This window comes from Carassius carassius, chromosome 26, assembly GCF_963082965.1.
Source record: "Carassius carassius chromosome 26, fCarCar2.1, whole genome shotgun sequence".
In the NCBI taxonomy this organism is placed as follows: domain Eukaryota; kingdom Metazoa; phylum Chordata; class Actinopteri; order Cypriniformes; family Cyprinidae; genus Carassius; species Carassius carassius.
Genome location: NC_081780.1, coordinates 14,312,801 through 14,601,158, shown reverse-complemented (window position 1 = coordinate 14,601,158; position 288,358 = coordinate 14,312,801). Strand labels below are relative to the sequence as shown.

The following is a 288,358-nucleotide window of genomic DNA, read 5'->3' as shown; positions in this document are numbered from 1 at the left end:
CTATTGATTTGTTCCGTCTGGTTGCATTGATCATTCACACATCTATTGAAGTTCAGTCACTAAAGGTTAACAAATTAACGTTTCTTCATTTCCAATAAACTAAACATAACAGGCAGCTAAAAAAGGCTGTAACTATAGATGATTATGATTGAAAAACGTTATTAGATTATCATATTAAATTCTATGTTGGTTGTTCCATGATGAAGAAAGTCATACAAGATTGAAGTTAATGATGACAGGTTCTCTTACGAGAGCTCTCTCGTACTGCGTCTTAGCTAAGACGCTACGGGAAAAGTCTCTTTTCACGAAATACTGAAGCAAAAAATTGTCCTTAATTTTGTATTTTTGTAAAGCGCATTTGCAGCAGTACACAGCCATAGGCGAGACGGCTCGTTCGCTCATTGGCTTGTTCTGCGGCAACTGCATAGCCTATCGAGCGCGGGCTGATGCAACATCAGACCAATAAGGGCGCTTCGCGCCCTTCTTGCCACTTCCCGCCGAAACGGGTGTGGCCCAACCTATAAAAGGAGCTCGAAAAGGCTGACTCACCTGATTTTTCATCTCTTCAGCGAAGCTCACGCATCGCTGGATCACGGAGGAAGCAAGCGCCGTCTGAGAAAGCACATCAGCAGGACGAGCCATTCTGAAGCTGCTGGCATCGCCGCCTTCCATTGCCGTTCCTGCTGCGCTATCCGGCGCCTATATCCTTTCAATCCTGTTATATACAAGCTGTTCTTTATGTGTGTGTGTGTGTTCGCCCTGCGACACACACTCGTAAAAGAGCTCGCGTCTTTTTTAAGATGCCTTCCTGCGGCTCGTCAGAACCCCACTCAGCGAGGGAGACCGGTACGTCATCTGTGTCTCCTGCCTGGGTGAAGATCATGCAGCGCTCGCTCGCTGACGGCGGATGCCCCCACTGCGAGCTGTTGCCATGGTGACTCTGAGGACTCGCCTGGCCTTTTTCTCTGAGCCTGCATTCTCCGCTGCGCTGAGGCGCCGTAAAAGCATCGCTTCCAGCGGATTCTGGAACCGTCTTCAGCTCAACCGAGCTCGCCGGTTCGCCCTGCTTCACCGGCCCCCCCTGCATCGCTTCCCGGTGGGCAGCGCCCGCTGTTTGCCGGCGCGTCGTCCGAGGAAGTCGATCTCAGGGCCGCGTCGGGGGAAGAGGACACGCGCTCTCTGCTAGCTTCGGGCAGTGAGGGCTGGGCGAGCTCCGAGGATCTCGCGCCTTCTGCTCAGAAGCCCAGCAGACGAGCTGACATCGAGAAGGAGCCGGGGCGAAGGCTCGTGTTGGCCGCGATGAGTCTCGGCCGCGAGTGGTTTGCACCAGCGCCCCCCCCCTCTCGTTCCCGGCTGGATGGTATTTCCCTTTCGGATGAGCGTACTTCTCAAAGCCGCCTCATTTCTTCCTGAGCTTCACGAAGAGGTGGCGAAGGCTTGGAACGCTCCATATTCAGCACGAACTCGTTCGTCTGTCTCACTAGCATTCTCCACACTGAAGATGCTAAAAACAGGAACTACCACTCACTTCCGCCGGTGGAACAGGCGATAGCGACGCACCTTTGTCCGCTCCTCTGCTGGACGGCGGCAAAAGCGGTGTTGCCATCTAAAGCCTCCTGTGTGACGCTGCGTCGGCACTACTAACGATGGCTGCTTCATCGAAGCGCAGGTGTACGAGTTCCGCTGTGGCCGAGCTCTCACCCAAGCGCACCGCTGTTTCAGTTCCAGGAATTGTGACTGTCTCGGCGTTTTCTGCAATGCGCAAGCCTGCACAGTTGCCCGCTTGCCTGCACACAAAAGCCGTTATCACAACAGCTTCAGCAACGCAGCTCGAGACCCCCGTTCTCGCTTTACTGGCCGTCGCCCCGCGCCGCGGGGACCGCGGCAGAGGATTACGGTGAGGCCGGGAGTCCCGAAGCCATCCTGGGAAAGCCATCTATGCATGCTGCATGACGCTGCGTCGGCACTACACACGATGGCTGCTTCATCGAAGCGCCGGTGTACGAGTTCCGCTGCGGCCGGGCTCTCACCTAAGCGCGCCGCTGTTTCAGTTTCCAGAGATTGTGACTGTTTCAGCGTTGTTTGCAATGCGCAAGCCTGTACGGTTGCCCGCTTGCCTGCACACGAAAACCGTTATCACGGCTACCCAGATATTTCCCGAAAAAGGTGTAATTCCTGGTGTCCCGGCCACGGCCGAAGGTGCTATAAATGTAGTGACGATGCCCACTGCTCAGTGCCCATCTCCGCATATAAGCACAGCCCTTCACACAGGGCTCGCGCCTATAAAAGCGACTCAAGTCGATCACGCGCACTACATAGTAGACGTGCCCACTCCTCAGTGCCCACAATCACTATGTCACACGCGTCATGTGGTTTCTGTAAAAACGAAACCCGTGCATGCTCGTCCGGCCACGGCCGATGGTGCTATAAATGCAGTGACGATGCCCACTACCCAGTGCCCATCTCCACATGTAAGCACAGCCCTGCACACAGGGCTAGCGCACATAAGATCGACACAGATCGGTCGAGCGCGCCGCATAGTAAACGTGCCCACTTCCCAGTGCCCACATACACTATGTCACATACGGCGCGGGGCTTCTGTAAAAACGAGGCCCGTGCACGTACATTCTGCACAGGCAGACAGCGAGTTGAAAGTGGTAAAAGTGCACACATGCAGCCCACGGTTACTCGCAGATATATCGAGTCCCACGGGACCCGCTCAGCCTCCCTCCAGTCGGTTAAGCGCCGGAACGGGGTCGAGGAAGAGCGATCTGCCCGCTGTGATCAGCGCGCTCCCCGCCTCAGATGCGCAGCACACTCGAGCGCCGCCATTGCCCAGTCAACAGAGCGCGTTTCGCATCCAGCCCTTAGCCATTCATGCAGATGCATGGTCAGTGCTTCCAGGGGTTTCGGATTGGGTGCTAGGCATTATAAAGAGAGGCTACTCGCTACAGTTTTCTCGACACCCACCGTGCTTTTCAGCGCGCTTCGAAACTACGGTCAAAACAGAAGTAGCACACATACTTCGGGCCGAAATATCAAAACTGTTGAGCAAAGGGGCTGTAGAGCCTGTGTCTCAAAGCGAGGGGGGGCTGTACAGCAGATACTTTCTGGTGCCCAAGAGAGACGGGGGTCTCCGGCCCATACTGGATCTAAGACAGCTGAACAGGCATTGATGAAACGCAGTTTCAAAATGCTCACGACCAGGAAGCTCCTCGCGCAGATTCGCAGAGGGGACTGGTTCATGTCAATAGATCTGAAGGACGCGTATTTTCAAATACAGATAGCGTCAAACCACAGGCGATATTTGAGATTCGCCTTCGAGGGCCAGGCATACCAGTTTGCAGTCCTGCCATTCGGCTTGTCCGTAGCTCCTCGTACGTTTACGAGGTGCATGGATGCAGCGCTCGCTCCTCTTAGACTCAGAGGCACACGAGTGCTGAATTATTTGGACGACTGGCTGGTTCTGGCCCGATCATGAGCGGAGCTCATGGACCACAGAGCCGTTTTACTCGATCACCTTGAGAAGCTCGGCCTCAGTGTCAATTGACATTCAGCGTGCAGCGAGTTCTTTCCGCTGTGGCGCGACTGTGGCGCTCAAACACTGTCAAAAGATGCTGGGTTTCATGGCCCCAGCATCTCCGGTTCTGCGGCTGGGCCTGCTCCGCATGCGCCCCCTGCAGTTCTGGCTGAAGGCTCGGGTGCCGCGCAGAGCGTGGGCGTCTGGCCTGCTGCATTTCAAGGTCGATCAGAGCTGTGTTGCGGCTCTAGCACCTTGTACAGCGAACGGCTGGTACCGATCAGGTGTAAGCCTGGGGACTTCCCCGAGTGTGAAAATGGTGTCGACGGACGCCTCCACTTCGGGATGGGGAGCGCTGCTCGAAGGCAGACCGTCCTTTGGCCTATGGTCAGAACGGGAAAAGCTCCATCATATCAACTGCCTGGAAATGCTGGCAGTGGAGAACGGGCTGACGCGCTTTTGTCCCCATATCAAGGATCACCACGTCATAGTCCGTTCGGACAACATGTCCGTGGTGTCCTACATAAATCGCCAGGTTGGTCTCGGGTCCCGAAACCTGTGCAGGCTGACGGAACGCCTCCTGATTTGGGCTCAGCGCAACGTGCGCTCGCTGAGAGCAGTGCATGTGCCTGGACTGCAGAATCTGGGTCCAGACAGGCTGTCCAGAGGCAATGTTCCTACGGGCGAATGGTCTCTACACCCGCAAACAGTCCGGCTGTTGTGGGAGAGATTTGGCATGGCGGAGGTGGACCTCTTTGTGTCCCACGAAAACGCTCACTGCCCCGCGTTCTTTTCCAAGAACGAAAGCGCGCTGTCACGGAGATGGCCGTGCTGCCCGCTTTATGCGTTCCCTCCCGTCTCCCTCCTTCCGCAGGTGATAGAACGGGTGAGAGAAACGAGATGTTCAATACTGCTTGTAGCACCTCTTTGGAAGAACCAACCATGGTTCCCAGATTTGATGCAGTTAGCAGATGTCGCCCCGTGGCCGGTACCGTTGAGGAGAGACCTCCTCTCGCAGGCCAGGGGCTCGATTTGGCACCCTCAACCGGAGTTGTGGTCCCTCTATGTATGGGCACTCAATGGTTACCCGCTGATCTCGCAGTGGGAGTGCTAAATACCATCACTCAGGCTAGAGCTCCGTCGACACGACGTCTGTATGCCTCGAAGTGGTCGGTGTTCTCCAGCTGGTGCACAGCTCGAGGTTATTCACCCCTTAGTTGTGAGGTGACGGAGGTCCTCTCCTTCCTTCAGGAGCTGTTGGATAAGGGCAGAGCCCCATCCACGCTCAAAGTTTATGTGGCTGCCATCGCGGCGTTTTCTGAAACCGCGTCCGGTCAGTCAATAGGAAGGAATGATTTAGTCATCCGGTTCCTCAGAGGAGCTAGGAGGCTGAATCCTCCCAGACCTCCGTCAGTCCCTATGTGGGACCTCGCGGCGGTTTTGGAGGCCTTGAAAGGTCCCCCTTTCAAGCCTATCCAATCGATTAGCCTTCAGCATCTGTCGTTCAAGACAGTATTCTTGTTGGCTCTCGCTTCTGTGAAGCGTGTGGGTGATTTGCACGCGCTCTCGGTGAGCCAGTCGTGCTTGGAGTTTGGGCCCAATGACTCAAGAGTCATACTCAAACCTAGGCACGGTTATGTGCCGAAATCCCTCAACACACCGTTTCGGGCTCAGGTTATTGCCCTGTCTGCCCTGCCGGTGTCAGGGGAGGATGGAGACTCGAGTCTTCTTTGCCCTGTCAGGGTTTTAAGAGCTTATGTGTCTCGCTCTGCTGCCTTTCGGCAGACGGAGCAGCTATTTGTCTCGTTCGGTGGGCGTTCCAAGGGAATGGCTGTTTCGAGACAGACTCTATCCAGATGGATAGTTGACGCCATAGCGTTAGCTTACGCTTCCAGGGGCCTTCAGTGCCCGTTGGGCGTCAGAGCACACTCCACAAGAGGCATCGCCTCGTCGTGGGCGTGGTCTACTGGGATCTCCTTGCAGGATATATGTATGGCGGCAGGTTGGGCCTCGCCGTCTACATTTATCAGGTTCTATAACCTGGAGGTTCCCACCTTGCAAGCAAGGCTGCTGTCGGTATAGGCGAATCAGGGCCCTGAGGGGAATTCTGAGTTCACGAGCGCTATGCGCTGCCGACTGTTATATGGGCAGTATTGCGTAAGACCCGCATTGCCACATTGGTCAGGCCTTGCCTCGGCTGTGTGACGTCATATTGCCGCATCTACGGATGCTGCTAGATATGGGACGGAGGGCTTTTTCCCTTTTCTGTCCTGGACTCTCTGTGAGTCCCTCAGGTGACTGTGCACTGTAAATCCTGGGCGTTGCTTCAGGTTTATTGGTGTGTGATCCCTGCGCGCACGGCGTTTTACATTGGGTTCCCGTAGCGTCTTAGCTAAGACGCAGTACGAGAGAGCTCTCGTAAGAGAACGTACTCGGTTACTAAACGTAACCTCGGTTCTCTCTAGAAGAGCGAACGAGTACTGCGTTCTCTGCCGTGCGCACGATTCACTCTGGTTCGCTTCGGCGATGAAATAAATCAGGTGAGTCAGCCTTTTCGAGCTCCTTTTATAGGTTGGGCCACACCCGTTTCGGCGGGAAGTGGCAAGAAGGGCGCGAAGCGCCCTTATTGGTCTGATGTTGCATCAGCCCGCGCTCGATAGGCTGTGCAGTTGCCGCAGAACAAGCCAATGAGCGAACGAGCCGTCTCGCCTATGGCTGTGTACTGCTGCAAATGCGCTTTACAAAAATACAAAATTAAGGATAATTTTTTGCTTCAGTATTTCGTGAAAAGAGACTTTTCCCGTAGCGTCTTAGCTAAGACGCAGTACTCGTTCGCTCTTCTAGAGAGAACCGAGGTTACGTTTAGTAACCGAGTACGTTTTTCATTTTTAGGTGAACCATTCCTTTACCTGAGCTAACTTTGTTGTACTTGGTGCAGAACTTCAAGAGGCTTTCCAAACATGCTGTATTTTTAAAAAGATGACAAGTCAGACACATAAAATAACAACTAAGGTAAATATATAAGGTGTATAACACTGCCGTGCAGAAAAATATTGTGGTGCAGCTTTCGGCGTGAAACATTTTATATCTAGATTTTCACCTCCCCTTCGTAACAATCTATTTTTTTCATTGTAGACACTTAACAGCCTCATAAATTTTTTTCAAGCCGTTTCTAAAGGTTAGGTTACTTTTTTGCTCCCAATTGCAAAGAGTACTTATTTCACTTAAAAACATGATGCAGCGGGATGGGGAAAAACCACCATAGTTGAACTTACATTCATTTTTCACGGCCTTCTAAACATGTGGCTCTCGTGCGAGTTGCGAGTGCAACATTTGTGTGAACGACTTGGTTTTGATGTAAACAACATCATCTCTGCATTGATGTTCTCTTTTTTCCGCAATATTTTGAATGAGCAGCGCTGCATTAAGTGGGTTCAGCTGGATAGTCTAAAAAAAGCATTAAAATGCAATGACACCTGCATCGTCGGCACATCTTGTGTGTCACTGATAAGGCTGCCTGACACACACCTAAAATTGTGGATTTATATTTTAAATTCGAAGAATATTCTTAAATTAAAAAATGTTTGACTGCTCTACTAAAGGCCATCCGGATAGTTCCTGTGTATTGAGAAGATTTAAAGTAAGTGGTTTAAAGTCAGTCGGCAGAGCAACAGGCATAGAAAGAGAAGGTTTTTTTATCACACTAATCTCTCAGTAGGAGGTTAGTAAAACAGCTAAAGATTCTGCCCAAGGTGCAGGAGGACAGATTAAAGAAAAACTTGTTATTTATGGGGGAGAGCGCGAGAGAGAGCTGAAGCTTCCTGTAGCACCAGCTGCGTTTCAGAAGCGCTGGTTAATGAGATAAACATAGGTTCTTCAAATCCTCAAAGGACCTCAAGCTAATAGTCTTGTCCCTGGGTGGTGTGAATGCAGATATGGGCTCTGTACACGCACCTGCTTGTGAGAATATAGAACCGGTGATGAAAGACGTTGCATGTGTTGCATTTTAAAATAGGAGTCTGTGGCTAGAACTGGATTAAGCTCTCTTTACAAACTATTAAAAAAGGGTAAAGGTAGAATCTGAATAAAGCATAAATCTAAAAATAATTTATGACGAAATTTTAAACAAACCGTTTTTGGTCATGTAGACCAGTGACGCTTTAGCTTTTTTTTTTTTTTTTAATTCTTGAATATATTAAATATATTAATATGAATATATATGTGACCCTGGAGCACAAAACCTGTCTTAAGTAGCACAGGTATGTTTGTAGCAATAGCCAACATTACATTGTATTGGTCAAAATTATAGATTTTTCATTTATGACAAAAATCTATAGGATATCAAGTAAAGATCATGTTCCATGAAGATATTTAACACATTTCCTACCGTAAATATATCAGAACTGTGTGAGTTTGTATATTATATTGAACTTTGAAAAAATATATTTCGAAGAATGTGGGTAATCAGACAGTTGATGGTCCCCATTGACTTCCATAGTATTTCTTTCCCCACTATGGAAGTCAATGGGGACCAACCACTGTTTGGTTTATGTACAACATAAGAAAGAAACTTATACAGGTTTTGAATGACACGAGGGTGAGTAAATGATGGCAAAATTTAAATTTTTGGGGGAACTATTCCTTTAATGATGAATTTGTTTATTACAAACACACTTCACTGGAGTGTGGATTACTTGTGGTTTATTGCGGTGCTTTTATCAACTGTTTGGACTCTCATTATGACGGCACCCATTCACTGCAAAGGATTCATAGGTGAGCAGTTGTGTAATGCTGAATTTCTCCAAATTATTTATTATTATTTAACTTATTATTTTTAACTTAATTTCCAGCGATATCATCGACTTGATTGCACAGATTTTAAACTGAACTGAGCTAGATGATGACATCACTGAATTCAATAATGAGCTGCTTTTAACAGAAAATAATGTGTTTACTATTGTCCTTTTGCATTATTGACACTCTATTTTCCCATTTAATACTGTAAAGCTGCTTTGACACAATCTGTATTGTTAAAAGCACTATATAAATAAAGGTGACTTGACTTGAAAAATCAGTTTCATTGAATAAACAAAATGATCTACATCTTGGATGAGGTTGAGTAAATTTTCAGAATTTTTTTTTGGGGGGGGGGGGGGGTAAATATTCCTTTAAAAAACCCTAAATGTGGTCATCTGACTAGGAATCCACACAACAAGGAAATTTGTTTTAGGGATAGATGAAAATCAGTTGCAAGTTTCCATGAAATTCACTGCTTATACAAATATAAAGCTGCTTGATTTAGAAGTTACCTCTGAGTAAGCAGTACTTCATACATCGCTACACTACTGACAGTGGCCCTTCTTTTGCAAACAAAACTTGACCAAAGTTTTGCTATAGACTTTCAAACCAAATGCTATCATTCAGGTAGCTTTCTCTGCCAAGACAAGTTTTTGACCTAAACGGAAAAAAAACTGACCATAGGAGAAGTAACTTTAGAGAGAAGTTACCCTATTGCCCCACTATAGCACCAATGCAACATATGTTCTTGTTTTCAGAATGTTAAATCAAGCTTTATTTTGGGCTTTTACCTTAGTGCAAGGTAAAATATTGAACAATTTCCTAACAAATGTTTTGCTTTTTAATTACATAAATGCTATTGAACCACCAGTTTATCTGCAATCTATAACATGCTCTACAAATAAACCTGGCTGACTTTAATTTGTAATGCCTACTATTGTACAATGCCTCCCTGCTATTTATCCATGTTTTTCATCATTTTGAAAGAAATGATTTTATGTTCTCTTTATTTTAATAGGTCTATCAATATATGCATGAAACAATAACAGTGAATGGCTGTCCAGAGTATCAAGCACGTGCCACAGCTAAGGTAGGTCTGACTTATTCATTTTAAAAAAACCACCTACCCTAAAGTTTCTGTATTAAACATTTATATATAAGATAGACTAATAATAAAAAAAAAAACATTTTCTGCCATCTAATGAGCAATGGGATGAAACCCATCAAATAAGAAAAGTCTTGATTTGATAAACAGTCAGCAATTAGCCAGACCTGCATGCAAACACTTGCCAGTTGCTCTTTAGACACTGTTACTGACGCACCATTCATTTAGATTCATACTGTGTGAAGAGTGCACTCTTGTGAGAAAGAGAGGAGACATAAAAATGAGAGGAGGAGGAGGAGGCAATAGAGTTGCTGAGTTCTGGATGAGCAGAAATGCCTTGCTGAATCTTTAGTGGGAGAATTTCAGCCACACTACAAAACTGGTTTATTTTCGGATGAGTCACAATCCCCAGTCAAATGTGGTAAGTTTTGTTCTATCTATGAGTCCATCTATCAGACACTGCAGCTTGCAGATATCTCAGACTTTAATTATATTTTGAGGAATAGACACTTTGCACACCTGAATAGTTGCAGGCAGGTGCGTTTGACAGATATGAATAAAAGAATAGGCCAAAGCTTGCAAATAACTCTCTTAATTCAGTGCTTTAAAATCCTTTTACATATAAGAGATATATTTAGTTATATAATCACATATGTGAGGTTAATTTTATATACACTACTGAAGAAATCTCTTTTGCTCAACCTAGTGAAAAATAAATATACTAAGTGTATTTGGCATGCATTTATTTCAAGTATACTACAAATACATTTGCATACTTATATGCAAGGGTAAAAATACCCTTCAATTACGTTTATACAATACTAAACTGGTTTACTTAAAAGTCTGCTAAATTTGAACAACTAATTTTGTACTTAAATGCACTTTAGTTGTATGGAAATAGTGCTGAAGTCCAACTAAAGATACACTTAAGGATATTTAATTGTACTAAAGAGGGACTATTGCAAGTAAACTTCAGGTACACTTTAAATATCTTGCATTTAAAGACTAATATTACTAATCATACAATCCTCATCAATAGTGATATTAAAACACATTTTAGGCTTAATATTAAGAAATATGCATTGTACAAAAGTTGTACTCCAAATAAAGTTGGATTATAATTTGTATATAAGTAGCTTAAGTCTTGAGCGATATGTCAGTAAATATGTTAATAGATTTGAACTATACTTAAAAGTTTTCAACTATTACTTTTTTAGGGCACTAAGGCTGTTAAAGTTAAAAAATAATTTCACTTTTGTCTTGAGACTTCTGTTCCGTTTCATTCCTGCTCTGTTTTTTGAATAAAAGATTAAAAGAATTCTTGACCCTGATTGGACGATCCTGAATCTAGCCTAATTACAGAGGGCTCTTTAAGACCGATTAGTTGACTTGTCATTCAAGCAACCCACTGACTGCTTGATTATGAAACTATGTACTGTGCTTAAGCACATACAAGAACATGCACATGTTAAAGGCCACACTTCTGTCCAGAGAGTTCCACCCACCATCTCTCTCCATGGGGGAAGAGAGCACCAGACTCGTGCACAGTTACACCGTTAGTCACAAAGAGCCATGCGAGACAGAAAGCATGATTGGATGCTTAGCGATACCCTGCAATACCTTTTTTAAATAGCTCAATAGGCCGCACTTGTGGTTGTTGGTTGTAATTGTGTTTTGATCCCAATTAGGCTTACATTCAGTGTAATAGTCCATTAACCATGCAAATCCGAGTGAAGACTTTAGTTATTGAGGGTGCCCTTAGCATTTTTAAATATCTGGAATGCTAAAATGTCTCCTGACATACGCTAATGAATGTGTTTTAAGTGGTCAAATTATAAGAAATCAAAGGTAACACTTTAGTATAGGGACCAATTCTCACTAGTAACTAGTCACTTATTAGCATGCCTATTATTAAAGGGGTTAGTTCAGCCAAAAATGAGCTTTCTGTCCCTCTTTTGAAAATGTATGTACGGTATACTGTCCATGTCCAGAAAGGAAATAAAACATCTTCAAAGTAGTCCATGTGACATCAGAGGGTCAGTTAGAATTTGTTGAAGCATCGAAAATACATTTTGGTCCAAAAATGACGATTTTTGTATTCAACATTTAGTATTCATCAAAATGAGATAATAAGAATAATAAATAATTAAATGTTAAACAATAAAAATGTATCTAATCCCATTTTATTAATTAATGTCTTTGCTGCTGACCTTTGATCCAGTTCAACCATACTAATAAGCAAAAATTACTGAAAAGTAATTAGTTACTTTTTTAGGGAGTAACGCAATATTGGAATGCATTACTTTCCCCGACACTGTCCCTAAACCTACCCAATTCCTAAACTTATCAACTACGTTACTAGCTATTAATAAGCAGCAAATTGGGAGTTTATTGAGGCAAAAATCATAGTTAATGGTTTGTTAAAAGCGAGAATTGGACCTTAAAATAAAGAGTACCCCAATCAAATTTTCAAAATGTGTACACTATGAAACAGGCAGTAAGTTTCAGAACAGAAAACTTCTTTCCTAGTCCAAAAAGACCATTGTTAAACATGACCGCCCACTTTTACACATTAAGGATGCTTATTCAGTGTTCAGTGATTTTGCCCACCCAGTCACAGCGAAGTAAGGAGAAAGTAGGATAGATACTATTCATTGAAGCCAGGAGAAGATGTTTTATTCCAGTTGTTATATAACTAAGAATAATGTGCTCTTCAAGTGCAGTCAAAAATATCATTATTTCGAATTACACACATGAATGACCAAACAAAATCATATTTACTAGAGGGAAACTCAGCATTCTAGATGATACACGAGTTGCCTAGTTGTGATGTTGAAAGGGGTGCACAGAAACACTGATCTATAATAAATATGAGCGGAAAACAGATCTGTAGTGAATTGTAATGAGTGATTTTGCAAGTTTTTTAAATTTTACATGCTGTGTTTCAGTCATTTTAAAAGGTGTGATGTTTGGAACCACTTCTAGACAACAAGTGTGAAGTTAATCACTTGACTTTCACTGCTTTATGTATTAACTGTTTTATGTATCACAAACATTTTATTTTAAGCTACTTCCACGTTACAATTCCAATTTACATGTTAGACATCTCGTTATAATGTGTGCAAACACAAGTTTTCCAAGTGCACTTAAGGGCACCATGAGAGTAAAATAGAAACATTCTGTTCCTGGCTCTGCGTAATGTGTAGAGAGATTGACTTAAGCTTATTTTTAAAATGTAGAAGTAATGATGTTACTGCGTAATTTAACAATTTCATTATGAAAATGGCAGATGCTTTACAATGTCACACTTCGTTCCAGCCCGCTTAAGGTTACCATCAACTCAATTTTTGATAAGATTTTACTAAAAAGCATGCTGGAAATCTCACATTCATTCCTCTAGGTCTAAGACATTTTTAAAGCTTGTGTTACAGCAAACATCAGTAAACAAGGTGGAGCTTAGTAAAGGGTCAGTTATGAGTTTTTGAGGGCAAAACATCCTTGACTAACATTATAAGCAGGCCTCAGGGGAAAAATAAAATGAAAAACAAATTCATGACCTTAATATTTAATTAGGCTCTCATCCTATCATCGCTGAAGGACAAGTTTTAGAGGTGACTTATATTTTGGCATTAATGGTTTTATGATCCAAAATGACTTTCCTCGGCCTAATCTCTTCATTGGTTGGCAATTCATGCACAACATACGCTTTCAGAATTTTTTATTATTTAATGTCTTTGTCACTGATTCAGTGTTATAATAATGACACTTGCTACTTTTTAGACACTGATGCAGTTGTTGTCTGTGACATATAGGCTTTTGATTTCAACATAATGAAAACAAAGCAATAATTTTAAGAAAATTAAAGAAAAAATTTTAACAGTCCAACTCATTTGAGTGGTGTTGTAATAATATAGAACTATACTATGACAATGGCAATCATACAGAAGACAGCAGTACTTAGTGGAATTAGTATGCACAGCAAGCAGGTCTCACCAGATGAGCAGAATTAGCATATCAGTTAAAGTTTTAATACAGGATGTAAATTACTAAAGTCTTAGAGCGCCTCAAAGCACCTCACTTGGTCACTTTGAAAAGTCACTACAGGTTTCAAAAAGCATACTGGACTCAAATCACTAGGCAAAAGGGCAATTAGCATGTGTGAGCAGCTTGCATCTGCATGCCGTTGGGACAGTTTTCAATCGATGGCACATAAATAGAATGAAGAACAGCTCTAAAAGCCCGAGTCATCCTTTGGGAGCCCCTGCAGCAATTGTCAATGAGCTCCAGTCGGCTACTCCGGCTTGCATTTTTTTCATACACCAAGTGCATTGCTGAAGCCAATTTCCATTACCACTGGACATTCTTGTGAAGAATGCAATACGCAAGGCATACAATGAGCTTAAATGGGCCATTGCTCAGAATAATGTAAGTACTGATTTATCTGATGTCCTACAATTCTTTCAGGTGGCATTAAATGGAAAGTTCACCCAAATTACAACTGTGTCATTTTTACTTACCCTTACTTACCCTTGTGTTACTTTTCTGCGGAAAATAGGAGAAATTCTGAAAAATCCTCATCCATCTGAATAAACTATTGATGGAGTCACATGAAGATTCTTCAATTTCTTTCAATGGAAAAAAATAAATAAAACAAGACAGGTTTGAGATGACACAAGAGTGTGTAAATAATGGCAATTTTCTATTTTTTTGCATTCCAGTAATTCACAGTAGATGCCAAGGTCATGGGTTCTATTCACAGGGAATGCAGCGTACTGATGAAATGTATACAGTTGAATGCAATGTAAGTTGCTTTGGACAGAATGTAAATGTTGAACTATTCGTGTCATTTTTTTATCTTTTTATCATCAGCAACCTGATGATTTACAATTCAACAAAGCAAATGAAAGAGTCCAGGCTTCAGAAATGTTTGTTATATATCTACTTCTTTTTTCCTCAGAGAGGATGTAAATGTGAAGGTCAAGGAACTGGGAAGAGGGTGTCTTACATGCAGAACACTTTCAAACAGCATTCTTTCACTTTCAAACAGCATTTCTTTCAGTGTGACACAAAACACTTAGACAGGGAAGGTGCTGTTCTTTCTGTTTCAGAGATCAGAAAAAGGCTTTGTTTGCCATTTGGGAATCTGGCACCTTGCAAAGTCTCCAAAAATCCTTGGTGTTTTTTTTTCTCTCACCGTATCCTGTGTGTGAATCCCTTAATAATGAGATGGGCCCCACAGTTCCACACCTGTAGCTACAGTGTGGATCAGCGGGAAGTGTTTTTGTCTTGTTTCCTGGTGGTTGCACTTGGCTAACAAGCTCTGAAGTCTGAGGAATTCAGACGACAATGCAGGCAGCAGTGAAGGTTATCAGATGCAGTTTCTCTTTCTGCTGAATTTACAGCACAAACAGAACAAGTTGACATATTCCCATAGGCTGTTTAAAAACTTTGTGGGATGTACTACCTGACCAAAGTATGAAGACATCTGGACACCTTCCTTTTGCTAATAATGTATATCCATTTTTGATTAGACCAAAGTCTATAAGAGTCCATCTAAAGGTAAAGCCTCTATAAAGGAAAAGTGGAACTGTTTAGTTTAGCTTTTAAGAATGTAGCATTGAAAGTATATAGTGAGGCTGACGGTTCTTGAATATTAATCCACTTTAATGTGTTACAAGAGAAAGGGGTCTCATGCCATTAGCTAATAAAAACTGCTGTCTAAAATGCAAAGAAGATCCTTTGTTCTTAATAATGCCAACTGTTATGTTTTTTTAAGTGCTCGGAACTGCTATCTAGAGAGCAGGTTTGTATATATTAGCCAATACATAAGGTACAATGCACAACTGCTCACAAAACCATCCGTATTGAAATGTCCCTCACTGCTGTTTTAAAGATAAAGTATGTGAGTCCATCGGTTAAGCCAATGTTGCTGGGTTGGACTAGTTAAGATTTTCAGACAAAAAGAGCATTGGTTTAATAGTACCACAAAGTTTGTTGATATATCACAACATAAAAAAAAGATACATTAAGTCTCAAAGTTTTTGTGCACCCAAAAATAAAACTTCTGTCATCACTCACCTTCATGTTGTTCTGAACCCATAAGACTTTTGTTCATTTTAGGAACACAAATCAATATTTGTTATATTTTCTCAAAATTTCTGTCAGTCCATTTAAAGTTTAGCTATCAACATTTTAAGCTTTAAAAGTGTATGCACCATATCATATCATATCATACATGTATGCACCATATCATATCATATCATATCATAAGTGATCATATGTCTTTAGAAAATTTGAATTAAACCGTGCGATTTACCACTTGCTGCTACCACAAAAACTTTTTGTAGATACTTCAATCAAAAGGCAATCACGAATTTGATTAATTCAAAATATTATTTTGTTAATCAGCCTTGACAGTTTACTGGTCTATCAATATTTCTCAGTCATGTTTAACATTCACTGATATTTTGAACTCTTTTGTTATTACCAGGCCACAGTGGCAGCATTTGCAGCAAGTGAGGGTCATTCTCACCCGCGGGTGGTGGAACTACCCAAGACAGATGAGGGGCTTGGCTTCAATGTGATGGGCGGAAAAGAGCAGAACTCACCGATCTACATCTCCCGCATCATCCCAGGGGGCGTGGCTGAGAGGCATGGGGGTCTCAAGAGAGGCGACCAACTATTGTCTGTCAATGGAGTGGTGAGCTGCCAGGGCAGGACCTTTTGTATTCTGTAGCTCTGTAAAAGGAATATACATGTGTGTAATTTAAGGATGCATTTCTATGAAAAATATAAGACGTAAAGCTCAAGCAATTATACTTCAGTAATTAAAACATGGTTATTTGCAAAATAGCAATAAAATTAATAGGACGCATAATTGGATGAAACCTGATGGAAATAAAGCAAAAGTCATGAGGGTGTTAACTCAAAATTAACAGACGTTAGGCTACTAACTATATATATATTTTTTATATATGCTATATATATATATATGTGTAGAGAGAGAGAGGGTGGAATAAGACAAACTAATCGAACATCACAAAACATTGCAAAATATATCAATGCATTGTTAATACTCACTGATACTTGTGGTTATCAAACATAATCACTTCCTAGAGGATGGTGACATTACTGGAATAGTTCACCCTAACTTTTTTTTTTTTCATTTACTCATTTTCAGTTTGAAACAAAGCTGTATGAATTTCTTTCTTCTGTTGAACATAAACTGTAATTAAACAGTTGATAGTCCTCATTGTCTTCCATAGTATGTAGTAGTTGTATTTTAAGTAAATAGGGTCATCAAATGTTCTTTAAAACATCTTTTTTTGTTCAGCCGAGGAACGAAAGTTATACTGGTTTGGAATAACTTGAGGATTGAGGAGTAAATTATGACTGGACTTTTTTTGGGTGAACTATCAATTAAGTAACAGGTTTTTGTTAAAGGGCATGGGGAATACCTATATAAGCATTAATTTCTTAAGTTTCAGCGCCTGTCAGCGCATAGCTTACTCATCACTAAATGTACAAAAGGAAGGATCGGTGAACATCAGGGTATTTTTTTCACATGACTGATGTTGACAGATTGTCAGGTGGGAGAAAAAAAACTTCAAGGGGATAGTTCACCCAAAAATTCTAATTCTGTAATAAGTTGTTCCAAATGTGTATAAAATAAGTCAATGTCTACAGTCAACTGTTTGGTTGCCAACCTTCTTCAAAATATCTTTTGTGTGTGTGTGTGTGTGTGTGTGTGTGTGTGTGTGTGTGTGTGTGTGTGTGTGTGTGTGTGTGTGTGTGTGTGTGTGTGTGTGTTTAAAGTAGAAGAAAGTAAGTCATACAGGTTTGGAAAACTTGAGAATTTTCCTTTTGCGTGAACTATCACATTAAATGTTTTTGCTATAAAATTAGATTATTTTTAGGGGATGAATTTTTCAGCTGTGTAGAGCTGTCATATAAGATGCCTTCATGCTAGAGGGCTCACTGGCTTTTTAATTGATACAGATCATTTTGGGCTGAAGAGAGATTATTACAGCAGAAGGATTTTTACATTGATCTAATGTGTAATACGCTAATAAATATATTTTTGCAGCTCAGACCCATTTAAGACAGAATCTTCTAATCTTTCATTTTACTTAGGCTAGGCTTGACATTTTAAAATAATAAAACTGGACAAACAAGGCAGAAACCTTACAGCAGGACTGTATCTAAAACTGAAAAAGACAGATGTCAAAAGACTTTATCTTTTCATAACTCACTGTAAATGTTTCAAATGTGTCAGACTGGAGCCAGATAAGAATGAATCATTGACTGAATCCGAATGAATCTTTCAGTAAAAAAAGCTGCAGTACAAGCCTTTTGTAGCCAGTTGCTTTTCTCTGCCATTATTCAAGTTTGTTACAATTCTATTAAATGAAGGAGTAATTTGAGTTTATAGAAACTAATGTCCACTGTTTTCTCGCTCAAAGATGACAGAAGACTTCAGAAAGGATCCATTTGATTTAATTTGTGTCAAAGACTGTAATAGGAAAGCGTTTTGTAACAGCATTTAAGAAGCAATTTCTCATTAAACATGCTATGGTTCTTGAGCTAATAGGAAATTAATGGCTCTTTATAGTGCCAAAATGCAATTGAATGTTCATCACCATGGAGCATTTTCTAGTGCAGTTTTGAGCTGACAAAAGCTGACAAGTTGCAGCAGTCAAGATTGCTCTGAAAAACAAATTACTGAATTATTTTTCCTAGAGTGTCGAGGGTGAGCATCACGAAAAAGCAGTGGAGCTACTGAAAGCAGCCAAGGACAGCGTCAAACTGGTGGTGCGTTACACCCCTAAAGTCCTGGAGGAGATGGAGGCGAGGTTCGAGAAGCTTCGCACCGCCCGCAGACGCCAGCAGCAGCAGCTCCTCATACAGCAACAGCAGCAGCAAAACCTGGCCGCCCAGCAGAACCACATGTCGTAGGTGAGGCTTTTCATTGCTTTAAGGGTAACAGGACCTCAGCAGGGCAGCTCATGGAGAGGTTAGCTGCCCCTTCACCTCTCGAGGCATGTGGGAGATACAGTACTACATGCTGCCTGTCGCCAGTGGAACGTTGTTCTGAAAACAGACCACTATTGTGTCTGAAACTCATTTGGGACATCAAATCTAAGACAAAGTGCCCTGACCAACCATTTCTGAAATAACATTGAAAATGTGAATGAGATCTGAGAGCTATGAAGGACAAGTCTGCTTTCAAAAACTGAAAATACATTTCAGTCTAGCCATCACAAGCTGTCGTATGGCTTCAGAAGATTTGAAATATAACATGTCATATAAACTACTTTAATGATTCCTTTTATGATTTTTTTGGGCTTATTGAAATGCATTCACTTTTATTGTGAAAGTGTAGCATAACAATCTAAACATCTCATTTTGTGTTAAACAGAAGAAAGAAAGACATGTAGATTTGGAATAACATTAAGGGCAGTAAATGATGACTGAATATTTATTTTTGTGTCAGATATTCCTTTAATGCTTTATAGTGCATTACTAATGCCGTATACTCATTACAATCGGTTCTCATTAACAACTTTGACAATCATATAAATATACGTTGTAAATGAATCAGCTGGGGTTGACAAATCCTAATAAAGTTCAAGGTCACACTTTATTTTAAGGTCCAATTCTCAGCTATTAACAAGCCATTAACTATGCGTTTTGTTTCAATAAACTACTTATTTGCTAAATATTAATATTTAGTAAGGCTGTTAAGTTTAGATATTGGGTAGGATTAGGGATGTAGAATATGCTCATGCAGAATATAAGCCTTATAAGTATAAATAAACAGCCAATGTTAATAATAGGTGTGCTAATAATGTGCTAACTTGATAACACTTTAGAATAGGGACCAGTTCTTACTATTAACAAGTTCATATATTATATCGTAATATCAATGCATTACAATGCAGTATGAAAGGGTAGGTCGGATTTTGTAAGGACTACATAAAAGTACAGTATAATGCACAATTAGACTATGTAAAAAGTCATTATGAATTCCCGTTTTTATGCATTACATATCTTTCATCAATTTTATGTAATATATATAATGCATGCAGTACATTACATAAGCATTATTACATACAAGGCTTCTTGTATTCTTGTACTGTCATTTTTTCAGTTTGGTAATAATTGATATGTCATTGTCACACCCCATATAAGCTTCTGAAACAGTGCCTCCCCCTTATATATAAAAAAGAGAAAGTATCCTTTCTCATCATCCTTTATCACTCCATTATCACTGTTCTAAAATAACAGCACTCATTTCCTCAAGACTTTTCTTCTTTGCACATGCAATACAATCTGAGAGAATTCTATTAGTCAGAGTCTTTTCCAGACAGACTAAAGCACATCTCCTTTTATTAATGATACTCGGTCCATCTCTCGCCTCATTGCCTCCTCACACCACACTTAGCTCTGAGCAGCGGTAAAGTTGGCAGTGTTGTAACCTCACGATAGAAACAAGCCAAGCCTAAAATGAAGCTATAAGCAGCACTGATTCAAAGACATGTCCGTGTGGATACACTTCTAACAGAGGCGCTGGCCTCTGTACACTTTCACCAAAGGCCACTTGGAATACTTTATGTATCTCCTGCTTCTGGCTAAATCCTTGGCTGTAAAATCATATGTGCTTGTGAGCTGCTGAGTATTTTTGGGACATTATGTCTGGGCAAGAGGATCATGGGAGAGAGCTGAGCCCAGATCATCCCCTATCAAGACTGGCATGCCGACTAAACAGCAAAGCCGCAGTGACCAGAGAGCACTCTGCCAAAACTAAACCACACCAAACACATACACATCTGAAAAACAAATAAGACTATTTGTTAAACTGTAGTTAAGGGAAGAGGGATGAAATTAATTAAATGTTTTCTAAACAAAAATCTGGGAAAAATTTCATGCACAGCTGAGCTTTTTTACAACTCTGAAAAAAATGAACAATTTAATGCAATATTTACAAATTAAGTGCTTGTTTTTTTACTCTTCAGTGAGTGAAATGAAGACAAGTATACTTTCAACTGTGGTTTCTGTTAATAAAAATGTCTAAAAGAAACTAATCTCTTAGTTTTGGTGGGGTTTCAGAGGTCTGTATATATCAGGGATAGGCAACTCCGGTCCTGGAGGGCCACTATCCTGCAGAGTTTAGCTCCAACCCTAATTAAACACACCTGAACAAGGCAATCAGTGTTTTCGGTATTACTAGATAGATACAGGTATGTGAGTTTTTATGAGGGCTGAAGCTAAACTCTGCAGGATAGTGGCCCTCCAGGACCGGAGTTGACTATCCCTGGTATATATTGACTTTAACAGTGGGGGACCATGGAGTAATGAAGGTTGAGAAACTGATGTAGACACTACTCTAAAAATATCCAGTAGGAACAATCCAAAATGTGATTTTTCCTAGCTTAAAAAATAAGGCTGATCTGTAAGATCTCTGTGAAATAAATACAAATCACATGGCAAAAATAATATGAGATGTGCCAAAAAGTAGGTGATCTTTACATAACCTTTCCTAGAAAATAAATATGGAACTTTATCAGCAGAAAAGTGCAATATATTCAAGCCTTCAAGGTTTGCCATAATGCCTTCAGGAAATGCCTTGTATGTTTCCTGTGTGCAAAAATGAAGCATCTCAACTTTCGACTTTCTTTGTCTTGCAGTACTGGAGTCTCAAGTCCATCCCAAGTCCGAGGCCAGATTTTTATTGTCTTGGTCTTGTCATTGGCTATGTAGCATTTGGCCTTGGCTCTTTTAGTCTCTTGAATCAGATTCAACCTATTGTATTCAGTTCTCGGCCTGGACTTGACTCAAATTAGCTAGTCTAGACTACAACACTGGTACTTGCCCTTGGCACTGGGCCATAGTGGTCACATTGGACCAAAGGTTCAATTCCAGCCTACATCACGTTACAAATAGCCAGAAATACCAACCAACATTTTGATTGCCCCTTTCAACTTGTCTCTCAGCTTTTGTCCTTCTGGTTTTTTACAGGCTGTTCCAAAAGAAGAAAAAGTAGAGGACACTGGGTGAGACTGGCATACTCTCACAGTCGTGATGTAAGGAGGTCCAAGAGATCTCAGAAGAGGACCCTTACTGTTCTCCAGTGAAGACTATCCTCTTTCAGTCAACTACCTACAACTCAAAAAGGTTAAAAACTCCATGATCTGTGTTCCAAATTGGTGCTTGGAAAATGTTCATGATGCATAAAGGAAGGCTAGCACTAAGTACATGGTTTTACACTTACTTGTTCATATTTCAGTTGTCTGGAACCAATCGCAAGTTGTGTCCCTCTTGTAGTTTTGTGATCATGTGTTTTCTCAACATGTATTTCTTAAGCATTCAATTATTTGTTTTTCCTATCATTATATTTATGTTGCCATAGCGCTGTACGTACAGTAACTTTTCTAAGGGTTCTTTTGGTGCTGGTGTCTCTGTTAATAGAAAGCGCTTTTTATGTCAGTCATTCTTGATTGGATAACACTGAGGTATTTTATACCATACTGTAGCAAGGAATATTTTGTAACGAAAATAGATTTAGCAATAACACTTGTTTTGTCACATCCTACTGTCAAATTATGGTTAAAAAAGTAAATTTTAGGCATAGAAATGAATCTTACGAGGGTAAAGTTGATACAAAACTGTATCTTACGCACCATGTGACATAAGTCAGACTAAACCATAAACATCATTTGCACAGAATGTTATTATGAGATCGCAGTATCACAGTGCCATTGACAGAGATTATCTTGTACATTTGGCATATCATGTCAGCAGACATTTAAAGGTAAAGTGTGTCATTTTTTCAAATACATTCTCAGATTACACCTTAATATAGAAGATAAAGTAAACACTGCATTGATATATCAAAACACTGCACCGTTTGTTTGTGCATTCATCCAGTGTCATGAGTTTGAGTCAGGACTTCCCATTTGGAAATCAATAGCAAAAAAAATTCGGAAACGGTCCTTATTTTCGCAACTTGTTTTTGTGGCACAGTACTGACACACTACACCTTTAACAGGTCATGCAATTATGAGAGCTGTACAGTTTTGATGCGGTTTTATGGTTGTGATTTCACTGCTGAAATTATTTCTAATTCACAAATATTCTATTTAAGTTCAGACATTTCTAGTTGATGTTATCAAATTATTTACTATGATGATCAATGGAATGTCAAACAAATGGAATGTTTAAAGTTCTATTTTCAAGTTCATTAGCTCAGAGGTCTGGAAGATTATTAATTGTGGTGTTATTTGTTGTTATATTTGACATAACCAACCACCTCATTCACTAGAAACATTGTAACATTGTCCTGTTTTGACAATCAATTTAAAAAGCAAGCATGAAGCCACTAAATTTAGTTTTTCATGAATTTTATTCCCCTCAACACAAACTGTCAAAAGCTGGCAAACTGTCTATCCATTGCAGTGCTGTAGTCGTACTGTTAGTTAAAGTCTTATAGAAGCAAAACTGTAAATCAGCAAGTAGTTGAAGACCACCAGTAATCAAAGGTAATATTGTATCTGTGTTATTGTAATTTGATTTGATAGGACGTAGGACTTTGGTAGATACTTAAATTAGTTTGTTTTTTTGGGGGTTGGTTTTCGAGTAATCTCCGACTGTTGGTAACATGTAAGCTTGTCATCCTATAGACAAATTCACTCCAAGCTGTGAAGGTGATTTGTTCCTTGATTGTCAATCAGTTCATTTCAATGGATTCTCTTCCCTTTTGTACTGTATGTTTACTTACAGACTTTCTTAATAATGGCTTGCATTTTTTAGGCTGGACAAGCTGATATTATTATACAGCGAAAAAATACCAAGTGATATGCAATTGTTATACATATTATATTTGTATAAATAAATATATGTGCGTGTGTGCAAAGCTTCGAATCTTTGTTTCTGATCTGAACTACCTAGAACCATTCCGAACACCCTAGCGAATGCATAGGAACATGCTGACATCTGCTTTGAACAACTTTGCAACCGCATATTGCAATAATCAAAACAATTAAATAAACAAAAAGCTAATATCAAGTAACTTAAATTTTAAACACATACCTTTGCTCTGCCAGCCAAAATAGTTTCCGTTAGGCTCCTTTTCATGGTATTAGTGGTGCCTCATTCCTGAATGAATCAATGCATTTAAATAAAGTGATTCAGTGAACAATTCCAAGACTCACTTGATAGACACAACAATTATTTACTTATGAGTATTATTATTGGATTTTAAAAACAATTACCATGCATAATTTGGCAAGTCAGCTAAAAATGTGCAACTGTATTGCTAATGTGTGCATAGTGGGTTGAGCCAGTAATAAACAGTTTAAAAAAAGTAAAGGGAACACTTGTGGTTTACATTGTGTTGTTAGGTTTTCCCTTTATTTTTTTGAGCAGTTTATATTTTTCTACATTTCAACTGTATCTGTTTCCTGAAATAAGATTTTGACTAATGAAACTACATTGAAAAAGATTAATGGAAAAGGGCACCAGGATAAGTACACATTACTAATGAGATCCAGTTGTTAAATGTGTTTTTTAATGTCTCAATATCTTTTGTACCAAAAGAGTAAACAAACAATGTTCATAAATACTGTCGATGTTACATTCTCTGGCAGAAAATCCACACAGCTGAGCAAAATCCTCACACTAATAGATCCATTGGAAAAACCTCTAGCAAGGACGTTTTTAGATGTTTATTTATCACTGAGAAAAGTACGCCCACGGCAGCACACCGATTTACCTAAATCAAAGTGGATTTGCACTCAGAACTGTATAGGTCTGTTGAATTTTAAATCAGAGCTATATATCTAAAACATGCAACATCAATTTCAGTAGATCAGGACACTTTCGTTTTCATCTCACTCTTGAATTATATATAACATAATAATCACAAAATCCTTCATGTCTGAACTAACCTCTCGCAACCTGGAAATCTCAGTAAATTAGAAAATAAAATCGATTTAGAGGCTTGTAAGTGAAGGAAATTTCATTAGATAGATATAGCTTTTGGTAAGGGTGTTTTTAAAGTCAAACCTAGTTTATAATACAGCCAAAATCAGTCCAAGGAGTGGCAAATGTTAGACTACTATTTAATATAGATTTATTATTGGAAACAAAACGGTCTTACTCAAAGACGAGATCAGAATATTAATTGTCCGTTGAATCACATTATATTATTAGTTGTTGTTTTTTCGTCCGTATGTAACCAATATTTCATGAGCAACAGCACAGTGCTGGCATTTCTGAATAGCAGCTGTAGGTTCATTTCAAACAGCATTTTCGCGGGAATGATAAGGTTCGTTCGATTCGTTCTAAACTAAGCAACAGAACCGATTCATTTGAAGCACGGAGGTGATTTACAAACAAATACAAATCGACACGTTTTTTCTTCAACAATTTTTTGACAGATTATTTTTTGAGTACATTACATGACATTCGGATTTCAACGGCCACATTTACCCCCGGTTTCACAGACAAGAATTAAACCGGTCCTAGACTAAAATGTAAATAGCCTATAAACTGTTTCAACTGAAAGAAACTTGCATTGACTGATCTTAAAACATGTCGGTGCACACCAGTAACGTTAATGCTTTTTTCTAAGGCATATATATATATTGATTTAATATTTATGTATGATAATTGAAGTATGGCCTAATCCTGGTTTAGGAAAACTTAATTAGTACCAAGCTGTCTGAAACCGGGCCATTAATTCCTGCATTGGTTTATATGAATATGATATATCAACAAATGGTAATGCTTTCAATAAATAATAAGTTCACATAGAGAAACTTACATTTTAGACACAATCTTGTTACAAATTTGCTGTGCCAACAAAGACAAATCCAGACGAAGCCAAAAGCTTAATCAACCGTTCAGTCTTCCGAGCATCAATGAGTCGTTTAGAATGAATAGTTTATTTCAGTGATTCAATGACTCGGTCCTGGTCTCCACCAACTGCCGTAACGTTGTAACCTGCAGAAAGTGTCTCTGAAAATCCCTAGATTGACAATCTGAAAAATAATAATAATAATACAAAAAATATCTATATATCTATATATATATATATATATATATATATATATATATATATATATATATATATATATATTTGTTGAATGAATTACTTAATTAGCCCTGTCACAGGGGCAGATTAAATTTTTTTCTCTCTCTAGATATAGAGATAGAGATTGTTACCACAGATTGTGTCTTTAAAATAAGTATATATATGTGTATATATAAGTGATATATAGGCTAGGCTTACTCGACAACTCAAGAACAGCTGAAGATTTACTGCTTATCACTAGTTAACATGCCACACTAATATATTGTTAAAAGGAAATCATACTTTAAAAAGTTTTCTTCCCTGCAAACGATATTTAATAAATCATTTTAATTTCTAAAGCATGAGAAATTGAAAACTGACAACACTAGGTGGTTTTTGGCTACCAGGGAGGGAGTCAGTTCTATAGCGTTGTAAAAGCATCTGAGAAAGTACTGCACTCTGGTGGCCAAAGGTTACTAGTGCATAGTTGTCAAAAAGGTCAATGAACTTTATCTTCTTCCTAGGGAATTAGTTTAATGTTCGATATATTTTTGTCAAAACATTAAGATATGTGCAAACACATTAAAAGCACACTGTAAGAAATGTTCAAAGCAATAAAAAAGTGAAAAGAGTCTTCTTTTATGGCCTACAGTGAAAGGCTTTTATCATGTGCAGTCAGAGCGTGCTATGCTATTCAATCCATGGAGGTTCAAACCTTTTAAAGGGTTAATAATAAATGTAATATATGAGTCATTTAATGGATTATAGTAGAGCTTTAGCCATGGATATTCCCTGCATTGCATTCGGAGTTATAGCCAGGTGGGCGACAGGATTGCTTACTGAAATTGAATCTACTGTACTTAAAGCATTTGAAAGAATCTCAGTGAAAGATCCTCTAATGCATTACTGGATCTCTTTACAAGAGCTGAATTGGCTCCACGTCTGAATAAGCATCATTTAAAATGTGAAAGAAAGTACTTTAATGAGGGTTCTAGGCATTTTTTTTTTTTTTACTTCAAGGTTAAGTTTTTCTCTATTTGATTCACTAACAAGAAGAAGAAGCAAGCAGGAATGGCTGATATGATCAAAAATGTTTACTGCTTACAGCTTTATGCATGTTACACTCATATTTGCCATATAACCATATTACACATTTCATATAAATGAGGATGAGGGGTTAATCTAACCTACTGTTGCATTTGACTAGTTTTAATTAAATTAATTGAATTTACTTTTCACAGATTAAAAAATCAATTGATCTGGAATTTATAGTTTAATACTTTTATTTTCCCTATTTTACTGTTCATTTATATATAATCTTAAAGTACATCACTATTGAAGTCTGAGAATTTTGTGTTCCATGGTGTTTTTTTTGTTTTTTTTACTAAATAGCAATAGCATGTACAGATAATAATTTTATAATAATAAATTTTTATAATAATAATTTGTTTATTTACTAATTATTTAAGTGTAAGCGTAATTTAAATTTCTGTCTCTGAGTACTTATAGTTTAATTGCATCTAATTAGACTAAGTTTCACATTTAATTAAACTATATATTATGGGCAAATAAATACATATTGACACCACAAAAATATTGCATAGCTTGCATAGATGAACCACTGAAACATCATATCCCACTCAATATTGAGAGCTTTAACTGAAACTAAACTAATGCAACTAATGTTCTTGTGTGCAAATGTTCTTTTATACACACACACACACACACACACACACACAAGCAGTACCTTGAAGTGTCAGCATGTGGCCATTTGTTCATGACAATGGTATTAAGAAGGTGTGAATGATGTGTAACATTTGTTACATTAAGCAAACAGGCACACAGAGCTCATTTCCTCTCTTTCTCTCTCTTTTTCAACATCCAACTCAACACACTATCAACTGTGCTCCTCCAATATCCATGATTTTCTAACAGCTGACAAATGGCGTATGATTGGGACCAAGCTGCAGTCAATATTTACCAAGAGATGCATTTCAAAGTGCACCCGAGGATTAATACCTCATTTCAAGTCAAACAGTGACAAATAGTATCATTAAATACAACTTTTCAAAACGTATTATTGAAGAAAAAGTCATTTTATGCAAGAATGTTCATTAAATATGACAGATACAACAATACACAAATAGAATAACAGTCATTTAAATTATGTACAATCTTATTTACAACAGAGAATGTAAGGTTGTGGATAACACTAAGTTGGCTAATATTACAAAACAGCATTTACTAAGTACCTCAACGATTATTATTGATAAATAAAACCAATTTCAATGTAGTCAGCTGTACAGTCAGTCAACATGGTAAAAATATCCACTGTGTATACAATGGATACTACGGCTTTTTTTAAAGCATGACCCGATATTATAACCAAGCCTAGACAGAACTAAAGATTTGTTTTGTACTTCTAGCTGTAAGAGGTTGAGGGCAAATCTTTGTCACTGTGCTATATAGAGGTTTTTAATTACTACATTCTTATTGATATCTGAAAGCATTATCAAATCATCCAAAATACTTCATAAATGAACATGCAATGTGAATAGCAGTCATTTAGACTCTGCAGAGCATTCTGTGGAAGCAGATATCCAGGCTGTAGTGTCTCACTCCCTCTCACAGGACGTGGTAGACTGGTCTGTTGCTGGGACTGTCTGCAGAACTGCACTGGGAATCACTTCCAGTTGGAGAGAGAGCAACCATGTTCCTCATTCCCATTGCAACTCCTGTATCTACAGAAGACAGCCTGTCCACGATGCTGGACAGACACTGCAAACTGGACGCTCCTGGAGTTCTAACCACTGCGCTGGCTGGATTAATCAAGAAAGAGGAAATGGCATAATTAATGACAAGCAATATGTGACACAAAAACATTTAAAAACATCAAAATTATCTTGTTTCTTACCATTTTGTGCTTCAAAGTTGTATGTGTTCCCAAAGTTTGGATTCATTTGAGGCCACACAGGACTATTGCAGTCAACCTAAAGTAAAAAACACAAAAAGCATACATAAATATAAAGCATTTAACATCATATATGTCTGACATGGATCGGTTGCTTCCTCTTCAACAACATGTGCAGCACTGCATAGTCAGTGCACTTCACTGTATCTCTTTCTTTCACAAGCTGGTTACTTCGCGAGGGACTCCCACGCTATGCTGGGCTTCAGGTGTAGAGAATTGATTGAGTCAGTGGAAGCCACACCAGTTTGTGCAAGATGACACTTTCTCTGAGTAAATCTGCAGAAAATCCTGGCAGCAGCGCAGCTCATGCAGTCAGTCAGGAATGCGGCACGGCCGTCACTTTCCTGCCAGTCTCTGTTGGCTGGATTTACTGAGGCTTTAATGGGCTATAAAGAGTCCAGTGGGAAAGCCATTACTATATCCTCCATTCTTAAACCCTGTACTGAGATTTTGTAGGAACCAACATCTCACATTGTTTGTAGCATTGCTGTTTGACTTCTGTAGCCTTCTTAGGCAGGTCACACTTGTAAATGAATGTTCTACCTGATTGAAAGTTTACGAACTAACTCCCTCAGAACATTTTCATCTTTAAGTCTTGTCCTTGTCAACAAATGGTTCAAAGTCTCTAATATAAATGGCAACGTCAACCTTGCATTGGAGATTTGAATCCGAGTGAGTCTTCTTCCTGGTTACATAAAAGTTAATTAACACAATCTTTTTGTCAGTTAACCTAAAAATGTGCTTGATATGGTGAAATCTCAATTACTATTTGTATCATATCTAATTCAGAACAATTGAGTCTAGAAGACATCCCTGGCCAACAAATAATTAGCACCAAGCTAAATTAGCAGAACTAAGCAGATTTTTCTAAACAATAAGGTCTGAATCAAAGAATATGTCTAAATTTATGTAAAGCGTGATCATTTAAACATATAAATGCTTTTTAGTGTCATTAGCGAACATGTTTTGAATCGCAAACTCATAGTAAACAGTGACAATTTGGGTGTCTTCAATACATATATAGCATATTGCAGGTCGCCTGAGCATTGAAACAGACATGACTAAGATTGTTTAATAAACTCTGTTTAGCCCAAAATCAGCCCTATATGTTACAATGTGCCACATATACTGTAGAAGTTCCCTGGCAAACAGCAGTAAGCTTATATCTTAGCGTATAAAAATAGCCAGATGTGGGCAGCAATTTATTGTCGTCATCCTGAGACTGAGGCATCACTGAATGCTCTATGTACTATTGAGATAAAACATGAAGACGAAAACATAGACAGACGAGGAAAAGGACCTTACAATAAGATCAAAAATCTCATTTCAAAGCGTTTGGTCCCTGACCTTCTGGAATCTCCCTCTAGGCAAGGAAACGGGAGTATTTCACTTTTGACTGATCTTCAGTATGATGTCAATCAATCTTAACCCCACAGTTTGACTTGAAGAGTAAGAGAGTAATATTTACCATGCTTTCAGAACAGCTTGAGGAAGGGCTGGCCGGCTCAGAGCTGCTTTCCATTGGCAGGCTGTAGTAGTTCTCCACTTGTTCTCTGAGAAGCTCCTGAAGGCTTTCGATGTACTGGATGGCGTTCCTCAGGATCTCCACCTTGGGAAGACGCTGACTGGGGTTCGCCGAGGTGCAGCGCCGTAGTGCCTCAAACGCATGGTTCACCTTCTTCAGCCGGCGGCGCTCCCTCATAGTGGCGGCTCTCCGGCGGTCCACAGTGCTGGATTTGCGCTTACAAGCTTTGCAGGCCCATTGCAGACAGTGACCTGGCTGGTGCGGGGCCCCGGGGGCCCTGACGTGCTCGTCCTCTTCAGACCCGGCCAGTTCTCCTCCAGGGCCGAACTCCAAAGCTTCAGGAGATGAGGCACAAGTGCTATCGTAGAAGATCTGGGATGTCGAGAATACGTCCATGATTGGTTGGATTTGTGTGGTTGTAGGAGATCTGTGAGGGGGTGACCTCTGAGTGATGTGGTTTCTCTGGTGCCATACGGCCCTTCTTATATGTCGGGGCCCACACTGGTCAGCCCTAATGACTGTGCCCCATTGGCCAAAGCAGGGCTCAGCAACCCCCCTTCGTCACTACCCAGATCCCCACCCAAACCCAACACCCCAACTGAGTTTCCCACATCTGTGTGGAGGGGTGGTTTCTCACTCAGTTCAACAGTGTGACAGTCATTACAAGATGGAATTATCATCAATAAACATTCATGTGAAGAAACTGTCTACTTTAGATCTTACTTACTTCAGGGTATTTTGTACTTTAATTGTAAAATGTAAAGATTTTTAGCTGTAGCCATTCAGATTTGGTCTTCAACTGTGTCCAAGTATTTTTATTGATTATTAAAAGTCTTAATTGCATATATAGTAAAGTAGATATACATATGCATGGGCCCCCTAAAAGTACAGTAAAGATGCATTAAAATACAGAACCAAATCAATAAATGTAACTTCTATTATCTTAAAATGCAGCGGTCATGAATGACTCCATGTTTAAGAGTTTGCTGGCTAATTTTACGCTTGAGGAAAGAGCAGCGTTGCAGATGTGGCCCAGCTGTAAGGGCTGGTGTAGCATTTCTGAGGCACACACTCACACACAGATACACAACTCAAGATACGGACTGTGGATAAAGGTGTCAGAAATAGCATGTCTGTGTTAGTTAAGTTAAAGCTCATTAAATTTCTAGCTCATTAGCAACTGAGTGGCAAGTTCTCTGCTACATAATTTTTGTAACATTTATATGTATGTTTTAATATATATATATATATATATATATATATATATATATATATATATATATATATATATATATATATATATATATGTGTGTGTGTTGATCTTCAATTATGGTAATTTTTCCTCTCCCGTGGGATGGTATTTAAAAGAACAATTTTTCTTTTTTTTAAGGGTACAAATTTAATGGATTGTAAACGAACTATTGTAGTTTCTTTCATTATTTTTACTATATTTTAAGGACTTTCTCTATTTTGGGCTTGTCCCGTCATCACTTTTTAACTCTCACTGTAATAATAAATGATTAGTAGAAATAATTTTGACAATAGAATGAATTGGATTAGAAAGAAAATGTAAAAAGCAATTCAAAAAAAATTGTAGAAAGCATTCAAATTTTACATTTTTTAACAAAGACCTGAAATAATATTTAAATAATTATCACCAGTTCTTTTGGTTTTTAAGTGTATGTGTGTACTGGTGTTCACTGTTCACTAAGTATACTAGTAAATTGTGGGGAATTTTTTATTTTATTTTTAATTTTTTGGTCCCCATGAAGAAACAAGCTTATAAATCATACAGAAAGTTTTCAGTGAGGTGTTTAGGGGTAGGGTAAGGGGAGAGAAAAATTCAGTCTGTACAATAGAAAAACCATTATGCCTGTGGAATGCCCCAATATAACATGTAAACCATTCTCTCTGTGTGTGTGAAATTAACAATAATAACTGCAAATAAGTAGCATATTTTTTTCTCTCCAAACTGAAAAATAATTTAGCACACACAATCAGAAATCCACACCATTGGAATTTTTACAAATACTTTCAGAGGCTGATCAAGGCCATGGTCACATGCCTGCTTTAGCATTTCAGCAGCTAGATAGCCTACTGTATTTATGGGGATATTTGAAATTTGAGTAACTTTCATATAGCAACCTGTTGGATAACATTTTCAAATTAAACTATTAATCAAATTTATTAGCACTTACAAATGGTGCATAAGGCCATTTACGCAATAAAACACACACACACACACACACACACACACAAACACACACACAGGTTTTATAACCGTAACCCTGATGAAGTGTCTGAAAAAAGAGTCTATTGCTGTATAGAGGTCATTACTCGAGCCATCAGTGTCGACAGCTAATAAAGATACAATGCGGAAAAAAAAAAGAAAAACGAAAAATCCTGACCAAACGGAGGTACCCTTAAGTTAGCTGTTAAGTTAGCTCAGCGTTTCTCAAAGTGTGGGGAATAGAAACATGACAAACAGGTTTTGTGCCCATCTTTTAAATTCCGTTATTTATTGACCATACACTCAAAACAAAGACACATTTAAATGTAAGCCTTGACGTTACTTAACCTCTTCACACGTAAGTTTAAAAGTATTTCAAGGCTACCGTTATTGATCGTAGTATCGCTTTATGGTTCCCATGGAGACGCGCCATTCATTGCTTGTCACACCGTAGCCACAATAGTGCTGAATGACTGATGATCTGCTTTTATTTCCTTTTTTATTCAAAATTTCACAAATGTGTTAGCTATAGCAGGATATATCTGATATTCCGATTGTCAAATATGTGCAAGTGGATGTGTTTTGTTGTTCAAACACCTTTATAACGATCGCATTACTTGAGCTGTATGCGCAACATATTTTAGGTATCTATCTTATTAAAATACCTAAAAAAATACGTACATTATTAGGAATTTTTGTTTGTTTGTTTGTTTTTTTGTTGTTCTTTTTGCATGGATTTTGCAAAGTGTCAAAATGAATCAAAGCACAACTAGGTTAATGTTAGTCCACACTTGTATTGATGTTATCAGAAGCTAAATGCAAACACAATTATTATTATTTTTTAATCTAATTTTGAGTCTTATTTCATGCAAAGTGATAATATAATTGCACTTTCATTTTCTTTATTTGAAATTTTTTAATGCTGTTATTTGATGTTAAGTTTTTAAAATGTGATGTTAATAAAATACTTTTTAACAGTTAAACTTAAAGCCTAGTTTATTAACATTTTGTTGGGGTGATTGGGGACAGGTGGGGCTCGAAACCCTTTCCTACCTCTGAAGTGGGGAATGGCAGAAAAGTTTGAGAAACACTGAGTTAGCTGATGATTTGTTTTGTTGACTGGAGTTGGCTGGCTAGATGTTCGTTTGCCAGTGTCCTATGAGGTAAAGCCAGAGGGTGCCAGGGACTGTGTAGAACCAATGTCACTGAATTGTAACTGCTGTTCCCTTTCGAGAGTACTCTCGTACTGCGTAAGCTAGCTTACGCTATGGGAAAAGGTCCCCTTTTCTCGAGAATATGAAGCCAAAAATTATCCTTAATTTTTAAATAATGTAAAACGCAGTGCTGCAGCACAGCAGACCCAAGCGAAGCGGCTCGCGCGCTTATTGGCTGTGCTGCGGCAACTGCAGCAACCTATGGTGAGGCGGCGGAGAGTAACGAACCAATGGGGGCGCTTCGCGCCCATTGGACGTCAGAGCGCGCCAAAATAGGCGTGGCTGGAACTATATAAGCCACCGCTTCACCATAGGGATCAGATTTCATCTCCTTCAGCGATCTCACCTGCACTTCGCTGTCTTCTCCGGAGAAGCCTCTACACGCCGTCGAAAAGCCTCTCAGCGGGATAGCACTGCAACGCAGATCTGAGGACGCCGGCTCGTGCTTCATCTCGACGCCACCTTCAGCACTCGCTTCCTGCTGCGCCATCCGGCGTGACTATATCCTTTTCAAAGCTAGTGTGTTTGCCGCTGCATCACACTTTTTTCCTCCAGAATTCGAGGCGTTGTTTCAAATGCCTCGGGCCTGCGCTTCCTGCCGAGGCCCTCTGCCCAGCGAGGACCGCCACATCATCTGTGTCTCCTGCCTGGGCCGCGAGCATGCTGAGAGCGCACTCTTCAAGGGCGGCTGCCCTGAGTGCGAAGACATGGCTATATCGACCCTGCGGGCTCGATTAGCTCAAACCAGCCACGATGCTCCACCCGCTCCGCCTCTTCTCTCTCAAGTGCCGCGTAAGAAACGCCGCGATCAGAGAATGCCTGAGCATACTGTTACACGCGAGCTCACGCCGGAACACTCCCCGCGTGCCTCGCCCGCTCTCGCTCCTTCGCCTGTCCTCTTCGTGGACGAGCAGCGCCAGTCCCTGCTCACCAGCGCCCCCTTCTCCTTCGGAGCGCCTGAGGCGGAAGAGGACAGACACGACAGCCTTTCTCTCGCCGCGTCCAGTAGTGAGGAATGGTCGGGCTCCATTGCGGACCCCCCCCCCCTCTACAGCACCCAGCTGCACCGGACAACGCGCCGATATCGACGCGGAGCTTACTCGCGTGCTTACAAGGGCTGTCAGCGACCTTCAGCTCGACTGGTCTCCTCCAGACGAGCCCGCTAAAAGCAGGCTGGATGAATGGTTCCTGCAGGGGCGCCCTTCGGCCCCTCCGCAAAGAAACGCCCCCTTCTTCCCGGAAGTTCACAATGAACTCACGAAGTCGTGGAAAGCCCCATTCTCCGCACGCTTGAAGACTTCTGTCTCGTCAGCGCTCTCCTCTGTCGACGGCGCCTGAGACCACGGTTACGAGAGCCTCCCCCCTCTCGAGGAGGCTATTGCTGCACACCTCTGCCCGCCCTCAGCCGCTGGATGGCGGTCGAAGCCTGTGCATCCATCCAAGCCGTGCCGCACCACCTCAGCTCTCGCTGGCCGAGCTTACACCTCCGCTGGTCAAGCCGCTTCGGCTCTACACACCATGGCTGTGCTGCAGGTTTTTCAGGCCAGACTTCTCCGTAACCTGGACGAGTCTGCCCCAGATACCTATGACTTTAAAGATCTCCGCAGCGCTACTGATCTAGCCCTGCGTGCGACAAAGACCACAGCACAAGCGATCGGCCGAAGCATGGCAAGCCTCGCTGTTTTAGAGCGACACCTCTGGCTCACGCTCACGGAGATGAAAGACGCCGACAAATCCGCCTTTCTCGACTCTCCTATCTCGCCTTCCGGCCTCTTTGGCCAGTCGGTTAAGGGTTTCGCTGAACGCTTCACTGAGGCTCAGAAAACGTCGCAGGCAATGAGACACTTCCTGCCGAAACGCTCTAGCTCTGCTGCGGGACGCCGTAGAAACGCGCCGCCCCCTCAGACCTCGAAGCCATCGCAGCCAGACTTACAGTCTCGCCCAGCGACCAAAACCCAGCACCGCTCTCGCTCTACGAGCCGCAAACCGCCAGAGAGACGGGGACCTCGGCCCAGGATTGTGCTGAACCCCGAGCCTCCGAAGCCCTCCTGACCTTCGGGCTGAAAAGACCGTGGTTAAGTCCCGCTGCGGCCGGACCACCACACAAGAAACCTCACATGCTTCCTCCAATCCCCTCACTAAAGGCGGTTGGAGATGTCTATACTGCAGTAAACGAGCCTGTTACAATGCACGCACGCCTGCACACAAACGCCGTTTTTACGGCGACCTCAATAAAGCACAAAAAGAGCTTTTTCTATGTAGGCAGTGTGCCCACTACACAGTACGCACCCCTACATGTATACACACTCCCCCAAGTGTCACAAAGACTCACTCGGGTCTCCTTTCATGCCCACCTTCCCGCTCGCGCCGGAGGTGCTCTAAATGTAGCGCGCGTGCCCACTTCTCAGTGCGCAACCCTACAAATAAGCGCTGTCACCACAGTGTCACAAGCACAGCATACTCGAGCTACTGGTCCCCTCATAACAGGCGGCCAGTGCCCGAAGCACATTCAACCCATAGCCGCACGAGCCGCTGCATGGCAGGCCATCCCCGGCATATCAGATTGGGTTTTGAATATAATAAAACGAGGTTACTCGCTCCAGTTCGCTCGCAGACCGCCACGCTTTCGCGCCGTGGTCGAAACGAAAGTGAAAAGCGAAATGACACACGTCCTTCGCGCCGAACTGATAAACCTTCTTGCAAAAGGGGCGATAGAAACTGTCCCCCCTGCGCAGCGCGAGTCAGGCTTTTACAGCCGCTACTTCCTCGTACCAAAAAAGGATGGCGGTCTCAGACCCATCCTAGATCTCAGACGTTTGAACAAAGCGCTTATGACGCGATCGTTCAAAATGTTAACTACCAAACAAATATTCGCGCAAATTCGCCCGAGGGATTGGTTTTTCTCAGTGGATCTGAAAGACGCTTACTTTCACATTCAAATAGCACCCCATCACAGGCCATTCTTGAGATTCGCCTTCGAGGGGCAGACTTATCAGTACATGGTTCTTCCATTCGGCCTCTCCGTAGCGCCCCGTACGTTTACGCGGTGCATGGATGCCGCTCTCGTACCCCTGAGAATGCGGGGAGTGCGAGTATTGAACTACCTCGACGACTGGCTAGTTTTAGCCCATTCCGAGGAACTACTGACGACACACAGATCCTGGATCCTCAGCCATTTAGAATGCCTGGGTCTCACGATCAACACTGTCAAGAGCGCTCTGTCTCCCAGCCAGAGGATTTCCTTTTTGGGGATAGACATAGACTCTGTGACATGTACAGCGCGTCTGACGTCACAGCGCGCTCTCACTATTCAGCATTTAGCCGTGTCGTTCAAAGCCGGGTCTCTTTACCCCCTCAAACGATTTCAGGAAATGCTAGGTCTGATGGCATCAGCCTCTGCGGTTCTCAAACTGGGCCTGCTGCGCATGCGCCCACTGCAGCGCTGGCTGAGAGACCGTGTTCCAGCGCGCGCCTGGATTTCCGGCCGCGCGCGCATCAGGGTGACCCACGGCTGCATCGCAGCTCTGGCCCCTGGAAAATAGCCAACTGGTATCAGTTAGGCGTAAGCACGGGCGCTGTCCCGAAATGGAAAGTAGTCTCGACAGATGCATCCAACCTCGGTTGGGGCGCCCTGTACGAGGGCAGGTCTGCCTCCGGCCTCTGGTCGAGCCCGGAGCGACTGTTACACATAAACTGTCTGGAGATGATAGCGGTCGAACTATCCCTGAAAGCTTTCCTCCCATTTTTAAAGGGCCATCACGTTCTAGTCAGATCAGACAGCATGTCAGTGGTGGCCTACATAAATCGCCAGGGTGGTGTCAGGTCAGAAACCTTGCACACCCTGACCGAGCGTCTTCTGACATGGGCACATTGCAATCTGCGCTCGCTAAAGGCAGCGCATGTACCTGGCATCCTGAACCGGGGCCCGGACATGCTTTCCAGGGCGAATGTTCCCCCTGGGGAGTGGTCTCTTCACCCACAGACGGTTCAGTTGATGTGGAGCATCTTCGGCAGGGCAGAGGTCGACCTCTTCGCCTCAGAAGACAACGCTCATTGCCCAATATATTTTTCAAAGAGCAGGGACGCGCTGGCCCTCGATTGGCCCAGACGCCCGCTTTATGCCTTCCCACCGGTCGCGATGCTGCCGCAGGTCATCGATCGGGTCAGGAAGAGCAGATGTGCTATGCTGCTAGTAGCCCCACTCTGGACGACCCAACCTTGGTTCTCCGAGCTGATGCAGCTGTCCAGTACAGCCCCATGGCCAATACCGCTGCGGAAAGATCTCCTCACGCAGCTGAAGGGCGCGCTCTGGCATCCCCACCCCAAACTTTGGGCCCTTTATGTATGGCCCCTCAACGGGTACCCGGGAACCTCCCTGAGGGAGTGTTAAAGACCATTACGGAAGCCAGAGCGCCCTCAACCAGGCGCCTATACGCGCAGAAATGGTCAGTGTTCTCCACCTGGTGCGGGACACGGAACCTAGACCCTCACTTATGTGACGTGTCGGAGATACTCTCCTTCCTACAGGAGCGTTTAGATGCGGGCAGATCCCCGTCTACGCTCAAAGTGTATGTGGCAGCCATTGCAGCTTCTCCTGCTCCGGTGGCCGGCCTATCACTGGGAAAAAACGAACTGGTCATTCGTTTCCTTAAGGGAGCTCGTCGGATGAACCCTCCCCGACCCCCTTCAATCCCTTCCTGGGACCTGTCTACGGTCCTAGAGGCCTTAAAGGGCCCCCCTTTTGAACCGCTTCAGTCTGTCGATATGAAGCTTCTTTCGTTCAAAACCGCTTTTCTACTGGCTCTGGCCTCAGTCAAGCGAGTGGGGGATTTACATGCGCTATCTGTAAGCGCTGACTGTCTCGAGTTTGGGCCTAATGACTCCAGAGTCATTCTCAGACCAAGACACGGCTATGTCCCCAAGGTGCTCTCAACACCGTTCAGAGCGCAGGTCATCTCGCTGTCAGCCCTTTCCTCGCAAAGCGACGAAAGCAACGCGAGCTTCATCTGCCCCGTCAGGGCTCTTAAAACCTATATTGCGCGCTCCGCCTTATTCAGGAGGTCGGACCAGCTCTTCATATGCTTTGGTGGGCGCACCCGAGGTCTCGCCACCACGAAGCAAAGCCTATCGCGATGGATAGTAGACACTATCTCGCTGGCTTACAAATCTAAGGGCCTTCACTGCCCGTTCGGCATCAGAGCCCATTCCACCCGAGGTATGGCCTCGTCATGGGCGTGGTCCTGCGGGATACCACTGGATGATATCTGTGCGGCGGCAGGCTGGGCCTCTCCGTCCACATTTATTAGATTCTATAATCTGCAAGTCCCTGCCCTGCAGGCCAGGGTACTTTCTATATAGACGTGCTAAGCCTTATCACGTCCCCCTTTTTTCGTTCCCTATATAAAGCTCACTAAGGTTGGCTGTTGGGACTGGGATTTCTCCTGCTATAAAGCCCCGAGCTCTCGCCTTGGGCTGTGACAGGTCGAAGTTCCCGAGCACGCACGGCGTTTTACATTGTGTTCCCATAGCGTAAGCTAGCTTACGCAGTACGAGAGTAATCTCGAAAGGGAACGTACTCGGTTACTAACGTAACCTCGGTTCCCTGAGATGAGGGAACGAGTACTGCGTAACCTGCCGTGCTATGTGCTCGGACCGGGTGATCGCTTCAGTCGATTTAAAACCTGATCCCTATGGTGAAGCGGTGGCTTATATAGTTCCAGCCACGCCTATTTTGGCGCGCTCTGACGTCCAATGGGCGCGAAGCGCCCCCATTGGTTCGTTACTCTCCGCCGCCTCACCATAGGTTGCTGCAGTTGCCGCAGCACAGCCAATAAGCGCGCGAGCCGCTTCGCTTGGGTCTGCTGTGCTGCAGCACTGCGTTTTACATTATTTAAAAATTAAGGATAATTTTTGGCTTCATATTCTCGAGAAAAGGGGACCTTTTCCCATAGCGTAAGCTAGCTTACGCAGTACTCGTTCCCTCATCTCAGGGAACCGAGGTTACGTTAGTAACCGAGTACGTTTGCTCCAATACAGTCACCCGTTTTGGGGGGGATTGCATAATTAAATTATGCAAATTAGCATGTTACCTTTTACACAAGAAAATAATACAATAAATTAATAAATAAATAAATATGCCGCGAGTTTAACCCCCCCAATGGTAGACCCAAAGTTACGCCCTTGCATTGGCAAGTAATAATCCTACTTAGCTGTCGTTCAGATCAAAGACAACTGACTGTAAACAACATGGACAACGAGAAAACCTGACAGCAGTCGATAACTGAGTCCAACTCAGATTGCGTAAGCATATGGTGAACGCGCAAGGGTCCCGAGACGGCTGTGATGAGTGAGCGCACATCCCTTCTCTGAGATTTGGGAACGGTGCGGTGTCTCAGGGGAACTTCGGGACTTTTCTGAGGGCTTTTGTCAAGGGTCAGGGACTGTGTTAAGTGTGGGGTAGAAGGTGAGCATTAATGTTTCTTTCACTGTGCAGACAGTGCAGTTTTTTAGGAGTAAGTTTGCGATTCAAATTCCCCTTTGTATTTCGCAAATTATTTTTTTTATAGATTTTCCATCGATATGGAATATATATAAAATCTGAAAAAGAAGAATCTAAAGAAAAACAATGTAAAGACATGCTTTTCGTCCACCCACTTGTTTTTTCTTCATGCTTCTTTTGCTTGCCAAGACCAGCCATTGGCTGCACTTTTTCCATGAGCAATAACAGTATCATATTTGATCACATGGTTAGATGGTGTGATTGGCAACAGCATTTGTTTGGCAGCTAGAGGAAGTGCTTCCTCAGCTCCAGTTATGTGGGAAATCAGAATGGCTCCATAACTGGATATTCAAAGAAATGTCAGTAAATCTCATCTTTCTTCATCTTTAATCCTGTAGTTTAGCTTCAGTTGTGTATCTTACCGGCATTTCCCTCTGTTTTACTCCAGGCATCATCACTTAAACCTGAATATTTTAAAATGATGATAAGGGCTTTCCTTTGAATTGAATTTTATACAGCCATAAAATAAACTCTATTGTGCATGTTATATATTGTATAATTGATATCTCATTGTATTTTTTCTTAAGGAATCTGATGTTTAAACGAAGCTTCCATTAAGTCTCTCGAGGCCACTGAGCAATAAAATGTTCCTCTGGGATGATTCCCAGATGGCAAGATGCTATAATCATTCTCTGTGCCTCTCTTTGATGGAAACTAATGACACATTTGTAGTTATTACTTTAGAGTGTGTTCATATGCAAATGAAGCAATGAATCTGTCAAGATATTTCAACTGTGATTTTCTTTTTCTGCCCGCTAAAGGAGTCAGGCATCATGACTAATAATAAAACACAATAAAACTACATCATCTCTACATCTGAGATCCTATTAAAACAACAGTGTGTAGACAGAGCTATCTGGTTACAGTCTGGCTCACTAAGAGGAGAGCAATGAATCTCTTTGAAGTGCCCCGCTCTTAATACCATATAACTTATCAGACAATCACTCCAAGTGTGTAGTCAGCCAACACAGAGGATTTAGCTTTATTTTTTATTTTACAACTGTTTTTACCACAGACACAAATGGGAAATGTATCTTAAGCAGCAAATCAGCATATTAGAATGATTTCTGAAGGATCATGTGACACTGAAGACTGGAGGAATGATGCTGAAAATTCAGCTTTGCATCACAGGAATAAAATACATTTCAAAACATATTCACATAGTTAACAGCTATTTTAAATTGTAATCATATTTCACAATAAAACTGTATGATGTATTATACTGTACCTTTGATCAAATAAATGCAGCCTCGGTAAGAAAAAAAAAATTCTATGCTTTTTGGCACACATGCCTTCATCAGGGCTAAAATATTACAAAAACGTGCAAAAAAACAAAAACAAAAAAAGGACTCATTTAAATATAAAAACAAATACCAATTCAAACTTAAATTGAACTGATAAGAAAGTCAAATAGCATAGCGTCCACCAATCATATCAAATAAACAATAATGTTTCAGGCCAGTATAGGCTTTATTTTTATAGTGAGCCTTTGTCACGGTTGGTAAACCGTGATCTCTGGGTTTTGCACTTTGTGGGTGAAGTCTGTGTGTTACGCGTCAGCACTGATTAGTTTGTGGGCGTCTCCGTTAATTGTCATCAGCAACAGCTGTCACTCATTACTCATCCCTATATATTGGCTTGTCTAGCGTCTTGTGTTCGTGAGAGCGTTGTTTCATGTTTATGACCTATGCTTTGCTTTCTTGTGTGTTTCTGCGTTGGATGTCCGTCTCTCCCCGGAACCCCGCCCACTCTACGCAACCCACCACCAAGCAACACCACTTACCTTCGGCTCGCTTCCCCGCAGTTCCTGTGTCACCCTCTCCTGCTGCCAACTCACCTCCGCCTTCCGGATTCGTCACTCACCACCACCATCTTGGACTGTGCATTCCTCCCAGCGTTGTTTGTGTCTCAAGTATTGTCTGTTTCATTGTCTTCATTAAATATCATTAATCTCACACTTGCTTCCTGCCACTCCTTCACCCAGTCGTTACAGAACACTCTCACCCAACATGGAAGCAGCGAGCACCACTTCACTGTCTGAATTCAATCATCACAGCGTCAACCGCATGGATCAGCAGCAGGAGAGCATCGTGAACACCGGATGCGCGATCCAAGCGCTGGTGACACAGGTGTCCGAGCTCACCCAGCGGATTCATCAACTCACCTCTCCCACTGCGCCCACCGCACCGCCTGCGCCGCCCGTCCCCCGGGAGACCTCCCAGGACCACTTCCGGCCAGAGCCGCGACTTCTGGCGCCAGAGAGTTACTCCGGTGAGCCAAACTTTTGCAAGACTTTCCTTAACAAATGTTCCATGCATTTTGCATTGCAGCCCCGCACCTTCGCGACAGAGGAGTCCAAGGTTGCGTTTGCTCTTACTCTACTCTCTGGCAGGGCTGCCTTATGGGGGACGGCGGTGTGGGATAATCAACATCCGTGTTGCGCCTCGTTCCACGCCCTCTCCGAAGAGATGAAACGGATGTTCGATCGAGCCGCGGCCGGCACGGAGGCCGCTCACCAGTTCTCGTACCTCAAACAAGGAGAATCATCGGTGGCGGACTATTCCATTCAGTTCCGCACACTGGCGGCCGCGTGCCAGTGGAACGAGGCGGCGCAGTGGGATCGATTCCTGCATGGGCTGGCCAACCATTTTCAGAAGGAGATCTACCTCCTCGAGCTGCCCCCAACGTTCAATGGCCTAATCGACCTGGCACTCCGGGTGGATGCTCGGATTAACCGCCTGGGTAGACAAGTCAGTCCTACATGCCATTACGTCTCTCCGGAAAGGGGCCGCTCGAGTCGAGAGAACATGGTCGGTCCCGTCGACGTTCACGAACCCATGCAGGTGGGTAGAGCTCGGCTTTCCCAGAGGGAGAGAGACTGGCGGAGGTCCCAAGGACTATGCTTATATTGCGGTGGCTCGGAGCATTCCATCCATTCCTGCCCGATAAAAAGAGCCAGCCCGGTAGTAAGTTTGAGGCGACTATCAGGTGGGATCTCCGCCGGGAAGTCCTCAACCACATCATCGACTCTCCTTCCGATGAACCACACTCACGACTGTCACGCCCTTCTGGACTCTGGGGCCGAAGGTAATTTCATTGACTCTCTCCTTGCACGTCACTTGAACCTTCCAGTCCTTCCTGTGTCTCATCCCATCCATATCACCGCACTCAATGGCCAGGAACTGCCACACGTCACCCACTACACTGAACCCATAACTCTGCTCACCTCAGGCAACCACAGTGAAACCATATCCTTTTACCTCATGGACTCCCCTGTAGCTCCCATTGTTTAAGGTCACCCCTTGTTAATCAAACATAATCCACGAGTGGATTGGGGTTCCAACACAGTCACCTTGTGGAGTGAAAGTTGTCATGAGTCTTGACTGGTTTCTGCTTGTCCTGTTGTGCCTGTTTCTGTCTTTCAGAAAGAGACCATGGTGTTATCAAACGTGCCCACAGAGTACTTGGACCTGAAGGAGGTGTTCAGTAAGTCCCGTGCTGCTTCTCTTCCTCCGCATCGTCCCTACGACTGTGCTATAGATTTAGTGCCAGGTAAGTCTCCGCCTAAAGGCAAGCTTTACTCTCTTTCTATTCCGGAGAGGGAGGCCATGGAGAAATACATTTCTGATTCCTTGGCATTGAGGTTCATCCGCCCTTCCTCTTCTCCAGCGGGGGGGGGGGGATTCTTTTTTGTGGGTAAGAAGGATGGTTCTCTGCGACCTTGTATTGACTACCGAGAGCTGAACAACATAACGATAAAGAACACCTATCTGTTACCGTTGATGTCTTCAGCTTTCGAGAGGTTACAGGGAGCATCCGTATTCACAAAATTGGATTTACGTAACGCTTATCATTTGGTCCGCATCAGGAAGGGGGATGAATGGAAAACCGCCTTTAACACCCCTAGAGGGCACTTTGAATATTTGATGATGCCGTTCGGGCTCTCCAACTCGCCAGGGGTTTTCCAAGCACTCGTTAATGACGTGTTGAGAGACATGGTAGATCAGTTTATATATGTTTACCTGGATGACATACTGATTTTTTCTGCATCTCTCCAGGAACATGTTCAACACGTCAGACGAGTGCTCCAGAGGTTACTCGAGAATGGACTTTTTGTCAAGGCGGAGAAATGCGCATTCCATGCACAGTCTGTCTCCTTCCTAGGGTATATCGTCTCATCCGAGGGAATACGCATGGATCCTGACAAGGTTAAGGCTGTGATAGATTGGCCATCTCCAGTTTCCTGTAAGGCCCTACAGCGGTTTCTGGGGTTCGCCAATTTTTATCGACGTTTCATTCGTAATTTCTGCCAACTAGTCTCACCTCTGACGGCCTTGACCTCCCCCAGTACTCCGTTCAGGTGGTAAAACCGAAACTGCATTTACCAACCTCAAGAGGCGCTTTGTTTCGGCTCCCATCCTTGTAGCTCCTGATCCCACACGGCAGTTCGTGGTGGAGGTCGACGCATCAGAGGTGGGGGTAGGAGCAGTTCTTTCCCAACGTGCTGCCTCGGATGATAAGATGCATCCCTGCGCGTTTTTCTCACATCGTTTATCTCCTGCTGAACGCAATTATGACATTGGTAACAGAGAATTGTTGGCTGTCAAATTAGCTTTAGAGGAGTGGCGTCACTGGTTGGAAGGGTCAGGGGTACCTTTCATTGTTTGGACCGATCACAAGAATTTAGAGTACATTAGAACTGCCAAAAGACTCAATTCCAGGCAGGCTCGGTGGGCACTTTTTTTCGGTCGTTTTGATTTTACTCTGTCGTACAGCCCGGGTTCCAAAAATGTCAAACCCGATTCTTTGTCACGTCTTTTTGATCCCTCCACCCGCCCGGTGACTCCCGAGTGTATTTTACCTGAGAAAATAGTCGTCTCAGCACTCGTATGGGAGGTCGAATCTAAGGTCAAGACGGCCTTAGAAGGGGTAACGCCTCCGCCCGGTTGCACACCGAATCGTTTATTTGTGCCGGAAGAGTTATGGTCCGAAGTTATTCAGTGGGGTCACTGCTCTAACGTTGCTTTTCATCCAGGGATAAGCCGAACCAAGGGCTTCTTCAACCGCTGTCTGTCCCTTCGAGAACCTGGTCACATATCGCACTAGATTTTGTTATCGCCCTCTAATGGCATGACGGTCATTTTGACCGTAGTGGACCGGTTCTCAAAGGCGGCACATTTCATTCCCTTGCCCAAATTACCTACAGCCAAGGAGACAGCGGTCACTGTCCTAGATCACGTCTTTTGGTTACATGGCGTCCCGGTAGACGTGGTTTCTAACAGGGGATCCCAATTCATATCCAAATTTTGGAAGGAATTTTTGTAAATTGCTAGGAGCGACGGTTAGTCTGTCTTCGGGTTATCATCCCCAGAGTAACGGGCAGTCTGAGCGAGCCAACCAAGATTTATAGAGAACGTTGCGATGTTTGGTCTCCAAGAATCCATCTTCCTTGAGTCAACAACTCTCTATGGTGGAGTACGCTCACAATTTGTTACCAGTGTCAGACACGGGCCTCTCTCCGTTTCAGTGCAGCATAGGTTACCAGCCACCAGCTTTTCCTAGTCTGGAATCTGAAGTCATGGTGCCCTCCGCTCACGCATTTGTCCAGAGGTGCCACCGCACCTGGACCAGAGCCCGCGAGACTCTGCTCCGGATGAGAGAGCGCACTAAGGCCAAGGCCGATCGCCACCGGTCAAAGCCTCCCGTTTACGTCGTGGGTCAAAAGGTGTGGCTTTCTACTAACAATATTCCTCTCCGTTTCTAACAAATTAGCTCCCTAATTCATTGGCCAGTTTACTGTCACCAAGATCATTAGTCCAGTGACAGTCCGCCTCAAACTACCTCCAGCGTACAGGAGAATACATCCCGCCTTCCATGTGTCCAAAATTAAACCCCTGTTTTATTCACGTATTAATCCGCCTACCCCGGGTCTCGTAGATGGTGTACCGACCTATTTGGTTAATCGTATTCTGGACTCGAGACGGAGGGGATGAGGATTCCAGTACTTGGTGGACTGGGAAGGTTACGGTCCGGAGGAGAGGAGTTGGGTACCTGCTAGGTACATACTGGATCATTCCCTTATTGATGATTACAATCAGCAGGTAGGCCCTTCTGGGAACTCCAGGAGGCGTTCTTAGAGGGGGGGGGGGGGGTACTGTCACAGTCGGTAAACCGTGATCGCTGGGTTTTGCACTTTGTGGGTGAAGTCTGTGTGTTACGCGTCAGCACTGATTAGTTTGTGGGCGTCTCCGTTAATTGTCATCAGCAACAGCTGTCACTCATTACTCATCCCTATATATTGGCTTGTCTAGCGTCTTGTGTTCGTGAGAGTGTTGTTTCATGTTTATGACCTATGCTTTGCTTTCTTGTGTGTTTCTGCATTGGATATCCGTCTCTCCCCGGAACCCCGTCCACTCTACGCAACCCACCACCAAGCAACACCACTTACCTTCGGCCCGCTTCCCCACAGTTCCTGTGTCACCCTCTCCTGCTGCCAACTCATCTCCGCCTTCCGGATTCGTCACTCACCACCACCATCTTGGACTGTGCATTCCTCCCAGCGTTGTTTGTGTCTCAAGTACTGTCTGTATCATTGTCTTCATTAAATATCATTAATCTCGCACTTGCTTCCTGCCACTCCTTCAACCAGTCGTTACAGCTTTTAATCAACATCGGACTCAAAGCAAAATTAAAGACATGGTGAAAAAAGACAAGTATAGAGAATATGTTTTCTTATTTGTGAAGGTTTGAATTTCCTTCTTAAAGCCTTGTTTCCCAGATGTGTGCTGTGCAGGTCACTGGTCACTCCGAGTCATTTGAGGGTTTGAGTACATAAGTTAACGTGTGTCTGTGATGAGGTCAGAGGTGTCAGTGTGTTAAATGGAAAGATCAGAGAGCCGCTCCTGACAGACAGCATGCTGTGCGAGATGGAAACGCTGCAGAGGAGCTTGGGAGCACCAACAAATCAGCTCTACCGATGGATAACTGCCAAGCTCACATGCAATCACACTGGCAAATTAAAAACACGACGCAACCCAATGCTTCATTCGAGGGGAAAACCCTTACAGCCTGTAACATTATGATAGCTGTCATGCAATATTTTGCCTTCTACTTCAGATCCTGAGACAGATACAGCGAGTTTCATTGCAGCCAATCTTGAATCCTGCCCTGCCAGCTGGAACTAACAGGCAAGGCCAGGGCTATTTCAGGGCCAGTCATACTTTACACTCCGTTAATACTTGTAAATCTGAGAGAGCTGCTGGCTTGACTGGTCAAGGCTGGTGGTGGAATACAGGAGGCTCTTAATTCAATGGGTTTAATGAGGACATTTGGTGGCTGGCCATCCTTGCGAGCCATAGATGCCTTGCTACCTTCAGCTTGGGACCTTAAAGTTAATGTTACAACTCAAAATAGATTCAACCGAACAAGTATATGACGATCTTACATAGATGACCTTAATTCATTTAAACCTTAACAAGTTTGAATGACTTCATTCATCGTTTAATGTCACGATTAAATTTAATAAGACAATAGGCTGGTATGTTTTGACATCACAAGATGCAGGCATATCAAAACCTCAAAATCACCAGTAAAATCCTTCAGAATCCTTCAAATTATAAAATTTTAAAAACAAATAATTGACAATTAAAATGTTAAAATAAACAAAGTAAATAAAAATGCAGAGTACATCTTTGATATTTTTAATGTTTAATGTTGGAAATACATCCGGTATTGATCAAGTGCTCTACTTGTCTTATTAATTTATAAAATAATTTATGTGACAGCAATATATTACAAAATATGTACATTTTAGATAGACTACATAAATTGACAGCAATCATTCTGCTGATATCAATGACCCTGAAAGTTATCTGGAATTAGCCGCAGCAACTACACTGAATGATCATTTATGAAAAAAGAAATCTAAATATTACATTGGAACACTTCATAATAATATTTTGCAATGTAATAAATACATTATTGAATTATAAAATGCGAAACAGATCACAATCAGAAAGCCAGGAAATGCTACGAGGATATAGAAATGTTGTTATGAACATATATTTTCATATATAATCATCATGATCATTATTTAAGCATGATTGTTAAAAAGCTATTGCAAAGAGTTGCTTATTACATTTAGAACATTCACACTAGTTCATGGAAATAAGTATACGTAGGAAATGTGAGGCGGATGCTCGAGCTTCACTTTTCTGTGATCTGGTCGGGACAGCGAGCTTTCGTCTCTTCAGTGGAAATGCTGTCAACAATCGAGGAGAGGCAACGAAGGCTGCTGGACGTTGAGGACTCCACTGCGGCTTCTGGAACACACATTACGCGCAGAGAAGATCGCATGGATCAGTTTGCATGGAGAAACACGCGTGGGGAATATTACAGGGAATTGTGCACAGACACAATTATGCAACACAAGATTTACGGAAAAAAATATCGGTTATACACAATGAATTATTTGCGGAAAAATGCACATAAAAAAGTAGGCCTACGCGCAGACACTTACGCAAAAAGAAATAGACAAATGCAACTATGCACAGACTATTGAGAAATCAAAAGTATCTGGAAATCATAGACACCGGAAACCATAGTTTCTGAATCAAAGGAAATTATTTACTAGCAGTTTTTTAAGGTTAAGCCAAAACGAGGTTGTCACGGGGCAGATCATAGTGGCTGCGTTTTGTCTTTGTAAGACACAATCATGCAAAATTACGCGGAAGTAAAAGCGCACAGACTACAAACTAGACCTATACTCTTTAATGAGTGTTTCTCTGTACCAACCTTCTCGGTGACCGGCCATCTGGGAGTTGGAATGATCTGGAATCCCCTTTTTCCAGTGATACTCATTGGGAGCCACCTGAACAGGCAATCGTGTGATGGAAAGTGTTAATACTGCTCTTATTTCATTTTAGCACATAATAAATATTGATCATTAGTGCAAATGTCACCACGTGGATCCAGCTGCTGTCAGAGCGCATGGATCTTACATGTTCTCTTACATGGTTTTCTTTTACGTTGTATGTGTAAGGGTCACTGTCAGAGTTCTGTTCTGGCTCGTCTAGCGTATGCAACAGGTCTTGGAGCTTCTCGATGTAGTTTATCGCGCTGCGTAAAATCTCCACTTTGGGCAGCCTCTGGTTCGGATTGGGCACCGTCTTTTTCTTTAACGCGTCAAACGCTTCGTTGATCTTTTTAAGCCGCCTCCTTTCTCTCAGAGTGGCGGCCTTTCGCCGGTCGGTCGGCGCGGATTTTCTCTTACAGATCTTACAAGCCCACATTAGACACTGACCGTCGCAGTGAGGCTGGAGCCCCGGCGGCGCAAGGACGTGTTCCTCCCCGCTGCTCTCGCACCCTGTCTCGGACGGGACCGGATCCTGTCCCGGAGACAGAGGGCTGTCGTTCCCCTCATAGAGTGGGGACACTCCAGGCATATCCAAGGTCCCATGGTCCGCCTCGAGATAACGTAAATCGTTGAAAAAATAAGTGTTGGTCTCAAACAGGTCCATCATGTTGTTGTAGGCTGTTTTGACAGTAAGACTGTTGGCATTTAAATAGCCCTGTGACACAAGTCAGGGGACTTAAATTTAGAATGTGAAATTCTATCCAGCGCTTAGCTGTTGCAGGGCTTCAGACTCATTTCAGTAGGCCTTCAGGACCACAGGAGTCCAAGTGAAAAATAAAGGGGACACTTGACATTAGAAAGTACATGTTGCTCTTGTTATAACTACTTATTATAATACCTACAAGTAGCCTATAGATACAGGGAGTTCTAGAAATGGCTAGGGGACACTGGTACTAGTAGTCATAGGGGACAAACAAAAAGTTTTAAGTCAAACAAAAATGTTGGGGTTTTATTTTAAACAGTCTCCTATGTTGTATATTCTACTAGTTGAAAAGTAAGTAAGGTTTATTTATTTATTTTGGAAATTTCTATCATCCAAACTAAGGCGCTCTGCTATAAATAACATATAATTTCTAAAACACTATTCTCTCTGTGGTTTCCATTGCAATTATATATTTTATATTATGCCACAGCATGCATCACTTTTGTGTCCAATGAACTGAATCGCTTTTCATGGGTAATAATATATAAATGTTCAACAGTATTGTGTGAGTGTGTGTGGGTGTGTTTTTATGACATATCAGGACACAACTTTGTATAATGACATGGGTATGACACAGGTATTACAAGGAGATGGGTGACTTATGAGGACATAACCCATAACCCAACTCTTATAAACCATACAGAGTTTTTTTTTTTTTTTTTTGAGAAAGTAAAAATGCACAAAGTTTCCTGTGAGGGTTAGGTTTAGGTGTAGGGTTCGTGAAGGGTGATAGAATATACAGTTTGTACAGTATAAAAACCATTATGCCTATGGGATGTCCCCACTTTTCACAAAACAAACGTCTGTGTGTGTAAAGTTAAATATCTTAAAATGGTATGATCTATATTAGCTGATTTTATTCATGTCAAAAATTATACTTAACATCATTGAAACCATCTGAATTAATTAACTGAACCATTCATTTATGCCTTTTTATGCATAAATACATAACCTAGTCTTTTTTTAGTCCCGTTCCAGAAATGTTCACTCATGTATATGTGACAATAAATCCAGTGACAATAAAGTGATTTGATTTACAGGTAATTTACCAAGAAAAATACAAGACAGAACATGGCCAGTGGGCATTTATACTGCAAATTGCATTGTGGACTGACTTAATGAAAATGGTCTTAGTTTCTGAAACTCAGAGAAATGCTGGACACTGAAAAAGAGGGTCTTGTTTTCATGCCCCATAAAAATAGCCTGGAATGTGCGCAGGCAAAATGGCTTTCGAAAAGCTCACACATGTGAAGTAAAAATAGCTATAAGAACCATTTATCTTAAATCCATAAACACATGAAAGGCCTTTCCGAAGTGTTATGTGTCCTCTGACATTTTTGTACAAGATCAGTGTGGGAAGCTTTATTGAAGGGTGCGAGTTGTTGACGGCTCATATTGCTCTCAGGCAGATCATTTCAGTGTAGACTAGTTATTAAACGTACAGACAGAGCAAATTGGATAAGGCAAAATTAAACACCCCTTATGCTTTATACTTGATTTTGATCCACTTGATATTGTATTCACATCAAAGGAATAAGATAAATAGCCTATAATAGATAAGTGTGCTTGTTTACCTCTGAGTAAGTGCTGAAAAGGGCTCATTTCATGCTCTTGTGCAATGCAAGGGTTTAATCATTCAGGTGCCATCAGTGGACAAATCTCCCTTGTTGTGATTGTGAACGCTTATGGCCTATAGGGCGAATCCTGTGCCATAAATCTCAATTTGTGACAGAGGTGATGGTCTTCTGCAATGTCAATTATGTCCATTATCTACTACGTACCACTTAATGATAAGCTCATGTAAACTCTAGAGTGTTATGTTTATTTCCAAATACGTATATTTGTGCAAACAAATTAGTATAAGAATCGTTATAACGGTACCATTTACAACATCCTGACTGCTTTAGGGCATATCTAACCAGCATGACTCCAGTGTCCAAAAGTCCATCAGCATGCAGAGAACGAACATTGTTTTCTTTTACAAGGCTTTTCACAGGAAGAGCAGCCCACGCATGTTCACTTGATCTCAAGGGATTAGCCATAGAGACCATGTGCCCAAGGGTGATGAATGTGTTTCATTGCTTTTGCACTTTTAAAGGTATTATTGGAACAAACATGTACAAATGAAACTGTGAGAAAGTGATTCTGAATGAAGTAAAAAAAATGTACCAAGACCTTTGAGCTATTACAAAGGATTTAAGGGTGGGTGAAGGTGAAAGGGATTGGTCAACAGTTTAATTATAATTGTAATTACATGAAGGTATTTTTCAAATATAAGTACAATGTAAAAACATGTATGTATACAGCATGTGTATTGTATCAAAGGATTACTTTATATGTAAGCACATACTACTGTAGTAGTTAAGGCCACATAATATAAAGTAGGACCGTTAATTAATATGACCAATGGAAACGTATTATTTTCTATATAAAACCAGTTCATTTTGAAGTTGCTGTCTTTGCATTGTTTTTAATAGGCAATCCAAAGTAAAGTCATCTTAATTCAGTTATATCCATTCATGTAAACCACATCCTAATGTTTTAAAAAGATAGTCACATAAAATATGTTGCAGTAAACATATCTTGCGTTCTGTGAATTCCTCCATGTAGTGTGATACGGGCTGATTCCTTTTGTTCATTGCCGGCTAGGATGTGGGGATATATTAGGGCTTTATTAGTTTCCTGTGAATAGATCCAGTTTATACCTGTTCTTGGTTTTAAGCTTCTTCTGTAACACTTTAGTATAGGGACCAATTCTCACTATTAGCTAACTGTTTATCAGCATGCCTATTATTAACATATTGGCTGCTACTACTGTATACTTATAAAGCACATAATTCTGTATGAGCATATTCTACATCCCTAATCCTACCCAATATTTAAACTTAACAACTATCTTACTAAGCAAATTAGGAGTTTATTGAGGCAGAAGTAGTAGCTAACAGTTTGTTAATAAAGAGAAAAGGACCTTGAAATAAAGTGTGGCCGCTTCTTCTACTGGCTCAATCCATGTAATGCATTTACTATGCAAGGGATTTGTTTACTCTCAGTGTAATTGTGGAAAGATATTAAAGATGGATTGCATCACTGGCGCCATAATTGTGGGCAGTGTGCAAACATATGATACAACAGTGTCTTTAGTGACATGATTTGGATCCAAGGTAGATTTCCTGTTTTCCGTTCTTATATCGTCTTATCTCTTTACTTTACCACATTAATTAAGTTGAAAGGCCTATGGGAGTTTGAAGTGCAGATGGAGAAGAATGTATGATCTCCAAAACCTGACAATGGGCTTTTTTTTGTGAAAATAATTGTAGTTGAATTGCACAAATACTCAAAATATATAGCAAGAACATCCCCATGTATGCCCACGATTGAATGCATGAGAACATATCATCCAACATTGGCAGCTATTGGCAGCTTAGATCTGTCTATCTAAAACAATTGATTACAGTTAAATTATGTTGCTGCCACACATTCACCTTAAAAATACATTCCATGTCTGGGACACTGTATGTGTCTTAAAACACATGATCATTATTAAATATAGAAACAAACCACAGATTAAGATAGAACTTAAGATAGAACACAGACTGATGTCTGTGAGGCAATAATCTGTTTCTTCATTTTTTTTTACATAGTATCTCTAGGTTGCTTCCTTAGATGTCTTTGGAAAGTGATGGAGGTCATCATGCTGAATCACACTCTTTTTTTATTGTAGCAACCTCCAGTACTTTAAGATCCTTGAAGAGGCACTGGGTCTCTTAATTTGGACACCCATTGCATTATGTGTGAAATCAATCATATTTGGATGAACTAACCACTTAAGGTTTTTTGTAAAGCTGCCCAATTTTGCTGATCAAACTGCACTTAATCAGTTGCTGAGACATTTGTCATTACAAAATATAATTCACTTATCATAAATATTAGGCTAATCTGTATTTTCAAGAAACCTGAAACAACTGCGTGTTGGATCATCAACAGTACGTTGAATACCTTTCATAGTTGCGTCATTTCTGCTTGGAAATTCAGGGCTCAAACTAAATCCAGAGAGTAAATATAAAATTCATGTGCGCTCATTTCATAAATACAAATGGTCCAATTAATAGTCTCTCTTTATATTAAAGCATTTAAGCATCCATATCCCACCCTTCAGCTTTACAGAGCACTGGGATCAATTTGTTCAAGAAGTGTAGCCATTCACTGATTAGCATAGACTTAAAGGTTACATTTGATTAGCAGTGAATAAAGAACACTTTTTGTTCCTTCATTCTCATGTATGCCTCTCCAAAGGACTCCAGAGTGTCACGCCTCTGCTGATAAATCTCTCCACGTGTCAAGGAGCTGGTGCTCCAGCTGTCAGAGAGAATCATGGGATATCCTGCCAAGGGGCATAAAGCTCTAGGGACGTGTTGTTAGAGAGCTCATCTACATTCATGCCTGAGATGAGAGTTGATCTGACCTGCATCCCAGGATTAGGGTACCTAACGTTTTGAAATGCTCATAAGAAATATCGGAAATATGCTACATTTATGAAAACACTTAATAGTAATTAAAAACTCTTTTCACTTTGTAGGAGCCTATAAAGTGCAAAGAAAACATTAGATCTGAGTTCTAAATTGTAAAATTTTCAGCACATAGAAAGTTGATCTTTAATACAGTCCAAATAAATGTAAATAGATGATTAATAGATATGTGTTTTTAAGATTATAAAAAATAAACCCATAAATCTCTATTTGAGTTAGGTTCTGGCATTAGCATTGTTAAAAAATGTACTGGCACAATTGTGTTTATATGGCAACTTTCCATTATGTAACACTTATAATTTGCTGAGGGCTACTGTCCTTTTTCTGCATTGCAGTTGAGATATAAATACTTATGACAATACTCCCAGTGAGGGTCATTCTAACTAATATAGAAATTTAGTGGTCTTTCTTAAAGGGATAGTTCACCCAAAAATGAAAATCTGATGTTTATCTGCTTACCCCCAGTGCATCCAAGATGTAGGTGACTTTGTTTCTTCAGTAGAACACAAAAGAAGATTTTTAATACAAACCATTGCAGTCTGTCAGTCTTATACTGGAGGTAAATGGGAATCATGACTAAAACATACAATAAAACAAACAAAAAAATACATAATTAATAAACATTAACAATTAATAAACAATCAAGTAGGTGCTTGAGGCGTCTTCTTCTTCTTGCTTTACGGTGGATTACAGACTTAAAAATGCATTTATAAATCTGCAATCTGCCGTAAAGCAAGAAGAAGAAGAAGACGCCTCACATACCTGCTTGAAAACGCGTACAAAAGGACATGCTCAGGACAGTTCTAACAGTTTGCACATTGTGTAAATCAGAGGAAAAAGATGATATAAATACTGTTCAGTTTCTTGCACAGACCAATTTCTTTGTGTCTTTACACATCAATGTATCATCATGAGCCGCAGGGTTTAATTTGGTTTTGTTTGTGTATGTTTTTTTATCATTTGTTTTAGCCATGACTTCCATTCATCTCCATTATAAGACTGACAGACTGCAATGGTTTGTGTTAAAAATGTTAGTTTGTGCTCTACTGAAGAAACAAAGTCACCTGCATCTTGGATGCCCTGGGGGTAAGCAGATAAACATCAAATTGTGATTTTTGGGTGAACAATCCCTTTAAGTTAGGGTACATTTATAAAAAAAAATTTATACTTATATTTACTTTTCAAAAATAAAGTTCCATGATAACCAAGTTTAAGCAAAAGTATGTTAAATATTACTTGTGTGTTTATAAAAATATTGGTCAAACTTTATTTTAAGGGTCCAATTCTCACTGTCACCTGATCATTAACTATACACTTTTTTGCCTCAATAAACTCCTAATTTGCTCCTTATTAACATTTAGTAAGGTAGTTGTTAGGTTTAAGTATTAGATGCAGAATGTTTTATGAGTACTAATAAACAGTCAATATGTTAATAATAGGCATGCTAATAAGCAACAAGTATACTTTAATGCTTCCAAAATATTTTCAATCCAACTGTAATTTTGTTACTACACTAGGACCTTTTTACTTTTTAAGTTTCTGTTCATCAATCATAATATTTGTCTCTCAATTAATGTGATTCATTATTCTAACTTTGCAGTACTTGGTTAATAATGAGTCACGTATGCTGTCAGATTGCATCACTGGTGACACACAAAGCTATTAAAGTAACATTGAGTTTAACCGAACTCTGAACTCTTCCTCAAAGTGAGCTTTCAGGTCAAACTTATCATCTGGAGGCTCCAAGCTCTAGCTTAATGGGCTGATTTCAGAGAAAAGTTCATTCAGCATGACGGACAACTCGTATATTAGCTCTGTTCACACCTGGAAATCCAACTGGCCAATTGGAGGTTAAGTTGCCACGACATGGCAGTGTTGACAATGCCCCACCTGGGTTGTGACCTTGTTCACCCATAAGATCAAAGGTCAAGTCCCCCTATGAGTAAAATATAGCTCAGCCCCAATTTGCCATGATGAAGTGGAAACAAGGTCATTCAGCATATGTACATCAGGAAACAGATTAACAGCTACCGTAGCGAATCCAAACCCTTCAACCCACTAGGACATCTACATCACAGTCATCCTGTAGATGCCTTCAGAAAATAGACACTAAATGGTGGATTAGTGGACTCTGTCTGTGAGATATAATTATTGTTACGTTTTAGGATGAAAAATTAGCCAAGTTAGCATGAAGACTGTGTCTTCAAGAACTGAAAACAATGGCAAGAACTGAAAACAATCTAGAATTTCAGTCAAAACCTTCTTGAGTGCTACCATCTTTTATTCATCCAGAAAGGCCTTGGCTACATTTCAGCATCGTCAAACCCTTTGTCCTTCAGAAGGCATTAGGAGCTCAATCAGTTCCTGATATTGTATTTCTTCAGAGGCTATCGCTAGTCACAGTGCAAAGCCTGACCCTTTTCTCTACCCTTCAGACTTAAGCCTGCACAAACATGGTCTCCCTGGCCTTCTCATACCCATCCAGGTCTCAAGTCCCTGATGACCATTCTGGCTCCATTCCTTGGCATGATAGCATCTCCTCCTTTACACTTTGGCCTCCAGCGGCTGAAACTAGCCCCGAGTCTGGCTCAAAAGCACAGAGAGAAGCTCCACTACACTAAAGCAAAGCAAACAGACGCCATCTCTCACTGTCATCATCACCAGGCTCCGATGTGCAGGTCAGAGATGAGGGGGTTTGAGTTTCAAAGCTAGCCAGGAAAATAATGATGGCATCTGCATTTTCCTGATGGGATAGGGCTTTGATGGGGGTTGGTTCAAAGGCACAACGGCTGAAGTGCATCAGTTAGCGCTGGAGCAAGGTTTGCGTCTCAATGGCCAGCTAACTTACGATGACCTCACATCAGATTAGAGGCCAAAAGAAACCAACAATGAGGGAAGGATAGAGCTAAAGACCTTGCTGAAGTAACATAAGTATAGTTCCCAATTAGTAAGTGGGAAACTCTGAAATTATAATAACTCTGAACTATTAACGGGGGGAAGTTTCTACCTATCTTTCCACCTTCATTAAGTGTGTTGATAGTTTAGTCAGTTGTTTCCTTGACCTTACTTCTGTTAGTGTCAACAACTCCCTGACCAATGACTCTTTTCCAGTCTGCATCCTGTCTGCTGTGTTTCCTTACATCTTTGGCAAAATTGACGGTTTTTTATTTCTGATATTCACCATATCTTAAGGGGATCCCCCTCAGTGACTTCCAACTAAACAATTCATGCAACTAAATCATTTGGCCTTTCTTCTATGCTTGTTCTTTGATGTAAAACCCTGTAAAAGATCATTAGAATCTTGCGCGCCTCAGGGAGCGTATGATTCAACTGACGATAAGTGACCATAAAACCAATTAGTCACCAGAGTGTGACCATTCTCATAACTGCAATGCAGGGAACAGTCTTCTAATATGAGCAGTGTGGAAATATGGTAACTCAGTACACCAAATCTGTGTTATAACAAAGAATTACCAGAATTACGTAATGGAACAGAAACAACAACAGACATCTGAGAGACACATGTGTTGCTTCCAAAAAAAACTAAATGGATATTGATGAATGACAGTGTTCTATAGTGAGATTATAAAGAGGCCAGCCACTGCTGGTATGGGTTATTAGGTCTGTCTGCTTTATGCCATTGGAATAACATAAAGCAGCTTTGGCCTAATGGCTTGTTGAAAGTTATCCCCAATAAACCACAGTCGGTAAAATATACAGTCATGTCCCTTAATGTAGTGAGGACATTAAACAAAACACTAGAACTGCTCTTGCTCCACCATGTCACAGGGGACCTACTCAGCAAGTCAAGAAATGAATTACTTGTTTTCCTCTTAAAGGTGAAAATTAACTACTAAACAACATCAAAACAGCCAATGTGCCAACTCTAAAAAATAAGACACTACTAACCTTGTCTCAAATGACCTTTTTCCACAGTTGTAATTGTAATTTCATGTCTTTTTCTTGGTTTTCTTCTTGAGGTTTGATTTATATGTACAGACGATTTTAAGTTGTTACTTAATTCTATGGTGTCATTGTTGTTGGGAGTTAGCAGAGAGGATACAGGAAAATAGGTGTGAGAGTGGGATGACCCAGTTCAGATTCACACCAGGGGGACCATATAGCACTTATATGTTCTGAGCATGTGCACATTGCACCAAAGCTGTGATGCAAGGGTGTTGTTGTACATTTACTAAGGTGCACTGTATTGAACCTTTTTGCTGAGGAAATTCATGCCACTTAAAGATGTAATTAACTCATAGACATGATCAAAATAGCCATTTCATAGTTCTTAGAACTATTGGTTGAAGTACCCACTTTTTGGTGTGTTCGCACAACAGGAACTTAGAACCTTTTTAGTTCTAGGAACTTAGTTTGGGGAAAACTATATTGGCCAAATGCATTTCACACATCGTCTACCATGTAAAAATATTTTGTAAAGCTTTATTTTAAGGTTCAATTCTTGCTATAAACAACTCATAACTACTTAACTTATTATGAGTTATTAAGGTAGTTGTTAAATTTAGGATATTTGTTGGATTAGGGATGTGAAATATGGTCATGCAGAACATATGCTTTATAAGTACTAAAAAACAGCCAATATGTTAATAATAAGCATGCTAATAAATAACTAGATAATAGTGAGAATTGGTCCCTATACTAAATTGGTAACAAATATTTTTGGAAACCAGTGATATCGGTGAACTGTTGTCTGCAGCATTGTGTTCTTTTCTCAGCCTCAATTCTGAGGTTCATGTCCAGGTGATTGCTAGGGATTTTGGGCTTTTATTTTATAAGAGACTGACAATGAGTCAGGAAAGTAGAGGAATGGGATCAGGACATATTCCAGCTCAGATTTACCAGGGGTCCCCATGAGTCAACAGCTGTTTCATGCGAAGTTCACTGTACCACAGCTAAGATAAGTTGCTGTGTTAGGTTGTTGTTGAGGAGTCTGGATGTACGCCGACATCAAGTGACTCACTCCGACAGGCCATGCATTGCTGTGCTGGGTTGTTGCTGAGGGGTTCTGGGTGTATGCCCACCACAAACCACTCTTCCAACAGCCTACTCAGTTTGAGGTATCATTTATGTCCAGAGCACAGAGTTTAGTACTTTGGGTTGCATACTAAGCATACATCATGTTAGTTCTCCCATTATCTGGGAATTTAAGGTATTAGTACTACTATGCACTGGAGTTTCAGCGACAATAATTTTGGCTGGGATGGTGCAGATATATCAGTTGCACCATGCAGCAAGAGCTGTGTTGACGAAGTGCTGTGAGCTGACCATCAAGCTGCAGTGCCTGTCTGTTCAGCAATGTATGTGTCTAGTCTTGGCCATAAATGAAATCTGAGTTCCAACCAGTCTCCAAAATGGTGACAAACAGGATCTTCTTTATGTCCAACCATTCAGGTGAGGGAATTTACAATCGTAAGATTATCCCTTGGTTCTTAATTTTGACAATATGTGAATTATTCTCAACAGGTTTACTTGAGTCTATATTTACTGTGTAAACCTAGATTATGGATTGGGTGGTGTGCGTCTGTGTGTTCGGGATGAGGGAAAGTTAAGGGGTGTGAGAGCAACGATTATCTGTCAGTGCCAACTGCAGCCAACATTCTATGAATTCCTTCTAGACGACAGTGTGGTTGGACCGCGTCCATGTACTACCGGGGTGGTTCTTGTAAACAAGACTGAAAACAAACAACAAACATGTTGAGGATTTGGACAAGAGAGATCAGCTGTTTACCCTCACACGAGCGCATCACACTTTAACTGCTAGTCTCTTGGTGGTCAAGCCCACCTGCTCAGACACAGTAAAGATCGTAGTGATACTGTGAGGTTAAGTGTTATGAGGTATTATGTGACATAGGTGACTGTAGTCATAGTGTGGGAAGATGGGAAGGGAAATTGAGAATCTAGACTACAATACTGCCTGAGAATTGTTTTTTTGACAAATCACATTAAAGGGATCAATTTTAATATTACAGCCGTGACCCTACAGAGGAAAAGGGGTTGCAAATGCATAAGTTGTCACCATAATTACTAAGGTTTTCTTGGTGGATGCTGAAGTGTTGCTGTGTGTTTGCTAAGATGTTCTGGGTGATTTTAATATCTTACTATGTGCTTGCTAAGATCTTCTGAAAGACACTTACCCCTACTACTGATTTCTTGCATCCCACCTTCAGTGTAATGTTAACCCTTTAGGTTGAGGAACTCTATTCACTGTTAACTAGTTGCTTAGCATACATATTTACTAGCATATTGGTTGTTTATTAGTACTTATAAAGAACACATTAATGTCTTATTCTGCATGACCATATTCTAGATACCTTAACTATACCCCAAACCTAAACATAACTGATACTTACTATAAATAGGCACTTCTTCTCAACTATTTACACAAATTAAGGTATAACTGCTTAAACTGTGTATGATAAGTTAAGTACAAAATATTGGTTTATGGTCCAGTTCTCAATATTAACTAACTACTAACTGTGACTTTAACCTCAGTAAACTCCTAATTACTGCTTGTTAATAGTTACTAAGGTAGGATTAGGGATGTAGAATATAGTTATGACGAATATGTGCTTTAAAAGTACTAATAAACAGCCAATAGCTAATAATTGACCTGCTAATAAGCAACTGGTTAATAGAATCAATCGGTCCCTATACTAAAGTGTTACCAAAATTTTAATACCTAATAATATATTGTTCATGACATCTGATGATGCATCGGTAAAATACAACCAAACACGGAGGCAATGTTTGTTTTTCTTCTTAGTGTGTCTTTGGTTCTTAACCTCTCATCCGTCACTGGATCTCACACTGGGTCCACAGTGCAGATTTCAGGTGATGTCTGTCTCTAATGGCATTAATGGCTTTATCGGAGTCTAGGTCCCGGTGTCAGTGCATGTTTGTGCTCTGCAAGCGGGGTCTATGTCTGACCTCAGTGTTTGGGTTAGCGGTGTGCTGAGGTTGGAAGCAGGGGCTGAGGGTTCAGTGTGCTCACACACTGATGTGCACTGCGGGGTCCGGGGGGACCACAGCTCCGGCTCCTGTTACCGGGGATTTAGTCATGCTCTGCTGATTTATGTGTGTAATGGTAGCGAGGCCCCGGAATCTGAGCACATACTCTCCCCCCATTCCAGTCACCTCACCTTCATTTTACACACACATTCTTATAGCACTGCCCCACAATACCATCTTTTTATTTATCTCTTTTCACAGAATTTATGGGAATACATATATAAGACCAGTTCCCCTAGTCAAGTGGAACTGAAAATATATAGCAGTAGTAGTAATATATAACAATTTCATTACAAAATAAACCTAGTGATGGGGTCTAACTTGCTGTTTTATATCCTAGGTGCTCATTTGGGGTCCAAAGACCCTTTCCAAATGGTTGCTATGTATATTCTTTAACAACATATCATTTCAAATATTGTTATTAAATAAAAAAATAAAAAATATTTGAAATTATCCACTGATAATATATTTTTGATACCAGCCAAGAATGGCATTTATAAATTGACCAAAAATCTTATTGATCTATTAATTCTTGATTTTTACTATGTATTTTAAGTATACAGAATGGTTGCCTTAATAACTACATTTAGGCATTCCCTGGAAATTGAAGCCATGAACGCAGCATTGTTAGTTCCATGATTCACTGTTTAAGCTAAAATTTAGTTGTGCACTGCAAAAGAGTATATTTTGTTCACATCATCAGACACTTATATAAATGACATTGCAATAGTTGGACCACATGAAACAAAGTAGCATGCAAACAGATAACCACAGGTGAACTCATCATTTTAACAACCCTTATGAAAATGTACCATGGTTTTACTGCAAATAAAACAAAAAAAACATTGCTAATATAGTTAATGGTAAACACAAATCAACCATGGTTTTGCTAGACTAACCATAGTTTAACCATTGGAATTTTTAGAAAATTGTGGTCAAACAAATGGTAATCAATTCATCAAAAGAAAAAAAAACATTTAGCTTGAAAAATGTGCTTGCGCTTTCGTAGTACCATTTGGCATTCATGAATTTACAGAGTGACTAAAGTATTAACATACATTTTAGGGCCTCACAGCTTGGTTCCCATGAAAAAGGACAACATAAAACATACAAAATGTATGTTTCTCATACCGTTTTTCCACACACAATGGAAGCTACTGTGATAAAAAAAAAAAATTACAAAAAAAACAGGCCACACAGGAGGCCTTTTTTTTCAAGCTTATGCTGGTTTTGGGTGTCATTTGGAGGGCCGCTGGTTAATTTGTTGTTTCACACTGTGTAATGGAGGTGAAGACAGTCTGGGTGAGGACAGGACAGCCCTCATCTTGGATCACCACTGACCCTCTACACTAAGGGCATGGGGACAGATGGAAAACAAAACGCCACACACAAAGTTAATGCTTGATCTGTGAGACCTCCAGTGGATTATATTCACACCTCATGCATTTACACATGAAAATGTGCAAGTTTCATAAATGCTTCTCAAAAACACCAAAAATCAAACTAAGAAAGTATGTAAAGATCCTCCCATCATCATGACATATTTTGGTTTGTGAAATTGAGAGCAAAAAACTTGGCTCGTTAACCCTTGGCAACCACCAGTGTGCATCTAAAAACAGGTCACAAATAGCTAGCGAAAACAAAGCTGCAGATTCCACTTTGTTTTATCTCTATCCCACCCACCATGTGACACAGTGGGGCGCTGTAACTGAGCTGCTGAGGATGCCGCTTCCCAATCATCATCATGCCCACCAGCACTAAGACCCCGCAAAACCAGCATTTGCCATTGTTTTGCTGCCGAACAGTTTGTGCTGAGACCCACAGAGCTCTCTGTAAGTGTAAACTGAGAGGAAGTTGCTGATTATGTCATGATGGAGACATTTAATTAAGCAATAACATTTCCAACAACAATCATCACAATGCAGAATGCTTTAAAAAGCAAAAATCTGTGTTCGAACATTCTAGCAGAAGGATACGGATATATTTGTATCCCAGTAGATAGCATAAAGAGACAAATTGTGCTGAGCACCATGCATTGCTTGTTCTGAGAAGCATTCCTATGGATTCGCTCATCTGGTCATGCTCCTCACAGAGTTTGGTCTTCGGATGCTGCAGAGTGGGCGGTCGATATCAAATATGAAATGAGGGATTGTGCAAAGAGTACAAGAATAAAGTTTACAACTGCAATGTTAAGGTGCTCTGAGTGATTGTCAATATAATGCTATATGCTTGCTAGGGTGTTCTGAAAGGTTTAAGCTGGCCCGACTGTCTATATTATGGTCCATAGACTGGCACGTGTTCTTTCTTCAATGTAAAATGTGCAAGTAAGGTATCTTTGAAAAGTGTTAATGCACCTAAAAAGTTGCAAGATTTGAGCTACCATTCATCAGTTATGCGCTGAAGTATAAAATTAAGCTATAAATATTAAGCAATAAATAACGCACGTTCTCAAGAGTACCACGACCTTGGTTAAGAAAGTCGTTATCTTAGTTTTCTATGTGCACAAAACGTTTTCTCATAGCTTTAAAACATTACAGTTAAACCACTGATGTCACATGGGCTATTATAATGATATCCTGCACGTTTCAGTTCTGTAGCTGTATATGCAGGTTCAGAAAGACATTGAGGTCAGAAATTAATGACAGACCTTTTATTTTTGGGTGAACTATCCCTTTAAACAGTAATGCAAAGTGATGCATTAGCATTTTAGCATCAGTAACTATTCTTATACTCCTCACTATTGCATCCAGTTCAGTTTTATTGTTAACTTAAACTACTAAAACTGGTTTACGGTAATTAAAAGAAAGCTGGAATAAATATGAAAATAAAGCTGGAATAAAAATTACATCTAAATATAACATGAAAACCTTAAGCTTTAAAACAATCAAGTAAAATCAGACATTTTGCACTGGCAACTAAATGCAATAGTGTGAAATGTTTTGTTACAAAAAAATAACTATTTTGCCTATTTTTTTTAATACAGTATTTGGTGGTTAATCATAAAATATACTGTATAGGCATAAAATATTACCATATGTATATTTAGTGTGTTCATATATATCAAGACTTCTGAGAGATTCTCAGGGAGGAGTACACTGGCTGCATCTGAAATACATTGAGTTGCAATGTTACATCAAACATTGTCACCAAAAGACGAATAAATTGCTCCATCTGCCCAGACACAACTTGCCAAAAGATTTCATGATCTGAAACATAAAGAAATAAAAGCTGGATGAAGCCAAAGTTCTCTTCGTTTTTTTATTTCAGCTGTGTAAGAACAGTTTCAGGCATGTTGCGTCAACTGCCAGAGAACTGACTGAGAGAAAAAATAATTTTCCCAGAGAGTCATCTTAAATATAATCACTAACAAAGGTAATTTCACACTTCATACATCATGCGTAAATAAAGATGATGAAAGGGTAAAGTGGTTGTTGTTAGGTAGGTTTCTCTGAACCTTTGTATCTCAGTATATGTCTCCTGAGGAAGTCAGGAGCACTGGGGCTTCAGAGATGACTCAAAAGGGCAAGAGGACGGTGTAACTCACCCACATCATACAGAATATTCCAAAGCCCTTAAATAATAGGCGAAGTTCAGCCTAGATAGATGGAAAAGAGATTAAGCATAGCTATCCATTTCCAAACCGGCCTGCAAGACTGTGTCATTTCGGATTTTGTGGGCACAGTTGCGTCATTTACTCGTTTGCACAATTCCTTTAGAGAATCAGGTGCTAAAGCAACTAAAGGCGTATGACTTCATTTGCCTCAGAGTGTTTGCTACATTGTCAAGCCCATGTTCGGACAGTGCCATGTTTAGGTAGAGGACCTGATGGAGGGGGCTGGTTTCTTAGGCTAAGTTTCAAAGAGGAGCACAGAAACCTGTAAAAACAAACAGAGGTCATGGTGAGGTCAGTCTCGGGAATCCTGACCCTCTTCTAGGGTCAACTCCTCCTCACACAGACCCCTGTGCCGGCCCTTCATAGGCTATCAAATGGTCTCAGCGAGTCTCACAATGTCAAATCCATAGTAACATTTCAATTATGTGATATAACCTAAAAATATGGTCGAATTCTTAAAGACACACTAACAGTCAGAAAGGCTGGATACACTTGAAAGGTTCTGGATATCACAATCATAAAAACATTTTTTTTTAAATAATTTATAAATGTATATTTACAATTTATAAATCGAAGGAATTAATTAGTAAGTCGTGAGCACAATTTATAAATCGAGGGAATGAATTAGTAAATTGTGCGCACAATTGATAAATCAATGGAATGAATTAGTAAATTGTGCGCACAATTGATAAATCAATGGAATGAATTAGTAAATTGTGCGCACAATTGATAAATCAATGGAATGAATTAGTAAATTGTGCGCACAATTGATAAATCAAGGGAATGAATTAGTAAATTGTGCGCACAATTGATAAATCGAGGGAATGAATTAGTAAATTGTGTGCACAATTTATAAATCGAGGGAATTAATTAGTAAATTGTGTGCACAATTTATAAATCGAGGGAATTACTTAGTAAATTGTGTGCACAATTTATAAATCGAGGGAATGAATTAGTAAATCGTGCGCACAGTTTATAAATCGAAGGAAGGAATTAGTAAATAGTGCGCACAATTGATAAATCGAGGGAATGAATTAGTAAATTGTGTGCACAATTTATAAATCGAGGGAATTAATTAGTAAATTGTGTGCACAATTTATAAATCGAGGGAATTACTTAGTAAATTGTGTGCACAATTTATAAATCGAGGGAATGAATTAGTAAATCGTGCGCACAGTTTATAAATCGAAGGAAGGAATTAGTAAATAGTGCGCACAATTTATAAATCGAGGAAATGAATCGAGGGAATGAATTAGGAAATTGTGTGCACAATTTATAAATCGAGGGAATTAATTAGTAAATTGTGTGCACAATTTATAAATCGAGGGAATTACTTAGTAAATTGTGTGCACAATTTATAAATCGAGGGAATGAATTAGTAAATCGTGCGCACAGTTTATAAATCGAGGGAATTACTTAGTAAATTGTGTGCACAATTTATAAATCGAGGGAATGAATTAGTAAATCGTGCGCACAGTTTATAAATCGAAGGAAGGAATTAGTAAATAGTGCGCACAATTTATAAATCGAGGAAATGAATCGAGGGAATGAATTAGGAAATAGTGTGCACAATTTATAAATCGAGGGAATGAATTAGTAAATTGTGCGCACAATTGATAAATCGAGGGAATGAATTAGTAAATTGTGCGCACAATTGATAAATCGAGGGAATTACTTAGTAAATTGTGTGCACAATTTATAAATCGAGGGAATGAGTTGGTAAATCGTGCGCACAATTTATAAATCGAGGGAATGAATTAGTAAATCGTGCGCACAATTTATAAATCGAAGGAAGGAATTAGTAAATAGTGCGCACAATTTATAAATCGAGGAAATGAATCGAGGGAATGAATTAGGAAATTGTGCGCACAATTTATAAATCGAGGGAATTAATTAGTAAATCATGCGCACAATTTATAAAATGAGGGAATGAATTAGTAAATTGTGCGCACAATTTATAAATCAAGGGGGGAATGAATTAGTAAATCATGCGCACAATTTAGAAATCCAGGGAATGAATTAGTAAATCGTGCGCACAATTTATAAAATGAGGGAATGAATTAGTAAATCGTGCGCACAATTTATAAATCAAGGGGGGAATGAATTAGTAAATCATGCGCACAATTTAGAAATCGAGGGAATGAATTAGTAAATTGTGCGCACAATTTAGAAATCGAGGGAATGAATTAGTAAATCATGCGCACAATTTAGAAATCGAGGGAATGAATTAGTAAATCATGCGCACAATTTAGAAATCGAGAGAATGAATTTGTAAATCGTGCGCACAATTTATAAATCGAGGGGGGAATGAATTAGTAAATCATGCGCACAATTTAGAAATCGAGGGAATGAATTAGTAAATTGTGCCCAAAATTAAAAATAGAGGAAACAAAATAATAATCGTGTGCACCTTTTAGTACATCGAGGGAATGAATGAATAAATTGTGCACATGATTTTGCCTACAATTTTTTTCCTGCATGCCATGTATGGGTCTTCGTATATTATAATTTTTTTTCAATAATAATAATAATAATAATAATAATAATAAATACAATTCTGTAAGATAATTTTAAAATTAATTTAAATTTTAATTCTTAAATAATTCAAATCTACAATGAATTTAAATACAGAAGAACATGCTGTAGAAATAAACCCTAAAAAGACATCACATTATACCAAAACCTAATCTTATGAATACAAAGGTCATACACCCATAAATGTTAGCTCTGGGAATGTCTTATTTTTAGAGATGTTTGGTCAAATCTGACAGTTTATTAGGTATAAATTATAATCTGCATTTTGCAGGTCAGTCTGTCTAATGTCTAAATGAATCTTATTATTACGGTTGAAAGACTTGGGTTACATGACAAATGACATAATGATCAGATCACTTTACAACTCACAGATGAGCAGGATGACCCCTAAGTGAGCTGAGATAGAGACCAGAGAAGAGTCGCAAATCAGAGACAAAATCCTGATGTATTGTTACTGTTGAATGATGTGTCAAATGTTTGACTAAGGAAAGAACTCATATCTAATTTAATGGTCCCATCAGAATTCTGTCTAATAATATCAGATCAATGGGTGAACTTTTTTATTATTGGAAACTCAAATTATAATTATTTAAACAATGGAAACTATTTTAAGCCAATAAGATATTTTGTACATTATTATTATAATAAAAAAATCAGTCATTTAATTATTCAGCACCCAGTTACTACTATGATATGCAGATACAATATTATACATTATATTATATCATTTTTATATATATTCTAGAATATTTACAATAATAGAAAATAATTTATAATTATTTTGAAATATTTATATATTTATATATCACATTACAATGATGACAATTACATTTTTCTGTATAACTCTAAAAAATGCACTACATTTGATCAAATGAATGTATTGTACTGACATACTGAAAGCATTTAAAAACCCTTTGTTGGGTTTAAAACAAAACCGAAGTTGTGCCAACATTTAGTAACAGCAGAACTGCTGGCCTGCCATTACAAAGTGTTGATCTTTCATGTGATTCATGTCCTGTAACCAATGGAGGAAAAGTTAGCCCTCCGACGGGCAAGGGCGCATTTTTCTCAGCAGATTAGCTCTCTCTGATTTATTGGGATTTACCTTAGAAAGAGAAAACAGCTGGCAGAGGGACAAATACCAGTGCTGGAAAGGCATAAATCCAGTTGAAGAAACCCTGGCTCATTTGTTAAAAAGCTAAGCTTTCTGCAACACTGGTTATTTACTCACTTACACTGGCTCAAATGACACTACATCGGAGTCTTTCAAAATGTATCCTCATCAAGATTTCTTCAAATGATATATAAATTCCTCTGTTAAAGTTTTTCTCAGTCGCTTTGGTACATTTCTCGAATCATCCTTGAGATTTGCATGGTTTACATCAGAACATCCCTCCAGAGTACACTGTTATACTGACAACATGACTAAGCAATTTGACTGTCTTATCCATAAACTATGACACAAGGACGTTTCATTCTGATGGCACTGACACGTTCATTGACACAGCTATTTATTTTTGAGAGATTAACTCAGGATTTTGAGCAAGAGACTGGCTTTTGCAGGTAATCCATGGTGTTTTGCTATTTGTACGAGTTGTTTTGAGAAATGCACTTACTGTTTTGCAAATCTCAAGGATGATTCGAGAAATGTACCAGAGTGACTGAGAAAAACTGTAAAGTAGTCCGGAAGTCTGAAAGCTGGTTAAAGGGATAGCTCACCCAAAATGATGTCATCATTCATTATCTCTCATGTTGTTCCAAACCAATAAGACCTTGGTTAATCTTCTAAAAACAAATTAAGAGAAGTTTCTGTCTCCCCATTGAAAGTCCAGGTAAGCAAAAAAGCCCTAAAAGCATTGTAAAATGAACATTAAAAAATCTTTTCTGTTTTGAAGATGAACCAAAGTCTTACGGAATTCAGAAAACATAAAGTTGAGCAAATGATGACCAAATGTTCATTTTCTTTTGGAAACTATTCCTTTAAGGACACTTACATGGCTCTCAGGAAAACTTGCTTCTGATTGGTCAAAAATTATACTTCCATGATGTGATTTTCCACTACATTTTGCTATTTCATTCACTCATATCACTCAATAATATTCATTCTCACATAATAAAATCAATTCAAATTGAAACTGATGTCTATCCATCCATTTATTTATTGGTTGGTTAGTTTTTTTTCTTTCATTGTATTCATATGTTGTAGTTTACAATTAGTGGCATAATTTAGCCATAAATTGCTTCAGCTTGTTCAAGATCATTACCAATAAAATCTCCAGAGCTCATATTTTTGCTTCTTTCCCCCATAATGTAGAGCCCGTTTAAGCAGACAGATTTCTCAGAGTTTCTGACTGTGGGTCTGGCCTGTGGAGCATCTTACAGTAGTGTCTCTATGGACCGTCTGTATTAAAGCCAGCTGAGGCTCTGTGCAGTGTGTGCGATGATGTTGCATAGCTGATGTCTGACAGATGTGCTCGCTCACTTCGTATTCTGCCTCTCTCTTCTGTCTTAGCTCCGTCTGTCCTCCGTTTCCTTTCCTAACTATCATTCCACACCTTACACAGACCGGAAACCCTCTATACCGGTAGGGTGGGCTGCACTTGACGCATATGTCAAAATGAGTGGGTCGTGACCCCATGGCAGGCAGCATTTCCTGTTGCTGTAAAAGAGGCCTAGTGGGAGCAGTAGAGATCAGAGTGGGCCCAGCAGAACATCCGGAACTGGATGAGCTGCAGCCGTCCAAACCAATACATCAGCGCAACAGTAGCGAATGCAGGTGGAAAATGAGAATGGGAAGTTTTTCTGGCACAATGGAATACAAAGTGTGCCATATTCAAGTATGACTAAATTTAAATAGCATGCACATTTCAGATGTATGGGACATCATCCAATAAAAGATCAAAATTTTGGAGTGCCCCACCTCCCCTCTTTTTTTTGTCAACCTCAAAAAAAAAAGTTTTATTTGATTATGTGGTTCATGTACAGTTGTGGTAAAAATGTTACATGCGCTTTGTATCAACAAAATGTTCATTATCTTACCAAATAAGAGGGATCATACAAAACACTTGTAACCACTGTTCTTCAGAAATCCTTCAGGTCCCAAAAATTCTTTGTTTTTTTCCAGCATATTTTGCATATTTGAACCCTTCCCAACAATGACTATGATTTTGAGATCCATCGTTTCACACTGAGGACAACTCACTCACAATCACACTCTCACACTCACATGAGGGACTCATATGCAACTATTACAGAAGGTTCAAATGCTCACTATGCTCCAGAAGGAAAAACCTTGCATTAAAGGTGAAAACTTTTATCTACAATAATAATAGTAATAATAATAACATTTGATAATGGACCCTTTGGTTCGTAATCCTTTTGACGAAAGTATTAGATATGAATTAGCTATTTTTAACTTAGGTGGTGGTGATGATTTTGTATTAACATCTACAATGTTATTTGTATGGAAACGTATGGCTTTATTAGGCAAAATAAGCAAAACCACCCCTAAACCTACCTCTTAGTGGGGCATAAGCAGATTGTACAAAAAAAAATGTATGAATGGATTGTACAATTCGTGCAGATTTGCGTTGTTTTCTTCAGAAAACAAATTAATTGTGTTTTGCAGGTTATAGATTGCAGGCTTTTTGAATATGACATGATTTTATTTTATATAAAATATTGAAAAACAACACAAAGGTGGAATGTGTAGCTGGAGTAAGTGAGTTCCCTGACCTGGCTGTGGTATTCCTGATGCCTGTCAGTCGCTGATTTAAGATGATTTTTAAATCAGCAGTTCTGGAGGCGCAGGGCAGGGATGGGGTATCAACATGGCCCCAGAGGCCTTATAAATTTGGGCAGTTTACTGGGTGAAAGCGGCCCTCTACTCACTCTCCAGTGCAGCTAGTAATCCCAGCACTTCCTCTGCCCCTCTCTTCTGCTCTCCGCTCCCCAGCCCAAGTCCTAATTCATTTTCTGTAACTAACAGCCGTTGTTTCCCAATTGTCACGCTCTCATCCCTTGCTGAAGGAATGTAAGCGTGTGTATATGTGTGAGGTTTTGTTTTTGACCTTGGCTGTGTGAGTGTGTGATGACTCTTTGCATTGTTCTGTGTGTGCGAGGGTTTCTGGTGTAATCACTCCCCGGAGAGCGAGGGATTAGTCTGTGTACTCCTCTTGACATGACCAGCACAGAACCATTAAAACTACAGGGCAGAGTGTTGCCAGCAGATCTGGATATGTCATTATTTTTAACACCTCCTGGAAACCCCCCAGCCACACACTTTCCTTCCATCCATACATCGTCCAATAACATGGCACAGACAGAAGAGTATGTTATGACCGTCTTATCTCATACACTCTGTTGGGTTTTACAGTGATGCTATTGAAGAACTATTTTTGGTTTCCCAAAGAGCCTTTCAGTAAATAGTTCCTAATTTTTTTTTTCTATTTTAGTTTTGAAACCATCTATGATCCTGTTTATACCGTAACGTTTAGGCCCAAAATGTTGTGTGACTGGGTCAGTCCAACCATATAATCAAATGATGTATAAAACGTTTTGGTTTGGTTTGAAGGTTGAAGCTGTGGCCCTTCAGAAACTAACAGTGCATCCGAAATTTAAAATTTTCCTACTGTATAGTATACAAAAAACAGTATGCTAAAAGAGTAGTATGTCTGAATTCATACTATTCAGGTGAAAAGTACCTAGATGATCTACTACTTTGGATTCTGAAATGCGCATCCCACGAGGTCATGGGACAGGATTTATAAAAGGCAATGATGTGACATAACTGATGCTGGTAAGTCATGTGGTATTAACAGCACTGATTGACACAGTATGCCTGAATTTCATTCATACTACCCATATTCATACTATATGGAACATACTTGTTTAAACAATTGCAAATTGATTCAAATATAGTATACCAAACTTGACCAAATGTCAAAAGGTTTCCTAATTTTCAGTCACCATTTTATTTTCCTCACTAGTTCATTAAAAAAGTAGATTTCTAATAGTATGAGATAAACGCAGCATAAAAACTGCATATATATTAATCATAAAAGATTTACCAAAATGCTTTTAAAAATAGATTTACATGGACTACAGAAAATGAAAATGTTGGCCACTAATGTACACATCTATGCTGCATGCAAAGATAGAGTGACGAGGTGTGTGATATGGAACCATGAAACCCTACACTTAGCGAAATCCGATCACAAGTATTCACAGGAGACATATTTGAGACACATGTTACTACTAGGTGTAAACATTGATGTGTCTCAGCTGACCACTTGTGATTGGATGACCCAAGACAGTATACAATTTATACAGGTCCTATATGCTACTGTACACCTCAAGGCTGACAAAACAGAGAAAGAAAATGGTTCGATATTATAGATGACATTAGCATATCCACACTTCATTCCGATGTTATGAGAATGTCCCTCCCTCTAACACCACCAGACACTGATTAGCATTAGCAAGAAGCAAATCGTGTTCTTTTATGTTTTGATCTACACTGAAGGGAAAGCTGTGAGCTTGATTGTATGAATTTGTAGTGTGCTTCAAATCTTAGGATTTTTGTAAAACAAACTGCACTTGCAGATAATATATTAGGCTACTGAAATAAAAAGCCACTTAACGAGAGCACATTTTCTAACGAGAGCACATTTTCATGATTGCGTTTCCAAGCACACCTAAAAGAGCACTTAAAAGTTTAAAAGTTTTACTGTAAAGTACATTGATACAATATTTATTCAAATATTGAGCTTAGGCTGATGAATATTCATACGCTCCCATCCCCCGCTTCAAAACTGTAGCTGATGTCTATCCCCATATCTGACCATACTGGCCAAAGGTTGCTAGACTTTAGGTCTCAGTTGTGTTTTTTCTTTTGTTGAGTGTGGCATTGTATGTCTGTTTAGACGTTGAATTAGACCTCACTGAGATGTGTGTGTTTAGATAATTCAGCCTCCCGTCCCAAGGGAACAGAATCATACGCCCTGTGAACTCAGGCTGAAGATCAGGTGTCGGTTGTGGGTTTTGTAGAGGAGCTAACCCTCACCTTTCAACCCGTGACATCTCACCTGCCCTGACCTGCTTCAAACACCTTCCAAGGCCACGTTCACTCATATACTAATACTAACTCTAACCCTCTGAGAGCATGAAATGTTACAGAATGAGAATAAAACGAAATAAATTTGATTTTTACACTTTATGAAGGAAATGGAAAAGTGTTTTCCAATGCAAAAGTAGCCCTTCTCCAACCCAGTACAATCCACTACAAGACAAGTAACTCTATATCCTGATCAGCTTAGATAGTGTGGAGCCTTGCAGCCATTTAAACCCCAAATTTAATGAGTGGAAAGAGATTTTACAGAACGTGTGAGAAGCAGTGTGCTGTTTTTAAAGACTAAAGGTCCAGCAGGTTTTTTTTTAGTGGGACTAATTCCCTTTTAGTTCAAGTCTGGGCTAAATGCATAGAGAATGAGTCAATGCTGGCCACAGCCAGCAGGACTAACTCACACTGGTTCAAAAACTCGATCTCAATGTCTGACTACATATAAGTAAAGACAAATCTGTATGTTTTGGCACTGTTTATTTCATAGTTATGCTCTCTTTTTCCAGCCTTGTCTCTTTCCACCATTAAACAAATAAAACTCAATGCTCAAAACTCAAAAGAATCCTTGATTCAGAAATGTGGAAATAATATCAAATATACAGTTGTACCAGAAAATGCTGAGAATCAAAATAACACACAATTGAATACACTACAATTATCAATTTGCTTTAAAAAAAAAGCCCACATAATATTCTTACTTGATCAATTTAGGACTGATTACAAATTAGGAGAGCATGGCTTAAACCATACTAGATAGTCTCTCAGACTAGCCAGTTAAGCTAGTCTGTTTTGTGGGTTTTATAAAGTTTTTGGGCACTCCAGCCAATGACCATCTAGTTAGACATTTAAACATCTTGGGAAAAGCTGGAAGACCAACCAGATAAGACCAGCAAAATACCTTTTGCAGAAGGTATTCCATTAGCACCCATTAACATTCCTTTAGTAGTTCATGTAATTTTATCAAAAACCAACACAAGGACATCTACATGTGGCAATTCTTCCAGCATTGCACCACCAGCCCAACTCCTCCTCCATTTCTCAGATTTCAATCGAACTAACTTCCATTCATGTATTCCAGGAATGAAACGTAGAGCCCAAATCATGTCTAGTGCATGAGTTTGTCTCATAACCAAAACTGTTCATCAAGCATCATTTTCCTATAACTTGAAAATATGAACTTGTGAAAGAGTGTCTTGATCTACTGGTTTAGATACTGCAGATTGAAGTACCAGAACAAAAGGGGTTTGAATACAAATGGTGGCTGTTATGAATGAGCTTCATAGATCTCCAAGAGGAACTAACCTACTAAAGCAATCACCATCAAGAGGAACGATCAAACCAGACTTTACAATGGCACACTTCAGTGATCAAAAGAGGTGTTATTAACAAGCACCATAATGAGCAAACCAGACCTGCATTTTATAGCAATGTATGTATGATATGAACAAGCTAAATATGATCCACGCTGCAAGTTAGCCCATAATATACTCTCACCAAGCAAGATTTTACACATGAGCTTTGAAATGAAACCATATTCGCCACATTCACAACTTGAAGTGCCAAAGTTGTGATGACACATCTGTTGAGAGTGTTATAGCCAAAGAGGGAGTGAAAAGAAGACCCTGTGTGAGTGTTTGTGTGCTGGATAGTGACAGGCTGGTATAAAAGTGCTTTGGCAGGAGTCCTCATTATCTCATCGCAAAACAAACAGCAGCGTGTCGCCCAAGTGAGCTCCATTTCCCGCACAATAGACCCAACATCTGCCTGACTACTGCTACTGTTCAGCTAGCCCTCTTGCACACACTTTCCACTCCACTAATTAACACCCTTTGCTTATTGTTACACATCTCACAAACACACCTCAGCAGAAACAGGGCAAAAGGTACCGTGAGTAAGTGTGAAATGCAAATCTCACAACCCTCTTCAAAGCAGCGTTGCTAACAGAGGGCATTAAGAAGGAGTGAGAAAGATGGCATGACAAAATGCATCCTGACTCTGCACCTTTGGTGTTTGAGTAACTGGCGGTTGGAGAGCTAAAGAAAGGTGTGAAAGTAGGAAGACGCGGTGTAGGAGATGGTCAGCGTCTCAGAGTCAGGTCACTGTTACAGATTAAACTGGTGTTTGGAGTGTACTGATCAGTGAAGCTGCCGGTTGAACACCCGAAAGACATCCATTTCTCAGTCTGATGTCTTCTTGTTTTGTTGTTGCATTCTGGGCCTTCCAGGTCTCTTTGACTGATAGTTAGATCCACTTTGCTTTGGTTTGTCAAGACAGTAGTGCACTGTCTCACACACAGAGAACAGCTTTCATATCTCGAAAGAAAAAAAAACAGTAGATTGATGAGTTATAAGCATGAGACAATCAAGTTTCTCTAACAATGGCATTTTACCTTTACAGAAAAAGATCATATTCATAAGTAAATGGATAAAATTCTCATATGAAGGCATAGTATCAACTTAAAAGGCAAATTTTGTTGAAAATTACTATATATATATATATATATATATATATATATATATATATATGGGGTTCTAGAGACCCCAGTTATGTGAAAAAACAATCAGTGTACGTTTGAGATTAACCTCTTCTTTTCTTAAAATTCGTATAAAATTTGCCTAATCAAAATCCAGATGCATAATGAAGCTGTATCCATCTGGTTTACACAGTTAACACTTTTTCAAAAAATTATACTTTACTTGTAACAAAGTGCACTTTAGCATAATTTAAAAAAAGAGTATTTATTACAGAAATAATACACTTTTAAAGAATACACTCAATTTTGAACTGAATGTAATGTTTACAGACACTTAATTAACAGTTAATTGTACTTAAGAGTGCTTTTTCTAACCCTAGGGCTTAAGTACATCTTTATATGTAATTTTATAATTACTTCTATTGTCTTTCAATTTAAAGTGTTTAAAGTGCCGAATGTAATGAGAATTATTTATGGTAAACTCAAATACTTCAATCACATTTTTAATTGACACTTGTATATCATGTATTTTATGATGAACACAATACACATTTTTGTAAGAATGTTGCAATTAAGAACATCTAAAATATATTAACTCAATACATCATTTTTCATTATTTAATTATTAGTTATTAATAACTATTATTAGTTATTAGCAACTTAATAGCATGATACAGTTACAACTGCAAACAAGTTATGTCTTCCAACACATCAAAAGCATGGCAAACAATTACTAAAACAATGATTTAAAATTTACTGTAAACAATTTTGTTGTTTTTGTTCTTTCTTTTTGAAAAGTGTACTAAAGTGTTAAGAATCGATCATGAAAGTGTACACTACTACTTTTGTGTTTTTTATTTATTTAATATTTTATCTGCAAGTTCATTATTTTATAATTTTACTTAAACATTATTTCAAGAACACTACAAGTACACACTGAATACAGTAAAGAGCACTACTTTTTCACAAGTGTGAATCCACATTAATTATGCTGCTACTGTTTAAGTTTAAGGGAAACTTACTGAAGTGCTTCTAAACACTACTGAGTAAATTAAATTAGATAAGCTATTAATCGTTGGGCTATCAAACAGAATAAAGGGTTATGGGTACTTTTATAATGCTTTTAAATTGTTTCTCAACTTAACTGATCAAAACTCGTCAAATGTACTGTATGACCTAAGTCTGACAGGGACAGACCTCCTTATTCTCTAATGATGCTGAATCGAAGGACTCTTGTAACAGAGCGCCACCTTGTGATTAGGTTCATCATTTTGTATGTGGAATAAAAAAAGTAAACTTGTATCACATCAAAAGTGGTCTTTTTTAACAGATTTTTTAAAACACTGATTTTAGTTGGATAATTATTGAATTTAGAAATTATTAAATATTTCTTTTTGACATCTATTTTAACCCATCTATTGAAATTTCAGCGAATAGACAAGTTATGCTGGCTTCGAAACGGGAAGGATCATAATTGGGTTGCGAATAAAATCTCTAAATCCTAGTTGATTTATAAACATACTCGAATAGTCGTTGTTTGTAATATTGTCAAGTGTTAAGAATGCATTTTCAATTCAAACAAATCTTTAGCAGCTTGAACTGTCGTAAACACTCTCTCGCGGATCATGTGTTTACGACAGCGCCCCTGCTTTTGCGCTCGGGAAACCCTAGTGCGGCCTCTCCGAACAGCGCTCGCGCTCCGAAAGGTTCGTCAGTCAAGCGCTTCTCAATAATATGCTCATTTAAAGATCATTTGTGCTTACATTAAACAGTTATTGTTCGGTTTTTATTCCAGAATCATGCCAGCTAAAGGTCCCCTACAGTCTGTCCAGGTGTTTGGACGTAAAGTGAGTATTGGCGGCTGTATATTTCTCGTGCTCTCAGTGATAGCCGGCGATGCTAACAGATGAATGCAGTTATACAATTACTGCTCTGCTAAAGTTTTATGTAGTGAATGTTATAAACGGAACATTAAGATGCCATAAACAACTATGTGTGCTTTAATCTACGCAAAATGTACAATAAGCCAGTGTTTGGTTGAGATTAACTGAGTGATGAACACTGTTGGTAATAGCTGTTCCTGACACGTGGGACAGTACGTTACTATACTTATACGTACTGCTTTAATGTGCAGCTTTTTTCATCTGTTCTCTGATCAAAGTTCCCCATCCTGGTCACGGGTAACTCAGTATTGCACATTTTGGGTCTCCATTATATGATTCAGCTCTGTCTTGGATAATGTTTTCCAGTAGCAAGATTGAAGGCTATCATATATTTAACGTTAGTGAGCAAGTTAATTTTGTCAGTTTCCTATGTAAGTTAGCTTAAGCTGTGTAACAGCACAATATCAAATATTGTTTCTGGAGATGCGCTGGCTGATCTGTGTTTCCTCACTCTCAACAGAAAACAGCCACTGCTGTCGCCCACTGCAAGAGGGGAAATGGCCTGATTAAAGTCAACGGAAGACCTCTTGAGATGATCGAGCCGGCCACTCTGCAGTACAAGGTACATTTATTACAGAAAACACATATTCCTTCAGCTCTAGTTGAGTAGACACTGTGATTCCTATGTGTAGTTCACACACTGTAATTAAGATTGACTGTTAATGTAGATTGTTATTCTTCTGTGGAAAGGATTATTTTTTTTTTAATTTTCATTTTTTTTTTTTTCCAGTATAATAAAATGAATGAAGCCTGGTGCTGTCAGGTTTCATTTTGACAAAAATATATGGTAGCTTTCTGTAAGAAACAAAACAGTTAAAGCTTATGAAAAGCTTAACATCCTCCAGAGCACTTGTTGTGTTCATTACAGGAATGGGATTTAGCCACTTTTTTGTGTTGTATTTTGAATTGATTCCATTCATGATAATAAATGAATCAAACCAGTCTAATTCTCAAATTCTATGATTTAATCTGGTGGCAAAGTTAAACGACACAGTGTAGGGGAAATATATCAGTGAATAACTTTGATAAAATGTAACTTGAATATAATTTGTCCTGTTTGTCAGACGTCAAAAGACTTAGAATATAGTGCATAAGTTGCATGGACCTCTGTAATATTTTATGGTGGTTTTGTTTCCTTTTTGGAGCAATTAGAGAATGACATTTAGTAAAATTATAATTTGTGCTTTGCTGAAGAAAGTCACAGGCACAAGGATGAGGAAAGGTTGACTTTTGTGAACTGCTCTTATAAAAGTCACATTGAAACCAAAATAGACCATTCAAATTTTTGCTGATTTGTACTGTGAAAACATCTCTTTAGTGGTGACATGCACCAGATCCAATCAGGTCCTTATGGACAAAAGTCCCGCCCCACAATTTTTTTTTCCCACTCGGATGTAGGCCGCACAACAGTGACAGTTGTCAATCACAGTTTCCGTGGCATGCTTGATATTGTGTGTACCCGATCCATCAGGATGGAGTCCTTCAGCTGCATGTGAGATTTTGTTTATACGTCTACTACAAGAATATGGTTTTGTTTCCTTTAGCTGCTGGAGCCTCTTCTGCTGTTGGGCAAGGAGCGCTTTGCTGGTGTTGACATCAGAGTTCGCGTGAAGGGTGGTGGACATGTCGCACAGGTTTATGGTTCGTAACAGACATGTATAAGCCATTTGCTTTTGCTATCATAAGTCATTGTATTAATGATTAGTAAACCATACCACAGTGTATGAATACTTCTAATGTGAAGCTGTTTTATTCTTCTTGTAGCCATCCGCCAGGCCATCTCTAAAGCCCTGGTTGCCTATTATCAGAAATGTAAGTGTGGATTATTGTGGTTATGATGCTAAAGACATGCGTGTAAGCAACTGCAATCATTTTCCCTTTTTTTTTTGCTTTTCCCAGATGTGGATGAGGCCTCCAAGAAAGAGATCAAGGATATCTTGATTCAGTATGATAGGACCCTGCTGGTCGCTGATCCCCGCCGCTGCGAGTCCAAGAAGTTTGGTGGACCTGGAGCTCGCGCCCGCTACCAGAAGTCCTACCGTTAAAATCTCTCTGTATATTTTCCATGTAATAAATCTGAGGGGGAAAATATTCTGTGGTCTCGAGTTGTGATGTGTTCTCTGTTCAGCACCGTACTGGTTTTAATTTCAGTAGAATTTCAAACGGGTTTACAAGATGTTGTATAATGTAGAAACCATTGCGTTTGTTGTGGACATACCAGCGTCACTCAATCTAGTCATATAACTTAGACTTGTTTGAAATAAGAGGGAAAACCTGCAGGAAATACAAGTACTGGTCAAGTCTTAGACTGTCTGTAATTGTATGCTAGTTTACAATTAATGTAACTGGTTTGCTGATTTGTGTTTTCATGGATTATAATGAAATTCTGCTAGTAAAACTGAATGGAAGAACTGTCCTGCTTGTATGCTGTGACAGGACAGGGATTTGAACTATATAATGCAACATAACAGCTCAGCATGTTATTAAATCATATGCTTAATACTGAACAACATATTAGCATACTATTACTGCCATAGAAAGGATCAATGATAGATAATGGTAAATATTTCAGGTGTTATGGGGTTCAATAACTGTTTGGTAGAGCGGCTAATGGACAAACTTTAAATGTTCTTTTAGAGCAGTGGTTCCCAACCTTTTTCAACTCGCGGCCCACACAACCAAACACATGTTTGCGCGGCCCACTGCAAAAAATTTAACTGACCCCACTATTCTTGGGTTAATAACTTAGTACTCAGAAGCTAGATTGTTAACTGTCTTTATTGAATGAACAGAAAATAACTCGGGCTGGCACCGCTTGGCACAACTGCTGTTCTGTAGCATATGGACCAAAAATATCTAACATAAATTGCCAGTTTATTCTTAAACCAATCAGCAAGCTCGAATAGTGGAAGTATAGTTACAGTTTAATATTTAAACAATTCAATATTTTTTTCTTATTTAATTATATATATGAAATGATGTTAAGTTATGACTTTAGACATTTTTTACATATATTAACAATATTATTATTTCTTTTAAAAGTGTATTGACAATAGTGTATCGACTCAGTGTGATATAGGAACAGCTCCAGTCAAGACTGCAAAGAGTTGTGCACTTAGCTGAGCGCATCTACGGATCTGTAGGGCATCTACCTCAAACGCTGCAAAAGCAGAGCTGTTAAAATCATCAAGGACTCCGTCCATCCCAGTAACCATCTTTTCACATTGCTGCCATCAGGTAAACACTTCTGTAGCCTGATGGCAAAATACATCTTGTACATTCCTGTGTATCTTAATATTTAAGACTACAGTATAATGCACTTATTCACATTGCCTCTTGTACAGTCGTGGACAAAAGTTTTGAGAATTACATAAATATTAGTTTTCAAAAGGTTTGCTGCTAAACTGCTTTTAGATCTTTGTTTCAGTTGTTTCTGTGATGTACTGAAATATAATTACAAGCACTTCATACGTTTCAAAGGCTTTTATCGACAATTACATGACATTTATGCAAAGAGTCAGTATTTGCAGTGTTGGCCCTTTTTTTCAGGACCTCTGCAATTCGACTGGGCATGCTCTCAATTAACTTCTGGGCCAAATACTGACTGATAGCAACCCATTCTTTCATAATCACTTCTTGGAGTTTGTCAGAATTAGTGGGTTGTTTGTTTGTCCACCCGCCTCTTGAGGATTGACCACAAGTTCTCAATGGGATTAAGATCTGGGGAGTTTCCAGGCCATGGACCCAAAATTTCAACATTCTGGTCCCCGAGCCACTTAGTTATCACTTTTGCCTTATGGCACGGTGCTCCATCATGCTGGAAAATGCATTGTTCTTCACCAAACTGTTGTTGGATTGTTGGAAGAAGCTGCTGTTGGAGGGTGTTTTGGTACCATTCTTTATTCATGGCTGTGTTTTTGGGCAGAATTGTGAGTGAGCCCACTCCCTTGGATGAGAAGCAACCCCACACATGAATGGTGTCAGGATGCTTTCACCTTTTCTTCTCCGGACAAGCCTTTTTCCAGATGCCCCAAATAATCGAAAAGGGGCTTCATCGGAAGCTTCATTTTTATGCAACGCAATGATGGCTGCACGCATTTCTTTGCAGGTCACCATGGTTAACAATGGAAGAACAATGATTTCAAGCATCACCCTCATTTTAACATGTCAAGTCTGCCATTCTAACCCTTCAGCCTGACATAATGATCTCCAGCCTTGTGCTCGTCAACATTCTCACCTGAGTTAACAAGACGATACTGAAATTATCTCTTTAATGACAGCAATGAAATGCAGTGGAAAGGTTTTTTTGGGATTAAGTTAATTTTCATGGCAAAGAAGGACTATGCAATTCTTCTGATCACTCTTCATAACATTCTGGAGTATATGCAAATTGCTATTATAAAAATTTAAGCAGCAACTTTTCCAATTTCCAATATTTATGTAATTCTCAAAACTTTTGGCCACGACTGTACATCCCTGGGTCCCTTAATATTTAAGAATACAGTGTACTTTCATGCACATTATTTTCCATTCTATATTTAATTCTACAGTAGACATCTTTATTTTACATTTTATTATAATATTTGTATTGTTTATTTTTATTTCATTCTTTCATAGCTATATCAATGTATATTTTCATCTGTGTTGTATTCTCTAATAATTACACTGTCCCATCATGGAGCGGACCTGACTCAATTTTCACTGCTGGTTATATATGGTCTATATAATTGTGTATGTGACGAAAAAATCTTGAATCTTGAATAGTAATTGGTGGCCCACCTGCAATACCATCGGGCCGCGGCCCACAGGTTGAAAACAGAGGTTCCCAAAGCAGCGCCAGCTACTGGTGAATGACACGAGATCAAAATAGGTTTTTAGTGTCTAACACAAGAGGGCAGAAATTTACGTTTTTGAACTATGTAGTATAGTACTGTTAAAAGCAATTTTGAATTTATTATGCGGTTGTTAAACAGTAACATGGAAATGTTTAATTCAGAAATATATGTTAGAAATGATTGCTTTTTCTGTATATTTTAAATACTCCATACTGACAAGAAAGGGTGCAAAAAAAAAAAAAAAATCAAAATACTGAAAAAATATATCGTTTAAAGATGTCAGAATGAAGTTCTTAGCAATGCATATTATTAATCGAAAAGTAGGTTTTGGTGTATATATATATATATATATATATATATATATATATATATATATATATATATATATATATATATTATTTAATATCTTATAATTCGGACCCATACAATGTGTTAACAAGATACCCGACAGACTGGTTTTGTGGTCCAGGTACACATACATATGCATCTCAATCAATTAGAATGTCGAGGAAAAGTTAATTTATTGGTAATTCAACTCAAATTGTGAAACTCGTGTATTAAATAAATTCAGTGCACACAGACTGGAGTAGTTAAAGTCTTTGACTCTAGGACCTTGGCTTCCAAATGAAATACAAAACTTGCTATCATCTTAAAAAAGGAACTTGGACCAATGGCAACAGTCCATTTCTTCTTCTCCTTAGCCCAGGTAAGACGCCTCTGACATTGTCTGTGGTACAGGAGCGGCTTAACAAGACGAATTCGACAACTGTAGCTAAATTCCTTGACACGTCTGAGTGTGGTGGCTCTTGATGTTCTCTAAAATTCCTGAATCTAGTTTGCTTGACAATCCTCTTAAGGCTACGGTTCTCTCTGTTGGTTGTGCATCCTTTTCTTCAACACTTTTTCATTCCACTCAACTTTCTGTTAACATGCTTGGATACAGCACTCTTTGAACAGACAGCTTATTGGCAATTCATTTTTGTGACTTACACTCCTTGTGAAGGGTGTCAATGACTGTCCATTTTGAAGTCTCAGGAAACCTTTGCAGGTGTTTTGAGTAGATTAGCTGATTGGCATGTCATCATATTCTAATTAGTTGAGATCTTGAATTGATGGATTTTTGTTAAATGTGAGCCAAATCATCACAATTAAAATAACCAAAGACTTAAACTACTTCAGTCTGTGTGCATTGAATTTATTTAATACATATGTTTTACAATTTGAGTTGAATTACTGAAATAAATGACATTTTCCTCGACATTCTAATTTATTGAGATGCACCAGTATGTTGAAGCTTGTGCGCTGGTGAAATGTAGATAGTTCAGATCAACCAAAGTCATAGGCTTCTGATGATGACTGGTGTCTTAAATTTCTTGAAAGACAGGCAAAACATTAGTGTGATTACAAGGGAGGAAACGTAACACTAAATACATCCAGATTAAAGAAGCATGCATACTTGTTTTGTTGGTTTTAATCCTTACAATTCATCCTCAGAGTGATTCAGCAGTTGATCTGTTGTGTGACTCTCAGATTCTGGGTGAGGTAAGACGGCAAGAGCTAATGAAATGAGCTGGCTTGCAGTGCACGCCTCAGATCTGCTTCACTTAGAGTAAATGGCTGGTATTGAACCATTACTGGCAGTCGAATTACCAAGTGGACGCAGATGGTGAAGACACCATCTCCCAGCTCTTATCTAACATTTGCATCCTGCTACTTTGCCTGGGGATGCTGCTTGTATTCCAATATAGACTGAGTCATGTAGATGATATGTGTTGTTAGGAAGATATTAATGGGATACAGAACATGGAGTGAGAAAATGCATGAGTTTGATCCTATGCTATCTTAAAATATGTGAACTGATCACCTTAGGGTAGGGCTTGAGTTCAGAAAGAACAAATACTAGGTTTCATTCAGGAACTGTGCATGGGCATGATTAATTATAATCAAAGTTCACAGCAATGCGAACATGGCACATTGTAAATATATAAAATATTAGAAATAGCTAACTACATGATTCTACAAAGGTTTTTATTGCTTCTGAGTAACAAATAAAGGCCTATATAAAAATAGTGTTTAAACTGGTTTTGAGAATGGCTTTACTTGAAAATATTTTTGAAGTGAGTGCTCGAGAGAGAGAGCGTTTGAGTGAGTGAGCAGAACAGACAGAGAATCCGCATGCGCTGTTTTATTTAGATTATAGTTATAGTTTTATAATCATAATTCTTCCTCAGGTGGGGTCACATTTACTTTTGTTTGCCACAAGATTTCGCAACAGGTTCAATTCAGATCTGCCACTGACCAACAGAAAGCTGTGAGGATTTAAAGTTATTTCTGTGTGAGCTCTGCTTCATCCATCACTCCATTATTAACAACAGACAATTGTAAAATTTTTCTCCCCAAATAGGGACAGTATCCCAAATCCCAAATCGGGACAGTAGAAATCCAGTCATTTCAGTAGGAATCAGTGTTATATAAAATAAAAACATTATATATACTCCTATACAAATGTACAGTTTTACAGTAAATATGCAGTATATTTACAGTATATATGTAATTTTTATATGGTAAAAGATGACACTGATGTAAAACTAGAATACTTGTGTATATACACATAAAACTTGTTTAAGCCAACATAACACACAAAGACACACACACTTGTACTTATTTAGTGTACTTAAACTGGTCTACTGAGGTTAGTGTAAAAATATATCCTCAGCTTTCTCTGTGTCTTTGCGTCTGCTTTTCGTCAATATCTGTTCTGAGAATCGTCCTCCTCCAGCACTCCATCGCCTCCCACCCCATTCTGCTTTCTCACTGTGTTTTTATCTGTATCTAAGATCTCTCTGGCTCTTATCAAGGCTACTGTATCTCAGTTTATTTGTGATCATTGTAACAGCCATTTTGTTTACTAACGCAGCCCATGGTGTATATTGAGAGATTAAGCAAAGCACTAGGCTTAAGTATTGATTTCGAACCATTTCCATTACAGATGGAGCTTTCATTTTAGTACTTGAGAGATGTGTGTCTGGTTTATTCAGCTCTGGGCTTCATTTGCATCACTTGCTTACTACAGTACGACTTCAAGAGACACAAGATTTGTGGCTGATAATGGCCAGACCAAGCTGACTTAATACATCTGACAAAATATGCTGTACAGAGCTTACTGTGTGGGATACTGTATCCCGCAATGCATTGCATGTAACCTTCATTTTACAGTGTGAAAGAAGTGATATCAACAGCCTCGACTCATTATTGGATTGGGTTGCCAAAGCAAAGATATGGTTACACTTATTTGTACCTAAAGTGTACTTACTAAGTAAGTACTGTAAAGTAAAGTAAGTACTGGGAAGAACATGATAACGACATGGGTTTACACTTCATTTAAAGGTGTCTTTGTTACAGTGTAATTAATTATACATTATAAATAAGTAATGAGTAATATAAATTAACTACATGTATTTACTATATTGGAAGTGTTAGGATTAGGGTTTGGTTTAGGGTTACTTGCATGTAATTATGCATAATGTACTATGTGCAACAAGGACACCTTAAAATAAAGTGTTACCCAACATAAGTTAAGTTTAGGTTTGAGATAGGTTCCGGGTTAGTACCTAGTTATTACTTAGTTATTGTAATTGCTATATTAAGCACATAGTATGTAGGCATATAACAGGACTGTAAAAGAAAGTGCTACCAAAAAAGATTATTCTTTCAGAAAAGAAAACCAGAATAGCTATAATGATAACTATATTAGCATCCACATCAATGAACGTTAACCTTTTATAAATGTGCACTGCAGTTATGTCATTTGCCGATGTAAATACAAAAGGTTTTAAAGCCAGAATGATTCTGATCGACTGCAATGTTTGTAATGTTCATCTCATAGATGAAAAACTAAAAGTAATTTTAATGACTTTGTTCCTCTTTATGGATGTCCATTCTAATCTATTGTTGTATAGAATTAGAACGATTAAAGTTTATAGCTACAGTTGACATCCATGGTGTGAACAGCCCATGCTACTCTTACTATTTCTTGAATATTAAGATATGGTAATAGTGGTAGTAGTATGGTAGCATGCTATTCTGAATTCAGCCACTAACTTTATGAGAGAGATAGTGAATCATTCATTCAACCAATTCTTTCGAAAACGCTTTTTAAAACCACTACTACACAAACATGCTGCCTCCTGGTTACTTCAGCACTTTACCCACAGCAGATCTATGGTGCCACAAAACACCTTTCCACCATCAAAATGGTTATCATTATTAAACCATGGCCATATTGGTATGATTACAGTTTCTTTCAACACATTACCATCATGACACAAGATTTGGTGACTGCTTGATACAGTTAAATAGTTTAAAATAGTTTTCGAGATTGGGTTGAGGTGGAGATTTTGTACTGTTATTACAGAGTCAGTAATGTTAATAGTATGATTTCTGGGAAAAAGTAAACATGAAGGTCCACCCATACACCTGGCAGCACACTGTACAACAAAAATTGGATTGCCATGAGAATGATGTGTAGAAAAATGTAACACTGTACTACACTACAGAACCACTGCATCCTCAATATTATTTTACAGACTATTTTGAGACTTATTAGGCAATATACAGTGCAATCTGACAGTATTCTAGTATTCAAATATAACATAACCTGTTACAAAACCCACATGGCCTGTTGCTGCGAGTGTGCCGTCCCTGTCAGCCTCTCCAAATGATCTCCAGACCTCAGATGTGTCTCATTATGCTATTCGCTATGCTATTCCTGAGGCTACGTTGAGCTCCTAGGTTCTGCACAATCATCATATATCTAACCCAGTTCTAACATGGACAAAAGGAGACATTTGTAGAAGCATAAACAGTGAAGTCATTTGCTCGCCACCTACAGAAGTGAACTTCCGCAGTCCGCCGTTTCAGGCTCCTCAGTTAAACGGTCACCTAGTAAAAGTCAGGAGGATGTCATAAATAAAGAACTAACCATATATGGGCTTTTCCTTTGTGTGCACAGCGCTGTGGAAACACATCACCTGAAGGGCTGACCTGGTGACCCCTTGCTGTCACTGCATTAGACGATTGGTCCAGATTTATGCTCGCCCAGGTGCTTTTCTAGGCCTGCCATGTTGTCTCGTTTGACCGTAATAGGTACTGCAGCGGGACAACCCAGAGAGAAGATAGAGAGATGGTGTGAATAATTGTGACATGCTGTTTGCCTGCCAGCAGAAGTAATGGGTATACCAACAGGTCCTGCCTTGATATATCTCCCAGTGACTGTCACCCCGTCTGACTTGGTACAAAGTTCAAAAGCATGAACTTCTAATAGACAGCGGTCTATGTTTAATTAAACAGGAATGTCAAAGGCTGTTTCTGTTTATAGTGCTGACTGAAAAAAACCCATCTATAGTTGCACCTTTGTACATTTTCTGAAAAATGTGTTGTGGGTGGCTTCCAGTGTACTTTGATTTGTTTGCTAAAGTGTTGTACATGGTTTAAAAGTTATTAGGCAGTTAATTAGGGTGTTTTAAGTGGTTTCTTGTTGGTTACTTCTAGGTGGTTACTTACTCAGTCAGTCTCAGATGTCATGACCACGGACTGTTGGCTGAATGTCTGATGCATACAGCACACAAGATTGGAAACACTTCTGAAGTTTCGAAGTCCTCATTGCATTGGTTAAATTCTACAGGATTTCCCGGAGACGTGTGTGTCACGTCATGTTTACAACTATGACAATAAGCACTTATCAGGATCAACTAAATGCTTGATTTTCAGACGTGTGTGAAATATGTAAAGTTTTACTCTTTAAAATTCGGCCAACACTTTTACAAACCTGTCTGTTATTGTGGGGAAATTTCCACGCCCCAAACATGATGTGGAATAAGATGAAACATGACTGGTTGCTTTACCTGTCAGTCATTTTGACCTCTTGGGTGGGCCTTGGCCATTCAAATGTTCCCAGACCTTTTGCCATCAGTCTGAAGGTCTGGCTACCTGAGACTATTGCCTACTAGCCCAAGTCAAGAGAGCCCAGTTAAGATTGTCCGTCCTGAAGCTAAAAGTTGTGGTATGATGAAAATAGCAAAAGATATTTTTGTACTGTGACATAGGCTATATTCATTCAACAGATTATCGAAAAAGAGAAAGGACAGAGTTGGGTCTTGGTTTTATCCATAATTTGTTGATTCGATTTGATCAACTTGAAGTTGACTGTGGAGAGATAGGGTTTAAGCAGACAAAACCTTTGGAGAATCCTGCTTATGTCGGTCTGAAATTCTTTTCCAAAATCTTTTGCAAGTAAAAAAAAAAAATACAACTTCACATTCTGTCAATCCCGTTTACACACTGTCATCGAAACTTTCCTCCTTCATAAACAAAAAAAAAAGAAAGATCTGATTTTCTGCATTTTTCGCATCTGTAGCAAGCATTTTAAGAGCTGTTTCAAAAATTCAGAGCCACCGTAGCAAAAAACAAAATCCAGAATGGCTTCAGACAAGTTGATCCACTGCAGCGCAAAACACTGTGTAGGTCCTTGCAAGCTGAATTCATGGAAATTGGTGGTCTTTTTTTTTTATATGTGTCTCCAATCCAGTATCGCGGCCAAAGCATGAAACTGAGCCACTGACATCCTGAAGTAAATTTTGAATTGATAAGGAAGCTCCTTGATAAGGAGGTGGAACTCTCAGGATCGGATGGACCCAATATTTCCTCTTTCTTTTTTTCTCTTTTTAAAAAGAGAGAAGACAACAAAATCATCCTTTTGTAAAATTATCATTTTGTATTGTTTGTATTGTTGAAATGGTTTAATTAATATGCATTAGACTCAGTGTGCAAGGTTTCTGTGCATGACAAATTTCTAGGATGACGAATAAAAAAAAACGCATATGAAAATTTCTAACTCAGTGTGCAAGGACAGACCAAGTTATGACAGTTTGATTAAACATTACAAGGTCAGTTTTTAATCTTTCACAATAACAATCAACAACCAATAACATTCATTTAGAAAACAAAAAGGGTGACTTCCATTTCATGCTGAAGTCAATACTTATGGTTGGTGGTTTGTTCAAATCCCTAACATTAAGGTATAAGCACTATATTAATAGTTTTGCTTCATACACAACAAGCGAGTGAATGAACAACTGTTGTTTGTTCAATTTGTAATTCAGCTCAATGGGACATGTGACATGCATTGCTTGTAATCTAATGTAATGAACTGTAGTTTTGTAAGAACTAAATGTAAAACAAACAATCTAAAAGCTCCTTTGATTTAGGATTTTCCAAATAGGGATCAGAGTTAAAACAAAATAATCCACGTCCAACATGGAACAGCAGTAAATATTGCTCTGTGCTTCTGTCGAGTCTCAGACAGGATTCTCGGAATGAGCCAGATTTAGCCCCTTTGTTAATTTGGTTATTTTATGTTTGCACTTGACAAGTTGCTGCCAGCCAAAGCAGCTGTCCTCTACACCAGGTTATTGAGTTCATCTTGCTTGACCAAGAATCATGTGGCAGCTGTGCCGTGGCATGAAGAACAGTTTTCATTAAAACATTTTTAAAAATTCAAGCGCTTAACATCAAAACACCCTTAGTTCTGTCATGACAACTCAGATAATGTAGCATGTTAATGTATATGACAAAGTTAATGTGCTCGGTCTTGGTGAAATAGATCTACGCTGCTACGCTACTGCTGCAGCAGAGTAAGCTCGATAATTGCAACTGCCTATACAGCCACAACACGCTGCTGTGAGCATGTAAGAAATACTGCTGCTGTACAAATAACATATAAAATAACCCCCAAGAATAACATACATGAAATTACCCTGTAGCAGATCTAGCTGCTGCTGCTGATAGGAAAAGAAACCAATCAGCTGCGCCATGTTAGTAATTATGTCATTATGTCAGATTGTGTTAGAACTTGGTGGACTTCACCATCTATAGTTTCATGACATAAATTTGGATTATATGCTGTAAATAGTCATAATTTTTGACAAAACCAGAATCAAGTATTCCAGTTGGATGTATATTCATGTGGGGAGTTGTGGCCTAGTGGTTAGAGAGTTTGACTCCTAACTCTATGTGTTCCTGTGGCTCAAGTGGTAGAGCATTGTGTTAGCAGCGCAAGGTTGTGGGTTCGATTCCCAGGGAACACATGTTTGAATCTCGGGCCGGCAATACCACGACTTATGTGCCCTTGAGCAAGGCACCGAACCCCTAACTGCTCCCCGGGCGCTGCAGCATAAATGGCTGCCCACTGCTCTGGGTGTGTGTTCACAGTGTGTGTGTGTGTGTTCACTGCTCTGTGTGTGTGCACTTTGGATGGGTTAAATGCAGAGCACAAATTCTGAGTATGGGTCACCATAATTGGCTGAATGTCACGTCACTTTCATGTGATATCTATTATTGCTGTTTAAAACTGAGAGTTGTTTCTCAATACATGGATTTCAAAACATGATGAGAAAATTGGCTGTAATGTTGCCTGGTTTCTCATCTGAGTCATTTCTGTGATGGGTGGCCTGTGGAAACATTTTTATTCATATGACCCCCTTCAAATGCACTAAAACCAACCCACTATTACAGTTTATGAGGAAACATGTCATGTGATGACAGGTTTATGCGAACAAGGAATGAATGTGAGACAGAAATAGAAAAGAAATGCTCCCCATAGATATTTACATTTTACAGACATTTACAGTAAAAAATAAATAAATAAATCATGTTTTTTTCAGCTTTAAATTATTGCATAGTAAATGTACGTAAAAAACAAAATGAATTAAAAACAGTATTATTATGTTTCAGGGAAAACTGCAAATAAAATGTTATTTCGCTTTCCAAATGTTTGTTTTCTGCAGCATATCCCTTTCTCAGTAATTATAGCGAGCTTGAGTGAAACTGGGCCAGCTCCTCATAGACTCCACAGGAGCACTACTTAAAAGGCCAGGATGGATGATGTCGAATATCTTTCTTCCCTTCCTCTTTCTCGCTCTCTCCCTCTTTTCCTTCTCTGAGGAGAGGCCCAGTAAGCTTTGAGAATCTCATCATGCACTTCAGAGAAACTCATGATATGATGACTCACAGGAGAAGAGGTGTGCTACCACACATGCATCCACAGATGGTCCTGGCCGTAAAAGAACCATTAGCTGAAGTGGCAGAAAAACAAAACAGATATATCTACTTGAGCAATGTTTTCTTGTAATAATGCTGATCCAGATTGTAGCAAAGTATCATAAAACTGGTCCATCATTCACACTGAATTTGTGATGTCAAGATTTCAGTGAATTACAATTAAAAGTCAATTTAATATGGAGCAAAGGTACATGATAGGTTTTGAATTGAGGGTGACTAAACGATGAGAGGATTTTAATTTTGGGATGAACTGCTTCTTTAAGTTTTGTGGTCAATAGTCCATATTTCTCATAGTGACTCACACAGTGGTTCTGGCTCATTTGCATCTTTGGATTGAGCTCAGGACGAGCATGTCATTAATAAAACCATAAGTGACTGTAGCTCAAGCATATCACAAATACACACCATCCAAGTTTTTCAGCATGTTCATGGTCCTGTTCCTTGACTGTGGCTTGCTTGATAATCTGTCAGAATAATCTGGCATGAATCTTGGATATAGATTAGTTAGTCTGTCAGCGCCCAAGTTTGAGAAGTCGTACGATTACGTACGGGTGGTTAAACCCACCCCATTTTACTTCTGTAATGTGTCGTTTCAATGCAAGCAAGCTGTTTAGAATGTTAACATATAATTTGCAAGAGCATGAAGCTGTAAAAGCCGACTAGTGAGTAGGTGAGCTTTCCTGTTTGGCATCATGATATTTAATGCCCCCGTCAACCTCTGTAGTCCCATGACTCATGTAGCCACTTGTCAGCAACTGCCTTTTTCAAAACACATTCTGTCATGTACAGGAACACAGGAGACAGAAGATCCAAGTGCAGTGTGAGCTTTAATAGGGTAATCCAAAATCAGAACTAAAACAAGCAGGGGTCATAACCAAACATCAGTCCAAAACAAACAAACAGAGAACAAGAAACTAGAACACAAGGAACACGAGGAAACTTGGTGACGGAAAGTAAGGACTCCATGAAAACAAATGGAAACAGACCGGATATATAGGCAGGGTAATGACTATCAAGTGAAGACACCTGAGTGCAATTAACAGGAGTGCAATTACTGTGATGAAGGGACAAGGCTTTGTGGGAATTGTAGTGTCTGCGGTGAGGTGCCTATGGGGATGTGAGACCACTAGTGGACACCCAGGGAAACAGAGAACAGACACCGTGACACATACAGCAAGGAAATATCACAAAGGGCATATTCCTAATGTTTAAATCAAATACCAAAATAAAAACTGTATTTATAAAGCGCCTTAAAAAGCACAGAGTGTACTAGAGGGCTGTATAAATACATAAAACACAAATAGATAGACAATAAAAATACAGCATTAACAAAATAAAAGAGAAAAAAAAAAAAAAAATATATATATATATATATATAATGAAAATAACACTGGTCCCAAAATGGAACCTTGAGGGACCCCAAAGTTAATAAAAGATATTGTTGATGAAAAGCTTCCAATTTTAACAGAATAGGTTCTATTTTTGAAGATAAGAGGCAAACCAACTTAGGGTAGTTCTTTGGATGCCCACATAACAGTTTAAACATTCAATTAGGACAGTATGGTAAATCGTATGAAATGCTGAGCTAAGATCCAGCAGAACTAAAGCAACATTGAATTCAGAGTCAGTTTTTAATAAAAGGTCATTAGCTACCCTAAGAAGAGTTAATTCTGTGCTATGGCCTGATCTAAAGCCAGGTTGAAATTTATCAAAAAATAAAACATGAAAATGTCTCAAGATTTACTACAGTTTTTTTTCTAGTAGTTAACCAAAAACCCATTCAGAAAATTCTAAACTGGTAAGTAATTTCCAGGTTTTAAGGGCTCATTCCTGTGCACTTTATTAAAAATTAACATTTTTTTATCCAAATAAATTGTCTTTAAAATGAGAACTCTATTTTACAGAGAAAAAATAAATTTAACTTCCTGTTTATGTTTAAGTTTATGTGTCAACAGAGGAAAATGGAGTCTTTAACTGTAGTTCAACTGTGACCAACACTTTTAGCCACCATAAAAGGGTCTGTCCATAATAAGGCTGCAGACAAAGGGAACATGTGTTTCTTCAAACAACAGTTGCTAAGCTAGTGCTTTCGAAGATTTTGACACACTTTTTCCACCAGGACGTTTGAGCTGAATGTCAGATAGTGCTTCATGTACACAATAAAAGCATAAAATTCCCCCCTCTTTCAATCTGGATGACGTATTATGTGAGCTTTTGTGCAACTGCACCTTGGGCCTTGATTTTCTTGTCTAAAAGAGTGTGTGGGGGGGCAGTTATTGTTTCCCCCGAAGAGGGCATAATCTGCTAGCCATCTGCTGTCATCTCTGGAATGCTGAACTTTGCTCATGGACATATATGTACCAGCGCGTTGACGTTTCTGCTATTTTTATCCACTGCCCGCTGCTGGAGGTTATCGTGATGATGTTATAGCACCTCTCAAAATATATCTGAATGTGTATCTTGATTACAGTTTGCTCCTTTTTTTTTCTCTCTTCCAGCTGAAGCATGGACACAGAGAAATACTGTTGAAAAACTGGTATTAGTATGCGATAAATGTACCAATTTTGTGAGAACAAGATTATTATTTATGATGCTTTATGAACAAAGTTCAAAGAGACATAAGCCCATCAAATCCTCTTATGAGCTAGAAAAAACTTCTAAGGAAACTTATGCACAAAACTGCTATCCCAATTCCCATCTGATATGTAAAATACATTTGCATTAATATGTATTTGTTTTTATTTATTACGTTGTCATCAATGTAAAATACTAAATAATATACTTACAAATATGTCAGTGTATGCATTTTCACTATTTGGTTAAATAATTCAATCATTTAACAAATCAAATCAAATAACAGAATTCCAGTCAAAGACAGGTTTAGAGTCAGAAAGATTTTTTATGTAAAATTTTAAATGTATTTTTATTAATTGATTAGTTAAAGTTATTTGTGAAAACAGCTAAATGTATTCCTATTTTTTAAAGTGGAGATCTGCATATTTTTTTCTAATTACAGACCTCTTTCTCTTCTTTCCCAGTTCTCAAAGATTTTAGAGAAATTATTCGTGTGCAGGCTTGATAATTTTATAGATAAACACAAACTACTGAGTGAACATCAGTATGGCTTTAGAGCAAATAGGTCAACCTCAGTGGCAGTGATGGAACTGGTAGAAGAGATTTCTAATTCAATAGATAATAATTTATATACTGTGGGGGTGTTCCTAGACTTAAAAACAGCTTTTGACACTATTGATTATGGCTTATTAATAATGAAACTAGAGAGATACAGTATAAGAAGTAAAGCCTACTCTTGCATAAAAAGTTACCTCAGCGACATATATCAGCTTGTACAAATAAATGGTATTAAATCAGATTTAAGGGAAGTTACTTGTGGTGTTCCACAAGGTTCGATATTAGGCCCCAAATTGTTTGTTTTGTATATAAATGATATTTCTAAGGTGTCCAAAGTATTAAAAATGGTTTTGTTTGCCGATGATACAAATTTATATTGTTCAGGGAAAAATTTGGAACAACTTCTAAATACAGTGGAGTTTCAAAAAATGTTTAGATGACAATAGACTCTCATTGAATTTAAGTAAAACAAAGTTTATAATATTTAGTAATCGACAAAGTAACAATAAAGTTAAAATAAGTATTAACAATGAGGAAATAGAAAGAGTATTAATAATTGGGTGTTATAATTGATCATAAATTATGTTGGAAACCACATATAAATTATCTAAAAACAAAAATGTCCAAATCCACTACAATTTTAAATAAAACAAAACATACTTTGAATGAAAGTACATTATATAAATTGTATTGTGTGCTCATAGTTCCATACATTACTTATTGTGTGGAGGTGTGGGGTCATACATATAAAACGAACACAAATTCATTGTACATGTTACAAAAAAAAAGCAATGAGAATTGTTAAACAGGTTGATTATTACAAACCAACAAACAAATTGTTTATTAAATTACATGCGTTAAAATTAGCTGATTTAGTTGATTTATATAGAGCACAGGTAATGTGCAAAGTTTACAATAATTTACTTCCAAGACTGTTCAAAGTAAGAGAAAGTCAGTATAAACTAAGAGAAATGTTTAAAAAAGTGAGGGCAAGAATTAATGCTAAAAATAGTTGTATATCTGTCAAAGGGGTAAATCTATGAAATAATTATGATAAGTAATTCAGATTATCTAATTCACTTTTTAAATTTCAGAAAATGTATAAAAATATGGTGTTAATTATATGACTCATTAATGAATTACGTAAGTATTATTTAACATATTGAAGTTAGAATGTGTATTTCTGTAATTATGTATGTTTGTAATTAAGTATGTATATTTTTGGAAATGTATTATGTAACTTTTGTTTATCTTGTATTATCGAATCAAGTGAAAAAGTGACTTACATCGGTCAAATATGTATAAAGGGTAGGCTTAATAAGCAAGGCTTCTGCCTATACAGAAATCATGTTCATTTATGTATTTTTTGGTGAAAAGTTTTCGGTAAGGACCGAAATAAACAATTAATTGAATCTAATTGGATGTTACAAAATATTTATTTTTCAAGTGTACATTCATGAAACGATCAAAAAATAACTCAATTATAATGATTATTAAATTAAATGATAAAATTACCTTACAAATCTGAATGTGTAAGTGTGCCCACAAATCTCCCAATAACAAATAAACATAAAATATCCTGTAATATCCATAAAATAACATAAAATAAATTAATAGATTGCTAGCCAGTGAAAAATAATTATACAAATAAATGCTAAAGTTTACATACTCATACAAAGTGAATTAAAATCTCTTCATATGGAAAAATTGTATACAAAAGAGATAAAACCTCTTTAAGGTGAAGCTTGTGTTTAAATTTCTTGTGCATTATGTGAGTTATTTGTGGTATTTATGTGTATGTTATTTGTGTTTTTGCTGTTGGAGTATATAGTATGTATAATTATATGGTTGCCTTGTATACTTCGATTTATATGGTGTGGTATACAGTAATGTATGTGTTTGTAGGTGTGCATTTGTTAGCACATCAGATTTACGATGTGCTGACAGTGGAAGTGCCCGAGGGAGTTCGAGGAGTAGCACAATGACTGGTTCTACGAGTGCTATGTCACACACACATACGCACAATAGTGCAGTCAGGAGCAGATCAGAACTTGTCACAGGCCACTGATAGATTCCACTGCAGATGGAGAGGCGTCAGTCTGCAGCAGATACACAAGCCGTGAACTCTCTGCCCACTGTTAATGGCCTGGATGACCTTACTCCGTGACCTAACCAGGCACAACGTGACAGGTTTCCAGCAACAAGTAAAATGTCTATTCATGCTGAAAGCAAAAATGCAGTGCGACGACATACAATCACAGATCAGATAACTTTTTTTTTTTTTTTTTTTTTTTTACATTTGCTTCACCTTTTCGAGTTGTGATTCAACTTATGAGATTCTCTGTGCAATTTTCACCACAGCCAACCTTGACCTATACGTTATCCAAGTGACTCTATATTTAAACTCTGCCCTAAAACTTCTTTACGCACACTTACACTTACGTATGCCTCTGGATTTGATCTCAGCTGCTATAATCGTCCATAACTAGCTTTGCTCTAACAGTAGACCAGTGGTCTTGGGAGCGTTTAGACCTGTTATAAATTTAACTATAGGCAAACTATATTATCTTCTATGGCAGTGCATGATTACATTGTTCATGACTGTGTGCTGTAGTTTTGTCATCTGCTGCTTTAAATGCTCAAGCTCTTTCAAATAGGATGGACACTTATTGTTTTTATGATTCATCAGCTGAAAGAAAATAGTAATTTTGAATGTTATTCCAAACAAATCGTTCCTCTGTGTCGTTATTAATATAGTTGAGGTGTGGACTATGCTATTCTTAAATAATAATAAAAAAATGGTCCCATTTTATATTAGGTGGCCTTAAGTTAAATTAATTTGATATAATGCACTTATTTTGTTTTTTAAATAACTTCAAGTTATTACATCTGTAATTAATTTCTGTAATTAATTACACTGTTGTCCCATCCCTTACACCTTAACCCACCCTTAAACCTGTCCATAACCTTACCCACATCCCACCTCAATAGCAGCAAAAGTGTTTTGTAATACATAATGAACACAATAAACATTGCACTTATTTTTTTATGTAAGTACATAGTAGTTAAGGCCACCTAATATAAAGTGTGACCCAATTTATAAAGCTATCTTTATCGTTACCATAATCATCCTTGATGTGGACCGCCTTTAGTACACTACCCAAAGTAAATGTAAGGACAGTCAGGTTATAAAAAAATTAACAAATGGTTATCAGAGGACAGAGTAATTTAGTTTCTAGCATGATGAAATTGTTGCTTACTTATTGGCCCAAGTGAAAGAAGTCTATATGTGGTTTCTAGATATGGCTTCTTCACTGTAATTCTTTTTTGTATCTGCTTTATCATCCACCAGTCTTCTGGTTATATTCATATTCAGAGCACATGGTGTGGAATGTCTCATGTGTCAACTTTGTGTACTTTCTAGGGGTGTAGAAAAATTCTGAGCTCTGAAGCCCAATGTATATTTCAGTTTAGACACAAATGTGCACTGTCGAATGCATATAGCCTTTCAAAGTGTAATCTACTTGATAGTGTGCGAACACAGACACTTGACAGATTCACAGGGACAAATTCTCACTATTATAATTGTTATTAATAACATATGTGCTGTTTATTAGTACTGATAAAGCACATGTTCATTTGACCATATCCTACATCTTCAATCCTACCCAATACCTAAACTAAACAACTACCTTACTAACTATTAATAAGCAGCAAATTAGGAGTTTATTGAGGCAAAATCGTAGTTAATGGTTTGTTAATAGCAATAATTGGACCTTAAAATAAAGTGTGTCCAATAAGTTTAATCTTTGTCCAGTGTCTGTGCTATTTCTCTCCAGAAGTTATGACGTATAAAAGTGTACACAGTACATTTAACTGTCTTACTGTTCCTCTTTTTACCACCTGTAATGACCAAATGTGTGAGTGAACTCAAATAATGGAAAATGTGATTCTGTTTATATCTGCAGTTAGAGTTGGAGGGTAGCACTGTTACCAAGAGTCATGCACACATTTCCTGTTTTAAAACTGGAAACCGGTTACTGTAATCAAATCATGTGGTAGTGAGTAAAATAACTAACCTACTAACCTAACCACAGAGAATCTCAGGCTCAGACAGCATGCCTACAGACTGCCCACAGTCTGCTCAGTGATCGTCTGAAGCATATTCCAAACACAAAGTTTGCAGGTTAGTGAAATTAAATCTTTTGTTTGGGAGCCTTGGTATCAAGGTAAATAGATCCAAAAGTGCAATCATTCATTCTGCTGTGAGTTCTATCTGTAAAATAATCAGTTCTTATCACTGTAGAATGGACTGAAAGTTTCATTTTCTTCAGTTTCTTCTTTCTGTACAGCTATTTATTATAAATAAATTATTATACAATTAATTATAAATTATAATTACGTTTAATAATAAGAATGCAAAGAATGCTGATTAATAACAATGAGAAATTTAATGATTAGCTTTCTTTTTCTCTTTGAATTGCTGTCAAATGATTAATCGCATCCAAAAGAAACATTTTGTTTACATAATATATGTGTGTACTGTGTACATTTATTATGTATATATAAACACACACACATGAATGTATATATTAAAAAATATATGTTATGTTTATATATTAAATATATTTATATATTATATAATTTATATGAATATAAATATATACATGTAAATATTTTTAAATATCAGCTGTATGTCTGTCTGTATATACACTTTACTAACAGCTTGTTTTCTTTAAAAAAAGAAACCAACACTAGCTTCTCAGCTAGCTAATCTTTTAGTATTCTATCTATTTGTTTTCTTTTTTCATTTATTATACAATTAACAAAAGAAAAAAGGCCTCTAACACTAGCTGTTCTATCTTTTTATTTTATTTTATTTTTATTTGTTTTCTTTTCATTTATTATATGATTTTAAAATAAACCTTGCTTCGTGTCCTGCATTACGCTTACTGAGACTTGTTATAGCACATGCATATCATTGCTCTTTTGATTGCTTCCACTGTCCTCATTTGTAAGTCACTTTGTATAAAAGCATCTGCTAAATGACTAAACGTAAATGTAATACATAATAAATATACACAATACACACACATAATTATGTAAACAAAAACTTTTATTTGGGATGTGATTAATCGCGATTAATCGTTTGACAGCACTAATAATAATGATGATGATTATAATTACTACTAGTAATAATATTTATTATTATTATTATTATCCTAATATGTAGATATAGAAATTTTATATATTTTATTCATCTCATTAATACTTTTATTAAAATATTAAATTAACATTTTTGTTATAAACACTTTAAAAACAAGTGAAAACTTCTGCCAGTGCACTGAAGTAAGACAAAATACACTTATATTCAAGATTCAGTGCATTAAAACTTAAAGAACTTAATGTCTTTGCAGTATTGCTCCTGAAGTGCATTTAGCCTGTTTCAAGGATTTTATAAACTTTACTGGAAAAAATAAATTTCTGTATTTCTTTTATTTCTGTGGTATAAGGTGCATGTGTGTTTGTGTGTTAATATTTATGAATTTTATTTTATTTTTGCTATTTATTTTGTTATTTATTGTTGTTTCTTTTTTGTAGTACTAAGCCATTAGGTTGCCAGGTTCTAAACCAGATAACTGTGAGCTGTTTAACTACTGATCTGTGACACCTGGTTTTAGGAAGGAGAATGCCCTTGACTGCAGAAGGACAATTTCATTGTTGCATTGTACATTATATGTTCTGATTAGCAACATAAGAGCTTTTTATTCGCAACAGGTTGTACTTAAATACAGACTGACCATTGAGACAATACTGACTAAAGCTGGAAAGAGCTTTCTTACCAAACATTCCTCGAAATGGCCTTCTCTCTTCCCTTGAGATAAGTAGCAGCAATCGAGGCAGCTCAAGAGCTCCTCAGTGAGAGAGACTCAGAACACACTGCACTGGTGCCACTTATCATCACAAGCCGATAGCACAGGAATACACTAATGTGCAAAATGGCTATTGTTGATGTATGAGGCGCTCTTAAGCAGAAGCTCATTAGACTTCACAAATTGCTGCTGTCTTTGCCTGCACCGCTCGAGTGAATACACCAGTGATTGCTAATGGAAAGGATGATAGATGTAGCTGGTTCACATTTTGCCCACTGCACCCTCGGAGTGTTTGCGCAAGCCACGGTAACCATGGTAATGAGTGGGCATAAGTACTTTCTCATCAGAAATGTGCAGAACTACATGTCAATTCTGTTAGCACAATCATTCACTGACAAAAACAGCCTCACGAAAGAGAAGCCTAGCAAAAAACGAAATTCTACTGCTTGAAAGAGACTCATTTGGCCTTGCAGCGTGAGCTTATTACTGCTGTCCGCTCTGCTCTGGATATACACTATAATTAGCTCACATCTCAATGAAACAAAGTTATTCTATCCATGTCTGCATTAGGCTGTCACTTCTATTTCTGCCACCTTGAGAAAAATGTGTGCCTGCTGAGTTCAGCATACTTTAGACAGATACATGAATGGAAACTCTTCTAGGTACGCAGGTTTGATTTCACACACCTTTCGTTCAGAAATGTGTCAGCATACACTATGTAATTCAAGTTAGCGTTGCCATAAACTAGTCCCAGTTAGGTGACCCAAAATGTTTCATTCTGTCATCATTTGCTCAAACCTCATGTAATTCTTTGGATTTGGAAAATGTCTCATATTCCATATGAATAAATGATGACAGAATTTTCATTTTTACACTCTAGAAAATGCTGGGTTAAATACAGCCCAGCACTGGGTTAAATATGGAAAACCCCAGTGATTGGGTTGCTTTCAATCAACAGTTGGGTTAAATGTTTAACCCAACTTTCTGGGCAGTCACCCAACCGCTGGGTCAAAACGACCCGATCTCTGGGTTTGCTCATACTTTACCAACCGCTGGGTTGTATTTAACCCAGCATTTTTTTGTGTGTGTGTGTAGTACAAAATGTTTATAGATTGCTAGCTAGATGCTTGAGGGTAACTCTACAGCTCTCTTGAGTTACTGTTATAGTGCGTTAGTGTAGATTGCCCCCCCCAGGCAATCTACCTCATGAACAGTTAAATGTTCCCCAGTTACGCAAAAAAAATGTGCGATATCCTTATATTTATTTGTTACCTCTACATCTTAGTACATCCCTGCATCTTACTTAATTCTATTCCATTATCATCTATAGCACAACTGTTTATACAATTTATGTATTTGCAAAAACAAATTTTTTTTTTTGTCTCTCTGCACTGGAAGCTTATGTCACTAAAACAAATTCCTTGAATGCACAAGCATACTTGGCAATAAAGCTCTTTCTGATTCTAAATCTGATTCTGTACGCTAATATATTTATTGTTATAGTAAGTTGCCTGTATGGCTTTCAATTCAAGCCTTATCGCAAGAACACATGCTAAGTGTGTTCCTTGGGACTACACATTTGCAATAGCCCATAATTTATGTTTACATACTTGCATAGAGTATGTTTCTGATCTTAGCATAGCAGGCTTTGCTAACATTCTTTTGTGTTACAAAGAATACTTCACTTTTTAGATGTAGGCTAGCATATATTTGTACGATCGAACACATTTCCTTTCAAAAGTATACTCCAGGCAGTCGGCACATGCATTCTATAAAGTTTCATCTCTGTCCAGTGACTGTGCTATTTTGCTCTAGACGTTATGGCTGATAAAAACATCTTTGTACTCTCTTTATACTATCTCATAATCCACTCACACAAGTGATTGTCAGTGTGGACTTCTGTTGTTGTTGCTGTCTCTGGTATTTTGTTGTTGTTTTACATCCGTTTAATTTCTTTTCTACTGTTAAACAACGACCTGGGCCAGTGTTGTCACCATGTGGATTAACTAATTGTAAAACAAACTCAGTGTGCATGTGCGACCTGGACATACAAAGTATGCTTAGTTGCAAATATTCACTTCCACATAAAAACAGAAGTATACTTTGCATACTTTGTAAGCGCAAGTTGCACATGCTCATTTTTTTTTTTTTTTGCAGTAATTAGTTTGTCCACAAGATGGCAACAATGCCTCAGGGGCGTGGATTTACTTAGAAAAACTGCATAAACGGAAGAGACTGAAAATGTGTGAAAATGTGTGCAAGTTACAGCGGCAACTAATGCCTACATAGATGAGAGATTGTGTGAAGAGGTTAGAAATCTTGATATGTATATAAATATCCAGATTAGTACAGATATTATGTATATACCCCACAAGTCATAATGTGCATGCGTCAACCGCCTGTGTATGTGTAGACATCAAATGGAGTATTCTTTGAAAGGCTATGCATAAAAAAATGGTATACTTATTAGTTCAGAGGCATTTTCAGAACAATGACTATATCGCAGATTCATTCAAAGTACACATGGAACATTACAAGCCACTTAAAGACTATTTGTGTGGCAGTGTTTATTTAGTCTCTAGAGACTGTCATTAATTGTACTGTAGCTGTTAAGTGAAGAAAGGGACCCTATTTCTGGCCTGGGTTAAGACTCAGCTGTTGTCTGAGTGGGGATCAACAATTGATCACTCATTTACTCGTGTTCTAGCATTCCCTTGGCCTCTGAGGTAATTTTGGCAAAGGCCTAGCCAGTGAGATAGCAGTTAGCACTGATGGCTCCATACAGATTAGCTGAATAGCATACATGGCACGTCTGACTGCTGATCTTCAGCAGCACTTTAATAATCGAGTTAGGAACAAAAGGGGTAACCTCTGTATTTCTGCTTTTCCATAAGCGCCACCTACAGCACTGTCAGAGAGTGATTTTTTTTTTTGTTTCATTCAGCCTATCTGCCATTTTTTTATGCATTGATCTGAACAGACAAATCACATGCTTAAAATTTTATCAAATTTTCATGCCCAACATCTGTGTTGTTGTGAATAGGCCTTTACACAGTTCTTTTCCAAATCCTGAAGGTATTTTCATCCCCAAATTCCATTAATTTTAATAATTTTTATAGGAATCCATGCAATAATGAAAGATGGGTAAAATATTTCTTCACACAAATTCCTCATACAAGTTTAAATTTGTTGTGTGATTTTGCAAAATTGTCCTTATGTCACCGTATCTTGTTGCAAGGTTCTCAAAACATGGCAACATTAGGATGTATTTCACTCAGAAACATATCCCAGTCTAAAAGTGAGATGTTTCAAATATGAGAAGACAACCTAGACTGAACTAGAGTGTTTTGAGGAACTTGAGCCAAAAATGCACATAAACAACTGGACAGCTGCATTGTCTTGACATTTCCAGATCAGGATGCTAATATTAGTGAGAAGCAGAACTTTCAGTAACTGAACAGAGCCTACACATACATATAAATACAATGATCAGCTGATTTATGCTTATTTCTATGTGTAAGCATGTGACTGTGCATGATTAACACACTTCCTCAAGAAACTTCAACTTCAACTTCAACACATATCAACAATATATATGTGTGTGCACAGTGCTTAATTTGTAAATTGCGAGGTCCCGGAACAAAGCGGGGTAAGGGATCCGGCATGTGATTACAGGAGGGAGAGGTAACGGAACATTCGCGCAATCACATTGCTGGACCAGTTTAAGTGATTTTAAGATCGTGCATCAGTTGCATTTAGGGCCTGTAAGGTCATGAAAATGCCATGCGATTTTAAAACAACAATTTCCAGGCCTAAAAACGTTTTGAAAAAGTTGTGGAATTTTATTTTTCAAATCTCTGTGTAATAGTTATAATCAGGTCCTACATTTCTGTGGTTTTAATAATTCTCGCAGCTTTCAAGTTTATAAAGAGGTAAATTCCTGCATTTATTCAACATAGCTTGTAGGTTTGAATAATAAAATAAATCAACACAGACAAGATTCAATCAGTCATTCGAAACCATAAACTCTCTCGGAGCGCACTTCACATCAACGCATCTTGTCACTTCAGCGACCTGCTGCAAACTGCGATACAAGACTCACTCGCATATCGATCGGGACAGCTGGCAGAACTGCCACTTGACTTGAATAATCGGGTAATTGTTGCATTGTCACAAAAATGTATAATTTGTACACCTTTTAAGTATTTTAAGCCATTTGGTACTCGCGCGCTCCACATGCTGTATTAGGCTATGTGCCCTCGCGCGTGTGAAGCCGCCTCGCGAGTATTAGCCTTTATAAGAGTTATTTTTCGTAGTTTGTTGAGTTTAAGCAACCAAATACACACAATATGATGTCTGATTGCTGTTGACAAATAAAACAGTTTCATGGCACACTCTACTAAAATAATGGGGGGGGATCAAATATTAAACACTGCGTTGTCAGTGTTTGTGTTGTATCAGACACGTGCAATTAACATTAGGCTATATGAAAAACAAGCTCAAATGGAGTTAACAAGGTTTTTGGCCGGCGAATGAGGAGATCTGTGTTTTGTCTGCATCTGAGGAAAGTGCAGCGCATTATATGCTATCATCAACTTTTACAGGCTATATAATGTTTATTGCTGCTATATGGGCGCTTGGTTTTTCTTGTTGTTTAGTAAACTTGGCCAATGTCTCATGATATAAACGATAAAGCCCTTAGGCTATGCACAGGATATTCAAAACGTACAAAAGTATATTGGCTAGATGGCAAAAAACGTACTTCTCCAGTCTTCAAACACACAAAGACATACGCCTTTACAGACATAGTGTTTGAGTAAAGGAAATGCTGTATTCTAACAGTTATTTGTTTACCCTTGCTTTGCGGATAAGCGGAGATCTGTCTCCTCCAGGCTGTGGCGCGCGCGTCAATCTGAGTGGAGGCGGGGGAAGTGACGAGGTTTCGCGAGAGCTTGAGGATCCAATGGCGTAATGAAGTTTTACTGAAAAGCTCTTTTAAATACTTATCATTGGTTAATATTTGTAAAACCCTCTGGTTTAAAATAATAATAATGAATTATAATAGAGATATGAATTTTGGTTAATTTTTCACGGCACATATCTGTCTGCCATACGGAAACGCCACCCCTGGAGGAGGGGGATCCGCCAAAAATGAGGTGCCGGATCCGATTCCGGAGGTGCCGAATTAACCCCTGTGTGTGCATATATGTACATATATGTGTGTATATATATGTGTACATATATGTATAAATATATGTGTGCATGTACATATATGTTCATATATGTGTACATATATATGTGTGCATACACAGTACAGACCAAAAGTTTGGAAACATTACTATTTTTAATGTTTTTGTTTTTGAAGTTTCTTCTGCTCATCAAGCCTGCATTTATTTGATCAAAAATACAGAAAAAATATAATATTGTGATATATTATTACAATTTAAAATAATTGTTTTTACATTTATTATACTTTAAATTATCATTTATTTCTGTGATGCAAAGCTGAATTTTTAGGATAATTATCACATGATCCTTTAGAAATTATTCTTATATGATGATTCATTATCAAAGTTGGAAACAGTTCTGCTGCTTAATATTTTTTCAGCTTTGCATCACAGGAATACATTTTTTTTTAAGTATATTCAAATAGAAAACTATTATTTTAAGTTGTAATAATATTTCACAATATTACTGTTTTTTTCTGTATTTTTGATCAAATAAATGCAGGCTTGATGAGCAGAAGAAACTTCTTTCAAAAACATTAAAAATAGTAATGTTTCCAAACTTTTGGTCTGTACTGTACTGTATGTACATGTATGTACATATAATATAGCAAAACGGTCAATTTTATATATATATGTCACATATATTAAAAACCTATATCAAAACCTATATTGAAACATATATGTTTATATAGGTTTTTTCCATGTGGGTGGTGATTGCTACAGTGCTCTTGGTTGGTGTTAATCTGTTGCTGTATGTTTCAGGTAATCTGGGTCTAGTGCTTGCCAGGACATTGCTAGGTGGTTGATAAAGCGCTGCTTGGTGATTGCTAAAGTTTTCTGGGTCTTGTGTTAGCATGTTACTATATCTTCTTTGGGAGTTCTGGGTGTTGTGGTTTGTTGGACATTGCTATGGGATTTCTAGAGGTTTTGGATGGTTGCTAACTCATTGCTGGTGGTTGATAGAGTGTTCTTTGTGGTTTTTAGCATGATGTTATGGTGTTTTACTAAGGCATTGTTAGGTGGCTGCTAGATCATTCTGGGTGTCATTGAAATGTTGCTATATGTTTTCTAGGGTGATCTGGCTGTAGTGGTTGCTAGGTTGCTAATAGGTTTGGTTTGTTCTAGTGTATTTCTGAGTATGGGGTGATTGCAAAAGAGCTCAGGTTTCTTTGATATTCTGGTCCCTACGGTCCTCTTTTCAGTGGAAGCTGATGTTTTCATCTGTTTTATTGTCTGCCAGACGAAAATGTTAAGTTCAACTGACCCTTGGTAAAGACCTGCCCCCCTCTTTACTGTTGCTATGTCTGACAACCCATGCCACTGTCATGTCACACATCATGTTTTTACGCAGTGAAAAATACATTGCAGAGCAAAGAGAAAAATGACAATACGGCAGACAAGACACAGCAGGTTATACTTCTGGAATTAAACGAAGTCTCAGCCTTCAAATTTGGACATTTTTAATCAAAGCAGATTGCGGCAGTCGAACCCCGTGTGAAGGGTCAATTGCACCGTCATGGCACACAAACCACATGATTTGATGTAGCATTTGAGTCTACTACAGAAACGGTGTTTGGTAAATTAGAGGTTGAAGTGTAACAGATTTAGTAGAAGTTACATAATTATAGTGGTCTTTGCTTTAGCCATCACCACATGGCCATGTTGATCCCAAAACTGCAGCAAACCTCCACAACACTGAAGTACCTTTTATTAGGCTGTACAATGAATCAGTAGAGGAAAGTTTTTGAGAAAACTCCATTACACTCCAAATACAAAATGTTTACCCTTGACAGAAACAGTAACAGAATCTTATGTAAGTGACAGAGAGGTGAGTAGAGAATACAGCTGCCTGCTAAACAAAGCGCAATGAGACTGTCTTTCCGATGCGGTCAGGTTTTTAAAGCTGTGTTTCAAGAAAGCTCAACACAACAATGGGAACAAAGAATAAGAATTAGAAAGAGAGTTTTCCATTTAGCCAAACATATATTCATGACTCTAGTATTAAAACTTGGCAATGCATCCATAAATGCTGTTTGTACACTACTGTCCAAAACTTGGAGTTTTTTTAAGAAATGAATAAATGTTTACTACGGGTGCATTAATTTTTTCAAAAGTTCATGGCAGTGATGACATTTATAAAGTACAGGACTTCTCGTTTAAGTAAATGCTGTTCTTTTGAATCTTAAAAGAATCCTGAAAAAAAAAAACTGTATCATGATTTCCACAAAAACATTTAACAACTAAAAAAAACAATGTTTCTTGAGCATCAAATTAAGATATTAGTATGATTTCTGAAAGACCATGTAACACTGAGGGCTGGCGATGTGGCTGCTGCAACAGCTATTTTAAATTATTGTAATGTTTCACAATGTTTTTACTGTATTTATATATATCTTCACAACCTCAAACCTTAACAACCTTATACACCAATGCTGAAAAATCTGGAAATATCAGACCTGGAAAGTTGACCAAATGAATAAAATTTAAGAAATTATCATTTTTTTCATAGTTTCTGCATGTATATGTATTATGCTCTGTTCAATAATATCTCAATATCTTGTTTGTCCAGTTAGAGGCAATGACATGCCGCTAATCCCTGCCTATGTTAGGATTTCCAGAATGAACCGAATGAAAGAGTCAGTCTATTAGGCATGGAAATATAGATTTAAGTTTTGGGAAAGTCGTGGAAATTCACACATCAAAACTAGTGAAAACCCTGGGAGATGTTCATTATAGTGGCTTACATTGCTGGTCTGTGTTTTTTTTTAGTTTGACTCATTTTTTGAGTCAAGACACCAGTAAACAATAAAATCCAGTGCACAGACAGTGTTTGTACTGTTACACATCAGGCCTACTCCCAGATACTGCTGATTAATAGGCCAGTAACGTAAATACAGTTCACATATTCGCAAGGTTATACACCCAAACAACTGCATCAGGAGAAGAATGGGGAGATGTAGTTGTGTCACATGACAGTCAATATGACCAGTGTTTTACAATTGTTTGCATGAAACCTCAGGTTCAAGTTGAGATGAAACATCAAGTCATGAACTCACCATGGATAGAGGGATAGTTCACCCAAAAATTACATTTATGTCATTAATTACTCCTCCTCATGTCTTTTCAAACCCATAAGATCTTCGTTCATCTTCGGAACACAAATTAAGATATTTTTGATGAAATCCGAGAGCTCTCTGACCCGGCATTGACAGCAATACAACTACCATGTTCAAGACCCAGAAAGGTCATGAGGTCAAGGACATACATTACAAAGTCCATCAGTGGTAAATAGATAAATAAATAAAAGGATGAGTTGAAGTTTTTGTAGTAATTATACCACAAATGCCGCTAAATGAGTTTGTATTGAAACTTGAATGTTCCCTTGAATCTGGACTCATGGATCAGAATGGAGGATGGAGAAGACTGGCAGATTGTTTACACAGATGGATATCACAGTTGAGTTCTCCACCTGCTCAACAGCAGAGGCCAATTCCCCTCATTGTGTGGGTAAAATTTGCTGGATTGTTCCTTTGATCGACGGTTTATTGGAAGCAATGAGATAATTGTATAAAAGAAAACTTTGCTTTGGCTTTACTGTTAAGCTGCAGGAATGATCTAATGACTAAAAAACGTGAGCCTTTTTATGAGTAACAATCTTGGAGTTGAACCTGTTTGTCTGAGTTTGTTCAAATTTCACATACGGATATTGCATTATGGATAATTTATAGAAAATTCAAATGACTGACATCACAGGCACGAACGATTCCTCATAGTTCTTGAATAGCCAGTTGATTTTGGTGCACCAGTAAATCTAACGGACCTGAGGTATTCAGCTCCTAGTGAGAGTGTATCTTGGCATGCGTTTCTGGCAAAGAGATGATTTTCTAATCAGCTATAAAGATCACCACACACACACAGACTTGCCAGCAGCTGATTCATGCACTGATTGCATTGAAATCCATTAAAGTAAGATTCCTGTCTTGAAAAGTCCAAATGAAAACACAACAGCAAAGAAAATCTCTTCTAACACTTTAGATTAAGGAACACTTATTCATTATAATTATTTTCCCTTTATAAACTCCTAATGAAAGTGAATGTTAAAATTAATCAGATGCTTATTGATAGTTAATTAATCGTAGTAGTTATATTTGGTTAATGGATCTAGAATATTTAACACGTATTTACATATTTTTTCCCACATTTTTTCTCTAATTAGACATCATTTCTATAGTCAGGATGTACTATAATATATCAAGACAACTTTTACTCTATTCTCAAACGTTCACGAATCCGTGATGACGTACACACTTGGATTGTCTCCCACTTAAATGAGTTAAGCAATTACACTGACACTTCTTACGCTTCAAGTCATAAAGATCAGGCAAACATTTGAATTAGCCTGCCAGCTACCCGCAACCTGCACAAACCACACATACATGGGCCTGTGCCAACAATAACGTACCACAGTGCCAAAAGAAAAATAACACTCTATACCGGCCCGGTAGAGCGGGACCACCCCAGTCAAAAGGTTCCTGTCAACTCAATTACCCAGATGAGGATACTTTTAGAAGCCTTCCAGAGGTAAAATTAGCTTTTTGAGTAGTCGGTGTTTTCCTGTTATTGTTAATCATCTGCTTTTTAAGTAGTCAATAATTTCTATTATCACAATCAAACACATTTTCCCCCCAAAAGGGAAGCTCTCCCTGTGATATATAAAAAATGTTTTTTTAAATCCATAAAAGGAATGTGTTTCCCACTTTCACAATACACCATGAATATTTAATATGAATATCATCTTTTTACTTTCTGAACATATGCTCAAAAAGGATCAAAAATACATTCAAATATCCAAATAATTGCTACATTTTACTGTTTATTTGTTATAAATGTACTAGTAATAATAATATTCATAATTTATTTATATATATTATATAATAATAATATTATTAATAATATATAATTATTATTAAACAGGAACTGACAATAAAACCAATAAAAAAATAATATATATATATATATATATATATATATATATATATATATATATATATACACATATATATATATACACATATATATATATACACATATATATATATACACATATACATATATATATATATATATATATATATATATATATATATATATATATATATATATATATATATATATACACATATATATATATATATTTGGTTGAATTGGTTCCTCTGAATAAGCACTGAGTCTGAAGAACATATTGTGTTTGTCTGCACATGTAAACATTGACAAGCAAGAATATTAACACCTGGTGTGCATATGCTTCACTTCACTTCATTTGCCACTGCTATGTAATATTCCTGTACTATTGGGTCTATTAAAATATTGCATAAATCACAGCTGACATGAATGGAAGAGATCACTCTTGTTAACTGCGGGGGTTTCCATTTCAGTCATAAAGGCTTTTAAATGTCTGAGTTGATGAACAAACATATATTGGTGCATTCCCCACCCTTACAAATCTTTTGCATATACAAATCAAATATTTTTTTTTTGCATGTAATACCAAACTCTAATACAGCTCTGCCAAAACATATCTTTTATAAGTTTGTTTGTTTTATGTAATCATATATTGAATACTACTTCCCCGTGTCCTATATCAACCCTAAACAGCTCCTTTGTATGTAGACAACTGCTGTGCATTTTCTCTTTGCTGCCCCGTATAAATGACGTCATGCTGCAGCTCCGGGGCTGACGTCGCTCGCTCTCGCGATATTTCGGCGTCGAGCAGGTTTTGAGCCTAAACCCCCTCCCACGCCCCAGCGCGCCGTGTCGGGATAGTGGCAGTATAAAGTATATCTTCCAGCCGAGACAGATAAGAAGCGCCAGGCTATAGAGGGGATGAAGATGGCGGACGCCAAGCAGAAGAGGAACGAGCAGTTGAAGCGCTGGATAGGATCGGAGACGGACCTCGAGCCGCCCGTCCTGAAGAAGAAGAAGACGAAGGTGAAGTTCGACGAAGGCGCCGTGTTTCTGGCCGCCTGCTCGAGCGGCGACACTGAGGAGGTGCTGCGGATGCTCGACCGCGGCGCGGACATCAACTACGCCAATGTTGACGGACTCACTGCGCTGCACCAGGTGAGTTAAGAGCGGCTCAGAGCCGTGTCTCGGGACGGTTTGCTGGCTGGCTGTTTTTACTCAGACCGACACCACCACCATCATCATCACCCTCTTCGGCGGGCCGTTTTGCGGAACCACGTAATGTTAGCCGCTGAAGCTAATCAGGCTCTGATTGAAACGGGTATTAGCTTTTACGCGCACTGTGCTGGATCGATCATATTTGTGTGTAAATGAGTTTGTGAGGGCAGGAAGAGGACTGTCTTGACTGATCCCGGGTTTGTGTGTGTGTGTGTGTGTGTGTGTGTGTGTTAGCTGCTGATTAGCCTGTTAGCATCTAGGTGTAAGTAGATCTACAGCACAGTAACCGTTGAATCTGTTAATAAACTCATCTGGTGAATGTGCGTGGGTTATGTTATGTACGGATTCACGGAGCCGACTCGTAGATGTGTTTTAATCCGCGGGTCACCATTGAAATTACGCTGTTAAAGCGCATAGCAACCAGTTAGCACGGCTGTGTATTTGGAAAGAGGCTAGATGGTTGACACGTATGTTGCGTTTGAGATTACTGACTGAAAATGTGGCTTTATGGGTGAAGATTCTGTGTAATAAGGTTTTTCTTTGTGTGGCAGGGTGAGTTATTATATTAAAACGAGACCATGCGCGATGCGCAAAAGGTAGAAGTCGCGCGGTTTATAACGAATTATTCGTTCGAAAAACTACAATGTTTTAATAATATAAGTTACTCGTTCATGTTGTAACAAACCCGTGTTTCTGATTTACTCGTGTGAAACTTCAAGGATTATATTTGTCAGAATGACCACTCCAGTCACCATTCACTTTCAAAGAGTCTTTTTCGTACAATGGCGACTTGCGCTGTCAGTTCTCTAACGTTAAATTATTCTTTCTTGTCATCCACATGAGAAAAAACTACGTTAAGTCAGTACGTTTCGAAACACCATAGATACAAGTAAATCCTGACACAGTTTTCCATGAATTTTTAGTGAACTGTAGCTTTAAGACGTTGTTTCCTTGGCTTGACTGTAAACGTCCGAGAAAGATGCGTCACTTTAGTTTTTTTCACTAATAACCGTTTCACGCATTGATGTTTTTGCAAAAAAAGTATGTGTGGTACTGGCAAATATATGAGTGTGGTTGCGAGCGAATGCAATTTATTGTATAGTTTTTGTCCTAGGAAAATATGAAGGATAATGTACAACTACATTTTGTGCTTCATATTTACCTGTTAATGTACCTATATTGTCTTAAAATGTTGTGAGATTTCTATTTAAGCAACATTTTTAGGCATCATAGACACAATAAACATCTTTATTCAGATGTTAAGGATAAAAAAAAATATTGCTAAGCAAAGCCTATTGAGTAATTCAAAGTCAAAGAGCATTAAAGTAACTGTTCTAGATGTCACAAAAGTCTAGTCTAGAAGCATCATGCAATCTGAGTTAATCAAAAGACATAATATGATGTATTGATGCAAAATGTAAAAAAAAGTATATTTAAAGCAGCATACCTATACATTTGTATATTTACAATATTTATCTAAAAGATATACTAAAGGACTTGTTTGACTGTTATAAAAATATTTGATAACTTCTCAAAGCTTTAACTTTTTTTATATATAAATGCGTTGTATAAAAGTGTGTTTGTCATTACATATCTTAGTGAAGAGCTGTCATCGGGCTATTTGATGATCTCGTATGTGACTTGTTTGCTTTTCCATTTTTTATTATTACAAAAACTGAGTTAGTTGTTGTTGTGGATGTACCATTTACATTTACTAGAGAAACCTGAGGATTAAACAAGCGGCTTGTCCTGTTGTTGCTCAATTTCGCTAGTACACAATGATTAATTACACTTTTATTGTGTTCCCCTGTTTAAATGCATGAGTGTTGCACTGCAGGCCTTCGAATTGAACAATTCCCTTTTATTCTGGTAACTTTACACTTGCCAGTCCTCAGCTTCACTTTAGAGATGTATAAGATTGGAGTCATGTGGTTTATGTGTTCATTTATACATCAGTAAGTCAGCAAAGGTTGGTTCAGGCAGTGTTTTGGTCACCCTGGGCTCTCCCAGCATACCCTGGTTTCACACGCAGGGTCTAGGAGGAGGAAATAGACAGCTGCATCCCCTATGTAGTGTAGTTTACTCATAGCAATGTTTTGACTGAGCTACAATTAGGTTTTATTGTTTTTACTCATGCAAAATGATGTATTTACTGCTCATTTTCATATTAATCGCAGAACTTAGCCTAATGCTTTGTTGAAGATTAAAAGCATGTGACTCATACTTGAAGGTAGCACTGGGACCTGATTGGGTTTATGTGATTCGTCCCCATCGGGACAGTTTCACTGCATCTGTGCTGCAACAGGTAGTGACCTCACTTTCAGCACACTGCTGTGTTTATCCAGGGAGGGTCATGGTGTGCTGGTTCCAGTGACTATAGTAGCAGTATAGCTGGGGTTATAAATATCACATGCAACCTGGCCTGCAGGCAAGTGCAAGAATGCTAACTTTAGCACCCAGTCAACCCACATTCTGCGCTGCTCAATCTCATAGTTAAAAAAACTTCTGTTGTCTGTTCTTTGCTCATGTTGTGCAGATTGAGGTTTCAAATCGAAAGTCACTCAATTTGTCAGAGCCATGACATAGTTTGTAGTGCATGTGCATGTTTGAATCAGTCTTGCATCATGTTGTGATCTTCCTTTTTTGCTCCCAATTCCTTGTGCTTCTCAACTGTTGAAAAATGTAGAAGATGATTTTTAAAAATGACTAGAAATGATCCATAAATTAGTGAACATCGCAAAGCCCAGGTAAATATACACCCCCCAAACTCAAGTAATTTTGCACAAAGAAAATGAAGACCTTTTTTATTTTTTTACAGCCATTGCATTGTGACATAAAAAAAGATGTAATCTTAATAGTACATTTGCGTAAATATTATGTGAATGCTGTTTTTACAACAATTGTTTTTGCATCATTTCCGTAATATGATTAAATTGTTTAATCAGATGTATAGCAATGTATGCTTTAATGAAGGCTATTTTTACAACCTTTGATTTATGACATTTCCATAATATAATTTTTAAATGTAGCTTATAAAGTTATTTACAAATACGTTTTTTTTCTGCATCAATGCAGTGATTTAATAGTTAAAAAGGTCCTTAAAATATATGCATTTAATTTTTAAAAAATGTTTATAACTATATTCAAACACATTTTGCATAAAAAAATTTAACAACCTTTGTATTGACATTATTTCTCTGATATATTTAAAAAAAATTAGTGATTTATAACAAACTATTTAGAGTGCTATGAAACTATTTACTTAGAACAAAGTAAATTAGTTTTTATGCTTATAATCATGTGAAATGTGACCCAGTTTGACGTGAGGGCCTTTCACTCCCCTTTAGTTCCAGAACTAAATGTACAGTACTAAAGTGCTGGGACGATTTGGCACAAGCTATTTCCCAGTACCATTTAAAGGGTTGCATTCACACTGACCATGTATGCTAGGATGTGACATAAGCTGGTCCACAGCGATGTCATTTGTGCGTGGCATTCAACAACGTTAACAAAGAAGAATAACATTAACAACAGGAGGATGGAGGACGCTGGGATCGGAGCTGTGTTTTTGTCGTGTCTTGCGGGTTTCACTATAATAGACATGTAATGATGACGTATACATAAAGCGTTGAAAGAACAGGTAAAGGAGGACTAAGAATCTCCAACGACAACTGGCAGTGCTACATTTGCTACAAGTGCCTGCACTCCAGTGACCGTCCATTTATTGCTGTTCATCATACTTGCAAATTAAGTTGACACAATGTTTACAGAATACTACACGGCATTTTAAATCATGGTGGTTAAGGGCCTTTTCGAATGCGTTTGGCCAATCAATGTCTACTTGCATCAGAGTTAGTACCAGTTGTGCTGCTTAGACCCTGCTCCGGAGTAGGAGCTAATTTGGTTCTCGAAAAAGGCAGTCTGGTACTAAAACGCCCAAAAGTGGGTAGTTCCGTTAGTTCTGGTACTATGAAAAGGTTCCTGCCATGCGAAAGGCCTTATATTCTCATGAAATTCTCCCTTATAGGTGTGATGACAGAAATATGGTGTGTCTTTCATGTATAGAATCATTCCAGTGAACCAGAAAATGCTTGGATTTATCTAGTGGCTCAACAACTTTGTGGAGGCGGTATGCAAAGAGAGGCGAGAAACAGCAGATTACGCTCGAGGCCCAGAGCGTTGGTGTCTGCAAGACTGTTCCTTAATGTTTTCCAAGGATGAATGTTTCATAACCACAATATCTTTCAAATTTAAGGATTACATGCACATAATCTGTTCGACCTGGTGTGTAGGCACAGCCTGGCGGCAGCCTTGTAGTCTGGGACGTGTCATTTATGGCACAGGTGGAATCTCCTGCAGTGCTGTCATCGGTCAGAGTTTATGTAGGTTTCAGTAAGAAGGTAGGTGAAGATATGTGGTTGTGTGTCCGGTGGGAAGGGTTGTGGCTGTGTCGTTCTGTGCCCGCATTCCTATCGTGTCTCTCTTTGGAAACCATAGCAGACCCAGAATTCCTCAGCTGTCACTTACGCCCCCCAGCCAAAACAGCCTACACCTCTACAGTCACGCCGTTCTACTCCCAAACAGAGGCACATGATGAGGCATAATTAAGCGGCTCATTAAGCAAACGACAATGCATTTCTCTCGTTCACTTGTTTTTTTTAATGTGTCATTCTATGATAGATGTGCCAGACTGCATACTGTTGCATGGGTCTGTCGTGTTTTCTTTTAAAGAATAGTTTCAGCAGTGTTACGCATAGAGGTGATGCATAGACATGGCATGATAATTTGTGAGTTGATCTGACACCGTTCAGGAAGCGAAACAGCAGCTCAAGGAAATTACGCCTTAGACGGTGTGATTTTATTAAATTATCGTCATGTTTAGGCAAAAAGAAAAATTCTGTCATTTACTGACCACATGTCTTTCCCACCCGGTATGACGTTAGTTCTATTGATAAAACTCAAAACACATAATATTTGTACCTAGTAAGCGTTCTATAACAATTCTTCATGAGAAGAGTAGCAATGGCTACATCTACACGCACAATTTGTGTTTCAATTTGACTTAATTTATTCCGATTTATGAATCTGAATGTAGTGTTTAGTAGGGCTGTGACGATAAATTGATGAATAATCTCATCTAATGGATCGATTCTGAGATCTTCCAAATGCATTGCAATTCTCTTTGGAATCGATTCTGAGTTTAGATTAATCTAATCTAGTCTAACTCTAATCTAGTTTATTTCCGCACACTCAACAGCTCATGAAGAAGCATGCTGAAAGAGGGCTTGTGCGTTCGGCTTAGTCATGTTATTTCACCTCAGCTCCGAATGCTTTTATGACGTGAGATTAATGTAAACCCAGTCCACTCTGAACACCCTTGTAATTCGCTTCAACCTTTTCTAATTTTATGAATGATTATTTTAGGTTCAAGTGTGTGTAAGGTAGGGTTGGGCCGGTAGACGGTGGACACGTAGACATCGCCCAAACTTAGTATAAGGATTTGGAAACAAGCAGATTACGGCTGTTTCTAAAGCATGCAGCGCCATCTGTTGTTCAAAACTAAGCTCAGAATGGACTTGAGAAAGAATTGCGACGCATTTGGAAAATCTGCTGAATCATTTCTCTGTTTGAGATGCATTGAATTATTTTCCCAGTCCTAGTGTTTACATGAACGCTGAATAAAGTGATCGGGTCGCAATCTGATATTTGAATTAATGGATCTGATTAACACAACCGGTTTATGAATCAGATTGATATTTTCAACTCACTCAATGTGATTTATCAGTAAATAACAATGTTCCTCAAACAAATCTATCATTTTAGTTTCGAAAAAAGGCACTGCATCTGAATATCCTGACTTCTGTATGTAGTATGCGACATGACATAAATGTGAAAGAAGTATGTTCAAATTCAAAAGCTGCTATCTGAGGTGTACATCCTTTGGAGACTTTTCAACCTCTGACTCTCTGAGAAATTGAGTTGAGATGTTCTTGAAGTTTGTTTGATGAAGAAGCTACTTAGTATGCAGTTTCAGATTCATACTTTGTTATAAGTGCAAAGTGTCATTTGGACTACTTTGATTCCTCTGTAGACTTAAGCATTGTTTTTTTTTTGTGGTAGAAAGGCATATGGGTTTGTAACAACGTGAGTGGGTGTAAATATTTTATTTTTGAGTGAACTATTCTTTTAACGGCTCTGTCATCGCTCATAGTCATTGTACTGCAACATAATTATCTCAGCATGCATTGTGAATCCTGAGATTCCCAGCTGTGTCTTAAGCCGCCCAGTTGGCGTGTCAGAGCTGAAATCTTGTGTTGATACTCAAAGAAACACTCCTCAGGATTCCTCTTTTTTGTTGTGAACCTTTTGTTCGTAAGGTCTTGTTTTATTCTATATATTGTGAGTCAGCATGGACAGCCCAGTCATTCTTGTGTAGCTGTAATAGATGTGAGTGATTCAGAACGATCAAAACCAAAGAGGATGTGGTGTTTATTTAATCTGATTTGAATCTTATTGGAGAATTGCCATTGCTGAATTCGCCAGCTTTTGCGAAGTTTTAGAATGCCTAGATAAACCGTTTTTTTTTTTGTTTTCTACAGAAATCCATGAGGTGACACACATGTGGAATGTTTTCACATGAAGCCTCAAAAAGCAGATTATTTTGGACCCCGGCTGTCAGTTTCACAGGATATATACTTCTCAAACGTATGTTTAAATCCCTGGAAACCATATTGTAAAAGAAAGATTTGACAGGAATTTGCAGGATGCCACTTTTCACCTAAACGGAGTAGGAGATGCTTTGCATCAGGGCCTGAAATCTAAAAGCAGGTCAAGGTAATTTGGGACTTAAATTGGTCTTAAATTAGCCTGGGTTCCTGGGAAACAGGGAGATGTGATTCTGTGTTCATTACCCGTTCTCTAAAATGAGTAAAGGGCTCACCCATTATGAAAACTTAACATTAACCCCAATTTCTAAGACTAGAGCTGAGCAATATTGTGATATTGATTTGATTTTTGCTTTTATGTCTTAATGATTATTAAATTGTGATTTTTTTTTTTTATATTCACTTTCTGTTTAGTGATATTTTCCAGTACAATAGTAGTATTACAGTATTCTTCTTATTTTGTTTAATATAGCCTATAAAAAAAAATATATATATATACACAGTACAGACCAAAAGTTTGGAAACATTACTATTTTTAATGATTTTAAATGAAGTTTCTTCTGCTCATCAAGCCTGCATTTATTTGATCAAAAATACAGAAAAAAATGTAATATTGTGATATATTATTACAATTCAAATTAATTGTTTTTAAATTTATTATACTTTAAATTATCATTTATTTCTGTGATGCAAAGCTGAATTTTTAGGATCATTATCACATGATCCTTTAGAAATCATTCTAATATGATGATTCATTATCAAAGTTGGAAACAGTTCTGCTGCTTATTATTTTTTCAGAACATGCGATACTTTTTTAGGATACTTTTATGAATAAAAAGTTTTTTTTTTTTATAAAATCAATCCTTTTATTCAGCAAGGATGTTAAATTGATAAAAAGTGATAGTAAAGAAAATATATTATTAGAATTTTTATTTTGAATAAATGCAGTTCTTTTTAACCTTTTATTCATCAAATATATTAGACAGCAGAACTGTAACACATAATAAATCAGAATATTAGAATGATTTCTAAATGATCATGTGATAGACTGATGTTACATGTGACACTGAAGGCTGGAGTAATGATGCTGAAAATTCAGCTTTGCATCACAGGAATAAATTATTATTTTTTAAGTATATTCAAATAGAAAACTATTATTTTAAGTTGTAATAAGATTTCACAATATTACTGTTTTTTTTCTGTATTTTTGATCAAATAAATGCAGGCTTGATGAGCAGAAGAAACTTCTTTCAAAAACATTAAAAATAGTAATGTTTCCAAACTTTTGGTCTGTACTGTGTGTGTGTATATATATATATATATATATATATATATATATATATATATATATATATATATATATATATATATATATATATATATATATATATATATATATATATATTATATATATATATTATATATATATATTATATATATAATATATATATATATAAATATATATATATATATATATATATATATATATATATATATTATATATATAATATATATATATATATATTATATATATATATATATATATATATATATATATATATATATATATATATATATATATATATTATATATATATATATATATATATAATTACCATACGGAATGGGTCAAAAATGGTGTCAATGGAGACTGTGAAACTTAAGTGGAAAGATATTTTTCTTTTCAACAACGTTTCACTTTATGATGGCAAAAAGAGCTTTGAATTGGTCCTTGTAACTAGTAAACTGTGTGAAAAAGTGTGAACAACCGGATTTTACAGGTTTTTCTTAAATCATTCAGCCCAAAGAGGATGGTTTACACTCAAGCCCTTTTTGGTTACACTTTAGTTTAGGGACTGGTTCTCACTGTTAACTGACTGTTAACTACAACTTTTGCCTCCAACTCTTAATTTGCTGCTTATTAATAGTAAGGTAGCTTAGTTGTTAAGTTTGAGTAGGATTAAGGGATCTAATATGATCATGCAGAACAAAGCAATAATGTGTTTTAGAAGTAGTGATATGCATGCTAATACGCAGCTAGTTAATAGTAGAATTTTATCTTAAATATTCCTAATCCTAACAATAATCAAACTTTATTTTATAATAAAATTATTATTATTATCTTTTGAATATAGAGCCTATTCTTTTCTTGTTCTGTCTTGCAAAACATACTAGACGTTATTTGACTTTATTTTCGGATTTCTCTTTATTTCCATTGCCATTTGGGTTAAATCATAATGTCCGTTTGGCTGGTGACGGTCATAGTAACATTATGTAAAAGGCTGATGGAGTCATGTTTTCTCTGTGTCAGTGTGTAAGCTCCACCCTAAAGGAAATTAGTCCTGACATAAATTAGGTGTGTGGGCCCTTATTTCCTCTTGGTTGGCGCAAGAGCATGCTTTGCCATGAGCCAAAAACTGGCGTCAGCACATGGACTTTGGCTTTGACGGAACCATAACTAAGGAATTATGGTTATTACGAGACACTGTAAAAGCTGAAGACAGGTCAGTGGTTTTGTGTTTAAGGTTTGAAATAAATTATGGATATAATTTAACACAGTGGGTGGTTTATTAAATTGTAATGCCATTCAGTTTGGTGTTTTCTGGTTCAGTAGGTGCAAAGTATTTTGATGCCATTTTGTCTTAAATAATTCATGTTAATTGTTTTAAAAAAAAAAAAATTTTCATGCTGTCCATCACATCACCAGGTTTCTCATGCATATGTAATGGGTATGTAATTTGCATGTCAATCAATTATTCATTGATTACGGGAAGTGGGTGGAGGTTGTCAAGACGGATCATCATGGTACAGGTTTTAATCAAAGGTTAGCAGTTTAGGTTTTTGTTGCATTGAAATATTATGCCAAGAAGGAAATAAAATGATACTTGGCTGTCACTGTGTAGTCATCAAAGTCTGTGTACTGCTTGATTGACATGCTAATATTAGAAACCGGAACGCCAGCCGTTCATGTTTTACAGTTTCTAATAAGCAGGTTTGGCCCTGTCAGGCAGGCGGTGTTGAGATATTTTCAGTTGTATGTTTGAAAGGAACCCATAATCAAGGGCAGGAAGTCTGTTGAAGACGTAGAGCTACAGCGTGGTCATCAGTTGGCTCTGAACACGTTGACTTGTCTTCCATGCTATTTGGGTTTTGCAGGGGTCAATAAAAAAAAGAAAAAATTGGCGTCAAGCATTGCTTTTGTAATTTTGGTTTCTAAATTATTTCCAGTTGTGCTGGTAATGTAAATTCCTGCATCTTACGAAAGTAGTGGACAAGTGGCTGCTAATAAAACCGTGAAATGTGACTGTGTATATAAACCAAAAATATAAATACCACAGGAGCACATTCTGTGTGAATGGCCGCAAATTTCTTTCTCTGTCAATGGTTTGACTGTTGGACTTGCAGAATAATAAAATGTTTTGAATGATCGTTATTTACAGACAAATATTAATTCTAATGCGCTGCCACCAAACTCTGGAATGTCCTCCATCAGTTTAAATGACTATATTGCGGAGCAGGTGAACAATTTCAGACAAGCATCACTGCAGGTTCAAACTGGTTTACTTGAGGATTGCTGATGCGCAAGAATGCTTAAGGAATTATTTTGACTAGAGCCTGAAGCCCACCTTGTAGTCCACAAACACACCGATTGCTGTCTTTACCTGTCATGCGCTTGATTGCCAGCGTTCTCCAATCAGTAACAAGTGTGTGCTGTTCTGTGATTTGTCTTTCTAATTGGTTGATAAGTGCATATTTTTTAGAATGTTGTTGTTGTGAATGATGATGAGACATTTATGGGACAGAATCACTTAGTGATTGCCACTCAATGCATTTTAGTTCATCATCATCTTCCAGGAAGCTGTAAAAGGAATTAATTGCAAACGTAATGGCTTTGCATGTGAATGTCACATTCGTATTGATTCTTTGGCTGTCATGTTTTTAGTGAATGCTGGCACTTTCTGTAGATATGATTTGGAAAATTCTAGGCCATATTTCTGAAATCACTCCCTATACCATCATTCACTATTCATGACATAGGGAAGGAGTGATTGAAAACGAGTGAGCAAATTAGGACTGAATGAGTTGAAGTGCTGCGGAATGGCTGTCCCTTCAGAACTATATAAGGATATGATGGTTGATTTTTGGACCCAAGTGTTTTACTCTGTTCCAGGGAATTCCAGGGAAGTTCTCAGAAAAAGCAGAGCAACCTGTCAACTCAGATCTGGGTCCAAGTGGAATGACATCAGCGTAGGTTTTCCTTCACATGCCTCTCTCTCTGTCTCTCTCTCTCTCTTTTCTTCTCTCACAAGGGTGTGAGGGCAGGGCTCTATTGCTCTGGCTGGAGAGAGGTCTGCAGGATCGTGATAAATGGCATGCATGAATCAGTGGTCCCACTGTGTGTTTGAAAGTGGCCAACATGGAATGCCTCTGGCAATAACTGTTAAGCATAGTAAAAAGCTGCTGTTAATATGTTTTTTTAGGTAAACTTAACTTTAGACCAGCCTAATTAAACAGGCAACCCATTAGTCAAGTGATGAGTAGGTTTGCGCATGGCTAGTACCTTCAATATCTTTGCTTTGCTCAGCCCCATCCCTGCAATGTTGGAATACATGAAGTAAAGCCGTCTGTTGGAATTAACATCATTTATTCAGTGTTTGTTTTGATATTCTAGTAAAGGTCTTCTAAAAAACTCTCTTAAACTCCCAAGAAGCACTTTAAAATGAGCGCTTCTGTGAAAAAGAATGTTCTACCTGAAATTTACTCCTCTAATGTGTTTATGGAACAGCTCAAACAAACTTTTTTGGAAGAGAGGAACCACTTTCAAAGAGCCGAGTTGGAGCAGCTTATTTACAAGAACGGGATTAACTTTTTGCAGAGGAATGTAATGATGTGCCACACATCTCTTCCAACAGTGAGAAACCGACAGCTTTGCATGTGCTGCTTACACCCCACTCAAGACTGAAATTGACTTGTTTTATCACAGAGATGCATCCTTTATATAGATCACGATGAAGCCGCATAAAAGCTCACAGAATTCTCATGTAGTTCTCACTTCCGTGCTTTAGTGTAAGATTTAACCCTCTGACAATATAGATATCATTTTCTTTACTGCAGCAATGTAATTGCATTAAGATGTGGTGTAAGTTTAGAGGTCCAACAGAGGATTTTAAGCAAAAATGTTCTCTTTAGTATGAATGGTATAAATAAGAGGAATGTTGCTCAAAGCAAATGACAATTGTTGTCTGACAGTATGTTGAAGGTGATGCTTCAACCCTCAAAGGACACCTTGGAAACTGAATCACCATTGCATGTTGTGTTGACAAAGGGGTGCATGATAAATATCGACCAATAATTAATGCGCATCTTGTCAGTAAAGCCTGATCTCTAATCAGCGGTAAATTCCATAAATTCTGAATCAGGGTCACGCAAATGTTAAGTCACAACGGAGGACAACATCTTATAAATTTACAAATGACTGTCAGCGTGTGTGGGCGTGGTACGTCATGCGGGCTGACGGGATCGTGAATTGCACTCTTGTCCAGATGGAGCCAATCAAATGTTTAGAGCTTTTAGTTTGCAGTCACCAGATGTCGGAATGCTTGTTTGGGTTTTTCACAGATTGGAGATGAGAAATACAAGTGGATGAGGGAAAACATGTACACAAATGTATACAGTTCAGCAGCAGGCATTTGGGGCGAAGGTCAGCTGCTTCTGGTGGTCAGTTGAGAGAGTGGAAAAGGGTGTTGAAAAATCCCCTTGTCAGAGTGCAACAGGAAGTGTGTTTTTTTTTTTCATTTCCTCACCAAGGCGTTACAAGTTATCTTCATCCACCCCTAGAGTTGGCTTTTAATTATCACTCTCTTTGTGCATTTATACTCTTGTACTAGTCTTGCATCATCTTAGCGCCTACACACTTGATTCAACTAGTAAGAGTGTTTAGCTAGGATGTGGAGTAAGGATTTCCAGTCCTGCTACTGGAAGGCCATTTTTAATGCTTAGTTTAGTTACAAACTTTTAAAACACTTGCCTGGGTGTTTCTAGTAGTCTTGAAGACTTTGATTCACATGTGTTCACCAAGGGTTAAAGCTAAACCCTACAGCTGGGGTTCTCAACTCTGGCCCTCAAGGTCCACGTTCCTGTTTGATTAGGGTTGGAGCTAAACTCTGCAGGAAAGTGTACACTGAGGGCCAGAGTTTAGAACCCCTGCTCTACAGAATTCCACACACCTAATGTAGAGGAAATGGAAGAGTTTCCAACGGTGACTGTTTGTTTGGCTTGCCAAAGTCAAAGACATTTTAACTTGGGCTGCAAAGAACTCATGTAGGCATCCATTGACCAATGAGATTCCCGGATAGGTAGGTCCAGTTGTTCTTATGGAATTCCAATTCAGTCTTGGTTTTAAGCTTACCTAGATCTTTTAACACCCCATTCAAAATGTACCCTACAGATTCCAATCATCATATCAAATGCTTAATAACGTATGCAAAATACACTCATCTGCTATCCCAGAACTTCTGCATCCTTCCTAATGTTTACACACAAAACAATAAAATGACCTTTCTCTTGCTTACTTTCTCTCTTTCATAGCTTCCTTCCCCCCCAGTGATCTGTGTCCTGTCATCATCAGCAGTAGGCTATACAGCAGGCCTATAGTCAGCTGGCCCTCAGCATTTCCTAACCCTCGTCTTTCAGGGTTGTTAATTAAGCAGCTCCCTGGAGCATGACAGATCATAGGCGCTGACACTGCTGCAAGCCCTCAAACCTGACCGGACCCTTAACCATGCACATCCAAACAAATGGCATATGTATGTCAAGGCCACCTTGGTGTCACCATTGCTGATCTGTTTTTCCTGTGATTATAGATATAGATCCAGCATATTAATAGGCAAAAGTTAACAGTGTAATTTCATAAGAAATAAAGTGCAGAAACTACCTTTAGCTTATTGCTGAGGTAGTACGCTTGCGTTACTTTTCCTTGAACTTGTTTATTTTTAGGGGTTACCAGTGGTGTACCTTTGATGGTGGTGTCCAAGTGACAATCTGTTGTACTCCTAAATAGAACTGGGTATCGATTCGAATGTACCAATTCAGTTTCGATTCGCAAGCTTTCGATTCTTGACTTTATTTTATTTTTTTGTATATTCAGTGAATATAGTTTTAATACAAATGCTATTGATATTTCTAAAAAAGGAACAGTAAACCTTTTTCTGTCAATCAGATGTATATATAAAACATTAATGAAAATGAAAATCTTTTATTTTTGGGTGCTGCACAACAGAGGTTTACTGTTAAATGTAAAAAAATAAAATAAAACAAATGTGATTATTTCCTTTCACCTGGTATAGTATGGTTTAGAGGAATCACTGCTCACAGACAGACATGTGGTGACTTGGTGACCTTCAGCAATTGTGAGGGCACCTGCGAATTACCCCACCTTCAAAACTAGAGTTTGGAATTGAGAACCAATTTGTTTTTAGATCTGGTTTCCTAAAAAAGGATTGGAACTTCAGCACGGGAAACAAATATGAGGACGCTGTCCTGTCCATACCCAAATGAATTGTACCCTTTACTCTGCGTCAAAGGCTGTTTGAACATTCTGTAGTGTGGAAGCACTCTTAACTGTTGTCTGTGTGAGCGACCCTTGACACTTCTAAAGAAATGGCATTGTTGCAGATAGTCTGCTTTTTTTTTTTTTTCATAGTCTGAATGTCAGTACAGGGGCAACAAGAGGCTACAGCATTACACAAGTGTACTGTTTACCCTGGCGGTTTAGACCTAACACCAGCCAGCAACCCCTTCTATGGCCACAGCTCATAGAAGCAAACTTGGCTCTCACCGGCCGGTATTGTTTTGGCTGCCGGGTGTAAGCCGAAGTGCAATGTATACTTGCAATCTCTTCCTTATTTTCCCTCTACCTCTACCTCTACCCCGCTGTTGCTTTTTCCATGGGAATCCCAGGGCCATATATGGTCATCAGTGGCTGGCGAGGCAAAGTAAGGCTTTTGCTCTTGCTTGCATGCGCGCTCTCTCTCTCTCTCTCTCTCTCTCTCTCTCTCTCTCTCTCTCTCCCTCCCCTTCTTTCAAGTCCAGCTGTAACCCTCTCAATGGCCTCCTGCAGTAGAGCAGTAGCTGTTTTTTTTTTTCCGCTGTCTCACACATCTCTGGGTGAACCGTGTCAAGAATATGCATGTCATTTCACCCCTGGTTCTCTTTACCATAACGAGAAAACAATTATTTAAATGGTTAATCATTTGTTTTATAATATTTAATAACTGTTTTAGTAAAATGTTTTATTTTTTTAATGTATCTATATAATTTGGTTTTATGCAAGTTTTTTTGCTGCATTTCTGTAAAGTCTAGAAATCCACCAATATTAAGATACAGTGATTTCAGAGACTGATAAACTATTATTTTGAGTTTGGACATGGTGTTATAATCTACTGTTTAAAGAAAAAGTTCACCCAAAAATGAACATCCTGTCATTAATTACTCACTCTCATGACGTTCCAAAATGGTAAGACCTTCGTTCATATTCAGAACACAAATGAAGATATTTTTTTAATAAAGTCCGAGAGCTCTCTGACCCTCCATAGACAGTAAGGGTACTACCACGATCAAGGCCCAGAAAGGTAGTAAGGACATTAAAATAGACCATGTCACATCAGTGGTTCAACCATAATGTTATAAAGCTACAAGAATACTTTTTGTGTGCAAAGAAAACCAAAATAACAATGTTATTCAACGATTTCGTCTCTCAACATTAGTAGTTTTTGTAAACCTGTAGGTAATGACCATTTGGTTTCAATTTTAGCTCAGCTCTGTTATATTTATTTGCACATCAACACAAAGATTATGACAAATCATAATCGTTGATTTTTCCTTTGATATTGTAATTGCGATTTAATAATTATGATTAAATGAATGATGTTTACACCTTTGCTGGAGACAACTACATGTAGGGCTGTAGCTATCGAATATTTAGTAATCGAGTATTCTACCAAAAATTCCATCGATTAATCGAGTAATCGGATAAAATGTGTTTTTGTTTAATTATATTGACACGATATTGATGTGCGCATGCGCAGTAAACCCTGGTAGGAAAATCTGACGGGTAGGATAAAATGTCAGGACACTGGACTTTTATTTTGATGGGTTGATGTACCTTTACAGTTGTGTATGTGATGTTCTAGTTTTACTTAAATCAAACGGTCAAATGCTCATAAAGTGACTGTCAGAAGCAGTTCTGGAGATGTTGTTCATGTCCTTATTTAGTGAGACAGCAGACGCTGAAATTACCGCGAGCGTCATGCGCGTTTCAGTGTGGGCTGGTGACACACTGGCTGCGTGGCACCAGAATCGTGCCTGGCACGGCGCTGGCGCGCTGCTGCTGCTGTAGGTGTCATACTGAGGCCGCCGACAGACCAGGCTCTTGTCTTCACGACAACAATTTCAACTTTTTTTTTTTAAACACATACACCGTCATGTTAAGCATAAATATAAAGCCTACTGATAAAGGACACCGTCAGCAGTATTGACGGCAAAATAGACTATATTTGACACGTGCAATATTTGAAAATCGATATTTATTAATTTTTTTCATTACATTTATATCTGAATTTGTCAACCTATAGACTTTCAAACGTCAAAATGTCATGAATTAATATGTATTTGTGTATATTTTCCTATTCTATTTTGCCTGAAATGCTTCCAACATGCTTGCGTGTCGCGTGAAAAATAGGCGTGGGTTCTATTTCTAGCATACACGCATTTTCCGTGCGGCTCGAGCCGCGCCGGAGACACGTCTCACGCAGGCAGTCTGCAAGCTCTAACCTGTTAACATGGGAGCCGTATTAAAAACGGACATGCCACGCAGCTGAGACGCTTGCGCCACGCATCCAGTGTGTCACCGCGCTGATAAAGGAAGTCTCGCTTCTGATCCATTCATTAACACAGACACGCAGAACATGCAGGATTCATATTTAAATAGGCTGTTCAGGCTTAATATTTACAGATATTAGTCCATATCGTGATTTGATGTAAGTGCAATGACCTATTTTTGATTTATTCATTCAAAATTGGGCAAATTCCGTGCCTGTCTCCTTCCGCTTTGTGGGTGACGTAAACGCGTTGTCATATAAAAAAAAAATCATTGCGAAAGAACCTGACGTGAAATTTAAAATAAATTAAAAGAGGTTTCGAGGAATTTGCCTCAATCATTTTTTGTAATCGAGTTACTCGAGGAATCGTTTCAGCCCTAACTACATGCCATATTTTTATATGAAAATAAACAAGATGAGACACTAACTGTACAACTTTTATTGCTTTTCTATAGCATCAAGCTTCAAATGTCAACTATACATTGGATTGGTTTCTTTAAATAAAAAGGAAAAATATGCGTGGTGTTATACTAAAACTAAAATTAAAACAATGGAAAAATGCTTAAGATAACACATAGAAACTTAAAAAAGCATCTTATGCACGCAGAATAACAAGTCTAATTTGAACGATTAATTGCCGCTTTGAACGATTATGTAATTGTAATTTCCGTAATTGTAATTGCGATTAGAAATTCGATTAATGTGCAGCCCTAAACTATAGCTATATAGATATTACTATTTCCCTTTAAGGTAATTTTAGAGGAATGAAAATATAATATTCAAATAACAATTGAATATCAAATATAGATATATTATTCAAAAATAGAAAAAAAATCTTTTTGAATTTAGAGTAAAATATGACCATTTCACTTTCACCTGGTCAATTAAATTTTTTTTTTAATTGTTGGACATGCATCCTCTTTCTCGCTCTGTTTGCTTCTTTCTCTTTCTAAACAGTGACACACACACACACACACACACACACCACAAGGAGGAATTCCTTTTGTGGAAGTGGCTGTGTGCTGGTGCGTTGATGATGTAGAGAGAGGAGGCAGGGCTCTTGCTGGCTCTGGGTTCAGAGCTGTGGTGTGTTACTTACCTGGGAATTTCTCCAGTGGTGTGATATAGCTGGGCCCGACTGTAGCCTCGCTAGGTGGCCTCTGCTGCAGGAGAAAGCAAGACGGGAGTGGGTCGGTTGAAACGTCCCGGAGCGTAGTATCATTGCTAGAGTTGCTTTATAAGGGAGTGAATTGGATTTCCCTTTAAAAAAAAACGTGTGTTATCAGACCTTAGACTATATTCCATATCTTTTGTTATTGCGTGAGCTAGTGCAAGCTCATAAAAAAGGCAGCATTATGGTTTTTATTTGGTCACATGTGATATTTTGCATTTTGAACCAGCCCACTGATGGACTGTATGGGTTTTCGTACAGGTTATACTCAAAGGTTATCATGTGGTTATAAACATTTAGAAGTAGATAATGACTTTTTTGTGATGGCAATAGCCAGCACATCATGCTTTAAGATATGGCAACTCATGAAAAGAAAGTTTGCATATGGTTTGCATAAATGTTTGTTTTAAAGTCTAAAGCTATCTTAGCAACCAGCTGAGGCTCTTTTTCATCGAGTCAGACCATTTATTTTGGCATGTGCTGTTGGGGTTTTGCTTCTCTTTTGGAGGTTAATAGTAAAGACATCTTTTTTCATCAAACACAAAATAAAATATTTTGAATGGTCTCCAAGTTGCTCTTTTCCATATGACTACAGCATTTAAAGACCAGGGACTGCCAACCAACAAAAATATCACAAAAGTGTTTTATTTTATGACGTGACCAAAGGATTTTCCTGTGTAGGTTAACAATCCCCAAAGTTCTATATAGGTGATGACTCCTGATGCCAAATCTGGTTTATTCCATTACCCAACTGAGAAGTTCCTTACTTGTTAGTAGCTGCCCAAGAATCAAAGGACTGGATTTAGTTTGTGCACACTTGAACTGACTTTGAGGGATACATAGTTGGCCACTTGAACAGGGGAATGCCAGGGACAGTTGGCTCACAAACCACCTCTGGCTTCTGGGCTTCATCACTTTGCCAGCTGCAGCACACACCTTTTCAGTTCACATGCAGTCAACAATTGTAAACTGTATAATGAATTTTTACATTTATTTTAATATTATATACGTGACAAAAAAAACCCCAACCCTTTACCAAAATACCAATACGTAGTAAAAAAATAACCCTTGCAACAGTGACTCCTACATCTATATGCATAAACAATGGGAAATATGGCAGTTTTCTCTGTTCTGCTTTATTTGGTTGACAGATGCAGGCTTTCTCTAAATGTAGAAGTTTAAATGTGACATATCATGAAAAGCCGACATTTTCTATGTTTGTGCTATAATCGGGTGCATTGAGAAACCCAGAAAACATGAAGAACAACCCAGTACATTTTTTTGGTAAGCCTTTCTCTGCAAGCTTGTTAAAAAGGTCGCCCCTCAGATTTCACTCCACCTCTGACTTAGAAAGGGGATCTTATTATAATATTACCGCCCTAAATCGGCAAGCTCCACCCACAGCATCACCATTGTATGTTTGCAAGTGACAGCGTGTACCAGTTCTATCTCCATTGCGAAAGTTTGAGCAAAACATGCTAACTAATCTGCAATAATGAGTAGGGGTTTAATAAAAAAAACTCATTAAAAAAATAAAAAAAATCTGTCAATTTTGGCCTCCAACGATTATGAAAATACAATAACCGAGATAAAACGATTATTGTGCCAAATTCCACACCCTTTCCAGCACTGCACTTTCGCTCCTCCATAAAAGCTCAAGATGAATCGCCTTCGATAAAGAACACGATATTGCGTAGCTTGTCAGTGATCTACGGCTCTGTCTTTTAAATGCCTTTCCATCTGCAAGCGGGTGAATGAAGATTTACCGCTAATCAGGAAACCGGCTTTACTGACTGGATGCACGTGACAATCGCATGCGATATATCGCCCGTCCCTATTTAGAATTGCGAAATTTCGTTGGACATAGCAGTCCTATTTATATACAATATTGACTGAAATAATCGTGATTATGATTTGTCATAATTGGACAGCCCTACTGATGAGCACAGAACACTCTTTAGAATCCAAGCCACAGAGGAGACAAGAGAGCAGTCGATTTATTGATTTATTTACTGTATATTACGCTGCTGCCTACATAGATCTAAAATAAACATGCCATTTCTTTCCCAGCTGTTTACCTTCACAGACATATCCGACTGTTTTTGTAACTCGTGTGTTTTTAACAAACTTTATATTTGACAGTTTAAGCGCAAATTTTAGTTTAGTACTCACATGCCATGTGACAGCTGCTTTCTATGTGCATGCTTTGGATGTGTGTGCTCAGAAAAGTTGAAACTAATGTAGTTTAAAATGCATGATTTCAGCGCAATAGACATCAGTGTTTCCTCTATGTTGATTAGTTAATGGCGGCCCGTCACGGCAAAATTTTTGCCGCCACGGTAACGTTAGGGCTCTACAGTGCGACCATTTCACTCGCATTTGCGCCTAAAATATGTCTGTGTGCGACCATGAAAAGATATTTAGGCGCACTTGTGCGACTGACCCGATCGAAGATTTTTTTTGGCGGCCGCCAAAGCGAATTTTTGTCCCGCCAAAGTCTTATTTCACCGGTGTGTAATGTAGATAAACTGCTGCGCTTGTGACAGCTGGGCGCATGTTTAAAAGAACAAGAGAGAGCGAGCGCGAGCACTCTCTTTGCGAAGCAAGGTTCCACTCGACGGGAGAGAAAGAGAGAAAAAAAGAGACTGCAGCGTTCTGGAGAATAAATAACTTGAGATCGGTGTACACGTCCTTGAGAACGGTAAGACGTATAACTTATGTTGTTCATTTAAGCCTGTTATTGTATTAGTCATAGTTCTTGCTAATTTGAATTAAGTCAGGGCTGCCAACTTACACAATTGACACTTTTCACATGCTATCATGCCACACATCCATTTTCTCATGCACAGAAAAATCGCGAAGCAAAGTGAAGACCGACAGACAATACAGAGCAGGTTACTTATGATATATAAAGTCTCAACTCTCAGAATCAGTCAATTTTATTACAAAATTCAAACAATAAATACAGTTTTGGTGTAAATGTGACGTGTCACGTGACAGATCCCTAGCCTCAGTGAACCGATCATCTCGCTGCCAACTTGTACTTAAGGTTTTGGTTGTTTAAGGTTACAGTTCAATCGCAACTGAAAATCTGCCTCATTATGTGTGAATAAATATACTTGTTTGTGTTGCAGCGAGGGGGGGGGGGGTGTTGGGGGTTGGACAGACCTGCCCCACTGCTAAAAAAAATCCTAAAGGAAACACTGAGACATGGTTATCAAAACCAAACAGATGTTTTTAACAGAGTATCCGAGGAACGAGACGTAAAGGCACAGCCATATTCTGAAAATTCAGAAGTGCCAGGCTGTCCTTGCAAAGTTGGAATTACCACTTTAATCTTTAAAGAAACCGCCTTTGTGCACAGCCGGCATTATAGGTTACTCTCCCAGGTTCAGGAAACAGTCCTCTGTAAAATGTGCTGCACACATCTGAATATTTGGATTGAACTATTGTGAAACAGTGTTGTAAATACAACTGAAAAAAAGGATTAAAAAGTGGGCGACATTTAGAAGAATGTTGACAACCAAACAGTTGCTGGTAGCCATTGACTTACATAGTATGGAAACTGTATTGTTGAAGTGAATGGCTACCGTCAACACTTTTGGTCACAATATCTTGTTTTGTGTTAAGCAGACCGAAGATTGAATTTTTGTGACTTCAGTTAGTTTTTTAACAGCTGGGTTTCTATAAATGGTCTGGGGTAGACTGGAGAAAGACTTGTGCTGGCAAAACGTAAATGCTTACATGGTACATCAGGTCTTTGTTTTCAATCATACATGACCTTTTAACATGTATTTACTTTGGCTGTTGTTTGCCCAAGGAGGAATTTTGAAAGAGAATTGCAGGATTGAGAAAGCGTCCTGATTTTTCAGCTGAAAGTCTAAAGGGGCTGCTAGAGGAAGTGAGATGGGAGGGGGCTTCAAGTGTCTTCTCCTCTTGAAGTGTAGTGCTGCTATAGTTAGATCCAAACGCTTCACATGATGACTTGGGAGATAATCGCTCATGGGCTTGCAGCTTCACACACATGCACACACACATGGGGGAGCTTGTGCTCCTTTCTGCTGTGGTGGTTTGAAGTCACAGTTCCTTTTAAAGTATGGAAAAAGCCCAGTGTCCTTTTTTTCTGAACAGTAAGCAATGGACATGCATTTGGTTTGTCTTGTAATGGTTGAAATCGAGTTAATTGTAGTTAAATGATGTAGCCATCTCACTCTGTCTGTTTACTGAATTTTGTTACCTTTTTATGACTGTTAATTTGACATGGTAGTAAACAATTAACTTTTCCATAAATGTCAACAAATGTATATCTTATAATATTATTGATATTTATTATTACAGCACAAAATTGTAATTTTTATGCATAATTATTTAGACCAATTTTGTATGTTTTTTTTTCTTTAGAAATGTTTTTGTACATTTTTTTTAAATGATGATACCCTAAATATAAAATATCACATGTTTTATACATTTATATATGTATAAATTACATGTATTATGTATTAAAAAAACCCACAATTATGGATTAGGGCCCCTCCTTGAACTGCCACCTTAACGTGGTGGAGGGGTTTGAGTACCCGAATGACCCTAGGAGCTATGTTGTCCGGGGCTATATGCCCCTGGTAGGGTCTCCCAAGGCAAACAGGTCCTAGGCGACGGGTCAGACTAAGAGCGGTTCAAAACCCCTTATGAGAAGGAACAATCAAAGAACCGTGACGTCGCCCGGTATGGCGCAGCCGGGGCCCCACCCTGGAGCCAGGCCCGGGGTTGGGGCTCGTATGCGAGCGCCTGGTGGCCGGGCCTCCCCCCACGGGGTCCGGCCGGGCTCAGCCCGAAGGAGCGACGTGGGGCCGCCTTCCCGTGGGCTCACCACCTACAGGAGGGACCGTAAGGGGCCGGTGCTTAGACAATCGGGTGGCAGTCGAAGGCGGGGGCCTCGACAGCCCGATCCCTGGACACGGAAACTAGCTCTAGGGACGTGGAACGTCACCTCACTGGCGGGGAAGGAGCCCGAGATTGTGCGTGAGGTAGAGAGGTTCCGACTAGCGATAGTCGGACTCACCTCTACGCACAGCTTGGGCTCTGGTACCACACTCCTCGAGAGAGGATGGACTCTTCACCACTCTGGAGTTGCCCAAGGTGAGAGGCGGCGGGCTGGTGTGGGTTTGCTTATAGCCCCCCAGCTCAGCTGCCATGTGTTGGAGTTTACCCCGGTGAACGAGAGGGTCGCTTCCCTGCGCCTTCGGGTCGGGGATAGGTCTCTCACTGTCGTTTGTGCCTACGGGCCGAACGGCAATGCAGAGTACCCAGCCTTCTTGGAGTCTCTGGGAGGGGTGCTGGAAAGTGCTTCGACTGGGGACTCCGTCGTTTTACTGGGGGACTTCAACGCCCACGTGGGCAACGACAGTGACACCTGGAGGGGCGTGATTGGGAGGAACGGCCCCCCTGATCTGAACCCGAGCGGTGTTCAGTTATTGGACTTCTGTGCTAGTTACAGCTTGTCCATAACGAACACCATGTTCAAGCATAAGGGTGTCCATCAGTACACGTGGCACCAGGACACCCTAGGCCGTAGGTCGATGATTGACTTTGTGGTCGTTTCATCCGACCTCCGGCCGTATGTCTTGGACACTCGGGTGAAGAGAGGGGCGGAGCTGTCAACCGATCACCACCTGGTGGTGAGTTGGATCCGATGGCGAGGGAGGAAGCTGGACAGACTCGGCAGACCCAAACGTACTGTGAGGGTCTGCTGGGAACGTTTGGCCGAGTCTCCTGTCAGAGAGATCTTCAACTCCCACCTCCGGCAGAGCTTCGACCGGATCCCGAGGGAGGCTGGAGATATTGAGTCCGAGTGGACCATGTTCTCCACCTCCATTGTCGAAGCGGCCGCTCGGAGCTGTGGCCGTAAGGTTTCCGGTGCCTGTCGAGGCGGCAATCCCCGAACCCGGTGGTGGACACCGGAAGTAAGGGATGCCGTCAAGCTGAAGAAGGAGTCCTATCGGGCCTGGTTGGCTTGTGGGACTCCTGAGGCAGCTGACAGGTACCGGCAGGCCAAGCGGACTACAGCCCGGGTGGTTGTGGAGGCAAAAACTCGGGCCTGGGAGGAGTTCGGTGAGGCCATGGAGAAGGACTATCGGTCAGCCTCGAAGAGATTCTGGCAAACCGTCCGGCGCCTCAGGAGAGGGAAGCAGTGCCCTACCAACGCTGTTTACAGTAGAGGTGGGGAGCTGTTGACCTCAACTGGGGATGTCGTTGGACGGTGGAAGGAATACTTCGAGGATCTCCTCAATCCCGCTGTCACGTCTTCCATTGAGGAAGCAGAGGCTGAGGGCTCAGATGTGGACTCGTCCATAACCCAAGCTGAAGTCACCGAGGTAGTCAAGAAACTCCTCGGTGGCAAGGCACCGGGGGTGGATGAGATCCGCCCTGAGTACCTCAAGTCTCTGGATGTTGTGGGGCTGTCTTGGCTGACACGCCTCTGCAGCATCGCGTGGCAGTCGGGGACGGTGCCTCTGGGATGGCAGACCGGGGTGGTGGTCCCTCTTTTTAAGAAGGGGGACCGGAGGGTGTGTTCCAACTACAGGGGGATCACACTTCTCAGCCTCCCTGGGAAAGTCTATGCCAGGGTACTGGAGAGGAGAATCCGGCCGATAGTAGAACCTCGGATTCAGGAGGAACAGTGTGGTTTTCGTCCAGGCCGTGGAACACTGGACCAGCTCTATACCCTCTACAGGGTGCTGGAGGGTTCATGGGAGTATGCCCAACCAGTCCACATGTGCTTTGTGGATTTGGAGAAGGCATTCGACTGTGTCCCTCGCGGCGGCCTGTGGAGGGTTCTCCGGGAGTATGGGGTCCGGGGCCCTTTGATAAGGGCTATCCGGTCCCTGTACGAACGGAGCAGGAGCTTGGTTCGTATTGCCAGCTGTAAGTCAGACTTGTTCCCGGTGCGTGTTGGACTCCGGCAGGGCTGCCCTTTGTCGCCGGTTCTGTTCATGATTTTTATGGACAGAATTTCTAGGCGCAGCCAGGGGCCGGAGGGGATCAGGTTTGGTGACAACACGATTTCGTCTCTGCTCTTTGCGGATGATGTTGTCGTGTTGGCCTCATCAGGCCAGGACCTTCAGCATGCACTGGGACGGTTTGCAGCCGAGTGTGAAGCGGCTGGGATGAGAATCAGCACCTCCAAATCCGAGGCCATGGTCCTCAGTCGGAAAAGGGTGGCTTGCCCACTTCAGGTTGGTGGAGAGTTCCTGCCTCAAGTGGAGGAGTTTAAGTATCTTGGGGTCTTGTTCACGAGTGAGGGAAGGATGGAACGGGAGATTGACAGACGGATCGGTGCAGCTTCTGCAGTAATGCGGTCGATGTACCGGTCTGTCGTGGTGAAGAAAGAGCTGAGCCGCAAGGCGAAGCTCTCGATTTACCGGTCAATCTACGTTCCTACTCTCACCTATGGTCATGAGCTTTGGGTCATGACCGAAAGGACAAGATCCCGGATACAGGCGGCCGAAATGTGCTTTCTCCGCAGGGTGGCTGGGCGATCCCTTAGAGATAGGGTGAGAAGCTCAGTCACCCGGGAGGAGCTCAGAGTAGAGCCGCTGCTCCTCCACATCGAGAGGGGTCAGCTGAGGTGGCTCGGGCATCTGTTCCGGATGCCTCCTGGACGCCTTCCCGGGAAGGTGTTCCGGGCACATCCCACTGGGAGGAGACCCCGGGGGAGACCTAGGACACGCTGGAGAGACTATGTCTCCCGGCTGGCCTGGGAACGCCTCGGTGTCCCCCCAGAAGAGCTGGAGGAAGTGTCTAGGGAGAGGGAAGTCTGGGGTTCTCTGCTTAGACTGCTGCCCCCGCGACCCGGCCCCGGATAAGCGGTAGAAGATGGATGGATGGATGGATGGATATGGATTAGGGATGTAACGATTAACCACGGGCCAGTTGAAAATCGATTCAAATTTGATACGATTCAGATCGGTTTAGATGCTAAACAAATCGTGATTCATTCAGGGGGTAGGAGTTTATATGAATGTATGTCTGAGGACTTTAGATGGTATTTTTCTTTTCATTTTGCCTCTGTATAATGCATATTAAAGTTCATAAGTGCAGTGCTGCTTTGTTTACAGCGAAACCAAGGAAACACTTTATGCACCACCTGCTGGCAGAGAGTGAATCTGCAGCTTGTTAAGTTCGTCTGCTGTTTCTGCTTCATGCAGATATTTTTAATGTAAAGTTTCACAAAGCTGAAGTCAAACCATTCTGGTTTTGCTTTCAAATTTTGAAATTATACAATCTAATTTAGATTAAAAACTGCTCATGTTGCATGCATACAGCATCTTTGTTTGGATCATGATTAAATGCAGTGGTTGCCACTAATTTTAAATGGAAAGAGAACATACAAAGCCTTAGTTTGCTTTCTATTTAGTTTTGTTATTCACATTTACATTATATTTAAATGTAGTCATTTAGCAGATGCTTTTATCTAAAGCGACTTACAAATGAGTACAATAGAAGCAATCAAAACCAACAAAAAAGCAATGATACGCAAGTGCTATATTAGTATACTATTAGTGTTTTATTTCAATTTCACAAAGAAACATGCAGCATTTTGTTCAAGCAACAATAAAAGGACACATTCAAAATTGTGAATCGAATCATGAGTTGAGTGACTTCTTGAAAGCGGTAGTGTCTTCCTCTTGGTTTTAACCTATTATGGAGAGATCGGCTGGTCCATATAGACTTGTACCCCGTGTTCAGGGGTCTGTAATCATGTGTTCAGAGTTTGACCATAAAGGGCTATGAGAATCGTGCTGGTTAAGCCAAAAGCACAGCCGTTCCAAAAGAAGTAGGACCCCCCTCCGGCCCTCAGCTGTACGACTGTCTTTTCATCTCTCCCTCGGCAGAGTCTGTCTCTAGGGGCTGCTGGAACAACCCTGGTGTGTTTTAAATGAATTCCCATCTTTATTTATGATCATTACAAAGGGCCAACATGACCAAACTCTTGCCTTTTTTTGTTTCGAGCCCTATTTCCATGGAGACAAGCAGGGCTTCACCTCCGCATCAGTCGCATGTTTTCCCCCTGACGAATTGTGCCCCTCTCTCCCAATGCAGATAGAGCTTTCGCGGTGTCGTTTTTCAGGATTAGGCTGGCGCATAAAATGGGCACCGTATTGTTTCAGCTGTAACTAAGCCATATTTAACCTTTATTGTGCTTTTATTAAGTTAATCTACAGATGACGCTCTGTAATCAGCGCTGTTTGTCTTGTCCAAATTGAATGGCGTGCTTGAGGAGATGGGGGGGGTCATGACCCATCTTCTGTTTCTCTGTGTCAGAGAGGGTTTTCTCATGTGGCACATTTGTTTGTCATCATCCCATGTTCACTGTTAACCATTTAAAACTTGAGGTTTGTGATGCTTCTCTCTAATTTGCTGTAGTTTGCATCCTAGTCTGCTATATCAGGTCTAGTGAAAGATCTTCCTGTTGGATACAAAAAAAATAATGTTTATTTGGTATATTTATTTTTTCCTCAGTTTTCGTCTGTCTGTCTGAATTGTAAAAACTATTTTTTTTTTGTATTAATTTTTTTTTTTTATTTAGGCTATTCTTTATTTATTGATGCTTCTACTGTCAGCCAGAATAGCAAAAATAATTTATACATTTTATTCATTCGTTTTATTCGTTTTTCTAATTTATTAATATTTTTTCTTGAGTAACCATACAGGATTGCAACAGTTTTTCATTTTATTAATTTCTTCTGCTTCTTTTTTGTTTCTATTGCCAGAGTATTGCAGCAATTTATTTTCCAGTATTTATTGTACTAATTCATTCACATTTGTTTCATTTTCTTTTTATTAATCTCATTTCAGTTTCAACAAAATGAATCACAAAGATAATTTCTTCGTATTTATTATTCATTTTGAGACGTGTGTTCCAAGAACTTTGGTCATCCTCCGTTGGTCCTAGCCTGAACTTAAGCTGTTGAGCGAGCCAGTTTAACTGCGTCAGGCTTGTCATGATGCTCAAACAAACAGAGCGATGTTTTGAAGCATCACAGTGTTTAAACTCTTCTGGGAAATCATCCTACTAATGGTTTACTTTTAGCTGTCTCTGCATATTACACACTTCACTTTTAACGTACTGACATTCAATGCGGTCGGTCTTGTAGAAGTTGGCGGTCTGTGTAGGATCAGGTTTCATTAGGGTACAGTGCTACTCTGAAGCATCACTTCCTCCTTTGGGCCGTTTTAGTAATGTGGCGCTTTAGCAGCCTGCCTCGCAATCACAGGCTCATGTCTCGCTGATATTCATATCCCAGCATACCTCATTATATAGGGGTTAAACTCTTTGTACCTGTTTTAAGTGCACTTTCTTAATCGGTTAAAAAACCTAATCTGTCTGCAACGTTTATGAATCCATGTGAAGAGTGCATTATGGGAAATGAGGGCATAGTGTCTCTTCTCTTGGTGACGGGAAGTTCCCCTATGCCCTGGGTCAGATTTGATAATTGCATTTTCTGAAAAACAGTATGTCTTTTGTAGACCTTTAGACTAGATTCTATTGTCCACATATCCACATTAATTGTCCACATCCAATTTTATTATTATAGTCATTATGCAATGATGAGGAAGTGCTAATGTCCACAAACTATGACTGCATGATGAATGTTCATGCTTTTTTTTTTTTTTTGATGACCATGTAATAATTGACCAATATAGTGAATATCGTGCATATTAAAATAGCTTATTTTTAAAAGCATCTCTTTATTTTACAAAAGAGAGTTCACTAAGAAAACCAAGAGACTTCATTTATCTTCAAAACACAAATAAAAATATTTTCGTATGCATGTTGATCTTTGTTGATTTGTGATTAAAAGTCTGAATTAAATGACTGATACATGACATTGTCCTTTGATTCATTTTTGTTCACTCAACAATGATTTGCTTCAAAAAAAAAAATCTGGTTATTACTGTTGATTTAGGCCTGTATAAATGGTTTCATCTAAATCTTCATTGTGTTCATTTAGGGAATAACATTGTGTAATTGTGACATTTGTGATTGTTTAAAACAGTTACTAAATGAAACGTTGTGAATCTACTTTGCAACAATGGCTCTTTGGTTGAATGATGGCTACACTAAAACACTTGCTCTTTAAAGTATTTTAGAGCAAATGCTTTAATCTAGAGATATCAAACACTGTCAAAATGTTCCAAATATTGACCTTTGTATCAAGCGCTATGGCCCAACTCAGATTTTTCACAATAAGCATCCACTATACCTTTGCTGAGTGAAATTAAAAGCATAAATGTGCTTTGATTTATATCTATAAGCCTCCAACCTTGTTGATTTGCGTCCAGAATCAAGCATCTGCAGTCGTTCAAAAATGAAAGTGTGACGGTGAACAAAATGGCCTTTAGTGTCCTCTCTTGGGTTTTTTATAGTGGTCTCAGATATATCCAATCAAGCTTAGAAAGTCCACTAAAGGTTGCATTTTGTATCGTGAACCTGCCTCTAATTAAAAATCTGCTCAGCAGTGTGTAAATTCTCTATTGGCAGCCAAAACTGTTTTCACTTAACTGCGGATTGAATTCGGCATGCTTAGGTCTGTCTGCGAGAAGCTAGATACGGTGTCAAAACAGAACTATATCTATCATCATGGCATCGTTGTAAGAGCAAAACCGAGACTCTGCTTGTGCACGTCTGAAATCTTCTATTTTTAGCAGTGCATCACAGACCAGATCCTACACAGCATGGTGCTGACATTTTTGGTTACAAGGCAGATCAGCAGCTGTTTGAATGTATTTGTGGTGCTTTTGTGTATTGAAGTTCACCACTTGTTCCTTAAGAGCAGCTTAAGTGGTCTATTGTTGACTTTTTAGACAGGAATCCTTTTAGGTTCAACTAAACGTCACTCATCTTGGTAGTTCTGCAGATTTCTTGTTTGCCTTTGGCAGCACTGCATAATTCAGCTTTGTGCCCCTATTGGCTATAGTTTGACTTAAAGGGATAGTACACCCAAAAATGAAAATTACCCCATCTCACCCTCAAGCCATCGAATGTCTATATGACTTACTACTTTCAGATGAATACAGTCGGGGTTATATTAAAATATGCCCAGGCTTTTCCAAGCTTTACAATGGCAGTGAATGGTGGTCGAGATTTTGAAGCCTAAAAAAGTGCATCAATTCATCATAAGTGCTCCACTCGGCTCCAGGGGGTTAATCAAAGTCCCGGGGGTTAATCAAAGTCCCTTTTAAGGCAAGACATTTCACTCTGTGACCATATTTGAAACGTGCAGCTCCTATCCTTTGAATAAGAAACATAATTTCAGGCTAGACCAGCCGTTGCGCATGCACAGTCTTAAACTCGCATTTCAGAATGCTGATTTCTATAATAACTGGGACTTACAACAGTTGCAGTGATGTACTGACTTTACCAATTAGCGGTTGGCTTTTTTATTCAGGGGCGGGACATCCCTCAACAGAGCGGCCATATTGAGTGTTGTACGCACATTCATGAGAGAGTGCCATTCCAGCAGATGACGTTGTCTCACTGGAAAACCAGTCTCTTCTTGGCTTATATCGAATTTCTCCGATAATTTGCTTTGCAAATCCTCGTTTTGTACTTCTGATTTTCTGAACACAAATACGACAGTTAGCGGAAGGTAGAGATTACACCTTATAAAGTTTTAAATATGGATTTTTTTTCTTGCACAAACGCATTGATTCACTTCAGAAGGCTTTTATTAACACCTCAGAGCCACGTGGATCACTTTTATGATGGATGGATGCACTCTGTTGGGCTTCAAAATCTCAACCGCCCATTCTCTGGCATTGAAAAAGCCAGGACTTTTTTTTTAATATAACTCTTGAGTGTATTTGTCTGAAAGAACAACACCTTGGATGGCTTGAGGGTGAATAAATCATGGTGTAATTTTCATTCTTTTGGTGAACTATCCCTTTAAAGTTTGATCTTATTTGTGAAAATTTGGCAAAATTTTGCTGGCAAAAAAGGTGCATTGTCATTAGTTCAGCATCATGAATCACTGCTCACTCAGAATTCTTATTCAAACCAAGGCTTTCTGTTGATCTTAATTGTATACACCTACGTATATCTGCTTTATCTCTATGTCTGGTACTAATCAATGCATCTCTCCAGCTCTGTCAAACAGGTTTGAATGGAGGTGTGATGACTTGTTCCCTTTTGAGTCAGTACACGTCTGTGGTCTCTGTACGTGCCTGTCCGCGACCAGCAGTGATGTGGGATTTGGATGTAATCCTTGCTGTTATTACTTATATTAATAGTCAGATTAGCTCCCAAATGTCTTCTAAATGTGTAGCCGCACCATCAAATAAAAAACAGACCTCACGTCTGTCTGGATCAGTTTGACACCCACATTCCAAATCTGTCTTCATTACACACAGATGACATTCTTATAGCTACTCGGTGCATGTTCGGAAAGGAATTTACAGTGCTGCTTTTTTCCTACGCTACACACAAGTGCTCAGAGACTCCAACATGGCGCTCAGAAGCACTTTATGGAATTAGTTTAGAGTCCTTCTTTTCTTTGGAGAGTAATTTCGTTTGTCTTATAGCTCAAAGTCCAGCTCTGCATTCCCTGATGTGGTCACGGCCTCTCACACCTGTCAGGCCTGAACAATTACAGCCATTAAGGGATTGCCATTGTTGGGCTGTGGGAACTGCTGGGTAAGGCTTATAATAAACATGGTGTGTTTTGAAGGCAGAAGGTATATCGAATAGGTTGTGTGATTATGGTCTTAAAAAATGTCCCCATGTTTTCTGAAACGCATTGTATCACGTGCACACTGTAGACTTGCGTGGCATAAAAAAAAAACTTATCAAATAAGAATTCTGTATGGACCAAAAGCATCCCCGACTGGGTTAGAGGTGTGGCTGAATCAGTGTTCAGAAAGGCGCAAAAAAACAAATAATGCGTTCTACGGAGCCACTACGGTGGCCTGTTAAATTACAGTACATACAATTTCACTTACCACATAAACCGTGTAAGGGGAGATGACTTATAGGATGATGGCAAATGATTTTCAGATCCTGAGCACCATTGACAAACATCTAATCTTGTAAAACGTGTGCTAAGTACTGCTCCTCTGTAGTATAAACACACTAAGTGTGATCACAAATCTCGAAATTGAAAGTAAAACAAGTGCGCATTCAAATGCTATTTAAATGCCTGCATATTAGGGCTGCACGATTAATCGCATGCGATTGTCGTGTGTGTCTTATCCATTGAAAAAAATGTAATCCATAAAGGGAATAAATGCGAGATGGGAGGAAAAATATTCTTTAATATCTATTGTCGCGATTATATCGTTGGGTAATTCTACTCTGTATGAACTGTGGGCATTAGGGAGCCCCTATTAATATGCGGTATGGCTTTGGTTTAAAGCTTTGGTTATATACTGTATTTTTCGGACTACAAGTCGCACTTTTTTTCATAGTTTGGCTGGTCCTGCGACTTATAGTCAGGTGCGACTTATTTATCAAAATTAATTTGACATGAACCAAGAGAAATGAACCAAGAGAAAACATTACCGTCTACAGCCGCGAGAGGGCGCTCTATGCTGCTCAGTGCTCCTGTAGTCTACTCCTGAAAACATAGAGCGCCCTCTCGCGGCTGGAGACGGTAATGTTTTCTCTTGGTTCTTGGTCCAAAAAATAAGGTAGTATTATTTAAACTAAATACATTAATCGTCATAATAACGACTGAAATCACATCATCAATTTTTATTTATATTATTTATAGATTATTTTGTAGAATTTCAAATCAGGCACAGAATATAATTAATTTAGAAGTTAATTTAGACAATGAAATTGCTTCTGCATGGTCCTCTATCGACTCAACAGGCAGACTGAATTGTTCACGACAACCTACTCCCAACACTAAAATAGTTTTCCACTTTGTTAAAATTCTCACACGTCTCATCCTATTTTGCTCATTTCAAGTTAGTATTCAGATTTTGTATCTGAGTGAAAGTAGTGATTATAGTCCCGGTGAAAATGTAATGAGAGGAGAGCTGTCAGCACAAATTATGGATAATCATTTAAAATAAACTGTTATATTCCATAAAAAATAGAGTTGTCAATTTTGATTTCATGGTGAAGTCTGTGTACAATAACAGCCACTTTGAACCTGTAAAAGGTGTTCAGAATCTTTTAAGCTAGTTGTTTTGGACAGTCCTGGTTTCTTCTACCTTTGGCTTGACAAGGCCCTGATAAGAGCAAAGAGGCCCACGCATTTCTACTGTGGTACTGTAAACGGCCCAAATTTGGGCAAGGATTTCAACCAGATCGTCTTGTGCCCTGAACGTGAGGCTGGTTTGTGTGTTTCCTTGTCTATGGTATTGTCATGGCAAGCTGCCGTAAGACCAGGAGATTTTACGGGCAGCTGTTCAAGAGGAGAGCACATGGAGAACCGAGGTTGGACGCTAGTCAAGGTTGTGGAGTTTAGACTGTGAGGTGTTGAGTCTGACAATGGGCACTTTCAAAATATAAGATAATTAGGCAGTTAACACGATCACCATGACCAAAAAACGTTGATCTTTGTCGACTGTAGAAAGCAAGAACATATATATTTTTTAAATTATGACCTGAAATTAGTATTTTTCCATCAATACTGTTTTATTTTGTTGTTGTTTTTTTTACAATGTCAACGAGGCAACATTTATTTGATACAAAAATACAGTAAAGACCGTAATATTATGTTATATTACTGTCACTTTTGGATAAAATAATTTTTTTGCTGAATAAAGGCATGTATTTCTTAAAATTTTACTGCCCCCAAACTGTAGTGTATATACACGTATGTTGTCACTGTCTCTATCAAGCTCTTTTGTCTCATCGAGTGTTGACATGCTTTAATTACAGACCTCCATATCTCCCTCAAGGGATTTTGGTTACCTGATAATATAACATGTCTTTGTTTAGAGGAATAGGTTCCCACTGAAGATTAATGTTTGGCCCTGAAGCTCACGCTTGAGTTTATGAAACTGCTTTGCTAAGGCTCTTAATCCAGTTCTTGGGTAACTGAAATGTATATGCTGCTTGAATTTAGTTTTGAACAGGTCAATTTGAATAGGTTTTGAGATGCTAAATGGCTAGTAATTTTGCTTGGATGTTAACTCATTTCTTTTCTATTCCAGGCCTGCATAGATGATAATGTGGACATGGTGACCTTCCTGGTGGAGCATGGAGCCTGCATCAACCAGCCCGACAATGAAGGCTGGATCCCCCTTCACGCTGCCGCTTCCTGCGGATACCTCGACATCGCTGAGTAAGTCCCACGTCCCCACCACAGAAAAACTTAAGGGTTTCTTCTTCACCTTTTTGTCCCAGGGTTTAATGCTTATAATTAAAACAAATAAGTTTGAACTTCTTTGTCGTGTTATCACATGACATTTTCATAATTTTTATTTTAGACACTAAATATTTAAAACATGAAGCAAAGTCTAAAAATACAAATTATAGCTGTAATTGTAATTTTAGTGTCTAATAAATGCTTTCTTTTAAAATTTCTATTCAAAGAATCCTGAAAAAAATGTATTCTGGTTTTCACACAAATACTAGCAGCACAGATGTTTTCAACATTGATAGTAATAAGAAATGGTTTTGCAGCACCAAAGCATCACATTAGAATGATTTCTTTTTTTTCATCATTTATTTATAAACTTTTTAAAGAATTAACAGAAATTTTCATACAATTTAAGTTATAGCTTTTCCCCCCTTTATAACCCTTTCCGCCAAAATAATTAACCATACATTACATAAAGGTTAAGACAATAATAATACTCATAACATCAATAAAAAATAAAAAAAAATTATAATAAAAAAAAAATAAATAAAAAAAATAATAATAATTAAAAAAAAATACAAATACATAGCCAATAATACAATTTCCTAACATATTCGTGGTCCGTACACAATTATAAAGCAAAACTCCAATTGGTTATTAATATTTAACATTGATCAATAAGTGTGAGAGTCTTCATCTTCTCAAAATGTGTAATCATGGGTTGCCAAGTCTTATAAAAAGTTTGGACAGATCCTTTCATTAAATATTTAATTTTTTCTAATTTTAAGTATGACACTAGATCACATAACCACATTGAGGCTTTAGGCGGGCTTGTAGACTTCCACTCCAATAGTATTCTTCTCCTCGCCAGTAAGGTGGCAAAAGCAATAACATTTTTTAATTTATTTGTCAGTGATACTCCATATTCTGGTACTCCAAAAATAGCAATTTCAAAACTGGGTTTTACATCCAAATTAAAGGCCTCATTTAAAGTTTTAAATATGAATGTCCAATAGTCACTCAGCTTTTCACAAGCCCAAAACATATGAAAAAAGTCTAATTTGTCACCTTTACATCGGTCACACAAATCATCAACATTTGGGTAAATTTTTGAAAGTCTATATTTTGTGTAGTAGGCGCGATGAAGGACTTTAAGTTGTATAAGGCTAAGGCGTGAGAATGATTTCTGAAGGATCATGTGACACTGGAGTAATGGCTGTTAAAAATTCAGCATAACATTTTGAAATGTATAAAACATGCTATATACTTATAATCCCCCCCCCCCCCACACACACACATTTTATTAATATTTTATATTACTACAGCCTTGGTCTACAGTGGAGACTTTCTTTCAAAAACGTAAAAAAAATAAAAATAATATATATATATATATAACTGACCTTAAACCTTTGTAGTTGAAACATCAATGACTTGCAAGATTTTCAGCCAAAGCCTATAATATAAAATATTTAGGACCAATTCTCACTATTATCTAGTTGCTGATTAGCTTGCCTATTTTTTACATATCGGCTGTTTATTAGCATTTATAAAGCTACTATTCTACATGACCGTATTCTAGTTCCCTAATCCTACCCAATACCTAAACTTAACAACTACCTTACTAACTATTAAGCAGAAGCAAATTAGGAGTTTAAGTCAAAGGTCATAGTTATTGGTTTGTTGAAAGAGAGAATTGGACCTTAAAATAAAGTGTGACCAGTATTAGCAGTTTATTTAATGCTAATAAACATCGGCTGTTTAACTTTTTAGCACTAAAAATAAAACCAATGCCATTCTTTATACTTATTTACAATTGTGTTTAAAGTTTTTCTACAAGTTATATAATTATGAAAAACAGTAAACAAGTTTCACCCAAATTTAATTTGTCTTTTAATTTATGAAATGTAAACACATTTTATTTTTGGTAAATAAAGGGGATTTGCTATTTAAATTAAAACATGGAAGAAATATTGTGATTTATTTAAAAAATAAAGTTTTATAATTTTTTTCAACAGTAGTAGCAGTATCACATACATTTTACTAAATAATAGTAATATTTCTAGCACAATGCCTTTATGTAAAAATTTACTTTTAGGCCTAATGAATGCATATTTGTCATTTTAACTGAACTTAAGACTGGTGGTGAAGCTTAAGATATTTTTGGTCATTGAGGGTTTCTGTAAAAAAATAGTAATAGATCATATTAATTATTATTAAAAGATAATACTACTAATAATTCTACTATCATACTAATGTATATACAGTGCACTATGGATTGATGAGGTGCTGGGTTCAGGAATATTAATCACGTTGTCTGCGTTCGGTCAAACTGATTTGCTGAAATCAAAACAGGGACACGACTAGATCAGCGCCAGCCAATGAAATTGCCATTTGCGCATTAGCTCCGCCCACTACCGGAGAAACCGGTATGTCTTCTGCTTGTTCGAAAATGAATGTGAATAATTCTAAATTAACTCCATTATTTTGACAGGAGAAGACAACAAATAATAGTTTACATATAGCGTGTCGATTCAGTGTGGTAAGACTCTCGCTCTCTCTCTCTCTCTTCGCATGTGTGAGAAACAGCGCTATCAGTAAAGTGACGGAGAGACGCGCAGAACACGGATTCATATTTCAAACAACTTTTGCGGCTTAAAGGTCCTATGACATAAAAATTTCACTTTCTGAGGTTTTTTAACATTAATATGACTTCCCCTAGCATGTATGTGGTCCCCAAGTTTCTAAAAATTTTAATCAGTGCAAATCGAGATTTTTTACTATCTTTCTCTGCCTTTGAGAAAATGGAAGCTCAAACGGGCTGATCTGGAATCTCCTCTTTGTGACATTGTAAAGAGAAATGTTACCTCCCCTTTCTCTGCTTTGCCCGTCCAAATATTTACATATAATTCAGTCGCAATGTCAGGACAGGCATTACAAACAGACTTTTATGATATGGATTCGACAGCACCGGCACAAACAGTGAGTAACAGTGTTCATTAATGCCTGATCTGTGATCAGTGATTTCTGATGTGTAGTTAATCATTCAAGTTCACACAGACTTTCTTTCTAAATCGTTTAATACTGTTTATGCATCAGTGAATCAAGCCAGTGACTAAACGATCAACTTCACGTTGTTTCTATTAGTAGCATGAAACAAATCTGTTATTTAAATTGTGATATTTAACTACAGAGAGCGATCAAAGAACGCTCCCTTTTTTTCGGAGCTGTTACACATCCCGAGTATATATTATCTGCACTCTTGTCCAAACTGCCGTTACAATGAATGATGCTGTTATGGTGCACAACGGAGCTCTTACTGTATTCATGTGGTGTATTCATTTGTTTGCTGTAAGTTGTGGTGAAAGCATTTTGTGAGAGGAAAACGTGTTGCAATAATGACGAGATCACTGCATTCACGCGATAAACAGACTCTGTCTACTCAATGCTCATCACTGCAGCCTTTCATGTGATGGGAAAAGATCGGAAAAATAATTATATAATCAACAAATCCACGATTCGTTAATCTCGACAGCTGTAGTATATATATATATATATATTTGAGAGGGGTCCACATGTAATACGCATTTCAAATGCAAAGATGTCAGCCAATCACAACAGTTGTCGTTTACTCGGAGTCTCACAGCAGACACGCCCCTTCAAACAGAGCATTCAAGCCAGAGGGCTATTATCAGGATATAAAAATGCTTTTTATTTCTAAATTTTAAATGTAAAAATCATACTAACAATATAAGTACACATAGGGAAACATTAAAAAGCATTTAAAGAAAAGGAAATAATCCATGTCATGGGACCTTTAACATTTACAGATACTGGTCCATATGGAGATTTGATTTGATTAATTTATGCTAACTTTGACAAATTCCATGACTGTCCATATTAAAATGTAAGTTTCATTTTCATGACTGGATTTTGAGTTTCCGTCCTCGTTTTCTGCTTCGCGGAAATCATAGCGCTGAACCGGGTTTGAACAGGACCTCTGTACTACCGGTACTTAAAGAAACCTGGTACCGTCACATTACATTTTTTTTAGTACCGACTTGGTACCGAAGGAACCGGGTCTTTTGACAACACTAAAAGCTACTATTCTACATGACCGTATTCTACTTCCCTAATCCTACCCAATACCTAAATTTAACAACTACCTTACTAACTATTAAGCAGAAGCAAATTAGGAGTTTAAATCAACGGTCATAGTTATTGGTTTGTTAAAAGAGAGAATTGGACCTTAAAATAAAGTGTGACCAGTATTTGAAGTCTTAGTTGTATGTTTAATTTCCTCTTTCCCACAGTTCATCTGTTGATTTTGCCATCTCTATGTAACCTGGTTAAGAGGTCAGCCCAGGTTCCAGGCCCCAAGTGACCACTGTTCTCGCGCTAAACCATAGTGATGGATTAACACCTTACCCTGTGCTGAAATCATAGCTGAGGTGCATATGATTTAACACTGACACTTTGCTTGAAGGGAATCAGGTTCCATTCATCTAATGAGTCATTCTTTCTGTACTGAGAATTAATAAACATTCTCTTCTGTGAATTGATGATGATTTGACCATTTCAAGTTGTTTCATAACCTAGTGTGCTGTGTGACTGCCCACTACCTGCATACGCAGCAGCCTTCCAAGGCAGCGTCCTGACCGTCATGGAATCTTGAAAGAGACAGACTTGGGACACTATATAAACAGCACCTCTGTAGGCCTCAGAAATAATGCAGCCGGTACATGAGAGAACTGACTTTGAGTTGATGTTGATGTTGGCAAATTGCTCAGCTAATAAACAATGTTCTGACATTTTGCCTGTGCTTTTCAGCATTGAATGGATTTCTATTTATTATCAATAGTTTGCCATTTTGAGAGACTTTTTTTCACTTAGCTTGTTGCTTTGCATTCTGGGATTGCAACATGATTTATAATGTCATGTCTATCATGATTACTGTTGTCATGGACAATTCTTAATTGGAGTTCAGGCTTTGTCTTTGTTGCTTTGTTGTCCGTGTCAGTCTTCTATATAGAGTGGGTGTTTTTAATATTGAATTTCATGTTTGAGCTATATTGGAGGCTTGAGGTCTGTATAGGGAACGCAGCACTCTAGAGAAAATATCAGCTGACATTTAAATGGGGCAAACTGTAAAATGGAACAAGCTTGCTTTTGTCCTGAATATTTAGAGTACTCTGACCTGTTTTGTGACTAACATTTCCACAAACTGAAATAGGAATTGTGTACAAAATGGTAAAACAAAGTAACGCAAGCCTAATGACACAAGTATACAAATTTTGCATGACAGACCTCATGTAAATGAACACTTTCCAAATTTCCTTCTTTGAAAACCATCTGAAAATAGCTTATTTTCCCTCTTAGGCCTAAGGTGCATTCTCAATCTTTAAATTTGATGAGCAAAAAAGGACCATTGGCTATTGTCAAACGCAGAGCACACGCTGAAGTCACTTTCAAACCAAGCAGCTTTTTGTTGGTCCGTAGCCGGGTTAATTGGAATATCACCTGAACGTTTGCGAATAAGCAGAGTTTCCATCAAACGAGTCAAGGTGAACAAAATCATCACTTCCTGATAAATGTCAGTAAATATCAATAAGAAAAGTAGGAGAAGACTCTATCACCTTTCACACTGAGATTTCGGATAATACACGGGTAATGTGTCTTGGCAATTGTTCCCGGATCATTAGATTTTGGTTTATTTATGCTGCCAGTGATTTCCCGGAATCTGTGCATGCGTTCACACACAACCCATAAAGTACGAGTCGAAAACGCTATGCCGCTAAGAAATGGGAAGAAGCAAAGCGGAAGTGTTTTCATTGCTTTATAAACATAGCAGCTGATCGGCTACCAGGGACATTGTTTATGTATAAAGCCTCTTTCACACAGAAATTCTGGAAAATGCATGGATAATGTGTCCCGGGATCGTTGGATTGTGGTTCATTTACACTGCCAGTGATTTTCCGGAATCTGTGTGTGTGTGTTCTGGTTCACACACATCCCGTAAAGACACGTGACATTTGCAAATGATCTCAGCTTCATTGTGAATAGTGAGGAGCTACCTAAATCTAAGCTTCATCACAGTTTGCAAATTTTTTTTTTCGGCGTGAATGTTGACCTGCCTTCAAAACACCTGATAACGATTTTTTGGGATCACAGTCGTGTAAGACCGTTCTTGGAGGCAATTATACAGAAATAATTTGACAACACATTTTTCCTCTTGCATTTCAGAATGACTGTAACATCATTTCAGATGCTATACAGTTAGATTGGTCCGCTGGTTAGTCAAGTTATCCTGTCCCATAGCGCAAAGTCACATTACTTTTTTTGATGCACATGGCGGAATTTATTCGGCAAATGCTTTTTTCATCTCCAATTATTCACATGAACCCTTTTCTGCACAAGTCAAAAACCACCTTGAGCGAGCAAAATAATTTTTTTTGTGACCTTTTTTTTGTAAATTTTTTTTTCTTCTGAAAAAATGATCAGAACTGACAGGAAGCGGAGTGGAGTGGGAGAGAGATAGGAAGCGAGATCGGGAAAGGTCCTCAAGTCAGGTTTAGAACTTGACGCCAGTAGTGCAACTGTGCTGTATGTCGGCGCGCTGACTCAATCACTCGTTTCTGATGAGATAGGCCTACTTCAGAATGTGGATAAAAACAGGGTGATGGAAACATTGCTATTGTGGCAAATCTGTCTGACTAAATCTGAGGGAATTTCCTATTATGTATTCTTCAAAAGGACTGGGTATCGCCTGCGAAAATTTGCACAACAATGAAAAATGTGTCTACACCTTAAGATATACGGATGGGTCAGGGTGAGTTGAGTTGTTGTTCAGTAACCCACTAGCCAGTTTTGAACATTTGTAGTTTCGCACCTGTCTGGTAAAACGAAGCATGTTTTCAAATACTGACCACCCTGTACGTTTCATTGTGGTTGACCGTGAATACATTAGTTTTGCCTCTTAAATAATCTTAGCAAAGCAGTGTCGATGATCAATTTAAAACTAAACGATACGTTTTTGAAGGACAATCAAGTTGACGGCTGTTTTAGTAAAAAAAAAAAAAAAAAGGCACCCAAATTCTGTAATTGCAGCCAAGTGGAGTTTTGCAAGAGTGTTTGTTTTCTAGTGAGGAACTACTAGTTGAGCAGCTTTGAATATTTAAGGTGGTCAAGACTGTAGTAAGGGCAGGTCTGTGCAGCTTTGTTTCCCTAGTGCTGCAGTTCTTGAATCTAACACATGACCAGAGAGGTTATTGAGGGCGATGTGTTGATCATGCCAAGGTCAACGCTAAAACGGACACTCCTTTATATATAACTCGCAAGCCTATGTACTCGGTGACATGAATTCATGCTCTTAACCAGTAACAGAAGTGGATGACGACTTCACTGAATTTTGATTAAGATGCAAATCACCACTTGAACTCTGGAGGTTTCTGTAAGTCCATGAGGCCCCATTCAATTTCTTCATTATTTCTCATTTTCTTTCTTCCAAAACCTCCAAAGAAGCAGTTGTCAGTTCAATTCTGATGATGCCTTTTTAAAAGTCTTGTCATGTCTTTGCAGGTATCTTATCAGTCAAGGTGCAAGCGTCGGTGTAGTAAACAGCGAGGGAGAAACGCCATTGGATATTGCAGAAGAGGAGGCCATGGAGGAGCTTCTACAAAACGAGATCAACCGGCAAGGTACTGCTGCATCTCCTTGACACACATCGCACAGGCACCGCAAACTTCATCTCTCATGACAAGGATTTGGCAAGTGTGTACAAGGCTTAGTGTCATGTCCACGTCATGCAGTGGTTGAGATCATTGCTTTCTGACAATTTTGAGTCAGAGTTCTTCAAATTAATTGCCTTGCACGGATGGCCAGGGGTGATATGATCTTGATGCTAAACTTTCCCAGCTGCCGTGTGCTTGTGTTGAGGCTACAAGTCTTGGCAGGACTCCAGCGGGTGCAATGACTCAGAATTTATATTAGAGCTGAGCTCAACCAGTAGCGTAACACACAACACCCTTTCTCCTGTGTCCTCTCTTAACTTGCCTTTTGACCTGGCTGGGAACTTGATGTCTGAGTAGGAGTGTGCGATATGACTATTTTTGATTATGGACAATAAAAAAAAACCTCCTCTGTCTCAATATACTGTACAATGCGACATACATTCACATCAAATTGTAATGATCCCAAAATAGATGTAATGGTTTTCCTATTTTTGGCCTTTGCCATTCTTGATGATGAAATGGAGCCCAGCTGTGACTGAGAGGCCCTGTTCAGACATGCGTTAACCGCCTGAGGTGGTGTGCGGCTCCTTGCTCACCAGGATGTATCAGCGGCAGATAGTACAGACTCTTCAGTGGCTCAGGAGAGGAAGTGAGAATGGCTGCTGATGGAGGCGTATCATTTCAACACTCTTCTATAGAAATCTGTGCACAGGATCTAGCCACACAATCCAAGACAAAAGTTCTTGCTGGTTGATGTGTCAGGGTGGTGCAACTGTCATGAGCATACTGAAGAAAAAGCCTCAATAAAAGGATTGAATCTTCTTAATTGTAGTAATTTTTTTTTTTTAAGAATGATCCTTTGTGTTTTTGCCTTATTTTGGGCAGGACAGGAAAGAGATTTGGTAGGCAGTGAAGTAGGTGAAAGAGAAACTGGTATGAAAAGGACCATTAGCAAAGACTCAAATTTGAGCTCCCTATAAGGCTGCTCAGACAAATTTTTGAATAATGAACTAAATTGGCATGACTATTTTAAAGGAGTCATACCCTCGTATTACCTTGGATACCTACTGCTGTATTATAGTCTTTCAGGCCCTTCTAAAAAAGAAAAGTGGAAAAAAAATAAACACAGAGCTCCTCAGACCCTTATCTCTGTAGGCATTATTGTCTCGCGAGATCTGATGCGATATTTTGGCTGTCGTGGACGGTCATTATAATAATGCAAATGAGGGGCACGTTGATTGGTTGCAGGAAGGAGGGGGGTTGACACCGCAGGTAACGCTTTAGCATATCATTACAAACTGACATCATGGCGCAGGTTGTGAATGAACGCGACCGGCTTCCCGGCCAGTGTATAAGTATGAGGCGCCGTTTAGGGCTTAAATCAAACTTCATTCACGCACACATATGAAACACGCTTGCATATATACTAAGTACTAGTCACACATACATGTATATGAACTATCTACGCACATAAAGTTACTCATATGAGACGTGAGCACAGCACACACACACAAATATAAGACGTGAGCACACACACACAAACTAGACGGGGCCTCATGTAAGCGTTATAAATAAACAATAACCGAATTCATGATGATCTCAGTCATTTGTTTTTTGCAAAGTACGTTAGCAGCCATTCCCCATACCTCGAAGCTAATACTCCCGCCAGAGTTGTGCCTGGACGCGTTCATTGAACGATAATTCATGAACTCGTTCATGTTTTGGACTGAACTGAACGTACCGCATTACTGCCTGATGAACGTTACTGTGAAGTCGTTCATTCTGGTGTCTGTGAACGCAATGCTCTCTCAGTTTAACTTCGTTCAGTAGGATGCCAGATTTCTATAAAGCCTTCCAGGCGAAAACCCACCTAAAACCCACCGTAAACCGGCCTTAATATGTAGCGGAAAAAACACCCAATCTGGCAACGCCAGACTCTCTTGTTCAAACTAGTTCATCAAAATGAACAAATCTTTTTTCGAGTCATTTCGTTCATTTAAGGGGCTTTAAATGTTACTATTAACTGGCAAATTCCCGAACACATCAACCTATGCAATCTTGATCATATTCTGAATTAAGAAATCATTATAATGCAGTCAAAAGTCCGTTTTTGCAGTCCGTTTACAGGGAACATAAATAATTACTTCACCTCCAGTCTTTCGTTTATTTGTCTAGTGACAGACGCAATAGCAGCATACAATAGCCGCATTAGCAGTTATGCTGTTTGTTACACACAGTAGAGCAATAAAAACAGTCTTACCGTTTCAATTGCAGGCAATTTTGTTGAAATGACGCTTTTCCCGAGCTTCGATGCCAACTTCGCCTGATATTGCCCCAAATTTGTGAAGGATTTCGGCGTACAATGTTTAGCACAAACACGTAACGATAAACCAGTGGAAGGGTTGAAGGAACCGCGTCATTAAAAATGAATTTAATCCACTGGTCTCTGATAGCTAGGTCCGTTCTTGGTAGAGAAAACACATTTACATGTTGATTCTGGCAGTCAACCACAGAGCAACTCACGTGTGCACTACATTCCAGCGTCTTTCTCGACTGAATATGAGGGGGAGAGGGGAAGGGCGAGCTTCCTGCTGCGGTGTCCATACATGGTATATCCTGCCCCGTCTTGACGTCAAGACGGGGAAGAAATCAAAATCTCGTATTTGAGTGCGCGTGCACGTGGGCTATTTTACAAACCCTGAGGTAAACAAACGCTTCACTTTTAAATATCGGCTTCCCGGCCAGTGTATAATCGTTAGGCAATCATAACATACATTGATTCTCGTGGAAAAGTGAAAATTGTGGGTCATGACTCCTTTAATTACTGGCATAACTTATTTAATATCAACCAACTGCTCATGAAAAGCAGTTTCATATTAAAACCCTATATATAATATAATTGCCATTTGACTAGTAATTTTTTCAGTTTACTTGCTAGACTAATATACTATTGTAGACACACACACACAAACACACATACGTTTGATTCCAATCAGCTTATCTTTGTAAAAGGGCACAGCTTCTTAAATCTTAGAAATGAAATTGCCATTTGCGCATTAGCTCCGCCCATTACCGGAGAAACCCGGCATATCTTCTGCTTGGTTTAAATTAACTCCATTATTTTGACAGGAAAATACAACAAAGAATATAGTTTGCTTTGTAGCATGTCGATTCATCGTTGTTAGACTCTCGCTCTCTCTCTTTGCATATGTGAGAAACCGCTCTATCAGCAAAGCAATGGCGAGTTACAGTTTGGCTAATACAGGTGCGCTGTGCGTCCATTGAGATGAATGGAAAAAGTAGATTGCTTGATGGAGAAATAAACTCTGAAGCACTCCGTCAATGTTCAGCGAGGGAAAATATATCTGTGATTATCTTATAATAGCCTCGAACACACACACTGGTAAGTAAAATCTAAGAATTTATTGGCCAATAGCTAATTATAGACATCATTTAGTCGCCCAGAGTAAAATTTAGTCGTATATGTGAGTGATTTACTCGCAGTGTAGAGGGTTGTATTATATTATGTTTGCTTGAAGTTTATTTTTTCTTCTCACCAATAAGTCCATTTTCTTTCTTTACGCTCTCTGTGAATCACGGTTACCACTTGCATAAACTTAAGTAAATGGCCTTCTGTGATTGGTTGACTTTATTGCACTGTCCAACTCCATACCCTCTTTTACAGCATGTCGTGTTTCCAAAACTTGAGATGGCAAGCACTATGATAGATGCACACATATATATTTGAGCTCACTCAAGTCAAATCCCAAGGGAGCTGAAATTGAAAAAGCACAATCACTTACAAAGTAAATCAACATAAACATAACCAAATAGCTTTGTGTATATTTGGTTACATTTGGTTACATGATGTGGTTACATCATCATTTAACAAATTTCTGAAAAGATGATGGCAGTAAACCACAATTTAGACATTTAGAGTTAATAATGGCAATGGTAATAAACTATAATAATGTATTCAAGGAAATCTGTACTGACTTTATTAGCAATGCTTAAACAAGGATACACTTGATGGCTTAATGGTGTTAAACACTGCAAGATTAAAAATAAATTTACTTTTCTTCATTGTCTCCGAGGATACAACACTGCTGTATCTTTCAATAAAAGATAATGTGAAAAACTGACACGTGTTTATAATAAATGAAAATAATAATTGAAAAGTGTGAAGAACAAATGGGAACTTAATCTTTCAGTTCCTCAGGCACATCATTAAAAACAAACTTGGCCATGCAATGTTCAGGGAGGCTCTGCAAAGTCTTTTGATGTGCAGTTTCTTTATATCCACTGACAGAACAGCATCTGAGAGAGAACAAACAGCAACTGTGAGGGTCTTACTTGACAGATTTAAGGCCCGTTCACACCAAGCACGATAACTATAAATATAACGATAAAGATATAGTTCTAAAAATCGTTCTCAATATTAAAGAATAGCAGAGTCCACACTACAACTATAACGATAAAGGCATAGAGAAACGGTATCGTTGGAATCATTTTCAGAACGATTTTTTTCCAGCTGATGAACGATATAAACATTGACATCCAATCAGAATCCATTCTGCTGTAACGAGCTCGAGAATTTAAAGCGGCAGACGCACGTGCGCTCAGAATAAACAGACGATATCGTTTGCTGGTGTGGACGCTAATATTGTTATCTTTATAGTTATCTTTATAGTTATCGTTCTTGGTGTGAACGGGGCTTTAGGCTGTCCAACTGCAGTATCGCTCTTGTGATTGATGGGCAGATATGAGTTGTTTAGGACACGACTCCTTGATTTAATACAACAAGGAAGATTGTCCAGATTTTCCAGATTTCAAATCCAGGCATTTCAGAAGGGTAGAAAGGAATAATTCATTCTTTAAACTGGGGAGTTAGTTTTGAGTTGCAGCATGTTTTTGTTGAGTTATGTTTAAGTATCAGGAACATTTTTGATTCTTTATTTCATGACCATTTAACAAACAGTGAAGCTGTGTTTGTCCCCCAGTCATGTGGTGCAACCTTTACATGCAGAAACAAGAAGGGAAGAAAAAGAAAATTAATGAGATTAACCAGGAATGATTAATCTGTTGATATTGGTCCATTTTGCGACTGTAATATTAGCCAATAAATGAGCAGTTTGAACAGTGAATACAACTGGCTTTTCTTACTTTCATCAGTTCCAGAATTTACAAAAAGCCCTGAGTCAGTTTTGACTGATATTGGTATTGGCCATTGAAAAAAATAAATAATAATAATTTTGGCTGATCAAGGCATACAGATATTTTGTTTTCTCTTTATTTTGTGAAGAATCAATCGATATACCTTACTCAGATTTTGTGGCTTTGGTCAGCAGCAAGTCCACAATAGCTCCTGAAACATGAGCCTCAAATTGGTCATGTGGAAAGGCGATATTCAGGGAGCAAAAATCAAGCTTGTGCTTGTCATTTATCGCTCCTATCAGCTCTACATGCGGCGTCAATTTGTTGAAATTGCTCTGCCCTGCTGTTAACATATCACACTCTTTAAGAGCATGTTATATAACATTAACAATTCAGCCCACGCTCATGGCCATCCAGTGTGGCTTAGCCAATGGCAGCTGTCAGCTTTCATTTGAGGGTTTAAGGACACTCTTCAGAGGGGTGGTGTTGGCGCAGTGGATAAGACACATGCCTTTGGTGTGAGAGACCCGGGTTCGAATCCACTGTGAGAAACCAATGTGTCCCTGAGCAAGACACTTAACCCCTAGTTGCTCCAGAGGCGTGTGACCTCTGACATGTATAGCAATTGTAAGTCGCCTTGGATAAAAGCGTCAGCTAAATGAATAAATGTAATGTAAAATGTAAATGTCTTCAGCTTTGAAGAAGCACAATAGACTCCTGCAGACATCAGAAATCACATTGCTGGTGAGCCCTAATGTTTGAACGTCAAACGGCTCGTCGTTCGGTGGTCAGGCTAGAACAGGAGCCCCCGCTGTCCATGTGTTGTATTATAAGACACAGCACTATTCTCAGCTCAGAGATGGCATTATGTAACAGTGAGTGTTGTATAATGCCTTCAGCCTCTTTTAATGTGATTATCTTTTTTCCCACTCCCTCTCCTTTTGAACGAGACCCCAGTCATGAGGTTAAACTTAAGCAGAGACCACCACCACCCCCCTCCGCAGGGTCATCCCTCAGACCTATTAGGAGTTGCTCATTTCCACTGAAATCAGGTGACAAGGAGCCTTTCTTAGCCAAAGCAACAGATTTTTCCAGTTCTTGTAGCTTGGAAAATCAGACGTCCATTATGGATGTTGACATAATCTGTCTGACAAAAACTGACTTTTCGGATGAAGAGGATTAATGAACCTTATGTAAAAGCCCAAAAGGCCCTAGTATACTCACACGAAGTTCTTAATCGCAGTACTACCTGAGCAGCGGTTTACTGTTAGCAAATAAATCAATGCTATCAATTAGAATGACAATGTCACAAACCAATTGTAGTTTACCAGCTGGAGCTAACTTTTCCATTTAAAAACTCCCGACACAGACGGTTTTGGTCTTTTGTTTGAAATGACGTCACACCAACTTGTTCCTTGATTTCGCTTAACATATATCAGGGCTTTACTGAATTGACTTAAAGTGAACGTTTTAGTTGTAAACCCAAGCTCCTATCCACTGCTATTGGCTGTATGTTAGTGCTCTGTTTGCCTCTTGCTGTTTATAGAGGCTGCTTATTCTTATGGCACTCAGTGCACTTTTGTTCTACCTGTTTTTACTTATGTGCAGCCTCGGTCTGCAAGAGAAAAGAGCCATTATGCTCATCAGCTGTCTGTTACACAATGCACTGAAACCTATTAAGAAGGAAAGACAAAGCAAAGCTGTTTTTTTCACTCCGTTGGCTGTTGAATCAGCAGAGCCACTGGTGACATCGCTATGTGTTCATCATTTTGAGCAATCTGCATCCCGATAGCCCGTCTACAGTATACCCTTCTGCCTTTTGTCCTGGGTTGATGAGAAGTGATGGTGCTCTGGTTTGCACCGGCAAATAAAGGACTAATGTACATAAGCAGAGAAGTCACACGAATGGCAGCCCTTGTAGTTTGGGACCTGGTGTGGCATTGCGATCGAATGTGTAATGAGAGACTCTGGTCACTGGCCACTGACATGCCCTTAGAATTCAACAACTCTCTTTGAAAGTGAATGGCTTTTGCAAATCCCTGTGCTCTTAAACAAACATTAAGGCTCCTGTTATTGCTTAAAAACTTATTTATTGCTCAGCTGAGACACAGTGCTGTTTAGAACTAAAGAATTGTGCACACCGGGACAATTATCACGCACAATTATCGCCAACCTCGTGACTAAACAAAAGGCGCCAATGTGAATGAGCACACCGGTGCGCAAAACAGCAGGCATAAGTGTAATAAAAAAGAGGTAGTTTTTTTTGGTTTGACGCGCCCTATTAAAAACTGACCGACCAATGAGATTGGCGCTTTTGTTCATGTGCCTGGAGCTGCTGAAGTTACGGTAAAACACGACTTGGTGGTGCTAAAGCACAAAACGGTCTTGCCGAGCACACATTGATACCTAACAATGAAGAGGAAGTACCGTATTTTTCGGACTATAAGTCGCGTCTAAGTATAAGTCGCATCAGTCCAAAAATACATCATGACGAGGAAAAAAAAAACGTAAGTGGCACTGGACTATAAGTCGCATTTATTTAGAACCAAGAAACAAGAGAAAACATTACCGTCTACAGCCACGAGAGGGTGCTCTGTTTTCAGTGTACTACAGGAGCACTGAGCAGCATAGAGCGCCCTCTCGCAGCTGTAGATGGTAGTGTTTTCTCTTGGGTAATTTCTCTTGGTTCATGTCCAATTAATTTTGATAAGTCTCACCTGACTATAAGTTGCAGGGCCAGCCAAACTATGAAAAGAAGTGCGACTTATAGGAAAATACGGTAAGTAGATGAAGATGCATTGAGGTAAGATGAATGCAGAGTTGCTGGTCTCACTGGTGTCTGAACACAGTTTTATGACAAACACGACAGCGACTACAAAAATGTCAATAAGAGGGAGTTGTTATGGATTGAATTGCAGATATAATAGGATTCGATGTGTATTTCTAATACTAGCAATAAGCACGGGTCTGCATGAGGCTTTAATGTCGAACCTAACCTAAGGATGCGTTTCATCTGATATTGTTTTTATTTATTCGCTTTCATGGTTTTTGTTTCTTGTTTTTTTGTTTTTGTTTTTTGTTTGGTTTGTTTGGATTTATTTTTAATTCATTTTAATTTTCTTGTTTTTGTTTTTTATTTTTATTAATTTGCTTTGGTTTGTTCATATTGGTTATTTATTGGTTACTAAATATAATGTAGATGTTAATATGAATTTCCATCTTTCATACTGTACCATGTTGTAATGCCTAAATTCAGTTTAATTCAAGTTTTAAATGGAGCAGTTTTGTGTTTTGCATTATCTTTAATATAAATTATTCAGTGGTTGTCGGCATATCATGAATACAATTATCAGCTTATCTTTATCAACCAGAATCAGTCGAACATTCGATTATAAGGAAACTGGATTTCTATTTGGAGACCAGCTGTACCCTATTCCTAACCTTATTCTTAACATTAGTTCCTCCTACAGTAATGCGCTCTCGACATTTGTCAGTAAAATAACGCCATAAAAATATATATTCCAAATATTTGATATAGGCTATAGGGAATTGCACGCAACATACATGGATTTTTTTTATTTTGTTTTTAATGACCCGCCCTTAAAATAAAGTGCAAATTACTTCACCTGCCCCAACCCGACCCGCGGGTTATGAGACGACCCGCAGACGACCCGCATCACTAGTCTAGACATCACCCATTTACACCAGAAAAAAATTATATTCAGGCTTCACTTGATGAAGCATGTTCTTACCTCTTCCAATTTCTTTCCATGATAGGAATTTTCTTGCAACACACAGCAGCACTGTTATGGTATTTGCACAGACATTCCTATAGATTTCTGTCTCATGGACCCATCTTTTTCAGGCATACTTCCAGCTCTTTCGTCAAATATGAGCCCCATCTCTTCAACCAAACTGATCAAATTCGATCTCTTTAATCACATCGTATTTCACTTTCCCCAGAAGCCGCACCTGCTGGCCATTCATTCGGGCTTGTAGCCATATAAGGGATGTGGCATGATCCTCATGCTGCTCATTTGTAATCTGAAATGGCTCATTATTCTGACAAAAATGAAAGGTCAAGTAGCTTTCAGTTATATTTCGGTGTATATATAAAGCAGTGATCTTGTTTTGGTTTAGCACTCAGTGGAGATTAAACATTTACAGGGCTCCAGATTTCGACCCTTCAGTTAAAAAGCATAATGAAACCGTGCTACTCGTTTGAACTCGTTTTGAAAAGCTTAGCTTTTTTTATTATTATTGTTTATTTCACATTAAGCAATGAAAGTGCTCTTATTTATTTTTTATTTGATTCCTCAGTGTTTTCTAAACGCTTTGTAGGTTATTAGTCGGTATATAATACAGCATGTGATGAGCCATAAATGTTGATAAATGTTTTGTAAGCTAGTTTGTCATTTGTATCTTACTGATTTATTGTTGTTGTGCTTTTTAATTAAGAAAAACAATGAATCCATCTCTTGTTTTAGTCTTAAGTGAAAGGTGTGTAGATGTAAGCAAAGCATTGATGACAAGATCACAAATTCGAAGGTGAAAACATCCAAAGCCCGGCTTATAACATAGCAAAAGAGAAACTACCGTTCACAAAATTCTAAATCAAAAATTCAAATCACAAATAATACTGATGAACCACTTTCATTTCCATATAACTATAAACTATGATAAACGTTCATCAGCGTGCATTGAATAATTGCTTGTTGTAGCGTAAAAAATAATAAATAATTGCGACCAAATGTGCTCATGCGACCAGCTGATAAAGTTAGTTGCAAAAGAAGTGGGAAGAATGAGTCTGGAGCCTTGATTTAGACAGACACATAGTAAATGGTCTTTTGCGTCAAATTTACAAGCTCCAGAGTTTCTATTGTTGTTTCCTGTTTTAGCTTAATGCTGTCAGGTCTCTACATGCCTAAGTTAATTTCAGGTTAAATAGACTACAGGCACAGTGACCCATTTGGCAGTCCTCCATTGTGGACTAGTTTACATGTTGTGTTTTCGGAACAATAGAAATAATTCAAGTATGCATAGAATATTTTTATGCACACTTGAATGTTAAGCGATAATATCAAAATAAACCCTAGAATGTGAATTTCCTGGTAGTTATCAGATAGTAATCGATAAAACCTATTTATTTTATGTATTTTTTCATTTAATATTTTATTTTTGTACTTTAATGTTATTGATCAGTCATTTGGAGTTTTCTATAGGCATACTGTTTTTCTCACAAACTTAACCTATGACACTATTTAGACAAACTAGTCATTCCTGAAACTGTTTACCTTGTTACACTGAAGTCAACTTGGTGAACTCTATGCTTGTCAGCTGGGGTTAAACATAATGGCATGAGCTGTTCAACATTCTTAACTCGTCAAATCTATCACGCCAAAGTGCCATATATTTTGCTTTGCATGTAGTTGTTCTTATTGGATATCCTACAGTTTGAGCAGGTTAAGTATATGTACTAATCCAAAGCGTCTGTCCCTCCCTCCATCTTGCTCCAGGCTTGGATATCGAGGCGGCCAGGAAAGAGGAGGAGCAGATCATGCTAAGGGATGCACGACAGTGGCTTAACAGCGGCCAGATCAATGACGTCCGGCACACCAAGTCTGGGGGGACCGCGCTGCACGTCGCTGCAGCCAAGGGATACACTGAGGTTTTAAAGTAAGTTTGTTTGACTTCAAAAGAAAGATTTTGCCATTTTCCATCTCCAGAAAGGATTCAACGGACACCTGGGATAATATTTGTCTTTATTCTTTTGCCAACAAGTGAGATTTAGCAGCTAGTGAAGGTAGAAACAAATGAAACTGGAACTGCAGGTGTAAAGGCTTTATTGCTTAATTTAGTTCATCCCATACTTCACCTTGCAAACTCTTTCAGTATCCCAAGGGTATTGTACTCAGGTAGAGACTGTTTGTAACCTGTTTACCTGTCTCAATTACAGTAGATTATCGTGAGCTGTTGAACAAACACAGTTCAGGATGAGTGTCAGGAGTTAGGGAGTTTTATGGTGCTTTCGGTCTTTGGATGTCAAGAGTTTAATGACTGTGACAACTACTCCATCTGCCGCTGCACCAAAACAAGAGGATTGTAGCCGGATTGACTGTTTATTTTAATGTGTGTTGGATCTCAGAAAACTTCAACTAATGCTTATTTTTTGTGTGCGACAACTTACTGTTGGCAGGCAATGGAAAAATGAACCTGTTGGCCCACATAATATCCCAGACCTTTGGCAAACGAGGCCAAGCTTAGATTGCGGCACCAAAATCCAAGAAACCCAGATTTGTCTAATCTCATCATGCTATTTCTGTCGCTCTGACTGTTTGCAGGCTTTTAATCCAAGCAGGGTATGATGTAAATATTAAAGACTACGATGGCTGGACTCCGCTCCACGCTGCTGCACACTGGGGCAAAGAAGAGGCCTGCCGGATACTAGTAGAGCATTTGTGTGAAATGGACATTGTCAATAAAGTGGTATGGGATTTATGGTTCTGTCTGTGTGCTGCCAGCTTCTTTGTAGTCTCTGGATTAAACCCTTACAATGCTGCGTTTTGGTTCTCAGGGTCAGACGGCATTTGACGTGGCGGATGAAGATATCTTGGGATATTTAGAAGAGCTGCAAAAGAAACATAATTTGGTAATTTCTCACTTTTGGCATCAGATCTTCAATTAAAAATGTAAATTCAATTCAATTGAAAATGAGCCTAGTCTTGACGCGTTCTGTGTTTGTTTCAGCTTCTAAGTGAAAAGAATGATGTTAAGAAGTCTCCTTTAATAGAAACTACGACTACTGGGGACAATAATCAATCTGTGAAACCACTGAAGAGGTAAACGGCTCCTACCGCCACCATGATGGGACTGATATACAGTTTACTCAATGTCTTGACTTACTATTAATGTCTCTTGATTGGGGTTCCTTCCACTCTAGAACTTTCAGTTTTTATGTTTGCCATCAGAGTTTAGTTGATCTCAGGTGCGAGTCTGGGCTTCAGCTGTGGTACTTGAAGGGATAGTTCACCCAAAAATGAAAATTCTGTCATTAATTACTCACCTTCCGGTTGTTCCAAACTCGTGAGACCTTCGTTCATCTTTGGATATTTTTGATGAAATCCGAGAGCTTTCTGACCCTGCATCTTGTGAAAGGCTGCAAAGACTGAACGGGAAAAGAAGAAATCATTGAATAAAGTTATTTTTTTTCTTTGCGCACAAAAAGTATTCTTGTAGCTTCATAACATTACAACTGAACCACTGATGTCACACAAACTATTTTAATGTCCTTACTACCTTTCTGGGCCTTGAATGTGGTAGTTGCTTTGTTGTTGTGTTGCAGATAGGTCTCGGATTTCATCAAAAAAATACCTTAATTTGTGTTCCAAAGATAAACGAATGACTTAACTGATTTGGAACGACATGAGGGTAAATAGTTAATGACAGAATTTTGAACTATCCCTTTAATCCATTTGATATGGCAAAGCCGAACTGCTATCAGAGACCCAATAGAGTTGTTCATCTCTACTTTAGTAAAGAAACACTTTTACTGGAGCCAGAGAAGACTGTCCCACGAATCGAGACTCTGGAGCCAGAGAAGGTGGATGAAGAAGAGGGGGAGGGGAAGAAGGATGAGTCTAGCTGCTCTAGTGAGGAAGAGGAGGAGGAAGACTCGGAGTCTGAGAACGAAGCAGGTACCTGTTTGAAACATTGACCACCATGTACTCTTTCCCATCTAGCTTTGTGGAAATCAGTAAGGTAATTTACTTACTGTTTCTTTTTTTTCCAGACAAGACCAAGTCTTCTGTTCTGTCGAGCATTTCTAACAGTACACCTGCATCTGCTACTATCACCGTAACGTCTCCAACTACCCCAAGCAACCTGGTGACCACCCCAACCTCACCTACCAAAAAGGTACATATTCCTCCCCTTGAACGTGCTTTCCATCCACCCAGACTCCTCCTTGGCAATATCATTCGTTTTATATAGCATGTATTTGAGCATGAGTCATTAAGCAAATACGGTGCATCTGCAGCTTTTCAGAATGAACGTTATTGTCTTTGTTTCAAGGTGACCGTTGGTTTCATAACAAAGTGAAGGGGTTCTACAGATTCATAATGTAACGTGGCTTCACGGTTGCAAAATACAAAAAAGTCAGCTGATCTACTTCATATTCAGGATGGTCAGTGTGCAATGAATTCTGGGACTGTGCACTGCACTTGATCGGAGAGAAAATGTCCTCCACACCTCTTTACCATGTACCTGCTGCCCTCTGCTGGACAGTAAGGAGGTTTCATCAATGTCAGGCAACTTTCATCAGTCAACTACACAATTTGTAGAGAAAATGCAGTTGTTCAGAACACATTTGATTTCATTATTAGCCAGATTTATTATTACTCAAAAAGAAATGCAATTTAAAAATAAATGTTATTTGCACTAGAGATGCACCGATTGCCATTTCCGTTTTTTTCCCCCCGATACTTAGTCATTCAACGGATTAGTTTCAAATGGACGATCCATTCACAAACGAGGCAAGTGACTACTGTCTTCATCAATACATTATAAGTCGCAGTTTACACTAAATGCAATAAAATCCGAAGAATCCCTTTCGTGTGGAATTTTTTGGTGTTTTTGTTATTGGCATTTTAATAAGGCTTTTTGTCCAGTCGGGCTAGTAAAATTCTCTCACACTTGCCCCAGAGAAGCATTAATCGAGACCTGTGGTTCTCCCACAGTTAACTTTTGACTTACAAATATTACAAATTGCGAACTTTGTGTCTTCTTCACTCACAGTGAAGAACATCCATGCCGACTACATCCGGGTCGATCATTCGGAAAATTGGCTAATTCCGGTCCCTGGCCGGATCGATCGGTGCATCTCTAATTTGCACTTCAAGGTATATTTATAACGTATTCAAAGAATTGCATTTCCAAGGATGTGTCCTCTCTGTAGTTTAGGTCTTCCTGTAGCTCAGCTGGTAGAACATGGTTCTAGCAGTGTGAGATCCAAACTATGTCATAACCTACCAACTAATTCATTTATTAAAATCAAATTAAATCATCTTTTATTTAGACAGAAAATAAAATAAAGTAGCTGTTGTGCAACACAAGATATATTTTAGCCCAGATATGTACAATAAAACATTATTTGCTGTAATATAAAATAAAATATAATGTGAAATGTAAATCATTATTCTTAATTTATTTGTTTATTGTTCTCAGAGACAAATGGTGCTATAAAAGTCTGCTTTTTAATTGCATCTTGGGGCCGTTTACACGACAGCATTTTTGGCCAAAAACTGCAAACTTTTTTCATGCGTTTTGCCTGTTCGTTTACTGGGGACTGATAACGTATATTTTTGAAAACGGCTTCAAAGTGCAAGTTTTTGAAAATGCCACAGTTATCATTTCCATGTAAACACCAAGCGGTACTCTCTCGTGAAGCCTAAACGGAAGTGACTTCAACTGTAATTCATCAACTGGCCACTAGAGGCTGGCTGCAAAAGGGAATCAATCCCATAGACTCCCCATGTTAAAATGCCCAACTATACAGCAGAAAGCAGGCTATACAGCAGGTTTACAGCCTGGTACAAAAAATTATTCCGATCTATATTGCAAATGTTATCCTTCGTGACAAGGGTAAAACTCATCCGTTTAAATTATATTAAGCCTTAAAGTTCTGCATAATTAAGGGCGTGGCCACTGATGTGACAGGTGAATTGCTGCTGCAGTCACATCTGTCGCACTAGGTGGGTGTGGTTTCAGCAACCCGCTCCCACCGTTTTGCCCATTTTTGATTACCCAGGAGTGATGCGTGGCCCGCTCAGTCCACTTTTGGTTTCAAAAACGCTCTTCGGAAGCCTATGGGTGACGTCACGGACAATGCGTCCATATTTTTATACAATCTATGGTAATGGTGACGTCATGCGTGTGGGTAATACATGTTAGGTATGTAGACATGTGCAGTACGTGTTAATTTTAAAGGCTAGCACGAACAAACATACACAACAGTGGAGGAGTAAATGGTACTGTTGTTGATGCTCAAGAGTTTGCTAACGCTTCTTCAAAGTGTGGATTTACTTCACCAATATTATAACCAACAGCAGAGACGCATCATATACAACATATAATCGTCACTTCCCTACAGGTACTGTTTAATAACAAGGTAATAACACCAACTACTGGCCTGGCATATGTAATACAGCATTTTTCTCAGTTTTTGCGGATATGTGTAAACGCGAATCGTTTTGAAAACGTTGTCGTGTATACATAAAACTTTAAAAACTCAAGGGAAAAACGTTTCCTTTTATTTTTCTTTGCTGTTGCTTTCGGTCACTTGTGTGTCATATAACTTTTTTGTTTCTTTTGCTGCTGCTGCTTTTTGATTTATTTCATTAAGAGGTTCTTTCTTCCTTTATTTCTTCACGATCATCTGTTTCTCTCTCTCTACTCATCTTTGCTGTTGTCTTGGCTGGTTTTAGTCTGATAACATTACTGCCCTTGTGCCTGGGGGGGAGCCAGGCTGTCCTGCGTTGTGGCGTCAAGGCTTGCGCAAAACTGGCATTTCATTTATGCCCAAAAAAGCGATGGTGAGCCCTCGGTGTGTTCAGCATTGTGATTCCCGCCCTTCTTCCTGCCCGCCCTATAAGTTCCCCAACATGACCTCGTCCCTAACCAGTCAGATAACTGCGTAATCTAAGACCATTTCCTCTTCCTGTCACTGGCTCACTGCATGGTGTTGTCGCTGTCAGCCGAGGCTGTGCCTGTGATGATGTGCTGTTTTCTGTTGAAAATCATTTGTGTTGTAGTTTTATATATGAATGTGGTGGACTAAATATGATTGGGTGACTTCAAAGTTGTGTGTACTTTGAGAAAGGTGAATTCATTGACTATCGACTCTGAACCCTAACAGGTCACCAGGATGCTGATGAGTTAGCAAAAACTAACATCTTGATTGAAACGGGGCATGCTTGGTTTTGTCATCTGTGTTGCTGTTGAGTATACTCATCTTAAGCCTAGTTTTCTTTCAAGTAAACAATTGTAACACATGTTTGAAAACCACTAAACAGTTCAAAATGGTCTCCATGTGTTTCCCTTGAAGTTTATTATTTCTGAGTTTTAGCAGCATTAAGCCTGACTTTTCCCTCAAACTTCTAATTTGCTGCTTGATATTACATTGTGTATTATTATGTGCTTTATAAGTACTAATAAGCAGCCTATATGCAAGTAATATTCTTGCTAATAAGCAACTAATTAATAGAAAGATGTTACACAAAATATAAACCGTTTTTAAATGTGTTAAAATAGTTTTTATTTTGTTTACTTTGACCACTATTTGGTATTTCTATTTTTTTTTTTCTTTCATTTTTTTTTGTTTGTTTATAAAATATTGTGTTTTTTTTTATATTTATTGCAAATTTATCAAATTTTTATTAAAATGGTTTTAAGAATATTTAAAGCATACTTTATATTATATTGGTGGCAGTTTAAAATGGAGAGTTATGTTTTTTGTTTTGACCATTACATTTCCTGAAGAACAAGCTTGTGGGTTTTGTTTAGTTTTAACCATTTCAGAGCATGTGTGTGTTTTATTTTTATTTTTTTATTTTTTATTATTAATTTTTTTTTTTATATTTTATTTCATGAAAATGTCAAAAGGTTGCCCAGCCCTACAGACCTGTGCTCCTTTATTTATGCCCTGCTTTGACCTGTCAGGCTGATCCGAATGCCCCGTTCTCTCTCCTGCACACATGAACGACCCTTACTGTTGTTTAACAATGTGTGCTGTCTGTGGTCTAGTACATACCATCACTGCAAAAATGCATGCTCTAGACATTCCCGTGATCAAAATATTATACGGTTGAAATTTGGGCTTCTCATATGTTGACATACCGTAACTGGAAACTGCATAGCTCGTTTTTGGAAGTACAACAAGATTGTTCTGTCTATTGTTTATTCTCCTCAGGTGAGCACACCTGAAGGGAAGGGGTCTCCTAAAGAGGAGGAGAGGAAGGATGAGTCTCCTGCATCATGGCGACTGTGCCTGCGGAAAACTGGCAGTTACGGAGCACTGGCAGAAATCAGCACAACTAAAGAGGCACAGAAAGAGAAGGACACAGCCGGGGTGATGCGCTCGGCCTCTTCTCCTCGCCTCTCATCCTCACTGGACAATAAAGACAAGGAGAAGGTCTACTAGAGTGTAGTTTAATTGTTTAATTTGGGGGGAAATATTCCTGTAAACCTTGTTATTGGAAGGGAGGACATGTTTTGAATTCAATTCGAGTTCCTTTTACAGTCTTGTTTCCACAACATCTCCTCTTCACAGGAGAAGGAGAAGACACGTCTGGCGTATGTTGCACCAACCATCCCGAGGAGACACGTTAGCACATCAGACATCGACGAGAAGGAAAACAGGTAAAGAACAGACCTCCCGCTGCTCCATGTTGTGTGTCGCTGTATGAGAATCACAAGCTGAAGTGTAGCATGTTTTTGTGGCTTATGCACCACATTCATGTTGTCCTTGAGGAGAATATTACTAAAGAAGGGTTAGGTAGTGTCCCGTACACACTCAGATGTCTTCTATTAGTATTTCTCCAACTGCTAGGAGCGATTTTCTGTAGAAGTGAGTTAGTTTAGGATTGTAAATGATGGTTTTCTGGAATCAGAGGTACTATTTGTAGCTTGTGGTTCTCAGGGATTCGGCTGCTAGTTTGGTACGTAGCGGCTCGTACACCAGGAGACGCTGGGAAGAAGACCTGAAGAACAGCGACGGGACCGCCTCACAAAACAGAACCTCCAGCTATCAGCGCAGGTTAGCTTTTACTCTAGTAACACGATTGGCTTTACTGGCAAGGACTTTCAAAGAGATGGGCGAAAGCGGGTCGCTGTTTCCTGCTGCTTCACTTTTAAACAAGGGTTTATAGCTGCTTCTGTTGTCTTGAGTTTGCATGAGACGCGTATAAGTCTAATAGAAATTCCTAAAATACAGAGGCAGCAGTATTTTCATAAATGCGTTTATATTGTGTATAGTCAATTGTGATATTAAATATTATAATATTAAAAAAAAGAATTATGATATTAGATATTAAAATATGTCTTTATTGACATTGTCACTTGGGGTCAATAAGATATATATTATACATATAAATGTATTTATTCAGCAAGATTGCATTAAATTTACATTCTTACAAAAGATTGATGTTTCAAATAAATGCTGTTCTTTTGAAAGTTCTATTCATCAAAGAACCCTGAAAATAATGACGATTTAGACAAACTCTTAGAAACAGAATTTTTTTTCAGTGCTAATAATAATGTATAAGAAGAGAATAATGTTTCTTGAGCACCAAATCAGCGTATTGGGCTGATTTTTGAAGGATCATGTGACGCTGAAGACTGGAGTAATGATGCTGAAAGCTCAGCTTTGCATCACAGGAATACATTACATTTGAAAAATATGTAAAATATAGAAATCAGTTATTTTCAAATGTAAAGAGATTTCACATTGTTACTCTTTTATTGTATTTTTGCTCAAATAAATGTACCCTTGGTGAGCATAAGAGGCTTCTTTCAAAAACATTGAAAAATCTGACTGACCCCAAACGTTTGAATGATAGTAAGTTTAAGTTATAATATTAAGTCAAAACTATACGCAGATTTTTTTTACTTATTACAGTTTCACACTCAAGCTGTTAATAAAACAAAAAATTCTGAATAATGAGTATCATGATCTTCGATCAGTCTTTATAAATCAAATTGTGACCATACTTTAATTCAATGTTTTAAATGATTATTAAATATACAAATATTTACATACAGACTTCACATGCCAACTTTATAAGAATTTTAATAAAATTTCCAAAATGTTTCCCTAATTTGAATACTCTGGTCTGAAGGATTAACAACAACAACAACAACAAAAAAAACAACAACTTCATATCTTCCAAATGACTCTGATAACACAAAAAACATGTTGGAGTGTTTTGTCTTTATTTCATAAAGTGTGTTTATGGTTTCTAGATAAGTATTTATTTATTTGCATCCCAAAATATGACTTAAGAAACCGAGCCCCTCACAAGCCAGTCAGTGCTTCAGACATATATGTAACGTTTTGTCTATGAGTGTTCATGTATGTCTGCCCCCTGCTAACACACCTCTTTCACCCCGCCACACCCACACGGCAGTACGTCTCACACGCTAGCGTTAGGCCGCACGTCTAGCTCTCGTGACCTGCCTGCCAAATCCTCCTCTGCCTCCAGCCTGGAACCTAACAACTCTAAAGCCTGGCAGCAGCCTTCCTCCTACTACCAGTCTTACAGCGTTCACCGCAGGTACCAGCCCGAGCACCGCCCAGCAAACACACACACACACACACACACACACTCCATGTCCATGTGTCTTTGTGTTCCCCACACGTAGCTTCTTGCCATTCCTGCTGTCTGGGGATTTATTTGCTTATGGGGTGTAGAGTTTTACTTTACATTAGAATGGACTGAATATAGTGCTGGGTGATGTATTAAAATTATATTAAACATTTTTCACCCAATTGTGAGTTGACATCTTGAAATTCTGACTTTTCTGAGATAAAAACTTTAATAAAACATTTCTTATTTTATTTTTCTCGGAATAACGAGTTTAGACTATATCTTGCATTTCAGATTTTTTTCTGCGATTTGTAAAATCCTGTTTTGGGGGAGGGGGGTATTGATATGTTCAGAATTGCGAGTTTATCTCTCACAATTCTGACTTTTTAACTTGCACTTGCATCTTAAAAAGTCAGAATTGCGAGATATACCGTATTTTCCGCACTATAAGGCTCACTTAAAAGCCTTTAATTTTCTCAGAAAACGACAGTGCGCCTAATAATCCGGAGCGCCTTATATATGGATCAAGGCGCTCTGTCAAAATGTTGACATTCCCTTTAGCACAGCTCCATCTAGTGGATGCATAACGCAAACCCAGTCAAACGTTTGACTGCAGTATCTTCTATTCTATGCACTTTATAATCCGGTGCGCCCTATATATGAAAACAGTTCTTAAATAGTCCATTCATTGAAGGTCCGCCTTATAATCCGTTGCACCTTACAGTGCGGAAAATACGGTAAACCCAAGTTTGTATCTTGCAATTCCTACTTTATAACTCGCAATTGCTAGTTTATATCTCAGAATTATGAGAAAGACAGAATTGTGAGAAAATTCACAATAACCTTTTTTTTTTTTTCAGTGGTGGAAACATAAGCAAAATGTGCCTTCAGTTACCCTAACCCTTAATTTAAATATTTGTCAGATTAATAAACATTAAATAAATGTAAAAAATGCAAATAAAGCAGTGCTTTAAATTAAATATAGAACATTGTCAGAAGTATAAAAAAATAAAGATTTCTTTGCATCACCCAGCCCTAATTTCTATAAATATTTTTTACGTTTACTTTTTCATTTTATTTTTCGTTTGTGCATTATGGACCTGCTTCAGGTTTGTTTTATTTTGCTTTGCTTTGTTCACTACGGATCTTGCTCGGGTTTTCAGAATGAGGGCACTCTTTCCTGTTTTCTCCTGTGGTGGTACTTTTGAGAAAACTTTCTTTCTTCCTCTTATCTTTGGTTTTGTCTCTTGATTGTGTTTCTGTAGCGGATCGTTTGGAAGGAGGCAGGATGATGCTTTAAGTTCCACTTCTTCCTCCACAACAACGACCTCCACCACCACCTCTGTTACCTCACCCACCGGACATCGCAGCCTGCTGTCCAGGTACCAACACGCACAGCAAATTGAACATCCGAACTAAACACTCCGATTGGGATCTGTTAGTAAATTGTGTTGATGCGTAACAGGTATTGGGGAGAAGAGAGTACAGAAAAGGAAAAGGAGAAGGAGAAAGAGTCGGCCGCGGTCATCCCCACAATCAACACTGCAGCCACCACCACTACCACCTCCACTACTGGAACTGTGCTGGGCTCTGACGGACGAGAGAGACGCAGGTACACACACACACTCATACTTCATTTGCTTTGTGGAAAACATTGCTTAAACTCAGTATACCTTGATCTGTTTGGTAACTTTAAAGAAGAGCAGACGACACAATAGATGTTTTCTTCAGTAGGATGTTTTTGTCTTTTATTTAGATTCTACGTGTCAGCATTTGAATTCAGTTTAAACAATGTATTATATAGCAGCTCCTATTAAAGAAGAACTGTCTTATTTATTCTCCAAAGCCTTTTTTCCTCTCATTAAAGCTGCCCTGAAGAGCCATGTTGCTTAAGCTGTCAGAGTGACGACATTTAACTGAGAGGATTTGGTTTCTTTGTGTTGTGTCTGTAGATCATACCTCACCCCTGTGCGTGACGAAGAGTCTGAGTCTCAGAGGAAAGCCAGATCCAGACAGGCACGGCAGTCCAGGAGGTCCACACAGGCAAGTCTGGACAATCATCTAAACGCCTCTGCAGGAAGTCTCTCTTATAATAGACAGACCCACTCAGTGCTGTTTACAAAAGATTTTATTTCTTGGTTCTTTCTTCGGTTTTGTTATATGCTTCCTGGAATTTATTACATCCTGAGATTTGCATTGTGGCAGGGATTTATGGGAGAAATAACTGTTTACAGCATTCAAAATAAAGCAAGGCCTTATTGGTTGAGACTAAGGGCTCAACATATAACACCATAATTGAATATTTACTGGATTTATATATTGCATGATCATGTTGTAATTTCTGAATGTAAAGAGTGAAAAAAGTTTGAAGCTGTTGCAAATTGAAAATGCCTTTCTGTGACCGTTTACAGTGTACATGTAAAGATTTCTATTTTATAATTATTATTCAAAAATGTTATTGTATAAAATGTTAAAACAATTTAGGTAATTAAAACCAACAAAAAAACAATAATATGCAAGCGCTATGTTAGTATATTGTCATAATGTTATATTTCAATTTCACAAAGAAACATGCCGTTTTATGCCCAAAAAATTTATTCTAGAATCCCATTTTGGAAAATAAATAAATAAATAAATGGAATCGTGAGTTGAGTGAATCGTATATTCCTACATATGTTATTTGCAAAAACCGACAAATGCCACTTTAATAATTATAATAATAGTAATTTAATTACATTTATATAATGCTTTTCTATGAAATCAAAGCGCTTTACATTGTGAGGGGGGATGTCCTCATCCACCACCAGTGTGCAGCATCCACCTGGATGATGCGACGGCAGCCGTAGTGCACTAGAACACACACCAGCTTACTGCTGGAGAGGAGACAGGGTGATGAAGCCAATCAATAGAGAATGGGACTGTTTGGTGGCCATGATGATCAGAGGCCAGTGGGCACCTCTACTCTTTTCGAAAGACATCCTGGGATTTTTTTAATGACCACAGAGGGTCAGGACCTCTGTTTATCTTCTCATCTGAAGGTCGGTGCTCGTTGACAGTATAGTGTCCCCATCACTACACTGGGGCGCTAGGACCCACATAGACCACAGGGTAAGCACCCCCTGCTGGTCTCAGTAACACCTCTTCCAGCAGCAACCTAGTTTTCCCAGGAGGTCTCCCATCCAGGTACTGACCAGGCTCAGCCCTGCTTAGCTTCAGTGGGAGATCACTCTTGGGCTCCAGGGTGATCTGTCCGCCATATAAAAACATCAATACATATAAAAAAAAAATAAATAAATAACTGCGTGCTGTGCATTATTCTCCACATAACCCTAAACACGTTTTGTCAACATGATATTGTCTACTTACAAGGCCCCGCGAGTTCAAATTTTAATGCATAAAAGCTGGAACATTTTTTTCACAGAATTTTGCAAAAGCAGCAAGCTACAATGGTGAGGGAAAAGCTCTGTGCATTGCATGTAATCACTTCCATACAGTCTGATCACAACAACAACGTTTGTCAGGCGTCTACATTGTCAGATGAGATCACAAAGATAAAACGAGTGTTTTTGTTTAACTCTGAAACTGAAAATGTGGAGTTATCTGCTTTTGCTATAAAACAAACTTTATATATAAAAACAACTTTCAATGAACTTTTATAAATTAGCTGTATTTTAGTTATTATTACTCAATCGAAACAACCCAACTGCAGTTTGATTGATATGACTTGGAATGCACATGAAAAACATGATTTCTAAAAATAATACAAATAAAAATGGAGTTATCTGTATTTGCAAATAAACTTATGTGTATATGTATGTATTGAATGACATGATTCTCACTCTTCTTTTTTCCAGGGTGTGACCTTGACTGATCTCCAGGAGGCAGAGAAGACCATCGGTCGCAGTCGTCCCACATGGCCTCGAGAAGAGGAGAAAGAAGAGAAGGAGAAACAGGACAAGGAGAAACAAGAAGAGAAGAAAGAGACCGAGACCAAGGAGGATGACTACAGGTCACGCTACCGCAGCTTTGAAGAGGTGAGGAAAACTCCTTCCTGTTCCCGGTCACAGAGAACAGTGCAGTTTGGGGAATTCTGACTAGGTCTACTCTAGTTTTTTTGTTTTATGTCACATGAGTTGTTTTCTTTTTCTTGTCCTCCAGAAGTACCGGAGCACCTCCTTGGCCTCGACCACCTTGCCTTCCTCCGCGTCTAGCAGCTCCTCTTCTCTATACAGCACCTCCTCTCTGAACCGGCCCAACAGCCTGAGCGGTCTCACTTACACCTACAGCCGCACCTCACGCGACACGGAGAGAGGTACAGCACACCAACAACCTCATGAAGTCATTTCCACGTCATGTTCCAGCCGAACAAAAGAACACGTTTTATTCATATAAACAATAAACTTGCCTGCTTTTGGAAAGTTAAGTATTTCTGGCGTCACAAAACTTGACTTTTTAAGACAATGTACAGCAGTAATGATATGAATTGTTCCCCCCAGTGCAAATTTCTTCATTGTCCTGAAAAGGTTACAGTGCACTGAGTCGAGTGAGGTGGCACAGGAAGGAAAATAAGTGATGGGGCTTTGGTTTTATGGTTGCAGACTAAGCCAAGCTTCAGTTTGCATTCATGTGCTTGCTACCATTTACTCTTGTTAATAAAGAGGATTTTTTTCAATTTCTTTTTTTCAATTTCAATTTTTTATTTCTATTTTATTTAAGTAAAAGTATCTGGGAGACATTATTTTATTGCTTTATTCTGCAGGGACATTAATTTTATTTGTGTAGGTTTTAAATAGGTCTGAAAACTTCCAGTGAATTAGATTTTTATCCTGAATCATTCTAATATGCTGATTTGGTCAAAAAACATTTCTTCTCACATTTGAAAATGTTGTGAAAGTTAATGTGTGTGTGTGAACTGCATTTCTCAACCATATGTCTGTTTTCTGACCAGAGACTGATAGAAAAGAAAAAGAGGACGACAAGGACGCTGAAGACAAGTCTCAGCCACGCTCTATACGCGACCGCAGACGACCTCGAGAGAAACGACGCTCGACTGGAGTGTCCTTCTTGACTATGGATGTAAGAAACTTTTACACACTCACACAAACTTGCTCTATAGCTATGATGGTTATAAATATATAAATATTTCCAATCATTGTATGCCTCTCCGGATTACTTACTTCTGATTGGGCAATTGCAACTGGCCAGGAAGTAAAGTTACCTGCCAGCTGGTCATTAACTCAATTCTATTTTCATGCCAAAGCATTTACGTGCATTTGGTGATTGGCGACTTAATTTTGGACCCTTTTATAATTGAAATATAGTGGAATTCGAAATTGATTTCTATGTTACAGAGCGACGAGAACGAGCCAGAGCAGCCGTCAGACTCAGAAGGCAGCACTAAAGGAGAGCCTCAGGTGAACATCACATCAGTTACAGTGCATCCACTAACACACATGTATCTGTTAGACATACGCCAAGTTTGGTTTTGAAGGACTTTGAGGTTCTTCCTTTGTCTTTCACCTTGTTTAGTCAAAGAACACACTGACTTACCTTCGTGTTTGGCAGGACAAACAATTCACTCACGTTACTGTCCTCTGTCTTCAACTTCCTGGAATTGTCCCAGCAGCATTAGTCATCTTAAAAATGAAAGACTGTCACCTATTACAGGAATACGCGATAAAAGAAGCTACGTGGCTAGTCACATGAGCTGCGTTTAGTGTGTACTTAATCTGTTAGTATTGGTGTGCCTGGAGTTATATTGTGATTCCAGTGAGGATAAGATAAATATCCTGCATATCCTGTGTCGATGTGATCCAGGAACCAGATCACACGCAGTTGGGCGGAAAACTGGGAATGAGGGATTCAAAAGTGGTGACCGTTTGTTTGAGTCCGGAAGGTCAAGAAACAGTAGGACAGAGCTTTGTTGTTGACTGTTGGGTCAGTGGAAGAAGAACCGGAAATATTTTGTGCGTATCAACTGGACGTCTCGAATCATCCTCCTATTACAACCCTTTGTTCAAGTGCGCTTGTTACAGCATGTCATCCTGTTTAAATTTAGCTCAAATATTGCCGAATAGAGCTAAAGATCAGTTTTTGGTTGGATGGTTGCAAATGATAAGTGTTCCGCGGGCCGTAATATGAAAGAAAATCTAATGGGGTCTGTGGGTTCTTTATGAGACAGCTGTTTTTTTTGTTCGCTTAATAGCACACATTTCCTCGCTGTGTGCTGTTCTGTATTGAAAAGGAAGTTCTGACACAAAGCTGAGTGCTTCAGTGTGCTACCAGGGCAATCAGCTAAAGGAAGTGGGCTGCGTTGTCTCATGGGTCATTGCCTGAGAGCTTCTCACAGCCCAGACTCTGAGCTCCGGCTTCGTACTTGCTCCCGGCCCAGTGTTTTACACATATGTGTGCATGATATATATATACATTCAGTCAAGTTCAGTCTAGATAAAATGATTACAAAATTTACTTAACCAGTAATTACATAGGGCTGGAAACATTAAAATTAGTCTCACACACATCAGATATCATTGCTTTATGGGATACTGTGTCTCACATAATGTGCTGTGGTGGAATACTCCATATTTTGTCAAATGGTAATAATTCCATGCATATGGAATACTACATTGTGCACAGTATGCATACTGCACACTTCTGACTTCCAAAAATAGTGGCTACTATGCCATTCCAAAGTCATTCCAAAACCCTGTGTGTGTGCTCTGAGCAGCTGGGGAATAAGATCAGACCCAGAAGTCTTGGCTGCTGATCAGGAATTCATGAAGAAAAGCCCAGCAGGGCTGAGAGGTCTCAGAGCTCAGGGGAAGAAAAGAAACGGGAGGAGGAGGGAATGCTGACCAAAGTCCTTTTACTTCCACCTTGATAAATGTGACACTCGTGTTGAAGCCGAACCTTTTGAATCATGACAAATCAGGACAAAATCAAATGGATTACACCCAGATGTCTTCAAGCACGTCCTTTACTGTAGAGCGGTAAATGATAGATTGCGGACCCACGCAGACTCTCATTAAAGACCATCAGAGCCAGGAATGAGAGCGACACAATCCATCCCAGACTAATTGATAATCTGCATTCTAGACGCTCTGGTAGTCTAGACACTATACAAACAGACACACTAAATGCATTATGAGCATGTGATCGATTGACAGCAGGAACAGACCTTGTAATAACTTTCTCTCTCTCTGTTCACATCCACAGAGTGACAGACTATCCAGGTATGTATCCCAAAACACACCAGGTCACTTAAGAGCAACTTGTATTCATGCTTATTATGAGAACACAAATGGATAATATAAGCATCCATCATTTTCCCCCCTCAGGTATGACCCTGTCTCTACTAGTACTTCCTCCCTCGACCGTTACGAGCCTTTGAGTAGCCGTGGCATTGGGGAGAGCCGGCGGGCGTACTCTCGCTTCGATAGAGACGACACCACTGATTATAAGAAGGTACAAACTTGTCACTGTATGATTACGCCCCATAAAATGGTGGCTTCCTTACCGGTTGAGTGTTTACCCAACATGCTCTTTCCACTTGCAGCTTTATGAGCAGATTTTAGCTGAAAATGAGAAGTTGAAAGCTCAGTTACGTGATACAGATATGGAGCTGGCAGACCTGAAACTGCAGCTGGAGAAAGCCACACAGGTGAGATCCTTTCTGAGAGACTTTGCCCAAATATCATCTGCACTGAAGGAGACACCAGTATTTTTTTTTTTATCATTGATTGCAGAAAACAATACCAACAATTCATTCTTTTACAATAAAATTAATTGTGATAATGATAATACTCTTAACACTGCTTTGTAGCATCAGACAGGGTTGCCACTGTCCTGGAAAACCTAGAAATATGAGCAAATTTTCAAGCATGATTTCCAGGCTGGGAAAAGAAAGAAATCAAATTAAACATAAAAAAATAAAAATATCAATAAAATAAAATAAGCAACTTTTTTCAATTGCCTAAAAACCTTTTTCCCCAAGATGTTAACATTTTATACTGTAATTGTAATACTGTCACAGTGTGTTGCTTCAGTTGTGGAAAACCTGGAAATATAAAAAAAAATGGAATTTAGAATCAACAGAAAGAAATGACTAGAATCATTACATTTAAATAAATAAATGAATCCGATTTAATTCTCTCACACTGATTTGTTGGATCAGACGGTTGCCACAAACTTTGAAGTATGATTGAATTTTCAAATATTATTTACAAATTAAATACAATTAAAATCAGCAGCTTTGACTTTTTTTTCTTTTTTTTTCACCTAAAAACTTTTTTTTTTTTTTTTTTTTTTGGTTAAAATTTATACTGTGATTTTAATACTGTAACAGTGATTTGTTGCATCGGTTATAGAAAACCTGGAAATATCTTAAAGTGGGAGTTTAAGTTTAGAAATTGAAATTGCTGGGTTATTAAATCAAATAAATAAATAATCCGAATTAATCCAAATTAATTTAACCAATATGATTCCAGGCCAGAAAAACAAAGTAGAATAGGCTGGAAGCTTTTTGTGATTGCGGTTTCTTTAAAATGATTAAAAATGAATAATAATAATCCTAACAAGAAAACGCTGAAAATGACAAATGATTTGAAATGTCATGAGCTCATCCATCGTGTGCTTTGTGTTGCAGAGGCAGGAGCGCTTTGCTGATCGATCACAGCTGGAGATGGAGAAAAGGGTAAAAACAACTGTTACTTGAATGATGAGTTTTAATGTATTGAATCATGGTTCCAGTGGCATGTGTACTTCACTCTAATGCAGTGATGAGGCGTTGAATCCATAAAGGATCGTTTATAGATAAAGCCCCATAACAGCATACTGCAACTCAAACGCTGAGATTTTGGAGATGTTTACAAACTGATCCAGATAAATGCTGACTTCTGGCCTCCATCGGCCGACCGGTTTGTAACTGTTCGGCACTGGTTTATGTCTGAAGGTTGCAGGCAGGTCTCGGGCTCAGCTGGGTGCCTTGGGTAACGTTTAACCTGAATTTCATGTGTTACAGCTCTGCTAGTGGCTGAATCACGTGCCTCTCACAGCCCGAGGGGTTAGAACCAAACCCCATCAGCCAATCACAATCCCTCTTTCACTCTTTTCTTTAAATCACTAAAGCGACACACCTTTCCAGACTTGTGGAAAAGAATAATATATCATGATCGATATAGAGAATGGTGTGGTTTCTCTTTCAAACATTGTATCTGCATGTGTGTGGAACATCATCTCTGTGCTCTTTTGGTTCCTTTTACATCCATTTACAGTATTTAACATCATTTACAATTATTGAAATTATTCCTTGAATTATGCACTAACTTGCTCTGTTGTTGAAATGTGGTGCATATGCCTATATACGCCTATTGAACCTTTTTATTATTATTATTGCTAAGCTTCAATACACTTTTAAAATATTTTTTAATTAATTAACTGAATGAAACTACAGTTATGTGTTCAGACCTGGTGTTAGCATTAATAAACAGAACTGTTTTTATTTATTATTTTTAGCTCTTGATCCGCTTCACTAAGCAGTGTGTGGTTCCCTTCACTTTGTTCACTTCTCTCTGTGTTGACATCCATTCACCTGATGCATCCACCATTCTCTATTGTTCTTTGTTTGCAGTGATGGTGAATCATGCAGTTGTTTCTGTGTTTTATGGGCTTGTGTGCTGACTTGTGTGTGTGTGTGTGTGTGTGTGTGTGTGTCTGCAGGAAAGAAGAGCTTTAGAAAGGAAGATCTCTGAGATGGAGGAGGAACTGAAGGTACTTTGTTTGTTTTTAAAGTGTGTGTGTGTTGTGTGCATCATTAATATCAATAAAAACAAGAATGAAAATTCTTTATTCTAACTTTGCATGTTTAAGTGAACTATGTTCTATTTTTGGAGAAATGTTTGTGGCTTAGTCTATTTATTTCAGCTTTAATGAGTATGCTAACATATAGATTACCTTAAATATAACGTGTACCAAAAGCTACAACCCCCCTGTTTGGTTAAGGCTCGTATATGAGACTGAGAGAAGTTTTTCTTGTTTTTTTTCTTGTACTATATCAATATTTCTGCTTCATAGTGTGTTATGAGGCCCAGTTGACTGGTTTCAGCCATACAGTTATATTGTACATTCTTTCAAATCTATTTCCTGTCATGCATATTCTATGGCATGTTGGCTCTTTTTCTAATGTGTGATAGTTGTGTAAATGCATGCTTGTTGTGACTACATAGAAGTTCAAGTTAAAAGACGTGTATGTGTGGAAGGGTTATGTCAGACGTTTTCTCTAGCCTTCGGTTTGCGTGTTTTAATCTTTCTGTGACATGATGGATTTCTGTATTTCAGTATTATATTGCCCACTGAATTCAACCCATTTCTTAAGCGTCTGTGTGTGAATTTGTGTGCATTTGAATCTTTGTTAAAATCAGAGGATGTCCTTATTTCTAAAACCAATATATACCTTTTCATCATTTAAATTCTACAAAGTAAGTGATTTAGAATTTATATAGAATTTATAGAATCTTTTTGACTCCAAGGGTCCCCTATTTTCAAAGATATTTCTGATACTTGTTATAATGACAAAGCAGCTTGCTTAAAAAAAAAAATCTACGGAAGCTAGTCGTAATATATATTAAAATTCCATTATTCTAAATCTTTCCATAACTAATGTTATTCAGTATTCACTTTTTTTAAATTGCTAATGAAATTGCTAGTTATGTGGTTACAGGTTTTTTATTATTATCTTGTACTCTTAAATTCTGCCTGATAAATGTTCATAAAGTAGTTATTAAATCTAAATTTTAATAAGAAATGATGTCAGCTAATTAGGGCTGGGACAACGCGTCGAGGTCATCGATGACCACAGTATTCAAACTACACGAGCGCTTTTTGCTCTCTCCCTCCCTCGTGCATATTAACCAAAATCATTAGACACGATAGAAAAAGGGCGGAACGCCAAAGTTTCACGTGGAGCATTCGGAGATTTTTTTTCTCCATGACAGGCTGCTGGCTCTCACTGTTCATTTTTTTTTTTTTTTTTTTTTAAAGCACTCTCTGTATTAGCTTAAAGCCCTCAAGTTTACATTTACATACTGTATTCTTTCAATTGCTCTAAACAAGTATTTTGGGTGACCTTTTTTATTGAATACTAGACATCAAGTTGTTGTTATTTTCATCTGAAAGAACTTCTTTTTTCAGTAAGCTAGGCCCTATGTGTTCAGTAAGCTTGTTTCAGTAAGCGATGTGTTTTCAAGGCTTCAAGGTTTTATTGAATGCTAATGTATCTCTATACAAGTGCAAAGTAATGCATTCTTAGTCAGTCTTTTATTTTGTAATTTTAAGAGCAATAAACATATATTGCAATGTTAAGGAATTGATGTTTTTTTCATTCAGATATGTAAATCAACATGTATAAATTGTTAGTAGTCAATTAATGGGGAGATAATCGAAATCAAATCGGGCTGAAAAATTATTCGTTAGATTAATCGATGCATCGAAAAAATAATCGCTAGATTAATCGTTTAAAAAATAATCGTTTATCCCAGCCCTACAGCTAATGTCTTGCTATTTTTTTAGCTTTTTAATTTTAGTTTTGTTTCATACCATCTTAATGTCCACTTGGAAGTGTGCTGAAGTTTACATTAAGTCTATTAAATGTCCCTATTCATAGCTAAGTGAATGTATGTGCATCTGCACATCTTTTTCCAATTCAGTTTTTTTTGAGATCCCATGTTTTTTTCCTTCAGTGGTCTGTCGTTCACTTTAACAGTTTACGTTAGTACGTTGTTAATTTTTTTGCATTTATTTGTGATGTGGATCATCTTCTCCTCTGTGGTTGTTTGTGTTTCTGTCTCTCGTAGAATCTTCCTCAGGTAAAGCAGGTGCAGTCTCTGCGTCAGTATAACGAGCGTTTGCAGGCAGAGAACAGGGCGCTGGCCCGCGTGCTCTCCAAAATCTCGCAGGGCTGCAGCCACCTGCCCGCCGCAGACCTGTAGACCCGCCCCCACCTCCCCTTACACCCCTCCTCATGCTCCATTCAGCTCCGCCCACGCCCATATAAAGGCAGGTGCCAGCCTGTGTCTGAGCTGATGCTCCGCCTCCTCCTGTGCTTTTTTTTTTAAACAGTACCATTATTGCTAAAAAAAAAAAAAATCTATAAAATACTGTACATTGTCTGTACTTTAGAAATTACTGATTTTTTTTGTCAGTTCTAAAACGTCGTCATTAAAGCATAACATAAAAAATTTTTTTTCAAAAGTTACATTTTACAAGTGGCATGTTTCCTGAATTAATTTAATTGATAATTACCCAGAATTTTTATTAAATTACATTTATCCTAAAATTCTTATTTTTATTAAACACCACTTATATGAATCACACAGTTCCTGCTATTTTTAAAACACTTTTATTTTTTAGTAATAAATTGTACTGTTTTTGTTTTGTTCAGTTTTTTTGTGCTTGTTTGAACTTTTTTGGCCCCTCCCCTTGAGTGTGTTGCAGTGAAGTGCAATTCCTTTTGGATGACTATGGCATCTTGCATGAGGTGCTTGACTTTTTTTTTTTTTTGTGAAATCAAATGTAGTTTCTCTGCTCCCCCCCCTATAACCCATAGTCGCAGATATTTTTTGATTCTGGAGCTGAACTGCTATTTATGCTCTGCCTGAGGCTAATCTGGGTTGCATGGCTTGTGGAAACTCATGCATTTTAATCCACAGATTGTCACTGGCAAACACTTAAATTACATCGGAGCTTTTCTAGCACAATCTATTCTAGCCAATAGTATACAGAATGAGAAACATTTTTGGATTCATTCTGTTTGCCGATAGACCTCAAACAGTTTATTACTTTTTATTTTATTTTCTTCTAGGTTTTTAAGTTCTGTTTCTTTTACTCGGGTATGTTTTGTGGCTTAATTTTACAGTTTTTATGGAGTGTGTGTAATGCATTTTTCCAGTGTACAACTGCAGTACTCAAACTATAATCCTCTCTCTTGGGAAGTATCATTAGATCGTTAAAATGTAATTGTCAGTGGCAAGTTTATCACCAGGAAGTTGTTTCTTTGCGTTCCTGCAAAACATCTAAAGTTCTTCACTGGGACACAATGTTTTGCCTTTCTTAGAAATATTTCATCATTTCCTCCCCCTTATAGTGTTATAAACCTGTATGACTTTCTTTGTGGAAGTTATCTAGCAAGAAATAAGCTTACTGGGACTGTAAAACTCCATAATGGTCAAAAAAGGCACCATAAAAGGGGTCCAAATGACTCTTGCTTTGTTTCATGTAATGGCTTTTTGCAAGAAAAACAACCAAGAATGAAGTCAATGCTTTTGTTGAACTTCCTTTAGTTGTTCAAAAATAGAAGAGGGGGTGTGGGGAGGGGGTGTAAATTAAGATGACTTTCATTTATTACTTTAGCTAGTTTCTCCCAACTGATCATTTTTCGCAGCTGCTTCTTTTTCTTTTACTGAAGCGGATCGGTATTGAGTAGCGCTCGGTGTCGTGCTTTATTCGAACACTTTGAGCCACTCTTGTGTTCTGGTCCCTTCATTTATTCTGTCCAGTCTAGGGCACACAAGGACTGGGACTCTGTGTGTGTACAGAGAGAGAGGACTGCTCTGGCCTGAGTGCTGTCCTCATCTTTACCCTCTATCTGAGAGTGCATGGCTATGGTTTCCCATTGAACTGCAATCTGTGTGTGTGTGTGTGTGTGTGTGTGTGTGTGGATCTTTTCTACTAAAATGGTGCTGGTTCTGGTGACGAGGAATCTGCAAACTTAGAAATGGAGGCTCATTTCCACTGATTTTAGAGCCAAATGGTGCCATGTCTTTGCTAGAGCTGGCTGATATAATTCTAACCATTTTGATGTGTGAGTGTCTGTACACTGCCAGCCAAAAGTTTTTGAACTGTAAGATTTTTAAGTGGTTTTTTTTTATTTTTTTTATGAAGTCTCTTCTGCTCACCAAGCCTGCATTTATTTGATCCAAAGTACAGCCAAAAAAAAAAAAAGAAAAGCTAAAATGTGTAATATTATTACTATTTAATAAATATATTTATATATATATTTTATTTTAAGTAATTTCAGAGCAAATATCAAATTTTAGATAGAAAATTTAGAGAATTAGATTAGATTCCTGATCAGGCACAGTCACCATTTCACTGAAAAAGACGGTTGTGTTGAATAAGAAGTGCTGTTCGAAGGAAGGAAGGAAGGAAGGAAGGAATCCTCAAAGATCAGCGTCCAGAGCCACGCCAACAACACGACACTCGTCCTTGTCCGTTAATCTAACCCGTCCCTCTCCTGTTCTCTTCCAGACGCTACCAGACTTGAAAGCAGACAACCAGAGACTAAAGGACGAGAACGGAGCGCTGATCCGAGTCATAAGCAAGCTTTCCAAATAGACCCGAGCCTCCCCACGACCTCCGGCAGTAACGGTATTGCACATCTAGATATTAACACCAGACAACGGCGACAAGAAGGCTCCGTGTCGGTCCCCAGCTTCCCCTCGCTTCTCGGCTCCAGCACCTCCCCACTCACACAGAACCACTGCGTTTACAGAACTAAGGAAGAGCGTTAGACCAGAGACTGGCATTGAACACTGCGGGCGGGGAAAGCCTCGAAAGACTATTGAACCAATAAGCCTTAGTTGTACATACGTCACTTGCATCAAATTTCTCTTGGCTGTCACAGAACACCTGATTTTATTTGTGCCACACTTTTTCCTTTTTTTCTTTTTTTTTGTGATCTATCCTTTTTATTTTTTAATTCTTGTTTGCTGTCGTTGATTTTTTTTTTTTGCTCCGCTCTTTAATCTTTCTTCCTGTGTAGATGTGTTATGCGATGTGCAGCTCTCTCCTTCCATTTCCTTCTACCCCTGTCCCGAATGGCGCCAGAAGTCCCGCCTCGTCCTCGGAGGCACTGTCTCTCAGCAGAAGACTTCCCAGCATTCTCACGCATGCTCCGCACACTTCCTCCTCTCTCTCTTTCTCTCGACGGACCCCTGGCTTCACCGATTAGGTGGACCTCATGGAACCGAAGCTGTCACTTATGTGCAATATAAGCGTTTCTTTCTCTCCAAATGCTTTAAGAATGTTCACTCTTTCACCGCGGTTTCCTTCCCCCCCCCCCCCCCGACTTTCTTTGAGTTTGTAGTGTAGTCGTTGGTTTATATCTTGTACTCCTCACGTTGTTTTAGCAGGTACTGAGTGAAGTTGTATATACCTGTATGTATCGTTTGAGACCAGCACATGGCATGCGTTTATGGTTCCCTGTCTGTTACTATTGAAATATACCAACTCCTGAGGACAAAGTGTGTTTTAACTATTAACTTCTTCTTTTATAGCTCAAAATCTCATTTGGATAACAATAGAGCCGCCCTCTTCAGTTCTTCTGAGTTTTATAAGTGTTCATGGTAATTGTAAGATGATGATAATAATATAATTGCTTCACTACATTTCACACATTTGATTCAGTATCTTTGGAAGAGTGCTGTTTTTTTTTTGTGTCCTTTTCCTGTTTATTTTTATTTTTAAGCTGTAGTATTAGCCAAGGTGTTGTCACTAAAAAGAAGATCCTAGATATTGCTAACCCAGTCCTTTTTACAATGTCTACATGCACTGTCAATGCCATGTCAGGAGTCTTGCTGTCCGGTTTAGCCAACTTTTGCCACCGCGTCAGATGAAGTCCATGCATCGGAAACCCGTTTTATGCATTTCAGTGGCCTTTTACTTCAAATACTGTAGTTGGAAAAAAAATGTCGCTGTAGTTGGACTGTCAGCTGTCTCCTCTTTGGTTTAGGTTTTTAATATATATATATATAATTTTTTTTTCTTTTTAAATTTCCCATGATCTTGTAAAATAGATGTGTGGCTTCATCCGTGCAAGCTGTGCTGTGACTACCAACCACTGAGAGTTAATTAAAATAAACTTGTACATTGTAAAAATTCCTCTGCTTTGTGTCCTTTTTTTTTCTTTTTTTCTTTGACATTCTTTGAATCGAGCACTTTTAGATGCAAGAATCAGTCGACTGTTGTTAAATGTAATAAACTCAGCCTGTTCAGACCCAGTGCCAATTATAATAAATGCTTCTAAAATATTTTTTTAGTGCCGTATCTTGCATTGCAGCTTAAAAAATAAAGTAAATACATAACAATGAATAAATGGCTCATGGGTGTTAACCTTAAACCTGTGTTTCTTTGAATTAAAAACTGCATTTTTCACTTGAGTACTAGTTATGTTTTATAACTGGTCAAATTCTGTATGCAGGAGAAATTCTACTTTTTGCAAATGAGATGCTGTTTTTTTTTTTTGTTTTATTATTATTATTGTTGTAAATCTGAAAGTGAAATCCACATCAGCTTCAGCACCACTGGATGGCGCCTGTCTGATATCCGCTCAACCTGGCCTGCTTTTGTTAACAGGAAATGCTGGAAAAGCGTTGCTTGATGAGTGTCGTGAGGTCTTTGTTTATTTATTTTCCTAATCTTACACAAGGCTTGCATTTCTCTATGTGAACCCTTCGAGTATGTTGTGCTTGCTTCTTCCTCTGGGGCTTGAATTACCTAACGTTCTCATGCAAAGGCATTTGTCCCCAGATAAAACCTCTCAAACTAAACAGATAGTTCACCCCAAAACGATCTATCTGTCATCAATTAAAAATCATAGCACTTTTTCTTTTTTAAGGCTATATGAGGGTGGTTAAATGGTGACAGTTTTCATTTTTGTTTGAATTGTCATTGGAATTTTCTTTGAGCATTTCTCACAGAACCACAATAGTGGTCATTTCTTGTAGGACTGCATTGAAAAATGTGTTTGGCGTCGAATGCTGCATGTTCTCACTGTGGCATGAAGAGCTCAAGTAATGCAATAATGCTTTGAGGTTAAAAGCCTGTATGGGTAGTGATTGCACATAGTCATGCAATGGGACTTTTGTCTTTTATTTTTATTTTTTCCATTTAGAAGTCTGCTAGAGTTCCCTCCATTCTTCTGGTTCTACCTGAAAGCTCACTGTTCTAATGGGATTCTTGACAAAAAAGAATGGGACAACGATCAGTTGGAGTGTTTCCCGGTTTAAAAGCAGGAAAAAAATACAAGAATCCAAAGCAATTATAGAAACAAATCGACTCCGCACTTGAATTTTTTGGCGAGTTGCACCAGCAGGCCGACCTGGATCAGTTGCAGCAGTGTGTACTTCATGTAACATTTCATGCTTGCACTTGAGTTATGCGATTTTTAGCAATTCATATACAGGCACACAAGGCTGTGGAAAACTTCAATGTGAGTATTTTATTGCTTGGGGAAAAAAACTGATTCATCAAACCTTGCTGAATGAAGTTGGTACTAGCAAGAGAAATAAAGAATAATCATCATGAATCACTTAGTAGTCAGCACTGTGTGTGTTCTAATATTAAGAGAAGTAGTGTTGTCTGTCAGATGCATAATGCCGTATTTGTACAATTTCTGCAGTATTTGCTATATGCATAAAATACACAATACTTAATTTGTTTGATTTGACTGCCAAAAGTACTATATTTTTTGTCTTTTTTTGTTGTTGTTGACTTTTACTGTGCTTATTTTTTTCTTTTGCTTCAGTTTTTTTTTTCTTGAGCATAAAAAAACCCTTTTCTTGGTTATTTTGCTTTAATACTTTAATTTTGCTCTCTCTCTCTCTCTCTCTCTCTCTCTCACACCATTTCCTGGGCTCCACCTTCATGGCCACTTCAGCAACAACTTTGTCTTTTGAAAACAATAACAAAACAGGTTGAGCAATATCCATAAATAAATACATATCCAGTAAAATACCAACAAGTAATGACATTTCGTCAGATTTACCTGTGTTTGAATGTGTGCACAATCACATATACACCATTTTTGAGTTCGTAATTGTTGTCTTAAGTATAATTGTGACCCTTAGAGTGAGATTAGTGATTTTATGTGGTGGAATGTGGACCGTCAGGCAGCGCGTCATTGTTCAGTCTCTTGAATCAACATTCCCCCGCTGAATTGTTCCAGTATATTTCCCTGTAATGAGACCAAAATTACAGATCCTTAGGATATTTGAGGACTTATTCCCCAGCTGACCTCACTCTCATCGCCCGCCGCCTTTAATTTCTACTCATCTAGTTGGCTAAAAGTCAATTATCTGCGGTGGCCTGAACCACATCAGGACCCTCTGATTCCAGGCCGGTGGGCTGCAGCTGAATATCTGGCGCACACCCAGAGATCGGCCTCCAGAGTCCAGGCTCATCTCTTGTTCTCCTGCATCCATGGCACGCTGTCAATTACCATAGAAAATAATTTTGCCTGGTCCCTCGGTTAGTAAAAACATACAGACTCGTGTCTACCGTAATACGCTTACAGTGGAGGTCTATGGGGCAAGACCCCTAACAGTACAAACATAAAATGAAAACTGTGCTTAAACATGATGTGTTAATTAATGACTGTACAATGTTATTTCCCATTTTAAACTCCTGTCATGATCACACAATGTCGTTTAACCCTTTAACTTACAAAAAAATACTAGAGAAATTCCACCCAGAACCAGATAATAACCAAGGTTTATCTGGCCCCATTGAAAGTGCCTCACTGTAACCAACATTTTTGTTTCTACTATCATTTTCACTTTTTCAAGGACAAAATAGGCACAAAAAGTGGGATTTGTGTGTGTGTGTGTGTGATAAGCATTATGCAAAAACCCAAATGTATTACACGAGTGACTGTTTGTAATAAACTGTTGATTGAGCTCAACTTGTTTTAAACCTAGAACATTAATTGAATCTAGTTCAGCTGCGCTGCAGACTTTTGATTGTGACATCAAACATCTTCCTTCAAACAACAAGCATGAGAAGATGACTAAGAAAACATGTCACTATACAGTTCAAACCTGACTGGATAAGTTATGTATTGTGCAAGATTACTGTTATTGTGTTGCCTTAAGCGTTTGGTAGTTTAATCATTTCAGTCCATGACTAAAATCACATGGTCACCCCCAGAAGAGCACGACAGCTTATTGGAACATCAAGAAACGCATCAAAAGTATCTGAAACAGACTTTCTGAGTTTTACAGCTTTTGTGTCTTAATAATACATGCTTTGCACTGGGTGAATAAATGAGTACAGCTGGTACTTTTTTTTTTTGCGTTCCTGTGACTCTGTTCAACACGGAAGCATGCTGACAATAGTTTAACAAACTAATTGAGGAGTATCCAAGGACACCAACTCAGAGAAATGAGGCGATCTGAGCAGTTAAAATATGGGCGGCACACAGAACAATCTCAATGACCCAGTTTGCCAGCCCTCACTCATCTCAGCAGATGGCATGGTCATGGTCCACCGTTACAGGACAGACAGGGGAAGGAATGGCCAGGCCTAAACTTTGTAAAGATTACAACGCTGTTGGGGGTCAAAATGAATAGAAGTTGTGATGATCATTAAAGACAATGAACAATAGAAAGCTTACATTCTGGTGCAGATAAACTGAGCAATTAAACCGAGAGGTTTTTCATCATTTTCCGTCACTTTTTTTACTTAAATGTTCTTGCGATGTGACGAATTACTATTGAAATGTACACATATTCCCATTAAGTATAGTTAAGATTAAGCTAATGATAAGATCATATGTGTAATTATAAAAGAATCACAAAATGCTGTTTAAATCAGTTTTTAATCAAGTATAACATGACACTGTAGGACAAGCACCATTTAGCATGTGATCGGTCAATGTCCAGCAGTATGCAGTGATGCTATTAATCTCATGCTTGTTAATTATTTCATATTAAAAATGACGCAGTGGCCTCAAAATGTATTTGGACACACTAAGGATTTTATAACAAAATACCAAGCCAGGTAGCATTTATTTTAAATGAGCACAAACACTTTTTAAGCACACAATGGTTTGGTTCAGTTATTAATATATTTCTATTATTATATATTATTTAATTTTTATTGGGAACTTATATCTAATGCAATGACATTAATTTATTTTAAATGTGACTTAAGTGCCCAAATACTTTTTGGAGCCACTATATATATATATATATATATAAACTTTAATGCAGCAGGGTTCAACTATGAAGTCATGTCAAAAATTCCATGAATATCAGTTGTGTTTCCATTTACAAAGAGGTAGAAACATAAGGAAAGTGAAAACAAATCACCTGAAGTAATAGCAGATTTCTGTAGCCATTGAACTTTTGATTGTCATATTAATCCTGTGTGATTTTCAGTTTTTAATTGAAATGTGAACCGCGTCTCATGACACAGGAAAATGTCTTTACTTCTAGACTAAATGAATGAAATCGGTGGTTTGAAGGTTTCAGATACCACATGAATGCCAAAAGATGCCAAATGCCATATACTTGTTCTCTTGGGGTGTAGATTATTTTACAAATATCTGCTTGCAAATTTTTATGCATTCACTGCAGAATCCATAAAAGAATAAATCGGTTCAAAGACAGTATCTAAACTGAAGGTCTGCTTTCAATATTTCCTAAAAGAGTTCTTTTAGATAGAGTCACTCTGGTGAAGCAAACATATCAGACATCTTTTTAGAAAAGACCCTGACTGATAAGAAAGCAAACTAAATTTAATTCTCAAAGTGGGCGTGATTCTCCACTTATCTGCCCCTTTGGAAAATGCACTGTTGGACTGCTAAGTAGAATTGACTTAAAAGGGAAGTAAAGTTTGTGCTGGACAACGAGTCAGAGCAGTGAGTGACAGATGAGTGTTTGTGCTGTGAGGAAGTTTCCCCAAAGCCAACTGAAACATTCTAAAAATGCATTAGCGGGACCTAGTCTGTACATCACAGGCTATTTATAGAACAGGCACCTTCATGTTTCCCCTAAAGATTTCTTTCAGTTATCTCTGCCAGTGTGTACTGAGAAGAACCAGCTAGAAAGATCTTAAAGTGATAGATCACCAAAATATTTTAATCCTGTCATCATTTACTCACTCTCATGTTGTCTCAAACCTATATGTATTTCTTTCTTCTGCTGAACACACACAAAAAAAGATATCCACTGACTTCTATTTTGTATTATTTCAGAATTATTTTTCAGTGAACTAAACATTTAAATGAAAAGCTATTTTCTATGGCTCGGTGGGCTTAAGAAGTAATTCAGCCATAAAATCTCTATATAAATATTTAGAGAACTTAAGCGTTCACCAGCTGTTTTTTTTTTCTTAAAGAATTCTTTGCAAATTCAAGGACAACCCCCCTCTTTCTTCTGTGTTATCTGCTATAGGTTTGGATTGTATAAGCTGAATGGGTTGGTGACTCATCAAGCCATTCTCTGAAAAACTACTAGAAAATTCCAGTCATCCAAAGGGTGCAAATTAACATAAGAGCTACTGGCTTTAAGCAACAAGTTACTTACGTTCGTCTTGAGTTCTCTTATGTCCTGAAGAGAGAACCTAAATTCTGAGGAACATATTTGGAATCAAATCAGTTGAAGAATCAAACAAAATATAATGTTTTTTCTTTGTATGTGGATGTGTAAAAACAAGTTTTTAAATCAAAACATGGAATGTTTTCTGTAAACACAGGTTTAGAGGTAGGGTTAAGGGATACAGTTTTTCAACAGTCATCACTCCAGTCTTCAGTGTCACATGATCATTAGATTTCATATGATCAGTGCTGAAAACAGTTGTGCTGCGTAATATATATATACTGTATATAAGGATTCTTTGTGTTACACAACTTGCACCCCTCAAAACATTTCAGAAGAACAATGAAGGATTTCTGCTTTATTTCTTTAGCATCACATATTGAATATTTCATTTTGGACATCAGTATCCACTCAATGGCATTTTAGACACTCGAAAATGATAAAATGGCAGTTTCAGAACCATTTGATGGCTTGACAGACAGGCTGGGGTACTCAGAGAGGTCTCTGTGTGCATCTCTGTTATCTAAGACATCGAGTTCCATCATATCTGAGAGTCCTCAGGTCACAAACACTCCAGCTCTGCACAGCAGTGACTCACGCTCTCACGGGACCTGTGTGGGAGAACACAAACCAGTGTGACTCATCTCAGAAAAAATATCTATCTATCTATCTATCTATCTATCTATCTATCTATCTATCTATCTATCTATGAAATTATATAAACTAACAGTGCAGGGTAAATAGTAGATATTGATTCTTATTTAATTATTCAGAGGTCGACATTAGTGAAGCATTCTTAATTCACTCAAGTGGCTAAATTTAAAAAGTAGCCTATCTGTACTTTGTCAATGTTTTTCTTTGGAAAACTTTAACTTCACTACATTCCAATGCATAATGTCATACTTATTTTTTACTGCACTGCAATCAAAAAAAAAAAAAAAAAATTATATATATATATATATATATATATATATTATATATATATATATTTCCCCTTTAATAGGCTACTTAAAACATTAAAGAACATTAAACATGTAGTAGGTTACTTTCTTGTACTCACGTAGCCTAAAAAATTGAATTACTTTTAATTGAGTAAAACTAAGAAAAGTACTAGATTTCTAATATAGGCTAATCGAGTAAAAAGTAGGCTGCAATATCATGCTTTGAAAAGTGAAGTAAACACTCTGATAAAGAACAGAAGCTTAAAAAAATAATAATTTTAAAGCAGAGTAAAAACACATCACTACTGTCCGCCTTTGAGTAAATTTGAAAAAGGTAAAAAAAAAAAAACATTTCTTGATGTTGCAATAGTAACGTCAACTTTCTATCGCCGTTCTTTCGGCTACTTCCGTTCATTTCCGTAACTCTTCGGAAGAGGGGCAGGACTCGTCGCTCGAGAGCGCCTGTAACTAATCCAGTTCATTCCACCGGATCAGTTCACCTGGACTCCTGACAAACGTTTATGCGCGGAGCAGGTGAGCTTCACCGGATAACAGTTACTATCTTTCGAGACAGCACGCACTTGACAGTTTTTGAGTCTTCTAAAGTGAGTCCAGAACAGTTACGGTCAACTACGCAGACTTTGTGATCATTTTAAAACATCTCCAAACACTTCTGAGGAATGCGGCGGATCTGAACCGCAACATTTTGTTTGTGTTTACAAAGTGATTTGGGCGGCACGAGACAATCTAAAAAGGAAGCCATGGCAACAGGAGGATTTAAATCTAACAGCGCAACGGACTTTCTGGAGGAATGGAAAGCAAAGCGTGAGAAGATGAGAGCAAAGATGCTTGGAGATATCGCCGCCGCCACCGGGAGAACCACGGAGTTAAACAACAACGGCGGCTCGGTTAACTGTGTCTCCCCTTCGTCCTCCTATCCGGTGACCCGGTCTTCCTCCTCGACCGCTTTGAAGGACGAACCGAAGAAACCCGAGCCGCCCGGTGAAAACTTGAAGAAGACTCCGGAGAAAGTGAGTGGTGTCCCGCAGGCGGAGAGCTCGAGCCCCGCTGGTGTGGAAGACAGTGATAAAGAGAGTCCCATACACTGCAAGAGCAAAGAGAAGAAGAGCTCGGGACCCAGCGCCAGAAAAGGCAAAGGACAGATAGAGAAAAGGAAGTTAAGAGAGAAGAGGAGGTCAACAGGTGTTGTCAGCATTCCGTCCAATGAGGTGAGTTCACTTGATTTAAAGTTTACCTTTTCATTATCAGATGATATTTACAGTCACAAAACTCATAGACCATACATTTACGTGGTTTTTCAATGTATTACCATTTTACTTATCCAAAAACATGGTAAAGCTTTGGTACTTCTTGTGTAAGAATGCCCATTTCTACTTGGTTGCCTTTATTGCCTCCACATTTTTAGATTAGGTATAAAAACATGGGATTAGTAAAAATAGACGAGCATTGTGCCATTGTATAAATAAAAGAGTCTATACCATGGGACTTACTGGACTTTTATAAAAATAAAAACCTTGATATGGCACCATGTCCATAAAGCCATGGTAATGGTTACTTGGCCATGATTGCTTTGATGTATATCATGTTACTGAAGGATTGACATATTAATATGCATTTCATTTTTTGTAGCATATAAGCCCAATTATTCCAATGGCACCATATCAAACATTGTTATACAGAATTACTTGTGTGTAATAGCTGTGTAGCCCATATACTGAGTTGCAACCATAGTTTGTTTAAAAAACATTGTATGTTTGGGGCCCAACATGGTCCATAAAGGTCATAAAACCAATTGTGATGTTTTTTTTGTCCATTTATTCTTTGATGTATACCATTACACTGAAGGATTAACTATTAGTATGCTGTGTATTTGCATGTATTTCAAAGCATATTGTCGTATTAACCATCATGCCAGTTTCCCAGCAGTATTTAAAGCATAGTAATACTCTGGTACTTGTGTAAATGATCTGTCAGTCTATATCTACTGAGTTGGAATTGCAACCATATTTAAGCCTACTTACAGACAATTAATGTCCTACATATTTTTGTAACAAAAGTAGACAAGGATGTGTTTGCCATGTTACCGCCATTCAAAAAAGGTGGCAATACCATGGTACCTTTTTTTGTAGGTGGTCCATCGGTTCCTTTTTTTTTTTTGGAACCACATTTGCTCTTAGATCTCAACTTATCGCTACTATGTGACAACAAAACATGGTGTTATTAACTGTTTTATCTTTCTCCATAAACAGGGAAATACCTCTTTTGTAAGTGAACTGTTCATTTGTGCCAAACTGGCACAACCACATATGCTTACATAGACACAACTCCAGCTATGTTATGTAACTTAAGTAGAAAAAGCTTTAATCTTAAATCCATCATTAAATGTCACTCCATCAGTTCACTCGCATGCCTTCCTTCTGTAATGTATGTGAAAAATCTGTTCAGTGCATATTCTCCTCCAAGCAACTCTCACATAAATCAAGACTAGAAGGCACCAAGTCTGATCACTTACAGACTGAGATAATATTATACATATTTTCTCCATTTCATGATCTATAATGACTGTTGTTTGCAGAATATCATTCTATATTGAGTGTTTAGATGATGGAGAACATGGTACGGCTGTTTCTCTACTTTAAGAAACTTCATCAGCTGATCGGTTCACCATAACAGTTGGCTTCCAAAACATGCCAACTGACTGATGAGTTGTACCTCTGGTATCTCTCACACTTTCAATCCGTCACGTTCCCCCGCATGGGTAAAGAGAGGCTTGTTAGTGTAGTATGCCATTGTATACATACTGGAGCTGTGAATGCCTGCGTACCACCCAGCTCCGCTGCCCCGCGGATAGTTACTGTTGGAGGCTGACCAGTATGTCTGCTTGGGCTGAAGACATCCTGTTATTAGCCTCTTGTGCTGTGCCAAGGTAAAGTAGTTTGGGAAGTGGGCGCAGGCCAAGACTTAAGGCTAGGGTGTCTTTGTGAGATAAGTGTGCAAGTATACACACTCATGCCCCATGGTCTCTCTGGGGCTGTAACTGCAAGAATGCATGTGGGGATGGTTAAATTATTTATTGTTTTGACACTTTTTTTATTTTATTCAGTCTGGGGTTGAAGCGAGGGAGCATGGCATGCAGTTTGAGTGCTCTATATAGTGTGTAAATGTGAAGGCAGTTAATGGTTATGACGTGCTCCCTAAACGCATTCAGCCAGGGTCCCATCACCTGAAACAATCATTTATGCTTGATATTGTGTCCAACCATATGTCTCCCACCTCTTGGACATATCAAACAGGTCCAATATCTGCTTGGTTTTGTGAAAAGGCACTTACTATCCTTCCCTGAACTGCTTTGAGAAAAGATATGCTGTAAACCAGACATTTGGACTTTCCGTAGGTCGTTTCCCTGTATTTCCTGCTGTGGCTTCAAATTTATAGGGCTCATTGTTCTACTGTGTGCATTTAGAGCTTGCTGTGAGTTATTGGACTCTTGCAGTGCCTCCCAGCTCTCCACCCGAAACCTAAACTGTTTCCCACTGTCTTTGTGATTGGTGCTGATAACGTCTATAAAGCCTGCCCTGAACTTTGGCTCAGAGTAATTAGTCAGTAATTCATTGCTGCCGACTTTGCAAAGAGCAGTCCCTTGCAAACACCTTTAAGTGAACCTCAGCCTTCTGTATATGTGTATATCCCATTGTAACTTTAATCCGTAATGTGTTTGTTTAGTATTACAGATCTGAAAGTTCATATCACCAGCCAGAATTTATGTTAAATGTTCTCCTGCTACTTATGTTTAGCTAGGGTGATTTCGAAGTTTGTTTTAATTTCTGAGTGTTTGGACCAGAGCAGCTCTAATAAATGCAAATGCTATTGTTTGACATCTGGCTGAGTCTCAAACTCCTCACGACCCGCTTGGAGATAAAAGCCTCCATGTCCGGTCTGCTTGGCAGTTTTCCATTTCAAATTCCAATTCCAGCATAAACGATGACATTCTCAACTTTTTGTGGTGTGAAAACCTTGAGCTGGTGTTTGCACAGGAGAACTGGAGATGAACCTGGATACGACTGTCCATCAGCAGGGCCATCATTTTATATTTGGAATTCACAACCCTGAGAAATAGATATTTATGATGGCTTCTTTGCTGAAGGATTTGCTAGTAGCAAAAACTTTTTTTTTTTAAACTTTCTGAGAGGAAGCTTGGCAAATCTAAAGCTTGAGTAGGCCTACATACTGCAGCACTGAAAGAGATCATAAGTTACTGTTTATCTTTTGAAGCCCTTGGGAATTTGCTGTACATTTGTGACATTTGAACAGGAAACCTGAACTAACTGGCAGATGTTTGGCATTGGGAGCAGTCATGTGGATGAAGAACAGTCCTTAACATTTCCTTATCTTCTGCTTCTAGTGACCTATAGGGTCTGGTTAACCAAACAAGGCCCTCATACAAGCAAATCACATCTAGAGGAAGTGGAAGAGCTTCTATTGAAGCACTATTTTCTTGTGGACTGCTGTGTTATAAACCTGTGGTTGTTGATCAACTTATTGTTAGCGGTCTGTGACCTTTTGTTAAATGTCAAAACATTGCCACCTTGAAATTTGGTTTCGTAATTTTATGACATTTTACATTAGCCGTTGTTGGCAACGGTCTAATGCCTGGAATGAGACTTTGCCACCTAAACAAGCATGGCACGGCATGTTTTTCAGTCACCATTTTTTCCAAACAAGGTCACATCAACATTACAAATACCTCTGAGACTCCATCATGGGTAAGCAAGGTAAGCAACCAACCTTTCTCCTTTTGTTTTTAGGACATTCCAGGCTATGTACCTAGCATAGTGGAGTATTTTTGGTAATCTTTTCAACAAGGGAAATTCCTGCATTTATTTGTTACCACTGATATTTGTACTAGAGGCTACACTGCATTCATGTTCTCCACCAGAAGTGTAATGCCATTGCCAAGTGGAGATTATGAGCAATCTGAAAGTTTTAAAACTCAAATCTTGATATAACGGGTAGAGCCTCACTTTATACTTGGGGTCCTGCTATGAGGCTCTGGGAAGGCCCTTTGGATGTCAGGCCTTGTTAATGTACTGCTCAACAGTCAAGTAATGATGTACTACATCCATTTAACTGTTGGACCAAGTCAGCACATATAGTTGAAGAGCAGGTATGCAATCTGAAAAAATGAAAAAGACTCCCTATCCTGGCCCTCTGAGTGGTCACCCATTCTCCTCGGATTACCTTTCGCTCCGTCTTACCTAGCTGTCCGGTCTTTTCAAGCATGACGCAGACTGACTCACGTTCAGTTCAGAATTCATGCTGTTCCTTGTTTGTGATGCATGGCAGGCATTGCTATTTTCTCTGCGAGCCACAATCATTTCCGTTGCCTGTCGTAATGATGCCTATATGATGATAGCACCAACTTTTTGCATATGGATTGTTTTCACTTAGTAACACAATGGTCACGGTGTGTGCACATGAATTAGCTAGCCGCTTGATTGTGACAGTTGTGCGTTCATCACTCTTCCTCATTGGTGTAAACCGTGTGTAGGTAAGAACTCTATAAATAGCCCCTTTCTAGGCTTGTGTGTTTAGACTTGCTTTTTTTGTTTGCTTGAGAAATATCGCAGTGCTTTGTCAGCGATGCAGTGACGCATTGCTGCAGATTGAATCGTCACTTATTAACGTGCACCAGACACCACATAGAGAATGAACTACATGACCTGTTGCTCTCTTGGTGCGGCCCGCTCTTATCAAGCATATTTGTCTGTGTTCAAAAGCAGTTAACTCTTAGTTCAATATTTGAAACCTTTTGTATCAGTGGGCAGAGTTCAAAAGAGGAACGAATGAGTCATATAACCTGTACCATGTGTTGGGGAAACTACTTTGAAGTTGTAGCTTTCCAAGCAACTCATAATTAAATGAAAAATAGACTATGGTCAAATTTTTTATTATTATTATTATTATTTTTTGTCATAAACGTGCACAGCAAATGAGTGCCACTGCATTTTGGTGGTTGCTTGGTTTCTTTTTCTGCAGCATTGCACTGGGTTGTTCTGCATGAAATGTCATTGGACTGAAGTATTGGTCCTCATGCATTTTAATCATCAAATATAGACCGAGACTCATTGTAGATAGAAGACACTAATTGTGCAATGTGAGTTCTGTATATCGCCCACACAAGTTTCATTTAATTGTGTTTTGTGGATAATAGTGTCACATCAAGCCTAGTTGGAATCTGTATTGTACACTGTATAGTGTGCACACATACAAAATATTTTAAGTTGTAATATTTTATATTACAGTTTTTACAGTCTTTCTGTACTTAAATGCTGCCTTGGTGTGCATAAAAGGCTTCTTTAAAAACATTAAGCTCATATTTTTGATTGGTAGTGTACTTTTGTTGTTAGAAATATAAATGTATACTGACAAAAATACAGAATATTAATATAAAGGGATCTCAGAGAGTGCATTTGATTACAATGTAACTAAGAAAAAAAAAGTGACCGCATTTTGTCACATTGCACTGTAATTGTTTGAAAAAAGATTTTTCTGGAAATAGCTGAGCTAATGTCAGGCTGCTAAAAACTAGTTTGGTTGGTTTAGCTGTTATAGTAACTCTAGCACTTTCACTTTGTCAATCTATATTCAACAGGGAGCACAAACACATTGGCCAAGTGGGCAATGTGAAAAAATTGTATCCAATGTGTATTCTTCAAACAAGTGCAGAATGCTTGGAGAGAGATGCCAGCATGTTTTAATGATATCGGCTAACACTTTGTCACACAGTGATTATTTACAAGGCTGCCTGTTAGCTTTGATTGTGTGCGAGCAGAAACAATGATTATAAAGCAGAGTGGATTTGGCCAGTAGTTGTTTGTGAACATTCCTTTCAGCAGGGCGCTTGGTATGAGTCAGTGGTAAAACCAGGCCACTCTGCGTGATTAGGCATTAGCCTGTCTGCTTACATTCACCACTGCACAACAAGACTAACCAGCTCGCTTTTTGCTTTCTATTTTTCTTGTCTTACTATCACCATTTGATCTTTCCCACCTCCATCTGTCATCTCTCACTATGTCTGTTTTCTCTTTCTGTCATGTGGTGTAATGCGTGCTGATACGTTGGTATTTCAGGATCTCAAATCAGTTTCACCTGATAAAAAATACTTGTTTATTATAGGAGCAAAGTTGAGTCATTGTTACAGTAGTAGTTTTTATCTTAGTTGCTTTTAGTATTCATGCAATATTCATGTCAAGGTAATTAGAATGACCCAATAAACTTAATGAGTGTTAAACTTATGCTTAACTTGTCTGTTTGTTTATTTAGACATGAATTATGTCCAGTGAGTAAAGTTGAGGAAGGTGTGCTTTTAAGAGTGAAACATTTTATGACCAATAATATTAAGTGTCCTTTAACCATATGCAGAGACAATTTTGAATTATTGTTGTATTTCTGGCACAGTGATGACAAAATTATTATTAGACTACAACAATAAAAACTTCTTTAAAAATATTTTAATTAGTCTTAAATTAGTGTACAATTATGTTTCGATCATTTCTGTAAGATATGAATGACTTTAAAGTACAATTTTTTTTCATGAATATTAGTTTTAAATTTGAAATATAATTAAGATAATTTGCACTGCAGTTACCTGTTTCCTGTTGAACGTACATTGGTAATATGTAGTTAGGTGCTATTTATTTTAATGTATAAAAGTAAATCAAACTGATTATCAGTGCTATTACTTTAAGTAATACTTTAAGTGGCTTTTGTTTGCTGTATGATAAAACGAGTGAAAAATTGAAGTACATTGAAAGTACTTGCATTGAAAGAGGTTCCTGAATCAAATCTAGAAAGCAGACTAGAGACTTTGATGTTGACTCTTTTGATGTGGACATTTTTGTTTTAAACAACCACTTACAAAACCCTGCCTCTATCTAGTAATGCCCTTGAAACACCCAAAACACTAACACCTGCATTGCAGCACACTAAAATCCACTCAAAACACCTTAGCAGTTGCATAGCAAGTTTTGCAAAGACAAACACAGCTCCAAGTTGCCTTCATATTTTTGTCAGTACACCAAAGGCTTTGACATCATATATCTTAGTTCTCTGGTATGCCACCTCGTGCCACATCTCCATGGTTACACCTCAGACTTTGATCTCAAATAAATGTTTGCGTTGTTGCCAAGCTACGACACCGAGTGCCAGTGGGGCATTGAAGTAAAACACACCATTTGTCCTCTTCTCCTTGTTTCGAGTCACATTATTGAGTAACAGCCTTGAAGAATGTAGAAATGTGCAGAACAATCAAGAAACATGACCTTTCATCACTGTATGCATTCCTAAGCTTGATTAAGGATTTAAGTTGGCTTTCCTTCATTAAAGTCGCATTTGTGTCTTGACTCTGCTTGTTAACTGTTATGATTTGTTTGACCAAAGGCCTTAAAGAATGTGAATCATTTCTAAGGTCCACAACTTCTTCCATATCACGTACTTCGGTGTTTGAGGAAGCCAAATACAATCCCCAGGGATCTGCTTTGAGGAAGAGTATCTGTGGACACATCAAAGGAAAACGAAGAGCAGAGACGCTTTGGAATGTAACTGGGCAAACTCAGAGCATCAAATGAAAACGTGCCACCAAAAGCCCATGGACATGAGAGCTTGATCAAGAATGATCTAAATGAACAACATATTGCCACAGGGTTATTTTTTTGAAGGACATACCTCCTTGAAAAGTTTCTTTGGAAATTGCCCTATCCGTTGGGTTGACCTTCTCACATCACCGCCCCATTCTCATGCTGCCGTCATGTGTTATCAGAAATGTCCTACTTCCCACTTCTGATGCTGGAATTATACGTTTGTTGCATTCAAATGCTTTGTTGTAGGAAGGAATAAAAATCAGAGGATGACAGGAAGATCATTCTTGCCTATTTCTTTAGGTAAATTTTAAAAAACCAAAACATATTAACTTTATTTAGTCCATATTCAATGATTTTTTTTAATAAAACGAAGCATACCATTCAATGATTTTTTTTAATAAAACGAAGCATACCATTCAATGACAAACATTACTTGAACGATTTATACATTCACCTTGCTATCTAAAGAGTCAGTCGGCATGCTGATGATTCCTAGATTTTGGGCAAATAAATGCTTTTTTTTTGCCATCCTTACATGGTTATTTATATTCATAAATATTAATGAGATGTGTAGATGTGGGAAAAACAAATTAATCTTAACCGTCATTACAGCAATGTATCTCTTCTCCAGTGTGTTGAAAGTTTATGGCCCAGCCAACTTGAAAACTCCGAAACCAAAATGATCTTCTAGTTTTCCAGTCGTAAATACGACTTAAGGGACTTTTCTGTACGACTAGGAAACTATCATACAAACATTTACAATAAGATGTAAGTACACAATCAGTGTCCTCTTAAAGTTCTGTTTGCTTGGCTATTTCTCAACCCATTGATCTGAACTGTCCTTCAGCTGTTGTGCAAGTTTATATGCTGGTGGCATTCACCTTTATCAGCCTTCACCATCTGTTTGGACAAATGCTTAAATATGCCTTTCACCTTGATGGGCACAAGGTCTTGTTTCCGTGCATTTGTACGGGCCATGCCTGTAAACCTCTAGACCAAAATTGACGTGAGAGGTTATGGGGTCAACTCTCAAGTCAACACCTGCTAATCTTCAGGCCTTCCAGAAGCGTGAGTCAGAAGAGGCTCCAAAGATAGCATAGAGTCATTGTTCCCAACCACTGGTTTTCTTTTGTAGCAGGGGACATGTTTAGAGTGATGTGGCAGCTCTACGTCATTGCCTGGAATATCAGTCATTACATTTATGCTGCAGATTGAATATGGTGCTTTAGAAACCGCATGTTATCAACCAAACATCGGGTGGCATCAGGTGCAGGAATGTTGATAAAGTTCACACGCCCAGGGCTGAGCACTGTATAAGTGACAGGTAATTTTGTGCTTAAAGGATCGTGTTGACAGTGCAATGAAGTTCTACCCTATAGGCTATAGACCATTGGTCTCAAACTCAATTCTTACGCCCCTTTCACACTGTGATTCCGGCAAATACACCGATAAAGTGTTCCGGCAATTGTTCCCAGGTCGCTAGATTTTGCACTTTCACACTGCTAGTGATTACCCGGGATATGTGCGTGCTTTCACACACAACTCGTAAAGGTCCCGTAATGACACGTGACATCAGGACGTGACGTGATGTACGAGTCGAAAGCATTAGGCACGTTATACTTTCACTGAAGCAAGCAAACGATCTCGCCATCAGCGCGGAAAGTGAGGAACTAACTGATCTCTGCTGCTTTACAGTTTGCACATGTTTTTTGTCGCGAACGTTGATCTTCCTTAAAAACAGCCGGTAAGAGAGTCACACGATTAACATGCATCATCACTACGACATGGCATTAGATCTGGCTTTTGTTTACACCGAGCTCTTCCCGGGACTGAACCCGGCAATGTTACTAGGTCCCCGACCCGGGTTCAATGCTGGAATCAATCCTGGGACGTTGTTTGCTTTCACACAGAAGGCGACCCGGCAATGTTCCGGCAATTTGCCGGGTCCGACGTGCAGTGTGAAAGGGGCTCTAGAGGGCCACAGCTCTGCACAGTTTAGCTCCAACCCTAATCAAACACACCTGGTCCAGCTAATCAAGGTTTTCAGGATTACTAGAAACTTCCAAGCAGGTGTGATTTTGGAGTTGGTTGGAGCAAAACTCTGCAGAGCTGTGGCCCTCCAGGAATTGAGTTTGAGACCACTGCTATAGACTGTTTCAATGGCAACAACAGAAAATAAATGTTAAATGAAGCCTTTTGGAAAATCGGTCAGTTTTGATATTGTGGCAAGTAGGCTTGTTGCGATAGTCGGTGTTACCGGTGATACACGGTGTTTAACCCACCTACCGGTCATAGCACTTGACCACCGGCACCGTCCCCATCGTGTTGAAGTTTTAGCCTATAGCGATAAAGCACTTAATTCAGTTAGTGACTACGTGCCTTCGTTTAGTGTCATTTAGCGTAAGCGGAACGAGCGCCGCAGTAAAGCAGCAGGTGTCCGATTTCATTTATCATTTGAGGAGAGTGAGGCGAGCTAACTGGCAAAGGATGGCAGAAGATCTGGTTTCAAAGCGAACTGTTGCAATTTAAAATGAAGGTTTTTCGTTTATTGTTTCTCATTTAGCATATTTATAATTTTTTTTGTACGGTGTATGCAGTTAATAGGCCTACCTCTTTTTTTAACAGCTTAACGTGAGTTTAATTTTTATATTAGTTTTTTTTTTTGCACTTAAGTGTCCAGTGATTATTCGGGTAGGCTACCTTATTTAACGAAGTTTTTGATGTTCGTTCGTTTCATATTCAATGGTTGTGCGGTGTTTTTTTTTTTTTTTTGCTGAAAAAGGCAGGCACTTTATTTAACGAATATTTATAATTATTTAACGAGTCTTGTTTGATACTTGCACGATGTGTGCAGTGGTTCGTTTTGTTAATAAATGCACTTTAAAGGTGTTTCATAAGTGCTTTTGTTTAGTTTTTGCATGGTGTGTTAAGTTATTATTCATTTTGCAATAAAGATGTGTGTAATACAAGCGAGTGTCTTATTGTTTTGTGTATTTTTATTAAGAATAAAATAAATTAACCCATGATTAATTCAAACAAATGCTACTGAATTGCCGCTAATTAAAGTGAAAGTAAATTGAGACGTGTGCACGTCTGCACGACCGCATTTTCGGCCTCCCGAAATCCCCGACACGCAACCCCGGTGACACCGGGATTACCGTGTTTTTTTACACGTCGATTAACCGGTGGAAAAAATCCGTCACCGCAACATCCCTAGTGGCAAGCACCACAAATAAATAAATGTATGGGAAACACATCCCACAGCACAACCACCTGAGCCCAACTTCAGTCTATCATCACCTTAACTTTAACTGTGTTTGTAGTCGGTGCCATAGCCAGACTGATAAACAAACACAGACTGGAAGTTAACTTCGGGCCAGATGCGTACGTCAGATGAAACCGTCTATACATGACAGTGTATCATCAAAAATAAGAGTTAATTTATAACCACCTGGTGAAGTTATGACATATGACTTCTTTTTTTCTTATTCTAATCAATTTCCAGTGCCCTACATCTTTATCTCTCTGAAGTGTGTCATATTAAGGAAGTACAATGGTTTGTGAAAGTCTTATCAAGTTGACTCTAACTTGTTCCTTTCCAAACTCATTGAAAAGTGACGTGATCCTCTCTGAACAATGCAGCTGCTCACTTGCACTTACTGCTCCACTGAGCATTAGTATTCAGTATGAACAACCTAAACCTGCTCTTTATGGACCCACTGAACTCACCCAAACTCTAGCTTATGAGATACTCAGGGTATTTCACTAAAACCCTGTAGAATTGCCTGCTACATATTAATAACAGTCCCTGAAAATCATGTTTTTGTTCAGCAATCAGTTCAAAGTAATCATTGCAGGCTGTAGGTTTGGTCTGTTTGACTGAGCGTAAGACTATTTTGTGAATTTTTTTTCCTTCACTAAATAACTAAAATTGTTAATTTAAGACCTGTTGGATCCTTTTGTTTAAATGAACTTGCATAGATTGGCATCACAAGGTCAGACCTGCAGTAAGTGATCTATCTTTGATTGGCACGTTGATCTGTTGATTGAGGGTTGATATTCCAGATGGGTTGCTGTTGCCTTGAGAGGGAGAGTGAGAGAGAGAGAGAGAGAGACAGAGAGAGAGAGAGAGAGGGTTGGGTTGTATCCTGCCTCAAGTAAAGGATTGACATTAAGATTAAAGTTTAGGAATTCCCCTTTTTCCTCACATTTAATTTCCTTTTCTACTGTAACTCAAAACTATTTAAACTTCGCTTTAAACCTATTGATCTTTGTCTGAACTTTATCTTGGATAATAGACCCTCAGTTGTTTAGAGTTTCCAGCTTTTATTCACAGTTGATTAGTTTTCCTAGCTCATTTATTTTTTTGTCAAGTATTTGTAAGCTGGCCCTTTCTGTCTTTTCTTCAGTGAGAGTCAGGCCCTAAATGATATATTACCATCACACAGCCCTGTTTTCACTGGATATTCATCTTGGATTTTCATCATGTCCATATTGATCCTAAAGGCTTCCTCCTTCATTCTCCTTTCAGCTTTTCATTTTTATCCACATATTCTCCTCCTTGACCTCTCTCTGTTGATACTGCGGTTGGATTTTGGACTCGTTTAACCTTTAGACAAACTGTTTATTCTTGTCTGTTCTTGTTCCTGCTCATCTTAAATACCCAATTTTATTTTTCTTAGTTTTTCAAAGTGTTTTTCACTGTTCTTGCTTCACCCCCAAAACAAACGTACCTACATTTGGCTATCTGCAGACCAGTTAGTGGTTTATATATTTGAAATGCATGTTATCGTCCTATTGTGAATGATTCATCCATGCATATGTTTCATATTTTATTTTCTTGACTTGGGGTGTTTCCCAAAAATATCGTTAGTTAACTATGGTCGTTAGTTCCATTGAACTGGTAATAATGGAACTTGTGGCCATAGTTGCTTTTGGGAAATGCACACCTGGTAATGTTTAATCAAAATGTCACCTGAATTCGATCTTCATGGTGAAACAAAAGAGTTCTCTTTGTTAACCTATGCTGGACTTCTCTGATCTTAGTATCTGGGTCAATGACGTGGCGTGTCAATTCTGGTGTCCAAAGCATATTCATAATATTAAAAATGTATACATTTTTAAATTTATTTCATTAAATGACTAAACTTTCCCCTCTTTAATTACTCATGTGAGAATTCATTATAAATAATTAATCTTTAAGGAACTATTGAGCTCAAAAGTCCCAAAATGTAATTCCGGGTAACTGTCCCGTCTTAAAATCTGAATACAAAAAATCAATAAAAATGTAAAAAATACAAATAAAAATATTTAAAATCTACATGGGCAAAATTGTATTGATGTTTTAAACGATACCTGCAAATATGGTTATAATACTAAGCTTAATTACATTTTAATGACAGAAATGACCAAAATTGTGATTTCTGTAATGTCATTCCTGGATAACAGACACCAATGACCATGTTAGACCATAATGCATTGTGGTATGTCATGTGACATAATATTGTAACAAAAAGAAGACCCTGAAGGAGGACCAGAACATGTGCAAAGGTGAGTAAGCCTCTCTTAAAATGTTGATATTTTGACCTTTTCGGTCACTGATTGTGACGATTCGTGTACCAGATCAAGGGTAATCCAAATCGTGGTCGAACAAGCCAAGGTCAAAGCCAAACAGACAGTCCAAAATAAACAAACAAATAAACAAAGGAGGGAACAGGAAAGGGAACTCGGAAGATGAGAGGTTAGGGTGAATCTCGGATGACGAGAAGGCTGATAACACGAAGGGTAAGGAATCCATACAAACAACAGGGAAAGACTTGTATTTATAGGGAGACTAATGACAATAAAGTGACTGCACCTGGTGCAATTAACAGGAGTGCAATTACTGTGAAGACAGGACCAGACTAGAGGAATTCTACTGCCTACGGTGAAGTGCCTAAGGGGAAGTGAGCTCACTAGTGGACACCCAGGGAAACAGAGACTAGACAGCGTGACATTACCCCCTCCTTCACGGAGCAGCTGCCAAATGCTCCACCCGAACCCAAGGGAAAACCAAAAACACAAAGAGACCAGGAGGGAGGTGGAGTGGCGGAGGACTAGGGGGAGGGACGGTAGGCCAGGTAAAATGGAGAAAACAGAGACAAGAGGACCAGGTAGAATGGGGAAACAGAGACGAGACGACCAGGTAAAATGGGAAAACAGAGACAAGAGAAGTGCAACACAAAACAAGGAGTCCAGGAGGGTGGTGGACCGGCGGAGGATCCGGGGAAGGGACGGAGGGCCAGGTCCTTAGAGGGAAACAGAACGAAAGAAACAGACTAGAAACTCAGGAGGAAGGTGGACCGGCGGAGGAGCAGGGGGAGGGACGGAGGGCCAGGTCCATAGGAGGAAACAGAAAGAAAGACACAGACAGAAGAACAAAAAAAAAAATAAACACAAAAACACAAGTCCAAGAAGGACATCACGTGACGCCCACGTAAGAGCACCACATCCTTGTGGTCGAGGCAGACGGACCCCAGGGCAGAGCAGAAGACCACCACAACCGTGTGGTCGGGACGGAAGGCCCCCAGGGTGGAGCAGAAGACCATCACATTCTTGTGGTCGAGGCAGAAGGCCCCCAGGGTGGAGCAGAAGACCACCACATCCGTGCGGCCGGACCAACAGGAGGACAAGTCTGGTTGGGCAAGTCTGAAACATAGAACATGAACATGTTAAGGGTAGCCTCCATGGACACAACAGGAACAGTCGGGTGCTCAGAGAGTTCGACTGAGACATGACGAGTCTCTGGAAGTTCTGCAGAGGCGAGGAGAGATTCTGGTAGTTCAGCAGAGACGTGGAGAGGCTCGGGTAGTTCCACAGAGAAGTGACGAGACTCTGGTAATCCCATGGTGTTTATACTGGATTCCAGAAGATCGGTGCTGACTTGACTCTGCTCATGAAGATTATTGGTGACTTGCATTTGTTCATGAAGATCATTGGTGACTTGTATTTGTTTATGAAGATCAATGGTGACTTGCCTTTTGTTCATGAAGATCAGTGGTGACTTGCCTTTGTTCATGAAGATCACTGGTGACTTGAATTCTCCCATGAAGAACCCCGGTGACTTGACTCTGTCCTTGAAGATCACTAGTGACTTGACTCTGTCCTTGAAGATCACCAGTGACTTGACTCTGTCCTTGAAGATCACCAGTGACTTGACTCGGTCCTTGAAGATCACCAGTGACTTGACTCTGTCCTTGAAGATCACCAGTGACTTGACTCTGTCCTTGAAGATCAACGGTGACTAGCCTTGACTCTGGAAGGTCCACGGTAACTAGCCCTGACTCTGGAAGGTCAATGGTGACTAGTCCTGACTCTGGAAGGTCAACGGTGACTAGCCCTGATTCTGGAAGGTAAAAGGTGACTAACCCTGACTCTGGAAGGCCAACGGTGACCAACCCTGACTCTGGAGGGTCCACGAGCACCTGACTCGACCCTGGAGGGTCCACGAGTCCCTGACTCAACTCTGGAAGGTCAACAGGAACTAACCCTGACTCTGAAAGGTCAACAGTGACTGACCCTGACTCTGGAAAGTCGATGGTGTCTAGCCCTGACTCTGGAAGGTCAACGGTGACTAACCCTGACTCTGGAGGGTCCATGAGCACCTGACTCGACTCTGGAGGGTCCACGAGCACCTGACTCGACTCTGGAGGGTCAACCGGAACCTGACTCAACTCTGGAAAGTCAACGGGCACCTGACTCGACTCTGGAAGGTCAACAGGAATCTGACTTGATTCTGGAGGATCAACTGAAACGTGACTCGACTCTGGATGGTCAACAGGAACCTGACTCGACTCTGGATGGTCCACTGGAACCTGACTCGAATCTGAATGGTCCACTGGAACCTGACTCAACTCTGGAGGGTCAGCGGGAATATGACTCGACTCTGGAAGGTCAATAGGAATCTGGCTTGATTCTGGAGGATCAACTGGAACGTGACTCGACTCTGGTTGGTCAACAGGAACCTGACTCGACTCTGGATAGTCAACTGGAACCTGACTCAGCTCTGGAGGGTCAACAGGAACCTGACTCAACTCTGGAGGGTCAACAGGAACCTGACTCAACTCTGGAGGGTCAACAGGAACCTGACTCAACTCTGGAGGGTCAACGGGAATATGACTCGACTCTGGAGGGTCAACGGGAACCTGACCCAACTCAGGAAAGCCCACTGTAGCTGCCATCTTCTGCAGTGGCTCCGGGCTGGCGGCCATCTTGTGCAGTGGCGCTGGGTTGGTGGCCATCTTGTACTGTGGTGCTGGCTCAGCAGACGTGACGTGAACAGTCTCTGATCAGCAGACGTGACGTGAACACTCCTGGGAATCTCTAGGATCTTTGACAGCATGGAGAAATAATCCAGAAACGTCTCCGCGGCCATCTTGCACCGTGGCGCTGGGCTGGTGACCACTTTGTGCTGTGGCACTGTGCTGGCGTCCATCTTGCCTTGTGGCGCTGGACTGACGGTCATCCTGTGCAGTGTCGCTGAACTGGCGTCCATCTTACTCATGGCGCTGAGCAGGCGGCCATCTTGTGCTATGGTGTTGGGCTGGCTTCCATCTTGCCTCGTGGTGCTGAGCTGGCGGCCATCTTGTGCAGCGGCACTGGACTGGCGGCCATCTTGTGCAGCGGCGCTGGCTCGGCAGACTTGCGCCGCCTTTCCCCTCTCCGTCCACAATGGTGAGACGGCAGCTCCCATCCGAACTCAGGGTCCATATTGGAGAGTGATGCCGGACTTCCTCTCGACCACTCACTCTTGAGCGATCTCCCCTGGTCCCACGAAACACGACCAGGCGAGTGCCCTCGAAACCATTCCTCACCCGCTCGGTGACTGGGGAGGAAATATGAATAGACATACCGCTGGATCTCTTTTGGATAGAGTCCTTCTGTGACTATTCGTGTACCAGAGAGACACAGGAGAGAGTAGATCCAATTGCTAGTATTTATTAAATCAAGGGTAATCCAAATCGTGGTTGAACAAGCCAAGGTCAAAGCCAAACAGACAGTCCAAAATAAACAAACAAATAAACAAAGGAGGGAACAGGAAAGGGAACTCGGAAGACGAGAGATTAGGGTGAATCTCGGAAGACGAGAAGACGAAGGGGAATCTCGGATGACGAGAAGGCTGATAACACGAAGGGTAAGGACTCCATACAAACTACAGGGAAAGACTGGTATTTATAGGGAGGCTAATGACAATAAAGTGACTGCACCTGGTGCAATTAACTGGAGTGCAATTACTGTGAAGGCAGGACCACACTAGAGGAATTCTAGTGCCTACGGTGAAGTGCCTAAGGGGAAGTGAGCCCACTAGTGGACACCCAGGGAAACAGAGACTAGACGGCGTGACACTGATGCACTTTGTAGCAATATCATGTGTCCTTTTGGATAACACTGATAAACTATTTATAATGTTTTTATATTAAAAAACTATCTATTTGATCTAAAAGATTACCTTAAAGCGATGATGGCTAAGTTGTAGTTTTCCATAGGTGGTTAAATTAGTGCCTGATTATAAAGAAAAATATTTACTTTGTCATTCCTGGATAACATGTCGTTCTTGGATAACAAAAAACCTCTGTTAGCCAGGAAATGTCATTCGTTATCCAGAATGACATTGGTATAACAATCTAGTTTTTAATTAACATTTGTAAACTTTTAGGTATAGTTATTATAGTTATATTATTAACATTAACATTATTTACATAATTGCATGTTTTTTGCCATATTTTTGCTGTCATTCATCTTTGATTTCATATGATTCACATTCAATTATCATTGAATTGAACTTTTGTAATGTAAATGGTCAAATCATGAATAATGTAATAATTTTTATTAATATATCCACATTTGGTAATACTTAATAATAACTACACGTTATTAATCATTAGTTAAGCATCATTAAACTATTACAATTAACTAATAACAATTATTAAACCCATTATAGATATGATTTTAAATCAAGAATAAAGCATTTATAGCTGTATTTATAAACTGCTTATTAATGTCTATTAATGCTTTATAAATGATGAAATAACTGTTAACTAATGTTTAACTAATGATTAATAGCGTGCCATTATTATAAAGTGTTACCCATTTTAAAACTTTTGTATAGCTTCTGGTGTGTTAAGGTCAATTCTGTTCTTCCAGATCCCTCTGTCTAATAAAGTTTTTATTTGGTTCTGAATTTTGAGTTAGCAGCAGCCAAAAATGAGCCTGTGTCTATATGAAATCCCAAATTGATTATATTAATTGTGATTAAAATTTAGTTTTCCGAGCACTAATTGTTTGTTAGCTCCAAATATGGAGATCAGTACATTTGTATATGCCAACAATGGTAGAAATGTAATTAATTTAAAATTTCATTGTTACCCAGGAATGACATTTTCATGGGGAAAAAGATCTGATTCAACCAAAAAAATGGTTAATTACATTCTTGAAATGTGTAGATATCATTGCATTACATACACAACAATCTAATAAGAATAGAAATTCCTAAAATTAAAATTTTTCACATTTTAAATCCTTATCCGTCATTCACTCGCCTGTTTTTATCCAATCAACAACGGATGAATAGAACCAAGTCTATAGGCCATTTTTATCAGATTTTTGCTAATCCGCTTTACTCTGATGTATGTAACAATATGACAAAAAAAGATCTGTTGTTACTTCTGTTACATTATGAAATCGTAACCTCTAATTTATTTACATCCAAATGATCTCTCTGAAGGATAATGCAATCCCATGTTGCAATGATAAGCTCAATAAAAGAAAAATCAAGTTCAATATTGAAAAAGTGAATGAACAAAACTGGACGTATTGTTTTTTTCTAATCAATAATTGTGTATGTGCCATGTATTTTTACATTACATTTTTTTTCTATAATTTCTATCTTTTAAGCCAGACTTGAAATGAGTCGTGTCCTCTGTAATGTTGAGTGTTCCAAATTCGTCAATTATAAGGCTTCATGATAGCTAGAGTACTACCTTTGAATACAGCTGCTTATATGCACTAGGCAATTCACTGTGTTTTGGAACCGAGAAATAAACGGCACTGTCTAGTAAACTTAGACTGACTACATGGTTTATGTCTAAATGAGAGAGGAAGACAGAATATGAGAGATCTAAACATTTTTCCCCCTCAATTGGGACAGACCCAATGACAATTAAATCACCAGACTCAGGGAATGCGACAGACAACAGCAATATTATTACATTTCACTCTCCCCACTTCTGTGTCAGATGCTAGCCAGATGAGCTTGTATACTTCCTCTAATGAAGTTACTGTCCTTAGTTTACATCTGCTAATGGAAAAACAAGAAATTTTATTACTGGAGTGCCGACTTTGGCCTATTTACATTACCAGTCTCTGTTTATTATAATAGCAGCAGCTAATGTCGTATCAGAGATTTACTAATACCTTTTGTTTTAGCATTCCTCTAGCTATTGCTAACAATCTGACTGGATGATAATTATGTGCCTTGCATGTGATTCACTTATAATCATATGTTTTGATTGGTTTCTGTCATTTTTTTTTTTTTTTTTTTTAGGGTTTGGTAAGCTAGACGAAGTTGTTGGCCAATGATAGCTAGGGTGTATGTACTTAACACTAATATAACCAGTGGGCGTTAATTACCCACATCAACCAAAGGAAGACCAGCTGCGTTTTTGTTAGACACAGATTAAGAAGTGCTTTTTATTTTTTATTTTGGGTACATGTCGGAAAACCCAACCATGAGAATGCAGTTTTCCCATTCAAACATTACCATGCTGATGTTGAGTTGCATTGCACACATTACCGTACAGGTGCTTGGTCTTCACCTCTCCCAGCATTCTGACTAGATGAGGTAAGTAATACCCAGACGCTATTTGAAGGTGACTCATGCTTCTGTGTCTGTTAATGCTGGAACACAATGGGCTTCATACACCGAGGACCCCGGTGGGGAGGGCCAAACATTCTCCAATGGTCCCAGCCCAAACCCCTGATTAACACCGGCCTGAATCTGTGAAAGCACATGGAATGCTCTTTGGCTTGCCTGGTATGCAGGTGTATTGTCCATCTTGCTCTACTGACAGACGTGGAGAGGATTTGTTCTACATTGTCCTCTGTTTGAATAATGTGTTATTGTCCTTTTCAGCAAGATAAATCTTTGAAAGGAGAGCTTTGAGTGTAGCACAACCTGTCTGCCACATGCTAGATTTCTTAGAGGAAAAACACTTTTTCGGAATTCTATCTTTATGCATGGTGCACCAGGATCCTACACTAGGTTTAACCAGGTGATCAGAGGACTTTAACCCCTGTCTACTTTAAAGTAAGGGTAGGGGATTTTAGAGAGGCTAGCAACAGGAAGCTAGCGTTGAAAGCATAAAATCCCACCCTCCCTGCAAATCACACTCCAAAGCCACGCCTCCTACAAAACACAAGAGTACGCACTGTGTTTTGCGTACACACTGATGACGTATCATGTCTGCGCAAACGGTGTGCAGAGGTATGCAAATAAATATGTTGACAGGCAGGAAGGACAGCCTATCGTAGCCCTCGGACCAAACCTTCCACAGAAAATATAAATACAATTAGATAACTCAAATCGAGCTTTATTGTCATTCCGCTAAATGTTTTGTCTCGCAGGACCATGATGCTACATAGTTAAACATGTAGCAGTCTGGGTTTTTACCACTGAGTAAGAAAAGCTTGTAAAAATTATTTGGATAATGATGACTGCTTTATGCCCTGAGCAAAGTTCAGTTCCCATCACACCCCACTCCCAGTGTCTCTTACTCTCTCTCTTTAATCTATGTTGACACCCCTCTCTCTCCCTCTTACTTTCTCTCTCTTCCTGTTTAGGCATTGACCTGCATGTTGGAAGTTGCTTTTAATTTTCTGTTTCGTAGCATGTCTGTGCATGTGTTCTGCATGAGTTGGCGAAGATGAAACACAAATGTCTCAAAGCAAGCTAGCTAACGTTACTCTGGAGTCACATTTAATTTTGTAGTCATGGTAAAGACAATTCTGCTCCCTGCGGAGAGCTTAAAGAAATGCTTTCCAAATGGGTTGTAAGCATTGTGATTTCTTAATTAGTGGTGTTGGCCAAGGCAAGTATGATTATTATTGCTCATGCTTAATGTTAAGGATTTGAGCAAACCCCTAACCCTAAGTAACTTTGCAATCAGAAGAATCACTGTTTGATTTATTTATTGTTTTACCCAAATCATTTAGACTGAATTAGAGTATTATTTAGATATATATTATATAATGTATATTTAAGGTGGGATCTTCTACATCCTTCCACAGAAGTAATACTGTAAAAAAAATTAAATACTACATATTTAGCTTTTTCTTTTTAATTTAGATTTGATTTCCTGCATGTAATCAGACATCAGTGGTCATGGTTGTGTAAATATTTATGCTTTTTTATTTCAGGAGCATGCAGATAACCTGCGTTTCATTTGCTAGCGTTGTGTTTGTTAACTCTTAACACACTTTTTTTTGTTTTACATGGATGTTTCCAGGTGAGTGGCCCCTCTCAATAACATTCAGTTTTGCTTGCCTACTTTCTCCAGCTCGCATTCCCTGAAGTGCAGCTATGACAGAAATACCCGGATTGCTTTTCCATTAAATGTTAATGTTGTTGTCGTTCATCTGTAACTTATAGAGTGGCGACGTAACGTGATACAGTGAGCTCTGTGCAACAGTGTTTCCTATTGCTTCAGTTCATATGCTTAAGAGCTCATTAGTGTTATTTTCGGAAATGAACCTGCGGACAATAAATTAAACTTCTGCTATCATTTGCTCACCCTTATTTCACTTTAAACCTGTATGACTTTCTTTCATCTGTGAAACATAAAATGAGACATTTTGATACATTTCTACACACTCGAAGAGAAATAGAATAAAGCTGTCACTGGGGCATTACCCAAAGGTACAAAAGCTAAAAGGTACATTAGGTTTACCCCTAAATGTGTTTGTGTTCCACTGATAAAATTCATACAGGTTTGGAACAACATGAGGGTGAGTAAATGATGGCAGATTTTAGTTTTTGGGTCATCTATCCCTTTAAAAAAAGACATACTTGAATGAATGAATGAATGAAGCATTTATAATAGCGCTTTATTGTGTATTGTTGTACACCCAAAGTGCTTTCCAATCATGTGGGGGTCTCTCCTCAGCCACCAACACTTCGATTAAGGCTGAATGATGTTGTGGTAATTTTAAGCAGTATGCAGTAGGCCATAAAAGTACATTGTCCTAGTTTTTGGTTACTTCACAGCCCTGGTCCTCTTCTGGTTTTCTCCATTCAACATTAAACTCTTATTATTAGTAGCTAAGTCAGAGCTAACCCTCTGCCAGACCAACTGGATTGCACATTTTATAGCTTTCATCCATGGCCTCTGGAGCAGAACATCTCCTTCAGAACTGTCAGAATATTTCTCCTAACCGCTAAATGGAGGTGCAACTTCTCAATCCATTATGCTGGATGAGCTGTATCCTGGGAATGCCAACAGCCATCCTGCAGTAGCTCCACAAGGGTTATTGTTTCAGAAAGCTGGGTTCCCGTGGCCTAAGGGGGAATTGGCCAGCCACAGTGGTGGGTTTCTCATGAAAAACAAACATTACTCGGCCCAAAGGCATTCTGTCTCCTTTTCTCTGTTTTCCTTTCTGTCTCTATTTTTGTTTTCTTCTCTCTCCATTTGTAACTTTGTCAAGGTGGTAGTACAATGCCAATTACACTACTACTATGGCAGTCTGAGAAAATTTGCAACATTATCATGGCCTTATTAATATTTTTATTAGAGAGAGCAATGATTCTGTGCAAACACTTAAGGGGAACATTTAAAGAACTTTTACACAAAACTTCACATGTAATAAACAGAAGGGAAACATACACAAACAAGAAAGATAAAGGAATGATGGAAAAAAATACAGAAAATAATATATTAATTAAAAACAAATCAATAAATAAACAAACAAGTCAAATACAAACATTTACCATAAGAAGAAAGCAAGTCTCATTAATAGGATCACAAATAACCAAAATATTTTGGCTACACTTTACTTTTAGGTCTCCTTGTTAGTGTAACTATACATTTAAGTATTGAGTAATTTTAATTAACAATATGTAATTTACTATAGGGTTAGGGTTTGGTTTGCATGCAGCTATGCATAATTGACTGTTAGTGAGTAAATGTAATGTGTAATAAGGTCAATATTCCATAAATTGTTTCAAGGATCTGTCACATTTCCCTAATTAATATTTATGAGAATAGAGATTTCCATGTCATAACAGCACAAACAGTCCATTGAAGCTCAACCTTGCACTTTAAAACTTGTGCTCGTGCCACAGAGAGGTTAAGGGTCTCAGTAATGCTGATGAGCTAGTACAGCTGCTTTACTAATTTACAGCGCAAGCCCTCTGTGTGTGTGTGTGTGTGTGTGTGTTTGTGTTAGCAGGTCTGATGGGTTTATGAGGAAATCTCTTCAGTCCACTCTAACAGGCCACTGTCAGGCTGCAGATAGAGATCAGCATTCCACTCCCTCATTTATACACAAATGAGTATTGACGTCATCAGCTCACCGCCTTTGTGAATGTTCTTGAGTGAATTAAAAATATATATAAATGTGTGAATGTTTGTATTAGAAGGTGAAGTTATGGTGAACGCATCTGTAAGTTTTGTGGACTTGTTTCGGTTGTTATTGTAAGGTTTTCTTAATCCTTTTTGCTGTCTGTAACATTCTTTCATGCTGCGGGAGAGCAGTGCTGTGGAATGCATTAATCACTGACGTCTAATTCTCTCTCTCCCTTTCTCTGTCTCTCTGTCTAAAGCAATGTGCTCCAACCTGACCCGGACTGTTTAGGCTATTTGACTGCCTGTAGAGAAGTGAAGGTTTGTGTGGAAAATGTGGCAGTATTAAACAGAAATAAACAAAAGAGAGGACTATTGTGACCCTCTTTAATCCCGGTACATCAAAAACCAAACAATAGGTGTTATTCATATTGAATTACACTCTAATCAAGATGGGCGTTCACCCCTTTAACACACACGCACTTGCGGAAATCGCACCTGTATTATAAAATACTTTTTTGGGTGATTTTAAATAGGGATGCTAATGATTAATCAGTGTTTAATTGTGAAAACTTGTCAGTTTAAGAAAAATCAGCACACTTGTTCATATTATACAATCACACAAGCTGTGGCGACACAGGCACACCCTTAATTTCATTTTAGAGCATTAGAGCATGTCTTTATAATTAACAGTTGCATTGACTGCAGACTTCGCGAACTGCTAGTGTGGTAAAGTAAATGGCAATGTCTGTGCTTGCCGGGAGAACATGCAGGTACACTGACCCCTCTCTGTGACTGTGTGTACAGTAAGGACACATTAAATTCATTCAAATATTTGTCACAAATGGTTGTATCAAATAAACATTTTTCTTTTGAACTGTCTCATCAGTTAATTCTGAAGAAACACAATTAGGCAGTACAAAGGTTTTCGGCATAACAAGAAGAAATGATTCTTGGCCATCAGATCTTCATATTATAATGATTTCTGAAGGATCGTGTGACACTGAAGACTGGAGGAATGGCTGGAGTAAATATACTAATACATGCAGCCCTGGAAAGCTCAAGAGAATTTAAAATATATATTTTTTTAATCCTGCTGACCCCAGTCTTTTAAATGGTAGCAATAATATGTAAATGCTGTGATAAGTCTGTTAATCTAACGCACTACACATAGCATAGCAAGGTTTTTTTTATATTAATAATAAAAAAAAAAAAAAAAACAAGTAGATAGAATAGAAAATACAAGTGAACACGTTGGAGGGTCATTTCTTTAAGTATCCCCCCCCCCCCCCCCCCAGAAAAAAAAACAGGTCAAAAGAGAAAAAGGAGGAATGCTAGATAATGCTAATGTTAAAATGTAAAAATTCATTTAGGGTATGTTCTATGTACTAAAAATAGCCTAAATACATTCAGATACAGTAGGAAGAATTTATTAAAAGGAGATACGAGTACTTGCTTTTTTCTAATATATTTCAGTTATTGTTAACGATATGCAATCTCCACATGATAATTTGACTCGCGTTTTGCTGTATTTTACATTTGTTCATTATTCAGTTGATTAATTATTGATTTGAATATCAACCAAACCATCCCTTATTTCAAAAGAATATTTTCTAAAAAAAATTTCTTCCTCATATCAGGATTCTGTCTGTCACAAAGATTATGCATTGTGTATATACAAAATAAGAGAGGCTTCCTTTGTAAAAGCATTTACGGACATCTTAATTATAATACAGACTACAGAGGAGAAAACACTCTGTTTTTCTGTTGGTTTGTCACTTATCTTTCAAACACACATTTTTCGCCTTTAGTTGGACAAAACGCTTATGCTCAAGTGCTTATTAAAGTCATCGTTTTCTGTGCTGTCCATTTAAGAACAAAAAAAAGACACTTCAATTTGTCTTTTTTGTTTGTCTTTTACAGACCGTTCTCAGTAGTCTTTGTTTCGGGCTGGAAGAATTTAATGAATATTGATGATAGTTAATATATATTTGATTGGCACTGGGAATTGCAAGCTTTGAAAGTTGTCATTTGAATTCTTTTGGCAGTTGTTTCTGGTGATATGCTTGCTAGTAAAGCAATTTCAATTATTTATGTCCTTGTATAAGGAGACACACATTTGTTGTTTGAACGACTGACTTGACATGTACTTGTTCCGAAGAGTGAGCTGCAAGAATGTTTTTTCCCCTCTAAATGGATATTACATAGATGAGATTGAAAAGCCAATTAAGTTCAGATTTGAACAGTTTCTATTCAAACAGCAAAATATAACCATATTTGGACATTATGAAGACATTGTGGGTGGTGCTGCTTGCATGTGCAAAACTCACCATCACAGTGCTGCTGTTCAAAAACGTAAAGCAGCCTGCAGCAATTAGGCTATTGTACAGAATGTAGCTTACACTTAACTTTTAAACTGTCAGCAAATCTTTTTTTCTTTTTTTCTATTGTTTCAAATGTTCTTGTTAAGAAATACGGGAATGTAAACATGATTGGGGAAAGTCGGCTCCTTAGTCTGTTAACAATAAGGCCGGCCGTGGAGAAAACGCACTCTGACACACAGACGTTGGCGGGACTCACAAATAACGGTGTGCTAAGCGAATACGTTTTGTGAAGCGCTTCGTGTTTTCGTTTCACCACTGAATGGGATCCTCATCTGGTGGAATACATGGCTCCAGCAAGAACTATTCCCACTCGTCTCGGCTGGACTCTCTGTAATCATCGCTGGAGAACTGGCTCAGCCTTTTCCGACGAGTGGGCATTGCATCTTCTTCATTGTGGCGACTGCATCCGCACCACTCGCATCAAGGAAAATGTTCTGATAATGTTCAAAGTTTTTTTTTTCTTACTTCTCTCATGTTTTCATCGAGAAACCTGAGATGTTTGTGCCGAGGGTCTAGAGCAGAAGCGAGAAGAGGAGTTTTCACTGCATTCTCCAAGTTAGCGGTGTTTATTCGTTGCTTGAGAGATGCTGCAAAAATGTTCTTGGATCACTTTCTGTAATTCTCCACGGCATATTTGAAGTAGGCTACTGTAGAAGACCGCAGTTCTTTTAGGCGGCGTTCACATATCGCATCTTTTGCATGCTCAAGTTCGTTATTTCCAATGTAGGCGCGCGTTATGCGCGCTCATAATGGAAGCAATGCGGTCGCGATGCGCACGCGGTCCCGTTTTTTCCAGGCGCGTCCGCACTGCATCGAGTTAAAAACATCTCAACTTTTCAGAATGCCACAAGCGCAACGCAGGTTATGTGACAAGAACTAAACATTCAGCTTCATCCTTTCCTGTAACAATGTTGAAAGCTCAGTCAAGATGAAGGAACAGCTGATCATAGCTGTATATGGATTGCCATTTAGAAATAAATTTAGTAGCAGAGCTACTGAAAGCGATTTTTTTTGTGCTGCAAATCCATTTATCCTTTGCTGAAATTTCCGCATCTTCATGGAGAGAACGCGTCGCCTCAGGAGCGCTTCTGCCCGAGCGCTTTGGAAAGAAGGAGAAAGCGGTGTGCATAGCCTGGCGCGATATGTGAATGGCCCCTTAATCATTCATTAATTATTTTTTGCTTGCATACACCTTCAAATATGCCGTGGAGAATCACAGAAAGTGACCAAATTAGGTTTTATTGTGAACTTTTTTTTTTTTTTTTTTTGCGAAATTCGAATATCATTTTTATTTATCGAATAATTAGAGCAGAACGAATATTCGAATGTTCGACTATCCGTGCACATCCCTAAATTTAATTACACCCATGCCACCTCTGAGTCTCATTATATATATGAAAATAAGGTGGGATGGTTCGCGAAAATAAAATCAAACCACACGGTTCTCCACACACATTTTGGCACGTGCTAGGACCGTGGTTTAACTTAAATCTGACAACGCATCTGTAAAATGGTTTCTTTTAAATAACACTAATGTTCGGCTAATGTATGTTTCTGTTGATGGATGCGCATACTGGCTTCCCTGGTGAAACCTAAACAACACACGTTGATAACAGTGTTGAATTGCTTTTGTAACTTTAAAATCATTCATTTAAATAGGAAAATATGCAATGCTGTTTTACATTTTGATTACTTTATTCAATTTCTGTACGTTGAAATTAATGATAGACCTTCCTAAAAAAAACCCCCCTGAAAATCAATGTTTATTTTATTTGTATCTTTATTGTATTTATTTGCGCTGTTGCTTGTAGTTAGAGTATTCTTATTCTCTTTATTTCATTTGAAAGTACAGTTGTTTCATAAACAAACGAACTGTACCGAAACGATGACCCTAAAACCGTCATGCAAACGAACCATTCCACCCCAGCCTCCTCTGTAGTACAAATATTTTTTTATTTATTTCAAATGATTGGTAACTTATTTGTCGTATTTTACTTCTTATTGTATTGTTTTAATTAGAAATTTTAAAAAGCTTTTAAATATCATTTTCTGAATTTGACTTAAAAGATGACATAGCCTACTTTTAATTAAAAAAAAAAAAAAAAAATCCTATTACAAAGGTAAAAAGAAAATGCCCCTGTAAATCACTTCAGTCAAATTTCACCTCGGAATAGGAAGGCTAATTTTTGATTATTGATCAGAAGGTGCTCCTAAAAAATTTTTTATTAGGAGGACAAGTGCTCCTAAAAAGAAAAGTAAGCATAGAGAACTGTTATCATGTATTAGGTTTTAGAAACAGCAGCATAAATAAACCTACTGCTGTCATCACTGCCTGTTTCTACAGTGAAGACTATCCAGAGTTATTTTACAGTTAAATAGATTATTCAGTTTCTGTTGTAATTCAGTACCTATCTATAATAGTTAGACCTAACTAAAAAAAAAAATTAGAAGTACTGTTAATTTTAATTGTATCTTATTGTTTTCGTTTGTGCTATTGATTGTTATTAATTGATTTGTTCTTTTATTATTTAATCAATTTTTTTACATATAAAATTAGTTCAATTCTGAGTGCATGCGATTCTTGGGTGGGGTGGGGCTGTGGTCCATGGGAAATAGTCCTTCCACCACAGCTGGAAAAAATCCTAGAAGAAACTGTTTTGACTGTGCTAGTGTCAATTTGGTGAACACAACATAGACAAATTACAACCGGTAAACGTATCAGCAGTGATGATGCACTTCCCCATGACCAAAAATTATGCTAGAGTACCTGTATCTAAAATTTGTTCGCCTGAATTGAGATTTGTTGCCAAAAAACTTTACCACAAGTGGTTTAATACACCCTAAACATACCAAGTTCAGTTCCTTCAATTTGGTAATTTTGGTTTTTGGCTAAAAGGAAACTTTAAGGTTTTGGCGTTTCATTTAAAGGATTATTTTTGGTGAATCACTACTTATAAGTTGGTTAGTTACTGATCCAAGCCAAGAGATCCAATCCCGAAATCTCTATTATCCTCTCAACTTCTCAAGATGTGGGATTTTTTTTAAAATGTTTTATCTGATAATTGTGAGCCCAGTTACCACAGACATCTAGAACTAATACTCCTTTAGTCACCTTGCAATTTCTTTGGTTTGTTTACTGCAGTAAGAGGATGGTGTAATTCAGTAATTGTTTCAGCTTGTCTTGGTTTGTTTACTGCTGTTTTTTTTTTTTTGAGGACATATTTGACCTGAGGCTACACGTGGCCATTTCATTGCACAAAACAGTTTTTTGAGTTTTTTTTCTTCTTTTGGTGGATGAAAAAGATGGATCACACAATAGGGCAGAATTGCAGTCATGCAGAATGAATTTGAAGGCTTATATTCTGCTCATTGATTTGCTTTGCTCCTTTCTCTGGTTTGGAGGAGAATAAATTTGTTTTTGGTCCTCTCTTTGAAAAATCGTTCAATCTGATGTTGATTATTATAGACAAAAAGAGAAAAGCTTTATCAAAAAGACAAATAGAACAACGAATCTTGGTGCTACAGAGAAACTCATCTGTTGTTGTCTCTTGTGTTTAGACTGTGCACATGGTGCCAGATTGAAGCATTTTAGAAATCTCCTCTGGCATAATTAAAAGAAATTCACCATTGTGCACATCAAGGGTTTTTCATGCCTCACTGACGCACCTCATGTCGGAATATTGTGTCTTTGATTTGCGTCCAAACATATGCTCAGAGAGTCACATCGCCCTCCCAGCAGAAGTCGAGCTGCCAAACCAGTGAAAGAAAGTTACGCAATATTCATAAACGTTTGTGGCAGCTACAGCCTTGCTGCGAGGTCACGGTCTCCTCACTTCACCCTGCACTGTGTTTACCCATCATCCTCCTCTTCTGCTGCCGCCCCACTCGATGGGTGGTGACTCACAGACTGTTTTTTCAGAGCCGTATCACGGCTGACAGCGTGCTTATGTTTCACGAGACAACCCACACCTGGTTTCAAAAGCTTTAAATGTTGTATTTCCCAGGAATTAACAGTTTAGTACTTAAGTTTTGCATAACCAGATATGAAACTTAGTGGATTTGTGGTCTCTTATGTTGTACTTTGAAGACACTGTAGAAGATTAAACAGGATTTGGACGTCTGGTGATTTACAGACTGTTTTGGGGAGAGTGAGAAAAGCCCACAAGTAACTGATGATTTCAATAAAGACGGGCATCCAATTTACTTTGTCAGTGAAGTGATTTGCAATTCTGTTATTAATTATGCAATTTTATGTGCCCCGTTCCGACTATTTATATGGCTGCGCATGTGTGCAAGTCTCACAGGGTGAGCGAAGGGACCGTTTAAAGCTTTGATCTGGGAGCAATGCGTTTTATGTGCTTTAAAACGTCACTGCAAGGGGATTCTGCGGTTCTTAACACTCTCGCTGTAAGCAAATAGGTTTAAAGCAATCAAATTCCTTTTAATATCTGCAGAGTAAAGTATATTTAATTAGGCGCTGTTTTACTCTAACAGGCTGAAGAGATTAACCAGTTTTGAACATCGGTTTCCCTTTTAAACGCTAATCGGTTACTTAGCTACCTGATTGTCTGCCTCCAGTATCGAACCCTGTTTTACACATGTATTTGGGTAATGAAGAGAGACTGCATGGCATAAATCAAAGCACTCTCTGCCTCTTGATTTGCCACTTATCATTTCATCTCGTTGAGGTTGTAATGTCATGTGCCTGTGGATTGAAGGCGAGTTTTCTTTCGGCTCATTACATCTCTCAGTAGGGCTACCATGTAAGGTCCGCTGAGGACACAGCGGACTTGGAACAGCATTCGGAGTCGCTCTTTTGTGTTTGTTTTGATTTCCAACTAAACTATTATACCAAGCCCACTTATACACAAGTAAGAAAAAATGGACTGGAGTACTAGTAGGCGAACTAAACAAGTTCACAGTTGGTTTAAAGATTCTATGCATCTGTTTTTCTGTTTTTTTTTCAGTTGCCCACGTGAAGGTTGCGTTATTTTCTACCTACACAGATCCAAACTTATGTTGTGCAACTTGTCTCTATACTGCACAGTGGTTTTCTCTACAGATAATTTGTTTCCCAGAGATAAATTGCCTGGATTTTTGTGTTCCTGTGAGGTCCGAGGGTGGTTTTTGCTGTTTTTCTCATTTCTGCATTTCAGTTTTGAGCTCTGTGAGAGGTCAATGACGTATCATAGTACATGCCAGCCCCACCGCCACTGTCTGATGTCTGCAGCGCTACCGTGTTCTCATCAGCAGAGCGGTCGTGGACTACGCAGTTTGGCCGCTCTCCTCAGCCCATCGTCGTCCCAGAAACTGGTTGACTCTTCACAACACAGATGTAATCTCTCCAGCAAACTATCATTTCTGGTAGCTGGGGGAGGAAACTTGATATATTTTCGTAGCGTCTGCTGCCTCTCTTTCCCAACCAGTCCACAACAAGTCCATAAAGAGCTAAAGCATACTCTCAGAATGGGAAGCCCTCAGTGTTGGTGATGATACAAGCGACCCTCTGGCTCCCGAAGGAGCTTTGTCACCATGTTGCCCTTGGGACTGTAATCCATTAAATCCCACATGTGGGAATGAGTTCTGCAATATTCTCCTTTCATTAGGTATCTTGAAGGAATTTGAGGCTTTGGGTCTCTTCTTAAATAAATAAACACATCTTTGGGTTTAAGAAGCTAATCTGGCCTTTTGGTTTGAAAGCTCTTTGTTTTCTCTCTGCTTTACGTTTCCTGGATTCTGTTATTCTTCAGATTCTGGAAGTACAGAGGAAATGAAAAGAGAAATAGTGAGCTGGATGTGTAAGAAGGATTTGTTTTGTAGAGACTGTCAATCATAGTGACAGGGTCTCAAAAATGCCAGTACTGTGCACAGACAGGTTTTTGAGCTTTGTTCAAGATACATGACCAAAAACACATCTAAAAAAAGTGCACTCAGTTAAGAAATAAAAAATACTTTTGAAAAATATATTAACAACAGTACAGCTCAGCAATATCTAACAAAAAAAAGAAGATACTTTGTCTATAACAGTAATTAGACAATATTTTGCTAGGCCGTTAGTTCAGAGCAGTGAAAGAAATGATTGATATTTATATTTTTAAATAACAATATAAAAAAAATATATATATATTGAATATGAGACTAGAACCCCAAGTAAACGGGAGCAAGTCAGCATCTTATTTATTTGTTAAAACAATTCATTCAAAGCAGCTGATTCATCATTCATTAAACCGATTTGTTCAAAACACTGATCCTGTGCTTAAATGCATAAAGTTAGTTTATTTTGAAAAGTGAGTGACTTGCAAAGAAACAAATGACGACAGGACAAATAACTACAACATAAAGATATACTGTAGATTCAAACACCTTTTTTTTTTGCTGCTGCTGATTATATTAATATTAATGATACTACAGTAGACCTACAGTAATGCATGGATTCAATAATGGCACAAGTGAACAAACCGTTTGGGGGAGGATGGGAGGGACTGAATTAAGTCTTTTGTAAGTCTTTTGTGGTTTAATGACTCTTTTTATTGCTATAAAGCATGTCACACATTTTATTTTGTCATTCATTCATGTTTCCTAATCACTCTAACATGTTATCTTTAAACTGCCCACAGTAAGCTGTGTGGATGTAAGCCTGATATAAACTAAATCTCTGTCATCACACCACCCAGCCATATAGAACAATAACTTTTAAATAACTTTTGCTTAATTCATTTTGCTTGTGTCCAGCATTTGTCTGTCTCACACATCGTTAACTACTTGAGTTTGATTCCACAGACAGATCCATATGTCGCAGATGTTTGCTCCTGCTGAGATGCTAGTCAACAGTAGAATTTCAGAATAGTACAATTTGTCATCTGTGATTTTTTTATTTATTTATTTTTTATAAGGTTTTTAAATCAACCAATGACCTTGATTAAAGAAAAATAAGGTTTCTGTTTATTGGTTTATTCATAATACTTTTTTCTTGACAATCAAAAATGGAATCTGTGTCTTTCAGTTCATAAACATAAAAGGGAATTCAATTAAATTCAAGTTTATTTGTATAGTGCTTTTTATGATACCAATCATTGCAAAGCAACTTTACAGAAAATAGTTTCTACAATATTTAGTAGTAGCTTGTCAGTGGTGACTGTCAGTCACTGTAAATCCTAGTTACATCCCGGGGGAAAACAGAGAAACAAATAGAGACATAATTAGCGTAGCTCCTGTTCCATCCAAGTCAAATTAATTAGTTTAACCCAAGCTAAAGAATAATGCGCAGTTGATTTGGACTCGAGGTAAATCAAAGTTTAAAGAGGTTATATGATGAGATTTCAAGTTTTCCTTTCTCTTTGGAGTGTTACAAGCTCTTGGTGCATAAAGAAGATCTTTCAAAAGAGGACACAACTAGAAATCAGTGGATAAGTTGTATTTACAACATTGCTCCAGAACAGTTCAAACCCAAATGTGTGCACAACGCATTGTTTCGGAGGATGAGGACTGTTTCCTGTGCGAGTAGTCTACAATGTGATGTTTTATTAACAAATTTCAGGAAGAGCATGCGCAGATAATCAACACAGCCAACTCACTATCGATAACCGCACCATCCATCCAACCACCTCAAGAGAGAACCTCACGCAGATAATCAACGCAGTACATAACCATCCCATCACATGCTTGAGGCATTCGGTCAATCAATGCACGGGATAGCTGGCACACCTCGCTTTTCAGTCCGATGAGCTTTGTAAAAAACAATGCATTTCAGAAGGCAGGGCATAGAGGAGAAACAATGTAAAGTATGTGGAAAATAATGTTTTTTTGAACCTTAAACTGCATAAACAAATTTTTATTACACCAAATCATTTTCTTTTTAGCAACATCATATGACCCCTTTAAGAAAAAAACAAGAACATTGGAAATCGTTTATTCTGGGGTTTCGAGTTAGATAACAAATTTTGATTGCAGCCTTCTGTTGATCACGAGTAATGAAATGCTCTGTACTGGAATAGATTTAACATCATAATTCAGAGCAGGATGTCTCAGTTTGTTGCCAGACGAATGTGTCTGCCCAGTTAGAAGGTGGTTTATGCTCTGAAATATGCTTTTGAATTGTACAGTTCTCCTCAGAACATAAAAGGAAGGGTGAATGAAGAGGTGCCTCCAATTCTCGGTGCATCAGAATTCATCTACTTTAAAATGGTGCAGCTACAAAAACCTCTTTCAAACCTCTCACTACAACATTTTTGACATGATCTTTATAGAAATTGTCAAATATCCCATGAATCATTTGTAAGCATGAGTGTTTTATATGTGCAGCATTTTTTGGTGTCAGATGTGAGTTATGTAGTGGTAAAATGGGCATTGTAATGCTGAAAGCTGGACACTCTAACTGCTGCTCGCAGTGCGAGGTATCCATTCATTCTCACGCGGTAACCGACTGCAGCATCGCATGGTTTCTGTGACTCTTTTGATAGCTCTATGAAACCTGAATAGTCCCAGCGCTGAGCTTCTCTGAATACATCCGCGTTCCACAGCCAAGAAACCCAGCACCAGAGGCCAAGAAACCTGCGAGCGCTTCACAAAGGAACCGGGCTTGAATGTGATTGGCTCCAGGAATGGATGAGATAAACCCAATCAAAGAAAGCGTGAACAGATGGTTTTCTCTTCCTTAAGCATTGTAAAGTTTAACTTGCTTTGATGTCCCTGCCAAGACAGCTTTACCTCATTGTTGGGCCTTTGTCATTGGGAGCCACTACTGCCACAATGACCTACTGTTCTGCTTGATGGGTTGGGATTTTCTCTGGATTTCAGGAGAGCGGTAAAGCCAAGACCAAGAACACAGCAAGCAACTCGTCAGGCTAAATGAGACACACTTGTGTTTGCCATCAGTGTTATTGTGTAGCTTGATGTGCATTTAGCAGGGTGGGTCAGGCTGACATTAGATCCTTTTTAGGAAGTGTCTAAAAACTTGCTGCCTTGCTGGGCAGTCAGTCAGTGACTAAGTGGGCAGTGTTTTATGTATGAAGGTACCTGCCAAGGAGGTTTTAGACAGGCTGGTAAGGGACTTGTACTTAAAACAAATGAGCCTTGGGCACTACCGTTCAAAAGTTTAAATATTGAATGCATAATAATTTTAAAAAATCAAAAAATACTTTTTTCTGCAATTATGCATGAAATTTATCAAATGTGACAGTACATATGATGATACAAAAGGTTTCTGTTCTTATTAACTTAACTTAATAATAAAATAGTCCCCCCCCCCCAAAAAAAAAAAAGATTTTTATTTTATTTTGGGTTAACAAAAAAAAACAGACAATATCGTTTGCTGGTGTGGATGCTAACATAGTTATCTTTATAGTTATTAACATAGTTATTATATAATATATAATAACTATGTTAATATAATAACTATGTTAATATAATAATATATAACTATGTTAATATAATAATATAATAATAACTAACATAGTTATTATTACAGTTAGCGTCCTTGGTGTCGTCCCTTTACAATGATTTCTGAAGGATCGTGTGACAATGAAGAGTAAAGAAATGATTACTTCAATTTAGATTTAGGAATTTCTATCCACATGCTAAAACAGTTTATAGCAGAATAATATTTCACAATATTAGTTTTACTGTAATTTTATCAAATAAATGCAGTCATCGTGAGGATAAGAGATCTTACCAACTTTAGAATTTTGAACCGTAGTGTATTTGTTGGTAGGGTCATAAAAATCTATTTATAATATGTGGAGTTAGAAATATACAATTATAAATAAACGTACTTGTAACATTTTTTCAGACATTTCTTTATTTTTGCAACCACAATGCTGAAATGTGCAGTAAAATAAAACTAATTATAAAGAATCTCTGCAGATCTGTATTACTGTGTGTCGAGGTCAGTGCAAAAAACAGGTAAACAATTACATGAACACTCATGTACTGTATATTTTCAAGATGTACAGACAATATATATGGTTATGCCAAATTAAATTTAAAGGTCTTTTATAAACAAAAAGAAACTTTTATTTAAAATTGTATCAAAGTTTTTCAAAACCATATGAAACCCACATAAATACGTAGAGAGAGAGCTTTACAGAGAAAGCTCTTCCAGCTCTCAGTAGCCCATTAAATCATAGTGTTACATGTTCACTGTTCTATTGCTATATGTGCCTCCCACTTACCAGGTCACCATTGGACAATGAGTCAGCAGTTCTCTAAACCTGCTGAGTATTAGGCTCATTAAACTCAAAAAAAAAGAAAAAAAAAGAAAAAAAAAAGAAAAGAACAAACCAAGTGAAGAAAGGGGAAAAAAGATGGTGGGGAGGGAAAATAAGTGAAAGAATGTGGAAGACAAGAGGGGGGTAGATGACTCACTGCTAGCGTGCATTCTGTCCTCTCGCCGCAGCGTGGTCTGGTCTCTGAGCATTACTGAAGTGTGTGCTTATGGAGGAAGAACATGCTGCTGTGCTCAGTGTGAAGCAGAACTACTGGCAGCTACTGAAAACCAGAAGAGCATGTCTGCTCAGAACTAAAGAACCACAAATGAAGAGCTTGAAACCATAGCACAGTGACAAAGCAGAAGATAATAGATCTTGGTGATTGACTAAACAGCAGTTGTGCTTCCTGCTGCTAGCATAAACCCTGCACAGCTTATCCACGATTACCATTCATGTTCGTTTGTTCATATTTTACACTCTCAGTCCTTCATTCAAGGATGATAGATAAAACATTGACAGCCAATCAGAATCCACCTTTAAAGAGTGCGAGCATTTGAAACGGGCAGGTGACTAAACTTCAGCGTCTTGGTGTAGATGCCCGTTTAGTTATCTTTTGTTCTTGTAGTGAACAAGTCATTTTGCTGATAGTGGTAAAATAAAAGAATACAGCAAAGTAGTGTTGGGCAATATGCTTAATTGTCATATCATCCTGTCTTCAGCCTGTGAGATCGCCGATACAATATATTATTGTTCAAATGTATTTCATTATTTATTTACTTGGTTTTATTGTCGGAAATTTAACCAACTCCAGTGTAAAGCTCAAAGAAGCCTAATGTTTTTATTAATATTACTGTATTTGTATTTAACATGGTAACACTTTAATAGAAACATTGTACGTTACTTATTTGAATTCTTGTATTTCCTCAGTCAGTCAAAAAGCAGCTACAGAAACTCATAAAGAACATCGACATTATCAAAGTACATCATAACTGACTTCAGTCTAACGCATGTATATGCACTTTAAAAACACTCCCGTTATAATAGGTGAAGCTATCTACACTGTATGATGAATAAATCTCTTATAGTTACATTCCACATACATCTGCACTTTGTTGTTTAGTGTGAGTCAGAATTCAGTCAGCGTGTGCTGAACAACAAAACTCTGCTGTTTCAGCGATGAGACATCTGATTGGCCATTGCATTCATAAAGTCAACAGAATCGTTAGATAGTATTACTAGCCTGATAATAATAATAATTGTCTTGCTATTGTCCCAACCCTATTGTAAATCCCCTATCAACACACTCATTGCCATTTTTAACTTTTTTTTTAATATGCTGACAAATTTGTGGCTAATTCATAAAATTTTTATGGCTTCTTTTTTTTTGCATTTTTCTTGAAAGGACAGTGGAGATGGGAGAGAGACAGGGGGACGGGATCAGGAAAGGTCCACTAGGCAGGGATTTGAACTTGGGACACTCGAAGCACGACTGCAGCATGCCCACGATAAGCTGCCCACAAGGCTATCGACACTGCTGATCAAACTTATACAAAATCACCACCTCATAAAATTGTTAAATTTTCTTTTGAAATAGGGTTTTCTTTAGCACCATTCCACCTTCCATCCAAAAAGAGGATGGATGTATTTTTTCTTTAAACTGTACTTTTCTTTAAACTTTTTTTTTTTTTTTTTTTGGTAAATTAGAGGTCCAAAATAGTCTCTCATTCTGCTTTGTCACATATTTGGTTGACGCCAATATTTTGTTTGTAGTGACTGAACACTCACCTCCCTAGTTAAATATATACAAGAATAAACAGTGAAGTCATTAATGGGAAGCAGTCTCACTGTGTTTACCAGTTCATCCAGTACTTGTGTCTGGATAAATGTTGAGGGATAACCAGCCTCATCTGGTCAGAAGCCCTTTCAAGGGTTATTTAACACCAAACGCCCTCTTTTAGTCCTCAAGGAGGAACGAGGAACTGGCTGATTAAGACTGGACTCTGCTTGACTATAACCCTTAAACCTGAAGAAGAATGCTGTAGGGAATTTGCAATGATATTTATAGCTTCCTGTGGTTGTGCAGACTCCTACTTCATAATACCAAGCAATTAGGCTGTGTTTGTTCAAGCAGCCGTTTATCCTTTATCATAAAAAAATGTGAAATGTAGTTGTAAACGCTTTGTCACAGTAGTTTTTAGCCCACCGTGGCCATTCGAAACGGTCACTATTGAATATTCTGCTACTTGTCTCAAGTTCACTTCAAAGCCCTGGTTGTTTCTTCACCCATATAATGCTCGTCTTCAATGTGACAAATATAGCAAAACATCAAGCAGCCATTAGGCGTGAGGAATTGGAGGCATGTAATTAGCCAATTCTCCATATGACTTGGAAAATTACAGAGTGGAGCTTGTGATCAGCAAATTTCATGCATTCATAATATTTTGCACTGTTTTTATTGGGTGCTGTATAGCAGTTTTCTGACTTGTCAGTCGTCTCTGTAGAGTCACGAAGAATGTAAGAGGTCAATATCACAGTGCAGATGTTAAAAAGACATTAAAGACCAGAATTAAAGTTATCATTGACTTCACATATATTAAAAGTGGATAGGGACCAGGGACAGTTGTGGTCACCATTTGGTTTCATTTTGTGCAAAGGAGCAGCTCTTTGCTTTCCTATAGAAAGATCATTTTTTGGATAAAAAGTATAATGTTTATAAAGCTAACAAAACTTAAAAAATAACCTTTTGAGAGAGTCACTCCATGCTTTGAATCAGATTGTACAAATGATGGGATGTTTCTGTTGTGAGCTTGACATGCTAGATGTTTTTCATTAAAAAGTAGAGTCATAGTGATAAAATCAGATAACTTATTGTCTGCTTTTGTGTGACTTCAGTAGAATTTAGTCTACCACAGCCATGCAAAGTTCTGTAGCTAGAGAGTCTTGAAATTCAATTCAGACTTTCAAATAATTGCATCAGTCTGTGGATGGCTGTTGAATAAAATGCCCACTCTTTGACCAACCGAACGGGCAGCAGAGAGAATTGTAACCTTGAGATAATGATTTTTGTTTGGTTTTATGCAGCCAATATCACCTCAGTAATATATATATATAGATATCAACTGCTTTCTCAGAGCTTTCTATAGTCAACAGACTGCAAATGGGATATTTTAGTGAAAAAAAAATAAAAAATTTAATACAGTATTTGGAAGTTATGAGATGCCACCTGTATCTACCAATTTTTACTAAATCGTTTTTTAGGGTTAGTTCACCCTAGAATTAAAATTGTTGTCATACTCCTTATTGATCTAAAACTTTATGGCTGACTTTCTTCTTTGGAACATAAAAGAAGATATTTTGAGAAATGTTTTGAATTTAACAGGATCAAAAACAACACTTGGAACCCCCTTTGATTTTCATGGAATGGGAATAAAAAAGTCATACAAGTTTGGAACAACATTTTTGGTCAAATTGATGGTTTAATTAATTCATGTTCATAGATCATACTGAACATACTGGAACTGTACACAAAATAGATGTGTGATTTAACGGCATTTAGTAAATGTAGAGGTGGATGGACCGAGCTGAATTCGGAAATAATGCTACAGGCTGCAAATCTGCACACAATTCTCTCAGACGCTTGATTTGTAGACTAACCAGGAAAGGCCTCGGTGGTTTTCTGGAAGTATGTTGTTTCAGAAAGAAGGCTACCATTTTTGGAGAGACGGTGCAAAGCTGTGAATGCTTTCTAAGCTCTCGCAAACATTCCTTCTAAACCTCATAATACACCCTGCGGACCATCGTGGTTGCACTAAAAGCAACTCTCTTGGAACGTTTGAAAACTGGCACGGACCAAGCAGTGGATTAAGTCTGATGTCCTGACTTTGTCCTCCTTCTGTTGTTTTTATGATTTTTATGTCTGACTGATGGAGTCGATCCTGCCGTGTCTGTTATCAAATGTAGCTCTGGGTTATTCATGCTTGAATCGCTGTTTGGGATGTGTAGATTGACAGTGCTTTGCTTACTATCTCTGAGAATATACTGTGGTTTGAACGCAAACATGTCATGAGGTGAAGATTTGTCTTTGTGGTGAATTTTTTCTACAAAATGTCTTTGCAGAAAACGATGGAGTATGAGGACTTCGGCAGCTTTTAAAATATCCTAACCAAACTTAACTTTAATAGACATGGGTCACTCTGAGAACCTTAAAGGAATCGTTCTGCCAGTATGACTCTGACTCTTTCTGAAACTCATTCACAAAACATGTGATTTCTATGTAAATCATTCATAAATCAGTTCATACATTAATTTTCCAGTTGAATTTAATGCGAAAATATATGGGTGAAGTGTTTGCATATGATTTGTTCTGTTTGTGTTTCATTAATAAGGCAGCTGGACACTGTAAATCTCTCAAAAGGATGATAACGCTACCAGAAAAGTCCAAATGGCTTGTCAGGTTTTTTTCTACTTTGATGCAAAATACATTTGTGTGAGAAACAGGCCAAAAAGAGAGGGTTTGGAACAACATGGATGGAACAATATTGGATGAACCACACACATTTCAATTTACTAGCTATTACAGAGAATAAATAGTTATCAGAATTGTTTCTCTAAATATTTCCCCATATTTTAAATGTATTACTTTAACTCTTTGCCCGCCAGTGTTTTTTGTTTTGTTTGCTTTAAGTTGCCAGCCACTGTCAGTATTTTTGATCATTTCCACAAAATTTTCATGGCCCTCAGAAAATAAACATTTTGTCGTATGGATACCTGAATATTTCAAAAGAAAGAACATAGCCTCTGCTTTTAAACAAACAAACAAAAACACTTAAGTATGGGTAGATTTAATTAAAAAAAAAATTTTTTTGTCCAGATCAGATTCAGATCGTTGATCAAAACATAGATGGAGTTGATCACTTCCTTCAACACCCCCAAAGCTTGCGCAGACCTAAAACACTTCCTGGATTGTCATTTCATTCTGTAACCTCAGGCAGTTTTGATTGATGTAATAACTGATGTTTGATGCTCATGCGTCCTGCCGTGAACCAGTGAAAACACACAAAGCTGGAAAATTCCATCAGTGGTGGGGGAAAAAGTTAAACGTAATTTAAATATGTTTATCTCGCATACATAGAATGCATTTAGTTTCCTTGTTGCTGTATAAATGTAAGTTGACTTATCTAGCAGCTCCAAAACTGATTTTGGCCAGGATTCCTCTAACAGCATTACAGTCTAATAATGTACAACAAAAGAGAGAGAGATTTTGTGATAACCAATCAGATATGTCTTTACCATATTCATTTCTTGCTTAAGATTAAGGGGGAAAAATGTACATTTATACACAAACTTACCGTGGCAGGTGCAACTTTCAGACTCCACTGACCTTCATCTGAACTCTCACAGAATTGCATTCACAGAATAGTGGGATTCATAGGCAGTGGAAGATGCATCTGTGCTGCCTTCCGAAACAATCTGATGAAGGTATCTCGGTAGACAGGATGTGACATTGTTGTCTTCCTACCTTTATATCCTCCCTGCGGCGTTTTTCAGCTTTTGGGAGCAGCCTGAACTAATGTGTTAAAGTCTCTCCTATATAGTCAGTGCACCACAAACTGTCCCCAGTCTAAATCTTCACCCCTTTCTTTGTTTCGGAATGAAATGAGAAATTACGATTCATTTCTTTAGGAAACCGAAAACAGGCAACGACATGTTTTTGTGCGTATAAATGTAAAAATATGGAGAGCTGAGCTGACCATGACTGGGCTGTCAGAAAATGGTTTATGATTAAATTTAATAACCAGAGAATGCCTTCCTTCGATCCTGCCAGCCGGTTGTGTGTGCGTACAAAATTGAGCACTCAAGGTGGCTAAGCCGTAAATATGTGTTCACCAGGTGAGGTTAATCTGTTGTCCAGTGCAGGATAGAGATAGAGGCTGCCATCAGAAATCTCATTCAAATACTTGCAACATTTGCAGGTGCCTCATTGGGCAGCATCTTAACGCATTGCAGGCATGCCTAAAATTTTGCAATCTTTTATAAGAAATAATTGATCAAAAGTGACAGTAAAAACATTTAGAATGTTACAAAAGATTTGATTTATTTCAAATAAATGCAACTTATTCATCAGAGAATCCTGAAAACAACATTTCAACATTGCTAATAAGGTTTCTTGAGTACCAAATCATCATTTTAGATTGATTTCTGAAGGATCATGTGCCATCTCTGAATATAGTCATAGCAGCTATTAAGGAAATACCCATATTACGTCCCATATCTGTTTGCGTTGCATTAATGTGGAAGGAGAACAGTGTTTGAGACACGAAAAATGTCAAAAATGTCTCTACAGCCCTCCAAATTTGATTTTAATGTGTGTGCTTATGAAATAAAAAGGCTTTTAGCTGTGCCCGGAATAATCTTGGGATTCTAGGTTAAGTCATTAAGTCACTCCCGGAGACTGGGGGTTTGTGATGATTAAAGGACAGTTGACTGCATCACGTTTCACCTTCCATGGGTGTAATACATCATCCTAATGAACCTGTGTAGCCAGGGCATGCAGTATTTGATTAATCCACAGTCATTAAACCCAGTCTGCTGAGGACATCCAGAGCCCCTCAGCTCAACTCTCCATTAATCTACTGCACAACTGGATCCAAACACACAGTACACAGTTCCCACACTTTTAGAGAGAACTCCAAAACCGAACCATCGTGTGTAAAACAAAATGAATTCATTATTAAAAAAATGGATGAAATGATAATAAATAAATAGGCAAGTTCTAAATATAGTTCAGTTTCTGAATGCTGGATGGCCAATACTGTGTTCCAGCCAAGATAAAATACTCGAGATTGAGTCATTTATTATTTTTAGATAAGTTTTCCCAGAAGAAAGATATTTTACATTTTAAATATGTATATTCTCCAAAGGTTAATCATATTGTTATTAAAAAATATTTTAAGTATAAAACATAAAAAATGTTAACAATAAAATGTTCTATTATTATTATTATTTAAACAAAGCCCTTTCCACACTGCAAACACAAGGCAGATAAAGGTGATCATCTAACCTGTCTTTTCTTTATTTTTCCAATACTTTTCATGTTTTAATTGATATCTTTTTCCATACTTAATATATTTATGTAACTTCATTTTAAATTACATTTTTTTTTACTTTTTGTATTTATCTTAATTAAATTTTTCACCATTTTCAGACCCTTATAATAAAAAAAAAGTACATTGTTTTAAAGTCCGTATGCAAATATCTAGATAGACTAGTAATCATCAGGCACATTGTTTGTTGTTGTTTTTATTTCTCCTGTTATGAGCCCTATTTGATAGTAAAACTCCATACACTGGCATAGAAGTTTCAAGCCAGCCTCTAAACAGATTATCTTCACACACAATCAGTGTTAATAGGTCTGGTTGCTTTTTTTTTTTTAAAGGTCACTTAGTACGAGCGAGTGTCTCTCTATATATTTGTACAATAATGGCTTCCTTTGAAAGTGTCTTAATAGTCATTTACTGTTGTGACAATAATTTGCCCTCAAGTTTTTTTAAGCTGTCTTAATTGACATAAATGATTGTCGTTAGGCAGGGGAATGTCTGATTTTGGCTAGCGGGCAGCGGAGTGCAGAAGTGACCTCTTTAAGGGTGCAGCGGGGACTGATGAAGCGTGTTTACTGATCCCTGGGGAGGGGGAAAGAGAGTGTCTGAGTCATAGTTTCTACATTCATTGGCCTATTGTATATGAGAGGGTTTAGAGGTTGGCCCGTCTCCAGGAAGTGTTGATAAAACTGGCTGGCCGGAAAGCTTGTGTAAATGATTACATACCAGTTTAGCCTTGTAAGGCTATTTTTACCTTCCCAGCCCTGTTCTGAACTCCTCCTTCACTCTCTCTGCTTCTTCCAGAAACAGGAAAGACTGGTTTACGTGCAGCCAGAAAACCAGTTTCTCTTTGTCACTTTTGTCAGGTGTTATCATTCATAATAAGCTCAAACTGTTGGTATTCTCCAAGTTATCATGTTTATTGGACTGTGTTTAATATTGTATGTTTTAAAGCATGTAAAACGTTCTGTTCCCAGTGTACACTGGGACATTCCACTTCCCAAAAATCCCCTAAGCTCATTCCACAGAGGTTGTTTGGTAGCACACTTCCTGTGTCTGTTTGTGTATGTTTATGTGTGTGTGTGTGTGTATAGACAACACAATTAGACACTCTCATCATGTGAAATTAATCCACAAATCCCAAACAAACTAAACTGACCAAGCCTAAAATTTCTCTGCAGAGCTTGGATGAGCTTGATGACGACGATGGAGAAGAGAAGGAGAGGAAGACGGATGAAAGTCTTACACAGCATAATACGGTCCAGAACGAGGCAATGACCCCTGACCCCGGAGCAGCCTTCTCGATACAGGTGAGAGGGTGTTTGTTCTGCCTCTAGAGGGTGAAGTGCAGTCACTGGCCGGCCTTACAGAGGCAGTGTTGACCAAAGAAACGAACACAATACAGTGACAAACAGAAAGCAGTGCAGTCGATGTTCATGCTGCATCAAACCACAATACATAGCAAGATAATAACTCTTGATTTTTTTCATTTTGGAGTTTTAAAGCAGAACTTTAATGGTGTGCAAAGGTGAAAACAACTTACCGAAAAAAATTAAGAAAAGAAAAAGTTATTCTTCAAGTATTAATTAGCTATACAATATTAACAATGATATATATATATATATATATATATAATTTATTTTCTTGAATTTTACAATTTATAAACAAAATGTATGTTAGCTTTTTATAAATAGAAGGCCTATATTATTTTTCATGCATATAATCACCCTCATATTGTTTCAAATCTATATGGCCAAACCCAAAATAAGATGTTTTGAAGAATGTTCCCACTGCTCTTTGTATTTATACAGATATTTATACATATCTTTAAAGATCTTGCCTGAATTTGTCATCTTTAGTGGCTCACTGAAGGATGAGGATGGCTAAATGTTAATGTGCCATCAGTAGAGCTCTGGGAACTTGATTATGCATTTTTCTGAATGATGCATCATTTTGTTATATCTAGTTTTCTCCTGTTGGGTGGTTGATTCCATGTAGCTTCAGGTTGCTGAATGCATAAAGGATATGATATCCAACAGTGCAATCACACTGACATTGTGGGAGTGCATGTCATCTTGTATTACTTTTCCCTGGAATGGATCACTACTGTTTTATTCTGTGAGAATTTCAAACCTATTATTGCAAAACATGAAAGGACTTTTAGTGAAAATTATTCACAACTAAAGGCATGGTGAAAAGTGCTTCTCTGATTGATAATTATGTTTAAATAAAGATGCCTATTACTGGCCGAGCCATTGAGAATGTGAGTGGTTACATGTGTTTCTGTTGATCCTGGTCATGTTCCAGCAGTCTGTGCCAAACCACAGTTCTCCAGATGTTGGCCTCTTTTGTATTGGACACAGCTCATTTTATATGTAGGTTCTTACCAGTGATTGGCAGTAGTGTCGCTACAAGTAGTCACTCAACTAGCTTTACTACATTTCTCAGTAGCGTGGTTATAGCGTCGTTTTCTAAATCAAATAGCTTTTCAGTATTGAAGCTCTTTTTTTGATCAAGTTGCACGGTAGCATTAACTAGGGCTGTGCAAATAACAAATGTGATTGTCATGTGCATTTCATTAGTAAAGCCGGTTCTGTGATTAGTAGTATATCTCCATCACGTGCTTTCAGATAGAGCAGCATTTACTACACCGAACTGTAGTTCACTGACAAGTTACGCAATATTGCGTTCATAATCGCAGGCGATTCATCGCCGATAAAGAATTATTATAATAATTTGAAGCCTAAATACAATAACTAGAAGTAGGCCTAAAGCTAAACATAGGCTTTAAACAAACTACAATACAGTCAAATGACTTGAACTTCACCTGACAGCTCTTTTGATATTTAGCCTATTTAAAAAAACCTTTTCCCTGAAAGTTTGAGTTAAAATCCTTTGCAAGAGCATGATTATGAACCACAATTAGGATTTAAAATTGAATAAGTGAATAGACGAGTTTACCTGCTCGGCATGATGATGATTAATGACCCCGACAACCTCTGTAGTCCAATTTAGCCGTTTGTTAGCAACTAAATTTTTTAAGAGAAGTAAAAACATTAAAAAAATAAGATCTGCATTAACCACAGACTTTATTTCCAGCATTTGAACAAAAACCCATAAAAAAAGTATTACTTTAGTGTAAAATTCAAAAAATTTTCATCTTCTGCCATTATATTTATTAACTGAACATAAAAACCTGATACACAAACCTGCACTTTCTGTTTCTTGCATGTATCTTATTCAAAAATCATCAAGTACATTACTGTACACTGCTTTCAGAGTGTTGGTCTCATATTACGCGAGATGACAAATGTAAGATTATGTCTTCAGTTTTTCTACACATCACATTTAGAGCAGATGGCAGATTTACGCATCCTTGTCAGACGTGAGCGTAGAGTGCCTCAAAAATTTGCTGCTGCATTTATCAATTGCTTGGAATGGCTTTTGTGGAATTCCACACCATATTTCACTGATCTCTGACCTCCCACTAAACATGGTCATAATTTACGAGCTTTCAATATTAATATGATGCCTGACAGCGCAAAGGTTAACCGATTACAAGGTTGGATGCACATGATGTGTCTCTGTATATTCACCGTACAGTCTGTTCAAGGCCGCTGGTAATTTAGGGATGCAGTAAATTAAAAGATCATAGCTTCATGAGTATTATTCCTAGATATTTTTTATTCTGGGACAAGCATTTCCCTTCTGGTGCTGTGTGTGTGTGTGTTGTTATGCTGCTTCTCTCTCTTCTAAAATGAAGTCCTGATCAGCTCAAGGCCTCCATCTGCTTCTGCTTAAGCTGTGCTCTACCTTTCTTCTCTTCTGCCATACAAGGAAAACACTCTGATACCGGAGAACCACTAGAACTCACGGAACCATACGGAACATTCCACGGGATCATCTCGCTCCAGTGTGGCGCCAATGCAGTAGTCCGTCACTGGAAAATTGAACTCCATCTGTGCTCTGTGCAGTGCCTCAAAAACCTAGTGAGCTGCCTACCTAGACATCAGTATTCAATGGACAAAAATCATGGGCAGAAACTGCTTCCTAGGTATCATAGGTGCATTTAAACATCCAAATGAAATTGCAAAAAGGTGTCCAGGTGGGAAACTCAGTAAGGTTTGAGACACAGAACTTGCTTGTCAGTAGGGTGTACATTTGACAACATTTTGGTCAGAACAACTGCACTAGGGTTTGAGACGCAGCCTTTGTGTGACAATATTGGGTTAATTCTGAACCAAAGTGTTTCATGCTCCTTTGCATTTTTAATTAGCGCTTCTAGTGTGAAGATGTTAGATGTGCTGGGAGGGATTTCCCATGCATCACCGCGTTGACCCCAGCTATAAGAGCGATGAGATGGTGGCAGTGTAATTTTCACCTGACAAAGGCGTCTGTTAGAAATGTGATGGAGCAAAGCAGAATTTGCATAGTGCAATTACATGCAGTTTCCTTTAAAAATGCTGCTCAACAGCTGGAATTCTCAAAAAAAAAAAATTTGCTCAGTAAGCTTGAGGATTTCAGCATTCGTATTTAATCTTACAAAGCCTATATGGGTAAATATGAATTGTGTATGGGCAACAGGCTGGACTGCTTGTCTTTGGAAGGATTTGAATGTTTATCGCATAAAGTAGGAAAGATTTAGGGCACATGAGCACAGCTTCAGAATGCCAGAGCAGGCCTGTGCCGGACTTTATTAGACTGGCTTTCTGAGATCCTGAGATCTTACCTTTTTAAATTGGCTGTCAAAATCACAAAGCCCGTCATCGCAAACCACTCTGAATTCCTTTTTAAGCAACGTGCAATATATCAGAAGAGAACTGGGCTGAATACGATGAATATATTTGCTTTCTCCATTTCAGTTTCCCTACCTCCCTCATCACTCTCTCTCACATATTTCTTGTTCTGTTTCTTTGCTCTTACTTTTCATCTGTGATGAGCAAAATGCCATTTTTTTTAAAGGTTAAAGGTTCCAGCTATACAAACAAGTTATTTTAAGTAATTTAGCAGTCTGTATAACCAAATTACCATTAGGTCTGCATGTTTATAAGCATTCACAAGCCATTTTACTTCTGTAATGTAACGTATTTCTGAGTGAAATTATAATAAATGAGGAAAGATGTAGGATGGGACTTTATTTTTATGAGTAGCTTATGAAAAATGTTAATTATATCACAGGTGATTAAAAGCAGGGGCTAGAAACAAAGGCAGAGCAAAGTTTTTATTTAATGAAAGATTATAAAGACAAACTTTTTTTTCTAGGCAGTGATAAATCATTCAAAATAAGACCATAAACAAATAGTAAGAACATATTTTTGGATCGATATTTAAGATACAGTACAGCATTGTTCAAAAATCTTGTGTGATGTATCTGTTAAAACCCGCACAGGTTCTTTTGCTTGAACATTTAATTTCTCAGCAAAATCAGGCCAAGACCAACCAGACAGATGCAAGGACATTAAAAAAGGATTTTGCCTCTGAAATATGTTTTTATGATGGTTTATATGTTCCTCTAGAGCTTTGTGTATAAAGAGATGATATTGTGGTGGTGGTGTGGAATTAGATTGCCAACATCTTGCTTCAACCAAATAATATTTAGAGAGGCTTTGAGGCAATAAGAGGAATGATTAGTAAAATCTGATCGTGGTAAAAAAAAAACATGTACCTAAACATTATGATTAGCTGAACCTTGTGTTCCTGGAACATATGGGTCTGAAAGTGTTTTGTATGACAGTTGGATATATATTAGCCTTTAGTGAGAGTTTGAGAATGATAACCGTAACCTGTAGCCTAGGCCATCACAATGATGGAACTTGTTCCTTGGAAGCAAACACAAGTGTAAGGTTCAGCTCTTTTTGAGTTATAGCCCCTGGATTAATTAATTAATTTATTTTTTGTCTGGTTTAGCTTTGGTACCTCAGAAAGTGGCATATCAATAGAGTGACTCATACCGTTCAAAGGCCAACAGAAACTATTGGGAGGCTGTTACGTGTAGGCTTGTGTATCTGTATATAGGTCTGTCTGTTTTCCCATTAAACTAAAGGGGGTTATTCTCATTTTTATGCCTCTGTTTTATTTTTCAGGACACTCCGAGATCCAGAAGTCATAAGAGGTGAGTCTGACTGCATCTAATATCTGTCAGCGGGTAAGATATGTCAGCACTGCATTGCGCAGAGGGAGATTGAAGGGATTAAACTGTATTAGCCATTGACCACAACTCTAGACCATTCGCTCATCTGGTGGCTTCTGTCAAATGTCAAAAGTATTCTCCTGGCTTGAACATTTGCCTTAGCAAAACTGCTGAAAAAGAAGGGTCTTGTCAAAAGAAAAGGATTTAAAGCCTGTGAAGGGACAGCATGGATTAACTGGACTAATTTTCAGAGCCACTGTTAGAACGCCAGTTGCTTTCATTCTCTCAGTTGGCAGCAAAGTCAGGCCTGAATTTGTTTCCACTTGAATGAGACAAGTGGACTGTATGTATCAAGCTGAGCATTACAAAATTAATAGAAAAGTTCTAGGAAGTTGAAACTCAAAACTCACTCCAAACACTGAGTGACTTTGACAAAGAAATATCCAGCATGACCCCTCTCACGTGAACACTTCCTGCCCCAACAATGGCTATTTTCTTAAACATTTCCAAATATCACATTAGATTTTTTTTTTTATACAGGTTGCAGCGGTTGATCTGAGTTTCACGCACCAATTGTTCTTCTTTTAACCGATTCTTAAAAAGTACAAGTAATTAATTCAGCTGTAAGGGATACATTTACAAGTAAATCTGTGAGGTAAATAGTGGTATTATCTGTATTGTAAGGAATAGTCATTAATTCTGTCAATTATTACTCACCCTCGTGTCATTCCAAACCCGTAAGGCCCCTCTGCTTATCTTTGGAACACAAATTAAGAATTTTTTTATGAAATCTGAGAGTTTTCTGACTCTGAATAGACAGCAACGGAACTGACACGTACAAGGCCCAAAAACGTAGAAAGGACATAATTAAAATAGTCCATGTTACATCAATGGTTCAACATTTCATTTTATGAAGCTATATTTTACATCCTGCAGCGCTTGCACTGCACACATGGATGGTTTCTCAAATGGTGCCTCTCATTGAAGAACAACTGGAGGTTTGATTTTTTCGCATGGCAGATGATCAGCGGACAGTTGTTTTTTTATGTGGGAATCCTAACCATGTCTAGTGACCAGAATATCATGGTGGGCTCTTGTAACAGCAAAACAACCGCCACCCATAGCATGCTAGTAATGGCATAACAAGATGCTAATAACCACTCTGAACACCTCAACATCCTGGCAGCTGGATGTCACATAAAAGTGTAAAAATCCATCCAGACATTTGAACTAGTTCATTTAAATGAACAAACCGATTCACTAAAATGAATCAGACCTCCCTGTTTGCAACCGCTTGGACTCATTTTGCACCGAAAGTGCCAGTGCATTGTGGATCCAGGGTGATGCAGACAAAAGCCCATCTGAAGCTCAGTCTGGCCATTTGATTAGTCGCCCATCTTTCTGCCCTGACACTCCAGCACGCAGGGCTCTGCCGCAGCCGGCATGACAGGTGGGCGGCAGAACCGGAAGCAGAAACCGCAATGAACACACACACACACAATACATCAGAACAAAAGGAGGAGCTAGCCATAAACATTAAATTATTGATGTTTTGTTGCAGATAATTAATGTTACGGCGATGAGTAAAACATGTCTACTGTGGTTATTTGAGTCCAAACCAAAAGTTTATTCTTGATTAAAGAACACAAAATTAATCACATTTGTGCCCAGCTAGTATGGCCAACATATTTAGAGTTGACCTCCGGCTCTCTCTCTCTCATACACACAAAGCCCCCTGTTGGGTTTCCAGGAGCAGATCATTACCTCTGCCTCCTCCTGTTTCCTCTCCACGGGGGACTAATGCCACAGAGTGGCTGTTACATTCCCAGGACATGAACATTCAGATTGGACATCTGCTCCATTCTCCGAGTCGATCAGATTCAGACTAAACTATACTGATAGAGCCACAGCGAAATACATCACACACCTCATCTGTACGCATTACTGGTCCTTTTCCTTTAGGGTTTCCTTTATTACTATTATTTCTACTTTTTCTGTAGTCTTCAGTGTTGAATAACAGATGCATCACCTTTGGAAAAATATCAGGGCAAATGCATTTTTTTTTTTTTAAGCTACAGTTTCACATTTTCTGAAGAAAATTATTATATTATTTACTCTTCAGGTTTTCTTCAGCTCTTTTAACCTAAGAATGAGCAATGATAATATTAATAATTATGCCTGTCTTAGCTAAATAGTTTGGATCCATGAGCATTAGGCTGGTCGGTTGCACATCGGCTCCATTCTGTACGTTTGACCTGAATCTCCTCATTAGATGAAGCACTTCACCGTACCTCCTCATTAGCTGGAGGATTAGAACGGCCGTCTGTCAAAAGAGAGACACTCTGGGTATAACCGCAGAGAACATTTGAGCTGGCAAATGGTTTTTCAGCGCCCATGCGATTGTCGTCCAACCAGACCTCCGTGGATGACAATCTTATGTGGGCTAGAGCTCCCTTCAGCTGTCTGTGGTTAGAAAATGTAAAAACCGTTAGAAAAGAGAGGCAATTGAAGCTAGTTTCAGCCAGAGCAGGATATTTCTGCACTGCCAGTGTCGCGTTTGTCACTTTCACAGCTGATTTCACAGCAATTTCAAGAACGTTTCTGAGTTCTGTTTTTGGTAGCTGTGAAATGTAAATGTTTGAAATGTAAAATGACAAGTTGTTTTGACTAGGGCTTTGTCCTCTTTCAACTGGAGTGTGGCTGTAAACACACACTGTAGATCTGAAAGTATGCATCAAAACCACATGAAATTGCATTTAGCTTCTGTTTTGTCCAACAGATTGAATATGTGTGTGTTTGTGTATGTTATATATATATATATATATATATATATATATATATATATATATATATATATATATATATATATATATATATATATATATATATATATATATATATATATATATATATATATATATAGGACATAATAATGTTGGACAGTACTTAAGTACTGTAGGAATTTCCCTGAAGAAACTGTGAAGTCACTACAAGATCAGGGACATTTATCATGAAAATAATTAGAGTAGGTTTTGATTTCATGATCTCCTTTCTATATTCAGTTTTTTCAACAGAATTTTTGATATATTGTTTAAGGCATCTCATTTCCGCACCATCAACATCACCAATTGGAAGCAAAAAAGTTCAGGTTTCCAGCTTATTCTCAGTCCTTCATGAACTGGGCGCCCCATTTTCACCCCATCGTTTGAGTCAATGCATCGAACTTTTGATACACATGAAATCTTTAACATTTCATACAATTTCAGGGAGCATGGAAAATGCAGGGAGTTCATAAATGTGCAAATCCTCGTGCAGGTGAAAAAAAGACCACACACTCAAGCCTTTCTCTGATTCCTTGCCAGTTCTTTTCTTCCCGCTTTTATGGAATGTACAGACAGCCCTAGCTCAGAACAACACTCTGAAGTGAAAAGGCGGCCCAATAATTTGATTCCTGGAAAAGAGTTATCAGCCGAAGGAGTGAAATATTATGAAGGAATCCTCTCCAAGTCTTCCACATATGTAATTACTGAAATGAAGCTGGTTAAAATAAGTTCCACATGAATATTCCCAGAGCGTTTGGCCTAAGCAAAAAGCGAGAAAGATGGGGAGAGAGTGAAACAAATGGAAAAAGACAGATATTTTCCCCAACCCCTCTCCCCCCTTTTTCGACTAGCTGCACAGCGATGTCCCAAGGCACAGTCCTGTAAGAAGCAGGTCTGTTCTCCTCGCTAATGAAAGCGCATTGCTCTAATGCCTTCTACTGTGCCATAAAAAGGCTTTTCACACTCTGATAATTTGCTACTTGAGTTTTCTTATTTCCGCTCCTATAAAATAAATGATGCTCTTTCCAAGCCATTATGTCAGAAAAAGGTTGAAGGGAGAAAAATGTGTGAAAAGATGTTTTAGTGAGGCATCTTTTGTAACCAGAACAGAGCGAAAAAGCGTCCACCTGTTTTTTTAATTAATTTTTTATTTAGGCTTTTAAGGAGACGTCTCTAGAGGTGCCAGCTGTGAGTCACGAACTAGGCACACTGCTCGAATGTTTTTCTGTTTCAGTGTTAACAAGCATGACAACTTTTAATTTGTTGTGTGCTGTATTCGATATGTTCAAAGGGAAGGTAATATGTAGGCATATTCATTTAGATGCACCAGCTTAAATATATATAACAAGTTATTTTCCATTAGAAATGGATTTGAGCTGAAAAATGATTTAGTTTTTTTTTTTCTTCGTAGTGACGAAGACGGAAACAGACATCGCCATCGACATGGAAGGGAAGGCAGCGGCGCTTCCCCCACAGCCATGGAGAGAAGGATAGAGGAGCTAGAAAGGGTAAGTTTCTGTGCATTTGCCATCAAGATAAAGCATCCTGTCCTACCTACAGCTTTTCACACAGGTCATGTCCCAAACAACACATTTCACCTGAACTTTTTGATCTCATAGACTTTCCTCGTACCCATCGAGTCCAATTTTTGCTTCAATATGTTCACAAACTCGATTGGCACTGCCTTTCGCTTGAGGCAGAAATGTCATTTCATCCGGTTTCCAATGGCTTTCTGCTATCTTTTGGTCAAAGCCAAATGACCGGTGCCTTTTCCGACTGTCTCTCGGTGCAATCCTGACCTTCCTCTGGACGAAATCTCCATCTGCAGCACTTTTACGAAACGCTACGAGACCAAACACCATGCCTCTTACTTTCAAATGTCAGCAAACCTTCAAACCCAGAACCCACATGGATTCATTGTCATATACTAATATAAAATTTCATTTCAGCATGGGGTTCATATCCAAACCTAGTAAGCCTTATTTTTTTGCACCTTATCTTGCAGTGGTTTCATAAGGTTTCACATATATCTCTCAGCGTGTCTCAGACAGCACTGTAATAACCTTCAACTTAATTGGCTTAAGATTTTCCATGCAGCGAACGCTTTAATAGCAAGATGAATAATTCTTAAACTCCAAGATCAGCCGAACAGCACTCTTAAAGGCACATGATGCATTAAGACCACACGCTTCATGATTGTGATTGTAACGTCTGTAGCATCAGTCAATTGAGGTGCTGCTTTTAACCCCTTTAATATAGTCATTAATATTAATGCATTTCTGAGGATGTAGGAACATGTTCAAATGCTCCTACATGTAGGTGTGATGGAGGATAAACATGTGTAACAAGGAGAATCGAGCATTTACCTCCTGAGCGAAAGGAAAAGCTGTGGGGAACACTGTTCTGTTCTGAATAAAACAAACAGCACATCCTAACCACACTCGATGTGCCAAGTTTGTAATAAGCAATATTTCTGTCCATAACTAAAATGAGGTTGCTACTTGATAATGTATGTAGAATGCTATGATGTGGAGCAGCATGCACAGTGCTGCAGAAACAGAACCAAGTCACTTAAAAGTTGCTGTCGTTTGTGGATTTCTAATGTGACCTAAGGTGCAAAATCATTTGAAAAAAAAAACACCATGATATTGACAATCACCCACATTTCCATATCAATGTGTATCAAGTGAAACCTGCCATGCATGGCATTACTGACATGCTGAGAGTTTAGTCAATCCTAACAGTGCTTATTTGCATACAGAAATATGAAAGTAAGGCAAAGCAGCACATACTATGTACTATTGTAATTGTGCTTAAGGCTTTTTGGATCTGATGGATTTGCACTTTCACAGGAGCTGGCCATGGAAAGGCAGGAGAACAATCGCCTGTTGAAAGACCACCAGGACAAGGACGAGCTGATCGTTAAGCTGAAGGAGGAGATCGACCTGCTAAACCGGGTGAGAAGCAGACAGCGGTCTCGTAGCATCCAAATGAGCAACTTTACAAGCGCATGTGTCCAGAAGTGTTATCTGTCATACTTATTTTCATTTCCCCTTCGATAACTACTTTAATTTGCATTAGGAGACGGAAATGTCAATATAACTTCTATTAACTTGTCAATTAATTGGAAGTGACAGTTTATAGGCAGCTCGCACACGCTCTTTAGAGCATTTAACTTGGGCTCACCTCAAATCGGGGTTTCTATGCGTTTTCCATTTCTAAATTCCATATAATTCCAGAATTGTCTGTAGATTTAGCAGTGAACATTTAACATGTTTTTAATATAGGCCAGTGGTCTCAGTCAGTACACTTGCATGTTTTTATGAATTAATTGGTTTATGTAGACCTACAGTCAGGTTCATATATATATTTGGACACTGACTTTGGCCACGGACATCACCAGAGACTGGGTTTGCTCTTCTGTGATGCTTTGCCAGGCCTTTACTAGAATAATCAAAATTGTGCCCGTGTCCAAATATATATGGACCTGACTGTATATGACCTTTACAAGGGTATCAGTTAAAGAGTGGTTATTAAAATACTGCAGTTAAGTGAACCCAGTAAACCTGGTCAAAATAGATCTTTATAGCAGCAGTTTGACACAGAAGGTGCCAAACAGCATAGTATCCAAAGAGGCAAAAAAACAGCATTATGTAAATGTATTTATTTATTTATTTTATGAGCTGGCGATGACAGAAATGTTTTGGCTAAAGGATAAAAAATGACGTGGATACCTGCTCACGGACCTGAGGTGCTTTAGTACTCGTATTTCAGCAGTATTGACATGTTTGTCACACAGAGCATCCCATTAAGCACCGTCGTAATTAAAAGCATCTGCGTCGGACGTCAGCACACCGCTATATTTACACGTGTTTACACCGCTAATGGACATTACTCATCCTTTAACCTCTCACACCATTTACTAAGGCATCTGGCAGACTGAGGTTACGTCTTCCGTTGAGTTGCAGGTGTTTTGCTTTCCGGAAAACTTTTTCCCCCTTCGTTTGGCCTTCCCCAAAACATCCACATCTCACGTAGGCGGCAAATAAACAGGAATGATTATCAAACGACCACGTCGGCATCTAGCAGCAATCAGCTCCATATTGTAAAGGCGCTCATAGGCTTAGCTGAAGATTACAATTATCCTCTGCTTTAGGGTAACAAATGCACTCTCAGCTCTCATTTCCAGCAGTAGGTGTTTTTGTGAGGTAACTGCCACTCAATTGTGCACGATTTGCTATTTGATCAACATTATAGAGACACAGTGTCCTTTAGGTGTAGAGCATGAAAGAGGCTGGACTCTTTGAACATGCAATTGGCCCATGCAGGGTACGAACCATAGAAAAAGCATTAAAGGTTGATGAAGGGTTATGTTTATGTAGGTTAGGTAGGTTTTTTTTTCTTTCTCAGCACTCTGTTGCCTGTAGTCATGTGTAGCTGTTGTTGTAATTATTTTCATGCTTTGACAGTCTAGTGTCAGTGACAGCGTCTTTATGAGGCTGACAGCACCACACTGGGAAAGCATTGGCTCTTTGCCTTCAGTAAGAACTGAACTGTATGTGTGGGTGAAAAGAAACGAGCTGGCTGTGTAATGTTGATATGATGTGTCTTGAGAATTAGTTGGCTAAGGTGTACTTGTGGTTGAAGTATATGGGTTTTAGATGAATCATATCGTGTGGTAGAAATGTGTGCGGGTTGAAGAGTTGTAATCTGTAGGCCTTTGACATGAGGCCATCCTTAAAAATATTTTGTTTTGCAGTAACAGTAATTTTTTATGTTTTTTTTAAAAAGGGTCAGTAGGTAGATCTATATTTTTTTTTTTCAAGTTTCAATGTAAAAAAAAAAAAAGTAAAATTTTGGTGATTACGTAGGTATGAATTTAAACAAATTAGCATATCGTGACGTCACTGACTGGGTCTTCAACCCGTGCCTTTGGGCGCATCATTGCAAACCTCATTTTGATGCAGGCTATATAGACCACAAACAAATTGAAATCTTTGTCAGAAACATGTTTATTGCATGAATTTCAGGTGAGAAGAAAAAAAATGACGTACTGTTTTACTTGCATCCAGCGTTAGGTGTCAATGCAACTTACAAAAAAGAGACCGTTTACTTTGCTTTCTTGGGTTGTCACATTTTATACAGCATATAACACCAAATATAGGTAAATCCACAGACAACAGGCAGGACGAATGTAAAGATTCAATATATTGTTAAGAACAATATTTCTGATGATTTATTGCCGTGAAGTTTCGTGCACAATGACAAACAGGAGTGCAACATTCTCGAAAAACAATAAGCAGAGTGGACTGCCATAATGCAAAACATTTACTGCAGGCTTCAACATGGCTGTGTTTACGATTAGAAATGTCAACGTCAAAAAAAAATCGCATATGTAGACGATTCTAGCCCGAATCTGAAGTCTGAATACCGGCAGAATTCACATTTCTGTTGTAAAAAGACAAACACTGTGCAGAAGTATTATTTGCTGTTATGCGTGTGTGTCCGAAGCTGCAGTTGCTGTGTGACGCATGTTCCAAAAAAAAACAAAACAAAAAAAAAACTGGACACGCTCCGAGAGAAGGCCGTTAAAATCAATTTCCTATTTTCGTTTTCGAAACTTGTGTTGGTTGGTCCAATCGATTTGTGCAATAGATTTTCGAAGTTTTAGATTAGACGGGAGAAGGGATGGGAAAAGATCTGGGCACAGTTTTTTTTGCCCGAACCCGTATGACTTTGAACAGTGACTGCGAACATTTTGTTTACTGCAGCCGCAGCCATCATTACCAAGCACAAACCGTTGACTCTGACAGTGAATGTATGGCATTTAGTGCTGCAACGACGCGTCGACATCATCGATTACGTCAACTACAAAAATAAGTCGACGTGCGTGAAATGCGTCGACACGTCACACTGATTGTTTACATCTTGCGTAATGGCATACTGGGAATGGAGAAAGTTGCATTCTATCACAAAAACAGAGACCACTGTTATCAAAAGTATGGGAATACTTTAAACAGAGGACAAATAAAATGGCCCTTTGTTCCCTTTGCAAAACCGATATGGTGTACCACGGCAGCACAACTGCGATGCACGAGCACCTCAGAGGAAAACATCCTGGTGCTCTCCGGTGTTACGGTTTAACTGGTTACCGTGTGATCTGGTGACCAACTTCCTGGTTCAGGTCTGATATTCTTGTAAAGATTCAAGTTATTGGTATGATCACCTGTAGCGGCTGAAGTAAGTATAAATAAAAAAAAAAGTCTGTGTTGGCGCGGGTTTCGAACACGCGTTAGGGCCGTTCACATATAGCGCCTAAAAACGCTAGTCGGGCCGCTTTCTCCTTTCCAAAGCGCTCAGGCAGTTGCACCCCTGGGGCGTCTGTTGTTGCTAAGCAACCATGACGTGCTCTCTCCATGAACACGCGGAAATTTAAGCAAAGGATAAATGGATTTGCAGCACTAAAATTGCTTGCAGTAGCTCTGCTACAAAATGTATTTCAAAATGGCAATCCATATACAGCTATGATCAGCTGTTCCCTCATCTTAGCTGAGCTTTCAACGTTGTTACGGGAAAGGATGAAGCTGATTGGTTAGTTCTTGTCACATGACCCACGGTGCGCTTGCGGCATTCTGAGAAGTTTGTTTTTAATTCGATGCGGTGCGGACGCGCCTGGAAAAAACGAGCGCGTCGCTTCCATTATGATCGCGCGCCTACATTGGAAATAACGAACTTGAACGTGCAAAAGACGTGATATGTGAACGGCCCCTTAAAAGACAGCGCGTCGCGAATCTCTCTGCGCGCGCACAGGAACTGGTTGCACGCTCTCAGATACAAGTTGCTCTTGTAAGAATTTTCTCTGGGCTCGCTCAGAGAGTATGCCTGCACCTAAAACGCGTTCAGTGCAATCGCAAATCTCTCCTCTTCACTTAAAGTATGAGTGTATGTGCTTAGACTGTGTCTCGTGTGTTCGCGCATGGCCAAGTATTCAATTCAATTCAAGTTTATTTGTATAGCGCTTTTTACAATACAAATCGTTACAAAGCAACTTTACAGAAAATTATGTTTCTACAATATTTAGTAGTAGCTAGTAGTTTGTGCACGTTTGACAGGATTTTAGAAAAATAATAATAATAATACAAGACGTAGTCAGCTAGATGATGAACTATCAATATTATTAATTAATAGTAATTATATGATGCAGTCACACATGTAGCAATAATTGTTAGTTCTGTTTGTTGATTCAAGGTTAGCATCATCTGGGGTCCTCTGAGGGTCAGCATCATCTCTTCTCAGGTGTTCTGGATCCAGACTTGAGCTTGTGTAAATCCTAGTTACCACGGGATGTAAATCCCGTGGCAAAACATAGAAACAAAATAGAGACATCATTAGCATAGCTGCTGATCCAACAAAGTAAAATTAGTTTAACCCAAGCTAAAGAATAAAAATGCAGATGCAACTACACTCACAATTTAAGAGATGCGTTTTTAATCTAGATTTAAACAGAGAGAGTGTGTCTGAACCCCGAACATTATCAGGAAGGCTATTCCAGAGTTTGGGAGCCAAATGTGAAAAAGCTCTACCTCCTTTAGTGGACTTTGCTATCCTAGGAACTACCAAAAGTCCAGCGTTTTGTGACCTTAGGGTGCGTGATGGGTTGTAGCGTGGTAGAAGGCTAGCTAGGTACGCAGGAGCTAAACCATTTAGGGCCTTATAGGTAAGTAATGATCATTTGTAACTGATACGGAACTTAATAGGTAGCCAGTGCAGAGACTGTAAAATTGGGGTAATATGATCATATTTTCTTGACCTGGTAAGGACTCTAGCTGCTGCATTTTGGACTACCTGTAGCTTGTTTATTGACGAAGCAGGACAACCACCTAGAAGTGCATTACAATAGTCCAGTCTAGAGGTCATGAATGCATGAACTAGCTTTTCTGCATCAGAAACAGATAACATGTTTCGTAGCTTGGCAATGTTTCTAAGATGGAAGAATGCGGTTTTTGTAACATTGGAAATATGATTTTCAAAAGAAAAATTGCTGTCCAATATAACACCCAGATTTCTGACTGTAGAGGAAGTAACAGTACATCCGTCTAGTTGCAGATTGTAATCTACAAGATTCTGTGTGGTGGTTTTTGGTCCAATAATTAATATCTCTGTCTTATCCGAATTTAATTGGAGAAAATTATTTGTCATCCAATCTTTTACATTTTTAACACACTCTGTTAGCTTAGATAATTGGGAAGTTTCATCTGGTCTCGTTGAGATATATAGCTGAGTATCATCAGCATAACAGTGGAAGTTAATTCCGTATTTTCTAATAATATTACCAAGGGGCAACATGTATATTGATAATAGAAGGGGACCTAGGACGGATCCTTGTGGCACTCCATACTTTACTGATGACAAATGAGATGACCCCATTTAAGTAAACAAAATGGTAGCGATCGGACAGGTAGGATCTAAACCATCTTAGAGCCTGCCCTTGAATACCTGTATAGTTTTGTAATCGATCTATGAGTATGTCATGATCTATGGTGTCGAACGCAGCACTAAGATCAAGTAAGACTAGAAATGAGATGCAGCCTTGATCTGACGCAAGAAGCAGGTCATTTGTAATTTTAACAAGTGCAGTTTCTGTGCTATGGTGGGGCCTAAAACCTGACTGAAATTCTTCATACAGATCATTTTTATGCAGGAAGGTGCTCAATTGAGCAGACACAACTTTTTCTAAAATTTTAGACATAAATGGAAGATTTGAAATAGGCCCTATAATTTGCCAGTACGCTAGGATCTAGATTTGGTTTCTTAATAAGAGGCTTGATAACCGCCAGCTTGAATGGTTTTGGGACGTGACCTAAAGATAACGACGAGTTAATGATATTGAGAAGCGGTTCTTCGGCTACAGGTAACAGCTCTTTTAGTAATTTAGTGGGTACAGGATCTAATAAACATGTTGTTGGTTTAGATACAGTGATAAGTTTATTTAGCTCTTCCTGTCCTATATTTGTAAAGCACTGCAGTTTATCTTTGGGTGCGATGGATGAAACTGAAGTGTTAGACGCTGTAGAATCTATGTTCGCTATTGTATTTCTAATGTTATCTATTTTATCAGTGAAGAAATTCATAAAGTCATTACTATTTAACGTTGGTGGAATATTTGAATCAGGTGGCGTCTGGTAATTTGTTAATTTAGCCACTGTGGTAAATAAAAACCTTGGATTGTTTTGGTTATTTTCAATGAGTTTGTGGATATGCTCTGCCCTAGCAGTTTTTAGAGCCTGTCTATACCTGGACATACTGTTTTTCCATGCAATTTTAAAAACTTCCAAGTTAGTTTTTCTCCATTTGCGTTCAAGACTACGAGTTACTTTCTTGAGAGAGTGAGTATTACTGTTATACCATGGCACAGTACGTTTTTCTCTAACCTTTTTCAATTTGATGGGGGCAACAGCTTCTAATGTATTAGAGAAAATAGTGCCCATGTTGTCAGTAATTTCGTCTAATTCATGTGTATTTTTGGGTACAAATAGCAGTTGAGATAGATCAGGCAGGTTATTTGCGAATCTGTCTTTGGTGGCTGGAACAATAGTTCTGCCCAGACGGTAACGCTGAGACATATAGTTAATATCAGTTATACGCAGCATGCACGATACAAGGAAATGGTCTGTAATATCATCACTTTGGGGTACAATATCTATAGCAGTAAGATCGATTCCATGCGATATAATTAGATCTAGTGTATGATTAAAACGATGAGTGGGCCCGGTGACATTTTGCTTGACTCCAAAGGAGTTTATTAGGTCAGTAAACGCAAGTCCTAATGTATCATTTGCATTATCAACGTGAATATTAAAATCTCCCATGATTAGCGCCTTATCAACTGTAACTAGAAGGTCTGAGAGGAAATCTGCAAATTCTTTTAGGAATTCTGTATACGGCCCTGGTGGTCTATACACAGTAGCCAGAGCAAGAGATAGATTAGGTTTCTTTTGCATGTCTGACAGTGTAACATTTAGCAGAAGTATTTCAAAAGAGTTAAACCTGTATCCTGTTTTCTGGGTAACATTGAGAATATCACTATATATTGTTGCAACACCTCCGCCACGACCAGTCTGACGGGGCTCATGCTTATAACAGTAGTTTGGTGGAGTAGACTCATTTAGACCAAAATAATCATTTGGTTTTAGCCAAGCAGAGTACATCAAAACTATTTTCTGTGATCATTTCATTTACAATAACTGCTTTGGGTGTGAGTGATCTAATATTTATGAGCCCAAACTTTAAAAATTGTTTTTGTTCATTTACTTTACATTTTTCTGGTTTAATTACGATAAGATTTTTTCTAGATCCTACATTATATTTTGACCTCACTATTCGGGGAACAGACACAGTCTTAATAGTTTTTACAGCACAAGTACTTTTATCATTTAAGCGGGTGGAACAAAAGTCATCATAATAGTTATTTGAGAATTGTCTTACTAGTCACATGGAGTGAAGTGTCCTGGAGATGTTGTCAGAGAGCAGCTCCGCTCCGATTCTGCTGGGGTGTAATCCATCAGCGCGAAACAGCCTAGGACGCTCCCAGAAAAGATTCCAGTTATTAACAAATAGCAGTTTCTGTTCTTTACACCATGACAACAACCATTCATTTAAAGCAAAAAGTCTACTGAACCTTTCGTGTCCTCGTCGATACGTGGGTAGTGGTCCAGACACGACGATCGTCGCCGCGGGCGTCATGCTGCGAACCGTCTCGATCAGGCTGCTGAAGTCCCTCTTCAGCGTCTCCGTCTGCCGCAGCGTGGTGTCGTTAACCCCGGCGTGAAGCACGACCGCTCTGGGGCTCTCGTCGACCTTCAGGATCACGGGTATCTGTGCAGAAACATCAAGAACACGAGCACCAGGCAAACAATGAGTGTGCACTTTACCTTCGGCTAACGTAGCACTTACGTGTCGGACGATGGAGTCTCCGATGATCACAGCGTCGCGTCCTGTCTCGCGGAGGGGAGCGAAGCGGTTCCGGATGGAGATGTCGAAGGCAGGAGGGGGAGAAGTCGTCGCCCGGGACCCGGCTCGCGTCCTCCGCTGTGGATGCACCCAGGGTCCGTGGTGTCCCGGCGTCGCAGTGAAGGACATCTGGGAAGATCGTGTCCTGGGTGCACCGGGCCTGTGCAGAGAAACACACGGAGTAGACGTGGTGGGACTGTTAGCAGATCGCTGTATACTTACCCCGGACTTGTGAGCGTCAGCCCGGGATGATTCCAGCGCGGCTCTCCGCTCTCTCAGCTGGGCCTGCCTCACCTCCAGGTCGCGAATCTGCTTTCCCACGGCCTCGAGCTCGAGCTGCACAGAGTGGAGACATTCATCCGCCATTAAAGCAAGTAACAGTGAGTACAGCAGTGGTAATGTGTGTGAATAGAGTATTAGCAATGTAAGCGCAGTTAGCTGCAACCACGCCGCTGATGCTAACGGGCTAAAAGCTAATAGCGGACCCGGGAGATCAAAATAAAACTAGTGATAGCGAGGCGCTCTGATTGTTTTTGTTGTAGAATACAATAGAGGATATATTCACACGTTATATAAACGGAAACGATGATGTATAAAATTGATTTTTGAGTTAAAAATAGTCAATGAAATGAATATAGTGACGGAGCGCAAACGCAGTACAGCCGCCAACAACACAGAAGTACTCTTCTCTTTGATTTCTTTCTCTTTGCTCGTGGCTTAAACCCTTTCAAAATGGCAACAACCAATCAGAAATAGGCTCCAACGACTGACCAATGAAAACGCGACATGGAATCTTATTGGTTGATATTGAATAAGTTCAATAAGTTCACTGAAGTTCAATCAAGACCAGTGTCGCCATGTCTGCTTATTATACGCAACTTTGGGCTTGTTTTTCTGTAAAGTCGCTTACAAATATTGGTAGTCGCGGGTCGCTTTTTGGGCTTGTTTCTAAAGTGTATTTGCTTATTTGGGCTTGTTCCCAGCTCTATAATAAGTTAACATATAGAACATATCTGCTTGATATTTAAACATTGGAGTTCTAGCCTGTTCTCTCTGTCCCTCCCTTTTCCCCCATACACACAGGAGACAGTTTTTTCCCACCCACATCCTGCTTCTAATTGGCTCTGGCCCAGATGGCAACGAGTACTAGCCAATCAGAGGCAGAGCAGGGCAAATTTTTTTTTTTCTGGTTAGGAAAACGTCGTCAGTGAACTGACGTAAACTTTAAATAAATGCGCGCGAGATGCGACTGATAGTGACTAACTGGACTGTAGGAGAGTTTTTATTATGCAATAATAAAGAATTTGTGAATTCAGGATGATATTTATTTGTGTGTGCAAATTTTAATTATCAGATCTTTACTGTGTATATAATGTTAAAAGGTGGTTTAACTCCCTCTTGTGGTCATTGTCCTGAAGCTCAGGGGGGAGAAAAATAAATAAACTGTACCGACTGCGCCCAGTTTACAAATCTGTCCACATGGATGTAAATTGACAATCTGTAACCACAGTTTAAAATCCGCCCCCTCGAATTGTAAAACCGTGCACACAGTTTATTTATTTTTATCTTCTCGGAACCTATGGGGGTTCCGTAGAAAAGGTCGCTTGTTTTGGGCTTGTTTTTACAGGCCTGGTTGCTTATTTGTCTCGCGAGATCTGGCAACAATGACCAAGACGATCCGAGATGGATCCGCCGAATCGATGATCTCGGGTAACCAGTTTTATTTGTTTTGATGTTAAATATGTCAAATGTATCTTAGAAATGTCTGGGAAGAGGGCGATTGGATTATTTTACATATAAATTACCTAGACTGTCTATCTGCACAATATGTATGTAAACATTGGTACTCCAGACTATAAAGTTATCTGAAAGGAAATGTTACAAGGCTGGATTTCCCGAAACCTTTAAAAACTCTTCGTCGTTTCGTACTGACATTGTTTAATTACTGACATTCTTCCAAATATATTCCTTTGTGTTCAGCAGATCAAAAAAATTCATACTAGTTTGAAACTACTTGAGGGGGAGTAAATTATGTCTTTAATAATTTTCATTTTTGGGTGAATATCCCTTTTAGTTCGGGGAACACGTCTAGAAAAGGTATATCTTCATTTAAGATATACCTTTAGAGTCTTTGTAGCACACTAATAGACAACTTTATCTGGAAATCCAGCCCTGGTCATTATAGTGTCTTTAAACCTTACTAGTAGTTCTGGAATTTTGTTATTCCATTATAAGAAATACCACTTGTAACTGTTATATTAGATGTCTAACATATGTAAAATAATCCAATTGCCCTCTTCCCAGACATTTCTAAGATACATTTGACATATTTAACATCAAAACAAATAAAACTAGTTACCTGAAATCGTCAATTCGGCGGATCCATCTCGGCTTGTCTTGATTGAACTTCAGTGAACTTATTCCATGTGTTCCATGTCCGCGAATTATATTCCGCGCTGGAGGAGAGAGATTCGAGCTCAGGCACATTGTATTCCGCGCACTATATTAATGTACTTTCGCGCTACAATAATGCGCTCTCGACATTTGACAGGGAAATAACGCCATATGAATGAGAGTATGAGGCAAAGCGAATGCACAGGCCATAGCGTGACATCTGTGTTAACATAGATGACGTCACAGGGTTTTTTTTAAAGAACGTTGTCTTCGTTTGTATGTAGGCATAGGCAATTTATATATTTACAATACTATTAATACAATACTATATAATATTATTTTATTGCTTTTGTATTAGTTGTTTGTTAGTTGTTTCTAAAAAAAATAATAATTGGTCGGTCTTAATGCAAATGTACAACCGGCAGGTCAGTTGGACTAATAGCAAAAAAAAAAAAAGAAAAAAGAGTCGGTCCTAAATGGACAGGGTCGGTCGGGTTACGGCAAACAAGAATATTTTTAAAGATGGCCTGATGCAACGTCCTGAGGTAGTGTTGTGTACCTCTTTGCGTACAGTCGTGTGATGGTGTTTGATGCACGCCTTTAGCATAGTGGTCATTTTGGAGTGGCTGTCTTATAATTAAGGTAGCCTATATGGTAGCTGTTGACATGTCAGTATGTGTAAGTAAGTTAAAGCATCTGATGAAGGCTGAAAGTCCTGATGCTTATGGATTAGGAGTCTGCTCAGTGGAGTCACAAACTGGTTTTTGCTCGATGGCTGCTGCGGGACACTGACTGCTTAAATACTCAGGCTTTTGAATGTGCTACAGCTGAAAACGCCTCGTCAACCAATGGCACACCAATGAAAAGCGTGACCTCACTTCCCACTAACCTGATTCCAATCATCTGCTCGTTACAACACTGCCCTGTCCACTGGGGTCCTCAGACACTGGTACTATGGTACTGCTTTCATGCCGTGTTCTAAATATGACTTGTGTAAAATAATTGACATCTCAAATCAAATGGCCACCAAAACTAATTCAGTGGCTTCTTTTGGTTTCATTTCTCATCTTTTGGGAGCCTCTGACACACACAGACAAAGTGGGATCTGTTCTCATATATTCTGTAATAATCTTCACAATGGACCACACCACACTGCGATAGTACTTCTAATTGCATCACAGCTATGCATTAAACACTATTACTGTTTACTACACACACATTTCCCACAATGCCAAACTCTACTGACTCAGTAGTCTAGCCAGGGCAGTGTCTCACACTCTCTGTCTGCATTAGAACGCAGCTCTACTTTTAGGCTTTCTGCAGGGAATACACCCAGTAGGTGGTTCTGATCCTTGGATGTCAGGGCTGTTGTCTTTGTCTGAGACTGCAGTCTGTTCTCTCGCATTCTTCCAATACAAACATGGCTTCAGAGGCCCACGCCAACAAATACAGTCGGCTGTGCCGGTGCCACACTCACATGGACCCCTCAAACCTTTTTCCTCATGTGCCTGGTTTTTGTTTCCTCCCTGTAATACATTAAACACATACACTAACAGGACAGAATGTAAAAATCAAGACCAAAGCACCTGTAAACTCCGCTTCTACAGACAGATATAAGGAGGTCACGCTCACACTGAAAACACCACATTTCTTTTGACCGTAAACGACTACAAAAAAATTTTTTTTTAAATGGTACATCTGGCTCTTAAACAGACCTACCTCACAAACTCCAGCACGTGTGCGCTTTAATTGCGCTATAATTGGTCACGCGCTCTGACACACACACACAATACTTAATCCTTCAAATCTTCCATCTTCCTGTATACGCTTGGACAGATCGCCACTGCAACGCCGACAACAGGACACACCCACCACACATGTAAATAGACTAGAATATGACTAAAGTACAGAAAATAAACTATAAATACACACTTTACAAAATGTTGGGTTAAATACAACCCAGTACTTGGTAAAATATGGACAAACCCAGTAACTGGCTTGTTTTGACCCAGCAGTTCAGTTAAATCTTTAACCTCACATTCTGAGTAGTATTGTTCAAAAATTAAAAGTGCAATAAGTGATTTTCTTCAGAAACATTTTTTGTTATGCTGGTTGAAAGTTTCTTCACATCACTTAGCAATCATTAAGTTGTTTAAATGTATTTATATATTCTGTGGTGTAGGACCAAGAAATGTACGTCTAATCAAAACACTCGGTCTGAGCATGATGTAGCCCAGTGGGTCCCAATTCCAGTGCTCGCTCACATATTTTACATGTCTCACTTAGTTAAGACACCCGATGTACACCACGTGAATGAACCGTGTTCCAATCGATATGATCCCTACACAGTGTTCATTGCTCCCTACTCCCCGAGCAGAGGTTTACTTCACTTCAGAACATGGACTGGAATTGGGATCCACTGATGTAGCCTATTATAGTAATGTTGTCTCTGGTATTCTGGTCTGTGAGCATAAATGCATTTAGGGGCGTGGCTTTGGACAGCAATTGCAGGGAGGGTGGGACGTTCGCTTTCAGTGCTATCAGGCTAATGTTAGCATTTTCCAAGATCTCCTATTGCACCTTTAATAGATGGCTGGCTTAAAATGACATAACTTTTCCGTTGTTACTTGAAAATGCTCTTCTGTAACACCCTTAGTACACAGAATGTTGCCATTCTTTTGGACTTGCCATGCTATTGCTGTATGCTATCTGTAAACAGCGCCTTTTTCCAGCTGTTAGACAGCCTGCTGTTGACATGCCCGATGAAATTCTGCTTGAGTGCAGCGTGATGAAATCTTCACCACTTGCATGTAATTGACCTCAACAATCTAATCCATGTCTCTGACAGAGTAGCATTAACAACACACAACACAGAAAATACTTCAACCTCAGTCTTTACGCAACATTATTAATCTGTCTGTAAGTGTACAAAGCTGTTTTCTTGTAAAGACTGCTATTATAATAATCACGATATATATTGTTTTCTTTTCTGGAGAAACAAGTGCTACTTTTTATAGATGTACACACAGCCTCCAGTTAAACAACTCCTCAACCTTTGAGCTCATTTAAATGTGTGCTGTGAGTAATCCCGCCGACAGTCCGTCATTGTTATTGACTGAGGAAACTGTAAATGAAACTTGTCACTTTACTGCCAGAGCTTTTGATGAGTCGACAGCTTGTTTGCCGCTAATTGATCCTGCTAATGCTTCATTTGTTATTATTAATCCTGCTCTGGCAAACAGGAGACCTGACAGAGAAGCTATGTTTTTACTTTCAACGATAGCAATGCGTACAACAACGACAAATAGGTAGTTGACCTCCTATCGCAGCCTTGCAGGAAAGTGGAGTAGATTGTATGTTTTTACATTTTAGGTGTATTATTATTGTTTATGTGTTGAATTTAAGTTTTTAAAAAGAGACTGCAGAGCATGACATCATATCAGTGTCCGAATGAATTTCACACACAGTATAGTGTCACCGCGGCTTTAGGGGTGTGCCCAGAGCGTGAAACAAATAACGTGTTCTACAGAGCCACTGAAAGGTTAGCCGCTTGCTAGTGGTAGTTTATTGCATTACAGTACATGAAAGTTAATTTACCACACACACAGAGTAAGGAGAAATGTCCGATAGGATGATGGCGAATGATTTTCAGATCCTGAGCACCAATGACAAACATCTAATCTTGTCAAATGTGTGGTTAAGTACTGCCGCTCCATAGTATAGAGTCCTAGTGATCGTGAGATCTCAAAAGTAAAATGAGGGTGCGCAATCTAAAGTGGTTTGAATAGCGGCTCCCTGATCTCCACAATTTATATAGTCGCCTATACTTACCCAACGATATATATATATATATATATATATATATATATATATATATATATATATATATATATATATATATATATATATATATATATATATATATATATATATATGGAGGAATCACAGTTGTCAGTTTAACATCATGATGTCTGTCAGCCATCGGCGATGGATGATGGCATCGTCTATCAGCCCAACCCTAGTAGCAATAGCCAAAAATATAATTTATATTGACTGAGTAATCCTGTATTTTGTTAAGAGGGTTCAAAATGACCGTTTTCACCTGAGATGGGGGAGAAGGGGAGGGGGGAATGCAGAAAGAAATTGTAATTGTATGCATTGAATTTGCAATCTATGGAACTGAAATATATATGGACTTAAATATAAATATGCTACAAGGAAAGTTTGTGGAGACCCAATATCTAAAAAGTACATTATAATATCTTGAATATTTCTTGAGATTACAGGCACGCAAACCTTGAAAAAGTTCTCTTTCTCCATTTTTGAATGGTCACTACTGGCATTTAATGCACCAACGTTTTTAATACCAGTCTTTGTGCAAAAATTATGCTGAATTTTTCTGAAGTCATTTTAACCACCTGCAATTTGGCTCTGAATCTCAGGTGAAAATTTTGACCCCCTCCCCCCCACCATTACAAAATAGGGGATTACTCACTACTAGTGCTGCAACGACGCGATGTCATCGATTACGTTGACTACAAAATACCTCGACGTGCGTGAAATGCGTCGACGCATCACACTGTTTACATCTCGCGTAATGGCATACTGGGAATGGAGAAAGTTGCATTCCATCACAAAAACAGAGACCACTGTTATCAAAAGTATGGGAATACTTTAAACAGAGGCCAAATAAAATGGCCCTTTGTTCCCTTTGTAAAACCGATATGGTGTACCACGGCAGCACAACTGTGATGCACGAGCACCTCAGAGGAAAACATCCTGGTGCTCTCCGGTGTTACGGTTTAACTGGTTACCGTGTGATCTGGCAACCAACTTCCTGGTTTAGGTCTCTGCTGCAAATGTGAGGGAACAAACTGATGTGATATTATTAAGTGTCTAATAAACGCAGACTTGCTCATTGCATGATTCTGATATTCTTGTAAAGATTACAAGTTATTGGTATGATCACCCGTAGCGGCTGAAGTAAGGATAAAATAAAAAAAAGTGTGTTGGTGCGGGTTTCGAACACGGGTTAGGGGCCGTTCACATATCGCGCCTGAAAACGCTAGTCGCGCCGCTTTCTCCTCCTTTCCAAAGCGCTCGGGCAGTTGCACCCCTGAGGCGTCTGCCATTGCTAAGCAACCATGACGTGCTCTCTCCATGAAGACGCGGAAATTTCATCAAAGGATAAATGGATTTGCAGCACTAAAAATCGCTTGCAGTAGCTCTGCTACTAAATTTATTTCAAAATGGCAATCCATATAAAGCTATGACCAGCAGTTCCTTCATCTTAGCTGAGCTTTCAACGTTGTTACGGGAAAGGATGAAGCTGATTGGTTAGTTCTTGTCACATGACCCGCGGTGCGCTTGCGGCATTCTGAAAAGTTTGGATGTTTTTAACTAACTCGATGCAGTGCGGACGCGACTGTTTACGTGTGCGCGCCACGACCGCGTCGCTTCCATTATGAGCGTGCATACCACGCGCCTACATTGGAAATAATGAACTTGAGCGCGCAAAAGACGCGATATGGGAACGGCCACTTAAAAGACAGCGCGCCGCGAGACAACCGTCACAAACCACAGAGCTACCCTGAATCAGCTCCAGATCTCTGGAAACCATGCTAAACCATAGCAGAACCCTGACTACATTTTATGGTTTGTGATGCTAAAGAACATTACATGACGTCTCGGACAACTGTAAATTTGTGGCTACTGTGGTTTAATTATAAGCGCTATCGTAAACTCATATTTACCATAGTAAAATAATTTTCTTTGCCTCTTTATTTTTGTATACTGTAAAAACGTCAACCACATTGGTTGAAAATGAATAAAGCTTGAAATATTATATTAGAAGTTGTACTTATATTTTTTTGTAAAGTTATCCAAAGGATTCATTAGCTAATCAAAAAAAGAACATTAGATTAATTGTTTATTGTAATAAAAATAATCGTTAGAGTAGTCAACTAATCGAAAAAAATAATTGTTAGATTAGTCGACAGAAAAAATAATCGTTAGTTGCAGCTCTACTCACTACATATTTGTTAATGACATTTAATGTTCTGGCTTTTATCACTATATAGGTTTATTTTTCTTCAGGAAAAAATATTGACAAAATCTAAAAAATTAAGCTGAGGAAGTTTCTGAAATCTGACTGATTTGACACATTATCACCCATATTTCCATATAATAAATATTTGTGCTACATAGGGCTGTGCAATATGGTGAAAATATCTTTTTTTTTTTTTGCAAAGTCAAGCTTCAGCTCAATATTGTCAATAATGTACAGCACAGTGTCATTACCCTGGTGAGAAAAAAACAAAAAAAAAACAGAAATTTTTACAGTTTCCATTAAACCATTACATAATTCCTTTTTGTTTTTAGCATTATTTCAATAGTAATTATTGTTGTTCTATTGGTTGCCATCTTCCAGATTACATCCCACCAATAGAATCCATCAAATAGACACCATAAAACCAATACAATTCCCATTATAACTCTGAAATCCATTCAATTTTCAATTGGGTTTGGGAGGGGTTATATATATATATGTATGTATGTTAGTGGTGGGCCATTAACGTGCTGCGTTAACGTGAGACTCTTATCGGGCAATAAAAAAAATATCGCCGTTAATCTATTCTTAAAGTTGGGTTGAGAGCTGGGTCTATATTAAGCAAGCTATGATGACTTTCACCTTGATATTTTAGCACCGATGTATATCTAGCCGAATCTGTAGGGGGCGAGAATGAGTATTTAAACCTACTGTGAAATTACCACATCAAACGTGACGTGCTAACACGGTGCGCACGCAGAGAGAGAGCCGCGTATCACGGACAGTGACGCTGAACAGAGCTATCTTCTGCGAAGTTCTCTACGAAGTCCCTCCTGCACTTAAACGAACAAAAACAAATCACAGTTTGAACAAACAAAAAGATGTAAAAGAGCCCAATTCAGCACCGCAGTGTTCTGTTGTTTAGGGCTCATGCAGAGAAAGGCGTCTCAAAACACTTGAACACTGAATCTGCTTCTTTTTGCTCTTGTGCCGACAAATACATACAAAATGTCAAAATACCGCCTTAGAAAGTAAGCTCAAAAAAATGGGATGTGTATTATATTGGATGCGTTCATCGTCTCTTAAAGTGATCGCGCCTAATTTAGCTACTGGCTGCTGTAATGTTAATACAAGAAAATGAAAGAAAATCACTCACTGCTCTTGACTGAATTACTTTGTAGTTTTAACAAGAATTAATGCACAGTCAAACCAAAAATTATTCAGACACCAGATATAATTTTTGATATATTTGACTAGTAGGTACAGGACACTATAATACATTTATGTAAGTGAGTATAGCAAAATTCAGTGAACTGTGACATATTATACCCAAAGAATCTTCATACAGTGAACTACTAGTGAAATTGATTAAAAAAAATTGTATATCAACAATTATTGAGCGCCTTATAAAGCACCATGTAATGCTTGTGGGTTTTTTTTTTTCTGAATTGCTAATGCAACCTTTTCACACCACAGTCTGAACAAAATTAAGCATTGCTTGGTAATTGGTCAACAAAGTATTGATGGTAGTGTAAATATTGTCATAATAACAGTTGTCTGTAGATTTGGTTGATTGTAATCCATTACATACATTTCTATCAAAGTTATGACATTATCAAGACAAATTTGTTCTCACACAGTTTAACTAAGTTCTTGTCATATTTTAGAACCATTTTACAAGCGATAGCAAATAAACTGTAATAATGTGAGAAATATTGAAGGTGTCTGAATAAATTTTGGTTTGATTGTATATTTCATTTTTACATTGAAGACTATCCAGTGCTATTTTACATTTAATTATTCAGTTTCTGTACCTTGACACCTACAAACTTGAAAACCTTAAACATTGTGTAAATAGCACAAATAAATAAAAACGAACAAACATACAAATTAAACAATTTCAAACAGGGCCCATTGGTACAACCTTCACTGGGGCCCCACTGACCCCAGCTACGGCCCTGGGTGCAGAAGCAGCACGGACTCATACTCATTGTGCTTTCACACAGGACGCGTTTGCAGTCCGCTACTCGGTACGTAAACGATCAATCACCTGGAACACAGACGGACCGCAACCGTGTGAACGCTGGAATCCGTTAACATGGGTGCGTAAAAAAATATGAAACGCATACGCACTGCAGGCGGATTATGGTAAAACAGGCGTAAGGTTGTTTGCACCTTGTGCAATGTGGAATTCGTTTACAGCTTTCTCAAGCAGTTTGTGATGCATTTTGGAAACAGGAGATGAGCCGTTCTAAAAGACTTAACGTTACTTCTAGTCATTATTTTATTTGGGTAGCACACATATTCTGAATGTTTTTTGGCAGAATTCAAATGAGCCATTTTAATCTAGATTAATTCCAAGATTACAGTGAGATTAATCTAGATTTTAAAAAAATAATCTATGCCCACCACTATATATATATATTTTTTTTCAGCAGACAATATTATAATGGTATAACTACTTTTACAGAATTAACTTTAATACTCAATTTCACTGGAAAGATTTTTTAATTTTTATAAATAAAGAACTATTTCTTTAGTCAATTATTAAAGTATTACATATGTTACACTGTATTTGGGATTTTAAGAACAAGTGGAAAATGTGCTGAAGGTTTCATTTCATCCAAGTGAAATTAGCAAGCAGTTAGACTGAATTTACAATCGTTTTAAACGCAGAGACAGGCGCGAGCTGACGAAGGTTGCGCGTGTGCGTTGAGCCTCATCCATACTGCCAGATGCGCTCGTGGAGATTTGCGGTGCAGTGCACACGCGAATATAACAGAGCGTTATGAAACAGACTGCGTGAGTGCGGCAAGTGTGAACGGCTTGTCTGTGCCGCGGGATTCGCACCGCGTGGGGAAGAGAGGAGCGAGTATGAGAAGCATTCAGAGACATAAGCTGTATGTGCAGTCTTCTGAATTGTGAATAGCGAACATGCTATAAGGGATGCTCTTGATGCATTGTGATGCAGCTCTTGCAAAATACATTTTTTGTTCATTTGCAGTCGTTTCGAAGCTTAAGTTACATAACGTTTTTCTTTAGTTTTAATTTGCCTAACTATTGAGCTGACCCCAGTTTTTTAATGGTGGGCGTTTAGCAGTTGGCTAGAGCAGTGCTGATTGGAGAGAACAGAGGTGCCCTCACTCTATTGGTTAGTAAGACTGCCACTCAAGGCTAGCAGTCATGCAGATGCTCTGGAACAGAGTAATATAGCATCCACATCGCAGGCTTTTGCGATTAGCAAATCGCGATTTTGATTAATCGCACAGCCCTAGTACTACATATATCATATTGTGAGCTTTGCCACACCCTAACATCAACCTCTATTGGAATCATTTGCCAATCACAAGTCTGTTTTGTGAGAAGTCTTTTATTTATGCGACAGTGTCAGAGACTCTCTTTTGACCATGTAGGCCACAGATGACTTCTTACACTGAAAAACAACTACTATATTCACTTTCATTTGTAAAAAAAAAAAATCATCTGATGAAATAACGCTTTCTATACATTTTGATGTGTTTTTCAGGATCTGGATGATATTGAAGATGAGAATGAGCAGCTCAAACAGGAAAATAAGACCTTGCTCAAAGTGGTCGGGCAACTCACCAGGTAGAACCCGGCGACCCGAGGATGGCTAAAACGGAGTCAGCGTCTCGCTGTGGCGGCCGGAGGGATTTGCTGAGTGATGCCACCGACGCTCTCTGTCCTTTAAGTGTTCTGCTCTGAGCTTACATGTCTGTCCATCTAGTCGTCGCTCTCTGGAAAAGGATGCGTGCACACCTTGGGGAGGCTTCGAGAACCCGGACCTCTGGATGTCAAACCGAGCCACCCAATGTGGTGTTACTTGATGCCTCACCCTTTTACGGAGGTTGTTAAAAGGAACTTGCCTTCTATTTAATGTAAATGTATGTAAATAGGCTGCGCTGACTGTTCTTTTAAGGCTTATGCAGGACAACGAAAAGAGTAAATGCCTTTGAATGTACGTGGTGTGGCACCAAATTATTTTCTGTCCTTTCTTTTATTTTTCTAGCTCAGAGGTTTTTTTTACATTTAAATCTCAAATTGCTCAAATCACACTTCTAGGATAGTTTAGCTTCAAGGGCTCCTCTATCAGTTAAATGTGGCCACAGTTGCCTTTACATTTAAAGTCTGTCTTTTTAAGACACATCATTACCTTTGAGTCCAAAAAGTGCCTGTTGGACAGGAGCCCACCTCTAAACTTATGGCCTCATTTTAAACTGGGTAACCGATCCTCCCTGACAGTTGGCGTTACTACGACCGGTTCCGTGTTTTGGCCTCTGATAGCATAGCGCAGTGAACATGTCTCTGGCTTGGAACTTGCAAATGCTGTAATGAATATTATCTGCCATTGTCCGATTTCTACATTTTACACGCTGTACAAATGTTTACAAGTAGTTAAAAGTCTTGGTATCAATAGATGTAGCTATTCATTGTGTATGGTTAGTGTGACGTATAGCCTAGGCTGCTGCTGTGCGTTTTCAAAATAACCAAATCAATTGGAGACGTTAAGCACGTTCACAAGGTCTCTTGTAGCTGATAAAGACGGCTATATGACATTTATTACTTTACGTTAAATTGCAATTTGTAAGGTCACCACTTTAGGGGTTCAATTCTACATTGATGCTTATCTACAGTGCTAATGAAATGTATTCTGTAAAGTCATTTGAGGGGGTATCTTTTCTTTTTATCTTTATAGTGTATGGGGTGGGAGAGATCTGTATCCCACCGCTTGACATCATGCATGTACAGAAGATTCAATAAAAGTCAAATAAAGTCAATACAAATTTCATGACATTTTTTTCCAGTAATATTTTCCATTACAGAAATGAAGAAAAACTCTTTTAAAATCAGTAAAGAAAATTGTATGGTTTTTTTTTTTTATGTATAATTACTTGTATTATGTATGCTTATAATTTTATTGCATTACAGTTAACTCTTTCCCCCACTAAACAGAATTTTCTGTTTTGACACTTCGCTGTCAAACACGGAATTAGGGCTGCACCATAAATCGGAATGGAATCGAAATCACAATTAGACAGAAACTGCAATTGTAATGCATAACTTTCATTGTCAAGAATGGTTCTGTTATCAGCAGAAAATCTCCATCCGAAGGCCAGAGGGCGCTCTCACGCTGAAAATCCAAATACGCCTTGCAGAAGAAACCCAGGAAACGCCTTTAGTGGTAGTTGGATAAACAGATGATTTAACTCCTTTTATTAATTAAACGTGACTAATAAACTCACAATTATGAAAATATATGGTTTATCTCAGTTAATATTATTAGAATTTCCATTAAAATAAAGTACATTTATAATGCAATGCCTTTATCACTGCTTAGAATACTATGAAATATATTGCGTGCTTAATTCTGTGTTAGAAGCCACATCATCTCACGGAAGGATTTATTTCACAGAAAGATTATCAGAAAGAACACTCGACTGACGTTATGAAGTGAGTTTGAAGTAAAAACATGTAGTTTTTTTTCTTCAATTTTATAATCGCGCAATTATATCCTCTACCAGTCAATGAACTACGACTCAGTGTAGTAAATGTTGCTCCATCTAAAAGAATGTGATGATGATTTACTGCCGATTACAGAACTGGCTTTACTTACAAAATGCGCACGACAATCGCATTCGATTGTCATTCAATGCCATTTTCTCAGCTTTTTGCTCAAAATGTTGCTCTTTTTATGAAACCTACCTACATTCAAGTGTTAAAATAAAAGAACAATACTTGAAGCTAGAATATTTTTTTTATTTTTTTCAATCTTTATTTCGATGTATTGCATGTTCAGATAATCATAAAACAAAATATTCTGGGGGCCATGCAATTTTAGTGAAAATCAACAAAAACGCTGGAGGTAGCTGGCAACGTTTTTCAAAAACGCTGACGGGGAAAGAGTTAGCTAAACATTAAATGTTGCTGTTATTATTATTAGTAGTAGTAAAATACTGAAATAATGGCTTATACAACGATTGTTGTTTTTTTGGAATCATCCATCCCTATTTAGATTTTAACACCTAAAAAATTAGGAAATGAATTCTGTCATTATTTACTTCATTTGGTTCTGAAATTACTTTCTTGTGCAGAATACTTAAGTATATATTTTTTAATAGTGTTGGTAACACGTATGGACAAAAATAAATAAATACAAAAAATAACAATAATGATAAATTGAATGAAAAGAATCCAATATATAATCCAAATGATCTTCTTTTATGTCCCACGGAAGTACGTCTGTGTCATAAAAGTCATAACTTGAATGACATGAGGGACAGTAAATTAGGACAATTTTCATTTTTGGGTGGACTGTCCCTTTAACTGGCATGAAAGAGGACCACAATCTGAGGCACTAGATTGTTGATTGGTTGGTTTATTTACCTACTTTATGCAAAGTAAGATTTTTTTTGGGCGGGGGCGTGGGGCCACGACTTTGATCCTGGCATCTTCTTTACAGCATTCTTTTACAGCATTCATCCAGTGTTTCCCGCTGCGTGCTTTCAGTCCTCTGTGAATAGAACGGGCCCCAGATTGCCACAGCAGGAAATCGTGAGTTGTTCATAAAACCAATCAGAGGCAGACAGAAGGCTTCGCTATCTAGAGGATGCAGGGACTCCACTATGGCTCGCCTGCATATTAATAAAGCAACGCCTCTGTGGTCATTAGAGCCCTCACCCCGAGAGAGGAACGCCTGCTATCGTGCTAATGCTTTAGTAATTGCTTCATCTCCCCCTCCCTGCCACTCCAGGACAGACGTGTGTCTGGATTAGCATTTTTATGGAGAAAGAGCCATGCAGACTCTTCTGGAAAGAGTGGAGACGCGAACGTGTCCATTAGTGAACTTTAACATTTCTGTTCCTTTGAAAATATTTGTTGCTTAAGTAACCGTGCTGGATGCTGACGTTCCCTGACTGTACTGACCCTGCTCACATCTCTCTTTCTGTGCAAAGATGATAGAAGCTCTGACGACAATCGCTGCGTCATGACCCTGTTACGAATTTTTTTCAAAAAAGCATCATTCAAACTAACTGGAGAGACTCCGGCACTCCTTACGAGGACTTCAAATTTAAATTAAGTAAATTAAAAGGATAAATGATTTAATTGATTGATTACAGTGTAATCTAGTTAAAGAGATAGTTCACCCTAAAATCTAAATCATGTCATTAATAACTCACCCTCATGTAGTTCCAAACCCATTAGACCTCCGTTCAGCTTCAGAACAGTTTAAGATATTTTAGATTTAGTCTGAGAGCTTTCTGTCCCTCCATTGAAAACATATTTATGGTATACTGTCCATGTCCAGAAAGGTAATAAACACATCTTCAAAGTATTCCATGTGACATCAGAGGGTCAGTTAGAATTTTTTGAAGCATCGAAAATACATTTTAGTCCAAAAATAGCAAAAACTACGACTTTATTCAGCATTGTCTTATCTTCTGTGTCTGTTGTGAGAGAGTTCAAAACAAAGCAGTTTGTCATATCCGGTTCGCGAACGAATCATTCGATGTAACCGGATCTTTTTGAACCAGTTCTCCAAATCGAACTGAATTGTTTTAAAAGGTTCGCGTCTCCAATACGCATTAATCCACAAATGACTTAAGCTGTTAACTTTTTTATGTGGCTGACACTCCCTCTGAGTTCAAACAAACCAATATCCAGGAGTAATTCATTTACTCAAACAGTACACTGACTGAACTGCTGTGAAGAGAGAACTGAAGATGAACACAGAGTCGAGCCAGATAAATCGTTCACGAGTTAAGAACCTGTTGCATCCGTTTTCGAGTTACCAGTAGTTCTTTCGGACAGTTCGATTCAATAAACCGGTTGAAGAAAACGGTTCACAGGTTCTTTGGCGCTCGACGTTATGTAGGGCTGTGCAAAAAATCGAATGCGATTTTCATGCGCATCTCATCAGTAAAGATGCTCCTGTGATTAGAAGTATTTCTCCAGCACGTGCGTTCAGATCAGGGTTGCCAAGTTTTCACAACAAATCCTGCCTAGTTGCTTCTGCTTCAAACCGCGGACATGAAAAACAATCGCAGACTTGGCAACACTGGTTCAGGTGGAGCGGCAGTTACTGTCACAGTGTCTGGGTTGTGTCACTGGGTTTCCACTAGATGTCCCCCTTTCTCACGGTGTCTGTCACCTTATCACTTCCTGTTCCCTTATTTGGTCACCTTCCTCCTTGTTGAGTAATTGATTGTTCCCCACCTGTCTCCTGTTCCCTCATTATCCTTCTGTGTATTTATACCCGGTCTGTCTGAGTCTGTGTGACGGAGTCCTTGTTTAATGTGATGTTAATTCATGTCCGTCATCTAGTCGTGCCCTTGCCTTGTGTTCATGTTTTGTTTATGTTTTGGATTTGGATATTCTGGTTTTAGACCCTGCCTGGACTGTTTACCCCTTCGGATTACCCTTTAATAAAGACATACCCGCAATTGGTTCTCTCTCCTGTGTGTTCTGTAACACCGATCGTGACAGAAGGACTCCGTCACTGCAAGAGCCAGCGGTATGTCGGCTTATGTCTCCTCCCCAGCCACAGTGCGGGAGAGGAATGGATTTGAAGGAACTCGCCTGGTGGTTTTCCGGGGAACCAGAGGAGGTCGCCGAGGAGGGAGTGGTCGAGAGGATACTCAGCACCGCTCTCAACCAGGGCCGCCCTTCGACCCGGGGCTTGTGTGGGATGGATTAGAGCCACCGTCTCACCATGGCGGACGGAGAGGAGAGAGGAAGCGCACGTCCGCCACAGTGGCGTCACTGCCCATGATGGCCGCTAGTCCAGCGCCACGAGGCAGGATGGACGCCAACACAGTACACAACACAAGGCGATCACGAGTCCAGCGCCACGGTGCAAAATGGCCGCCAGCTCAGCGCCAACGCCCAAGAGGGCCGCTTACTCATTCTTGGATTATTTCGCTACGCTGTCCAAGATCCTAGAGATTCCCAAGACGGTTAACGTCATGGCTGCTGAGCCAGCGCCACAGCACAAGATGGCTGCCAGCCCAGAGCCACAGCACAAGATGGCTGCCAGCCCAGAGCCACAGCACAAGATGGCCGCCAGCCCAGCGCCACAGCACAAGATGGCCGCCAGCCCAGCGCCACAGCACAAGATGGCCGCCAGCTTGGAGCCACAGCACAAGATGGCCGACTCAACGCTTGAGTCTCCAGACAAGGTGTCACCGACTCGCCATCATAGAGGGCGGAGGAGGAGGAGACAGGCGTCTACCGTTCCTCAAAGCCCAGAGGACGTTCCCGAGGCGGTGCCCGATGCTGTTCCGGAGGCCGAGGCGGTGCCCGATGCTGTTCCGGAGGCCGAGGCGGTGCCCGATGCCGAGGCGGTGCCCGATGCTGTTCTGGAGGCCGATGCGGTGCTCGATGTTGTTCCGGAGGCCGAGGCGGTGCCCGATGCCGAGGCGGTGCCCGTTCCCGATGCGGTGCCCGAGGCCGCTCCCAATGCGGTGCCCGAGACCGGTCTAGAGTCAGGGCTAGTTGACCCTCCAGAGTCGAGTCAGATGTTTGTGGACCCTCTAGAGTTAGGGCTAGCTCCTGTTGATCATCCAGAATCGAGTCATGTTCCAGTTGTTCCTCTTGAATCAAGTCGTGTTCCTGTTGACCCTCCAGAGTCGAGTCAAGTTCCTGTTGACCTTCCAGAGTCGAGTCAGGTGACTGTTGAATTTTCAGAGTTGAGTGAGGTTCCGGTTGACCTTCCAGAGGCTAGTCAGGTGCTTGTGGACCCTCCAGATTCAGGGTTAGTCACGTTGACCTTCCAGAGTTAGGGCTAGTCACCGATGACCCTCCAGAGTCAGGACTAGTCACCGATGATCTTCCAGAGTCAGGGCTAATCACCGATGACCATCCAGAGTCAGGGCCAGTCACCGATGACCTTCCAGAGCCAGGGCTAGGTACCATGGACTTTCCAGAGACAAGGCTAGTCATCGTGGACCTTTCAGAGTCAGGTCAAGTCACTGGGTGGCCTTCTGCTCCGCCCTGTTGGACAGGGGCGTGGTGGTCATCTGCTCCGCCCTGGGGGGCTTCCGCTCTGACCACACAGACATGGTGGTCTTCTGCTCCGCCCTAGGGGGGCGCTTGCCCTGACTACACGGTTGTGGTGGTCTTCCGCTCCGCCCTGGGGGACTCTGGCGTCGACCACGAGGACGTGGTGGTCCTCTGCTCCACCCTGGGGGGCTTCCGCTCTGACCACACGAACATGTTGGTCTTCTGCTCTGCCCTGGGGGGCGCTTGCCCTCACTACACGGTTGTGGTGGTCTTCCGCTCCGCCCTGGAGGACTCTGGCCTTGACCACAAGGGTGTGGTGGTCTTCTGCTCCGCCCTGGGGGGCTTCATGTTGTTTTTTCCTTTTGTTTTTGTGTTAATGTCTGTTCCTGTTCCTTTCTGTTAGTCTGGCCCTCCGTCCCTCCCCCTGAACCTCCTCCTGTCCTCCTCCCTCCTAGTCTTTCTGTGTTGTGTTCACACTTCCGGTGTCTGCTCCCCATGTTTTTCTTTTCTGGCCCTCCGTCCCTCCCCCTGAGCCTCCACCTGTCCGCCTCCCTCCTGGTCTCTGTTTTGTGTCTGTCGTGGAGCGTCTGAGAGCCGCTCCGTAGAGGGGGGGGGTACTGTCACAGTGTCTGGGTTGTGTCACTGGGTTTCCACTAGATGTCCCCCTTTCTCACGGTGTCTGTCACCTTATCACTTCCTGTTCCCTTATTTGGTCACCTTCCTCCTTGTTGAGTAATTGATTGTTCCCCACCTGTCTCCTGTTCCCTCATTATCCTTCTGTGTATTTATACCCGGTCTGTCTGAGTCTGTGTGACGGAGTCCTTGTTTAATGTGATGTTAATTCATGTCCGTCATCTAGTCGTGCCCTTGCCTTGTGTTCATGTTTTGTTTATGTTTTGGATTTGGATATTCTGGTTTTGACCCTGCCTGGACTGTTTACCCCTTCGGATTACCCTTTAATAAATATCATACCCGCACTTGGATCTCTCCGTGTTTCTTGTATCACCACACGTGACAGTTACTACACAGAGCCGTAGTCTACCGACAACTAACACAAAATCGTTTTCAAAATCGACAAAGAATCGTCTGAGATTTTAACATCGATTTTGTGTAGATTTTTAGTGAATTACGGCGTGGTGTAGTAAATGCCAACCAGTGTTGCCAAGTCTGTGGTTGTTTTTCATGTCCGCGGGTCGAAGCGACCCCAATACAAATAACGTGATATTTAGCATCTAAAATGCGAATTTTACCAAGGCAACCCTGCTAAAAAACTTATATTGTAACCCGGAGAAGCAATTTTTATCGGGGAACCTCCTGGAAGCGCGATTGGACTAGTTTTGGACTAGTTTTGTGAAGCAACTGGGCAGGATTTGTTGTGAAAACCTGGCAACCCTGATCCGAATGCACGTGCTGGAGATATACTTGTAATTACAGGAGCGTCTTTACTGATGAGATGTGCATGAAAATCGCATTCGATTTTTTGCACAGCCCTAACGTTATGGCGTCATTGGTGATGATTGCCCTTGATTCAAGCCTTCGGTTTACCTGGGCTCATAACACTAGCACAGAATCAGTTCAGAATCAATCACTAAAGAATCAGTTCGGTTCAGACACTCTGTGTGTCAGTCTGCTTCACACTGAATCACACATGCGCAGTATCATTAGCTCCTCGGCTCTCGAATCGGATGCGTCTGACAGAAACGGTTCTTGACTCGAGAATGAGTCAGTTAGGGCTGTAGCTATCGAATATTTTAGTAATCAAGTATTCTACCAAAAATTCCATCGATTAATCGAGTAATCAGATAAAATGTGTTTTTTCTTAGTGTGCAATATTAATTATGCAAGAGAAAATAAGACCCCTGGGTCTCTTAAAATGAACAACTAAGTTTCCTTTTTTAGAAAAAAATTTATTTTTATTTTTTAAATGCATAGAATGCAATGTATACATCAAAAATCAACATTTAATTATTACCCATATTTTCGCTGTCTGTACTTGTACTGTGAACAATGACAATAAAGTTGACAGATGAATTAAGTGCTGTTAAGTGCCATTCCGTTGGGGTTTTAAATAAAGCATTTTCTGAGATGCACATTAAACATTAAACACATAAAACATTAATTTAATTTACCTTTTAATTATTGAAATTAAGCAAACTTAACTTTTTGGTAAACAAAGGGGATTTACTATTAAAAATAAAACATGGAAGAAAATGTTGAGTGATTAAACCTTAAAAAAAATGTTTGATTTTCTTTTTTTTTTATATATAGTAGGCTATGTACATTCTGCTGAACAATAGTAATACAGGACTTTTATTTTGACGGGTTTACGTATCTTTACAGTTCTGTGTATGTGATATGATGGTAGTTTTACTCAAATCAAACGGTCAGATGCTAATGAAGTGACTGTCAGAGCAGTTCTGGAGATGTTGTTCATGTGTTCACGTCTTTATTTAGTGAGACAGCAGACGCTGAAATTACCGCGAGCGTCACGCGCGCTTCAGTGTGTGTGATAAAGTCGTGCTTCTGCTCCATTCATTAACAGAGAAACGCAGAACATGCAGGATTCATATTTAAATAAACTGTTCCGGCTTAATATTTACAGAAATTAGTCAATATCGTGATTTGATGTAAGTGCAATGACCTATTTTTTATTAATTCATTCAAAATTGAGCAAATTCCGTGCCATTCCGTGGTAAACTGTAAATTCCGTTTTTATGACTGAATTCCGTGATTCCCTCCGCGTTTTCTGCATCGCGGAAATCATAGGGCCCTAGTTGTGGTATGCAAGCTCTATCTTGCAATGGACACATGCCACAACGTTCTCTTTACGTTTGCCCGCGCCCTTAAATCAAAACACTGCTGACTCCTTGCAGTATGTGATTGGCGCTTGTGTCTCCTTCTGCTTTGTGGGTGACGTATACGCGTTGTCACATTAAAAAAATCATTGTGAAATAACCTGATGTGAGATTTAAAATAAATTAAAAGAGGCTTCAAGGCAGAGGAATTATCCTTGATCATTTTTTGTAATCGAGTTACTCGAGGAATCGTTTCAGATATTTATATCGTTTCAGCCCTAGAGTCAGTCTGTTGTTCGTTATCTGGCTCGGCTCTGTGTTCATCTTCAGTTCTCTCTTCACATCAGTTCAGTCAGTGTACTGTTTGAGTAAATGAATTACTCCGGGATATTGGTTTGTTTTAACTCAGAGGGAGTGTCAGCCACATTAAAAAGTTAACAGTTTAAGTCATTTGTGGATTCATGCTTATTGGAGAGGCGAACCGTTTAAAACGATTCAGTTCGATTTGGAGAACTGGTTCAAAAAGATCCTGTTAAATCGAATGATTCGTTCGCGAACCGGATATCACAATGCTGAATAAAGTCATAGTTTTTGCTATTTTTGGACCAAAATGTATTTTCGATGCTTCAAAATATTCTAACGGACCCTCTGATGTCACATGGACTACTTTGATGATGTTTTTCTTACCTTTCTGGACATGGACAGTAGACCGTACACACAGCTTCAATGGAGGGACAGAAAGCTCTCAGACTAAATCTAAAATATCTTAAACTGTGTTCCGAAGATAAATGCAGGTCTTACTGGTTTGGAACGACATGAGGGTGAGTTATTAATGACATAATTTTGATTTTTGGGTGAACTATCCCTTTAAGCTAGACAAAAAGTGATTTTCAAAATGTTCAAATTCATTTTTGCCTTTAGCTCAACATACAAGTCACTTAAACAGATCCAAAGAACTGCCTTTTATAAAAGGAAAATTCATAAAATTTGAACCCAGGATTATTAGTATTGAAAGTAAGTTTTATATTTCTGTATTCCATTTTTTTCTGTTTAAATTTTTCTCAACTCCTTTTTAATGATTAAATTAAATTGTATTAATCCAAAAGCAAGTCTAATTAATTAAAATCATAAAACTTATACATTTTCACAACAATTTATTAAAAGTTTAACAAAAATTACATGTTTGGGGCCCTATGAAATATTTTTTTTCTCTTCACCATGTTTTATTGTTACCTAATTCTGTGTTTTAGCATCTCTAATTATTTAAATGCATAAAACAACTTAATTTATTCACTTTTTCTCTCAAAATAGCCTTATTAAATGTTTTTTTTTTTTTCTCGGAAATTCTGTTGTGTATTTACATTTTTCTGTTTATCAAATGTAGGCATAAAACATTCATTTAATTTGTCTTTTAATTATTGAAAATTAAGCAAAAACTAAATTTTTTTTGGTAAACAAAGGGGATTTACTATTAAAAATAAAACATGGAAGAAATGTTGTGTAATTATTCCTTAAAAAAATGTTTGATTCTTTTTAGTAGTAGTAGGCTATGTGCATTCTGGCAAATACTTGTCTTTAAATTAAACCGGATTTTTATTTTGACGGGTTACCGTGAATACCTTCACAGTTCTATGTGATGTGACGTTAGTTTTACTCAAATCAAATGGTCAAATGCTCATGAAGTGTCTCTCGGTGCAGTTCTGGAGATGTTCATGTGTTTACGTCCTCATTTAGTGAGACGACAGACAGTGAAATCACCGCGAGCGTCACCCTGATCAAACTCACCTACCTGTGATTTTCTAATGATCCTGAAGACATTGATTAGCATGCTCAGGTGTGTTTGATCAGGGTTGGAGCTAAACTCTGCAGTGCATTGGCCCTCCAGGACAAGATTTGAATCACCCTGACATACAGGATACATATTTAAATACTCTTTTCTGGCTTAATATTTACAGACATTAGTCCATATTGTGATTTGATGTAAGTGCAATGACCTACTTTTGATTAATTAATTCAAAATTTGACAAATTCCGTGACATTCCACGTTAAACTGTAAATTCCGTTATTATGACTGGATTCTGCAATTCCGTCCGCGTTTTGTGCATCGTGGAAATCATAGGGCCCTAGTATTGCCCGACTAGCTATCAGCAATTCCTTTTGGCTCACATAAAAGTATGATCCTCATCAGCAAGAAAGAAGAGTCATGGAGCGATTGCACATGATATACAGAGACAAAAAACACAAACTGACTCATTAAAGCTACGCTGGCTAATTGAACAAACCTGACAACATCTCACCGTTCTGAGGACATTTCAGATGCTTCAGGTTTGACACAAGGTGGGGGGATATTTTTTTTAAACATGCAAAACTTGCCAGTAGGTGACGGTAAGTCATTTAATGAGTCGTTCAAAACGCTGAATCATTCAGTAACAAAACACCAATGCGTGCTTGGTGATTGCACAATACTTCTGCTGTGATCTTTGTTTGGAAGTATTCTAGGGAACAAAACAGTCAATACTGTGTCTAAAATGTAAAATGTATCTTAATTGCATGACTACTTGTTTAACTAAAATCAATGTAACATTTGCGTTCGTGAGACTATTTGGCAATTAGCTCCCTTGACATTGTATGATGCTTAACTACGTCATGTTATAAATAATAAAACTGCTAAAAAAAAGTTTCTTCTGTGAGCTTCTTTATGTGTCCCATTAAGCTATTTTGCTAATTTCATACGCTCATTGGATTTCTCCATAAAAGTCTCTTACAAAAAGACAGAGAGCAGCGCGAGCCTAAACAGCATGATATTGATGTCAGAAATACCCTATCCATTATCAATCTCTGTTTATGTTGAATGTAATAAATTCATTCTCGTGTTTCGATGCTTCACTGGTTATTTTTTGTCACTTAAGTTTTAATCAGGCTATTTGTCCAGTTGGGCAAGTAAAATTCTCAAGCCATTTTTCAGTAAACTTGCATTTAAACTAGCTAGGAGAGTAGCATACAGTAACTACAAAAATCTGTCTGTCCAATGATTGTAAACAGTCACTGGGTCCATCAAACTGGATAATTTTTTTTGCAGTAATGGGGCCGATAATATTTATGACCCATCGGATCTGAATTTAAGACTTTAAGGACCCTGTTTCAGAAGGTAATAATTTGCTCTATTTTGATCGCTACCATGGAAATCAATGTTTACATCTGTAGTATAAACTTTTATTACAGTTTTTCTGTGATCATAACTGTAAGATAGATATAATACTGTATAAGTTAGTTGAAAGACTGTTTGTGAAGCTGTTTACCTAAACCTATATGCTCTCTGTGTTAGCAGCAGCCAAACGCACTTTTGAATGTTCTGGTATTTCAAATATTTAATAGACAGGCAAATCGTTGTCATTTAAGAATTAGATCGCATGGGTGTCTGAATCGAGATCGTGATCTTTTAAAGATTAATCATGCAGCTCTACCTAAAAGGTAACAAAATATTGTAAGATTGAAAAAATGACAGACCATTTCAGCTAAAGAAGGATGGGATACGACTTTTTTTTATATTTAGATTTTAACTTATAGACGGTTTCAACGGCAACAACATAAACAAACGTTACTGCGCATGCGCGCTTTTGCGGACCTAACTTAACTTCCGGTAGACTTCCAAATAGAATCAATAACAACAGCCAAGTCCCTCTAGAGTAGATATTTTTTGATAACAAACAAAATATGTTTGCCGCGTGGATCAGGCGGACTTAATGAAAATGCAAATTCATTCTTTGCCAGCAGGAGATGTTTTAAAGCATAGACATAAAGCGCGAGAAATAGAGGTTTCCCCAGTAACAGTTGTAAACAAAGCAGAGCTGGTACGCTCACACGCTGCTTTATCAGGCATATAACATGCAAGTCTTCCTTCAGAAATACAGCGATATAAAAACACCTGTGCCTCGTTTTGATATTTAAACATATAAATGTATGGAGTTATTATTATTAAACGTGCAGTAGTAACGTTACTCATGTTTATTCAGCGAAGCCTTTTTGAAAATCGATCAGTTTTAAAATTGTGGCGAGTCTCCAAAAATAAATAAATGTATGGGAAACACATCCCGCAGCACAACCACCTGACCCCAACTTCAGTCTACTCATCACCTTGACTTTAACTGCGTTTGTAGAAGGCACTGCAGCCAGACCGATATACACAACACAGACCGGAAGTTAACTTAGGTCCAGGCGCGTGCGCCCGATGAAACCGTCTATATTTATATTATTTTTGTTATTAAAACAACCCCTTACGGACACCTTGGCAATTGAATTGCCATTAGCTAGTAAATTTTTTTGTTTACTCGCCAGATGGATATATATATTAGGGGTGGCACTGTTCGCTGAAAAAAAACCCCGAATCGTTCGGTTCACCTCACACGGTTCGGCACGCACTGGGACCCCGGTTCAACTTAAATCTGACAAAGCATCTGTGTAATATATGGTTTGCTATAAATATCACGTAAAACAAACTGGGTTCAACTAATATATGTTTATGTTGATGGATGCGCATTCTGGATTCCCAGACATTACAACAATAGCGATGAGAAAAGAAAAAAGAAAAAGAAACCCCGGACAAATCATTCACTCTTGATCAATGTTAATGACTTATGCTGGAATATGAGCAGTCCTTTCGCCATCATCCGGTTGCTGACAGTGCGCGCGCACAGATGAGACATGAACAGCACATGTTAATATGTATTTAAACTTTACTCATTTAAGCTTTGTTAGTTTAAACATATAAGAGCCAAAGGACGCGAGATTTGTGCATGCGCTCATCCGAAGCGAGCAAACCCTAGCCTCAGAACGCGCTGAAATATTAAGCTCTCTCTGAAGTATTGTGTTTAAATGGACAAATTCACACAAAAATTATGTCAAAATGCCCGTTTTGGTAAGTATCCTAAAGCAGACATAGCCGGCTGAACGTAGGCCTACTGTATCAGTGCATTATCTTAAAGTGACAGTCTTTATTAGGGCTGTCACTTTTTATTTGATATTCGAATATGCATTCAAACATGACGTGAAATATCCGTAATCGAACTATAAATAAAATATCTGGTTTTTAAAATGCCATGTGTAGCGCATTTTTTACAGTATGATTAGACCGTTTGTTTTTTATTTTATTCTTTGCCATCCTTTCCAGTAGAGGCAACTCTAGACGTATTGTAGCGTAGGCCCATGACCAAATCAAGTGAATAAGAGCTAGTAGCCAGGCACGTCCGAACATTAAGTAAAAAAATAAATAATAATACAGATAGTCCTGTTTATGACTCACTGTTAAACATTTGTGATTAAATCTCCATTAGGGGCCGTTCACATATCGCGTCTTTTGCGCGCTCATGTTTGTTATTTCCAATGTAATCGAAAAGCAACAACAAAGAGATCACTCACTGCTCTTAATTAAAAAGCTTTTATAACTTTAATCAAGAATAATCTTTAATTTATACAGTCCAATATGCAATGCTGTTTTACATTTGATTACTTTATTCAATTTCTGTACCAAAAAACTTATGCTAGACCTGCCTAAAAAAACCCCCCCTGAAAATCACTGTTTATTGTTTGTATCTTTACTCTATTGTATTTATTTGTGTTGTTGCTTGTAGTTGGATAGAATATTCTTTTTTTTTTAAATTAGAAAGTATAGTTTTTCCATAAACATAGCACATAACGAACTGTAGCATATATATATATATATATGCTACAGTTCGTTATATCTGTATGTATATTAGAGCTTAGATTCTCTGCCCGAGCCCGAGCTCGGGCTCGACCCGACCGCCACCGTCCTCGGGCCGGGTCGGGTCAGGCCCTTGATAAAGCACGTCACGTGTCATGCGCAGCGTCTCGTCCACTCGCAGTCTCGCATGCGTGACGCATCACACCTGCTGTGCGTGCTGTACTATTCAGTACCTTAAGTGCAACATGGAGCTTGAAGAAGCAAAGAAAAAAACTTAAAACAGGAGAATTAATTTTAAGCAAGTTTGGGGGAAAAACGGAGGTATGGAAAAATTTTAAGATAGTCGTGGGGAGTGACAACATATGTGTTGGCTTTGTATCGTGCATTAAATGCGGCACGCTGCTCGCCTATGACAGCAAAAAAACGGGGACTTCGACAATGAACAGACACATGAAGCAGGCTTGCCATGACAGAAATTATAATAGTAGTCAGCCTCAGTCCTCAATGTCCTCCTTTGTTACTTTTCCAAACATTCCCCTGAGGGCAAGGCAAGCCATCACAGAGAAATGCGTTGAGTTTTGCTGCAAGGACATAAGGCCATTTTACGTTGTAAGTGGCCAGGGCTTCGAGCGGCTAGCTCAAGAATTAATCAATGTTGGTGCTACATATGGTCGTGTATCGGCCCAGTCCATTCTGCCTCACCATAGCACCGTTTCCAAGGCATGCATAGAAAAGGCAGATGAGTGGAGGGAAGTTCTGGCACAGACGCTCACAGAGGCCCTGAAGAATGGAGACGTAGCTATGAGCACAGATATGTGGACTGATGACTACAGAAAGATAAGTTACATCGCAATAACGTGCCATTATATCACCAACGACTATAATTTAGTTGGTAAAACTCTCACCACCGCAATGTTTCCCGTGGAAGATGCTAAAACGGGAAAAAATATCAGACGCGAGATAGTGGGCTTGCTGGTCAACAAATTTGGCCTCGACCCTAGCTCCCTCAACAGAATAGTGTGGGTAACAGATGAAGGCAGCAACATAATCAAAGCCCTGGAACCATATAGGAGGCTTTCTTGTCTCGATCACCTAATTAATACTGTCCTTCGCCACGGTCTGCATGCCGACGCACTGTCCGAATACGCGCCAGATATAGGAGAGACCATATCTGCTGCCAAAGGACTTGTAAGATATCTTAAACAATCTGGCCTGGTTGCGCAATTGTCAAAGACAGTGCTACAGATGGGGGAGACGCGATTCAGCACAGTGTACCTCACGCTCAAGTCAGTGCAAGATATATACTCAGAGCTACGGGAGAAACTGGAGAACCGCGGTGAGGTTGAGCGCATCGAAAATATTGCACCTGACTTATTGAGCTTTCTGGTCACATTTTTGGAGCCATTCTATAATGCCCAGAGAGAGTTGGAGGGCGACAAATATGCAACCATAAACCTGGTCTGCCTCTGGCTTGAGAGACTGAAGAGACATTGCCAGCCCTCTCCCACCGACTCACCGCAGCAAGCATTTGTGCGCCAGAGACATGCCGAGTTCATTGTGCAAAAAATCAAGGTGAACATGCTGCACAAAGTTGCTCTTTTCCTCTGGCCCAAATTCAACAAATTGAGGATGATGTCTCCTGTAGAGATAGCTGAAGTACATGCTCACGTACGCACCCTACTCTTGCCTGTGGAGGAAGATGCTGCG

The 288,358-nt window shown here is 38.9% G+C and overlaps 6 protein-coding genes and 1 long non-coding RNA gene across 13 annotated transcripts in view; 4 read left to right on the top strand and 3 right to left on the bottom strand.

Moving 5' to 3' along the window:
• The window catches only part of LOC132105867 (protein lin-7 homolog A), a 68,776-nt gene extending 45,442 nt beyond the window's left edge, over positions 1-23,334 (top strand). Inside the window, exons 3-6 of one of the 3 annotated variants that reach the window (XM_059511335.1) lie at positions 9,336-9,407; positions 15,913-16,122; positions 18,162-18,373; positions 21,441-23,334. In XM_059511335.1, coding sequence (XP_059367318.1) covers positions 9,336-9,407; positions 15,913-16,122; positions 18,162-18,373; positions 21,441-21,465 — 519 coding nt within the window. In that variant the 3' untranslated portion in view covers positions 21,466-23,334. Of the gene's footprint in view, positions 1-9,335; positions 9,408-15,912; positions 16,123-18,161; positions 18,378-21,440 lie in introns of all 3 variants that reach the window. The other 2 variants (XM_059511336.1, XM_059511337.1) reach the window with 2 other exon arrangements.
• On the bottom strand, positions 15,886-25,329 carry LOC132105869 (uncharacterized). Its single transcript, XR_009424002.1, has 3 exons — positions 25,246-25,329; positions 23,511-23,576; positions 15,886-16,160 (listed from the first exon to the last, which is right to left on the bottom strand). It is a non-coding gene; the product is annotated as an uncharacterized LOC132105869 (long non-coding RNA).
• A 2,242-nt stretch (positions 25,330-27,571) lies between these two features.
• Positions 27,572-30,478, bottom strand: LOC132105866 (myogenic factor 5-like). Its single transcript, XM_059511334.1, has 3 exons — positions 29,934-30,478; positions 28,409-28,484; positions 27,572-28,313 (listed from the first exon to the last, which is right to left on the bottom strand). The coding sequence occupies exons 1-3, from the start codon at positions 30,384-30,386 to the stop codon at positions 28,120-28,122; spliced, it is 723 nt and encodes a 240-aa protein (XP_059367317.1). The 5' UTR covers positions 30,387-30,478; the 3' UTR covers positions 27,572-28,119.
• A 16,993-nt stretch (positions 30,479-47,471) lies between these two features.
• On the bottom strand, positions 47,472-49,541 carry LOC132105865 (myogenic factor 6-like). The gene is made up of 3 exons (XM_059511333.1): positions 49,005-49,541; positions 48,787-48,862; positions 47,472-48,314 (listed from the first exon to the last, which is right to left on the bottom strand). Exons 1-3 carry the CDS (start codon positions 49,512-49,514, stop codon positions 48,199-48,201), a joined length of 702 nt encoding a protein of 233 aa, XP_059367316.1. The 5' UTR covers positions 49,515-49,541; the 3' UTR covers positions 47,472-48,198.
• A 27,969-nt stretch (positions 49,542-77,510) lies between these two features.
• LOC132106296 (small ribosomal subunit protein uS9) lies at positions 77,511-79,941 on the top strand. Of its 2 annotated transcripts, none has more exons than XM_059511926.1 (6): positions 77,511-77,613; positions 77,703-77,754; positions 78,311-78,412; positions 79,395-79,491; positions 79,615-79,662; positions 79,750-79,941. In XM_059511926.1, the coding sequence occupies exons 2-6, from the start codon at positions 77,707-77,709 to the stop codon at positions 79,893-79,895; spliced, it is 441 nt and encodes a 146-aa protein (XP_059367909.1). In that variant the 5' UTR covers positions 77,511-77,613; positions 77,703-77,706; the 3' UTR covers positions 79,896-79,941. The 2 variants fall into 2 exon arrangements, with proteins under 2 accessions (XP_059367909.1, XP_059367910.1); XM_059511927.1 differs by having other exon boundaries at positions 77,558-77,622.
• Positions 79,942-111,810: 31,869 nt separating this feature from the next.
• LOC132105863 (protein phosphatase 1 regulatory subunit 12A-like) lies at positions 111,811-189,414 on the top strand. 4 transcript variants are annotated; one of them, XM_059511329.1, is made up of 27 exons: positions 111,814-112,155; positions 146,093-146,223; positions 153,817-153,935; positions 164,639-164,798; positions 165,464-165,608; positions 165,697-165,771; positions 165,870-165,961; positions 166,656-166,816; positions 166,912-167,036; positions 171,088-171,309; positions 171,448-171,536; positions 171,817-171,933; positions 173,303-173,449; positions 174,748-174,864; positions 174,948-175,094; positions 175,435-175,525; positions 177,337-177,516; positions 177,641-177,794; positions 178,431-178,558; positions 178,834-178,896; positions 180,698-180,714; positions 180,820-180,946; positions 181,038-181,142; positions 182,127-182,174; positions 183,200-183,250; positions 185,332-185,533; positions 187,784-189,414. In XM_059511329.1, the coding sequence occupies exons 1-26, from the start codon at positions 111,919-111,921 to the stop codon at positions 185,464-185,466; spliced, it is 3,183 nt and encodes a 1,060-aa protein (XP_059367312.1). In that variant the 5' UTR covers positions 111,814-111,918; the 3' UTR covers positions 185,467-185,533; positions 187,784-189,414. The 4 variants fall into 4 exon arrangements, with proteins under 4 accessions (XP_059367315.1, XP_059367314.1, XP_059367312.1 ...); XM_059511331.1 differs by lacking the exon at positions 173,303-173,449 and having other exon boundaries at positions 111,812-112,155; XM_059511330.1 differs by lacking the exon at positions 185,332-185,533 and having other exon boundaries at positions 111,816-112,155.
• A 6,898-nt stretch (positions 189,415-196,312) lies between these two features.
• On the top strand, positions 196,313-272,951 carry LOC132105862 (PRKC apoptosis WT1 regulator protein-like). Its single transcript, XM_059511328.1, has 7 exons — positions 196,313-196,328; positions 196,519-197,023; positions 240,915-241,043; positions 245,817-245,845; positions 250,097-250,193; positions 251,538-251,642; positions 271,665-272,951. The coding sequence occupies exons 2-7, from the start codon at positions 196,556-196,558 to the stop codon at positions 271,749-271,751; spliced, it is 915 nt and encodes a 304-aa protein (XP_059367311.1). The 5' UTR covers positions 196,313-196,328; positions 196,519-196,555; the 3' UTR covers positions 271,752-272,951.
• The last annotated feature ends 15,407 nt before the right edge of the window (positions 272,952-288,358 follow it).

What these genes read in the sequence shown, in the direction of transcription:
- LOC132105866 (XM_059511334.1), bottom strand. Translation starts at nt 30,386, where the DNA reads ATGGACGTATTCTCGACATCCCAGATCTTCTACGATAGCACTTGTGCC. An exon ending in CAAGCTGTTCTGAAAGCATG is followed by an intron (nt 28,485 to 29,933) that starts GTAAATATTACT and finishes TTTTTACTTTAG; the next exon opens with GTTGACTGCAATAGTCCTGT. An exon ending in CAACTTTGAAGCACAAAATG is followed by an intron (nt 28,314 to 28,408) that starts GTAAGAAACAAG and finishes TGATTAATCCAG; the next exon opens with CCAGCGCAGTGGTTAGAACT.
- LOC132105865 (XM_059511333.1), bottom strand. Translation starts at nt 49,514, where the DNA reads ATGATGGACCTGTTTGAGACCAACACTTATTTTTTCAACGATTTACGT. An exon ending in ACAACGTAAAAGAAAACCAT is followed by an intron (nt 48,863 to 49,004) that starts GTAAGAGAACAT and finishes TTGCCTGTTCAG; the next exon opens with GTGGCTCCCAATGAGTATCA. An exon ending in GATGGCCGGTCACCGAGAAG is followed by an intron (nt 48,315 to 48,786) that starts GTTGGTACAGAG and finishes TGTGTGTTCCAG; the next exon opens with AAGCCGCAGTGGAGTCCTCA.
- LOC132106296 (XM_059511926.1), top strand. Translation starts at nt 77,707, where the DNA reads ATGCCAGCTAAAGGTCCCCTACAGTCTGTCCAGGTGTTTGGACGTAAA. An exon ending in CGGCCACTCTGCAGTACAAG is followed by an intron (nt 78,413 to 79,394) that starts GTACATTTATTA and finishes TGTTTCCTTTAG; the next exon opens with CTGCTGGAGCCTCTTCTGCT. An exon ending in GGTTGCCTATTATCAGAAAT is followed by an intron (nt 79,663 to 79,749) that starts GTAAGTGTGGAT and finishes TGCTTTTCCCAG; the next exon opens with ATGTGGATGAGGCCTCCAAG.
- LOC132105863 (XM_059511329.1), top strand. Translation starts at nt 111,919, where the DNA reads ATGAAGATGGCGGACGCCAAGCAGAAGAGGAACGAGCAGTTGAAGCGC. An exon ending in GGATACCTCGACATCGCTGA is followed by an intron (nt 146,224 to 153,816) that starts GTAAGTCCCACG and finishes ATGTCTTTGCAG; the next exon opens with GTATCTTATCAGTCAAGGTG. An exon ending in CATCGCAGCCTGCTGTCCAG is followed by an intron (nt 174,865 to 174,947) that starts GTACCAACACGC and finishes GATGCGTAACAG; the next exon opens with GTATTGGGGAGAAGAGAGTA.
- LOC132105862 (XM_059511328.1), top strand. Translation starts at nt 196,556, where the DNA reads ATGGCAACAGGAGGATTTAAATCTAACAGCGCAACGGACTTTCTGGAG. An exon ending in GAGCAGCCTTCTCGATACAG is followed by an intron (nt 241,044 to 245,816) that starts GTGAGAGGGTGT and finishes TTTATTTTTCAG; the next exon opens with GACACTCCGAGATCCAGAAG. An exon ending in AGATCCAGAAGTCATAAGAG is followed by an intron (nt 245,846 to 250,096) that starts GTGAGTCTGACT and finishes TTTTCTTCGTAG; the next exon opens with TGACGAAGACGGAAACAGAC.